The 288,358-nt window shown below is 36.1% G+C and overlaps 7 protein-coding genes, 2 long non-coding RNA genes and 1 pseudogene across 11 annotated transcripts; 3 read left to right on the top strand and 7 right to left on the bottom strand.

Annotated features, from left to right (window-relative positions):
* The first annotated feature begins 13,222 nt into the window (after positions 1-13,222).
* LOC149789759 (uncharacterized) lies at positions 13,223-14,102 on the top strand. Its single transcript, XM_089971769.1, has 3 exons — positions 13,223-13,366; positions 13,521-13,649; positions 13,880-14,102. Exons 1-3 carry the CDS (start codon positions 13,239-13,241, stop codon positions 14,037-14,039), a joined length of 417 nt encoding a protein of 138 aa, XP_089827895.1. The 5' UTR covers positions 13,223-13,238; the 3' UTR covers positions 14,040-14,102.
* Positions 14,103-15,612: 1,510 nt separating this feature from the next.
* On the top strand, positions 15,613-86,350 carry LOC149789760 (uncharacterized). The gene is made up of 3 exons (XM_089973113.1): positions 15,613-16,632; positions 66,303-66,463; positions 85,502-86,350. The coding sequence occupies exons 1-3, from the start codon at positions 16,105-16,107 to the stop codon at positions 86,334-86,336; spliced, it is 1,524 nt and encodes a 507-aa protein (XP_089829239.1). The 5' UTR covers positions 15,613-16,104; the 3' UTR covers positions 86,337-86,350.
* LOC149789761 (uncharacterized) lies at positions 62,095-63,944 on the bottom strand. The gene has a single exon (XM_089971765.1). The coding sequence runs from the start codon at positions 63,361-63,363 to the stop codon at positions 62,191-62,193; it is 1,173 nt and encodes a 390-aa protein (XP_089827891.1). The 5' UTR covers positions 63,364-63,944; the 3' UTR covers positions 62,095-62,190.
* Positions 86,351-103,947: 17,597 nt separating the features above from the next.
* On the bottom strand, positions 103,948-110,187 carry LOC149789762 (uncharacterized). 2 transcript variants are annotated; one of them, XM_089971772.1, is made up of 4 exons: positions 109,968-110,187; positions 109,348-109,511; positions 106,354-106,440; positions 103,948-104,927 (listed from the first exon to the last, which is right to left on the bottom strand). In XM_089971772.1, exons 2-4 carry the CDS (start codon positions 109,440-109,442, stop codon positions 104,771-104,773), a joined length of 339 nt encoding a protein of 112 aa, XP_089827898.1. In that variant the 5' UTR covers positions 109,443-109,511; positions 109,968-110,187; the 3' UTR covers positions 103,948-104,770. The 2 variants fall into 2 exon arrangements, with proteins under 2 accessions (XP_089827898.1, XP_089827897.1); XM_089971771.1 differs by lacking the exon at positions 109,968-110,187 and having other exon boundaries at positions 109,348-109,650.
* A 414-nt stretch (positions 110,188-110,601) lies between these two features.
* Positions 110,602-186,799, top strand: LOC149789763 (uncharacterized; annotated as a pseudogene).
* LOC149789764 (uncharacterized) lies at positions 137,171-147,843 on the bottom strand. The gene is made up of 2 exons (XR_016423720.1): positions 147,654-147,843; positions 137,171-137,754 (listed from the first exon to the last, which is right to left on the bottom strand). It is a non-coding gene; the product is annotated as an uncharacterized LOC149789764 (long non-coding RNA).
* A 20,779-nt stretch (positions 186,800-207,578) lies between the features above and the next one.
* On the bottom strand, positions 207,579-231,415 carry LOC149789765 (uncharacterized; the record flags this gene model as incomplete). Its single annotated transcript, XM_089973114.1, has 3 exons — positions 207,579-209,769; positions 211,848-212,007; positions 230,964-231,415. Coding segments are annotated over 3 exons (1,962 nt in total), but the record flags the coding sequence as incomplete, so codon positions are not given.
* A 196-nt stretch (positions 231,416-231,611) lies between these two features.
* Positions 231,612-232,898, bottom strand: LOC149789766 (uncharacterized). Its single transcript, XM_089971766.1, has one exon. The coding sequence runs from the start codon at positions 232,729-232,731 to the stop codon at positions 231,790-231,792; it is 942 nt and encodes a 313-aa protein (XP_089827892.1). The 5' UTR covers positions 232,732-232,898; the 3' UTR covers positions 231,612-231,789.
* A 2,743-nt stretch (positions 232,899-235,641) lies between these two features.
* Positions 235,642-236,802, bottom strand: LOC149789767 (uncharacterized). Its single transcript, XM_089973117.1, has one exon. It carries the CDS (start codon positions 236,800-236,802, stop codon positions 235,642-235,644), a length of 1,161 nt encoding a protein of 386 aa, XP_089829243.1.
* Positions 236,803-275,093: 38,291 nt separating this feature from the next.
* Positions 275,094-286,332, bottom strand: LOC149789768 (uncharacterized). 2 transcript variants are annotated; one of them, XR_016423972.1, is made up of 3 exons: positions 285,431-286,332; positions 282,847-283,018; positions 275,094-275,571 (listed from the first exon to the last, which is right to left on the bottom strand). It is a non-coding gene; the product is annotated as an uncharacterized LOC149789768 (long non-coding RNA). The 2 variants fall into 2 exon arrangements; XR_016423970.1 differs by lacking the exon at positions 285,431-286,332 and having other exon boundaries at positions 282,847-283,311.
* Between the last annotated feature and the right edge of the window lie 2,026 nt (positions 286,333-288,358).

The raw sequence follows: 288,358 nt of genomic DNA on the forward strand, positions 1-288,358 counted from the left end.
TGGGCGTAATGTATTTTCCCGTTGTCGCCCTATCGTCCCACTTCACTACTACCATGCTTATTCAGCGCAAATTATGGGCTGATTCGTACCATATTACTGACTGCTTAAAAGAAGAAATACAAACGATGAAACACGCATAACTGGTCTAGAAATTATTAATGTTTTCGCAAGCATGGTAAGAGAATATAAAAGGTAGATTTTCATCGTTTTAAATTTATTTCATATAGCAAATTTCTAGCCGAAATCAGAACTATAAGCTATCGCATTTACATTTATTTTTGCCAAAATATCTTTCCATGTTTTGACACACAAAAAAATTAAATTAACATTTAGTTAAATCGGGCCATTATCAACACTATCAAACAGTAATTCATATTTACTGATTATTGAGTTCTCTAGCAAATCGTGTTTTCTTCGCATTATATTTACAAAACATATTGCTCAAAGAGTTATTGACGAGTAAGCGATAATATCACGTATTAAAGAGTTATTGATGAGTAAAACGATAGTATGACGTACCAAAGAGTTGTCGGAAACATTACAAATGAACATCCGATTTGTATTGATCCTGTCCTTCTGTACACAGAGGCTTCTTACAGAACTTACAACAGCTTTCTGGAACATATTTCTACAGAGCTAGATAGAGATGTTGAGTCCGTGGAAGTATGAGTGCCTGAAATGATTGAATTTGGAAGTGATGACGAGAAGAGTATAACCAAGCCAATGGAGTCTGTATTCACATCAGTTACACGCTATCTTTGCACTAAACATCTGAAGGATAATGCCAGGCACTTCCTTCAAATTAAATATGGGTGGAAAAGGGTGAACGTGATATAATAATGACCGAAATGTTTGATACCGATGTCATCACAGACGCAAATACTACAATAGATGGTGAACGCCATATAATAATGATCCAAATACAATAGATTTTGAAAGTAGATCGGAACTTATGGAAACAATCATCAATAAACAGCATCCGGCATTTGCGCCATACTGTACAAATAACTTTAAACCAAGACTACATAAATATTTTTTTCAAAAACCTAGCTGCAAAAATATTGAATTTGTGAATTTAGCTAATGACAATGCAGAGTCCATCGATAACATTCTAAATCTCTCCGTTGACTTGAAAATACAACACGCGTAAGACCTAATACATAAACTTTTCAGCGTGACACGGCTCCATTTCATGGTTGATAAAAGCGCTCTTAACGACAGCGGGAATTATCAACTAACAAAAACAGAATACATGTACCGGAAACACGACAGCGTCTGCAGGTGTAAATATGAAAAGCAAAAGACAGAGATTTTCGCAGACTTCCTCAAAGAAATTAAACCTATACAAAAATCAAAGTACATAAAATCACAAAATGGTAAATAACTCGTAAGTAATAAGGCTATTTTTATTATTATTAGTAGTAGTAGTAGTAGTATGTACTACTAATCTTAAAATATATATTGTGTTTTGGAAAGTTACATATTATTATGAATTTATATGTATCTGTAATCGTAGTATTGATTTGTTGTACAGAAGATCTCACTGCTAACTTCATGATCAGTAATAATTAATTTAGAAATAAACCTTTGAAGCTACGGAACATAATATATCGGTATTTAAAGTCAAACATTTAATACTTCGCAATTACTACAAACAATTTTGGAGAGAGTCTGAAATATTGAAATTAGTAAGAGTTTTTTGGCTAATCGTTAACTAATTCAATTTTGTATTATTTACATTATGATCTAAAAATAAAGAAATTCTAGAACTGTATGAAGCTGGTAAGCTTGAAGGAAAAATCATTATATATATTTTTTCCTTCTAAAATGTATGAATTTACAAGCAACATCTATGCTACTCGGCATGTTTAACTCAGAAATTCACAAATAAATAAATATATAAATAAATAAATAAGATAGGAAGACTAATAGAATTTAAAAAAAGTTAACGAATCATTACATTAATCTGTATCAAAATGCGATATTGCCATTTCCCACATATATTACAAGACAAAGCAAGCTGGTGTGGCCTAATATGCATATGGCATTATACACAAGGTTAAACCGCTCCGGTGGCCTAGTGGTTAGAGCGTCCGCCTTGGATGCGGGAGGTCGTAGGTTCGATCCCCGGCCGAGTCATACCAGAGACTTACAAAAACGGTACTAACAGCTGCCTCGCTTGGTGCTCAGCATTAAGCGGTTAGTGTTAGGACTGGTCGGCCCGGTGTCAGGATAATGTGACTGGGTGGGACATCATGCTACATGTCTGCGGCATGATGCCCCAGTGCTAGACATCACTATAAACTGCCACACTGCAGACATCGTAGCGATATGACTGAACAATTGTTAAAGCTACGTTAAAAATCCAAATCACATCACACAAGGTTAGGGGCCCCGAGTGGCCGAGTGGTCTAATGCGCTCACCGTTACGGATCACTGCCATCTCACCTCTGTCTGCGTGGGTTCGAGTCCAAGGCTCGGCAAGCGTGGGTACGTGGGAAAGCCTGCCATTAGCTTCTCGTGGGTCGGTGGTTCTTCCCTGGGTTTTCCAGGGTTCATCCTCCATGTATAGCCTATCTTGTGCTGAAAAATGGCGTTAAACCCTAGAACAACAACAACAACAACAACAACAACACAAGGTTAAAACACCATTGTCTCAATTAACACAGTCCAGTCAGTTCATATTATATCAAAATATATGCGATCAAAACGTCACAATATAAACAGTATTACAATAAACTAATCCCAAATTTACTCACATGTATACCAAACACCTTTATTAAAGCTTAGGATAAAAACTGGCATGTAATGAAATTTGTTTGCCCTTTTGTACACATTTATAGCGTGTAGTGCATATCATTTTTAAAACCTTTTTTCTTTTTCTTCACTCAAATTAGCGCGCAATGGTTAACTTAATAAAAGTGACTTTAATTATAATTAACTGTTGACATCTTTTTTATTATTATTATATAAATTGCAGACATCAATGAATAACCGTGTGATTAGTGGGAATGATGATTAGCACTGTGCTAATTATTGTTTTTTTTTTTTTTTAAAAGTCTGACTTTTTATGCAAATTTATAGTGTGCGGTAAATGTGATTTTTTTGTCTCATTCAGATTTGCATGCATTCTTTAACTTAATAAAAGTGACTTTAATTGTAATTAATTATTCATAATTATAATTAACTGTTGATATCATTTTTGGCGACTTAGATATGTGATTGCATCTTCTTTAATTGCAGACGTCAATGAATAATGGAATGCTTAGCGGAAATCAATATTAGCAATCTGCTAATTATTGTTTCAATATGCATGGATTGGGGTCGAATTTTTCCTTGACTGGAGTTGAAGTGTCTTGGGTTCGAAATGTCTTGGGAATTTTCATGGGGTCGAACTATCTCGCTCCCATGTGGTATTGCTACTTATTGATAAATGTTGATAAATATTCACGTTACTGCACCCGAACACTCTTCGTCTGAATGGGAGTTATTTCCCTTGGAAACTCTTTGACCTCGCTACTTTTCCTGTTACATGAACAATCGCTAAATATTCACACTTTTCGTTTCTTTGTTTGCTTGTGTTATTGCTGAAATTTAAGCTAGGTATTTTATAAACTCTTGTTGGGTTGTGGAGAGTCTTGGGGTGTTTAGTGAGACCCGAATCGAGCGGAGGTTTGTACTCCTTGTGTTCCTTCACATTACCGAAAAGGTGTTTTCATGATGTCAGAGATTTCGCCGTAGTTTATTGATAAAACGTTAGACTCCTGTAACTCTACTTACTCAGAAATGTGTTTTGATTTACGTTGAACACTACAGAAGCACATAATGCTAGATACTGGAGAAAAAAACCCGTTTAGGGCTTATATGTCAAGTGTGTGATCAGTTAATGAGTAGAAGTTTAAAACAGCACGCGAAGGAGCATAATGGATAAAAACCATAGAAGTGTGAACTGTTTGAAGGAATGTATAATCTGAATGGAGATTTGAAACTGAGAATACATCCAGGAGGAAACCATTTAAGTGTGTAGTGTGTGGCGTTGAACAGGAGTGAGATTTTAAACTGCAGATGAAAAACCATACTAGTGAAGAACCATTAAAGTGTGTCGTATGTGGTGCATCGTGGAGAAAAACCATATAACTGTGAAGTGGTACCTGGACGTTTCGCCGCATGGACGTTTCGGCCCAAGACATTTCGCCCCACTACAATGGACATTTCGCCCCACTTCAATGGACATTTCGCCCCACATGGTACATGGACGTTTCGCCCCATGGACGTTTCGGCCCAGGGCAGACTGAGCCCACCAACTATTTCGTCAAACAGAACCTTCTATCGAAAACACTCTTGATAGAACTATTGTCTTCACAAAATAAACCCTCTATTCAGAAAACACTGATAAATAGGCTTTCTCTGCTGACCAGAAGGGTTATCTGATGAAAAATATCTACCTATATAACTACTTCTCGATACAAGGGTTTACTAGACGAAACATTCGGTGTTGTTTCAGTCTCTCTGCTGCTCAAAATGCAAGCATTTTTAATACAACGTATTTCTAATCCTAAAGGATTTCTAGTTAAAAATTGTATCTAACCCAACTCGATACCGTGTCCGAGGATCATGTAAATTTATTGTTACAAATCCGTGTGGTTTTGCCTGAGCACGACTAAAGAAGTTTCTGAATTTATTTATGTCCATGTCACCGCTGCACCAGGTCTGATGAATATTTCGTAACGTGTGTGCGTCAACGCCGTTAAATACCGCGAGAACGTTACAGTTATCTCTGATCACTTTCGGAATTTGTGTATAACGTTGAGTTACATAAATCACATCGGTGTTTTTATTCCTGCCGCGTGAGAATATCCTGGCAGGGTTTGATTGTCGTCGCCGTTTCTGCTGCTGTGAATTAAAAATTTAAGTTAACAATAATGGCCAACATTGGAGAAGCACATTCTGTTAGACTAACTCGAGAGCGACTAGAAGCAATACAAAAATTTCTTCCAGTACGAGAACGTGTAAGACAAAAATTACAAGCACGGCAGCAAGCACAAGTTGAATTTGTAACAGGTGCAGAAGAATTATTTAAACCCGTTACAACAGCTACTGAAAAAGCTGCGGTGGTCACTGAAAGAGCTTTACTGGGGGATCCAGGTGATATAACAAAACCGGGTATTCTTCCAGTGTTAAAACAAACCGCTGAGCAAACTGAAAAGATTGCAAGGAGAACTAAACAAACAAAAAAGATTTTACGAGAGCTTCCAACTGATATCGCTGCTGCAATACCGCCCAAAGAAGAAGAAGAAGAAGAAGATGCTTCAGAAGTAGTACCAGAAACAGCTTCAGCTAAGGTTAAGGTTGATTTGGTTGATAAATTTAATAAGGATACTATTGTTGGTATAAAAGGATTGAGTGAAGATAAGTTAGGTCCAGCGGCTTTTGTACTTTATGATAAGCGAGATAGATTTTTAAAACCCGAGCACGCGAAGAAAATGGGTCGTGATGAATGGTATAAAGGTGTATTTCGTTGGTATTATGATGCTTCTCAGGCTAGAAAAGACGATCGCAGATGGGTCAATTTTAACAAGGATATAAACAATTTTCTCGAGAGACCTGTTCAACAACGACAACAGGAAGAGGGCGATATTCTCGTGGATCTTGGGCTTATTGATCCTCCTAAAAGTTTAACACCATTAAAAACACAATCGACTAGAATAAAAAAAAAAAACATCTGGTAAAGGTTTGGGGGGTGATTTTATTCCCTGCCCTGATAATATCATCAATGATGTATCACGGCTAGAAGTTCTCTTAGGAGGAAGGCGTGCCGGAAATAACTCACCAGAAATAATTAATGAAGCGGCTGATATCTGTCAGCGATTATTTCAAGGCGGCATCATGGATACTCACATCTATCGAGAACTTATTGATGAACTCGTCGACAGCGATTAGAGAAATAACTAATTAAATAAAATGATCATACACAATTCTCATCGTAGACCAGTCATGGTCAGGGTGGTAAATTCACGAGTACCCGTATACAGCATGACTTATGGAAATGGATTAGGCGATGTTATTCTGGGTTTATTTGCGAGAATGGCACCTAAAGCAATAGCGATCGCAAAACAATTATCGATGAAAGCCATTGATGTTATTAAAGATAAAGCTACTGGCGCTGTTGGTAGCGCTGCCGGTAAAGCATTCCTGGCAATCAAGGACAGACTAGCACGACTGATACGTAGAAAACCTCCGCCGGTAAAATTACCAGCCACCGCAGACATGCCAGCAAATGTTAGTAAAGTAATAAATGAAGCCGCAAATCAAAAACTAGCGGCGCTGATAAATCCTGAACAAATAAACACAAGTTTGGTGGCGGGAAGTGGTCTTCGTTTTAGACGATAACTTCTATAATAAAATGTTTAAATGGGAATCCGACCCAGCATTCGACATAGACGAACCGGTTCTTAAAAATGAATCAGTGCGTGATTATCAGTATTACTCTTATGACGCACGAGAACCAAATAAACGAGGACGAATTGAACTTCAGGTTCAAGATACAAGTAGATATTTCCTGCCCGCTGAAGCATTTATTGAAGTAGAAGGAGAAATTATAAAAACAGATGATACAGAATACGGACCTGATGTTAAAATCGGTTTTGTCAATAACGGAATTATGGCCTTGTTTGATAGTGCTATCTACATGATTGATGGAAAAAATATTTAATCAATTCAAAAGGATGTCGATGTTGCTACAACAATAATTGGTCTAGCAAGATATTCTGATGATTATACAAGATCAGCTGGTCCATCAATGATGTTTGCCAAGGATACTTCTAATTTTCCTAACAGTGATCAGTACTTTATTAGACGACCAAGAAGTAATGCCGATAACGCTGACGCTGATGTGTGGCCGGTGGTTCATGGTGCTAATACAGAGTTTAATTTAGGTTTCGCTGCACGCAGACAAATGCTAAAAGGTAATCATAGAAATTTTTCATGTGCCATTCCGCTGTCGCACATCTTTGGATTTTGCAGAGATGTCAGAAAGGTGATTTTTGGAGCAAAACATACGGTCGTGCTTGTTAGAAAAGCCAGTGACAATGATGCTATATGGCGACCTCTTGGCGACCCTGGTCAGGTAAACATAACAAAACTATCACTGTGGATGCCGGTAATGACTCCTGAAATTACTGAAGAACAGCGACTACTTTCTTTTATGGATCAAGGTGGTAAAGTGTTGTTATCGTGGCTTACAACAACCACAGATAGTGCTCAAAGTACCAATAACGGTTTATTTACATGGCATATAGCATCACAGCAGGGGGTTGCCGCGCCGCGACATATTTTCATTGCTCTTCAGGATGCTGCACGGGTGGGTAATGAAACACGTTCGCATATGATATTTGATCAACTTGGTATCACTGACGTTTCTCTGAGAATAAACGGACATCAAGAACCATATGAGAACATAATGCTAAATTTTGCTAACAACCATGTTGCACGTGCATACCAACGATTGACGAAATATCTAGCGCGTGATCTAAACATCGACACTGGTTTGCAAATATCACAGTTGGATTTTATAACTCATTATCCAATCTATTACTTCTCGTTAGAGCATCTTGATTTAGCCAGACAGTCTGTCGTTGATATTCACTTTCGGGCTACCGTGAATGGAGACGTAGGAGCTATAGCTAATTACAGAGCAATCGCGATCATACTTTCCGATAAAGCAATGTTGCTTGAAGGTGCTGGTGGACGAATGAGAGTCCTTGATGCCCCAGTGGAAAATATGTAACAATTAGATCAATCTCGTATTAAATAAAATGTCATACAGTCATGTTAATGTCACTCTGACTCCTGGTCAGGTGAAGAAATTACAATCGAAGAACGCGAGCACATGTGGGACAAAAATAACTCTAAAACACGATCAGCTAATGGGCGGTCCAAACAAACTGTCATTAACTAAAACCCAACTAAAACATTTCAATAAAGCAAAGCAAGCAACGACTGGAACTCAACTTGATTTCTCTCCTGCAGCTGTCAAAGATATGGTTAAAACCGGTGGTATATTTCTCTTCTCGCCGCGATACCAGCACTGATAGCTGCTGCTGCTCCGCAGTCGCAAAAGCAGCCTTGTTAGGGGCTGTTGGAACAGCTGCTGGAATGGCACTAAAGAAAGCAACAGGAAATGGATACAAAAAAGGGGACTCGTGGATCAGGGCTAAGACTTCCAGGAACTCCACCCTCATGGTACCCAAAACGGTTTTAAAAACACAAAGTGTTTTGAAAAATGCTAGCATTTTTACACCGATGTCAAATTTTTCTAATTTTTTAATAGCATCAATCACATTATTGATATTTTCGTGATTCATATTTATATATATTTTTATATATTTAAAATAAAAAAACATCACATCTCCTTGAACTTCTAGCTTATCATATGATAGACTACCAAACTCAGGAGCGGAAACACGACCCCCAATGAGCTCCTAACCTGTGTTTGCGAACGACGAGACATTCCCCATTTGTGAACCCCTAGCTTGATATGCTAGCAAGGTTCATATAACACATAACATATAACTTATCCTAGGGACTTAATTCTAACTTATCTTAAGACGGCACAAACACATAGTATTTACAATATTTACAGTAGAAGCATATTTACAGCAGTTGTATTTACAATATTTACAGTAGAAGCATATTTACAGCAGTTGTATTTACAATTATATAACTTATCCTAGGACGGTACAAACATATAACTTAATTCTAACTTATCCTAGGACGGTACAAACATATAGACAACACAGACAGATGCGGGGTTATATTCTACGTCCAACAAAGTTGCACCCCTCCCCCAAAATCAATCCCGTTGGGTGGTAAAAGACCACCACTGACGGGGTGATAACGGAGAAAGTTGTGCAACTTCGTTGGGTTTCGAAACCCCGTATATTATTCGGACGATATTGTATATAAACCGACTAATACTTGGGAGTTCAAAAATAGCTCAGCGTGACTTGTTTAAAATGTTTTTTCTTAAATATGATCGTGTGGAAAATACAGATGAACCATAAACCCGAACAAGTGTAATAAAATAGTGATATTGTCTGTAAAAAAAAGATAAATACGCGTTTGTCCCTGACAAAGTCAGGGATAAAATCATTCTTGACGCTGTCACCTTGATAAAATCAAGGGTGATAAAATGAAGGGAAGTTATTTACTTCCTTGTGCAGAAAACCGTCTGCTCGTTGTGTTACCTGTAAAATAATATACCTCTGTAGTGGTAACAGACAGTTAACAAATTCTGAATTGAATTTTAAACACTGAATTTAAGCTCTGATTTATTAAAATACTGACAAACGCGAGACTGTGACGCAGTGTGTATACAGTTGGATGTAAAAAAAATTACCGCAATGGATAAATTTACCTGTCAAGGAGTGTTGCGCAACACTTCCTGACAAGGGGAAATAATTGTATCATTGACTTTTACGCAGTCGCTGTGGAGTTATCTCCGTTTGGAAAATTATCGGATTATAGTAAAGTACCTAACAATAACGAAAAGCAATCTTTTGCTTATTATATTTTTTTGACAACGCGGATTTATATATTTTTTCTGCGACTTTTCATACTGAAGCAGCACAAATATCAAAATGCTTACTGGCTGCATTCATCGATTGAAATATTATTTGTTCATTCGTACCTAAATTTATGGAAACAACTTTCTTGACGCTATTATTGTTACGGCCAGTATTACCAGCCCTACAATTTTCGCTCTGCGTCACAGCTCTCAGATTGGATAAATTATTATTAAGTTTCTGTCCATCAATGTGATCAATTACAAGACCATCTTTGATTATCCCAAAGAAACACTCGTACACGACCCTGTGATTATGATAGTTTTTACCCCCAGCCCTAAATCTTAGATAACCAGCATTACTAACAACACCAACTGGTTTTTTCGACCTACAATGTCTCACTATTCCCTCGCGAGATGCTTCATAATTCTTAATGGTTGGATGTGGGACAAATTCTTGATTCATTTATATAATAATATATTTGTCTAATTTATAATTTGTCTGAAAACTTAGTTATATAATCACTCTCGGATTTCAGCGCATCTCCATTATTTTTTTTTTTTTGTAGTATCGCTTGAGTTCACGGTATCGCTTTCCTCCGCATCCCGCATATAACTGTGTTTTACCCCTGACCCCAATGCCACATCGAAGACACGGTATGGGTCCTGTGCTTCCTCGTTTGATGCTTTGTATGTGTTCACCGCAGAATTCCTTCCTGCAGGGCTTATTACAGACTGTTACATATCCAACTTTTAACCACTTGTAGTTATTCATTTATATATATAATATTTCTTGTTTAAATATTTGTCTTAAATATAATATGAAGGAGTTATTTGGCGCTGGGAGATTCGATCTTGACAGACTAAACAGAGACTCATGACGACGGAATCTAACTGGTATATTTAATATTATCAGGGATGCCAAAAGAGAATTCCGCGACGACGGCGCATCTCATGTATGGTCGTCGTTTAAAATTATCCGCGATATTGACGAAATAATCGATGACAGCATCGATGTTGACGAAGTCATCGATGCTACAATGACTGATGCCCGAGCAAAAACAATTATTGATTATCTCTTTGATGGATATCAAAGTGATGAACATCAACGCGGAAAGAAATATTTTTTCAGAATAAAATTTATTGTGCAAGCAGATTCCGATACGTGGATTATCCGTGACAAACTCGACCCTGTTCTTGCTAACGGAAAGACCGTTCTGTTAAGTAGAGATTCCAAACCAGGAATGCTGACCGGGATTGATAAACCATATTACTCTCGAGCGTATCCTGTGACCGCAGTCATTTATGGAATCTATCTGGTAAAAAAACCAAAAATTGATAAACTCGCCCCGATGAAAATGACTTCGTCGTTGGCGTTAAATTGTGTAGCCGAGCGAGTAATGGAACATTTTAAAAACGCAAAACGAGGAAACGGTTTAACCGATCTGCGACGTGAAAAAATAACAGCATGGGCTGAGCAAGTCAAGGATACTGGAGCATCAATAAATGATGTTGCTGTGCTATCAAGTAAATTAAAATTTTCAATAACAGTAAAAACACTAACCGGGGAAATATTATATAATTCGAAGCATTATAAAAAGTCAGGATCACCGATTGAAATTATTGATCATAACTCTCATGCCTGGACTGATGCGGTTACAATATTTCCACGAGATCGTGTTGTAAAATTTTACTCGGAAAACATATTTGATGTTATTTACACGCTGAGTAAAACCGACCCTGTGTCAATGTGGTTATTTAAGAGTTCCGAAGATGGCGAATATGATCAATTTGTAAAACCCAACGGTGAATTATACCGGACGGAGTCGTTGCAACAACAAATGAAAAACCTCGCAGAGAAATATGTGAAAGAAAACATTGAGCAATTATTGGTTAATTGTTTTACAGTTCCAAGTGTTGCCGCTCACGCCGCAAGAGAAAGAAATTCGTGGAGACCAACCCGAAGTCAGTTTCTTTCGGCCTGCTCCAGTCGGGAGAAGTACAATTAAATAAAGTGTGAACCCTCACTCGAGTACAGCCTGTCTCAGTGTAATGGTAATGCGAGAAACGACACACATCATCAATCATACAAAACAATATGGTTTATTTGTCGTTTAAATATAATACACCGTTTATTCGCCCAAATTCCAAATTAAATTTAAAATAAAAATCCCAAATTAAATTTAAAATAATAAAACAATGACAAATTATCATTGGATGGATTGTATCCAATAAGAAAATATAATAATAAAACATGGATAATTTGATTTAGTGGCTGTCCCTTCCTCTAGCCAAGGTCAACTTGAAATTATGGGGAGGGATTTTGAGTAAGGTGACAAAAACCGGACTAGGATGAACAACCCTATAGATTACACTAGGGAAATACATAAATACCCCGACAAAATTTTGAAATTTTTTGTTCAAAAATCTTTTATAAATTAAACAAACGACATACCTTTGGGGAAAGCATACACATATAAAACAACTTTATTTTTTTATAAGTAGAGGTGCATCTGTCTGATGCCAGAAAGAAAAAAATGTTCTGGCGTTCACTATTGCTCCCAGCAAGTGTTAATAGGACTTAAATACAGCCAGGTAACTTCTTTGATCTTCATATTTAAATAATCTACTAAATGTGGTATCAAGGTATTTAAGCTGCAGCCAGGGTTTTGAGTAAGTCGTGTAAGCTTTTATGAAAATGAAATTACAATTTAGCACAGATGTTATGGCGTTCATTAATAACAAAAACAATGACAGATAAATAAACAACGTTTGATCTTAGTATATCAAAATCTGAGTTTTAGGATAAAAATTATTATTCTTCAAGTGCATTGTCCAACAGATCGTTTGGTATAGAAGCTCGTGCACGTGTTTGCATGGAATTTGATCAGTGGCTCTATAAATTGCAGTCTTTCCTTTTCTTGGTACTAGTTGTTTTAATATCACGTAAATCAATAGATCGAACAATGTCTTCGTGCATTTACTGCAGAAAACCAGTTACCCGTCGTCAGCAAGCCATAGATTGCGATATTTGCGGCCTATGGCAACACAGAGCATGTGGAAATACTGGTAAGTTTATTTATTTCTACATCATATTACGATCATTCCGTAATTGAACTGGCTTAACAAAATAAATACATTTTTTATAATAATTTTATGTATCTAGTGACCTTTTCTCGCATGTTATTGTTCTTGTTTCAGTATATCCAATGTCTTTTAAAATAAATGTTATCATAAGAAGTCGATAGAATTAACTAAATGATACTAAGAAATGGTTTCTATTTACAGGCTTATCAAGCTACAAGTATGGTCTCCTTAGACGTAAAAAGATATCTTTTCAGTTTGTTTGCGACCTGTGCAGTTCTAAACCTGAGGTAAGATTTCATTACAAACAAAATATTTTAAGAAAAAAGACATGCTACAGTAGCTGGTTCCCATTCGCATTCGATGTACTTAAGCTACGGTTAAATACAAATTGCGAACAAAACGTGGATCGCTGCCTACTTTCTCCATATCACAAATGCTGGAAGATTAGTAAACATAATTTTTCTTGTATCAAATATTTCGTTGTTTTTCTTGGGCTACACGACGTTCCATTCTAGTAAGCATTCTTATGTGTACTTTTATAATGTTTTAATATTAATACTGTTTACAGGCAGATGGCTACGATGTCGAAATGGACTTAAGCGGCATACCAAATACATCAGACAGATTTGAAATATATACCGGTACAGCACGGGGGCAGATGGAGAGCACGAGAAATTCGACGTCGATTTCTATCAATAAAGATGATATTTCGACAAGGTGAATGTTATTTTATTTATTAGAATCGTACGGGTGCTTGCATACGTCTTTATGTGTAAATACCATATTCGGTATAGTTAAACTTGGTTTTCTATATATTTAATTGTATGTTTTCAACATTTTCTGACAAGTTCAGACATATTTCTAATTACAGGCTGGATAGAAGTCAACAAGTGAACGAGTTTATGGTCAACAATGATGCTGCATCAACACTTGCAGCCGATATCTCTTCATTTGACGTTGAGCGCCCACACAGATCTTTGACACCAGAAGAAGAAGAAGCGTAAGTTAAAAATCGAAGCGGACAAGAAAGCACAGAAATTCGCAACAATTTATTTCAGTAATATTGATGTACATAAATCATTATAGAGCCTATCTTCTAATCAAAGAATGATCCTCTTTTACTCAATCTTGTTAGGTATTTTGTAAACATGTGTTATTTTACTGATGCATATTTTTTGTTCATGTAAAATATTCGTTTTTTGATAATCACGATTTTTCTCCTTTCTTTAGGTCAGTTAGGAATGAAACTGTTTATGGAGAAGTGCCAGTGGATTCTGAGGATCGTATAACCTTTGAAGTAGTAGCCACAGGATCCACTCGAGGAAAAAGGAAATTAATATCTAGTGCTGGATATAGTTTTGTCATTTGCAGAATTACAACGAAGAATTGATCCAGAGGCAGTGAATGTGCAGTCATTCCTACGATATGTGGAAGACACCTGGATTCACAATGACATATGGACTATTGACTCCTGGTCAGTTTATGACAGAAGCATCCGAACCAATAATGATGTGGAAGGGTGGCATAATCGTATGAACAGGAAAGCAAGAAAGGGAAATTTGCCTTTCCATCTCCTCATAACTTTACTTTAAAAGGAAGCCAGAGAAATTGGATCTGTAGTTCGTCTATTGCAAGAGGGGAAGATAAGACGGCATCAAAAGAAACAGACAACAAAAGTTCAGGGTCGCCTTATCAAGTTATGGGAGAAGTATGGAAACCACCAAATCAGCACGAACACCTTGCTTAAATGCTGTGCCAAATTGTATGGCCCGTATTAGACATAGCAACAGTAAAGCTGGACGGAGTATTGCTTTCCAAAACTGGACATATTTTATATACACGTGCCTTTTGCGTTGTCCATATGTTGCAAACATTATACTTCAGTAGAGATAATATGTATATTTGTATTTCAGTTTCGTATAGTAGTAACTGATGTTTTACTTGCATGCATTTTTAAAAAAAATAAAATCATAGATAGTTACTGTTTAGAAGTATACTTTTGCACATCATAATTTGACACCTATACCTTGTCATGAGATGTAATTTTGATTAGTGATGTGTGTTGATTTAAAAATGCAAATACATGCTTCATATTTCAAAAATATAAATCTCTGAAACCATTTTTATATCTCTTTATTGTTAATTACAATTAACATTCCTCGCCCCCCGTGTTTTCCTTGCTCGCGATATGTCGGGCTATTCTGTGCACAGCTTTGAAAAAATGTAATGTATAACGATCGGGCTATAGAAATGAAATACATTAATTTGGATTGTTTCTGTCAGCAGTTCAGTCGAGTAATTAGGACCCGATTTATAGCTAGTTTTACAAAATTCAAAGTAACAATGCCAATAAATGGCAGGAGATAAAAAGCCAATTAACCCGAGCTTGAAAAAAATGAGTAAAGTTCAACATTTAAAAAAAAAAAGCTATTTTGCGGGCGACCACAAGTCTTTAATCATCGTAGTTTTTATGTTTCGCGAAAGGAATAAACCTAACTCCATATATACGAGCTTGATATTGACTGTTAGAATTACAAAGCCCCCTTTTAAGTTGTGTCTAATTTACGCTCGCTGATTGGGTAAACGAACATCATGATTGATAAGTGGCGATATGCCAGTTTCCTACAAACGGTAAAAGTGGTTTTCATTAGTTTGTGTAACAGCGAAAATAAAAATGCTGCCGTATAGAAAATGATCACTGTAAACGATATATTAATTTTCTGATCAGTCTTATTACATAAATGAAAAAGAAAAAGGAAAATATTGTCTGATATAACGGCACGCTGAATGTAATTGAAATGGATGAGAGTGATGGGATTATGGGGCATGAAATTAAATCTCAACGGTAGGCCCCTAAAGTAAAATGAAGACAATGGTGTAATGCTTGTGAATTTCTATAATATCCGATATTTCCACTGATGCGGGGCGAAATGTCCTGGGCCGAAACGTCCATGGAGCGAAACGTCCATATACCATGTGCGGCGAAATGTCCATTGAAATGGGGCGAAATGTCCATTGAAGTGGGGCGAAATGTCCTGGGCCGAAACGTCCATGGGGCGAAACGTCCATAATCCCTGTGAAGTGTGCTATACAAAATTTAGTGATAGTGGACATTTTAAAAGGCACATGAGGATGCATACTGGTGAAACAGCCATATAAGTGTGAAATAAAATCTTTAATCAAAATCGTCATTTGAAACTGAACATGAAAATGCATGCTGGAGAAAAACCACAAAAGTGTGGAATGTGTGATAAAATGTTTAATCAGAGTGGACCTTTAAAAATTCACATGAGGACACATACTGGAGAGAAACCATTCAAGTGTGAAGTGTGTGATAAAATGTTTAATCAGAGTGGCGTTTTAAAGCAGCATATGAGGATTCATACTGGAGAATAACCATTTAAATGTGAACAGTGTGATAAAATGTTTAATTATAGTGGAGTTTAAAACAAAACATGACAATTCATACTGGAGAAAAACCATTTAAGTGTGATGTGTGTGGTAAAATGTTTAATAAAAGTGGACATTTAAAACAGCATATTAGGATACATACTGGTGAAAAACCATATAAGTGTGAAATGTGTGATAAAATGTTTAATCAGAGTGGCGTTTTAAAGCAGCATATGAGGATTCATACTGGAGAAACACCATTTAAATGTGAACAGTGTGATAAAATGTTTAATAAGAGTGGACATTTAAAACAGCACATGAGGTTACATACTGGAGAAAAACCATGTAAGTGTGAAATGTGTGATAAAATGTTTAATTATAGTGGAGTTTTAAAACAGCACATGACGATTCATACTGGAGAAAAACCATTTAAGTGTGATGTGTGTGGTAAAATGTTTAATAAAAGTGGACATTTAAAACAGCATATGAGGATACATACTGGTGAAAAACCATATAAGTGTGAAATGTGTGATAAAATGTTTAATCAGAGTGGACATTTAAAACAGCACATGAAGTTACATACTGGTGAAAAACAATATAAACGAAATGTGTGATAAAATGTTTAATTACAGTGGAGTTTTAAAACTGCACACGAGGATTTATACTGGCAAAATACCATTTAAGTATAAAGTGTGACAAAATGTTTAATCAGAGTTGAGTTTTAAAATTGCACACGAGGATTCATGCTGGAGAAAAGCCATTGAAGTGTGAAGTATGAGGTAAAATGTTTAAGCTGATTTTACATTTAAAACAGCACGTGAGGTTACATTCTCGGGAAAACCTTATCAAGTGCTAACTCTGTAATAAAATGTTTAATCAGGATGGACATTTAAGGCAGCACATGAGGATTCATACTGGAGGAAAAACATTTAAGTGAAATATGTTGTGTAACTCGATGAGAAAAAGAAAGATATGTTATTTTTACACATGTTTTATTATATTATTTTAAAATAAAAACGATAATTTCATGTTGAATTTGTCTGACTTTTACTCGTCAGTATCATTTACAATATAAATACATTGTAGTCTTTTCTTTGTTGACTTCACATGACTGTCAGACTTTGTGTGAGTTTCTCAGGCATTGTGTGGCTTTGTTAGGCCTAGTAGTATTTAGTAGAATTTTAGATGAAGTACATGGAGAACTCACTCAATGGAGAAATTGCCTCTCATAAAATTGCTCCATGGAGAATTCGCCTCAACATATCTGGAGAAGCTGCCACAGGGTGGATGGAGAAATCGCTCCAGGTTGAAAATCCAATTTGCATTAAGAAAGAATGATCATCCTTTGATTTAGATAAATAACATTCATAAAATGTATGACTGCTCTGGTGATCTAATGATTAGAGCACCCACTTTGGATGCAGAAGGTCATCAGTTTGAACTGTGGCCGAGTCATACCAAAGACTTACAAAAATGATACTCACAGCTGCCTCGCTTGGCACTCAGCATTAGGAGCTTAGTGTTGGGGCTGGTTGGCCTGGTGTCAAGATAATGTGGCTGGGTGGTAGGTCATGCTACATATCTGTGGCATGATGCTTCAGTGCTAGACATAACTATAGACTGCCACACTGCAGATGTTGTAACAATAATGACTGAAAAATAGTTAGACTTAATTTGAAAACCAAACCACACACGTTAAAAAAATGTTCCACATTTCTATTGCAAATCCATGTGTAAATGTGATTTCTGTCACCATCAAGACTTACCCCTAGACCATCTTGAACGTATAACCCAGAGAAACCAATTTAGTATTTCTCTTCTAGGCTCATCCAGATAAATAATTTTAAAGATGGAAATATTTACCTGATAACAATAGTGCATCTTAATGCAAGTTTTTAATTTTACAAGAAGTTGTAGCACACCTACTTTATTGTCTGTTAATCGACTTGTCATCCTGTTGCTAGAGCGAGATTGTTAAGAAATTCTCAGGTGGATATTCTTTTTTAAATGCAATAATTATTTTTTCGCCATAAAGGAAACTACATGCTAGTCATAACTTATTAAATTTATAAAATGTTGAATTATTTAATATTTTAAAAATATCAGTTTAGATTGCTAAGTATCTCTTGCCATTTAGTAACAATTTTATGTTAAATTTTCTTAAAATGACTATAAACCTGAACTAGTTTCTCGTTTAATTGCTGACGGAATAAGTCTAAAGTAATGTATTCAATTATCATAGCCCAATGCATGCACATTACATCTTTTCAAAGACATTCACATAATAGGAAAACACAAGGGTAATATTATGTGTCCAGTATTATTTTGAACAGAATGTTCCAGTGCCAAAGTGCATTTCAGACCCTAAGCATCGTAGAATTTATTCACTTGAATCTTTATAAAAGTCATTTAGGGCTTGTCTTAATCTTACACCTCACCAAGCACATGACAGTTGATTGGATGGAGGCTGATTCAGTTAGTGAAGTTAGTGGACAATCATATAGGGTGAAGCCTTCCGATCATCTGCAGATCTATCACTTATTCTAACCTAGGTTTGTTTCTATTAAAAGAGATATTTGATGATTTAATTTAGATTTTACTATATTTAGAGGCAAAGATTAAATTCCTTTAAACATAATGGAGTTCAATAACTACTTACAATGAAGGGTCTGTTTCTGATGGAGACAAAATTTATGAGGGAAATTAGGAAACTATATAATAGACTAATATATGATGTAACAAATGGAGCTGCAAGAAAGCTTGGACACCACACAGATCATGGTGTCAGTACTAGACAGAAGCTTGGACACCACACAGATCATGGTGTCAGTACTAGACAGAAGCTTGGACACCACACAGATCATGGTGTCAGTACTAGACAGAAGCTTAAACACCACACAGATCATGGTGTTAGTACTAGACAGCATCAACAATAGCAAACAGCGATTCCACAATGGCTTGTAATAATGGTGTGTCACATACAGGACCTAAGTAAACACTTGCTATTGAAAAAGAAGGGGGTTATATTAGAATTTCAGTGTGAATGTTAGTCACCATGATTTATAATCGCAATTAGGTAATTGAATAATTCAAGAGATGATACTAAGTGATAACCACCATGGAGCGACATACCGGTACCCAAATTAGAATCTATGATTTTGGGGCAACTTCTACAAATGGAATGGGGTGACTTCTTCAACTTCCTTGGGTCAGCTTCTCCTGTCTCTTGGGTTTATAACAGATCTCTCAAGGTGCATGCAAGTTTGCCCACCGGAAAAAAAATTGTTTAGTGTGATTTATGCGATTAAATTTGAAAATGGAGTGGACCTCATAGAGGCTTTTGAGGACCTTTGCTAGAGAATAAAACGATTAAGGATGAAATGAGCATGTATACTGGATAAAAACATTCAATTGTGAAGTGAGGACACATTCTTGATAAAAACATTCAATTGTGAAGATAAGACACATGCTGGATAAAAACATTCAATTGTGAAGATAAGACGCATGCTGGATAAAAACATTCAATTGTGAAGATAAGACGCATGCTGGATAAAAAACATTAAATTGTAAAGTGAGGATGCATGCTGGATAAAAACATTAAAAATGTGAAGTGAGGATGCATGCTGGATAAAAACATTCAATTGTGAAGTGAAATGCATACTGGATAAAAATATTAAATTGTGAAGTGAGGATGCATACTGGACAAAAACATTCAATTGTTAAGTGAGGATGCATGCTGGATAAAAACATTCAATTGTGAAGTGAGGACATGTGCTTGATAAAAACATACAGTTGTGAAGTGAAAACGCATTCTGGATAAAAACATTCAATTGTGAAGTGAGGATGCATGCTGGATAAAAACATTCAATTGTGAAGTGAAAATGCATGCTGGATATAAACATTTAATTGTGAAGTGAGGATGCATGCTAGATAAAAACATCATTTAAGTATGAAGTGTAAGCTCAAACTTTAGTCAGAGTGGAGATTTAAAATTGCACCAGTGGAAACACTGTAGACAACAAATTAGAATGTTAAATAAGTGATCTGATGTTTAGTAGTTGTGGAAACTATAAGGGACACATACAGGTGCATACATAAAGATACATTAAATAGAAAAAAGACATGAAGCTATGAGGTAATGTTTGGTGCAGGTAGAAGTCTCCAGATGTTTCATACTGAAGAAACAATTGTTTTATTATGACGAATTGTCTCATTAGAATGTACATGTTCAGGCATTTATGAATTCACTTGTCTGAATCCTGGGACAAACACAGTTTTGGCATGGATAAAATCAAGGTACATCTTTTGTGGAGGATTCTCTCCTTTTTGATCAAGGTACTTGCCCATGGACACGTAAATGCTCTTTTATTTCTTTTTTTTTTAGAGGGTTCTCTCTCCTTTTTGATATTCTCAGACCATTTAGGACAGGCCATCCTGCCCTGCATGTTATGGGTTGCTATTTTTGTATGTTTTACTATTGTGTTATTGATTTATGATTCATTTTTTGTTATTGTTTTAATTATCATTTATATATATATATATATATATATATATATATATATATATATATATATATATATATATATATATATATATATATATTTTATTAAGGATTTTATGTATTCATATTTTTTAATGTATTTATCTTTGCTAAACCAGGTTTCAATTTCCATTCTTTTTTCCTCCTCCTCTTGTTTTTGTCTTCTTTGTTCTTTTCTTTTGTTTTTCATCATTTCACTGAGCACTTTTCGTACTTCCAGGCTTGTTGTTCATTGCTCTTCTTCAGTAGTTTTTGTTTTCCTTTCTTTTCCAAATTTCTTTGTTTTGTAATTGCATTTTCTATTTGAAGCGATTTTATCTTTTCTTGCTGCTTAATGGTATTTTCTATCTGTAGTGCTTCTATCTTGTCCCTTTCTTCCTCCTCTCTTGATCTCCTAGTTAATGGATGTTCCTGTGTATCTTGTTGCTTAATTGTATTTTCTATCTGTAGTGCGTCTATCTTGTTCCTTTCTTCCTCCTCTCTTGATCTCCTAGTTAATGGATGTTCGTGTGTATCTTGTTGCTTGATTGTATTTTCTATCTGTAGTGCGTCTATCTTGTTCCTTTCTTCTTCCTCTCTTATTCTCCTAGTTAATGGATGTTCCTGTGTATTTTGTTACCTAAATTTCTTAATTGTATTTTCTATATGTAGTGCATCTGTCTTGTTCTTTTCTTCTTCCTCTCTTAATCTCCACCAATATAGATGTTCATGTGGATCTAAGTTTCCTTGCTGCAGTGACTAGGTGTTTTTTGTTATTTCTGATATCTGAGGTACTTGTGTTTTCTAGATTTCTTGTAAATGGAAGGTTGTGATTTCTTCTTGTAGTGAATCTTCTCTTAAACTCTTTATAAAAGAGTGTTCATCTTGCAGTTGTTTTGCAGTTTCTATACATTGCTGTACAGACATAGTTTGTTGTTGCTGTTGTGATCCTATTGGTCTATTGTCTTTTCCTTTTAGGCTTTGCAAGGTTTGTTGTTGTTGTTGTTTCTTAATTTCTAATTGCTGTTGTGTCCTTTGTTGTTGTTCTCTGGTTTCAATAACTTGTTGGCTTGGTGTGTCTTTTGTTGTTGACTTATTTCTTCTAGTTGTTTCTGTTGTTGTTGCTTCTTTGGATCTGTTGTCGTCTGTGCATCGTTATTTCCTGCTTGATGCTGTATTTGTTGTTGTTGCTTTTGTTTATATTCTTGTTGTCTATTTTCTACTTGAATCTGGGCTCGGGTCTGCTGGTGTTGTTGGTGGTGTTGTTGAATTTTCTGCCGACACGTAAATGCTTTATATATATATATATATATATATATATATATATATATATATATATATATATATATATATATATTTTTTTTTTTTCTATGTAGGGACTTCAGCCGTGTTGAAATCTCAGCCCAGTTGTCCTATAACCTCTCTCGGAGGCTATATAATTTTGATTTTGGACAAGATAGCGTTGCGTTGTTGTGAAATTAAAACCCTAGTGGTTTATATGTTTGCTATATGGTGTCGCTCTCGTATTTTTCAATTAAGACAACTGTGCTCGAGGTGGGTTCCGTATTTTATTTATTTATTGTACTTCTCCCCTCTTGAGCAGGTTGTCTTATTATTTATTTCCAAAATTTCTAAAGTTTATTTTTGTTCTAAATTTTGTATAGAAATAGAAGAGTGAGAATATGTGATTGTGATTGTGATTTTTATTTTTAGCGTAGCTTTAACAATTTTTCAGTCATATCGCTACGATGTCTGCAATGTGGCAGTTTATAGTGATGTCTAGCACTGGGGCATCATGCCCCAGTCAGATCATCCTGACACCAGGCCGACCAGTCCTAACACTAACCTCTTAATGCTGAACGTCAAACGAGGCAGCTGTTAGTACCATTTTTTAAGTCTCTGGTATGACTCGACCGGGGATCGAACCCACGACCTCCCGCATCCGAGGCGGACGCTCTATCCACTAAGCCACCGGAGCGGTAGTGAGAATATAGTAGGCAAGGAAATAAAAAAGTAAGACTAAATGTTAAGAGTCAGTTTTTGTGTTATATTGTATTTGTTGTAACTCCCTTTATGGGCTTTTTCCATTCTCTTCCACAGACCTGCTCACTTCGCGTGGCGCCTTGTGATACAGCCCTGTGATTCATTGATCGTACTTGCTCCGTAAAGGGCCCTGTCCCTCCCCCTACTTCCCCTAAATGGGAGGTTTGCGATTTGCAGAGGGTTGTCCGTCAGTCTCTTCCAATTTTTATAATTTGTCCACATTTCATCATGGTGTCTACTATGTAATTTGTCACAGTGTACAAGGCTTTCTTGTCAAAATTACCGTCGAGATATAGTAGATTCTGCGTCTTGTATGTAGTCTTCTCTTTAATTTCATCAATTATCTTCTGTCTTAGAGTCTGTCTTGTTTCACATTGTATTATAGTATGTATTTTAGTAAAATTGTATTTTTTGCACAGTGGGCATTTCGGCGATACTCTGATCATGTGCCGCCTCACTGCGACTTCTCCGGTCAACCATGCATTATGCATGTATGTGAAACAGAGGCTTTGCATTTTTAAATACCCTAATTTCACCCAGTTTCCCCATGCTTTATCCCAGTTTACATATATATTTTCTAACTCTACTTTACTCTTAGTTTTCCCGGTTATATCTTCCCTAATCCAATTGTATGTCTTGTCTTTTTCTAATTCCCACTGTTCTGTTCTGTCTCTTTATTTCATAAGTATTTATCTAATTTCCCTGAACGTTTTGGGTGTTTCCAGTAGTCTGCTTAGTTTATTATTATTGTATTTGTCTTTCCTATGCCTCATTAAAAAACCAAACCAATATATGTAAAGTCCTTCCCATGCCATATCTGGCATGGGTTTTAAATCTTTAAACCTATTTGTTATATTTGACTGTTTTAGTATAGTTGGACTAGTAAGTGCTAAACCCCCGTTTTCCCTTGCTTTGTAAAGTATTTCTTTTTTGATATAGTGAGTTTTAAAATTCCAGGTATAGTCAATAATTTGGTTGTCCGTTATTTTTAGCCTATCATTTTTAAAGTCAATTGATTTAGTTATATAATTGATATTTGAATACATATATGTCTTTGCTACTTGTGCCCGTTCCATGAGACATAATGGCGTTAGAGCCCAGATGTTCACACTTTTGGTTATTTTGTTCTTAATAAGGTTATAATTTTCTTTATCTTCATTATTGTCAAAGTATATTCCTAATGCTTTGACCGTACCTTTTATTAGATTGGGGGTTATCCCAAAGTGATCTCCCCTCCAGTTGCCTATTTTTAAAATTTCGGTCTTTCCATGGTTGATTTGGGAACCTGATGCTTTACCGAATTTATCATATTCACTCCTAAGGTACTTGAATGAATTGCACCCCTTATAAAGTTAGTGCAATCATCTGCGTGCTGAAGCATTTTAAACGTAAATGCAAACAATGTGAAAGAGTGAGATCCAACATTTTTTAATTAACATGGGCTCTCTGGTTAACATATATAATATCTATTGTACCTCTGTTCATGGCATTTTATTAAAAAGAAATTTATATTTAATTTGTAATGCTTTTCATTCTGCTATCTTGTATCCAGAGCATGTAATCACCTGCATTTAGTGTTATATGCACCATGTTCCTTCGTTACACAACCTGCCACTGATGAATTTGTTTATGATGTATATTCTTATGTCACTTGTTTAGGCTTAAAAAACGGTAAGACAAGAAAGAAAGAAAACAACAATCTTTGAAAACTATATAATTTCATTCCCTGGAAATATTCTGTATCAATGAAAAATAATTTTAAAATGAACTAGAACTTGTTTACGATGGTTGCTACAAATTTTGAAACAAAGTCAGGATTTAGATCGACAGCTGATGTTTATAAACTAACAGTCAAGGTCAAACTATTTTCTGAAAAAGTATCATCTCTAGTGAATAAATTTACATTACAATATCATGTAATAATTTTTTTAAAACGCTGACAAACACTTAAATTTAAATAAATATATATTAAATCAGATATAATTAAATCAAATATGCATAACACTTCACCCATAAAGAAAAAGAAAGATTTATACATAAATCTTTCTTTTTACCACAGGCTAATTGTACATGAGGTTAAAACAAAATAATACATTGTTATACCAGGAAAGTACGTCTGCTTTCAAATTATCTTTTCCCTTAATGTGCCCGATGTCAAGATTATATTCCTGTAACAACAAACTTATCCTTAGTAGTCTTTTATTTTAATTTTTCATCTTGCCAAAGAAAGTAAGGGTTTATCGTCACTAAATGCAATAATCGAGGAAGGAGCTGAACTAAGGTAAACTTCAACATTTTGTAATTCCAATATCAAAGCCAAACATTCCATCTTGATTGTTGAATAATTCATTTGATGCTTTTTAATTTCTTAGGAAAATAGCATACTGGATGATCAATGCCACTTTCATCTTCTTGAATCAAAACTGCAACATCACTTGCTCAAACAGACAGTTTAAAAGATTGGCTGAAATTTGGAGTTGTGAGAACTGACATGCTTTTAAGTATGGCTTTCAGCTTTTCAAAAGCCTCCTGACATTTTACAGTCCAAAGGAACTTACTCAATAAATTTGTCAGGTATTCAATAATTATAGAAATATTGGAACAACATCTTATATAGTGTCCGGCCATACCCGAAAATCGCTTTTTATGAACAGGCACGGGAAATTCAGAGATAGCCTTGACCTTAGCATCTATAGGTTTAACTTGTCCATGTCCCATGATGTGTCATAGAAAAGGTCCACTAGCATGACATAACTCACCTTTAGATAAATAAATTGTTAAACATGCATCTATGAATCTGTCCAAAAAATTCCGAGTTGTTGCTAAATGTTCTTTCCAGGTGTCAGCATCACACATGTCTGGACCAAAGGTAATCATGTTCATGTGACGTTGAAATGTACTTGGCGACCCTTTCGTCACGAACGCCGAAATTTCCTTTGCTCTTTCCGTTAGGGAAATCTGCCAAAATCCTTTCAGAAGGTCAAGTTTGGTGACATACTTGGCATTCCCGATCTTATCAAAACAGTCATCGATTCTCGGTAACGGGAATAATTCTATTTTTGTCATACTATTCACCTTCCTATAATCAGTACATATACGGAAAGTTTTATCTAGTTTGGAACAAGTATGCATGGTGAACTCTAGGCACTTTTACTGGGCTGTATAAAATCATTCTCCAGCAAATATTGAACTTTTCAACTATTCCTGTCTGAGAGGGTTCATCCTGTACGGGTGTTGTTTGAAAGGTATTGAATTTGCAATTTCAACGTCATGGAAAATTTTGTTTGTACTTGTAGGAACATCTGGAAGTAAGTGCTCATATTCAAATAATAACCGTCTACGTTCATTTATTTCTTGCTCTTGCAAATGTGAAAGTTTCTGGTCCAGATCTTTCATAATTTCTGAATTCCGAAGATATGTCACTCTAATATTAGTATAATCAGATGATATTCCTTCACTTAAATCTTCACTGAGTGGGACAGATACAACTAAATTAGTTGTATTTTTAACGTGGATATCTTTCAATATAATGGTACTCCTATAATTTATTTCATTCCAGGAGCACTAATATTATAATTTTCCTCATTCATTTTCTTCTTAATCTTGTAACCGCTCCGATGGCTAAGTGGTTAGAGCGTCAGCCTCTGATGCGGCAGGTCATGGGTTCGATCCCCGGCAGTACCATACCAAAGACTTACAAAAATGGTACTAACAGCTACCTCGCCTGGCGCTCAGCATTGAGAGGTTAGTGCTAGGACAGGTCGGCCTGATGTCAGGATAACGTGAGTGTGTGGGACATCATGCTACATGTCTGCGGCATGTTGCCTAAGTACTAGACATCACTCTTAACTGCCACACTGCAGACATCATAGCGAGATGACTGAAATATTGCTAAAGCTACGTTAAAAATCAAAATCACACACAGAACTTAACCTTGTAAGGGCCGTAATATCTAATCTGAAGAAAAATTTGAAGAATGAGCAAGAGAGGCAGAACTCCGATATTAACAAAACTCAAAAGTCGCTGTCAAACCATAATTTCACTTTTGACTGGAATTGCTGAATGCCAAGTTCAAGCAATATGGGCTGGAAAGTACCAGACCTTAAATTTGACCCTTGAACCGATTGGATATATTAAGAAATTCCAAATTGTTTACAAGACTTTATCAACGCGTTTACTTTTGTTTTAAATTTTATATTCCTCAAGGGAATTGCCTCTGGAAACCTTGTTGACGCACACATAATCGCCAACAGTTATTGGTTATCTGACTTGGTCTTAGGAAAGAGATCAACACCATCTACCAAAATTCTAACAAATGGTTCGAAAAAAGCAGGAAAAGGTTGTAGATGAGCTTTGGGAATTTTCTGATTTGGTTTTCCTAATATTTGACATAAACAACAGATCTACAGTATTAGCAGCAGAAAGGGTGAACAGACCACATAATCCGAGCAAAACGCATTTTAGACACAAAAAAATCCGTGCTCATATATAGGTCATACCACGTCTACAATCATGTTTGTCCCAAACAAGATTGTAGACAAACCCTCTCTGCTGCTATATTAATTAAAAAATTGTTATATCAAAATAATGGTACATCCAGAATCTCATACTGCAAGAATAGCACGAGAGAGACTAGAAGCAATTAAAAAATTTCTCCCCGTGCGAGATTCTTTCCGAAAAAATCTACAAGCACAGCAAGAAGCACAAGTTGAGTACGAAGAAGACACTAAAAAACTGTTTAAACCCGTCAGCTACTGAGAAAGTTACAACTGTCATCAAAGAAGATCTTCTTCCGGTATCAAAACAAACAGCAGAACAAGCTGAAAAAATAGCAAGAAGAACTAAACAGACAAAGAAGATTTTACGAGATCTTCCAACTGATATAGTTGCGGCTCAACCTCCATCCGTTGGTGAAGAAATACTTGAAGGTATTGGAAAACTTCGTACTGAAGTCGCCGACATGAGAAAAGAACATACACCTGAACCCAAACCAGTAAAAGAAAATATAAAATTGATTCCAAGATTCAGAGAAGGGGTTGTTGAAAAAATTAGAATTGCTGAAAGAAAAAAGTTACCCGAGAAAAATAATATCTTATATATCTGACAAATCTGGTATTTTAAACCCCCGTCATGAAAAAGTAAAAAATGATGATCTTATTAAGTGGATATATCGCGTATATAGAAACAAAAAGACAGGCTAAAGGTGATGATTTGGAATACAGAGCTCTTTATGAAGAAGCAGAAATACTTTATAGAGAGAAAATAAGACAACAAGAACAAGAAGAACTCTCCCAGCAGGAACCTTCATATCAGCTTCCTCCACCTCTGCAACGAACAGAACAAAAACAATCTTATTCACCGCTGATGTCGAAAATTAAAGAGATATTTGGAATGACACCACCTGAGAAATCAGAAGAAGAAGAAGAAGTAACGGAGAGTGGTCTGGGAAATAATTTGTTTGTCCCGATAATATCATCAATGATGTGTCACGGTTAGAAGTTCTCATAGGAGGAAAACGAGCTGGAAATAATTCACCAGAAATAATTAATGAAGCAGCTGATATTTGTCTGCGATTATTTCAAGGTGGTATCATGGATATCGGCGTTTACCGAGAACTTATCGATGAACTTGTTGATGATTACAGTGACTAGTTGTTAGATAAATAACAAATTAAATAAGATGATCATACATAATAATCATCGTAAATCCGTATCATTCAGAGCGGTAAACTCACGATTACCAATCTATGGAGCAATCTACGGAGATGGACTTGGTGATGTTGTTCAGGGGTTGTTAAGACGGTTAGCCCCCAAAGTAGCGCCTCTTGCAAAACAATTATCGATGAAGGCTATTGATGTTGTTCATGAAAAAGCTCCAGGTGCAAATGTTAATGTTACTGGTAGAGCTTTCTCGGCGATCAAAGAAAGAATAGCACGATTATTGCGACGAAGATCACAACCGGTAAAATTACCAAATACTGAAATAATGCCCGCAGATGTCAGTAGAATAATAAATCAGGCTAAAAATCAAAAACTAGCGGCGTTAGCAAATCAAGGACTTGGTGAATCAGGGAATAATATTTTAAGCATGATATCAGGAAGTGGAGTTTCTAAACCCGGTAATCTTCGTGTTAGACGAAAATAATTATAATAAATGTTCAAGCGTATATCAGACACAGCATTTGACATGGAAGCACCTGTGCTTAAAGATGAGTCTGTGCGTGATTATCAGTTTTATTTTTATGAAGCACGAACACCAGATCAACGTGGAGGAAGAACTGAACTACAAGTTCATGACACAAGTAGATACTTTTTACCGCTGCTGCTTTTCTTGAGGTAGAAGGTACAATTATAAGAACAACTAATGCTAATTACGCAGATGCAGTAAAAGTTCGTTTTGTCAACAACGGGATCATGGCATTATTTAATAGCGCCACATATATGATCGATGGAAAAAACATTGAATCAATTCAAAATGACGTCGACGTTGCTACAACAATAATTGGTCTAGCAAGATATTCTGACGATTATACAAGATCAGCAGGTCCCACAATGATATTTGTGAAAGATAATTCTGGTCACCCCAACGATAATCCGTATAATATAAGACGACCAAGAAATAATGCCGATAACGCTGATGCTGATGTGTGGCCAGTAGTTCATGGTCCTAATCCAGATTTCAACTTGGGATTTGCAACGCGTAAAAATATGTTGCTAGGAGCCGATAGAAGATTTTCATGTACAATTCCACTATCGCATATTTTTGGATTTTGTAGAAATGTTAGAAAAGTTATTTTTGGAGCTAGACACACGGTGGTTCTTGTGAGAAAAGGTGATGATAACGATGCTCTGTGGAGACCCGCTGGTGATGCTGGTAAAGTAGTATTATCGAAACTTTCACTGTGGATGCCGGTAATGACTCCAATGATCGCAGAAGAACAAAAGTTGATTTCTTTCATGGACACTGGTGGTAAATCCTTGTTGTCATGGTTAACAACAAGCACGGATAGTATACAAACTAACGTTAACGGTCAGTTTACATGGCATATAGCATCACAACAAGGTGTTTCTGCACCACGGCATATTTTTATTGCGTTTCAGAACCACGATCGATAAGGTAATCAAGAACGTACTCAGATGATATTTGATAAACTGGGTATCACAGATATTTCTTTACGGATAAACGGGCAACAAGAACCAACAGAGAGCATACAACTAAATTATGAACAAGATAGTATAGGACGTGTATATCATCGTTTAATGTCATTCATGGGACGTGATCAAAATGTTGATACTGGGTTGCAAATATCACAGCATGATTTCAGAACTTTGTATCCGATTTATTATTTTTCACTGGAGCATCTTGATCTATCAAAACAATCTGTCGTTGATATAAATCTTAAAGCAACATTAAATACAGGTGGTGTTGATTATAGAGCAATCGCGGTTATACTCAGCGATAAAGCCATGTTACTTAAAGGTGGTAATGGTCGAATGAGAGTCGTTGATGCACCAGTGGAAAATATTTAATCATGTTATTTAGAAAAATATATTTATATAAAAATGTCGTATGGTCATGTTAATGTTGCTCTGACCCCCGGTCAGGTCAAAAAGCTTCAGTCAAAAACCGCTAGCAAATGCGGAACTAAAATATCACTAAAACCAGATCAGATTGGTGGTGGTCCAAACAAATTATCGTTGACAAATAATCAGATTAAACATTTCAATAAAGCCCTAGAATCAAAAACCGGAGTTCAATTCCATCTTTCTCCGAGCGCCATCAAGGACATGGCTAAAACATGTGGTATATTTCCACTTCTTGCGGATATTCCAGCGTTAATAGCTGCTGATGCTCCAGCCGTAGCAAAAGCAGCCGCATTAGGTGCTGATGGAACAGCTGCTGGAATGGCTCTATAGAAAACAACAGGAAAGGGATACAAAAAAAATGGGACGCGGCCTAAGATTACCCGAACCTCGTTGGGGAAGAGGTCTGAGGCTTCCACGTTAGATGCTCCAGCATCAAATGTTGATTTGATAAAAGCTGCTAAAAAATTAAAAATAAAAGCCTTCAGAGGTGTTTTTATGCGAGATCAGTTGCCGGACCGACCAAACAGTGTTGAAACAGGTATTATTAATCTCGACTCGAATTCAGGACCCGGTACTCATTGGTTATCATACGTGGTTGATCCACGTGGAATCGTTTATTTTGATTCATACGGGTTAGCTCCACCTGTTGAATTTATCAAGTATGTCACACCACTTCACGCGCAAGTTTGGTATTCAACGCTACCCACACAAACAATGACAGATCCGCCAATATGTGGCCGTGAGGCAATTAATGTACGTAACGCTATATCAAAATCATCCAAACCGCCACATAAAGTCGTGGATGATTATACAAGCAACCGATTCGTTTTAAACAGATCTTAAAACATAATGGTTGATATTTACGGAAGAAGATCTTCTTCTACAGTTAAGAAAAAGTCCGGCGACGTTGATCTGTCAAAGAACGCGACTAAAGATGAACTCGCTGATATCATGAATCTTGCTGGAGTTGACCCAGATGAGGTTGTTATATTTCAGGATCGATATGGTAAACTAAAAACGAGCAACATCAGATGGAATTATATAATTCGACGAGTACTCGGTGCTGTTACGGATAATATCCCTGTGTTTACTGACAGCGGCAAAATCAGGTATTCAAGTATATCGTATACAACTATCAGAGATGAAATTGCAAAAAATGTTGCTAATCGCGTGAAAAACACGGGCGACACAATGACGGGTGAACTCAGCATGAACGGAAATAAGATAGTAGTTTTAAGGGATCCAACATCCGACGAGGACGCAGCAACAAAAAAGTACGTTGACGTCAACTACAGCACCGTAGATGGTAAATTATCCACGCTGCGGGCCGAGTATGACGTTCATGTAAACGCCTTTGCAAGACTTCGAAGAAACTTTCAAAAAACCGATGATGCCACGGATAAGTTCTTTGGAACTCCTCCCGTCATCGACATGAAACTTTCTGATATCAAGACCAACATTGACACGATCAAACAAACACAGCAGGATATCGTAGCGGGGATTCCTGATATCGTTAACAAAACCAGTTTGATTAAAATTACAGCCGGAATAACTCCCGGGTATATTACAAATATCGTATACACGGTGTCATCTGGATTCGCAACATGGTCGCAGCAAAATAAAACTATCAAATATACCGCTACAGTCACTGGCGTGTACAGGTTGTCTATGTTTAGTGCTGCAAAATTTGAAATATTTACAACGTATCCATGGCGTCATTCAACTGATAAGTTTTCCGGGGTTGTCTCTGTTGCATTAAATAGCGGAAGCGAAGAAATTTTTATTCTGGAAACAGCTGATAAGAAATTAACTGCAACATCTTACTGGTGGAGTTTGGAATTTGTAGCTGAAACACCTCAATTATTTACTGCATAAAAATATATGGACGGTGCACAAGACAGGTACAATCAAGCGCCTGAATGGTAGGCAGCATTAAAAGATCGAGTCGAACAGTATACAGTAAAAGTAAAGAAATATCGACGACGATTAGTTATCGTAGATGTGATTGTTTATTCAGTATCCGCTGTTTTTGCTGGAACAGGTGTTATATTATCAGCGGTGACAATGATGGCACCAGTAGCCGTAACTATTTGTATTTCAGCAGCAACAACGGTTGCAGGTGTGCTCAATATCATCACCAAGAAAATATGTACCTGCACGAATGAAAAATTATCCGATTACATAATAAAATTACACACAACGACGGTAGCATACTCGAAATTGTCTTCGTTGTTGTCAGCGAGTCTCAGTGATGGAATTATATCTGATTTCGAGGTTTCAATGATGACTGAAATATATTACGAAGGTATCGGTATTAAAGATACAAGTGCTAATAATGACATAATTACTCCAGCAGATCGTGACTAATGCAACTCCGCCAAAGATAACGATGATCTCGGTAAGTTCAACTAATCCTGAATTTAGTATTAACTTTCCTACTGCAATTCCAGTAAAGGAAATAGCACTGGCTCAATTACGGGTATATTACAGCTGGCCAAATATCAGATCAAAATCATTTAATGGTACACCAGCAAATAATTCGCTTGTATTTGCTAACAAGAACAAACCAGATGGTACTCCTGACTGGATAGATGTTGGAATACCTACTGGTAGTTATGAGATCGAACAAATCAATGAGGAATTTCAACGTAGAATAAAATCAATAACAGGAAAAGAAGCAAAAATATCGATTAACGTTCATGAGCCGACGCTGTCCTCGACGATTCAAATACATTCTCCTGATTATGCCGTTGATATCTATCAGTCCACGATAAGATCCGTACTAGGTTGGCCGGATGTTCCCCCAGTGTATGAAGTACCGCCAGAACCGAAGTTAAATGAATTTCTCACGGATGAAACAAAATTTATTATAACTCCAGGATATCGAGCGAGTTTATTTAAATACTTTACACATAATATACGAGATAGTATTTATTTTGCTGTGTATGACAAGATTCCTCCTGTGTTAGAAAGAATCTTGTACGCGTTTATACCAGCTATTGGAGAAGTATATCTCGATGGATTATATATTAATGCAGTTATTGCAGAAATTAGATCTGAATATAAACGTGTATATGATAGTCTACAAAATTTATTCTCAGGTATAACACAATTTTATTCTAACGAAACAAAACAACAAATTATTGAGTCAATGAAACATCTGAATCAAATTAAGTCAGATCTTGATCACGTTAATAAAAATATCGTTGAAAAAGTTATTGACCCAGGTAGGGAAAATTGTGGTACTGAAAAAGTTAACATACACAAAGGCGTACTTAAAAGATTATTTTTCGTACGTTTTAAAGTAACCGAACAAGAATTACCAACGTTTTTAATACCAGGATTTGAAACTGACGGGCTAAAAAATCTATCAATGATCATATCGCGAAAAACTTTCCTAAAATATTCGATGTATGGAAAAAAATAGCTCCACCCGAGCCTATCCTCAGATGCAATAACGATCCACACGGCGGCGGTAGACACGTATCTCCGGGAATCGTTAATATAACCAGCACGATTGTGGTCAATCTGGTTTGTGACGTAGTCGATGGTAGCTATCAAATAGATCTCGGAAAATAAAATCAGGCTCAACAGGGATATATTTTATATACATTTACGCCACAAGTATCTCCTGGAAGTTTAATCGTGCAAGAACCAACTAATCCTGTGTATCTGCGGTGTCAAAATAATATGTTAACACGAATCAATTTTAAGCTCACAGACCACCTTAATCGCTTAATTGATCTACGTGGAGAAGAGCTTGTAATAAATCTGTATGTGAAATCGTAGATCTTTGATCTTAAAGATCCATGAATTAATCAAGTAAATATTATATAATGTACCAGCACGTGAGGGTTTTAATACATGACAAAGTACTTGAAAAAGCCATCAGAACAGCGTTTTCACAACCTCCAAACACAGAGCAATTTAACGTTAATTTAGTTATTGATGAATACGGAAACGAGGATTTCTTATTAACACAAGACCAGCTAGATGAGCTCCGTCGAGAACATATTGTCGCGATCATTTGTAACAGAGATCAGATTCTAAATTATGCACACTCCTGTATTAAACTCAATCAACTTAAAAAAAATAATATTTCAGAATAAATAAAATATTTCAGAATAAATAAAACTATTTCAGAACAAATAAAATATTTCAGAATAAATAAAAATATTTCAGAATAAATAAAATATTTCAGAATAAATAAAATATTTCAATAAAAAATATTTCAGAATAAATAAAAATATTTTTTATTGTTGATATGGTGATTGGTCCTTAAAATTATGCAAAATAATCATATTGTGTGTCTGATAGGGTGATTAGTACTCAAATTCGTGTAAATCAATCAATTTATTAATTCTGATAGGGTTATTGGTACTTAAAGTCGTGTAAATTAATCAGATTGTTGATTCTGATGGGTTAATTGGTACTTACAATCGTGTACATTAATCAGTTTTGTAAATAATTATTATAATCTGAAACTATTTATTCAGAAAAGAAATATTTTGTTATTATTTTAAAATATTTTATTATTATTCTGAAATATTTTTATTCTGAAATATTTTATTATTATTTTAAAATATTTTATTTTTATGAATTCGGTCAGTTTGTGTCTCTGATGGGTAGTTTGGTACTTAAATTGATCAGATTGTGTCTCTGATTTGTAGTTTGGTACTCAAATTGATCAGCTTTGCAAAAAATACTACAAAAAAAACCATATTTCTGAAATATGTTTTTATTCAGAAATATACAAATTAATCAATTTATTAATTCTGATAGGATGATTGGTACTCAAATTCGTGTAAATCAATCTGTTTTGTAACTCTGATGGGGTGGTTGGTACTCAAATTCGTGTAAATCAATCAGTTTTCCAAAAAATACTACTATATTATTCTGAAATATTTTATTATTATTCTGAAATATTTATTTTTTTATTATTGATGGGATGATTGGTACTCAAATTCGTGTAAATCAATCAATTTATTAATTCTGATGGGGTGATTGGTATTCAAATTCGTGTAAATCAATGAATTTATTAATACTAATGGGGTGATTGGTACTTCAAAATTATGCCAATCAATCAGATTTCCAAACTATACTACAAAAAATATTTTATTATTATTCTGAAATATTTTATTTTTTGGGTGATTACTCAAAATTATGCCAATCAATCAGATTTTATGATAAAAATAATATTTCAGAAATAAATAAAAAATAATATTTCAGAATAGTACTACTCAGGGTTGCTTTGGTAATTTGTAACTTTGTTACCTGCTGACATAATTTTTCTTAAGTATCTTATGCGGGTACTGGTTTTTTTTTTTTTTTTTCGTTTCGTACTCGCTGGATAATCCTGATCTGATTTTTTCTACTGCAACAGAAAGAGGAACAAATTCATTTACTTGATCATCGTTCACCATAGCTAGTGACTGAAACATAGCTGCCTGAATCCGCTTTATGAACTTATATTGAGATGACAGAACATACTTATTTTCATTTTTAAGTTCTTCTAACGTTTCAAAATCAAGTATTTTTTTCAGGATTTAGTTCATCAGATATAGTAATTCCATTTTCTTTTAGATTTTTAATAGCGGAAATAATGTCTTTGATATTTTCATGGTTCATTATATAAATATGTAAAATAATTTTTTTATCCCTATAGAACCCCTATCGAGTGTTTAGAGAGTTCGGCGGGATGTTTCAAGGACGGCACAACACGTAGTATTTACATATTTACAACCCCATTAAACTCGTAGCTTGCCACCGCATTCTATTAAGTTTAGGGGATATACACGGAAAACAACACGTAGTATTTACATATTTACAACCCCATTAAACTCGTAGCTTGCCACCGCATTCTACTAAGTTTAGAGGATACACAGAACATATAATCTTAATTAAGGACGGAACAACATTATATTATGAATGACAAGCCCCTAATCGAGTGTTTTAGCGAGCTCAGATTATATATACAATGAATGAAGGACGGCACAAACATATATTATGAAATGAACTTCTATTCGAGTGTTTTAGCAAGTTCATTAAGTATGAAATGAAATATATGCAGTGAATGAATGAATGAATGAAATGAATGAACAAATGAAATGAAATGAATGAATGAATGAAATGAATGAATGAATGAAATGAAATATGTATGAGGACATTTTCTCCGCTCAACAGAACACCCCCCAAATAATCAGCCTGTGGGTGATACAAAACATGCATCAACCACCAGTGACATATGGTTGGAGGAGTTCTGTTGAGCGAAGTGGGGCTGGCGGTGCCCCAATTATTATAAAAATCGCAATTATGCGTAACCACCGACAGTTGTAAGCCATGGGGATTCGATCCTGGACCGCGAGCGTCACAGTCCAATACGTTATCAATTGAGCTATCGAAACTTCTCACAGACATATGTTTTGGAAATTAATATATAGCTAATAATCATTGAAAAGGAACTAATTTCAAATATTTTTGCTCAAAATACAATTCTGAACTCAAGAAATACGTTTATACAATATATTTTCACCAAACATATTATTTTTATAAAGCTGGATAATAAAAATAATTAGGGAATTCCCTATTTACTATACCGCTTATGATCCACGCCATCTATGATAGAAGAGTCCAGTCTAGATCTTACAATGACTCCTCTAACTGCCAGATTTTTCCATCCTCCCTATAACTGTTCAATGGAGAAAGTATCAGAAATATATATTACGAGATTTCCCACTCGTAAATCTGTATACGCGAAGAACATAGTCAAAAGGGAGTATTTAGTTGTAAATATTACTCGATAAAAAAAAATAACCACACATACGTACACAAATACATATAATATATATTTCTGCACTGAACAAGGAAAATGCAACTGATTTTTAATTCCAAACATTATTATACACGTATTTCTGTAATCGAGTAAATATATGCAGGATCCCTGTACTATACTGTGGATCTAAAATTAACTCGTTGCGATCGATACAGAGTAGACGCTGGTTTCTGCACTAGGTAAGCTGAAATATATATGTCATACTGCGCCCGGTTTTCTGTATTTTAGATGAAATATATATGCATTTTATGTGCTGTCTATGTGTAGTGCGCTGTTCTAAATGTTTCACGAATAGAGCAGAAAATACACGGATCTAAACATATAACCGTAAGTTAGAAACCATAAACGGGTACAGTTACTATGCAGATGATTATGACCATATACAGAGAATCATAAAATTACCTCCCTTTGCTCAAGTCAAACAATAAGTAGTATAATAATGAATATTTCTGACAAAAAAGAGAAATAATTAAATAAATAGTTAATAAATATAATACTTGCTAGTGATGATAATTATTGATATCGGAAGGTGATTTTCTGTTTATATATTTTTGAGAAAGCAGTTTTATATATATTTTCTGCAACGAGTTGTATAGAACGCGGATTAATATCAAAATATTTCGCAGCCGCGTTTATTGAATGAAATATAATTTCTTCGCCAGTTTCTGTGTTTGTAGCCTTGATCACCCTTCTAGAAACTGTCTTACATCTTCCAGCATTACCACGTGCAGAGTTTTCGCTCTGTGTAACAACTCGAAGGTTGGATAAATACTTATTTTGAGGATTCCTGTCAGTATGATCGACTACAAGACAGTCTTTGATTAACCTCTTGTGACACTCATACACAAATCTATGACAGAGATAGGGTTTCTTCCCATCAGTAAATAATAGATAACCACAATTATTAATATAACCAGCCGGTACTTTTTTCTGACAATTTCTGATCACACCATCAATATTTAATTCATAGTTTGTTATGACAGGATGTGGGACAAATTTATTTTGCTCCATTATATAATAATATTATTTGTTTAAATCATTGTTTTTCTGAAATCTTCATATATAATCCTCCACGGATTTTATAGCGTTTTCACTGTTATTTGTTTGTGTCATAATATCTCTTAAGTTCTCTGAACCTTTTTCCACCAACTTTCCACATAATCCTGTTTTTTTCCGCGCACTCCAACACCACATCGCAGACAAGGTATTGGTCCGAAACTCCCTCGCCGTATACTTTGTAAGTGCATCCAACAAAATTCACCTCTACAGGATTTGTTGCAGCGAGTTACTGAACCGATCATGAGCCAAATGAACTAATTTATCATATATATATAATAATTTTTATTTAAATATTTGTTTAAATTATATGAACGAATTCGAGAGATTATCCTAAACTAGGCCTTCTAAACATAAATTTAACCTCGACAGATTATTTCCTGACTTACAGCACGAGATCTGGCTGATCCGAAAAATAAAAGTTTGATCTCGAAAATTCATGACGCCAAGAAAGAAATTTACACGGATGGTGCATCTCATGTATGGTCAACTTTCAAGATTATACGCCCTGACGATGTCAAGGACAAAGTTGTTGATGCTACAATGAATGACAAATGAGCGGCAACTATCATTAACTACATCGCTGAGTACGAGGGTAATCAAAAATAATTTTTCAAAGTAAAATTTATTGTGTTAACAGAAACAGATAGTTGGATTATCCGTGACAAATATGATCCTGTCCTTGGTAATAATAAAATTGCCATATTAAGCAAAAATTCCATACCGGATCTATTGACTGGTATTGACAATCCGTATTACGAGCGAGCGTACCCTGTAACAGCAGTTATTTATGGAATCTATGAAATAAATAACAAACCCAACGTTGATAAACTGACTCCAGTGAAACTTTCAAGGTTAAATTGTGTAGATGAACGAGTAATAGAACATTTTACGAACGCGATGCGTGGAAACGGAGTAACTGATTTAAGACGTGAAAAAATAAACTCGTGGGCTGATTCAGTTAAGGATACCGGTGCTACAATAAAAGATGTTGCTAATTAGGAAACATATTAAAATGTCCAATAAATGTATCAACGATAAGGGGAGAAATATTATACGAATCAAAATATAAATCGAAAGGAGCTCCAATAAATATTATTGATCATAATTCGCACGCATGGACCAGCGCAGTAACAATATTTCCACGTGATCGAACTGTAATTCTGGGGGAGGCATGTTTGATTTTATTAACGAAATAAGTAAAAACGATCCTGTATCGGTATGGTTATTTAAAAGTGATGAGGAACGTGGATTTGATCAATTTGTTAGACCAAACGGTGAAATATATAGAACAGAATCTCTCCACGACGAGATGAAACATCTCGCGGAGAAGTTTTTCAAGTACAAGCACGCGGAAAATACTGACAAATTACTAACTAATTGTTTTACCGTTCCATCTGTTGCGGCTCATTTCGCTAGAGAAAAGAAATTCATGGAAACCAACACGATTTGATTTACTCGAGGACGTATGCGCAAGTTGCGTCGAATACGGACACGGTGGATTATGGAATACCAAGTATAATTACAATGATGTTATTTCGGTTGATATGGTTGCATGTTATCCGGGAAGTTTTCTAGGATACGGAGATTGTTCCGGATATTTTGCTAGATTTGGTCACCCAACAAACGAGATGACGCGAGTGGCAATTAATGGACCTTTACCTGATTTTGATCTGACTGGATTCGCTTGTGTTGAATCATTCGAGTTTAATGAAAATCTTCACCAAATTTGTTACGTTTGGTTTGGTAGAAATTTTTGTGAAAAACGTTGGGCTCCTATAGTTTTATTACGATATATGCTAGATTGTGCGGTACTGACATCGTTGATTGTCAGTGAGGCAATTATATCATATCACGCGCAGAACGAAGTTTGGTTGGCCATGCCAGATTCTATCAGTCTCGATGAAGTTATTAAGGAATTTAAGGAAAAATGTCCTGGTGTTTCCGAAGATGATATTATCAAAGAAGCTCCTAAAATTCTCGAGATTAAACTTAAAAATAACGAAAAAACCGCAAAAGATCTCGGTAGAAGAATTATAGGTAAATTTACTCAGGGTGGTGCATATGATCATAAAAGACATTACGCACGATTAATTCTAGACAATGCCGAATACGATTTTATAATCGCTGATACAACAACGAGAAAGATATTTGTAAATCGAGAAAGTGTTTATTTATCCGACGGAACAAAATTGGGTACGATGGTTAGTTACATAAATGATGTCTCTCCACAGTATACTCATCTAAGATCTTCTATGTTGGCTTATGTTTCTATAAATTTATTATCGATGATTAATAGATTTCCTGAGACCGCAGTCAGAGTCGCAACAGATTCGTTTTATATTTCGAGTAAATATTTAGAATCTGTTATGGAATTTATAAGTGGTGATGAACGATGGAGTTCGTGGAGAATAAAAAAGGAAATATTACACAATTATGCAGAATCAGCAGGTAATAAAATATCAGAAATGTCGAAAGCGCCGTCGGTGAGTGATCCAATAACTAGATATAAGACAGTATATCTCAATGGACCTAGATGATGCGGCAAGACGACTCGAGCAATTAATGTTTTTAGAAATTCAGATATGATCGTGCTGACACCCACACATAGACTTGCACGAGAGATGAAACAACGGCAAGTACAATCGTGCACGTATCATAGTTTCTTTCGGTGGCGCGGGATACATGGACTCCTGAACGAATGGGAGAAAAATATATACCTAAAATAATTATTTGGGACGAGATATGTACGGTGTCATTAGATATATTAAAAATGTTTCTTGATTGGTTGTTGACGAAAAATACCGCTATAATAACGTGTGGCGATCATGGTCAAACGCCGCCTTTTGTTGGACCATCTCCAGATGATTGGTTAAAACAATTCGTTGATTATTACGAAGAAATAGATGATGATCATAGAGCTCTTGATGCAAATTTAAAGGAGTTTAAAAAAAATTAATCAGATTACAATCAAACAAAATTCAGTGTGAAATAATACTCGGAGTGATCTCAGAGACCTCAATGAACGATTTTTTGAATTTATGGAGACCCAACGATTTAATAGTAGCAAGCAGAAAAATAATCAGAGACGCTTTACAACAGCAGTTATTTCAGCTGCATAAAGAAAAATACTCAGAACTGCCCGTTCCGTTATGTTATATACCATCAGATACACGAAAACAGAATATTAATGTTGATATTCCAAGGCAGACTGAGAAACAAAATCTCGTATTAAATGATATTGTCGCTGTTGATATTAGTGTTGTCGAAGATGCATTACGCGCTGACAAATCTCCATGGATGTTGCGATACGCTATGACGATCCACTGTCTCAGGGATTAACTATTTCTGATACACGAGTTTGTATTGTAGACGATCGTATCGAGTGGTCAAATTTAGTCTATTTAGCGGTATCAAGGGTTAGAAAAATATCTCAGTTGCGGAGAATTATAATTCCTGAAATCGTTAATAAAACCAACATCATCATCGATGATGATATAATAAGAAAAATATTAATCGGATACAAAGAATCTGATAAAAAAAAATAAACTCGACTTTGATCTTGATGTTGAATTTATTATTCAGTTAAAACAGCAGCAGAATAATCATTGCGCAAGTTGTAATTGTATAATGCTGTGGAGGTATTTGAATAATGATTCAAGACAATTTACCATAGACAGAAAAGATAATAGTCGCGGTCATACACGAGAAAATGTGAAGGTGACCTGTCTCGAGTGTAATCGACGTAGAGGAGCCAGCGCCTTGGGTGCTAGTTAAGTGATCGCGTTGGTAGTTGTGTATCCTCGGGAATTATTTGTAGTTGTTCACGTGTAAATCCACGTTGAGGAACAGTTAAATTAAATCTAATCTGTAGATTGCAGGTCTACCTGAGGATCTTGTCACGGTGGATATTTTGTGTGTGGTAACACTTCAAATAGGATCAGTCGCTCTTTTTTTACCACCTTCAAGTTCACCTGGTTCATATAAATATCTAACTGTAACATCACCCAGTATTTTTTGTTTTTCCATATCCTTTCGTTGTATTGGCATATTTTTTTTGTAATTGCATTAATGGGTTTCATGTTGATTGTTCGTGTAATCTCATTATTTAACGCAGTTATCACACTTGGTAATCTTGCGACCCATTCGCGAGATCTTTTATCTTGAATAAATTCCTTCGCGTATTGATATCCAAATAACCGCTCAGCAAGTATTCGATTAAATCGCTCAACAATTGCCTGATCACGGTGAATTGCACTATATCCTCGTCGTATTTTGGTATCATGTCGTTTCATCAACGATGATACTGGACCAAGAAATTCCTTACCAGGATCAACCTGTAGCAGCTGTGGCCATCGTAATGGTCCTCGTTGATAAATTCGTTCAAACGCATCGGCTACTTCAGATGATGTTTTCGTTGATAGCGGCTCTGCCTCTTTATACCTACTTGCAACATCAACAACAGTTAACGCGTACTTGTATGTTTTTCTACGTACAGTATCATATGGTAAAAATAAAATATCTGCTTGATGAACTTCATTAGGAACATTAACATCGAAATACGCGTACTGAATTCGTTTCGGTGGTGGTAGGTAAATTTGCCATATCGCTTGCCTGGATAACCACGCTTCAGCAGTAGAATGTTTAACCGCTGCTGCATCGGCAAGTTTACTAATTGCTACTCTGCCTCTCCAGTATCCTCTTGGACTATAATAAATTGATTCCATTATATATTACCAGCCCCAAGCGCTAATTTACCTTTCATCGCAGATCTTACTAACCAATTAACTTATTTTTCTCTTATATTTTTATTTTTTATAGAATTTAACGCATGAATTAATTTAACATCTGCAATATGCCTGTCTTGTAGACTTTCACTTTTATAAACTACATCATGAGCCTGACAATCTCGATCAATATCGTTTATAGGATACTCACCTGGTTTTGGTTGATCCTGATTATCAAGTCTGACAGCAAGTCTGGTACCAGGACCGCAATAATTATATCCTGGTAGATGTTTTTCTCCTGGGCATTTAGCCCATGGAGCACCTGGAAACTTTGACATCATTTTAGCAATATCACCACCGCGCTTATTAGGTAAAAACGAAAATTTCTTTCTACCACATACAGAACATTTTCCACCATACGCTATTTTTTTATTTTTTGTTGTAACCGTAGCTAAATCAGTAGTTGGAGTTTTAACTCTACAAAATAAACAATATAAATTCATATTATAAAATATATGGATATAATTGATTTCTCAGCTACTCGGCGACGAAAGCCAGTTAAACACCACCCTGCGTTACCAAATTCCATCAGAATGATTATCATAGGACCATCTGGATCGGGTAAGACGCAATTATTACTTAACTTGATAATGAGATGGTTGAAATGGGACAAATTATATTTCGTAGCACCATCCGTTGATGATCAGAGGTGTTATGAAGTATGAAAAGACTTTAACGAAAATGCAAGGTTAATAAATGACGGTGAAAATATTATTGATTTTATAACAGATATTGATGAAGCACCGTCCATAGATGTTTTAGACGGATTTATTAATAAATTAGTTGTATATGATGATGTGATGCTAGATAAACAAACAAATCCAGCCAGGATATTTTCTCGTGGCAGACATAAAAATACAGATGTGATCTATGTTACTCAGAAGTATACACAAATTCCGAAAGTGATCAGAGATAATTGTAATATTTTAGTTGTGTTTAATGGAGTAGACACACACACGATGAGAAATATTCATCAAACTTGATGCAGCGGTGACATGGATATAATTAAATTCAGAAATTTCTTTTCACGAGTGCAAGCTACTCCGCATGGATTTATAACAATAAATTTGCACGATCATAGAACAAGATATGCACGTGTCAGCTAACGGAATACTTTCCTTATTGACATCATTATCAAGAGCTTTCTTTGCCATAGCTCTGGTAACTGCACAAGCTGGAAATACATCAGGGAATTCTTTTTCAATCGGCTCGACTTTCTGATCCAAGCAAGACTTGTCAGTTACAAATGTATTAACCACAACCTTGTATCCAGCTAGATCGGTGCCTGGTAATAAATGAATGCCCTAACGGCTAAAACAGAGACTGTTATGACTGTCATGGGTCCTGAAACTAAGATTGATGACAAATGTACACAGTGGACAGCAACATTAACAAAACCGCACTCTACTCTCTGAAAAAAAACACTCTCATTAAAAGAAGACTTCTCAGAAAAGGCCAAAGTACCTGACAATAAAAGATTCTGAGAAGCTCCTGTGTCCCTTAAAATTGTAATAGGGATAGGATTGGCCGAATCACTCAAGAGTGATATAGAATCCGTCGATATAAATGGTTCATAATTCTCCAAAATCAAATCAGACTGGGGTTTGTTAGACCCAAGAAATGTATTGCTTTCAATACATCACCGTGACCTTGACCTCTTACAAAGAAGAGCATTTTGAAAGGTATGTCTTGATTCTGATGCTTATTTTTCAATTTGTAGCAATCAGAAATAACGTGTCCTTTTTTCTTGCAATAGGTACACGTAGGAAGAGTCAAGGACTTTGAATCAAGCTTCTCTGAAGTTTGATTTAAAGTTGTGCCAGTTTGAGTTATACAAGGGCTTGATTAGGCTGAAATACTTTTCTGCTAGAAGACTGTTGAATAGAAGTCTTATTTACAAAAGAAACTTATGAGTTAAAGAACACTCATCGGCAGCGCGAGCAGCATTTTCCTAGGTTGCAATATGATGATCCTCAAAATAAGTATTAATGTCACTATTGACACAGTTTTTGAAATCTTCAAGTAATACAAGACGTTGTTTGAGACTTTCATAATCTCGTTCAACTTTCTTGGCTAAGCACCATCTATCAAATAATTGCTCTTTTTCTCCAGGAAATTCGACATGAGTTTGTCCAGCTTCATTTTTATAGTTTCTGAATTTTTGCCGATGAGCTTCATAATCCCTTAGAATGCATTCTTTAACTACATCATAGTTACCACTTTGGTGAACTGTCAATAGATATCACTAGTCTTACTAGTGAGTAGACATTGCAATAACAGAGTTCAATGCTCCATTGGCCACTTCTAATTTTCAGCAATTTTTTTTTCTAAACGAAGAAAATATCCGTCTTCTTCTTCTTCCAGAAAAGTAGGTACTAACTTGATATTTTTTAAACCATCAAAAGTAGGGGAGTGTTTTTCCTTTGTCAGCTCCAATTATTTAATTCGAGTTCGAAATACCGTCTCTTCTCTCTTGCTTCCGAATATAATTGCATTTGCTTTTCTCTCTCCTCACTCTTCTTTTGTAACTCCATTCGTCTTACTTCAATCTCGTTCTGAAGCTGCATTCGTTTTGCTTCCATCTCTCTTTCCATTTTTATTTTTTCGATCTGAAACTGAACCTGTGTTATCTCTGATTCCAATGTTTTTAGCTGTACTTCCATTTTCAAAATTTCCAACAACTCCTGAGTAAGATGAAAATGAATTCTCTACTTTGATGATATTTTAGAAAATGCGTTCCGATTTCACACAAAAAATAGAAAAACTAAGACAATTCAATTTTTAAAAAAAACTAAGTTTTCTGAAATATTCTATCCAAAATTCAAAATCATCCGGGACGAGCCTCCAAAGATCTTATGTCACTTGTTTAGGCTCGAATAAGCAGTAACACAAGAAAGAGTGAAAACAAAAAACTTGAAAAATATACAATAATTTATTTCCCTGGAAATTTCTGTAGAAATGGTAAAACATTAACTTACGGTTTTATAGAATCAAATAAAAAAATAATCCAAGAATATTCCAAGAATAAAATTTTAGTAATCCTAATGACAAAATGTTCTACTGATTTCACGTTTGAATCCCGACGAAGAATCTAAGAAGAAAGGCGATGACGTATGCTGCAATCTGTAGTTTTGAAGTCTACAGTTCCTTGTAGAAGCAATGATTAAATTCAAATAAATATATATTAAATCAGATATAATTAAATCAAATATACATAACAATATAAAGTATGTAAATACCTTTATGTAGTCAAGGTCAGTCACATTTTATATTGGATATGTCATAATCCAATCATTTACTCTTTAAAGCAGTTTTGACAAATAAGGAATACATCTTTATATTTTAACTTCTCAGTTACATTTTAGTCTTACTATCTGGAACTTGGCAACCTCGTTGCCACCTGCAAGCAGTATTTATGTGTTGTCTACATTAACAGTGTTTATAAGGCTAAATTCCCCAAAATGGCATGCAAGCATTATGTAACAACTTGGAATAACCCTCATAGCAGTGTGATATAACCGTAATGGGTTATATCAACAGTCCCTTGAGACATTTAATATCTTCCTATTAGTCATGTTAGGCAACATCTCCGATCTAAGTCTCTCCTTCAAAATAGTCTTTTTTGGACTAAATTCCCCAAAAAGGCAACAACTTTGGAAAAAAACCAGTATAAGCTTATAAATATAAACCTACAGGACAATAGTAGCAGTCCTTTGAGATTTGTAATACATTCCAAAATATTCATTGTTTGTGCTACATCTCCCAACAAGACCTTTCCAGCCTGTAAATCAAGCATTCTAGGACTGAATTACAAATTATTACATGCAAGCATCGTGCAGTAAATTGAAATAACCCCAACAATTTCTTTTGGGCAATAATACCAAGATCTTTAAACTTTAATATCTTCCAAATATTTCTTTTCTGAATCCAGTCTCTTGAAGACTTTAACTGCCTTTGATATGGTCCTTGCATGGTTAAATTTCCAAACAATGGCGTGCATATATTGCGAAACAAGTCCTATAATTGAAATATAAGATTATGGGGCAATGGTGAAAATTCCAGTAGATCTTTAATATCTGCAATACATTCGTTTAATGCAATATACCCCCGACCTTTTCTGCATTTAAAATAGTTGGAGGGTTTTCAGGACTAAATTCCAAAAGAGGATATGAAAGGAAAGCAAAATGCACCAACTTGAAATAATCCCCATAACACTGAAATATAATTATGTAAGGCAATAGTCCATTTTGACCTGTTACATTTTCTAAATATTCTTTTTCGTTAACAAATCACTTTTATACCTTTAAATGAGTAAACTTCCCAAACTGGCATGCAAGTACCATGTAACAGCTTGGAAAGATCGTCACGACTGTGATATATAACTCTTTGGTGGATAGTACTAATCCCTTTATATTATTAACACATTTTAAATATACTTTTCAGGAAATGACTCTGTTTAAAATATCGGCAACAGTTTATAGTAAGATTCATATTTGTGAATGTTTTTAAATGGTCATATAGGATTTTTCCTACATTAGAGCTATTCTTTTAGGACTAATGCATGAACATTTCCTTATACATCAATGAACAGGTAGGTGTAACCTTCATTATTGTGAAAATATGAAAATGTTCTTCAGTGATAATTTGTTACAAATAGTTACGTGCAACATTATTACGCAAACAAATATAATACAAAATAATATCACTGTTTAAATGATAAATAATTAAATTAAGAACAAGAAATACACAAATCAAAATTTAAATATTGTGTTACATATTTGTAAAAACTAAGATTTCAAGTACAAATATTAAAACTGCTCTGGTGGCGTAAATGGTTAGAGTTTCCACCTCGGATGCAGGTGGTCGCGGGTATGAACCTCGATTGAGTCATATCACAGATTTATAAAAATGTTACTTGAAACTGTCTCGCTTGGTGCTCAGCATTTAGAGGTTAATGCTAGGACTGGTTGGCCAGGTGTCAGACATCTTTGCTAACCAAGATTCCGATAACCCTATCTACACCTTGCGATACCGATCAGTTATTTCCGAGCTTCGAGTCTGTGAATTTCATTGGTTTCTGTGTCCAACCACCGCAGCCAATCAAAATTAATTTGTTCAGATTTGAACACTGTTCCTACATGACCGAGACAAGGGTAGCAAACAACTTGAACGGAATGACAAATAAGCAATTTTCCAGTGTCGGTCCGTGTTCGCACAAATACCTCTCGTGGCCTCCCTCTGTTACATAGTCATAAGTTCAATTTTATACTTACAAAGTGTCCTGTTAAGGTAAATTGCAACCACCGTTTTGGCGGATGTACAATGCACCACGCTATTGGCTAGCTGTCATTATATACTAAGGGAGGCATCACACGAAGTCCAATACATGTCGCTAGGTCAATGCACCAATATGGCTGTTCGATCCATCAAGGTGTAGATAGGGTTATCGGGACCTTAGCTAGCAAAGACCGGCGTTAGGAAAGATAATGTGACCTGGTGAAACATGATGCTACATGTCGGCAGCATAACGTCTCAGTGCTAGACATGACTATAAACTGCCACACTGCATATATCTAAGCGATATGACTGCATTGTTTTTCAATCTACGTTACAAATCCAAATCCCACATACACACCATATACATTATATATATATATATATATATATATATATATATATATATATATATATATATATATATATATATATATATATATATATATATATATATATATATATATACTTGGAAACTAATATTAAATAGCGGATTAGTAGAGTAGTATTTACACAGACTCTTTATTCTTATTCTGATTGTAATGTCAAAGTACGGAACAGCCATACAAACACACCTGTACCTATGAGAATTTCAAATTCCAATTTGTTGTGTTTGATGCTAGAGAAATGGTTTATTCCAAGTTGGACCCAATGACCATTGAAATTTCTCGAGAAAGAACAAAACAATTTGAAATTCCATGTTGTTACGCGCAATTTCTCGAGAAAGGGAGTGAGATATTTCTACCACAATAATATTCCCAAGAGGTTATTTCAATCCCAGCCATTGGACAATTGGACCCCAATTCGTGTATTTTTAAAACAATAATTAGTACATCGCTAATGGTCATTCTCACTAATGATATGATTATTCATTGATGTCTGCAATTAGAGATCATACCAGCATATGGCTAAGTCGTCAAAATCAGATGTCAACAGTTGATAATAACTAAAGTCCCTTTTATTAAGTTAATGAAAGCACCCTAATTTGAATAAAAAGGAATCAAATTTACAACAGAATGTAAATTTGTATTAAAAATATCTGATGTTTTAAAAACAATAATTAGCGCACTACTAATAATCATTCACACTAATCACACGGTTATTCGTTATTGTTTGCAATTAAAGAATAAAAACAAACTGCTAAATCGCCAAAAAAATGTATCAACAGTTCATTATATTTCAAGTTACCTTTATTAATTTAATAAATGCACGCTCATTTGAATGGAAAGAAAAAGTTATGAAAATTAAATGCACCACATGCTGTACATTTGTTTAAATGAACCGAAAATGTTTATTACATGCCAATTTTTATTCTAAGTTTTAATAAAGGTGTTTGGTATACTTCTGTGTAAATTAAGGATAAATTTATAGTAAATTACCTATTTATTGTGACATTTTGATCGGATATACTTTGGTATAATACTAACTGTACTATGTTAATTGTGATAAAGGTGTTTAATACTTAGGTACAATGCGATAGACAAATTTTGTCCTCTCCAATTTGCTTTGTCGTGCAATATACGCGGGAAATGACAGCATTTCAGATGCGATACAGGTAAGTGCAATGGTTCATTATACTTTTATTCTGTCTGTCCTTCATCCTGTCTGAAATATTTTTTAAAACTTTTTATTACTTATTTACTAAATAATGAATTGAACTTATTGAATAGCATAGGTGTGGCTTGTGTATTCATATATTTTAGATATAAAATGCATACATAATGATTATCTTCCTTCAAGCTTACCAACTGAGCTTAAAGTTAATAGCCAAATATGCTTTACAATAAATAAATACTACGAATAAAGATGCATATAAATTTTGATAATATTTAACTTTCCAAAACACATTATATATTTTATGATTAGTAGTATATGACAGAAAGAATACAAAAATATTTCAAATGATTCGATATAGAATTAAAGGTTTTATAAAATAAACCAAATCTAATTCTTAAAACATTCAAATTATTCCACTGTGGCTTTAAACGAAAATCCTTAAAATGTAGTGCACAATTTTTTTTACCTAAAGCAAAAAAAAAAAAAAAGGCTAACAATGTGAAGCCTTGAACCAAACTATTACCAAAGAATTGGGTGGTTTTACTTATATTGTGATCTCGGGCATCGAAGAATGCGAGTTCGCTCACATATAAGTGTATATCGGACTGGCTGAGCCAACATCCTAATTTATTTAATCAGTTTGATATGATATTTTGTGTCCTGTTACTGAATTAGCAAACGTGGAACACCGGAGGGATTTTTGCATTATTTTTATTCAATGTTAGACTATTGCTGCATTTAAGCAACAATCAAAATCTTTATGAAAATGATACAAATTTGAATTACAACAATAAAAGATTGCATTTTGTAAAACTTCATTGAAAATTCAATCTTGACACGTATATTACGTACATAAACGTTTATAAAGCATTTATCCGTGATGCTAACATATTCATTACCAACAAGGATAAAAGAGTATGACTTATTCCTTTACATCTTACAGTTTTCAACTTTGAATTTGGCATTCCGTTCTTTGGATTAATGCACGGTATTCAATCATTTGTGACTTTAATGAGACATGAATAAAACAAGTGATTGAATACATTTCTGTTTCTGATACCTTATACACTATAGCGAGTATATATTTTCTATAGAGTTAAATCAATTGGTTAGAAAGAGTGAAAATCCTTTCGGTACTAGAACTGCAGCGTAATAGTCTTCTTTTAAGTATACATCATAAGTGAACTTACTTCTTTAACCATTAATATTGTTGATCTAAACTCCATTTAAAATCCTCACAATATACATGAGCAATTTATGCGTTTGTGTGTAAAATTTGAACGGCTGAACCACTGCCACTGGTCTTCGTTGTAAATGATTGATCTTGTTTATGGAACAAAAACGATCACTGACCGTGTTGCATTATTATATGACCAAAAACAAAACAATAAGCAAAATAAATTAAGCTGGGGTCGCCTTGTCCTGGGCTGGAATTGTCCTTGTGGTTGAAATGTCTTAGGGTCGACATGTCTTGGGGTTGAAATGTCCGAGAGCCTCGAAAAATGTGGTCCGACTATAAACACTACAAAGTCGCACAAAGTCATGCAAAATAAAACAAAGTAAGAAAAATTCAGACAAAATCTGTTTCCTCTTGCTTGATCTGTATACATTTGTGTGCTTTGTACTATATTATCAATTATTTTAACGATATTGTAATTAAAATAAGCTTGCTTTAATGTTTTGGAATGTAACATTGGAACAAACGCACCCTTAGTTGTATTCCTTTATTTCACACATGCCAAAATTTATTTATAACGCATTAACGAGTTATTTCCCAAACTAATTGGGATACATACGGTACTATTATATATTCCTTTTGTCTTCGTTGACTTTCTGTTCTCAGAATCGTTCAGTATTCTACGATGATGAACACCAAGATATTGCACGCACGAGCACGTTTCGTTGAATAAAAATAGCATAGTAATTACAAACTACTTTGTAGACAAACCACTTACACTAATGAAGCAGACATTAGGTTTCAGGTAATTATAAATTTGTTCGTGGATGAGATAGAACAGCAGTTTCGGCTATTTGAAAGAAGAGATGATAAAGTGAACAATGTAGACGAGTTTACTGATTCACAAAAAAAAACCACGTTGAAACAAGCAAATGATGAACATGATATTCGCAGTGTGCACAATAAATGTGTGAGACGCATTATTAAAAATACCATTATGATCATTAAAACAGTTATTTAGGGGAAATCTTTGTTACTTTCGTTAATGGAATGGCCAAAACTCTAACCAGTGCACTCTTAACATCGAAAATGAGACTGAGGGTAAAGGCTATATCTATCAGTGAAAGTACTACATTTATGGGGGAATAATGCAAACGAAGGTTTTCGAAGAGAATGATGGGTCTCAGAGCCGCACACCAGCTTCATCGATACATACGTTTAATATAATGTAAAAAAAAAAACTTGATATCGTATGATAAAGGCAGATTAATTATGGCGAAGTGAGAAGCGCTAATGCTTTACTATTAAAAAGTAAGTACTATCACAATCGGCAGATTATAACAAGTATTATATCTAATTTCATTTTATTTTGCATGTGCGTCCGTATGTGTCAATTAAATATTTATTAACGTTCGTAATCATATAGTTGTGATGTACTTTCATCAAGAAAGATCAACCCTAGAAAGATGTATATACACTACAAATACTGAATGCAAAATCACATGAAAATGTACTAATTTATTTCAACCAAATCATTAAGATTCTATCTATCTATCTATCTATCTATCTACCTACCTACCTACCTACCTATCTATCTATCTATCTATTTATCACACACACACACACACAAACACACTGTCGCATTAAGTCCATTTTTGTCATATGCTGGGTTACATTACTGCCATATTATATCTGCCATTGTTTTAGTAAATATTTATATGATACTTATGATGCATAATGCTGTTATAATATTACTGTGTATATGTCATAATGGGAAACAACTAAGGTCGCAACTCTCAACCAACATGAAAACATCCTTTTAAAAACTTTTAGTTTCAATATTATCATTATACAGCAAATCTGTACAATACAAAACAAAAATAAACTGATTTTGTCTGACTTTTTGATGTGATATGATTTGCATCACAACCTTCTTTCCATTTCTTGCTATGAGAAGGGATTACTCATAAGTTAAGAAATGTCTTTGCCCATATTCAGAGAGAGAGAGAGAGAGAGAGAGAGAGAGAGAGAGAAAGAGAGGGAATTCAGACTCTTTAACAAGGGTTTCACTAATAACCGTGACGATACGACTACATCTTGGGGAATGAGGTACGGAATCGCTGTGAGAAAAAAAAAAAGATCTGTTCTGACTGGAGTAACGAATTCTTTATTGATATATATAATGTTAAATTCTAAAGATACATTTATAAAACCTTTATATTTAAAATACAATAAACAATAAATACATATAAACTACTTTCCCATCGTGCTTACCAACTTCACTAAATATAATGATTGGTAACTTTTAGAATGTAATATATATATTTAAATGTCAGTTAACTTTATGATATCCAACGAGTATAAAATTCAATAGTTGCGAATAATGCAACGATCATTTTGAAGAAATTTATCGTGCAAAAATAGAATACTAATTTGGAATAGGTTACTAAACATTACTCAATATTATTTAAATAATCTTTTAGCTGCAAATTAAATCTAAACATGAAGTTGGTAGCAAATTATTCTTTTCCAAAAATACATAGCACAAATACAATTAAACATTCCATTATATTATAATATAAAATATAAAAACTCACAAAAATGTTGGAAAATATGAACTTTATCGTCAAAGCCTAAAATATTAAAAAGTACACATTCTTTAAAGAAATTTGCGAACGCAGGCGATTATTACCTGTAATGAAAAAACAGAGCTGTTCTGACTGGAGCATCGAATTAATTCTTCGTAAGCCTGATTCGCTATTTATACAGTTTTTCGTTTGCTCAGTGTTAGTGAGAACATGCCCTTTGAACTTTTCCATGGCGATCGTGTGTATCATCTGCGCAACGCATCCAATATTGATATAGTAATAATTTGCATGTTCTGCACCTTCCCTCCAAATCTAAATTGATGTCATTTAGATACGAGCGAAATGTATTTTGTGCTGACAATTGTTGATTTTTAGTTACGAGCAAAATGTACTTTGTGCTGATAAATGTTGACATTTAGTTACGAGCGAAATGTATTGTATATTTTGTGTTGACAATTTGTTGATATTTAGTTACGAGCGAAATGTATTGTACTATTGTACGAGTTTCTGCACCTGCTTGTGAAGTGCGATCTTTATAAAATATCATACAGTTATATTATACAGATATATAAATGGTATCTCCATATATTTTAGTTGAAAATTATTTTCAATATAAATTAATGAAAAATTACTTTTAATACAATTTAGATTAAATTTAAATCGTAATACTTTTACTTGAAGGTTCTGTCCTAATATTTGTATGATCCTTTCTGTGGTCTGTTCCAAATTGTAACCGATTCGGCCTATACACAGATATGTCCGTTTACTTAAAGTAAAATCAGTAAGAGTGGATGGGAACACATACTAGAGAAACATGTCTGTTGTACGTGGAATTACAGTGGCTCATATCGTTGCTTACACCTGAAATACATGTACTATATAATAACTACAGTAAATGTATTTCTGGTGTAAACAACGATACCAGCCACTGGCTATGGATTGCTACAGAAGTACAGAATGCTGGATACTGGAGTAAAACCATTTAAGTGTGAAATATGAGCTAAAATATTTAATCACAGTGGACATATAAAACTCCATATAAGGAAGCATAAAGGAGAAGAAAAAAAAAACATTTAAGTGCGAAGTTGTGCTATATAACGTATAGTAATAATTGAAATGTGATAGGCACATTAGGATTGATCCTGGAGAAAGTCATATAAGTGGTGAAGTATGTGATAAAATGCTTAATCAACACTTGAAACTCACACGAAGATCCATCCAGAGAAAGACCGTTTAAGTATGAAATGTGTGATCAAATGTTTAATAAAAGTGGAAATTTCGAATTGCACATGAGGATTTTCATACAGGAGAAAAACCATATACGTGTGAATTGTGTAATGAAATGTTTAAAACTACACATCATGATTGATACTGGAGAAAAACAATTTAAGTATGAAGTATGTGCGAAAATGTTTATTCAGTGTGGACATTTACAGCGAAACATGACAATTCATATCCGGGAAGAACCATTAAATTGAAGTGTTTGTCAACACGTGTTTTATAACTCAATTATCTGTTCACATTTTATCAAATTAACACATTTTAAATTGGATTTGTGTAACGTTTATTCATCTGATGTCATTTGCAATGTAAATACAATATAAATAAACCCACCACCACTAATTTCGTCTTCTACTGCCGTGGCACATCGGATACATATCCGTTTCCAAACTACCCTTTTGCCCCGTCGAAATTAGCATCAGCGAAGATTGGGTGACTTATTAAAAAATGGAGGTGTTTGCCAAAATTTACTACGATACATCCCATACTGCAGGTTGCGGAAGAGTTCAGAAGTTGTATCGTGCTGCCAAAACTCGACTGAAAAGTCTCCGTTTACTTCAAGTGCAACAATGGTTGCAAGAACAGGCCACCCAAACTTTACACAAGCCCATTCGACGAAAATCTTCCAGACGTCGCTCCCGAGTGGAGGGATCTATAATCAATGGCAAACCGATTTAGGTGCTGTCTCTCATTTGGTCACCTAAAATCGTGGCTACAAATATTTGTTTTGGTCATCGACGTATTTTCCAAATTTGCCTGGGACGTGCCGTCATATGTTTCCTCTTGTTTTCCTGAATTATCAGGGACATATTTTAAGACGAAGATAAGGTGTGCAAAATACAATAGAGAGGGAGAGTCTTAGTGTAAATATATGTTTTGCTGTTTGCAGGTATTTCAAATTACTTGGATTGGAATTATTTCAAATTACTTGGATTCAAAATGATTAATTCTGTTATATTTCAGGAAAATACGTGTGTTCATGTAAAATCGTTGAACAGGGAGTTATAGTTCTTAAAAATTATTCAGCTATAAGAAACCGGAGTGATAATTCTTGTTCCTACAAGGAACTGTATAATTCAGCACTACATATTTCACCATACGTCACCGTCTTCCATCTTGGATTCTTCATCTGGGTTCGAATTTGAAATCAGATGAACATTTTGTTATTAGGACTTCAACAATGTTATTCGTGGATTATTCTTGGATTATTTTTGGATCTGATTCGATACAAACCGTAAGTTCTTATTTTTTCTCTCACTTTTACATGAAATTTTAAAAACTATTTTTCAAAGTTTCATGTCTTTACTCTTTTTTGTGTTACTGATTTTTCAAGCCTAAACAAGTAGCATAAGATCACGGAAAGTCTTCAACCGGGTCCTCTTGGAGAGAATGAAGGAGGCCATCCACCCACAGTTACGAGATGAGCAAGCGGACATCCGGCAGAACAGATCTTGTACGGACCAAATAGCTACTCTTCACATCATAGTCGAGCAATCGTTAGAGAGGAATTCTTCGCTCTGCATCAACTTTGTCGATTATGAGAAGGCATTCGACAGTGTGGACCGAGAGACATTCTGGAAACTTCTTCGCCACATGGCATCCCAACCAAGCTGGTGAACCTGATCTAGAATACTTTCAACGCAATGTAATGCAGAATCATTAATCAGGCAAGGCTGCTTGCTGTTGCCATTTCTCTTCCTTCTCGTCCACCAATGTACGGAGAAATGGAATCCAGTGGATATTGTAGAGGAAACTTGATGACCTATACTTTGCCGATGGCCTAGCACTCTTGTCCCATAGACAGCAGTAAATGCAGGACGTACTGGCGGCCACACCAGCACAGGTTGGTCTCAACATCCACAAAGACATGACCAAGATCTTCAAGATCAATTATGTCAGTAACAATCCAGCCATACTGCAGGGAAGTCCCTTGAAGAGGTGGAGTCCTTCACGTACCTGGGCAGCATTATCAACCAGCAGGGTGGCATAGACGCAGACGTCATGTCAAAGATCGGATAGGCAAGAGCTGATTTCATACAGCGCAATAAAATCTGGAGCTCCAAAGAAATTCCCTTGACTACCATGATAAAACAGTTCAACGCCAACGTGAAGTCAGTCCTACTGTATGCTGTAGAGACATGGAGAACCACCAAGTCAACCGTAAATAGTGTTTAGACCTTCATCAACAACTGCCTATTACGAAATCTCCAGATCCGCTGGCCAGACACCATCAGCAACACCAACCTGTGGTAGAGAACTTCCCAGCTTCAGGCAGAGGACGCGATCATGAAGAGAAGGTGGGGTTAGATAGGACACACCCTATGTAATCCGCCAACCAACATTATTAGACAGGCACTGAGGTGGATCCCTCAAGGCAAGCGGAGAAGGGGACAACTAAGAAACACCTGGTGACGCAACCTTGAGGCAGACATCGCTAAGATGGGTCACATCTGGAGTCAACTCGAGGGGATGGCACAGGACAGAAGTCACTGGCAATCTTTTGTCGGCGGCCTATACCCCAGCAGGGGTGACAGGCAAAATTGAACTGAACTGAAATGATGTATTTTAATAATGTAATTTTTTGGTTAAATATCACTATAATGAACTTTTATTAATATTTTTTGGCATGTATGTAATAAAAGGACACTATAAAGGCGCATATGTACCAATTTTACATTCACACAACACTAAAACAAGCATGTTTTAATCAGAATATTGTCAAAATAAAGTTTAATATAGTACGATGCACACAAATATAGAAAAATAAAGACATTGTTTGAATTTTCATGAATTATTCTAACTTTGTATAACTTTGCATGACCTTGTCTGACTTTGCGGTAATTAGTAGGACCGCATTTCTCTGGGCTCTCTGACATTTCAACCCCAAGACATATTGCCCCCAAGACATTTCAACCACAAAGACAAGTCAAGCCCAAGACAATTCCACCCCAACTTAATGTTGTGCTTTTTTGTGACGATATAATAATGCAACACGGTCAGTGACCGTTTTATATATATAAACAGGATCAGACAAATACAACGAAAACCAATGCGTCAGCCGTTCAGATTTTACAAACAAAAGAAACATACCTCGCTGCATGTATTGTGAGGATTTGAACTGATGGTTACAGCAACAATATTAATGATTCAAGAAGTAAGTTCGTTTCGGATATATAATTAAAAGAAGAAAAATACGCAACAGTTTTAGTATCAAATGGATTGTCACTCTTTCTAACAAATTAATATGACTCTATGGAAAAGATATACTAGCTATAGAATACAAGGTGTACAACTAAAAAAAAAAAAACAACAACAGAAAGGTATTTAATCGATTGTGTCATTCATGCCTCGTTAAGGACCCAAGTGATCAAATGATATGCATTAATCTAAGGAATGGAATGTCAACTTCAAAGGAAATACCTGTAATATGTAAAGGAAAAAGTCACACTCTTGTATCTTGATTGGTAATATGTAAGTTAAGCATCACAGATACATGATTTATACAAATTTGTATAATTAATATATGAGTGAAGATTGAATTTTCAATGAAGTTTTACACAAAGAAATTTTTTATTAAATTATTGTAATTTATTTTAAAAACAATTTAATTATATGCCTAAGCATCTGAAACATTTGTGTACTCTTTCTGTTTACTACTAATCATAAAATATATTGTTTTGAAAGTTAAATATTATTAAGAATCTATATGTATCAGTAGTCAGATGTCTTACTAAGATTTTAAAACTAGGAGTCCAGGACTTCCATTTTTGTAAAAACACTGACATGGCTCTTGTTTGTCAATCAGAGTATGTCTGAATTTTGTCAATCCAAGGAAGGTCTTATTCAAAGCAGTAAGCTAGGCATCACATACTTCTTACATCTGACTATTGTCCCACCCAAACTATCAGTTCTAACAACTTAACACTCTCCTGAATTTCTTTATAATCTTCGCGAGTTTTCCACTGAACACCAAATTACTCATTCAAGTCTAAGTCTCAACATGTCTTGATTCCAAGGTCACGTGCACTGCCTTTTCTGCTACACTCATAAATGAACACAATAATGAAAGCTAAAGTTGTATATTTTATATATTGTTATCAATGACCAAATATACATCTCTTGGTCTTTCTGCCTCTGAATTTAAGCACTGCAACTATCAGTACATTTTCCCACCCAGCTGCCAGTCAAAGCCTTTGATCTTGCCGCCCAACTAGTGCAGCATGTTCTGTTGACGTACTGTTATAATGTCGACATGTACATGGGTGGGTGGATGGCTTTCAGCCACTAAATTCTGTCGTTGTAAATATCAGCACAGCTAATTGATCAACACTTTCCTACACAGCATGTGGCTCAAGCATGACTGGAAAGCCTTTGAATTTTGCATAATAAAGGTATATGCCCCAATATCAGACGATGATGACGCGGATGTGGAAGACTTATATGATCAGCTACAAGAAACTGTATCAAAAAAAGATATTCTGGTTGTGCAAGATGATTGGAATGTCAAGATAGGTGAGGACACTTGCATGAACGGAAAATAAACATTGTGGGCGCTGCTGCAATGCATAGGCAAATGAAAGCGGACTGGGGCTCCTTAAATTCGCTAGTTACAACGACCTTATGCTGGCAAACACCTTCGGCCAGCCCGAAGTATTCAGAAGATGGACATGGCACAGACCAAGCAGAGACCATCACAGTCAGATCGACTACATCATGGTGAAGAGGCGCCTACAGTCAAGTATAAACATGGCCCAAGCTAGAAACTTTTCCAGAGCGGACATAGGACGTGACAATGATCTGGTATTGATGACCTTCAGGCTAGATTTAAAGAAGGTCGAAAAAGAGAGCCACACGAGAAACAAATTTGATCTCGAGCAATTGAAGGATCCCGAAGTAGCAAAAGCCTTCCAGACAATGATTGGTGGTAAATTTGCACCGATCACTATCTCTGAGTTACAGCTAAGGTTCTGAACCTGCGTGACAAGGGAAGGTAAATTTAGACGAAAAAGAACGATGCAAAAGGGGCAGAGCAGTACAAGACAGTCAACAGGGATGTCAAGAAAAGCTTGAAAAAAGCAAATGAGAACTGGATAGAAGAAATGTCCAAAGACATCGAGGGAAACTTGAAACGGAAGAAAATCAGGAAAGCATACCAACTAGTCCATGTTCTAACAAGCACAAAACTGAGAAAGCTTGCCAGTAGCTTCTCGAGGGTTGGTGGTTCTTTCCGGGGATTTCCCTGGTTCTTCCTCCACCATTAATACTGGCCGCCATATATAGCCTATCTTATGTTGAAAAATGGCGTTAAACCCTACAACAACAACAACAACAACAAGCACAAAACAACGCTGGGTTATCTCCTTACACGACAAAGCCGGAAACTACCTCACAGAAGAAAACGATATTCTGAAAAGATGGACAGATTACTGCACAGAACTTTACAACCACCAAGCCACAATAGATCCAGAGGTACTGAACGTCCCTCCAGCAACTAACAACAACAACCACCCTATAATATGCGAACAAGTATAAGCCACAGTGAGATCATTTAAAAAGTGTAAGTTAGCAGGAGTGGACAACATCCCAACATCCCAGCATGGAAGAAGTAATGATATAGCGCCCTCACAAACATCTGCAACAAGATCTGGCAAACAGGGGTATTGCCATCGCCATGGACCCAATCACTGATCACACCCTCCCCAAGAAGGGCAACTTGCAACAGTGTCAAAACCACCGTACAATTAGTCTTATAAGCCATCCAAGCAAAGTCATGTTAAGGATACTGCTGAACAGTCAAACACAGGCTTAAAAAAAAATTGCTGAGGACCAGGCGGGGTTCAAAGCAGGGCACAGCACAACCAAGCAGATCTTCAATCTCAGGATATTGTGTGAGAAGTACCTCTAACACCAGCAAGATCTATACCACGTCTTCGTGGATTTCAAGAAGGCATTTGACAGGGTAGGGCATGCAGCCTTGTGGGCTACAATGAGACTGTATAACATCAATGCCAACCTCATCACAGTAATAGAGCACCTCTATGACAAGGCCACCAGTGCAGTATATTTCAACAGCAGCATAGGGGACTAGTTCAGATTGACAGTCGGAGTCAGACAAGGCTGCCTGCTCTCTCCCACACTATTTAATATCTTTCTGGAGAGAAACATGGCAGATGTGCTTGATAAGGGACAGTCAGCATTATAGGCAGAACAATAACCAAGTTACGTTTTGCTGATGACATTGATGGACTAGCAGGAAATGAGCAAGAATTAGCTAGCTTAGAAGAGAGCCTTGGCAAAACTCTGCAGCCTATGGTGTGGAAATTAGTGCAGAGAAGACCAAAATGATGACCAACAACATCAAGGGCATCATCACTGGCATCAGGGTACAAGGTACAAGGCTAGAAAGTCCACAGCTTCAAGCATTTGGGGGCAACGGTAACAGATGAAGGATCGATGACTGAAATACTCTCCTGGAATGCACAAACAACAGCAGCACTAACAAAAATGAAGCCCATCTGGAAGGACAAGAACATCGCACTCAGCTCAAAAGTAAGACTCATGCACTCACTGGTGATCTCCATATTCCTCTATGCCTGCAAATCATGGACCACAACAGCGGACTTGGCGAAAAGGATACAGGCTACAGAGATATTTTTCCGAAAGATCCTCTGCATCACATACAAAGACCATATCTCCAATGAAGAAATATGCCAAACGATAAGATAAGCCATTAGGCCACATGATGACCTCCTGATCATAGTGAAGAAAGGGAAACTGCAGTGGCATGGGCATGTTTCACGATCATCAGGACTTGCCAAGACAATCCTAGAAGGCACTGTACAAGGAAGAAGAAAGAGAGGCAGGCAACGAAAGAGGTGGGAAGATAACATTTGAGAGTAGACAGACTGGACACTGAACAACTCAACAAGGTGGAAAATCAAGAGGAATGGAGAAAGCTGGTTGATAGGTCTTGTGCTGTGCCCCAATGGCTATGGGACTGATGATGATGATGATGATGATATATATATATATATCATCATGATAAGTTAAAAGCTTATAAATTCAGAATACTTATATACATACATACATACATACATACATACATAACATACATACATGATTCTTCATCCACCCTGGGGCAACTTCTCAAGATACGTTGGGGTAAGTTCTCCATGGGGCAATTTCACAAAAGGCATTGGTTCTCCATGTACTTTATCTAAAGTTCCACTACACACTACAAGTCCTAACAAAGCCACACAAAGTCTGACAGATTCATTCGAACTCAACCAAGAAAAGACTACAAATTACAATGTATTTACATCGTAATGATACTGATGAATAAAAGTCAGACCAAATCAGTTTGAAATGATTGCTTTATTTTAAAATACTTTGATAAAATACCATATTTTTGCTTTTCTCATTGAGTTACCAAACATATGTTGACAATCATTTTACTTAAATGGTTTTTCTCCAGTATGAATCCTCATGTGAAGTTTTAAATCTTCACTCTGAATAAACATTTTATCACACACTTCACACTTAAATGGCTTTTCACCAGTGTGAATCCTCATGTGTAATTTTAAATGTCCACTCCGATTAAACATTTTATCACACACTTCACACTTGAATGGTTTTTCTCCAGTATGGATCATCAGGTGCTGTTTTAAAGGTCCATTCTGATTAAACATTTTATCACACACTTCACACTTGAATGGTTTTTCCCCAGTATGAATCCTCATGTGCAATTTTAGAACTCCACTATGATAAAACATTTTACCACACACTTCACACTTGAATGATTTTCCTCCAGTATGAATCCTCATGTGCAGTTTTAAATGACCACACCGACTAAATATTTTATCGCAAACTTCACACTTAAATGGTTTTTCTCCAGTATGAATCCTCATGTGAAGTTTTAAATCTCCACTCTGATTAAACATTTTATCACACACTGCACACTTAAATGGTTTGTCTCCAGTATGAATCCTCATGTGCAGTTCTAAATGTCCACTCTGATTAAACATTTTATCACAAACTTCACACTTAAATGGTTTTTCTCCAGTATGAATCCTCATGTGCAGTTTTAAAAGCCCACTCTGATTAAACATTTTATCACACATTTCACACTTGAATGGTTTCTCTCCAGTATGAATCCTCATGTGAAGTTTTAAATATCCATACCGACTGAATATTTTATCGCAAACTTCACACTTAAATGGTTTTTCTCCAGTATGAATCCTCATGTGAAGTTTTAAATCTCCACTCTGAATAAACATTTTATCACACATTTCACACTTATATGGTTTTTCACCAGTGTGAATCCTCATGTGCAGCTTTAGATGTCCATTCCGATTAAAGTTTTTATCACACACTTCACACTTGAATGGTTTTTCTCCAGTATGGATCATCATGTGCTGTTTTAAAGGTCCACTCTGATTAAACATTTGATCACACATTTCACACTTGAATGGTTTTTCTCCAGTATGTATCCTCATGTGCTGCTTTAAATGTCCACTCCGATTAAACATTTTATCGCACACTTTACACTTGAATGGTTTTTCTCCAGTTTGGCTCCTCATGTACTGTTCTAAAACTCCATTATAACTATACATTTTATCACACATTTAGCATTTATATGGTTTTTATTCAATATGCATCTTCATTTGCAGTTTCAAATCTCCACTCTGATCAAACATTCTATTTCACACTTATATGGTTTTACTCCAATATGCACCACCTTTAAATCTCCACTCTGACTAAACCTTTCATCACATACGACACCAAACTTAAACTGTCTTTCACCATCATGTGTTTTCATCTGCAGCTTCAAATCTCACTTCTGTTCCAAGTCACACATTACATACTTAAATGGTTTTCTGCTGGATCACGTGGATGTATCCTCAGTTTCAAATCTCCATTCTAATTTAACATTCCATCAAATAGTTCACACTTATATGGTTTTTCTCCATTCTTCTTCTCCTCTCGCTTTAAGCTTCCTCTATGAATAAATGATTTATCACACATTCACACTTAGGCCATAAACGGCTTTTTTCTGTGGTATCTAGGATTCTGTGCTTCTGTGGTCTTCAGCGTAGATCAAACACTTTTCACTAGCACTTATTCCATGTGGCCATTCAACTTTAAATTTTATGGACATGACTAGTCAATTTATAATAGACCAGTAATCCACTCTACAAGTTATGGAAGAGTCCATTTTCGATACAGCAGCACCGATCTTGTTCGGAATCGTTGTTGTTGTTGTCACAGGTGCTCGACGCGAGCTTGGTGTTAAGAAAAAACAAAACAAAACAAATCATCTAAAGGAAAAAATCATACAGCGACAAAAATACCTTAGATTACCCCCATGACCCGTTCTGACATAGGACCCTCTCTATCATAAAAAATAAGAGAGAAGGTACGGAACTTCCAAATACTTCGCTCCACCCATGACCCTCGATTTCCTTCTACTGTTTCCGTCTTTAACGGCACACGACCATACTGTATGGCTTGTTTTACTTCTGAGATATTTTTCTATCCATCAAGCCATCATTGACTTTTCTGCGTTGTACCAAACTTAAGTTACGGGCTCCGAAACGTGCGATTTTCGCTAGGTTTTTCATTGTGGACACTTCCGTGCTCCTATGATAATAAGTATAACCTTTTGAGCCAATCATATTTCGGCGTTGACGCGTGTGCCGCATAGTTTACCTATTTTGAAAATAGAGTCAGATGTACACAATGTATGTGCAGTGAAGAAGACAATGTCTAATTCTTGCATGGAACAGGATTCCTAAAATTGAATCGAGTTAATGGTAAGTTCAAAAACTTACTTTAGCATCTACCGCTGTTCTGTAATTCAAGAAGGGTTGCACCATAGAGTTGAAAACATTGTCCATATCGCTCTTGTCACCGGTTTTTACATGAGCACGGATGTGTCCACAATGAAAAACTGCGCGAAAATCGCACGTTTCGGAGCCCGTAACATGGTAAGGAAATCCTCTTTATTGTCGTGATGTATGCGGTATGATAGAGAAGTTCTCTTCGTTGTCTTGATGTACGTATTGTGTCTGTTAGGGAAGTCCTCTTTCTTGTTTTGATGTATGCGTTGTATATGATAGGGATGTCCTCTTTATCTTGATATATGTAATGTGTATGGCATGGAAGTCCTCTCCATTACCTTAACATACGTCTTGTATAGGGTGGGGAACTCCACTTCAATTTATTGAGCAATGTGTTGTATATGGTAGGGAAGTTCTATTCATTGCCTTGATGTATTTGTTGCATTTGATAGGGCTGTCTTCTTCATTATCTTGTTGTACTTGATGTAAATAGTAGTTGTGACAATGCAAATTTTTGTAAGCTGTTATTGCAACACATAAGTGCCTCGGTCAGTCTGACACAAAACAAATTAAATTGAATATGGACTAGATACCGTGTAAATCGTTCAGCAATGGTTTAGCATCCCTGGTTTATGGCGTAGTTGATGTTAACTAGAATCCTTTGAGATACCGGTAAGAAAAATAGAGATGCTTTTTAAATTTGGGTCTAAGCAGCGGACAAATGGCAAAGTATCAGGCCATCTATGGACAATTTTGTGCTAGTTAAGCCAAGTTTGATAACGTGAAATTTTCAACGAATTGGTTTAATAAGGGCAAAATAGAAAATTATACTGGGAGTATATTTACCATTTGACTATTATATTAATTTAATCCTTGTTGGCTAAGCAAAATTAAGGATTGTGTGTTTCAGAGATAAAATTAAATATTTTTCTTCGGAAAAATAGTCAAAGTTGAGTGACGCGGAACTTAAAGGTAAAGAGAGATTATGCACCATAAAAACGAGAGAGTCTCAGACAGCACAAAGTAATTGTCTCAATTTCACGCAATTTTCATGTCATGAGTTTGTAATTATTGGTTCGAATTTTTATTTGTTTTAAATTCATACATAAATTTTCCTTTGCTGAATTCAGAAGATAGTTGTTTGCGTTCGTTCTTGTGTCCTGCTTGTTTTTCCTGGAGGAACTGTTCTCTGGTGATCTAGTGCAAAATCACCCGTGGGAAGGGATCGTGACATGGTCATGCTATATAAATTCTTGAAATCGAGATAGAGGATGTATGTGGAGGGTGGAGTGGGATCGTTGTGTTTTATGCATTTGATGTTGATCACGGAGTGTTTTTGGCTGATGGTGCAGACGTAGTCTCGAATCGTGCTCCCCGTGAACATGAACATGTCTGGATCGTTGAAGAGCTCAATCTGTACTTTTTTGTATGGAGTACAGCATTCCAGGAGAGATAGAGTGACGCGAAATCCAAGAGTGGAACGAGTTTATAACGATCTAGACCCGAGTCTCTCAAATTTGCGAGGACATCCATGAGCAAAAGTATCGCTTGTTCGCGTACTGATACTCTTCTTCACTGATGTGGTAGAGATCTAAATGAGAATAGACGATATTAAGAGCAGGTAATGATGTTCCGTTAAATATGGACACGCATCCATGTACTCGTAAGGAATAACCCCCTTTTCGCTGTAGGAGAGGAGCATGAGCTCCAAATTCTTATTCTAGATGCATGAACATAGGGCATGTTTTAGAGAGGTCTTCCGGGGTCGACTGGAAGGAATCAATGAAATGAAAGAGACCAGTCGAAAACGGCATGTAGCTTTCGAAATATTTGAGGATGAATTTGATAGGACAGGAACCCACTACAGCGAGAAGAGTCTTGCCCGGTAGATTGTAACACAGTAAACTGATGCTGTGTTGTGAGGATGTGGGAGAGATCAGCAGTGGATATACCGCGAACGAACTGCTTATCGCCTGCTTTCTTGTGATAGAGTCTAAACACTTAAAGAGAAAGTCCAACGTTGAGCGCTTCTAGTTTGGGGATATCTTTCACTGCCGCGGTTAAGGTTATTCAAGTGGTTTAAATGGTATCTAAATACGGCTTGTAAACGGAGATGAAATCTGCATTGCCCTAAGCGGGTTATAACGGGGAAAGTATATCGCAAACGAGGCAGTAATCACCATTGTTTTTCATATTGATGCAGGCTTTGGTAGCCACAATTGATTTGGATAGTGGCACGTACTTGCTCAGCGCAACCGTGCGAATTTGGAGGTTTGAATCGAAATACAAATGACTTCAGTGAAGACATGTTGCTGATCCGGAATTTTGATAATCTTCGATGTGACTCTGGATAAACGACCAGTCGATGTCAACGATGTGAGTGAAATCATCCCTGCGATACACAATCAGCGATTTGGTTCTGATCCACACGTCAATGCTCTTGCGTTCCTTAACCAATTTAATATTGAAAGCTACTCCAAACTTGATTACCGTGTGTGTGTATGTGCAGTTCGGTTTTGATGGTAGGGTGTAGAACATACTGTATAAGTTCTTGGTCAACTCCGCGCTGAAGAATATGTGGATGGTCGTAAATATATCCTTTGTCAGCATCTCGGCACGCTTTTTCAACGAGTCGAGAAGGTGGAAGACGTGTGATGTGATCAAGTTGTCGCTGAAGAGCTTGTAGGTTTTGTGTATTTGTTTCCATATTAACTCGATGTGATCGACTCAGATTTTCATGCTAAAGGCTAAGAAGTTTGGAAGGAAGAGCTATTTTTCCCTCTAGAACCTTGTACTTGTCTCGCAACTGTGTCAGCTACTGCTATGTGGAAAGGATCTTTCTTCCTGCTATCACCCTGTACTCGTGGACGAGCTTATGACGCTCATGTTGTTTTTGAGAGACTTTGTCTCATGGCATCGCCTTGACGTCTATTCTCGTTCGATGAGCTCATTCTGAGCGACATTCAATCTGGCATTGGGCACTTGAGTACCATACATCGACTGAGTGATGCTCATGAGTTGACGATCAAGATCATGTCGAAGGATAAAAGCTTTCCATTTATAAGATTCCATAGATATTAGGCAAGAAGTTAGTCTATCCTTGCAATAATAGTGATGTTATATAAGGTAGTTCCGTCTGACATTTATTTAATTGATTGCTCATTTTGTCATTCCTTTAACTGCTTGGTGTGTATCAAAAGAACTAATATATTATATAGCACAATGCCTCTGCTAGGGACGAATACGTGTGTGTGGTTACCTCAGGGTAGTATGGATTAGTGCATCAAGTCCTGTATGAATGACTACTGCGCACATCATTATTCTTTGTGCAAGCGTGGAAGACCAAGCATGAAACCATGTTTGGGGTCAGGAAGGAGTTAGAGATTAATGCTGAAGTGGACGAAATATCCTCGCGATTAAATATTACTACGACAAAACAAGAACTACTCAGAGATCCAAAACCCATTCAGCGTTGTTCAACGAGTTTCTAAGATTAAGCGTGACCATGTGGAAAGTCCATCCTGTGTTTAGTCGTTACAAAGCTTACACGAAAAGAGAGGTGCGTAGCGTACTCACGAAGATCAGACACGTGGTGAGGTTTATCACTACTGGTTACTCCATCGTTCATGTGTTTGTTCATGGAGTGAGAGCTACGACGCATAATTTAGATCCCCAAAAGGAGCTGAACTGGAAATACGAGATCGCTTTTGATGGGTCAAACAAAATGTAGACTGATTTAATATGAATAATCGTAAAGAATTAATATCGAATGGTTCTCTATCAATTCTTGATAATCTTGTCAGGCACATCAAGAAACACAGAATATTTTCAGTCTTTTGACAAAAGGTACATTGCTTTTATCAAAGGAGTTTTCTGCTAGCTAAATGTCTTATTCATGACGTCGAATGTTGCATTGGTAATGTTCGTCTCCATTTTGTAAAGATATCCTCAGACTTATTCGCAGGACCCGCAACAGTCGGAACAATGACGTCTTTTAACATCGAGGGTAGTCATTTATTACTTGGCAACGGCCTAGCTGTAGATAAGGTCCTGGTTACTTGGCTTTTGCAGTTACTAGGGATGATACATTTATTGGCCAGGTTATTTTTATGAGGTAAGTTCTGTTTTCTGGTATTTGTCAATCAAGATGTATTGATCACAGTGATCCTGATTTTACAATTCATTATGATTAGTATACTCAGGGTAACAAAAGACAATCACTCATTGTCAAACAGAAATAATATCCAGAAATCTCCTGTTTTATTCAGCAAGCTATCTGTATAACGGAACCGTTCAAAAGGGGACCTTACCAGAAAAGGGAGACCATCGTAGGTACCGATTGTTGACTAGTCATATCAAATGTTTATTCCTCAGTCAGGTCAACAGCAAATTCTAAGTCTATATGCGGCTGGATAATTTGGCATCAATGAAACTAATCATATGAACCTAAAACATTTTTATTGGCCGAAAATAAAAACTGATGTCCCTAAATACTTTATATCTAGTCTCGCTTGCTAAATGGCAAGAAAACCCAACCAGAAGATATTGCAGGCTTATTTGCAACCATTTCCTACATTTGACAAACTTAGCAGACTACTGGTAGACTTACCTAAGAGCATTACGTCTTGACTAGAATAGGCGGGTCCATAGTATATTTAGAAGCAATTCCTTTGACGAATATGAAAACAAAATCTATAGTAAAGTCTTTGATAAAATCGTTTTTTTTTTAAAGGAAATTTTAGCCTTTCGTTCAATCTGGATATGGGTCATATTTTATGTGTGAATTTTGCCAATATTTTATGCACGACTTCGGTATCCAGCACTTTAATGGGCTCTAGAAAGATTTCAGACTTTGAACAGATCTTGATTAGATCATATTGTTTAAATGCCATTAAAACTGGTACCGGTGTCTTCATTTACTGATGTTAGCAGGTAGGCAATATGTGTAAGAATTACGAGTCACTTTTAATTAGTGTTTGGATATGTTATCGATGAAACCATTGAAATTCTTAAAAAGAGAAACTTTCTTCAAAGAAAGATTCATAAATCATTTTTCTTGGCTATGGCTAGCGTTTTATATATACAATGTGATTATTGAGTTTTGAAGTAGCAAAAATTAATCTTCTTTCAATTCAGTCAAAAATAAAATTGAGGTATGAAAGAATTAAAAAAATTAATATTTTTCTGACAAAAAATTATTTGATGTGAATTTTACACCTGCCACATAGACTTATGTATAAACAGTTATGATACTATTCCCACGTTAATGTATGATGCATACTTGCAGGGTAAAATATTAATCACTTTAAAGACTACGTACAAAGTAGGAAAGACCACAAAAGGAGTTGTTGAAGAAAAAATAATTTTGAGATATCAGAGGTCTAAACGTGTTGCTACTATTGCCGCACAGAGTTATATTTAACAGTCATGGGGTTATCCTATTTAACAGTTATTGGGAATATTATAAGTTGTTGCGTGATGCTTGCATGACATGTTTTAGTCATAAAAATAACTTAAAAGTACAAAATTATGTTGAAGGAAGATGTTGCAGAAAATGAATATTGGAAGATATTACAACTCTAGAGTGATTGTTACTATTCCCCAGTAAGGTTATATTTCACAGGTATGGCAGTCGATCCAAGTGGTTGCATGATGCTTTCCTGCCTTGTTTGTAATTTACTATTTTAATTACAGTTTTAAAGGTAGGAAATGTCTTGAAAGGAGTTTATGATCTACAAAAATAATAAGGAAACGATGAACAAGCATACCAAGAGAATGAAATAAGAATGTGTTATTTTAGAGGTATTGAACTTACAAGATTTAACGTGCACACAAAATTAGCAATGTGGTATAATATTCTCATAGTTAGTGAAAATTATGGTACTAGTTGATACACAGTGTTGCATCTGAGAAACGTTAAAAAGAAATCTTGCATTTAAATAAACGTGCTGTTATTTATGCGTAGGACAATGATAAACAAGAATTAAGCTATGATTGTAAGAAGTCTATTCGCGTTCCTATTTAGAGTTTTGTAAACATAAACGACATAAAATACTCATATTAAGAACTAATTGTGTGTGGACAAATCTCCTGGTTGATGACCTCAGCCTCCAAATGGGAGATGCCTTCAACACCTGCTATCATGTATATTAGTACCTGAAATAGATGAAGAAATAAAATCTGCTTGAAAATATTGTAACAAACTAATGGATCCATGTGCTTAATTCAATATGTATTAATACAATAATGTACAGTAATCTCTTAATTCCCCATACAATATCATGCATATCATGGATTTCATGTAGTATAGGTGCAATATATATTAAATAGATTTGTTGAATTTTGTCTGATTTACCTCAACAACCAGCATCAGATCAATTATATTTTTTTGATTTGGATACAAATTCTTCTATGAAAAAATAAAATGACAAACATTATCATAAATCAAACTGTAGTATTCGCTTGTAAATATTTCAACAGGTAAATGTGTGATGGCCAGGAAACTATATATGAAACCCATTTTGGCCATTATGATCAAGGAACCGCCAATGAGACTGTTGTCTTAATATATATATATATATATATATATATATATATATATATATATATATAATTTCGTTCTTACGCCGGGATAAGCCTTTTCATTGAAAATGACTTGCTCATACGTAAACTTTACTAAATGTTGTTAAACACTGATGATTGACACTATTCGCAACATCATATTAAAATATTATACCAGTGGGACACATATTTTACAAGCACAATTTACAGTCATCTGCTGACAATTTTGTAAATATGTAAATTAGTATATGCATACGTCCGAATACCACATTTTCATTTGGAATATTCAAGCCAGATATCAAGGTCAGTCGCTTTGCCATGCGTGAAGACGTGCAAAGCGCCCCTTCATTAGTTTGAAATAAGGGCAAACATTTTTTTTACCTCTAGACCCTCAGACAGTATAATGAACACAGACCACATGTATATCACCCATGTGCAGTGTTATGAAACCATCCCTCGTTCTAGCCTCTGTCAATTGTAAAAGAGGTGTCGTCTCTTATTATAAAGTCTCTCAATTATAACAGTGGCCACTTGTATATCTACCATGAATAGCGTTAATAAACCCTCATTATAAACCCCGCTAATTGTAACACAGGTATCTTGTATGTCTCAAATGAAAAATGCTTGTGTAACATCACTCACTATAAATCCCCATTACTTACAGTGCATCTCACATGTATAGCTCATATGAAGTGTAATCATAACACCGCTCATTATACAGTCCACGAATTGAAGCACGAGTTACTTGCATGTCTCAAATACAAACATTAATTTAGACACATTAATGAAATGTATCAAATCTGTTTTTTTAATTAATAAAAAAGTGTTTTATCAGATTCAATACTGTCGGCCATTTCTGCGCACCTAAGGTTTCCGCCTTCAATATGGAAGCAAAACACAATACAGAAATCGACCGATTGAAGAAAATAAAATACTGCAATGCTTACCATTTGAAGAGAGGCAATTGGCAGCAGAATATTCTGTTCAAAATAATATTAATTTTCGACTCACGGGATACCACCTCCCTTTTTATGACTCGCGATAAGTCGGCAAACTATGTACACAAGTTTGAAAGGATGTAATGTGTACGCATCGGGCTATATAAATGAAATACGTTACTTTGGATTGTTTCTGGCAGCAGTTCAGTCGAGTAACTAGGCCTGGTTTATAGCTAGTTTTACAAATTTCAACATTAATTTGCCACTAAATGGCAGGCGATATTAAGCCAGCTAAACCGATCTTGTAAAAAAAGATAGTAAAGATAAATATTTTATAAAAAATAAATAAGCTATCATGTGGAAGAGAAACAACTATGAATAGGGTGCAATGCATTTATAATTCTTCTTTTATGGGGAAAAAGTACTAAAGAATTTAGAAACAGATTATACGCCGAGAAATTTTGTGAGAATCAGGTTCTATCGGCAAGCTGACGTGATGGGTAGCTTAGGATTTCTTGGGACGACTTCTTGCAAGATTGGATACTAGGATTAAGATGCAGATTTGTACATTTCCATCTTTTATTTATTTATTTGCATGATTCTAACATTTACATAGTAATACGATATTCTGGCTACAGGTTCAACAAGGTCATGTAGTGGGGTCTTCATGTTGACATTAAGAAATCATTTTCATATGACTTTTTGGTCAGAATGTGGGATATTTTCGGACACTTTTCTTATGTTACGTATTTAGGCTCGAATAAACAATAACACAAGAAAGAATAAAAACAACAAGCTTGAAAAAATATAACAAAGTATTTATTTATTTACCTGGAAAAATATTGTAAAAAATAACAAATAAGTACTTACGATTTTAATAATCAAATCCAAGAATAATCCACAAATAAAATGTTTGAAGTCCTAATATTTAAATGTTCTAATCATTTCAAGTTCGAGTCCCGACGATGAATACAAGATGGAAGGCTGATATTCCCTCTCTTCCATCTCTCTTTAAATTTTCATTTGTTCCTTTTGTAATTGCATTTGTCTTTCTTTCTCTTAATCTTCTGCTTGTAAATGCATTTGTTTTATTTCTCAATTTCTTGTCACTGTCTCTCCTCTTTCTCAAATTATAACTTTTTTGTTCGTTTTCTTTCGCCATTTGTGATTGTTCCTTTGCTTGTTCAGATTTAATTGGTTCTTGTTCTTTTTCCAATAGCAACTCCATTTGCTTATCTTTTTTTTTTCTTTCTGAAGTTCCAACTTCCTCAACTCCAATTCCATATTGTATTTCATTTTTAATTCTTTCATTTGTATGTCAGAGTCTGTTATACATATCTGATCGAAATCAAAGCGCTTTTATCAAAAACATTATTTTCTACGAAATACTGAAACAAAATATTTCTTATTTATTATTTCGTTAAGGAAGCCTTTACCTCCGATAGATCTTATTGTCTGGCTAGTTTAATTAATTCATCTTTTTTAAAAAGATTTCATTGTTCCTGAGAGAAAGATTTCTTCTATTGATGACATTTTAGGAAAAGCTTGCCGATTTCCTAAAACTTGCAAAAACTAGGAGAATTCAAGTTTAAAGAAACAAAGTTTTCTGAAATATTCTAGCGAAAAGTCAAAATTATCCCAGACGAGCTGACCAATTCTTATGTTACGTATTTAGGCTCGATTAAACAGTATCAAAAGAAAGAGTAAGAACAACAAGCTTTGAAAAATATAAGAAATCATTTATTTATTTCCCTGGAAAAATATTGTAAAATTAAAAAGGATGAACTTACGGTTTTAAGAATCAAATCCAAAACTGATTCAAGAATAATCCACGAATGCAATGTTTGAAGTCATAATATTTAAAGGGGATGACGTATGCTGTAACCTGTATTGTGTTGAAGTCTACAGTTCCTTGTATTTACACAATAATTAATATAATCCTGTATGACTACACTAATATTTCCAGAGAAATGAATTAATCTTTTAGAGTCCAAATCTGAAGAAAAATGAACATATGAACTCAAAACTTCAAAAATTGAATACTGGTCACAACATAAAAAATCAAAAAAATTGAAGACAAGTGTTTAAAAACCCGAACTCTCCTATCTGTCTCTAAATGTCCCTATTAATACTAAGTATTTCACAATTTTGGAAATAGATTATTGAGAAATAAAGGATGACGTGATCGTGTTTACACATAAAAAATATCACGTAACCCCTGTATGTCCTTGATAAGAACCAATCATTTTACTTCGAGGAACGTTACTTGACCCTCAATCAACGCCCGGGACTAAGTCAAAAATAGGAACAAGTGTTTTTATTATTAGGTATCTAAGGAAAAACTCAGGTCAAACTGATTTTTCTGGAAAATATCAAATTCCTAGAAACAAAATTACATTACATTGACATCTAAAATAATAAAAAGACTCCATGGCCCACAAACAATCAAATTAAAATCAAACACAGCTTAAATCAAATATAAATTAAATCACATGTACGTAACACCTAATGAATATCACTTTTCTTAAGTAAAGTACGATCGTTCTTTCTTTATGCAAAATGGATTTTTGACCCCCGAAAAACACGTCATTCAATGTTTACAGAAATGACGTTTCGTTGTGCAGAATTACCCTACGAGCAGAACTGGTCAACATGGTGGTATATCTTTTGCAGGAAAAAATCATTATTTATTTGGTGAAGGATATTGAATAATAAAAAGTCAGACAAAATCGTATTTGAAATGTTCGATATTATTTTAATGGATTAATGTGAAAAACGTGGAAATAAAATGACATTTATCTTTGCATTCTAACTGAATTACATAAATTATGTTGACAATGATTTTAATTGAATGGTTTTTCTCAAGCTTGTATCCTCATATATATGTTTTACTCTCCATTCTGTGTAAAGATTTTATCATAAAGTTTATTGGTTTATCTCCAGTATGTATCCTCAGGTGCACTTTTAAATTTCCTCTCTGATTAAACATTTTACCCCACACCTCACACCTGAATAGTTTCTCCCCAGTATGAATCATCATATGAAAATACAATTGTCCATTCCGACATTTTATAACAAACCCCACACTTAAAATGTTTTTCTCCAGTATGCATCTTCATGTGAAGTTTAAAATGTCCATTCTGAGTAAACATCTTATTACATAATTCACACGTACATGACTTTTCTCCAGTATGAATTCTCATGTGAATTTTCAACTTTAAATATCGTTAAATTTTGCATCACACATTTAAAAGTTGTTCATTTTTCCAGTATGCATCCTCGTGAGAATTTTCAAATCTCCACTATGACTTAAAAAATTATTACACATTTCACACTTATGTGGTTTTTCTCTAGAATGCTTCCGCTTGTGAAGTTCTAAATTTCCACCCTGATTAAACATTTGATTACATACTTCACACTTTAATGTTTTTTTCTCCAGCATGAATTCTCATGTGCACTTTCAAACCTCCGCTCTGATTACACGTTTTTCACAAAGTTGAGGGTGCATAGAAACACCTTACGCCGAGAAACACGGGAACGCAAAGAAAACACCGAAACGCACACCATTTATATCGAATACGTCACAGTGTATGCTGGTTGTGTATCTATAATTTATATCAGTGAAAGTTAATGTTAGTTATATAATAAATTAATATTTACTTTCTTTAGTGCAAGTGATGCAAGTCAAATTAACAAGAAGCTGAAAATTTAGCATTTTGGTGACAGTTTTGAAAGTAAATAAGTTTAATATAGATGTATTGCAATGTATGCTTAAGCTATTAGCAATATATACAAACTAAAAAATATAAATTATACTGATTATTTTATTCTGGTTAATAACAATTAGATTTTTTAAATTAATTTTTGTCCCGCGATGAGTGAGATTTGCTCCAAATAGCAAGTGAAACAGTTGTATAGTTTAAATGTAACTATCATGAATTATGCATAAATCATTTTTAATGGTCTAAATGCAAAGCAACATGGGAGAATGGCGTGTCAAATAATTTCCTTACTTGTTTCGGTATATATATCACAAAAAATGTTGTTTGAGTACGATTCACAGTAATTACATTTTCCATATTGATTGCCGTTACTGCTGTAGACTATATATTTACTAGCTAATAGTACAAAGTACACCACTGGTTGGCTATTGTATGCTTCTAAGCATATCGTCAGTCTTTCGATAACCGTTTTTGAAACTTGTTCTGCTATTGGACAAATAGATTGGGATACTTGAGAGTTGCAGAAATGGTTTTGAAACAGAAAGACAAATTTTGAAACATATTTCAAATTATTATATGCTCAATTTTTATCCGTTAACTTTGCAATGTCAGAATCTGCAACATTTTACGATATGGTACTCACTTGCATCTTCATATTGTATTAGGAACTACTTTGTAAACAAATCGTGCACACTCTCGTAGTAGACGTTTTACATTTTTGTTGATTAATATCGTTTCTATAAGAACTAAGTTTGATGTTTCGTGGACTGCCACATACCAGCTGATTTGCCACATTCCACGTTAATTGTTTTTGATACAATGTTTTGGATTTAGGCAAGCAAGAGACGTCAAACAGGATCCTTACAAACAACATGCAAGTGACAAGGCATATATTGTCGCCTTTAGCTGGTAATAAGAATGGCACAAAATATACTTAAAGTTTTACATAATGAATTTCCTCAAAAAATCTTATCTTAGTTCTGCAAATCCGAAATACATGAGCCATGTCACGAGTTCTCAAACTTGATTACACATTTCGAAATTCTACTGTAATTTCGTCCATATTCCAAGTGCAATTACATCATCAATACTGCACTCAAAAAGAAATAAACATTATATTCCATAGCGTTATTTTGATAATTGCATTTGCAAAACTTCATATTTTCCCCCACATTATGATTTCAAAGATTAAATGACAGAACATAAATACACTTGCAGATGTCAACACACTGCTGAAATCATGTGTACGTCATGTAGAACTGTCCAATATAAATCGAATTCTTAATCACGAAATTCCGGAGAATTGATAATAATACCAAAATCTATTCATTCAAGATCAAATGGGAAAGTTGTTGTAATGCGCAGTTATTCACAATATGACTCGAAATTTCAATTTTAAGTGGACCAAATTGTCATTTTCTTTCGAAATTATGTCTAGCGCGTGAGTGAGTTTCAATCTTTTCCGGCGGAGTTATATGCAAATTAATAATATTGTTGTTGTGTAATCACGTTACTGCTGACATCGAAAATGAGCGTGCTCATTTGATTTTAGGTGTTGCTATTTAAATTTGGCATATTGCCTGTCGTGCAAAGCAATTTGCGGCGGCAGAACTTGAAACATTTGCTGCATTAACGAGTTTAGTAATCGTTGCTCCACCTTTCCCATATCCCCTTGAACTATAACAAATTGATTTCATTATTTTAATAATTAGTTGATTAATTACCAGCTCCTAATGCTAGCTTACCTTTCATCGCGGATCTAACCAACAAATTAGCTAATGATTCACTGATATTTTTTTAAAAATTTAACGAGAGAATTAGTTTTACGTCTGCAATATGTCTGTCTTGTAGGTTTTTACTTTTATAAGCTACATCATGAGCGTGACATGCTTTATCAATATTATTTATAGGATACTCTCCAGGTGTTGGTTGATCTTGGTTATCAAGTCGGACATCAAGTTGGGTACCAGTACGAAAATAATTATATCCTGGAAGTTGTTTTTCTCCTGGGTATTTAGTCCATGGTGTTCCTGGAAACTGTGACATTATTGTAGCAATATCACCACCCTCTTTACGTTGATTTATGGGCAAAAACGAAAAACAATTGTTACATATTGCACATTTTCCAATTTTTATTTTGTAACCGTGACTAAATCAGTGGTTAAAGTTTTAACTCTACAACGTAAACATTATAAATTCACGTATATTTATAATATGGATGTAATTGATTTCTCAGCGAAACGAAAGCAAGAGTCAATAAAACGTAATTCAGCATTACCGAATTATATCAGAATGATTATAATAGGTCCATCTGGGCGCGGTAAAACGTAATTACTGCTTAATTTGATAATGGGATGGTTAAAGTGGGATATATTATATTTAATTGCACCATCTGTAGATGAACAGAGATGATACGATGTACCTAAAGATTTTTATGAAAATGCAAGATTGTTAAATAAAAATGGTGGCGAAATTATTAATTTTATAACTGATATTGATGAAGCACCGTCTGTAGACGAACTAGATGGATTTGTTAATAATTTAGTTGTATAAGATGATGTGATACTGGATAGACAACAAATCCAGCTATAATATGTTCCAGAGGCAGACATAATAATACAGATATAATTTATGTCATTCAAGGATATACACAAATACCTAAAGTGATCAGAGATGACTGTAATATTTTAGTTGTGTTAACGGAGTTGATACACATACTCTGCGAGGCATTCATCAGACTTGATGCAGTGGAGATATGGAGATAATTAGATTTAGACATTTCTTTTTAAAAGCGAAAACTAACCCACACGAATTTATAACAATAAGTTTACACGATCCCAGGGCAACATACCGTATAGATCTTGATAAGATATTTGGTTGATCTAATTATAGCATCAGTTAGGGCGCGACCTCAATTAGACGTCAGGGTGTAAAGAAATAAGAAAAAAGCCAACTTAAAAGACACAAGTGACAAAATTAAAGTAACAAAAAAAAATAACCCCAAGAGAAACTCATGGTGAGAAACACCCGGTTGGATAGAGGTTTTCCTTTAGCGTTATTGACATTTTTTTTTTTTTTCGTTTGAGGTATTTAGTTTTCAAAGTTGCGTTTCAGCATAAGGTATGTTCGCCCTCTTTACTGCTCGAGCAGCGAGTACAAATAGAGAAATTTGGTTTCAGCAAATGCTCCATAAATAAGTGATACCACATTTGATGAATAAAACACGTTATATCATGCATATAGAATTCTCAAACAATTTCTGAAGCACAGGCTTATCATTGGCAAGATTCATCGAGCAATACATGTTAAACAAGGGGAGGGCTAAAATGTTATATTGATATTAATACCGAGCAGAGAAAGATAGCACTAACAGATTTTGAAAAAGACTTTCTTAAACTCATGAACAATATTGCATTTGTTAAGACAATAGAAAATACAAAAGGCGGGTCAATGAGAAATAGTTAATTATATTGAACGTAGAAACAAGCTGGTATTAAATAATGATTTTATAAGTATCACTATTTTCAACGACAACTTTGCCGCTGTTCACCGACAATAATTAATTTTTGTTAAGTAAACCGTTATTTGTTGGGTCTAGTGTTCTGCGAGTCATTACTGAATGTATGACTTTCACTACAGAACAATCAAAAAGATTTTGGTTAAAAAGAAAACTTGTTATTCACAGACACCGGCTCGTTAGTGATGATATCAGTACATATGATATTTACAAGTATATGTGTGATAAGAAGGAAGAATTTGATTTGTCAGATTGTCCTAAGAGTTCTCCATACTTTGATGAAACAAACAAACAATTTATAGAAAAGATTAAGGATGAAACATAGGGTGTTCCAATAACAGGATATTTTGGATTTAGAAATAAAATGTACTCTATCCAAACGGAAAATGGTAAGCTAAAGAAACGAGCAGAAGAAACCCATAAAAAGGTAGTAAGCAGTAAGTTAAATTTTGATAATTATTTCAGATCATTGAATGGCGAACAGAATTTTGTTCAATTTACATTTTTGCGCAGCGACAAAAATGCAACAGAAAGTTAAGTGATTGCGAAGTTGGGCTATCGCGGTTTGATGATAAACGATATCACGGTTGTTAAAGTTCAGATACACTATTACTTGGACATTACGAAACACAGGCAATTGAGCTAAGTGCTCTTTAATTTCTTAATATTTTATATAAAATATACTGAACGTAACAAGTGTCCATGATGACATTAAATTAGTCCTGAAGAAATTGTTGCTGAAGAAGATTTATTGTTGGCGTATAAACAAGGTCCACTAGAATCATAATTGATAACGAAGAATGTATTCGATAATCTGAATCAGGAAATAATAAAATTAAGTTGTCGCTGGTTAAAGGAAGTAATAACACCTATTTTCCATTCCTTGAAGCATTGTCCGAGATTTTGTCACGATGGAATGAAAACTTTTATTATCCTATCGACAAAGATAAACATGCCAGAATGATGATATAACTTGATAAAGTAAGAGTAATAATCAATAGAAATGAGTTGATAAAGACAAATAGACTACTGGATGTTCTTGGTCAGGCCGGCAGGAAAATATCAGAAAGGTATCTGTGCCGCTTTACAAGTATAACAATGATATATATCTCATAGCTAAGGCTGTAAATATCTAGATTTGTTAAATTTTGTAAAAACAAAAGGAATAATGGAGCAAGAACATGGATATATTATGACAGGGACAAAAATCGTTACTGATAGAGCTCAGAGATCTCAGAAACAATTACGCGTATTAGGACGCAAATTTCTGATCTGGGACGCAGAAATCACCCACGCACGAGTCCTCCGTACGCACGTTTTTATTGCAAACCGTAGACTTTCGCGGCACAATGAATATTTTTTAATCATTATGTAAACTCAAACAGTACTTTTATTTAAGTTTGTTGCCGACTTCCTTTGATCAAAGGTCGTTGGTTTTCTATGATGATGGTGCGTGTGTTTTCGGAGCTCTATTTGAAGGATTAAACAAACACCCGTTTATTATGGCTGCGGCAGCATCAGCTAATTGTACAACATTGACAAAGAACTTTTTTATTGCTTGGTATATATTGGTGCTTCAAAGATAATCAGTTTGCCTTGAAATTTGCCTTGAAATTGCATGAAAACAATTTTTACTGGTACATACTGGTTGACTATAGTCATTTCCCGTTCTCGCCTTCAGAGGTGGTCGATTGTAGCTAGTCAATTGCATGGCTATTTGTATTATTTATATATATTTATATTACAGCATACAATACCAAGGTCAGACATTATGTCATGATACCTTTGAATTTCTCCACTCCAAAACCCTGACTGTATAGACAGTTTCTATATGCCAAAAATGTTTTCGCCAGATTGTCGCTAATATTCATCCTGATGGTCAAACAAGAATTATATGCCAGTGGTGTAACGAATGTGGAAAATTAAACTCAATGGCAACTACTCGTTCTTCTAATCTGTAAAGTGCCACATTTTCTAGTTAGGAGACATCTAGGGACCACCTACTTCCTATGTAGTCATATAATCATTGAACTGCACACTGACCGAAGCCTGTACGAGTTGTACTTCAAGAGCACAGTCCAAGCTGCAACTGTGTTCGTGTCACCAGTGATGTCCGTGACATGCAAGAGATTCTTCAGTGTGCAAAACACAATAAAGACGAAGGGAAGGTCCAGAAGAAAACATAAGTCCTTAACACAATTGACGCGAATCAAAGAAGAGGGACTTAGTGTGAGGAATAAGATCCAAAACCAATCATCAGACAATTTTGTGAAATGTGACATAGACAAAAGTGAACTACACCACTCCCTTGATAATTGGGGCCCGGATAACTCGCGATCTCGCTTATAACGCGGTTTTCGGCGTGGCTCCGATTTTTCCAAAGAAAATGTATTTTAAATATCTTTAAAATATGCTGAACGTGAAAAAAATTACAATAACAATTGGCAAACTAAACCTTCATACATCGCTCGTTTTATGATGCCCATAACGATATAATCCATACTGTGAAATTGGCAAGTTGCAAATAAGATATATACTATGCAAGTTTTTTATGATAAATAGTGGTCAATACATTGTATGTAAACAGTCTGGTGAAAAAGCGATCATTGAAAGCTTATGGCAAATGCTAACAGGTGGCAACAGAGAATGAAATGAACACAGTTAGATGTCATGATATGTGAATGTCACGTTCTAATCCTTTAATTCCTTTTCAGTGTAAACATTATAATCGTAATATATTCTGTTCTATGAAAACATGAAAACCATCAATCGACCGTCACATCGAAACCTGTGAGTACTTCTGTGAGAACATAATTACATGCCGGCTTTGTTTTGATTAACAACTTGGGAAGTGTTTGTTGCATCAAAAAATCAAATAAAAGAGACATGTGTTGTTTTATCACTTTGAATGTGTATTTTGTATTTAATCAATCAAGGGAGATGCAAAGAAAAAATTCAAAGGCATGCAAATCTGAGTACACGTTCTTGTGGTCACTCCTGTTAGCAAAATTCCTTTTATTTGACCAATCGAAAATTGTTTCACATTTGTATGTACTTAGCATGATTAAAGTATATATTACCAATCAGTAATGTGTCTTAATCATTTGTAAATGAGACCATGGAGAGTAAAGGAATCAAGTGTAAGGCGTACTCGGTCACTGAAAAGCTGTGCGGGATTTTGCTCGGATGCAAAGAAATCAAGGGGTAACACCAAAACATTAATTGATTTCTTCAAAATGTGAAATTATATTTGTCAAGCATGTCACAAACTGGAAACGGCAAGTATTATCATGATCAAATTTACGTTGTTTTAAATTTGTATACCCATTAAATTTATGTTGGTAATGATTAACTTTTCTCATTTTACTTCTACCACAATCGAATCTATCTATCTATCGTTCATTAGTTTGTTTGATCGACAATATTTCTCGAAATAGTGTCTATCTTTTGTATTAAAAAAGACCGTTTAATTTGGATTGAAAAATAAAACTAGAACGTATCCAATTCAACACACAAATTTTGACGTAGCATACAATATGTGAAGTGTTACACGTGTTAAGCAGCGAAGGGAAACCATGTGGAATAATGTTTTTTGATGATCTCTTCAATGTAATGTAATTTATTCTGAAATTAACGTTGCTGTATGAGGAAAAATAAACAGAGTACACCGTTATAAAAAGATATTTATTCATAGTTAATGTCAGCACGATTATGAATTGAGTATTCAACACGATAACCTGCCAACCCAATACCCCCCCCCCCTTCTGCATTTACCTCGATCCCTTTATTTGTTTTGGCTTTTTATTTTATAGGTCCCTCGATAACTCTCACCTCACGATGTTTTTGGACCCTGATGTGCGTGAGTTATCGACGGAGAGGTGTATATTGTATCAATTTTAAAACAGAGCTGTTGTTTTTTTTAAAAAATATAGAATAACCAATACTTACAAATAAATAAAACCGACAAGGTTTTGTGCCTGTTTTATTTTTGGTTATTTTAATGGACATTTAGCCACTTCAGCATGTTTATGGGAGGGGACTGCAACTATTGACAGTGTGACTACTATTTTCATCAAGTTTTGAGTCCTGGATTAATAGTTTTAAAGTCATACTGAGACCTCTGGCGCTCTTTGGAACATCATCGTTAAAGCTTATAACGATCCAGAATCAAGATTTATGTTATTCCTCGTGTCAAGAAAGGATTTTGTTGTTCTACAGCTGATGACTTAGGTTGGCTTAACAAATATGATATTGCAAGAGTGTTCTATGATCGTACTGCTTTTATGCAATATAGCTCATTTATGATCTAAGAAAATTACATAATAGTGCTAAGTAGAAATAAAGTACGAACACTTCAAGCTCAGTCCCAACCACAACTCAAAAAAATCACTTTAAGGCCGGGGAGGCTGTCGCCTCACGCTTGACACACATTACATCAGTGATGTGAAACTTGTTGGATTCTTGCATGTCTTGAATCTACTGGATGACTTTGGAAGGTGTCAATTCTGCTGGGCTGCTAAATACGATCCAAACGGGGGACTTCAAACTGTCGAGATGAATGGAACGTCTCAAACAATTGTCTTATTTGGCTTCACATTGTTATTTCAGGCTATTATACAACCGCAAGGTTTTACCTCATGTTAAATGTCCTATAGACCCAAAAGAGCCCCACGACCTTTTCGACTGGGATTTCCATAGATCCTAAACAGCCCCCATATATTACTTCCCTTGATTACTGAAATACTACTGTGCTCACGAAACACAATAGCATCCCAATCTTTTTTTCTCGAGTGTTATAAAATTATGTTTGTAGAAGCTGACGCAGTGACAGAATCACGGATGGTGAACTATTTCCTAATTGCCTCTAATTGTTTAATTTAGTTGTACGATATTCCATAGTCAGTGCAGAATAACTCATTTTCTGATTGATATAATACTTATTTAATTACATACCATTATTCACATTTTTTTTTTCATTCTCTGCACACTCTCTCACTCACTACAAATATAACCACAACCAAATAAAATCACTTTAAGGCCGGGGAGGCTGTCGCTCCATGCTTGACACTTCACAAACAATAACAAACGCCGGTGACGTTACTAACCTAAAACTGTCTGGTCCTCACTGCCAGTCGGTCAGCCAATGAGCTGTAATGGGCGCGTGGGAAAATATTGTATATGTAAATAATACCAGGGACCGCACAGTTTCTCTTCCTGGCGTGTACAAGCATTTGATTTCACTTAACAAGTTTTTTTCTTTTTGTTTTCACATAGTTGCAGGGAATTCGAACTGACGGAATATCTGAATCGAGTTCCAGAAATAAACAATGTGTATAAATGTGTATACAAAGTAGCCGACACATATGCGTAGAAGCAGTGAGTTTACAAAATAGATGCCAGAATGAAGTCCGTTGTGTTCACCCTCCCAGCTATGAAACATTATGTGATCTAAACAAAGAAGAAAACTCAAAACGCTTGTAAGGTGTCAATATTATTCAGATAAGTAAAAGATACCAGTGAGATTGGATTATCAACTAATGCGTTTCATGCTTTCAAACCAAACAATGGGAGGGGGAGAAGAACTAAAGGGTGATGAATAAAATAATCTTCCATGTAGGTCTTGCATATACTATTCATGGACATGAAGCATGTCTGCCCATGTCACGTGCTCTTAGTTATTAATAGAGTGGATGCAAATCACGTGAACACTTACAACCAGATCAAGCGGAGGCTTGAAATGATCGCATTCGTCAGCTAACGATTAGAAACTGGTCGACGTAAATACATTTAATCTGTATATTTGAATAATTGAATAAAGAGACGCGCCGGAAAAACCATCAAGTGTTTAATGAAAGTGTAGTTTTAAAACGTTAAGCGATGATGCGTTCTAAAAGCCATATCGGTGAGAGATATGTGATTCAATGTTTAATGAGAGCGGAGATTTGAAACTACGCGGGAGGATTCATACGGGAGAAAACCATTCAAGTGTGACATATGTGATAAAATATTTAATCAGAGTGGAAATTTAAAACATCACATAATGAAGCATACTGGTGAAAAACTATACAAGTTTGAAATGTGTAATAAATTTTTTAGTAGGAATCAAAATTTGAAACGTCACAAGAGAATGCATACTGGAGAAACACCATTTAAATGTGACATGTGCGATAAAAATTGAGTGATAGTGGAAGTTTAAAACTTCACATGAGGATTCATACTGGAGAAAAACCATTTAAATGTGAAGTGTGTGATGCAAAATTTAGAGTTTGTAGAAGTTTAAAACTTCACATGAGGATTCATACTGGAGAAAAACCATATAAGTGTGAAATGTGTGATACAATGTTTAGTCAGAGTGGAAATTTAAAACTTCACATGAGGACACATACTGGAGAAAAGCCATATAAGTGTGAAATGTGTGATAAAATGTTTAGTCAGAGTGTACAGTTGAAGGTTCACATGAGGATGCATACTGGAGAAAAACATTTTAAATGTGCAGTGTGTGATACAAAATTTAGTGATAGTGGAAGTTTAAAACTTCACATGAGGATGCATACTGGAGAAAAACCATATAAGTTTGAACTGTGTAATAAAATGTACACTCAAAATGGAATTTTAAAACTTCATCTGAGGCTACATTCTGGAGAAAAACCATATAAGTGTGAAGTATGTAACAAAATGTTTGCTCAGAAAGGCTGTTTGAAAATTCACACGAGATTGCATACTGGAGAAAAAGGATTTAGGTGTGATGTTTGTGAAAAAATGTTCAGTAGGCGTGAAAAGTTAAATCTGCACATGAGGATTCATACTGGAGAAAAACCATTCAAGTGTGAAGTGTGTAATAAAATGTTTAATCAGAGAGGACATTTAAAACTACACCTAAGGATACATACTGGAGAGAAACCATTCAAGTGTGAAGTGTGTGATAAACTGTTTAGTATGAGTGCATATTTAAAAGTGCACATGAGAAAACATACTGGAGATAAACCATATAGCAGCAGAGAGGGTAAACAGACCACATAATCCGAGCAAAAGGTTTTTAGACAAACAAAATCCGTGCTCATATATATAAGAGAGGGTGAACAGATCATATAATCCGAGCAAAACGTATTTTAGACCAAAAAATATCCGTGCTTGTATATATAGGTCATACCATGTCTACGTTTTGTTTGTCCCAAACAAGATTGTAGACAAACCCTCTCTGCTGCTATATTAATTAAAAAATTGTTATATCAAAATAATGGTACATCCAGAATCTCATACTGCAAGAATAGCACGAGAAAGACTAGAAGCAATTAAAAAATTTCTCCCCGTGCGAGATTTATTTAGAGAAAATTTGCAAGCGCAGCAACAATCACAAGTTGAGTATGAAGAGGACACTAACAAACTGTTTAAACCCGTCACTGCAGCTACTGAGAAAGTTTCAGCGGCTGTTGAAAAAAACTATATGGGGAGATACTGCGGAGGAAGATGAGAAGAGGAAAAAGGGTATTTTTCCGGTATTAGAACAAAATGCGGCATAAACTAAAAAAATAGCAAAAAGAACTAAACAGACAAAGAAGATTTTACGAGATCTTCCAACTGATATAGCTGCGGCTCAACCTCCACCTGTTGGTGGAGAAATACTTGAAGGTATTGGAAAACTTCGTACTGAAGTCTCCGACATGCGAAAAGAACATATAGCAGTAAAAGAAAATATAAAATTATTTGCAAGATTCAGAGAAGGGGTTGTTGAAGAAATAAGAAATACTGAAAGAAAAAAATTACCCGAAAAAATAATATCTTATGTATTTAACAAATCTGATATTTTAAGCCCACCTTATAAAAAGATAAAAAATGATCTTATTAAATGGACATATCGCATATATGCAAACAAAAAAGAGGTTAGAGGTGATGATTTGGAATACAGAGCTCTTTATGAAGAAGTAGAAATACTTTATAGAGATAAAATAAGACAACTAGAACAAGAAGAACTCTCCCAGCAGGAACCTTCATATCAACTTCCTCCACCTCTGCAACAAATAGAAAAACAACAATCTTCTTCACCGCAAAAAGGGATGATGTTGAAACCATCTAGAGAGAAAAGGAAACATATGGCAAAAGAAATAAAGCGAAAAACAGAAGAAGACTGGAAACAAAGAGAAAAAATATTCAGAGATATAGAAACTAAACAACGGGAGAAATTACGTCCACTGAGTAAAGAAAGAGCTCCTGGCGATGATTCTTTTGACGCTACTGGAAGTGGTTTTTCTTCCCTGAATACAGTGGGAAATAATTTTATTTGTCCTGACAATATCATTAATGATGTGTCACGGTTAGAATTTCTCATAGGAGGAAAACGAGCTGGAAATAATTCACCAGAAATAATTAATGAAGCAGCTGATATTTTTCGGCAATTATTTCAAGGTGGTATCATGGATATCGGCGTTTACCGAGAACTTATAGATGAACTTGTTGATGATTATAGTGACTAATTGTTAGTTTAATAACAAATAAAATAAGATGATAAAACACAATAATCATCGTAAACCCGTACAGGTCAGAGTGGTAAACTCAAGATTACCAATCTATGAAGCAATTTACGGAGATGGACTTGGTGATGTTGTACGGGGATTATTCACAAGAATAGCTCCAAAAACAGCACCTGTTGCAAAAGAATTATCGATGAAAGCTATTGATGTTGTTCGTGAAAAAGCTCCTGGTGCAATTGTTAATGTTGCTGGTAAGGCTTTCGCGGCAATCCAAAAAAGACTAGCACGATTATTGCGACGAAGATCACAGCCACCAGTGAAACTGGCAAGTACTGAAGTGATGCAGATGTCAGTAGAATAATAAATCAGGCTAAAAATCAAAAACTAGCGGCGTTAGCAGATCAAGGACTCGGTGAATCAGGGAATAATATTTCAAGCATGATATCAGGAAGTGGAGTTTCCAAACCCGGTAATCTTCGTGTTAGACGAAAATAATTATAATAAATGTTCAAGCTTAAATCAAACACAGCATTTGACATGGAAGCACCTGTGCTTAAAGATGAGTCTGTGCGTGATTATCAGTTTTATTCTTATGAAGCACTAACACCAGATCAACGTCGAGGAAGAATTGAACTACAAGTTCATGACACAAATAGATACTTTGTACCCGCTGAGGCTTTTCTTGAGGTAGAAGGTAAAATTGTAAGAACAACTAATGCTAATTATGCAGATGCGGTAAAAGTTGGTTTTGTCAACAACGGGATCATGGCATTATTTAATAGCGCCACATATATGATCGATGCAAAAAATATTGAATCAATTCAGAATGATGTCGACGTTGCTACAACAATAATTGGTCTAGCAAGATATTCTGACGATTATACAAGATCAGCAGGTCCCACAATGATATTTGTGAAAGATAATTCTGGTCACCCCATCGATAATCCGTATAATATAAGACGACCAAGAAATAATGCCGATAACGCTGATGCTGATGTGTGGCCAGTAGTTCATGGTCCAAATCCAGATTTCATCTTGTGATTTGCAACGCGTAAGAATATGTTGCTAGGAGCCGATAGAAGATTTTCATGTACAATTCCACTATCGCATATTTTTGGATTCTGTAGAAATGTTAGAAAGGTTATTTTTGGAGCTAGACACACGGTGGTTCTTGTGAGAAAAGGTGATGATAACGATGCTCTGTGGAGACCCATTGGTGATGCTGGTAAAGTAGTATTATCGAAACTTTCACTGTGGATGCCGGTAATGACTCCAACGATCGCAGAAGAATAAAAGTTGATTTCTTTCATGGACACTGGTGGTAAATCCTTGTTGTCATGGTTAACAACGAGCAGGGATAGTATACAAACTAACGTTAATGGTCAGTTTACATGGCATATAACATCACAACAGGGTGTTTCTGCACCACGGCATATTTTTATTGCGTTTCAGAACCACGATCGATTAGGTAATCAAGAACGTACTCATATGATATTTGATAAACTAGGTGTTACAGATATTTCCTTACGAATAAACGGACAACAAGAACCAACAGAGAATATACAACTAAATTATGAACAAAATAGTATAGGACGTGTATATTATCGATTGATGTCATTCATGGGACGTGATCAAAATGTTGATACTGGGTTACAAATTTCACAACATGATTTTAGAACTTTGTATGCGATTTATTATTTTTCGCTGGAGCATCTTGATCTATCAAAACAATCTGTCGTTGATATGCATCTTAAAGCAACAGTAAATACAGGTGGTGTTGATTATAGCGCAATCGCGGTTATACTCAGCGATAAAGCCATGTTACTTGAAGGTGGTAATGGTCGATTGAGAGTCGTTAATGCACCAGTGAAAAATATTTAATCATGTTATTTAGAAAAATATATTTATATAAAAATGTCGTATAGTCATGTTAATGTTACTCTGACTCCTGGTCAGGTCAAAAAGATTCAATCAAAAACCACCAGCAAATGTGGAACTAAAATATCACTAAAACGGGATCAGATTGGTGGTGGTCCAAACAAATTATCGTTGACAAATAATCAGATTAAACATTTCAATAAAGCACTTGAATCAAAAACTGGAGTTCAATTTCATCTTTCTCCGAGCGAATTCAAGAATATGGTTAAAACGGGTGGTATATTTCCACTTCTTGCGGATATTCCAGCGTTAATAGCTGCTGATGCTCCAGCCGTAGCAAAAGCAGCCGCATTAGGTGCTGCTGAAACAGCTGCTGGAATGGCTCTAAAGAAAGCAACAGGAACGGAGTACAAAAAAGAACGGACGCGGCCTAAGATTAACCGGATCTCGCTGAGGAAAAGGTCTGACGCTTCCACGTTGGCTATTCCAGCATCAAATTTTGATTTACGTAATATTGCTAAAAAATTAAAAATAAAAGCCTTCAGAGGTGTTCTTATGCGAGATCAAATGCCGGACCGACCAAACACTCGAAACAGGTATTATTAATCTCGACTCGAATTCAGGACCCGGTACTCATTGGGTATCATACGCGGTTGATCCACGTGGAATTGTTTATTTTGATTCGTACGGGTTAGCTCCACCCGTTGGATTTATCAAGTATATCGCACCACTTCACGCGTAAGTTTGGTATTCAACGCTACCCATACAAACAATGACAGATCCGCCAATATGTGGCCGTGAAGTAATTAATGTACTTGACGCTATATCAAAATCATCCAAACCGCCACATAAAGTCGTACATGATTATACGAGTAACTGATTCGTTTTAAACAGATCTTAAAATATAATTAAAGATATTTACGGATGATCTTCATCTACCAGTAAGAAAAAAAAAAATCCGACGTTGATCTGTCGACGTATGCGACTAAAGATGAACTCGCTGATATCATGAACCTGGCTGGAGTTGACCTAGATAAGGTTGTTATTTTTCAGGATCGATATGGTAAACTAAAAACGAGCAACATCATATGGAATGATATAATTCGGCGAGTACTCGGTGCAGTTGCGGATAATATTCCTGTGTTTACAGACAGTGGCAAAATCAGGGATTCAAGTATATCGTTTACAATCATCACAGATGAAATTACAAAAAATGTTGCTAATCGCGTGAAAAACACCGGCGACACAATGACGGGTGAACTCAGCATGAACGGAAATAAGATAGCAGTTTCAAGAGATCCAACATCCGACGAAGACGCAGCAACAAAAAAGTACGTTGACGTCAACTACAACACCGTAGATGGTAAATTATCCACGTTGCGGGCCGAGTATGACGTTCACGTAGGCGCTTGTGCAAGACTTCGAAGAAACTTTCAAAAAAAAACCGACAATGCCACGGATAAATTCTTTGGAACTCCTCCCGTCATCGACATGAAACTTTCTGATATCAAAACCAACATCGACACGATCAAACAAACACAGCAGAATATCGTAGCGGGGATTCCTGATATCGTTAATAAAACCAGTTTGATTAAAATTCCAGCCGGAATAACTCCCGGGCATATTACAAATATCGTATACACGATGCCATCTGGATTCGCAACATGGTCGCAGCAAAATAAAACTATCAAATATACCGCAACAGTCACTGGCGTGTACAGGTTGTCTGTGTTCAGTGCTGCAAAATTTGAAACATTTACAACGTATCCATGGCGTCATTCAACTGATAAGTTTTCCGGGGTTGTATCTGTTATATTAAATAGCGGAAGCGAAGAAATCTTTATTCTGGAAGCAGCTGATAAGAAATTAACTGCAACATCTTACTGGTGGAGTTTGGAATTTGTAGCTGAAACACCTCAATTATTTACTGCATAAAAATATATGGATGGTGCACAATACAGGTACAATCAAGCGCGTGAATGGCAGGCAGCATTAAAAGATCGAGTCGAACAGTATACAGTAAAAGTAAAGAAATATCGACGACGATTAGTTATCATGGACGTGATCGTTTATTCAGTATCCGCTGTTGTTGCTGGAACAGGTGTTATATTATCAGCGATTACAATGATGGCACCAGTAGCCGTAACTATTTGTATTTCAGCAAAAACAACGATTGCAGGTGTGCTCAATATTATCAAAAAAATAATATGTACCTGCACGAATGAAAAATTATCCGATTACATAATAAAATTACACACAACGACGGTAGCATACTCGAAATTATCTTCGTTGTTATCAGCGAGTCTCAGTGATGGAATTATATCTAATTTAGAGTTTTCAATGATGACTAAAATATATCACGAACGTATCGGTATTAAAGATACAAGTACTAATAATGACATAATTACTTCAGCAGATCGTGACTAATGCAACTCCGCCAAAGATAACGATGATCTCGGTAAGTTCAACTAATCCTGAATTTAGTATTAACTTTCCTACTGCAATTCCAGTAAAGGAAATAGCACTGGCTCAGTTACGGGTATATTACAGCTGGCCAAATATCAGATCAAAATCATTTAATGGTACACCAGCAAATAATTCGCTTGTATTTGCTAACAAGAACAAACCAGATGGTACTCCTGACTGGATAGATGTTGGAATACCCACTGGTAGTTATGAGATCGAACAAATCAATGAGGAATTTCAACGTAGAATAAAATCAATAACCGGAAAAGAAGCAAAAATATTGATTAACGTTCATGAGCCGACGCTGTCCTCGACGATTGAAATACATGAAATACATTCTCCTGATTATGCCTTTGATATCTATCAGTCCACGATAAGATCCGTACTAGGTTGGCCGGATGTTCCCCCAGTGTATGAAGTACCACCTGAACCAAAACGAGCTGATTTTATGTCAACAAATAGCTCTCGTCACGATATTGAAATGACAGATTTTTGGTGGTGGTGGCGTGAATTTCGATCTTGGGATATTAGTTTGGATGATTTAATTTGTTATGGTGGTGACATATTTTCAGCTTTACCAGAAGATAAACTCCGTGGCCATACTATTTATGAACACGAAATTAAAGAAACTATTGACAGTTCCGATCTTGATCATAAAAATCAACTAAATAAACTACGTGAACGCCTCAATGAGTATCTTTTCGATATAACATCCCACGAGACACGAGGGGAAATTATCAAACAAATAGAAATTCTGAATTATATCGCAGAAGCTATGGAATGCACTCACAACAAAATTATAGATCTCCTGCTTCAAAAATATTTTTAATTGATGAATATAAAATCAAGGAATCTGATATACCGACGTTCAGATTTCCCAATTATAACCCGGACGCTCGGAGAAAATCTGTCAATGATGTCATTGATGAGTTTTTTCCTAAAATACTCGATGCATGGAGATAGCTAACCACAACTCCAACTGTTCTCAGATACAATAATGATCCACATGGCGGCGGCAGGCACATATCTCTGGGAATCGTTAATATAACCAGCACGATCGTGGTCAATCTGGTTTGTGACGTAGTCGATGGCAGATATCAAATAGATCTCGGAAAATCAAATCGTGCTCAACAGGGATATATTTTATATACATTTACACCACAAGTATCCCCTGGAAGTTTAATCGTGCAAGAACCAACTAATCCTGTGTATCTGCGGTGTCACAATAACATGTTAACACGAATAAATTTTAAGCTCACAGAGGACCTTAATCGCTTAATTGACATACGTGTAGAAGAGCTTGTAATAAATCTGTATGTGAAATTTAATTAATCCAGTATATATTATATAATGTACCAGCACGTGAGGGTTTTTATACATGACAAAGAAGTACTGGAAAACGCCATTAGAACAGTGTTTTCACAACCTCCAAACATGGAGCAATTTAACGTTAATTTAGTTATTGATGAATACGGAAACGAGGATTTCTTATTAACACAAGAACAGTTAGATGAGCTCCGTCGAGAACATATTGTCGCGATCATTTGTAACAGATATCAGATTCTAAATTATGCACATTCCTGTATTAAACTCGATCAACTTAAAAAAAAAAATATTTCAGAATAAATAAAATATTTCAGAATAAATAAAAATATTTCTAAATTTATAAAATATTTCTCAATAAATATAAATATTTCAGAATAAATGAAAATATTTCTAAATTTATAAAATATTTCTAAATTTATAAAATATTTCTAAATAAATAAAATATTTCTAAATAAATAAAATATTTCAGAATAAATGAAAATATTTAAGAATAAATAAAAATATTTCAGAATAAATAATATTTCAGAATAAATAAATAATATTTTTTATTATTGGTACTTAAAATTATGCAAAGTGTGTCTGATGGGGTGATTGGTACTCAAATTCGTGTAAATCAATCAATTTATTAATTCTGATGGGGTGATCGGTACTTAAAGTCGTGTAAATCAATCAGTTTTGTAAATAATTATTATAATCTGAAACAATTTATTCAGAAAAGAAATATTTTATTATTATTCTGAAATATTATTATTCTGAAATATTTTATTATTATTTTAAAATATTTTATTCTGAAGTATTTTATTTTTATGAATTCGATCAGTTTATGTCTCTGATGGGTAGTTTGGTACTCAAATTGATCAGCTTTGCAAAAAAGTACTACAAAAAAATATTTTATTATTATTCTGAAATATTATTATTCTAAAATATTTTGTTATTATTTTAAAATATTTTTATTCTGAAATATTTCATTTTTATGAATTCGATCAGTCTATGTCTCTGATTGGTAGTTTGGTACTCAAATTGATCAGCTTTGCAAAAAATACTACAAAAAAATATCTTATTATTATTCTGAAATGTTTTTCTTCAGAAATATGTTTTTAAAATACAAATCAATCAAATCAATTTATTAAATCTGATGGGGTGATTGGTACTCAAATTCGTATAAATCAATCAGTTTTGTAATTCTGGTGGGGTGGTTGGTACGCCAATTAATCAGATTTCTAAAATATACTACAAAAAATATTTTATTATTATTCTGAAATATTTTATTTTTTGGGTGATTACTCAAATTATGCCAATCAATCAGATTTTATGATAAAAATAATATTTCAGAAATAAATAAAAAATAATTTTTCAGACAGGGTTGCTTTGGTCTTTACCTACTGACATAATTTTTCTTAAGTATCTTATGCGGGTACTGATTGTTTTTTTTCGTTTCGTACTCGCTGGATAATCCCGATCTGACCTTTTCTACTGCAACAGAAAGAGAAATAAATTCATTCACTTGATCATCGTTCACCATAGCTAGTGACTGAAACATAGTTGCCTGAATCCGCTTTATGAACTTATACTGAGATGATAGAACATATTTATTTTCATTTTTAAGTTCTTCCAACGTTTCAAAATCAGATATTTGTTTAGGATTTAGTTCATCAGATATATTAATTCCATTTTCTTCTAGATTTTTAATAACAAAAATAATGTCTTTGATATTTTCATGGTTCATTATATAATAGATAAATATTTAAAATAATTTTTTTTATCCCTATAGAACCCTATCGAGTGTTTATCGAGTTCGTCGGGATGTTTCAAGGACGGCACAACAAGTAGTATTTACATATTTACAGGCTCATTAAGCTCGCAGATTGCCACCGTATTCTACATAGAACTCAACACATAGTATTTACATATTTACAGCCTCATTAAACTCGCAGATTACCATCGCATTCTACTAAGTTTAGAGAATATACACAGAACATTGGACGGCACAACATATATTATGAATGACGAGACCCTATCGAGTGTTTTAGCGAGCTCAGATTATGCATGTAATGAATGAATGACGCAAACATATAACTTAATTAAGGACAGTACAAACATATAACTTAATTAAGGAAATGAATATATACAATGGAATGGGTATATACAATGAAATGAATATATACAATGAATGAAGGACGGCACAAACATACAATGAATGAAGGACGGCACAAACATACACGCTCAGCAGAACACCCCCCAATAATCAGCCCGTGGGTGATACAAAACATGTATCAACCACCAGTTGATATGTGGTTCGAGGGTTCTGCTGAGCGAAGGGGTTTTGTCGTACCCCCCAATTATTATAAAAATCGCAATTATGCGTGAACCACCGACCAGTTGTCAGCCATGGGGATTCGATCCTGGACCGCGAGCGTCACAGTCCAATACGATACCGATTAAGCTATCGAATCAGTTAACAGTATATGTTTTAGAAATTAATATATAGCTAATAATCATTGAAAAGGAACTAATTTCAAATATTTTTGCTCAAAATGCAATTCTGAATTCAAGAAATACGTTTATACAATATATTTTCACCAAACAAGTTAGATTTATAAAGCTGGATTAAGGAATTTCCTATTTACTATGCCGCTTATGATCCACGCCATCTATGATAGAACAATCCGGTCCAGATCATCTAACTGCTAGATTTTTCCATCCTCTCTATAACATAACTGCTCGATTTTGCTATCCTCTCTATAACTTTTCAATGGAGAAATATATATTGCCAGATTTTGCACTCGTAAATCTGTATCCGTGAAAAATATAGTCAAAGGAATATTTAGTTTTAAATATTACTCGATAAAAGAAAAATAAAAATAAATAATCACACATACGTATAAAAATATATATTATATATATTTGTGTACTTAACAAGAAAAATACAACTAAGTTTTAATTCCAAATATTATTATACACGTATTTCTGTAATCGAGTAAATACATGCAGGATCCCTGTACTGTACTGTAGATCTAAAATTAACCCGATGCGAACGATACAGACTAGACGCTGGATTCTACACTCAGTAAGCTAAATATACATGTCATACTGCGTTCGGTTTTCTGTGTTTTAGATGAAATATACATGTATTTTATGTGCTGTCTATGTGTAGTGCGCTGTTATAAATGTTTCACGAATAGAGCAGAAAATACACGAACCGTATATTTTATAAGTTAGAAACCATAAACGGGTATGTAGATAATTATGACCATATACCGAGAATCATAAAATTACCTCCCTTTCGTATGGTAAAAAAATAAGTAGTATAATCATGATAATTTCTGATAAAAAAAGATAAATAATTAAATAAATATAATTCGAGGTAGTGATGATAATTATTGATCTCGGAATTTGATTTTTTGTTTATATTTACTGGAAAAAGTGGATTTATATATATTTTCCGCGACTAATTGTACCGAACGCGGATCAATATCAGAATATTTTGCAGCTGAAAACATCGATCGAAATATAATTTCTTCGCCAGTTTCTGTGTTTGTAGCCTTGATCAGCCTTCTAGAAACTGTCTTTCATCTTCCAGTATTACCACGTGCAGAGTTCTCGCTCTGTGTAACAACTCGAAGGTTAGATAAACTATTATTTTGAGGATCCCCGTCAGTATTATCGATTACAAGGCCGTCTTTGATTAACCCCTTGTGACACTCATACACAAATCGATGACAGAGATAGGGTTTCTTCCCAACAGCAAACAATATATAACCAGTATTATTAATATAACCAACCGGTCTTTTTAACCTACAGTGTCTGATCACACCATTAATATTTGATTCAAAGTTTATTATGACAGGATGTGGGACAAATTTATTTTGCTCCATTATATGATAATATTATTTGTTTAAATCATTGTTTGTCTGAAATCTTGATATATAATCCTCCACGGATTTTATAGCGTTTTCACTACTATTATTTTTTTGTCCTAATATCTTTTAAGTTCTCTGAACCGTTTTGCATCGTAATTTGCACATAACCTTGTTTTTCCTCGCACTCCAACACCACATCGCAGACACAGTATTGGTCCTAGACTTCCTCGTCGTATACCTTGTAAGTGCATCCAACAAAATTCACCTCTACAGGATTTGTTGCATCGATTTACTGACCCGATCATGAGCCAAGCACAATGATTCATCATGTATATATAATATTTTTTTTATTTAATATTTGTTTTAATTATATGAACGAATTCGAGAAATTATCCCAAACTAGGCCTTCTAAATATAAATTTAATCTCGATAGATTATCTCCTGACTTACCAGTACGAGATCTGGTTGATCCGAAAAATAAAATTTTGATCTCGAAAATTCATGACGCCAAGAAAGAATTTTACACGGATGGTGCATCTCATGTATGGTCAACGTTCAAGATTATTCGTAATACTGTCAAGGACGCTACAATGAATGACACACGAGCAAAAACTATCATTAACTACATCGCTGAGTACGACAGTAATCAAAAATATTTCTTCAGAGTAAAATTTATTGTATTAACAGAAACAGATAGTTGGATTATCCGTGACAAATATGATCCTATCTTTGGTAATAATAAAATTGCCATATTAAGTAAAAATTCCAGACCGGGTCTATTGACTGGTATTGACAAACCATATTATGAGCGAGCGTACCCTGTAACAGCAGTTATTTATGGAATCTATGAGATAAATAAAAAACCCAGCGTTGATAAACTGACACCCATGACATTTTCAAGGTTAAATTGTGTAGCCGAACGAGTAATAGAACATTTTACAAACGCGATGCGTGATAACGGATTAACTGATTTAAGACGTGAAAAATTAACTCGTGGGCCGATTCAGTTAAGGATACCGGTGCTACAATAAAAGATGTTGCTGAATTAGGAAAAATATTAAAATTTCCAATCAAAGTATCAACGATAACTAGAGAAGTACTGTACGAATCGAAATATAAATCGAAAGGAGCTCCAACAAATATTATTGATCATAATGCGCACGCATGGACCAGCGTAGTAACAGTGTTTCCACGTAATCGAATTGTTCGATTTTACCCTTCAGATATGAGGGGAAAGCATGTTTGATTTTATCAACGAAATAAGTAAAAACGACCCTGTATCGGTATGATTATTTAAAAGTGATGAGGAAGTTGGATTTGATCAGTTTGTTAGACCACACGGTGAAATATATCGAACAGAATCTCTCAACGACGAGATGAAAAATCTCGCGGAGAAGTTTTTAGAGTGCAAGTACACCACGGAAAATACCGATAAATTACTAATTGTTTTACCGTTACATCTGTTGCGGCTCATTTCGCTAGGGAAAAAAATTCATGGAAACCAACACGATTTGATTTTCTCGAGGACGTACGCGCAAGTTGCGCTGTGTACGGACACGGCGGATTATGGAATACCAAGTATAATTACAATGATGTTATTTCGGTTGATATGGTTGCATGTTATCCGGGATGTTTTCTAGGATACGGAGATTGTTCTATGTACTTTAAAAGATTTGGTCACCCAACAAACGAGATGACGCGAGTGGCAATTAATGGACCATTACCTGATTTTGATCTGACTGGATTCGATTGTGTTGAATCATTCGAGTTTAACGAAAATCTTCACAAGATTTGTTATGTCTGGTTCGGTAGTCATTTTTGTGAAAAAAGTTGGGCGCCTATAGTTTTATTACGATATATGCTAGATTGTGCGATACTGACATCGTTGATGGTTAGTGAGGCAATTATATCATATCACGCGCAGACCGAAGTTTCGTTGCCCATGCCAGATTTTATCAGTCTAGATGAAGTTATTAAGGAATTTAAGGAAAAATGTTCTGGTGTTTCCGAAGATGATATTATCAAAGAAGCTCCTAAAAAATCTCGAGATTAAACTTAAAAATAACGAAAAAACCGCAAAAGATCTCGGTAGAAGAATTATAGATAAATTTACTCAGGGTGGTGCATATGATCATAAAAGACATTACGCACGATTCATTCTAGATGATGCCGAATACGATTTTATAATCGCTGATACAAGATGAGAAATATGTTTGTAAATCGAGAAAATGTTTATTTATCCGACGGAACAAAATTAGATACGATCGTTAGTTACATAAATGATGCCTCCCCACAGTATACTCATCTAAGATCTTCTATGTTGGCTTATGTTTCTATAAATTTATTATCGATGATTAATAGATTTCCTGAGACCACAGTCAGAGTCGCAACAGATTCGTTTTATATTTCGAGTAAATATTTAGAATCTGTTATGAAATTTATAAGTAGTGATGAACGATGGAGTTCGTGGAGAATAAAGAAAGAAATTTTACACAATTATACAGAATCAGCAGATGTTCCGATGAGAAATTTTTAACGTAAGGGTAATAAAATATCAGAAATGTCGAAAGCGCCGCCGGTGAGTGATCCAATAAATAGATATAAGACACTATATCTCAATGGACCTGGTGGATGCGGCAAGACGACTCGAGCAATTAATGTTTTTGAAATTCAGATATGATCGTGCTGACACCCACACACAGACTTGCACGAGAGATGAAACAACGGAAGTACAATCGTGCACGTATCATAGTTTCTTTCGGTGGCGCGGGGATACATGGACTCCTGAACGAATGGGAGAAAAATATATACCTAAAATAATTATTTGGGACGAGATATGTTCGGTGTCATTAAATACATTAAAAACGTTTCTTGATTGGTTGTTGACGAAAAATACCGCTATAATAATGTGTGGCGATCATGGTCAACCGCCGCCTTTTGTTGGACCATCTCCACATGAATGGTTAAAAAATTTCGTTGATTATTACGAAGAAAGAGATGATGATCATAGAGCTCTTGATGCAAATTTAAAGGAGTTAAAAAAATTAATCAGATTACAATCAAACAAAATTCAGCGTGAAATAATACGCGGAGTGATCTCTGAGACCTCAATGAACGATTTTTTGAATTTATGGAGACGCAACGATTTGATAGTAGCAAGCAGAAAAATAATCAGAGACGCTTTACAACAGCAGTTATTTCAGCTACATAAAGAAAAATACTCAGAGTTACCCGTGCCGTTATGTTATAGACCATCAGATACACGAAAACAGAATATTAATGTTGATATTCCAGGGCAGACTGAGAATCAAAATCTCGTATTAATTGATATTGTCGCTGTTGATATCAGTGTTGTCGAAGATGCATTACGCGCTGACAAATCTCCATGGGTGTTGGGATACGCTATGACGATCCACTGTCTCAGGGATTAACTATTTCTGATACACGAGTTTGGATTGTAGACGATCGTATCGAGTGGTCAAATTTAGTCTATTTAGCGGTATCAAGGGTTAGAAAAATATCTCAGTTACGGAGAATTATAATTCCTGAAATCGTTAATAAAACCAGCATCATCATCGATGATGATATAATAAGAAAAAAAATTAATCGGATACACACTATCTGATAGAAAAATAAACGCGACTTTGATCTTGATGTTGAATTTATTATCGCATTAAAACAAAAGCAGAATAATCATTGCGCAAGTTGTAATTGTATAATGCTGTGGAGTTATTCGAATAATGATTCAAGACAATTTACCGTAGACAGAAAACATAATAGTCGCGGTCATACACGAGAAAATGTGTTGTTGACCTGTCTCGAGTATAATCGGCGTAGAGGCGCTAGTTAAGTGATCGCGGTGGTAGTTGTGCATCCTCGGGAATTATTTGTAGTTGTTCACGTGTAAATCCACGTTGAGGACAGCCGAATCTAATCTGTAGATTGCAGGTCTACCTGAGGATCTTGTCACGGTGGATATTTTGTGTGTGGTAACACTCCAAATAGGATCAGTCGCTCTTTTTTACCACCTTCAAGTTCACCCGGTTCATATAAATATCTAAATGTAACATCACCCAATATTTTTTGTTTTTCAATATATTTTCGTTGCATTGGTATATTTTTTTTTTGTTGTAATTGCATTAATGGGTTTCATGTTGGTTGTTCGTTATTTAACGCAGCTATCACGCTTGGTAATCTTGCAACCCATTCACGAGATCTTTTATCTTCAATAAATTCCTTTGCGTATTGATATCCAAATAACCGCTCAGCAAGTGTTCGATTAAATCGCTCAACAATTGCCTGATCACGGTGAATTGCAGTATGCCCTCGTCGTATTTTGGTATTATGTTGTTTCATCAACGATGATACTGGACCAAGAAATTCCTTACCAGGATCAACTTGTAATAATTGTGGCCATCGTAATGGTCCTCGTTGATAAATTCGTTCAAACGCATCAGATACTTCAGATGATGTTTATGTTGATAGCGGCTCTGCCTCTTTATACCTACTTGCAACATCAACAACAGTTAACGCGTACTTGTATGTTTCACTACGTATAGTATCAGATGGTAAAAATAAAATATCTGCTTGATGAACTTCATTAGGAACATTAACACCGAAATACGCGTACTGAATTCGTTTTGGTGGTGGTAGGTAAATTTGCCATATCGCTTGCCTGGATAACCACGCTTCAGCAGTAGAATGTTTAACCGCTGCTTCATCAGCAAGTTTACTAATTGCTGCTCTGCCTCTCCAGTATCCTCTTGGACTATAATAAATCGATTCCATTATATATTACCAGCCCCTAACGTTAATTTACCTTTCATCGCAGATCTTACTAACCAATTAGCCAATTTTTCTCTTATATTTTTATTTTTTTATAGAATTTAACACATGAATTAATTTCACATCTGCAATATGCCTGTCTTATAGATTTTCACTTTTATAAGCTACATCATGAGCCTGACAAACTCGATCAATATCGTTTATAGGATACTCACCTGGTTTTGGTTGATCCTGATTATCAAGTCTGATATCAAGTCTGGTACCAGGACCGCAATAATTATATCCTGGTAGATGTTTTTCTCCTGGGTATTTAGCCCATGGAGCACCTGGAAACTTTGACATCATTTTAGCAATATCACCACCACGTTTATTAGGTTAAAACGAAAATTTCTTGCTACCACATACAGAACATTTTTCACCATACGCTATTTTTTATTTTTTGTTGTAACCGTAGCTAAATTAGTAGTTGGAGTTTTAAATCTGCAACGTAAACAATATAAATTTATGTTATAAAATATATGGTTATAATTGATCTCTCAGCAACTCGGCAGCGAGAGCCAGTTAAACACAACCCTGCGTTACCAAATTCCATCAGAATGATTATCATAGGACGATCTGGATCGGGTAAGACGCAATTATTACTTAATTTGATAATGAGATGGTTGAAATGGGACAAATTATATTTCGTAGCACCATCCGTTGATGATCAGAGGTGTTATGAAGTATGAAAAGACTTTAACGAAAATGCAAGATTAATAAATAACGGTGAAAATAATATTATTGATTTTATAACCGATATTGATGAAGCACCGTCCGTAGATGATCTTGATGGGTTTATTAATAATTTAGTTGCATATGATGATGTGATGCTAGATAAACAAACAAATCCAGCCAAGATATTTTCTAGTGGCAGACATAAAAATACAGATGTGATCTATGTTACTCAGCGGTATACACAAATACCAAAAGTGATCAGAGACAACTGTAATATTTTAGTTGTGTTTAATGGCGTAGACACACATACGCTGCGAAATATTCATCAAACCTGGTGCAGCGGTGACATGGATATAATTAAATTCAGAAATTTCTTCTCACGAGCGCAGGCTACTCCGATGGATATATAACAATAAATTTGCACGATCGTAGAACAAGATATCGTGTAGGTCTTGATAAAATAGAGAGGGTTTGTCTACAATCATTTTGGGACAAACAAAACCTAGACATGGTATGACCTATATATACAAGCACGGATTTTTTTTTTGCCTAAAATATGTTTGCTCTGATTATGTGGTCTGTTCACCCTCTCCTATATATATGAGCACGGATTATTTTGTGTCTAAATACCCTTTTGTTCGGATTATGTGGTCTGTTTACCCTCTCTGCTGCTCATATTAGTGTAAACTGTGTGATAAAATGTTCAGTCAGAGTGGAGATTTAAAAGTGCACATAAGGACACATACTGGAGAAAAACCATATCAGTGTGTAGTTTGTAATAAAATGTTCAGTCAGAAAGGACATTCAAAATTACACAGGAGAAATACCATTTTAAGTGAAATCGATGTAAACATGAGTTTGCTAACTTAATGAGATATACAAAGATACGTGTATATCATGAGATACATGTATATCATTTTCTTTCCATCTTTTATCAAATTAACACATTTAAAAATAACAACGAACATTTTTGAGTAACCAATCGTCAGAGCCTGAAATTAATGACTAAATGCCTGAAATTAATGACTAAATGCCTGAAATTAATGACTAAATGCTGAAATCCAGCTTTCCCCACCTAAATTTCACTTTCCCGCCTAGATTTCAAAATACGCTTACAAGACGAATGATCAAATTTCAAATTAAAGGTGTTTTCATGATATTTGGAATTTTAAAGGACATGTATATCTTGGATAGAGCTATAGGTTTCAGATAACTTTGAGGTTTAGCTATATTAACTGAAATTTGACTTACCAAGAATTACAACTTCCTTTCCATGTAATGATTGTAATATTTGTTCCTGATGGTCAGTCCAATATTGGTCAATGGATGAAATTAAATATGTCCTTTGAATTTTATGAAATGTCAAAACTTAAAATAGGTAGCTTCAGAAATTTTAAAAACATGACAATATTCTGAAAGGTACTGCCAGACATTGATTAGTATGGCAGATGCCAAAAGTAAATCACCACCATGTAGTTGCCTATTCAGCAGAGGCGGTGAACACCATTTCTTGACACAATGTCCATTTACACAAACCTTTAGATACATATAACACCTGATTTATTTTACATACCATAAAGAGTTCTTTTTTTATATTTAGTGTGACAGTTTTGTGTAATAAATAGGGACTTCTACCTACCTATATGTTTATTTTTATTCTGCCTTTTACTAAATGTGAGCCCGGTGACATTAACAGCTAACATATACGTATATACCAGTACAGTATGCATAAACAAGTCTAACAATTCAGGAACATTAGTTTATACCTTAACTGATATGATGACAAAATGCATAGTAATATAATGTGAGTAACATCCTCCAGTTTACAAACTCTGATACATTTCAGAGCACATCTAACAGTTTTGCTGGTAATGGAGTAAACGTATCTTTGTAAAAGTAAAAGAAATATTGATAAATCTGATGAATCTTAGAAGACTTAGAAGTGCACTGTAATAAACTATAAAAGTACTGTCACCAACAAAGTTAAAGGTATTTTCACAGTATGAATACGCCTAATATCAGGTCCTTCTATTTCTGGTTGATCACTACCATCATCCTCATTATTTGTGTCGTCTTCTTCTTTAGCATCTTCCAAACAAATGTCACTGTCTAGTCTTGAAGATAAAAATGAAATATTTATGACATTTCATAAAATGCTGTAAGAAGAGAAGGTTATATCTTATGAAGTTTTAGTATAATGAAATTTTAGTATACAAATCTAATATTTGTTGGATTTCATATGAATATTCAGAGATTTAGATGAAAAACATTTCCAATGATATTATCAGGCAGTATGATAGTAGCTTCATTATCTTTTCACTATCTGTTACACAGTTACATACATGATAACATTTTAATCACATAAAAATTCTTTATTGAAAAGATACTAAAATTTTCATTACCTGAATGAATGATTTTTAAACTTGGCTTATAATCTTCATCTGACATATGGTCATCTGCTTCAAAGTTACTCTCAGAAACTTCCATTGCAAGACCAGAAAAAATCATAATAATATTCATTCCCCTCTCTCATACCAAGCTTTAAAATTTTGGTAGGTTAGAAGGAAATTTTTAGAAATTTTTGTGTGTGTGGGTAAACGCATCAGGTATGGGAAAGTTGTTACTTTCAAAAGAAAAAGTATGATTAAAAAAAATAAGAAAAATATAATTTTGAGTCAGTGGCTGTTTAGATCAGTTGGACAGGTAAGTGAGAAAAAAGAATTCTTCAGAGGCCATCTATTTAGTATGTACGCAAAAATCTGGCAAATCTTGGCCCCTTCCCCCCCACCCCCATCTCTGTACACATGCATACCTTTTTACACACACCCCACCTGCGTATGTACGCTTACCGCACTACCACCACCCAAATTCTATAGAACGGCCTATATTTAATCCATGCAGAAATGATCAAATTTTAATAATTTTAATGTGTTTATAAAACAGTCCACTGACGTTGAATGTCTGGCAGCATGAAAGAAATAAGCTGCGTAACTTTAACAAGTTTGTCTAGTGTCCGCTATAATTAAAAGCACTGACTGAACCCTGTCAAACAGGTTCTATATTAGACAAATTGTTATCGAGGTCTCCCCCCCCCCCGTTTCCTATGCATATGTACATATCAGTAGACCCCCCCCCCCATGTGTATGTACTAAATGGATGGCCCCTATCTATGGCCTTAGTGTGGTTTGTGTTTATAATACAATGTATTCATTTCCTTCCTATGACAGCCATCTTCGTGATTTCAATTACGCATCTATACTATATTTAAGATATATTGTAATTACACATTTGTAACTTGTAGAGAAAAGAAAGCTTTTGTAGGAGCAACTTTGTCATTCGTACACAAATACCATCCACTTAATATATATATATATATATATATATATATATATATATATATATATATATATATATATATACCATTGTTTTTAGTTAGGTTACATATATCATGCATGTATCACAATGGTTGTTTTTTTAGTTTACTACACAAATACTTTCCTTTTATGTATGTATCACAATTATTGTTGTTAGTATACTTACTTAAATGGGTTGATAAAACTTGTAGACTTTCCCATCATAAGACTTTCCTTCTCCTGAAATTCTTCAACTCCAGACAAGGCTGAATCCCTAAAAACAAAATTTTGAAATTAATAATAATAATAATAATGAGGACTTTGTATAGCGCCTAATCTTTAGAAGATCTAAGCGCTTTACAACATTAGACAACGCCAATAAGATATATAAAAAACATTATGATATGATTACAAAAACAAACACCATGAAATTAGAAAACAAAAAACATGCTAAGAATATTTAAGGTAGGAAACATTTTTAGGTGTTAAGTTTGTTCTTGCAGTCGAAATAAGTGAGTTTTGAGAGTACTCTTGAATGGGATCACTGTTTCTTTGTGTCTAAGTTCAGTGGGCAATTCATTCTACTTTGCTGAGCCCTGGTATGCAAAAGAACACTGTCCGTATGACTATGTTTTCATAGTGGGATTAATGAGTATACGACTGTCAGAAGAGGAGCGTAAGTATCTTGCTGGTGTGTACACATGGGTGAGGTTGGATAGGTATGTTGGACTAGAGTCCGACAGTGAAATGTAGCACAGAGAACAAATTTTGTGTTTGATTCTGGATCGAATGGATAGCCAGTATAGGGTACAGAGGAGCGGGGAGGCTTGATATGATCATGGTACTCTAAGCATGATCCGAGCAGCTGTTTTGAAGTTTCTGGAGCAGATATTGAGATGAACCAGACAGAACTGAGTTACAATAGTCCAGTCTTGAAAGTACTAATGAACACACAAGTGTTTTAGTGGCATCAATTGAAAGATATTTGCGAATTGAACTGATGCGTCTCAGCTCAAGATATGCAGCCTTGAATATGTTCATGACATGTTGGTGCAATGTGAGAGTACTATCCAGAGTAACACCTAGGTTTCGTACTGATTGTGTGAATTTAATGCTGGTGTTGCTGATATTTATTGTTTGAGGTAAAGGATGTGAATGAGAAAGTCTTTTTGCAGTGATCAGAATGGCCTCAGTTTTATCATCATTCATCTGCAGCTTGTTACATGTCATCCATGATTTCACATCAGAAATGCACCTCTCTACACCTTGGACGGTAGAATCAACTTAAGTTTGGTGGCTAGATTTGTACATTTGGGTGTCATCGTCGTACAATTGGTGAGACACTGGATGATGATCTATGACACTTGAGTGCGACTGAGTCTATAGAATGAAGAGAACAGGTCCAAGAACAGACCCCTGTGGAACACCACAAAATAGATCAACTGGGCTGGAGTGTATTCCATTTGCAGATACGATTTGTGTCCTGTTGACCAAGTAGGACTTGAACCACAGTAAGGCTGTATTATGAATGCCAAATACATGCTGGAGATGGTAAAGTAATATATCATGGTCTGTTGTGTCAAATGCTGCAGACAAATCAAGGAGGGTGAGGAGTGTAAGCTTTCCGCTGTCCAACGCAGAGAGAATGTCATTAACCACTTATAGAAGAGTAGTTTCAGTACTGTGGCATGGGTGATATGCAGATTGTATGTTGCTAAAAAGACTGTTTGAATTCAGATGAGACAAGTTGGGATAGAACAACCTTTTCTAAGATTTTTTATATTATGGGAGATTAGAAACTGGGCGGCAGTTCTTAAAATCGCTATGGTCTAATGTTGGTTTCTTCAGCAGAGGCTTTACAATGGCAGTTTTGAAAAATGATGGGAATTCCCTGGATGAGAGAGAGGTATTAATAACATCAGTTAGTGAAGACAATACTGGATCTAAGCACTCAAGTAGCAGTGATGTTGGAATTGGATCAAGTTCACATGACTTTGGTGCACACTTCATCAGGATTGCTTGTACGAAATCCATAGAGACAGGTTCAAATGTTGCTAATGGTTGCCTCTCAAATTCTGTATCCCAACTGTATGGTGGCGACGAGTCAATTGAAATTGTGGTGTCAAGCTTATCTCTAATAGTTTGTACTTTGTCACTGAAGAAATTCGCAAACACGTCTGGAAGGTCGACTGGAGAGAAGGTAGTTGGAAGTGGTGTAGATTTGTTCTTTGACATTAGCTTGTTAGTAATCTCGAAGAGCTCTTTGCATCTGGAACTTTCCATGATCTTAGAAGTGTAGTGGGCTGATTTCGCTGCATGGACTATATTTATGACATTCTTCTTAGCAGCTTCATAGATTTGCTTATGAATAGTGAGTCTGGTGGAAAGCCAAAGCCTCTCAGCTTTATGGTGGTCTCTTTTAGCAGTGCGAAGCTGGTCCCTAACACTGCTATACCATGGAGAACACTTTTGAATTGATACTCTGCACTTGGTAGCTGGGGCATGTTTGTCGAGCAATGAACACAGGCAGTTATCGAGTTGTTCTGCTGTAGGAGGTAAGCAAGTTGTTAGGTTTGCTTGGATGTCGTGTATTAGTTTGGTTCTATTTATCATGCGGAGGTTTGTCTTAGTAGCAGTTCATTCGACATGAACAAAGCATTATCATTTATCATGGTTATTATGATGGGAATTAATGAGATATAATGCTTCAAAAAATAACAATAATAAAAATAATCATATTTGATTTACAGAGGGTGACTCATTTAGTTAAGGACTATTCTCCCTTGAGGCCCTATAATTAAAATACCCACTGCATGATGAGGAGCATTTGGTTATAAAGCAAATATCATTTGCAAAAAATGACACGAGGAACTTTTCTATCTTCTGCTTTAGTTACTTATGCACTCTCTTTTCTACAAATGATTCGTGTTCATTGTTATTTCTGTTTACAAATGCCAGCAAATAATTTGCAACAAAAATATTATTCTAAGTCATAGTCTAAATATAAAATAATGTACCATATTTCTTTTAAATGTATGATCTTTACCAACTGCAAACTATTTCACAAATATAGAATGATAAATTTCCATGCAGTAAATAAATTATTTAGATATGCATTTTCCAAAACATTTTTAAACAAGTAAATATACATAAAACTTAAATAAAATGTAGTAATACTTACACAGGTGCCATATCTAATTTTGATGTGGTTATATCAGACACAGCAGGAATCGGTATCCGATGAACTATTGGCCCAGATGTAGAAATTGTGACCATGTCTTCTTTGACATTCCTCTGTTTCTGATGAATCTTACCGTTTTCCTTGCACTGCCATTCAATTCATAACTAATGTACCCAGGAAAAATAAATGTTTCATTAGACACAATAATGCTATATACTTTACACAAATGTGCATGCATAAAATGTTCTCAACTGTATTGCATTACTTTCCTTTACAATCATTACCATTTGCATTGTATATTTAAAAAAAAAAAAAAAACTAGTGATTGCTTGTCTCTAAATAACGTTTTATGGTTGCTGCGAAAATGAAGCTAATCCTTAATTCCCCTTTTGGTAGCCTCAAAAACAGCAGCAGTACATGTTATGGTTTACACGTGTGTCAAGCGATATGCTCTTGTACAGGCTATATTGATGCATGGCTGAACCATTTTATTGCAAGATAAATAGGATAATGTCAGTTTATATAAAACATGTTAATTTAAAAGCTATGATAAAGAATTAACTATAAGAAATAAATGGCGGTATTACAAATTGGCTGTTCATTGCAAAATTGTGACTCACCTACTCAGCAAGAATTGGGCGACCTCTCGATTATTTTTCAGGCTTAAAGTGGACTTCATTTCATTCCATCGTTCATGCTGGTCACCAATACATATGCGCGTGTTGCCATAATTTTCCCAGCGAGCTTTTTTCTATTCTTTTCCCTTTCAGAATCCGTAAGATTTCGCTTTCTACCGACTTTCGATCTAATTGCTTCCTCCATTATTTTTGTAAAAACGCGTTTGTGCATGGCTGCAATTTTTAATCTTTGGGAGAGGTCAATTAAGAGGTTACATGAATATAGGCGTGGCAAACAGCGAGTTTTTGTCTGCCAGACAATAATGATGAATCGCGTTTTTTATCACAAAATTTCCGATACTAGGCTGATTTCGGCCTCGGTAAGAACACGAATCATAATTATTAATCTAAATAAGTAATTATGAACTGAAGAAAGAACTATATAATTTTTTTCGTTTTACTTAGGTTGTATGCCTTTAAGTAGCTGTTGTGACGGGTTTAAATAACTGTTACATGCCCTCTGCGTATTCAACTTGTGTTTCTTGCCGCGCCTGTAGGTTATTTTTCTGAATGACTATCTAGCAGGAAGAAATTTCTTAATTGCTTCTAGTCGTTCTCGTGCAATCCTTGCAGTATAAGATTCTGTATAAACCATTTTATTATAACAATACAATTTTAAATTAATAGCAGCAGAGAGGGCGTGACCTCAAGTTGGTTCGTTTCGTAATATTTCCGCCTATCTTGATGAGTTTTCAGTCAGAGAAATAAAATGAACCAACCCCCAAGAGGAAATCTTAGGGACTCTTGGTATCCCCAATTTTGATTTTTAAGGTCATTTTACTTCATTTTAATCTTTCTCTTTTTTTTAGGAAGGTTTATTTCGGCATTTGGACACTTCTAAATTTGGTCTGTTCACCTTCTCTGCTGCTCATCACATGATGAAGCATACTGGTAAAAAACCATACAAGTGTGAAACGTGTTATAAATTTTTAGTAGTAATCAAAATTTGAAACGTCACATGAGAATGCATACTGGAGAAACACCATTTAAATGTGACATGTGCGATAAAAAATTGAGTAATAGTGGAAGTTTAAAAGTTCACATGAGGATTCATACTGGAGAAAAACCACATAAGTGTCAAGTTTGTCATAAAATGTTTAATCAGAGTGGAAATTTAAAACTTCACACGAGGACGCATACTGGAGAAAAACCACATAAGTGTGAAATGTGTGACAAAATGTTTAGACAGAGTGGACATTTGAAAGTTCACATGGGGATGCATACTGGAAAAAAACCATTTCAATGTGAAGTGTGTGATGCAAAATTTAGTGTAAGTAGAAGTTTAAAACTTCATATGAGGATTCATAGTGGAGAAAAACCATATAAGTGTGAACTGTGTAATAAAATGTTTACTCAAAATGGACATTTACAAATTCACCTGAGGTTGCATTCTGGAGAGAAACCATATAAGTGTGAAGTATGTAACAAAATGTTTGCTCAGAAAGGTAGTTTGAAAACTCACACTAGGTTGCATACTGGAGAAAAAGCGTTTAGGTGTGAAGTTTGTGACAAAATGTTCAGTGTGCATGCAAAGTTAAAGCTGCATATGAGGATTCATACTGGAGAAAAACTATTCAAGTGTGAAGTTTGTGATACAATGTTTAATCAGAGAGGAAATTTAAAACTGCACATGAGGATACATACTGGAGAAAAACCATTCAAGTGTGAAGTGTGTGATGCAGAATTTAGTATAAGTAGAAGTTTAAAACTTCACACAAGGATTCATACTGGAGAAAAACCATATAAGTGTGAAGTGTGTCATAAAATGTATAATCAGTGTGGAAGTTTAAAACTTCACATGATGACACATACTGGAGAAAAACCATATAAGTGTGAAATTTGTGATAAAATGTTTAGTCAGAGTGGACATTTAAAACGTCACATGAGGAGGCATACTGGAGAAAAACCATATAAGTGTGTAATGTGTGATAAAATGTTTAATCAGAGTGGAGAATTAAAACTGCACATAAGGACACATACTGGAGAAAAACCATATCAGTGTGTAGTATGTAATAAAATGTTCAGTCAGATGGGACATTTAAAACAACACATGAGGATTCATACTAGAGAAAAACCATTTAAGTAAAATCTATGTAAAAATAAGTTTGCTAACTTAACAAGATATGAAATGATACATGTTTATCATTTTCTTTCCATGTTTTATCAAATTAACACATTTAAAAATAGCAATGAGCATTTCAAATATGATTTTGTCTTTTTATTTTTCAATATCATTTACAATATAAATACTATGTTTGTATAAAATATACATTAGTTTAAACAGTTTAAACAATAACAGATTTGATATATGTCATTAATATTTTTACATTAATGTTTGTATTGGAGACATAGAAGTGATCAGTGCTACAATTGGTGGGCTTTACAATGAGGGATGTAATGATAGCACTTCAACTGAGCCCATACATGTGGCCTGTGCTATATTTGATAGGGATTTATCATGAGGGATGTTATAATAACATTATTCATCCGAAAGTACAAATTACCTTTTATAGTGAGAGTTTGTTAACGCTACTCATGGGAGACATGCAAGTGGCCACAGTTATAACTGAATGACATTATAGTAAGAGACAACCCATAGAGACGACCTGTGTTACAATTGACAGAGTTGAGAGTGAGGAATGGTTTCATAACACTGACCTGTGGAGATATACAAGTGGCCTGTGTTACATTTGAGAGAGTTTAAAGTGAGGGTTGGTTTCATAACACTGCACATAGGAGAGATATAAGTGGCCTGTGTTAAAGTTGACAGAGCCTTGAGTGAGGGATGGTTTGATAACACTGCCAACGGGAGAGACATGCAAGTGGCCTGTGTTAAAGTTGACAGAGCCTTGAGTGAGGGATGGTTTCATAACACTGCCAACGGGAGAGACATGCAAGTGGCCTGTGTTAAAGCTGTTAGAGTTTAGATTGCGGGATGGTTTCATAACACTGCCAACGGGAGAGACATGCAAGTGGCCTGTGTTAAAGTTGACAGAGCCTTGAGTGAGGGATGGTTTCATAACACTGCCAATGGGAGAGACATGCAAGTGGCCTGTGTTAAAGTTGTTAGAGTTTAGATTGTGGGATGGTTTCATAACACTGCCAACGGGAGAGACATGCAAGTGGCCTGTGTTACAGTTGTTGTGGGATGGTTTCATAGCACTGCCAACGGGAGAGACATGCAAGTGGCCTGTGTTACAGTTGTTAGAGTTTAGATTGTGGGATGGTTTCATAACTCTGCCAACGGGAGAGACGTACAAGTGGCCTGTGTTACAGTTGTTAGAGTTTAGATTGTGGGATGGTTTCATAACACTGCCAACGGGAGAGACATGCAAGTGGCCTGTGTTACAGTTGTTGGAGTTTAGATTGTGGGATGGTTTCATAACACTGCCAACGGGAGAGACGTACAAGTGGCCTTTGTTACAGTTGTTAGAGTTTAGATTGTGGGATGGTTTCATAACACTGCCAACGGGAGAAACGTACAAGTGGCCTGTGTTACAGTTGTTAGAGGTTAGATTGTGGGATGGTTTCATAACACTGCCAATGGGAGAGACATGCAAGTGGCCTGTGTTAAAGCTGACAGAACCTTGAGGGAGGGATGGTTTCATAAGACTGCCAACGGGAGAGACATGCAAGTAGCCTGTGTTACAGTTGTTAGAGTTTAGATTGTGGGATGGTTTCATAACACTGCCAACGGGAGAGACATGCAAGTGGCCTGTGTTACAGTTGTTAGAGTTTAGATTGTGGGATGGTTTCATAAACCTGCCAATGGGAGAGACATGCAAGTGGCCTGTGTTAAAGTTGACAGAGCCTTGAGTGAGGGATGGTTTCATAACACTGCCAACGGGAGAGACATGCAAGTGACCTGTGTTAAAGTTGTTAGAGTTTAGATTGTGGGATGGTTTCATATCACTGCCAATGGGAGAGACATGCAAATGGCCTGTGTTAAAGTTGACAGAGCCTTGAGTGAGGGATGGTTTCATAACACTACCAACGGGAGAGACATGCAAGTGGCCTGTGTTACAGTTGTTAGACTTTAGATTGTGGGATGGTTTCATAACACTGCCAACGGGAGAGACATGCAAGTGGCCTGTGTTACATTTGTTAGAGTTTAGATTGTGGGATGGTTTCATAACACTGCCAATGGGAGAGACATGCAAGTGGCCTGTGTTAAAGTTGACAGAGCCTTGAGTGAGGGATGGTTTCATAATACTGCCAACGGGAGAGACATGCAAGTGGCCTGTGTTACAGTTGTTAGAGTTTAGATTGTGGAATGGTCTCATTGCACTGCCAACGGGAGATATATAAGTGGCCTGCATTTATTATGCTGTCTGAGGATCTGCAGGTAAAAACTGATTTCCCAGATTTCAAACTAATGAAGGGGACAGCATGTCTTCATGTGTGGGAAAGAGACCTTCCTTGATTTCTGGCTTGAATATTCCAAATGAAAATGTGGTAAGCATGCATATAATAATTTGGATATCTACAGAATTAACAGCAGTTGACTGCAATTTGTGTTTGTAAAACATACATATCCCCACTGTTGTAATTTTGCTAAAAAAGTCTTTTGAATAGTGTAAATCTCCAATGATTAGCTCAAGCCCTGATTGACAACATTTAGAAAAGAATTTATATGAGCAAGTGATTTTCAGTGAAAAGGTTTATTTGAGCCATGAAATAAGAAACTTTATATTATTAAGGCAACAGTCTCCGTTGGCTGTTCCATGATCAGCGTGGGTAAATGGGTTTCATTAATAGTTTCATGACTTTCATCACTTACCTGTTTAACAGTTCACAAGCAAATGATATATTTTTTTTTTACTTTCAGGTTTAAATCATATGAATTTTTGCAGAAGAGTTTGACCTCCTTATAAAAAGTATAATTTATCTGATGCTGTTTGTTGAGATAATCAGAAAAAGACAAATTTATTAATTATTTTATTATACGTACAAGGAATAAAAGACATTTAGAGGAACTACTTTCTTGACATGTGTTCTTACTACATGGTGAACAAAATTTAACATTAATTTTGTTTTAAAACAGTTTCAAATATAATTGATTTTCAGACTGTTTTAGCTGCTTCATTTGAATTGTAATTAGATTTATATTTCCTATAAAAGCATGATATTTTATGGACAATGAAGAGAGGGAGAGAGATTACTGTACATTATTCATTCCTATAAAAGCATGAGATTTTATGGGCAATGAAGAGAGGGAGAGAGATTACTGTACATTATTCATTCCTATAAAAGCATGATATTTATGGGCAATGAAGAGAGGGAGAGAGATTACTGTGCATTATTCATTCCTATAAAAGCATGAGATTTTATGGGCAATGAAGAGAGGGAGAGAGATTACTGTACATCATTCATTCCTATAAAAGCATATTTTATGGGCAATGAAGAGAGGGTTTGAGATTACCGTACATTATTCATGTATATTGATATACATTGAATACGGAACATGGATCCATTAATTTCTTAATATATTTTAAAGCAGATTTTATTTCTTTATCTACTTCAAACACTGAAACACATGATAGCAGGTTTCGAAGGCTTCTCTCATTTGGAGGCTGAGGTCATCATCCAGATTTGTCCACACACAATTAGTTCTTGATACGAGTATTTTGTGTTTTTTATGTTTATTAAACTGTAAATAAGAACAAAAATAAACTTCTTTAAATGATCATTTAGTTCGTATTTATGATTGTAACTCACATAAATAACAGCACTTTCATTTCAATGCAAGATTTCTTTTTGAACTTTCTCAGATGTAACCAATTGTATCAACAGGTTCCATACTTTTCACTAACCATGAAAATCTTATATCCCTTAACTAATATTTTTGATGAATTCTTGTAAGTAAAATATCTTTAAAATAATACATTCTTATTTCATTCTCTTGGTATGTTTCCAAGAGTAAGTTAAGAACATGGCATGTGATAATCTTGCAACCGCTTCGAATGACTGTGATAAGTGTGAAATATATCACTACTTTGCAATAGAAACAGTCAGTCCAGGGTTGTAATATCTTCCAATATTCACTTTATGCAATAATTTCACTAGGAGATAAAACACTTCTAACTCACAAGGGTCCCCAGACCCACTATCCTAGTATATTTTGAGATTCCTGACCCCCCACATTTTTGGTCCCCCAATTTTTCTACAAAATATGTTCATTTTTTGTTTATATCTATTTTAACAACTGCCATTTGTAACTCTTCCCCAGAAACCATATGTAAACTGGGTGGAAATCTTACTAATTAAAATTTTCATAGACCACCAGACATTGCAAATCGTGAAACAAATATTTACTCATCATGAGTCAGGGGACCCTTCTGAGCTAGAAGTGTTCGTATATTATTTCCTACTTGTTAATTTTCAGTAATTTTCTTAGATCGTAATTTTTCATACAAGATGTACTATATTGCATAATAGCAGTATGATCATAGAATATTCTTACAATTCCATTCTTGTTGAGCCATGCTAAATCATCATCTTTTAGGAGAACAAAATCTGTTGTTCCTTTCTCAACAATAAGAATAACAGATGGTCTTGATTCTGGATCGTTATAAGCTTAATGATGCTGTTCCAAAGAGCGCCAGAGGTCTCTGTAGTATTTTAAAACTATTAGTCCAGGACTCCAAACTTAATAAAAATGGCAGACCCACTATCAATAGTTGCAGTTCCCTCCCAGAAGGATGTTGAAGTGCCTAAATGGATATTAAAATACCAGGAATAAAGCAGGCATAAAACTTTGTCGGTTTTATTTATCTGTAATTACTTTTTATTCTATTAAAAAAGCCCCTGTATTAAAATTGATACCATGTACAGACATCATATTTTTTAATTACAGTATAATTCACTTTTGTCTTTGTCGCATTTTACAAAAATTTTTGATGCTTGGCTTTGGATCTTATTCCTTCACACTAAGTCCCTCTTCTTTGATTCACATCAATTGTGTTAAGGTCTCGTGTTTTATTGTGTTCTGCACACTGAAGCATCTCTTGCATGCCATGGATGTCACTGGTGACACCAACACAGTTGCAACTAGGACTGCAAAGTCTGTAAATCTCTGTACTCTTGAAGTACAGTTATACAGGCTTCTGTCAGTGTGCAGTTCAATGATTGTATGACTACATAGCAATTAGGTGGTCCTTAGATGTCTCCTACCTAGTAAATGTGGAACTTTGCAGATTTGAAGAACGAGTAGTTGCCAATGAGTTTAATTTTCCACATTCTTTACACCACTGCAATATAGCTCTTGTTTGTCCATCAGAATTAATTTGTTTCAATCCAAGGAAAGTTTTTATTCCAAACACTATTAGTATGTTGTTATTCGTGCACTTTCTTACACTTGCCTACTATCCCATCCTAACTATCAGTTCAAGCAACTTTGGCACTGTTCTGAATCTCATTAAAATCATAATCAGTTTTCTGTGTAACCCCAAGATACTTATCCAAATTTGCTAACGGCATTTAGTCCAAGTCTGGACGTTTCTTGATTTCGAGGTCGCATGAAATATTTATGTGGCTACAATCAGAAACGAACACACTGACAGGTATCACGATGGGCTTCGCCAATGTCGCAAATTGCGAGTTTTTTTTTCCTTATTAGCGACAAAATATACCATCTGATGATAGTTTTGGCTGATAGAAACTATATACAGTCTTGGGTTTGGAGTGGAGAAATTCAAATGTACCATGACAGGAAGTCGCAATATTCGATATAAAAATGCACCGGAATCTATTTTTATATAAACAAATCCTTGTTTTATTTTGATATACCACTCTAACAGTGCATTGTTATATCATAATACGCTTACGCTGAAGTCTGGCCTTGGTACTGTATGCTGTAATGTAACCAAAATAGCCATGCAACTGACGAACTATTATCGACCACCTCTGAAGGCGGGAGCGGGAAATGACCCAGTCAACCAGTATGTACCAGTAAAAATAGGTTTCATGCAACTTCAAAGTTAAATTGATTACTTTTGAAGCACCAGTATATACCAAGCAAGGAAAAAGTAATTCTCTGATAGCCTGAAAATAAAATAACATCCTAATAGCTTCAATCAAAAGCATAGGAAAATAAATCAAATGTAAAGATAGATTAGCAAATACTTAGTCCAACCATAAAGCCACACATTTAGGAACAAATAAACCTTAATCTAAATTCTAAATAAAATCTTTTCTTGTATTTTTGTCTTTATTATTTTGTAAAAAATATTAATTATTTTCCTAGGGCACCAGACTCCTACATGAAATTAAGGACACTAACATCTTTTCCTACTGCAAGGTTGCCGCAGATTACATGTGGTACAACAAATGGAACTACACTAAGGCACAACCTCTCCTCGAATCACTGCAAACAAATAGAACACTTAGATAAGACATCAAAAACTAGAAAATATAATGTGTTCTAAAAAGCTAAAAACCATCAGGCCCAGCTGCACAAGGCGGCAAATTCTATCAAGATATGAAAACTTACTATAACCCCCAAACTAATATTTATAAGGTGGACTAAACCCCAAGGACCATCAGGCAAGGCTGCACAATGCGGCAACCAAATACCTATCAAAACTAGTTAGGACCCTAAACTTAAGAATATATGAGGCCCAGTTGCACAAAGCGGCGCACCATTAAGGCTAGGAAAGTTTCTATAGCCATACACAAAAAGGTGAACCCAAACCAAGAAATACCCCAGCCAAATCAGGCTCAGTAGATAAAGTTTAAATAACCCTATAGACTATTACTAAGTGGTCACTGGTACTTTCTTTAAAAAAGGCATAGAAAATAACTCCAAAACTCCATCAAGACAATTCATTAACCTTTTGGCAAAGGAGTCAAAAGATAAACCAAGATGCCTTCCTAGTGAGCAGGCCAAGCAAGTAAAACATAATTCTCTCTCAATGTTCTACAGATATTTGATGCTGCCGCAGCAATAATAGTCGGGTATTTGTTTGTTCCTTCAAAGAGAGCCTTCAGCGCCTCCTTCGAAAACACACGCACCTTCATCATAGCAAGCCAACGACATTTGATCAAAGGAAGTTAGCAACACACTTAAATAAAAGTAGTTTCATTCTTCATAGTGATCAAAAATATTTATTAAGCCGCGAAAGTTTCCTGTTTGTAACAGAAAAGTTCGTACGGAGGAGTCACGCTTGGGTGATTTTCTGCATCCCAGATCAGAAATTTGCGTCCTAATACGCGTAATTAAGTGTTTCCGATATATCTGAGCGCTCTCATTGAAGATTTTTTATGGTGATATATTTATACTCTTGCTCCATTATTTTTATATTTATGCAATTTTTAAAAAACAATTTTTGATATTTACTCTCATAGTTATGAGATAGATAAAACTGTTATCCTTGTAAAGCGACAGAGATATTATTCCAGATATTTTCTTGCCGCGCAAGTGGACCTTGTTTATACATCTATCTGAATCAGAAAATATGGCATTGGATCATTTGCAATTGTTTTGTAATGACCAAGCACTAGCGTATCTGAACTTTTATCTTTAAACGGTGATATCCCAACCTTCGTCCTCTCTTGTGTTTTTATTTTATGTTTGTCGCTGCGCAATACTGTCATTTTAAGAAAAATTATGTTCGCCATTCAATGATCTGAAATAAATATCAAACATTTTACTTACCGCCTACTATCTTTGTATTTATACCTTTTGCTCGTTTCTTTAGCTTGCCATTTTCCGTTTGGATAGAGTACATTTGACTTCTTAATCCAATAAATCCAGTTATTGGAGCCCCATTTGTTTCATCCTTAAATTTTCATATAACTTTTTTGTTTGTTTCATCAGAGTATGGAGAACTCTTAGGATAATCTGACAGATTAAAGTTTTCCTTGTTATCATTCATATACTAGTAAATATCATATGTACTGATATCATAACATAACGAGCCGGTATCTGTGAATAAAATTTTTGCTTTATTACCAAAATCTTTTTTGATTGTTCCGAAGTCATACATTTGGTACTTACTTAGTTCCGGAACACTAGACCCAAAACATATCGGTTTATTTAACATCAAAGTAATAATCATTCGGTGAACAGCTGAAATTTTTCGCTGAAAATGCTCATACTTATAAAATCATCATTTGCTACCAGCTTCTTTCGTTATTTAATATTATTAACTAGTTCGTCATTGATCCGCTTTCTCATATTTTCCATTGTCTTACCAAATACAGTATTATTTATGATTTTAAGAAAGTCTTTTCAAAATCTGTTATGGCTACCTTTCTCTGCTTGGTATTAAAATCAATACAACATTTTAGCAATCGTCCTTGTTTAAATTATATTGCCAGACGAATCTTGCTTATCATTAGTCTGTGCTTCAGACATTGTTTGAGATGGTATGTATACATGATATAACGTTTTTTATTCATCAAATTTGTTATCATTTTTTATGGATCATTTCCGTATACCGATTTTTTCCTTTTGTGAGCGCTGCGCGTCTGACAACAAACTATCATCTACCAATAGATTTTCTTAAACAAATGGGTAATCATTATGTAGGTCATGTAATTAATCAGTGTAATCAAGATCAATGTCAATAAAGTAACCGACATCATCAGGTATTTCTTTTATCAAACTCACGTTTCAGAATATCAACATCATCAACCTATCTCAAATTGCTATAGGGATTGGCTGGCTCATTGCCCAGCCATACAAGATTTTGAGATCTATATAGATGATGTACTTTCTTTGTTAGGATAAATTACACACACACACACACACACACACACACACACATATATATATATATATATATATATATATATATATATATATATATATATATATATATATATATATATATATATATATATATATATATATATATTTGTTTTTTGCATCATCGTGTTTCTTTGTGATGGCACTTATTCCGCCTCTTATATCCCAAGATAATCTAGGTACTGTGTAGTAATATGCAGGATCTAATTTATAATGTTTCATGCATACCTTTCTGAATTCCTCAAAAAATATCGGAGAGCAGCAGTACATCAGTTTCTTCGATATAAATCATGATAGTACGCTATTGGCCTACAACCGATTTTTCCCCAGATAAATTGTGTTCGCTGATACATAGCATCAGTTATATTTTCATCGTTGAGCTTACTATAAAATATTGTACGTTCTCTTAAACTTGTTTCATGAAATGTTGACCAGCTGTCAATGTATTCATAAGGATATATACCATTTGATTTAATATAAACACTATCATCACCAAATTCTTTGTTTGGATTTTTAAATTTGTTTTGATCACTTCGTTTAAGGTTTCCAATTAGCTCGTCCAACGACCTCCCCATAAATTGTAGCGAATCAATAAAACATAAATTGCCAAACGTAAATGACAGCAATTGGAATTTAAACTTAAATGAAATGTTTGCTAAATATAAACATGAAATATAATTTAGAGAGATGTAAAATATATCCGATGAAGCTAACACGGAGTAACATTTTTTTTTAAAACTGATATGCCAATATTTACGTGTCACCTAGTATAAATAGGCATCATTTGGCATGTTGCATGCTTTTAATTGGTTAGATATTCAAAGATATACAGGTGTTACATTTTGGGGGTTTACTTTTCAAGTTTGGAATGATAACAGTATTTTCTGTGATGACTTTGCATGATTTTGGCTGCCATTTTATGACATTGTGTCCCTGTGTGAAAAATAGCTATTTCTGTCGATAATTTTTGGAATATATATTAAAAATAAACATTTTAGTTACAATTTTGTCAGGTTTTGTGTGCCTTTGTTATACCTTGTCCAACAGCGACATACTTGTTGAGTTTGCCAAAATAAGTTGGATAATTCAATAATACGTACTTAAAGATACGGCATTTTATTTTCACAGTTTACCCAAATAACTCATAAAAATACAAAACCTTTCAAATATGATTTTGTCTGAATTTTTTATATCCAAATTAATTCTGATTTTGTTATTTTCCAAATTATTGAATCTACTAGTTCGCGGTATGTTAATGGGGTACGTGTATAACCCTCGTCTCTTGGTTTGGTTGATTTATTTATCAATCTGATATTGCAACATACATACACCTTCCTAATTTGACTTTTTCTGGATCTGTGTACCTTTGTTATGCTGTGTTTAATATAGGATATCGTAGAGATAAAAATGGATAACTCGTTATAAAATATATTGGAAAATTGCATTTTCTGTCCATAATCAGTCAAAAGAACGATTTCTAAAATAATAACAAGCATTTCAAATTTGATTGTATCAAGACTTTATCAATACTTAATCAATGTTCGAATTTTTACTGTCCCCCAGTTTTCGGTAATTATTTTGGCAAAATTATGTTGAAAACTAGTCTTCCGGTTTGGTTAATTTATTCATCAATAAAATAAACAATATAAATAAACTTTTTTAATTTGACTTTGCATGGCTTTGTAAGACTTTGTGTGGCTTTCTCAGGCCTTGTCGGGCTTGTTCAGGCTTTACAGTATTTAGCCTCTTTTTGATCAAGAGGCTCCTTACAAATATGACAAGTTTTAGCTTTGTTAAAAATTCTTTATTTCATCGTTAGTTATCGGTAACATTGGCGTGACATACTTTAAAATTCTATTAGCCTTTTCATTTTTTTCCAACAAGGATTTCAGCACGATATAACTTAATAGGAACACTATATCGCTCATTAACACAAACAACTTTATAGAGAACACTACAAGGAATATGATCATTAATAACTTTTGTATAATCTGTTTTTTACATGATCAGCTTTTAGCAGCAGCGCCTCAAAATCTGCATAGATCACAAAAGGTACTTTAATTTTATGATGAAATGTTTTGAATTTTATAAACTTGTTTTCGTCTTATGATGGCATAGATATTCGTTGTACCAGTTTGCAATAACCTTTATGTTTGTCAAATGCTACTTCACTTGTAAATCCATGCAAATTTTATATGATTATCTTTATTGATTTAAGATCTAACCAACCACGAAAAATCTTTTATAAAACAATAATGATCCTGATATAATAATAAATTTATTGTGCTGTCATCAGCAGAAGCATTAATATATAACAGATAAACATCAGCTTTCTCAGATAACAAAAAGATATTGATCGTGATTGGATCTTTCTGTTTTTCAAATTTTGGAACATCTTTAACCTTTACAGGAAATTCGATTCCATAAAAAATTTAGTATATGAGCTTGATCAACATATTTTGATGTTATGTTCGAATTTGTTTGAGCAGGAAAAAACGCTGACAATACTAACCACTGGAAACATCTATTATCTTTATTAAAAGCATTAATGCAATTTCTGGTGTTTTTGATCTTGTTTGGTAAATCTTTGTATGTACCCGCATCGGAACTCCGTAACGGAATATATTTTAATGTATTGATATGTACATTAATGATTTGATTAAAACTCCAACCACTACCCATATGTGTATACTCATCATTTCTTTCTCAATCTCATCAAGCATCTGGTTAGAAATTTGATCTATATCTTCCCCGGCAACGATTCTTTTTGCTTTTGAGCTGATCCATGGTTCTGCTCTTGCAAGATTTGTAGCATGAAGCGAAGCATCATAAGAATTAATTTAATGAAACCTCATTTTAAATGTGACTAGCACCTTTATATTTTTATGACTCGCCGTCTCGCTTCTGACAATATTAAGAACACGTTTATTTAAAAAAAAATATTGAGAAACCCCTAGGTCACTTGCGGTAACCCTTCATGAAAATGGTACGCTTCTCTCCTGGTCTTATATTTAAAACAACATTTCTTGTTGTTTTTTACAATCGCGTTGCCTCTTTTTGCGACCTACAGACCTAATACGCGGTGGTTGCTGTAGTTGATATGTTTCTGTATAGACTACAGGACCCTCAATGCAAAGACCCGGAAGGATGCTTATATGCTTCCACGGTTTGATGATATTATCAATGTCTTGCAAGGTGCCACGTTCTTCTCCAAGCTGGATCTAAGGTCAGGCCTATTGGCAAGGTGAGATGGAGGAAGAATACAATCAATATACAGCCTTTTCAGTGGGTCCGCTCTGCTCTTATGAAGCTAGCGGCATGAATTTTGGTCTGTGCAATCCTGGGGCTACTTTTCAGCGTCTTATGGAGAAATGCATTGGTGAAATGCACCTCAAAGAGTGCCTCATTTTTATCGATAATATTCTCATTTTCTCCAATACGCTCGACGAGCACATGGAACGTTTATAGGCAGAGTTTGCACGTTAACATCAGCACGGTATTAAGCTGAAACCCTCTAAATGAGAGTTGGTCATGTCCTAAGTCGTTTATCTGGGTAATGTTATATCTGAGGGAAGTATATAGACCAAACCGGACAAAACCTATGCGATTAGGACTTGGCAAAAGCCTAAAAACATTAAGGAGCTACTTCAGATTTTAGGGTTCGCAGGTACTATCGCCGCTTTGTCGAGAGATTCTCGCAGATACCACAATGTTACGTATATCTGATTTAATTTATATTTGATTTAATTTAATTCTTTTTTTGTTAGTTTTAATTTCATTACATGTTATTATAATGCAATTTCGTTTACTTGATTTGGAATTGTTTTCATAAAATAAGTTTGACCTGATATTTTTCGTAAACACCTAAGGCTGATGTAGATCTTGACTTTATTTCAAAATTAGTAACAGCCACGTAAACAAATTCTTTTTTATTTATTTATATTGTGAGAATAATAAGAGCGAGATCAAGGCTGTATTGGATACATGATCCAAGACTTGGTGAAGTAAACAACTTTCTATTTATTCTTAGAGTAAAACGATTGGTTTTCCACAGGGTTATGTTAGAAGTAAGTTATGTAAACAAGATTATGTGATCCTTATACGGGCATCTATTTTGCGTTTCAAATTACTGTATAACCTTTGTCTTACAGAAATGATTTCAGTTTTTGGGCTTTCGCACTTGATGTCAAGTTCTTCTTTTGTGATCAGATTGTCTTCAGATTATTTTGATTTTAAAAGATTAATTCGTTTCTCTGGAAATATTTGAGTACTCATGCATAATTATTGGACAAAGACAATTGTTAAAATTTTATTCGGATTTACAACAACGGAATTTATTTCTAGTGTTTCTACAAGAAACTATAGATACAGCTTTATACAGACTACAGCATACGTCATCGCCCTCCATCTTGGATTTTCGTCTGGACTCAAACTTGAATTCATTAGAACATTTAATTACAAGGATTTTGAAAATTTAATTTGTTGATTATCCTTGGATTATTTTTGGATTTGATTCGTAAAACGGTAAGTTCTTTTTTATTTTTACATTGTTTTTCCAGGGAAATAAATTATTTGTTACATTTTACAAAGCTTATTGTTTTCACTCTTTCTTTGTTACCGTTTATTAGAGCCTAAACACGTAACAACAACCAATAAATGCTCTATTAGAGTGCCATGGCACAACCAAGGCATCTCGAAAGAAAGTCCAAAAACAAACAAGCAGCTCATTGGACTTGGGACACTGCCCAAGAAACTCTGCAAATCTTATAGACAAGCTGACCTCCACCCTCATTTAGCATTTGCCGACTATACTAACCATTTATCATGCATACGGATGCTAGCGGCTTTGGTCCAATGTTAATAGCAAGATGATGTAAAAAGAGGAATTGAATACGCGAGTCGTGGATTGAGACCCATCAACGACGATATCCGGCTCACAAGCTCGAATTTTTTGGCGTTGAAATGGGCCTTGATGGATAAATTCCACGACTATCTCGTAGGTTCTTCCTTCGAGGTGGTCACTGACAGCAACCCGTTAACATACGTTCTTTTGACGGTAACACTTGATACTACAGGGTATAGATTGGTTGCGGCTCTGGAAAAATAACGTTGACGGCGACGGTCTCTCGCGTTTACCACATATATTCCCAGACATGGTGGAAGCCATTTGCCATTCAGCCAACGTCTCCGTACCTCAACTAACCTTGCTGTATTTAATTTATCTTAAAGGGTCTCTTCTGCATCGCTCCAACTGTCTAATGCAAAATCACAGTAACGCTGCACACGTAGTAAACCGTTTACCTAGCCGGCCGAGTGGTTTTTGGTCTCTGGTTGAACGCCGCAGCGGTTGCTGACCTGAGTCTTTCTGTGACACCTGTGGTTCCGGTGGGTTTATGTATGTTCTACAGGGAGACTAATCTTGTTAAGCTCTGTATTTTGTTATCATTTCACAGGTATGATAGTCTTTTCTATTTTTTCAAAAAGCTTGAAGTATAGTTCCGAATGGTTATTGTTCTTGTACTTTTTAAGCGGCAAGCACACATTTGTTAAATGTCAGGAGCCATATACAATAATTGAAAGGGGTGTTTTGTGACCCAGGACTTGTGTAATGTGCGTGTTTGTCATGAGTGAGTGAGAGAGTGAGTGATTGATCGCAGCGGTGCATGATTCCTGTGCTTCAGTAGAATTAAAATCAATTCCCGGCCAAACTAACAAAAACTTATGTCATTCTTACTATGGTTCTTGAGAAGGACAACACCTCGATCAGTATGAACTGTAAAGATGAAAAGCACTTTCTTGCAAATGAAAGACCAGGGATTGAATGTAATTTGGAAAAAATTATATCCTTCGAGTCTGGTAAGATATCGTTTATATTTTTGTGTGATAAAATTATAAATGCCGGTGTGTGGGTTGTATATTGTATTTGTGTCTGTTATTCTGTATTGTATTAGTCTTGATTTCTAAGTATGCACTTTGTATTGTTTTTGGTTTATTTCGAACCATTTCATATCGTAAAAAAAATATCTCAATCGACAAGAGAGTATTATCATTTCAACCCGAAATAAAAGTACGCTCACATTATGTTCAGTATCACCTCAATAAAATAATAAAAATTGTATCTTTCTCCTTGCGAGAGAAAACAATTTTTTTATAACAGTCTGAAATATTTCATGAATCCGTGTATACCAGAAAGAAAAAGTTTAATTTTATATTCGCCAAAATTTTGACGCAATGTATTAACCTCCAGACAGAAATCTGAGTTAAATTCACATGTTAAACCTGTGAAATTCAAGACAATTTTAATAACTTGATATTGAAACTATACAGGTATTGTTCGCTTCACTAATCCGCACCCATGTAAGTTAATATATACACACCCTGAGTCACTACAAACTTACGTTACATTGCATATCCTCTTCAGCCCAAACTGTTGGCTAGAGGTCTGTACTCCGGCTCGTATATATATATATATATATATATATATATATATATATATATATATATATATATATATATATATATATGTGTGTGTGTGTGTGTGTGTGTGTGTGTGTGCGTGCGTGCGTGCGTACGTGCGTGAAAAAATATTTTAGAACATTCTAGAAAATCACTTGAATCTGTCCAGAACGTTTTGTAAAATCAAGTAACTCAGCTATTTTATACATTTCGCGTTGGCGTTTCACGCTTATAAGAGGCAACCATAATTTATTTCTGTGGATATTCTACAAGTGTATTAGTGGCAGTGAACAGGTAAGTAAATCATTTTCTTGAACTTAATGTGAAGTATTACCTTACAGACTGATAAGAAAAAAAAAACATTTTATAGATACTGTGAGAGACTGATTTTGTATGTATCCAAGAAGTAAACTTCTATCTATATCCTAGCCACGATACTAAAGTTTTATTGTCCTTTGAAATTGTAACCCTTTTCTGTTCTAAATACATTCTGTTCTGTCATCATAGAAAGAACCTTGTATTGCTTCACCACTTAGATCTTTTAGCGCATTTGTTACAGGAATAGCAAATAATATTTTGTCTACTATAAATACTTCTTCAGACCAGTTTGGGGTAAATCCTTTTTCAAACATTTTTTTGGATAATGAAATTCTGACCATATCACCAACTTTAAAGTTATGTCTCTTATACATGTTTTCCCCTGCCTGTATAGGGCTTTATCATGCTTGTGTAGGTGATATTTTAATGGTTGAGTGCTTCTATTATAGCCATTGAACAACTGGGATAATCTGCTAATTTACTCGTTAGAAATTTTATTTCTTATGGTTCGGTTAAATAGTTCAACAACAACAGATTTTCCTTCATGACCTGTAAAATATTTTTTACTGTTAGTGTCAGACAATTTGTTTTCAAACTTCCGATTAAAGAAAACTTTTTACCCTGTTCAACCCAAATGTTATTTGGCTTTCTATCTTGTATTATTTACTTAAATGCATTATTTATTGTGCTTCACATTTTATCTTTCATCTGAACTGACCAAGAAAAGTTGTTGTATATATCTAAGGCGTTTAAAAGTATTTCTTATACGGTGCAATCATTTTCGTCAGCTAGCTGACTCATCTCGGCTAAATCTACGGCCCAGATATCATCTACCGCGTTTGCGACAACTTTTCGTCGTAGAAACGTTTTTTTACGTTTTTTTTTTTTTTTTTTTTTTTTGTAGTTCATCAGGAAGACCATCCCGCAATTTATATTTAAAGCCTATTATACCCTGAAGAAACTTTTTGTCAATACGTTCCCGAATATTGCGTGGTTGCATTGCTGATAATTAATCCAACATAATCTTGTCACATTTTGTCTTTATAGACTCATTATCTTTATTACAAATATCAAGACTCTTTACTATCGCCTCAACCTGATTATTTGGTTCTGGACCAGACAGTGAGTTATTGTTTTCGTCCAGCTGTTCGTGTAGTAGATTATATGGATCATGATACTAATGGCTCGGGAGAGTAAAACCAGTTTTCGGTTTAGGCAACCTACCTATTAATTTATAAATATCAATCCCACCACCATTTATTGTTTTGTAAAAGGTGACAGATGTTTGCATTTGCAAGCAATTATTCTTTTGTTACAACCTTGACAATAACCAACAACTATATGTCCTTCTGCAAATCAGTCATAATCGTTTTACAATTCCACGACATTATTAATAATGTTACAAATTATTGAGTCATCAACAACTATGATTGGTGGAATAACTTTCACCAAATGAGACTATTTCTTACCATGTACATCATATATACCCTTTCTCATTTTTCCTCTGTTTTTGTAGCAGCTGCTGTTTCATCAATATTTGTTTGTTCTATTTCTGCACTTTAGACAGTATATGTCAATAATATTATATAAAATTTATATCCAATATAACATGTTCATTGTTTTTACTTTTTCATTATTTGTTATCGTGCGCCCTTATCAAACTGTGCTATAACATTAAGATAACTGTTATCAGAGCTATCTCGCATCAAGTGTTTGATAAAAGCTAGAGGCTGTATTTGTGTAGAACAATGCTTTATTTCTTTGTGAGCCGTTTTAATGAACATTTTTGTTGTGTCTGCTGGAGGCAAACTACAACTATGAAAATAATTATCAAATACGCATTGAGTAACTGTCCGGTCATTAAAATTCTGAATGTTTATAATAAGGGTATGGTTTCATTTGATCAGGTAATTGATCTTTTTAAAAGACTCCTTTAAAATATGTTGTGATTTTATAAACGTATCCTTAATGTCAAAGATAGATAGCTGTGTTACAGCCGGCGTATACCCGGAAGTATTAGACCTTTGCCCCTATTCCAAACATTTTTAAAATGTTGAGCATGGGTGTTCCTGCTGCCGTACCCCAAAGCAGGGGGAGCAATGGAATTACTCCGCCGTTGGTTTGTCTCTTGGATGTTTCTTTTTTTCGTCGTTCGTTTTCGCTGCGGCATTATTGTTACAAAATGTTTACATAAAATTACATGATACGCTTGATACCAATGACTGATGTCGCTTTTTGATCTGCCCACTGACCGCCTCAGAAGCAGCTGCAACACATAAGGAACCTAATACTGGTAGTACTACCTTTACTGTGGCTGCAAGAGCACGTGCTAAAACGCTAAGAGCTGGTCCAAGAAATCCTCATTTCTTCACATTTGATTTTGATATAAATACAATTACTCCTTTACCAGACGCTTTTGCCCTAAGATATTCGTTGTAAACTGTGTTCGTTACAACAAGTTTATTGACGCCTTCGCTTGCAACTTGTTGTGCACTTGGTTTGATTTTCACAGAAATGCCATTCTTTTATGCTTTAGCAGGTTCTCAAAGTTGTCCACACAACAATGATGCGTTAATATTTTTTGTCATTATTAATCTGTTTTAGATTATATTTTATATGATCACTGATATTGTTCTACCCGTTGCGTTCATCGTTAAACATACATCAAATGCAATAAAAGCGTATACGTTATATGCATCGGCTGCATTTCCAAAGGTCCATGTTACATCAATATCATCCATACTATTTATAACTTGCTCAAAGTTCTTGGATACATTGGATGCATAAAAAATGCCAGATTAGGGCTTGTAAATTCAGTCAGTGAAATCTGAGACATAACTGATGGTTCCATATTTGTTTTGTGCCTCTATAAGCATCGCTTAAGGTCGTGAAACGTTACAGTCTGGTTGATTAGAATCACACTTACCATCTTTCTCTTGAGATAGCCTAAATTTATCCTAACGCTTATTCTTCTAACTTTAAGGTTATCGAAAACTATGTTGCTTTGCTGCTAATTGTTGTCTCTAGCCTGTAGCTGAAAACGATAAATACATGATGAGGAAGTAGTTCGTTTGATGCTGTTGTTATTCCCCATATTGTTCGCGTTCTACCAGCATAACTTTGTCTGCAAATTTTATATTGCTCAAAATATATTATTCTAGTATGCGCTGCTAATTCAGCATTAAGTTCGAATTGTTTTGTAAGAGACGGCACAACCTTTGGCATCCACAATGACAAGTGTGATATAACAAACTGTCCGTTGTCCACACCAGCTGCGCGTATTATTAGGTTGTTTTGTTCTGCTCTTTGAAGACTAATGGCATGATTAACACCTCTAAAAGCTTTTGTGTAGTGTCTGCAAACTCCACACGCAGAGCGTAGTGGAAGAAACATGGTTACCTGGTTGTTGCCGCTGGTAGATATTTTTCTTGTTTCAAATCCTTCATTATAATGTATATTTTCCTTGGATATTGAACAAACCCAATTGTAGGTGCAAGTTATTCTGCGTGATTTGCTCCTGCTGTAGTTTACGCTAGACCCCAGTACCTAATTGGGTTATTTAACGCCTAAGCAGTAGCTGCTAAATAAGCTGAAGCTGCTGGTGGTCTAATTCCAGCCTCATTTGCCAGCGCAATTACAACATTTATAATATTAACAAGTGTTGGCTGCATTGTCAGCACTAGCTACGTATTGTATCACGGTTCGTGAAATTTCATTTGAACTAGTTAACTCTTTTCCTGTATCCTTAAATCATAAAATGTTAGTTGCCACACTGCTTGAATAATCTTCTGTATAATCAATTATACGTAATACTTGTGTTGCAACCGCCACATGAAGTAAAATATCCTCTATTGTTTGATTTCCAAGTTGATATTGTCCAGACTGAAATAAAGACCATCCGTTATTTACTAGTGAAATGTGTGTTCCAGCTGGATATGGAGCACCACCAACTATCTGTCCACGAAACCTCAAGAAAAGCTTTTCTTGGCAGTAGGTTAGCATCTTCATCTCTTGTCATAATTCGCCTAGCAACAAGCGCGTTCATTTTGTTGTTGTTGATTGGTCATCCAGTTACTCTGTGTATTCTAACTCGGTGAGCAGTTGGTAGTTAGAGATCAGTGACTCCGTTAAATTAAAGCAATCTCTCACTGACATTATTAATAAACTTTACATACAATTACACGCTTGATTAAAAAAAAAATTTTCTTATTGACGTTAGAACACGACTACATTACACGGTACAATTACAGCGCTATCTTTTAACCTTCTTATTATTCTCTCTCCTTCCGGCGACAGTAATGTATTAGCTATTCTAATCATGGCAGCTTTTGTCGCTTGGATGGAGCAATGTCTGAAATTGTTTTCTTAATTTCTGCTTGTGTCTGTGAGCTGCCATCTATTTTCTCTGCTATCTTTTTACCCACCGCAGTGCCTATCCCGGATGATGCTCCTATCGCAAACGATTACCAGCTTGAATCACAACCTTTTGTGATTTACCTGGTAAAAGATGTTCCCCAAATGTTGCTTTATCACCAAATATATTTCTGCCTACAACTTTCTTTTGGGCAAAGATTTTTCTCATTGTTTTAAATATTTACTACACTATTTCTTTGCTACTCTCAAATGTAACCAATATGTAACGCGTTCGTCATTAAGGTATATTTGCTTTCCTGATTGGTCAATAGGTGCCAATATGATATATGGTATTTGGCTAATAAGTGTAATTAGAAAATAAATTATACTTCTTGATGTTATTTGCATTAACGAGCCTGGAGTGACATCTACAATAAACTCATATATTTGTCCTCTGCATCCAAGCGCTGTGTAAGAATCGTTAGCTATTGAGTAATTTCCTAAAAATACTGCGACAGTCTGTTATATCTACATTTTTTTTCACATTCAATCATAATTATAGGCAAAACGGAAGAACCGTACTGCTTCTTGTTAGAGCCTAATAACGAGTCTATAGAGGTGTTTGTATAAAAGTCTGCAATAATGTTATTTTGTTGACTTATCGTTGCGCGAAGCGTGTTCTAGTTTGGCTCGAAGTTTAGCACAAAGTTATCAACGTTGATACCTTGTCTTGTTAAAAGACAGTTAAATGTTTAATTTGTATGTATAACATTATAAGCACCCGGTGGTATTTTTCAGCAGTGCCGATCCCGGATGCTACATCTGTCGCAGAAGACTTACCAGGTTCAATCACTACCGGAACAACCTTTTGTAAGTTATAGTTTGGCTCGAAGTTTGGCAAAAGTTTATCAGCGTTGATACCTTGATCTGTTAAAAGACATTTCAACGTTTTATTTGTATGTATAACATTATAAGCACCTGGTTGTATTTTTGCTCTACCTCGGTTGCTTTAATTATTTGTAAAGTCATCGTTAATGTCTTTCTTTACGTTGAGTAATGACATCCAAATTTCTGCAGATATTAATCCGATTTCATATGATAATTTTGGATCTTGCTCAATGGGCAGTGTATAGGTAATTTAGAAATTGCTTTATATCTCTGCTGCTAACTTTGAATCATATAGTAATATTGTTTCACTCTGCATTATTAATTAACGATAGCAAAATCCACAAGATCTATGTAACGTATTTTATTCTTAGTTTATAGTCCATTTTCAACCAAGTAATCTAAAACTTCAATAATGTTTGTTGTCAATCTCTATTCTGTATTTCCAGCATCTTTGCTTGATATCGGAAGAATCGGTTTAACAATAACTTCTGTTATATTTGAAATAAGTCTTATACATTGCTCAGACCTCTCTTTACTAGTTATTACATTACCTTTCCTGTTAATTATATCATATAAAAATGTTTCCTGTAATCAATAGACAACAGACGGTAATTTTTTAATTTCTCATCAGTTTTCACAAGTTCATATCTTCCTCCTTTTTGATTAATTTATATTATCTTTTCTTTTAGTTTACGTATATCTTCTTGGCTACATAATGTATATAAATCTTTAAAATTTGTAAAAAATATGTGACCGGTTCATTATTTGTTACTAAATCATCCAGAGGTTTATAAAGTCCTCCTTTTTTTATCTTCTATCTTAACAGCATTCCATACGCGTCTCCTTCTCCAACTTCATAAAATTCATCTTCCTCTTTTCTTTGGCTCACCTGTTGCGTCTTCCTCAATTTTTGCGTCTTCCACTATTAATGTTTCTGAAGAAACTGACCGATCTAAAGCAAGAAACCTTCGTCGCTGATCCCAAAACTTTCTGTCCGAATCTCTTTGTCCAAATCGTAGTTGAATATTTTTTAATAGCTTTCTGTCCAGTTTGTCTATCAAGAAGTTCTTTCTCCGTCTGTTTCAGTCCAGTTATTGCTCTAACCTGACCTGCATCGTTAACAGATTTTAAAGTTATCATTGGATCCTCTGCCTGTCTTTCCCCAACCATAGCTTCTGTAATTGGTCTTAAGAATTTTTATGCTGCCTCTGCTGACTTTACTTTTCCAAGACCCTCTTCTTGTATAGCCTCTTTTATAGATCCACGCTGAGCAATTAACTTCTGATGAAATTACATCTTATTATGTACGTTACATAAAAGTGAGATTGTATCAGAGGTATGGTCATGTTTTCTTTAAACCTAAGCTTGTTATCTGACGCGTCTATGTCAAATAAAAGCGACCTGTACTTGTTGCAGGTACAACTGGCCCTTGCAGTCGCTGTATGATAAAGATTAATACATTTATCTCTGTTGACATCTCCACAATGCTCAGCCGCAACTCAAACCATGTCGTTGTTGTCTGTGTTAGGAAAAAAAATAAACACCCAGTATTGCTTCTTATACAGTTTGGTACATTATAGTAGCCCTGTTAAAGATAGTGTTGCATAGTTTATTTCATGACAGCGAAATGTATTCAGCTATCATTTGCTTATCATTGTTTTCAAGACTGTATCATCAAACAATTCTTTTATCGAATCAATATCCATGCCTGGTACAACCTTATCAGGTGTCATTTACTCAAACAAGTTGTCATTTGCCCGTCATTCGTTTTTTTTTATTGATTGTCATTAAAATCCATAATTGTTTGGTACTTATGCTGTTGTGGTTTAATATTATAAATATAAACCTTGTCATAATTAAATCTTCCATTAATAAATAGGTTCAAAAGTAAATTTGTCTTTCCACTACCTGTTCTAACCACAATCAGGTAATGACAGTCAGGAAGATCAAAATTATGTTTCTTTTATTATTTCGTTCTCTGAATCAAAGCAATTATGTTCACCTTTCATATATTTTTAAATAACCAGTTAAAATAATGGCGTACTACACAGAATGTGGAATATTGGTTGGAGGTGAAAGAGAATCAATAGGTATATCTTCGTCATATGATGACACATTAATAAAGCACAAAAAACTAGATGGTAAAGGCGATAAAATGTATGGTGATCTAACATGAACAACAATAAAATAACGTGTTTAGAGACCGCATATCCGCCAGATAAATCTGACATTACACAGGCTGTTTCTCTTGGTCAGCTACAAACTATTGATGTTGCAAATTGAGCATAGAAGGAGGTGAATGATAGGTGACCTCAATATGAAAAATAAAAAAAATAGTTGATTTGATGCAACTGACCCTGATGATACATAGGCTGTTAGCTATAAACAAGCATCAGGTGCAGTTTTAAAGTTCTCCCACTGAACATTTTATCGCAAACTTCACATGTGTACGACTTTTCTCCAGTATCAATCTTCATGACAAGTTTTAAGTGTGATTGGACATTTTGTCAAGAACTAATCACTGATATGGTTCTTCTCCAGTATGTATCCTCTCTTGTGCAGTTTTGACTATCCACTCTTACTAAAACTTTTATCACAAGGTTTGCACTTATATGTTTTTCTCTAGTATGTATTCTCATGTACAGTTTTAAATTTCCATTTATACTGAACCTTTCATCGCATACTTCACGCTTAAATGGGTTTTTCTTTATCAGTACGTATTCCCGTTCATTTTTATATTTCCACTCATGCTAAACGTTTCAGCACACACTTCACACTTAAATAGGTTTCTCATGTATTTTTCCTCGTGTGCTGTTGAGACCTTTATCCGAAGTCGAATCTGGGTGTTTCGCCGATATTTAACGCATGCGCAATCAACGTAGGGCAACTTTAGGCGATCGTCATTAAGATAAATTTATATTCGTGAAGAAAGTTTGAAACAAATTTGTAAAGATTTGACATCTAAACACTGTTAACAGATATAGTGTGTTTGCAAATGATGAGCACATATTTCAGAAACCTACCTAAAACATAAGAGTAGATATGAATACAAACTGCATCACAGAGGATCAAGGAAGCAGAAAGGATTTGTCAGCTCTATGAAATATTCTCCAGTAGGGTCGTTATGAATTACAAATAGAAACAGCGGTGGACCATCTGACCGTTGTCGGCTCCCGGAATTTGCCATTTCCTATCTGCGGTCCTGAATAGAACTTACAAAACTATCAATGACTAAAACTCGAAGAAAATCATAATTTAGAAGTTCACTATTATTTGCAAATATGTTTATTTTTTAAAATGTGGCAGAAAATGTGATATCTCTCTAAGTATTTCCTACTTGGTTACTAAATATATGTTGGCAACATTAGACTTTAATGTTTTTCCTTCAGTGTGATTGCTCATGTGCATTTTTAAAGGTCCACTGTGATTAAACATTTTATCATACTTAACGGTTACTGTAAGCACCGAAATCAACTGAAAAACTGAAATACACAACGCAATACACATGTATTTACATCTTCTCGGTATATATATATATATATATATATATATATATATATATATATATATGTGTGTGTGTGTGTGTGTGTGTAACAGTGTACACACAGGAATTATGATTTGTTTTTGTTTCAATAGTAATATAAAGCAAAACAAGATTTGATTGGAACGATTATGATACGAATTATATTTCTTCCCTAGTTATTGTTAAATTGATGCAATGTCGTCACTAAGTCTTACAATGTGCATATAATGAGAAAGAACACAATTTTTTTTGGGGGGGTGTGGTATTTTTATTTATGTTGTTGAGGAAAGTGTTGACTGCTTTGCGAAAATAAGTGCTGGTATGATAAAGAATAAGTCGACATTCTGTCGTTAACCATTTGTAATTTCATTGATATATTCCATTAAATCCAAATAATAACAGTCAGGTGCTTGATTTACATTATATACACCACAGCCTGTTTATAAAGAAATCGTTGGAGAAGTATTTTTCAATGATCAGGTTTGGATCTTTCAGCAGTATTTATCACAGCTCATAAATTAAATTTTCGTTTCGATTGTATTTGTATGAATAATAACACAAAGCAAAATAAACTTTGATTTAAATTTATATGAATTGTTTACTCTATCCTTGATTGGATATGTATTATAAACGTCGAAAGTGAAAAGTAACAAGTACCAAAAGTATCCGATATAATATATGCAAGAGTTATACTAAGAATGCGATTGTAACAAGCCAAGATATATGACGACTGACTATGACAACTCAGGAAAGCAGTTTTGCAAAGAAAAACATTCTTTGGCAAAATGTAATATTTGCATGTAGTTACATATATAAGGTGTCAGATTCCAATAAATGAATAATTTGAGCACACAGATGAATTAATTAATCCATTTGTATTCAAGATTATGTTGCTCTTGAAAATCGAACTTCAACTCATGTTACACAAGGTAAAATAAACCTAACTGAAAACAATAAAATATAACAGTGTCACGTGTCCCCTACATAATTATGACTGACCCCTGGGAAAGATGGACAATTAAAAGGCTAAATACCTCCAATCCCCCAGTCAGCTAGGCCGACGGTCTAGGTGTATAAAATATAAAAAATAATAAGGTGAAATGCATAATAATTTTTAAAAGACTATATCACGGTATGCAACAATTACAGGAAATTGTTTCAATGCAGTTGCTTTTAATCAATACAAGACCTATTCAAATTGCCAGTTATTTCATCATGCGAAATTAAAGGTGAGAATGTTTCCTTCCTGTGTCCCTTCTATGCTACTCATCTGTAACTTCCGCCTTGCATCCTTTTCTCCCGGCGGTCCTTATCGGTACTTCCGGTACCCTTGTTTCCATACTCCGGCCCTCTTCCTTCGTACAAGTGCCTATTTCCACGTGCTCTCCAAGTCTTCTCCTCTCTAATCTTCAGGTGGAGTATTATCCCAATCGGAAGGCTTCCTGTGGATTAGAAAGGTCGTACAATTTTGTCTCCATGCTCAGTCACCCAAGAATTAACACAGTCTAACTGAACTTTCATCAACATAATGACAATTAAATCATTAGGTCAACTCATACTCTCACATTCAAATATTCCATACACGCTTGTTATATAAGAAACCTCTCACGGAATTGTATAAATCCTTTTATTTATTAAATGCACGTACTCTAGTTTCGTTTATGTGTGCAAAGATACCTGAGGGTGATTTATGTATTTGTACAAATATTTCGAAATAGTGATTTCTGTTGATCTTATAATGCATGTGCGAAGTGCTTTCGACGGGAAGAACTGAATACTTCCAGCGCACAAATGATACATTGCGGCATCGTCTGTGTATAAATCCCTCAACGTAGATCAAAATGTTAACATTACGGAACGTCTTGTCAGTGAGCGGTCTACTTTAAGGACATGCATATCTTCAGCTGTAGAGCTGATTGGAGTAGTCGGACTGACCAGAGTGGTCCTACTGACCAGAGTGATCGAAGTGGATCTTCTGACCAGAGTGATCAGAGTTAACGTGGTACAATCTGTAGAGCTAACCATAGGAATTGACCGTAGCAGCTGTGAAGCTGAAACATAGCAGCCGTACAGCTGAATAAAGTGTTGCTGGTCGAGTAGCAGGTGATCGGGTGTTGCTGACCGAAATTGGAGGGCGATGATTGCTTGACTGACCAACCTGGAATATTGACTGCTTGATTGTCCAGTGTGACTGGTAGCCAAGTGTGCTGATGACTGAGTATGTAACTCCATACATGTAATATTTTAGCCGTGGGCTAATCTTTACGGTTTGTATTACCCAGTGATGTTTTTGGAGCTGTAAAGATATTGTGTACAAAAGTCCCTTTGTTTTCATTATTTTTCACTATTTGAGTGAATACATTTTTAGTATACTAGTAAAATACCATAGTTTTTACTATTTCAGTAAAACACATAATTCTTTCTTTGCGAAATCACTGTGAATCTTTCACCTCTTGTGCTTGTACTGTCTAAAGTCATTTATTTGTATTTTTATTATTTAGTTAGTGCGGATTATGTTAATTGATCCAATATTCGGATATTATACGCACGTATTAATCATAAATCTTTTCTCATTCATCATTAAACATTGTTATTTATATCTGATTTAATTCATATTTTAATTTAATTGTGTGTCAGTTTTGTTTAAAAAACGTGGGTTCGATCCCTGGCCGAATCATACCGAAGACTCACAAAAATGGTACTAACAGCTGCCTCGCTTGGCGCTCAGCATTAAGAGGTTAGTGTTAGGACTGGTCGGCCCAGTGTCAGGATAATGTGACTGGGTGGGACATCAGGCTACAAGTCTGCGGTATGATGCCCCAGTGCTAGACATCACTTTAAACTGCCACACTGCAGACATCGTATCAATATGACTGAACAATTGTTAAAGCCAAGTTAAAAAAAAAAAAAAAACTAAATCACACACTTACACACACATTTCCTACCTTACACATTATTAAGACAAATACAAATATAAAATGCCTAATTATAAGTGCACAAGCCCAACGCCTAACTCTGTTCTTACACAACTCACTATTGAATTCAGTTCTGCACCACTATGCATCACTTTGATTCTATCCCAACAACGACATATATTAATATTGAATCTTTCTAAATTAATATACGCTACATTACGACATGTTGACAATTTAGCTATACAGAAAAGATTAAATTTCAACTAAATTCAATGCACACAAAAAACATATAAATCTTACGGCACCAAGTTCGGAAAGTGAGACAGACTTGGGCGACATTTTACCTCAGAAGCCATTGTTCTAAATCTCGCCATAAGTTCCTAGAACTCATTTCCTGCTTTTCTAACGAGTGCCCAATTTGCTCTTTGAGTGCAGTCTCGTGTCTCCCAGCTTCTGTATGACCTACTCTTGCCACTTCCAAACGTGCACTGATTCTTCCAGAACGAATGTAACAGAATAACGTCTGGAAACGTGAGAAACCCGCCAAAAATTTGACTATCTTAATTCTGATTGGATACCGGTTGGGTTTTCCGGTCACTAAACATAAGCCAGCCGGTGACATCAAGGACTGATTGCAAAACAAACAGTTTCTCACTACCGCAGCAAGGATTTCTCTGAAGTAACCGCGAATTTCACTGTAGCGCAATCGTTAAGGCACAAACAGGTAGTTTATTTGTTTCAGAATCTGTCCAAAGTCGTAATATTATATAACACGTATTGACATTACCCACAGTACTTTGAATTACACATTTTATAACAAGGCATTTGTATACACGAGGCAGTAATTGTTAGCAAATTTTCTCACAGAACGTGACAAGCAAATTATGACGAAATATCTGGTTCATATTTAGATTTTTAGCAGTAAGTGGCAAAATGTAATATTTACATTTAATTACATACGTAAGGATTACAGATTTCAAAAAATGTTTCATTTGAGCAAACAGATGAATTAATTAATCCATTTGCATTCAAGATTTTGCTACTCTTGAAAACTGAACCTCAAGTCACGTTACACAAGGTTAAATAAACATAGCCGAAAAAAATATATCACATTATGAAGAAATCTCCGAGTAATGTTTAGATCTTTAGCAGAAATAGTCACAATTCGTACATTTATGTTTTGTTTCCTTTGTCCAGGTTTTCGTCTTGGTGCAACAACAGTTGTCTGATGGTCCACAAATGTTATGTATTTCGTGTTTATGTCAATGGGGCGTTTAAAGCGATTGAACAAGTTTGTGTGTTGTTGCTCTCTCATTTTTAAAAGTCTGATTTTGTTGACTGAAATTGTTGGTGACTGTTGGCAAACCGGACATTTCCGGTGCATACTAGAACATTATTCAGATTTCTGAATTGTCCAGTTACTAATTCATGTGTTGTACACATTCAGTCAGCGTCTTCCAGTCAACTATCTGTCTAAGAACGTGGTTCATAATATAATATGTTTCCACATGCAGTTTATCCGATAGATTTTTGCTGGATTATTGACTTTTAGATTGATATTTGTCTTTAGTAAATAAGAAATGTTCCTGAAATTTCAGCACAACGATTTTCGAAAGCTTCACATTTATCGTCAAATCAAATACTGTCATGAGCGTCAACTAAGCTATCATCCTCCAAAATTTCTTTCAAGATAGTGTTGCTGTCAGTCACGGTACCTGGGTCATCTGTCAATATATGCCTAACTTTATCTTGTAAATGGCGTGTGCACAGGACGTGTGTTGCTTCGGGAAGAGCTGCCGTAATTGCTTTGACTGCAGCCTTCTCATGGTCACTTCCAATTACAAGGCTCATAAGATTTGAATCCATAAATTTTACTTTCAGATGATGGAATAAAATGACTGTACGTTTCAAAATCGCTATTGTCGTGAATGACAGTTTGCCCGGAGCAACAAAGTTTCTTAGTGTCTGTTATCTGTTTGTCAGTGTGAAAAATTACATAAGCGGGGGTGGGGGTGGTGGGTGTACGCTGGTCCTGATAACTGATCGAACAAACGGGCTATTTTCAGCAACCAAATTTTCGACATGTCTAATTTGTTCAGCAATATTGTTGGAATGTCCTGTAGCTTTTCTGTCCTTGGATTTTTGATATTTTGTTTCGTCATAAATTTACTGATGTCCTTTCAGTTCAGACAGTTCATTGTATTTTGAAGACATTTATATTTAACATTTGATGCGGTTTCACTTTATTTCTGTCATTTCCGTAATGTCATTGAAAACAGTCAGGCATCCGCAAATATTGTCCTCTGTAGCGAGTTTCCAGACCTTGATAAAGCAAGAAATTTCCTTAAGTATTCAAACAGTGAAAAATTGCTTGAACGACCGCCCCATCCCCTAGCCATGTGACCCTTCTTTTGTACATATTGTCATTTTTAAACTGAATATAGTACATATGAATCACATCAATTTGATCTTCGCCAGCTTGTGGATCCAAATTTATGTACTCAATTTTCTGCTGGACTTGACTTTTTAAAGAATACTTCCCATTTATAAAATAAAAAAAACATGGTCACATCCCCGTTGTCAGACATCAAATAGAAGGATTTAGGGGCTGCACAAGCGGAAGCATCCCATACACCACAGTCGTCTTAAGAGAAACTTTTGCCATTATTTGACCTCATTTAGAGCTTTTTTTATTTTTTAATATTCACATTGAATCATGCATTTTCTTTCAGATGACATGGAATGCATTCTACACACGAGTCTGATTTTAACAAAAATTCTAGCTTTTCCTGTGTCAAGAAAACTACTCTGGTTTAATTTGCCTTCTGCTGGATGGTTGTATGTGTCATTTCCATCTTTTAGTTTGTGACTCGTTACTAACGTGTCATGTCAGAATTAAAAGAAATACCACCCACTGAATCATCTACAATTATAGTGACCATATGTTCTTTGTATTGACTTAACAGACGCACAAGTGATTGGGTATAAACACAATTGTTCTTTCTGGGACAGACATTTGTGTCCACAGTATGCACGCTGCGGGAGATGCAGATTTGTTTATTGCTCTTCCAGCAACCTTGCGATTAAAAGGTTCTATGCAAATTCAGCTTGTAACTGTGACAGATAATAAGAACGGATGTGCTTTAAGATGCTGGCACTTAGTGTATCCCCCAGGGGTGTAAAACTGAGGGTTCAAAAAAAAACTTTGTGTCAAAACTGAGGGTCAAATAAAAAAAATGTGGGTGTCAAAACTGTACTGACAAATTTTCATACGACTCATACTTTTTCAGCTTGAAATAGGATACTGCAACTTGCACAACATAACTCTCCCTCTCTCTCTAAACATACAAATAAACCAACATGCACAATTAACAAACAAATGCATTATCCATTCAAAGAATAATTTTATTAGTTCATTTTTCTTTTAAAGTCGTACTTTTAACAGTCTCCTGAAGCAATACTATAGCCCAACACATTACATATAAGCCAATACAAAAATCCAAATAAATCTTTTAAAACCAAATGGGAGTTAATTTACTGCCTGTCATAAAATGTGTACTTTCATCGGTTTCATTGTACTTCGTCCTAGAACACATTTATCCAAATTTCAAGAAGGATAATGATTCATCTTCTTTCTAATAAGTTACACTTGAACTTTAAAATCTTTCTTTTATTGCAGCAGAGTTAAAAACCAACAAAATCTGCAATGACCCGCTGACTTTGTAATCCAAATAACGCATTTGTCTGCAAGTTTACTGATTTCTTTGTTGTGAAAGAATGTCTTGGTTATAATGTGTTCTCCAGATAACTTGTGGCAAACAAAGGCAGACTTTTTAAAATTCTAAAACCCTGTCATGAAAGGATTATTCACTTTTTCAGTCTTTGCAATCACGTGATCAGAAGTCACACCAGTAATCCTAATGAATGTGCTGTATTCCAGTCACGGGAATTATTTTCTCCATTTTTCATCAAAGTTAGGTCCACAGTTACTATTTTGTGTTCTGCTTCTTTCACTTTCTTCGCTAATGATTTTTAGTGCACGACGTTTGAATATGGAGATCACTTTCTAGTGCAACAAGCATTGAGGTTAAACATCTAGATGGCAGCTTGCTGTCCTTGATGGAAATTGCATGAGAGCTCACGAGATTTGGGGAAGCTACTCCATCATAACATTGCCTATGCTAGTCTGGTTCATTGATTAGTATGTTCCCTGTGCTGCACTCTGCTATATGAATAGAGGAGAGCAAGGCAGGGAGCAAACAAAGCGGGGAACCAGTCAATGCCTATACTCAAAGTATATGCGATGCCATCCATCGTCCAATGCATTAGGTATTAAATAAATCCTGATCACATTATGAAATTCCTTTGTGTCTCAAAAATGCAAGGCAACAAAATGTGTGCGTCATTTTTCTCTAGCCTGCATCCCTGACACACAAATGTGCATAGTGAAACACTGCTAAGTGCATAAATGTGCACCATTTCAGAGTAGGTGTGTGGTTTGGATTTTTAACATAGATTTTAACAATTTTTCAGTCATATCACTACGATGTCTGCAGTGTGGCAGTTTATAGTGATGTCTAGCACTGGGGCATCATGCCGCAGACATGTGGCACGATGTCACCACCCAGTCACATTATCCTGACACTGGGCCGACCAGTGCTAACACTAACCTCATATTGCTGAGCACCAAGAGAGGCAGCTGTTAGTACCATTTTTGTAAGTCTTTGGTATGACTCAGCTGAGGATCGATCCCACGACCTCCCACATTCCAGGCAGATGGTCTAACCACTAGGCCACCGGAGAGGTCACTGAACCAGTGAGTGCTAGACACTGTTCTGTATAAAAGGTTATCATCACCACCAACTGGAATTCATACAAGAAATTACAAAATTAAAAATAAAAACTACATCTTACTTATTGGTTTATTCAATAGGCATGGAGGGACATTAACTATGATACTGGATAGTCCAAACAACAGCCAATTCCTTTTTAATAAATGTACCCAGATAAAATAGTTTGCTAAAATTTCAAAGGAAACAGATTACCTTTGAAGCACCAATTGTTTTGAAAACGTACTCAGCAAATGGAAGAAAAAAATCAGTCTCAATCATGCAGTACAATTATTTCATGTTGCTCCCGCAATAAGAAATAGGCATTTGTTTGGTTCTCCAAATCTGTCAGTTAGCGGCGACTTCAATAACCCATACACCCTTCAAAGAAAGCTGACTACAATCATTCAATAAAAACAAAGAACTTCTCTTCAGAGGAAGTCAGTACCAAACTTAAATAAAAGTGATGAAATCTGATGGATTTATGCATTTTCCAACGTGACTGGAACACATTAACTGTGTCATGAAAGTTTCCTTTTTGTAAAGAAAAAGTTTATACTTATGAACGATACCAACAACAGCTTAAAACACGAACTAACTTTTACCAACTTGGGACGTACTGAAAAGAAAATGTGCTTCGTCAACATTATGTGATTCTGCTATGTTTTTCCACTGAATTCAGACCAATATGACCAGTGACAAATTTAATGAATATTTTAAAGCTGTGTGCATATTTTCAATGGAATCACTTGTATTGTGGATTCAATGTATATGACGAGGCTTGCGGGTCAGTACACAGTGTTGATACTCTATTTATGCTATACATTAGACATGTATATATAAACAGTATTCACGTATATGTACCAATTCGTGGTTCTCTAAATACAGTAAACTATTATATATGTCTTCTCTGGTTTAACTACAGGTGTATTTCTCATTTAATATGCATCAATTTAAGATGGTAACTGTGCCAAAGAAGCACGTATTATACCGCCCGCATTTATTACCTACACACCCCACCCACAATATTTTTTGGGTACATGCATCATTTTCTTCAGCAAACTGACCTGGTTGCTTATAACACGGTTCGGTCTATAATGCAGTCAGATTCTACGGCTCCCAACTAACATGTTATAGCGGGGTCACACTGTAAATTTTCTTAATCTGAATAAGAAATGGTAAGAAAAGGCAGGACAATAAAGGTGTGTGTATTCAATTAGTACATGTATTAAGCAATTTAAAACAATATGAATTAGACCGATCTATGCAGTCCATTCCGGAACGATCAGTCTTTATCATACCACTTCCGGAACGATCAGCCGTTTATGATACCTGTCCAATAAAGTACAACTGATTGATGAATTCTATAATTAGGACAAAAGTTCATTGGTATAAAAATCGCTCCAATCATATTTTATTTTGCTCTATAATGAAAGATATTTTTATAACACTAAGAACAGCTAAATACGTGTGTACTTCTGTATGCATTTCAGTTTTTTGTGTATTTCGGTGTTTATAGTAACCCCACACTTCTCACTTGTATGGTTTTTCTCCATCCTCAATGCTCATGTACCGTTTTAAATTTCCGCTCTGTCTAAACCTTTGATCATATACTTCAGACTTGAATGGTTTTTTCTCCAGTAGGTATCCTCGTGTGCTGTTTTAAATATCCGCTGCAACTGAACATTTTATCACACTATTGACACTTTTCTGGTTTTACTCCAGTATGTTAATGCATTTTTAAATATGTAAACTGATTAAATATTTCATCACACAATTGACACTTAAATGGTGCTTTCACCAGTGTGAATCCTCATGTGCAGATTTAACTTTTCACTTCTACTAAACAGTATCACACACTTCACACTTAAATAGTTTTTCTCGAGTATGTATTCTTTTGTTCCGTTTTAAATGTTCACTGTAAACTTTTCATGACGTACTTCACACTTAAATGGTTTTCCTGTGCTGTTTAAAATCTTTGCAGCAGCTGAACATTTTATGACACATTTCACACTTATATGGATTTTCTCCATCATGCATCCTCACGTGCACTTTCAAATCTCCACTCTGACTGAACATTTTAGTACATATTTCACACGTGAATGGTTTCTCTCCTGCATCAATGCTCCTGTGAAGTTTTAAATATCCACGGTGACTGAATCATCTATAACACACTTCACACTTGAATAGTTTTTCCCCCATATGAATGCTCATGTGCCGTCTTATATTTCCATTATCTGTAACCATTTTATCACATATTTCACACTTGTATGGTTTTTCGCCAGTATGAATCCTCATGTGCAGTTTTAAATTTTGACTTTGACTAAATCTTTCATCACATACTTTACTCTTAAATTGTTTTTCTCCAGTATGAATACGCATGTGCTTTCTTAAATTTAAATTCCTAGTAAAGCTTTCATCACATACTTCACACTTAAATGGTTTTTCTCCAGTATGCATCCGCATGTGCTGTTTTAAATGTCCATTCTGAGAAAAGCTTTCATTACATAGTTCACACTTAAATGGTTTCTCTCCAGTATGAATCCGCATGTGTTGTTTTAAATGTCCATTCTGCATAAATCTTTCATCACATACTTCACACTTAAATGGTTTTTCTCCAGTATGAATCCGCATGTGCCGTTTTAAACTTACATTATGAGTAAAGCTTTCATCACAGACTTCACACTTAAATGGCTTCTCTCCAGTATGAATCCGCATGTGCTGTTTTAAATTTCCACTCTGAGTAAAGCTTTCATCACATACTTCACACTTAAATGGTTTTTCTCCAGTATGAGTACGCATGTGCTGTTTTAAATGTCCATTCTTAGTAAAGCTTTTATCACATACTTCACATTTAAATGTTTTTTCTACGGTATGTACGCGCATGTGATCTTTTATATTGCTACTATGAGAAAACAGTTTATCACATACTCCACATTTAAATGGTTTTCCTCCAGCATGAATGCTCAGGTGCTGTTCTATATTTCTACTGTGAGTATACATTTTATTACTTACTTCACACTTAAATGGATTTTCTAGGAATCTATATTTGTATAGTCTTGTGCTAGATTAGTCATTCAAGTGGATTAAACTCGTATAACACGATAATATATATAGCCCTATGATCAAATACATTTCCACCATTTGATTGATTTCTGGGATTAAAGTGGCGTGCGCACGATTATGCATGTCCAACTACTTTTCACGGTCACGGTCAGAAACGACCGGTACGGAAATGGCCCGGGTTAAAAAGGCCCGGTCCAGAAAGGTCAGTAACGGGTCAGAAAGCCTGGACGGAAAAGGCCAGGGTTACAAGGGACTGTTTAAAAGATTGATTAATAATAATAATAATAATAAGAAGAAGAAGACAGCTTTTCTACAATACCCATATCTATTTACTCCTAAGTCAATGACACTTTTACATATATTGCTAAAACACTGAGCTGCAAAAACTGAAGCAATGGTCAGTGAGGATTAACACATATACAGAAATAAAGCACGGATAGCAAACATCAGACCTTTACCGATTACACAGATTGTATTACCGATATCCGGAAAGAATCAGTGATCGCAATGTACTTTTCACACTTCCTTTACCTTTTTGGGTCGGGCCTTTTCGGAACGGGCCTTTTAAGCACATGTCCGTTTTGGTCGTGGACCGTTTTGGTAGTGGACCGTTCTGACTTTGATCCTCTTTTCACCATGCGCTCGATTCTTCTTTTATCGATGCTATCAGGCTCCAACCTGGAATAGGACATTTCTAAACCAAGTCCGCGCAACTACTTAAAATTCCAAATTCTTGCGCTCATTTTCGAGAAATTGCGTGGTCGTTGGCTACAACTTAGAACAGATCATTTCTAGAGAAATTACGGCTACAACTTTGAATTACGAGCAACAACTTGTAATTCCAAATTCTCAGTGGTGTGTGTGTGTAACTGCTGCCAAGTGAAGACCAGATATTGAATATACACCAACAAATGGGTACTTAAAAATCAAGTGGGGACCCGATTCAAGTCTTAACTTGCCAAAAATGTGCGTTTATGCTAATTTGTTGTTTCATGAAGGAAAAATTAAAATTTGGACTGTCTCAGTTGCCATTACTTTAAAGAAGTGTGTAAATCCGGGTTTGCACATATTACTGAAACAGCTGCATTTTCATACACAATCTCTGTACACTTTGTAGTTCACGCATGTCCGGAAATGACATGCTTCGACGCATGCGCTGTTGGATAGTGAGCAATGCATCATTGCTGAAGTTGAAGTAGCGAGAAGGGAATGAAGTTGCGGGTAAAACAGACACTAGTAGGTCCAATTCAGAGTTTCTTTTTAAAAATAATGTGATTTTTGAAGTGTGTAGTTTTACTTTATTTCATTAGCAGACCATTTATTGACGTGGAATGCCGCTGATATTTGCATTGATGTGTCGCATCTCGCGAGAAATTCAAAATGGCGTATGCGATTCGAACCTAAAAATATGTAACATAGTGATTTTTTGGTACCCCATTACTAGTAATGAAAATCAAAAAGCATCAGGGATTTAACGAAATGCACACAAGTTAGTCATCAATTTATAACTTCTACCCTGATTGTCACTAAGGGGTACCAAACACGGACACATAGGCCTAGCTGGCATTTTCAATCAAACCAGAGTTTAGTCCAAGTTTCCTCTGGCCCTTGTCATCTCATTTTTTTGATATTTGGACATTTATATTGAGGTGTAGGGCAGAGTCAATTCCCTATCGAAAAGTTGGAATTCGTCGACACCATTTGGTGTCGGCATGGGATAGCCGCTTACTAGCCGGCCCAGCAAACTTGAACGACGTTTCATCGAGATATACCTGCATGAAATTTATAGAAATATGATTTATTTTCTCAAAAATCGTGAGTATAGCATTCGTCATGTCTTTAATCAGCTGACAGACGAGACGACAATACGTCGTTGCTGTAAAATGTGTATGTTGTCACTTCTTTCTGTTTTGACCCAAACGCTGCAAGGTTTCCAGACATCTAATGCAATTCGTTCTTTTTTTTTCATTTGTTCAGTGATCCAGTAAAGGCATTTCGTAATTCCAGAACGATTACATCATCCAAGCTAAAGAGAAATCTTCTACCAGACTAAAGTCTTTTTTTTTTCGGGGTGGGGGGTCGGAGGTATTTTAGTCAGAATGATGAAGATTCATTCTTACGTTAAGTTTTTGTGTTTTCCTTATCATCCTGGATACTGTACATTTTGGCATGAGATACGGTAGACGCTGTTTTCTTATTTGCAAGTGTTGGTGTATTTTCCTACTGTTAAATTCTTCAGTGTATTTGCTGTAGAATATATTTCGGTTTTGCTTATATCTGCCAGTTTTACATGCATTATTATTAGCAGGTTTGCTATGCCCGTTGTATTGTTGCAGTTACTGTTGTCAGAATGTGCATCCACTTTGGGTCCGACTATGATATATTATTGTGTCTGCTATGCTGCCACTGGTGTATGGGTAAAATAATTTTGAGTAAATCACGTGATTTCACAAAAGGTCATTATTTGTGTATGATTTTGCCTTTGGGATTGTTTGACTGGACGGTGAGAACAAATTGAAATGATTCCATGTACCGGTATATGATGGCTAAGCGTTCATATGAATGGTATCTCTAACCGAGTGTTTATAGTGCTCTACTTTCATCATTAAATCCATCTTACATGTTTAAATCATTAGTGTGTATTATACTGATTTAAACAATGCCAAGAGAAATAGAAAATAAGAAAAGAAAATAATCAACTTATCAATATGCAAAGGTGATTGTGAATAGCCACAAAAGGCATATAACAACGTTTTGTAGCGGAAACTTTCGGGTGATGTGTTGAGTTCATTCACTCGGTCAATAAACAGCTGCCTGTAATAAATCTTAGCTCCGTGCAAAGGGCAAATATACGTATTTGTATGTGCTATAAATAAAATATATGTATAGCATGTACGCTGTAACAATGATACACCACTCGTTGTATACATTTTTTCAATAAAAGGTATCTCGACAAGCCTCGTTTCCTTTGAATGAAACATTTATACATGTCCTGCTATATCATTGATATAGCTTACATTATATATATATATATATATATATATATATATATATATATATATATATATATATATATATATATATATAATTTTTAGTTTTCTTCACGAGATTCAGGAACCTAGAATGCACACAATAAATTATATAAGAATCATAAACATGACACCTGTTAATTCTTTACTGAAAGGTTTTATCTTTCATATCCAGTGCTGAATGTCATTCGTATGACTGAGAGGAACTATGTTATTTTCTACTGAAAGCCATGTACAGTAGCTGCTATAGATTGCAGATTTACACAGTGAATGTGACCTCTACTAAGTCTGTTTGAACACAAGCATAATTCTTAAGTCCTGAAAGGCATTAACTTTCAAGGCTCACCAATTATTAGTGCTAAACATATCTGTATAGGTAATTAATTGGACATTAATATTCTTCAGTAGAGTGTGCATTTCTGATCACACTTGAAGTTGTTCCCATGCTCTCACTCTTAATAAAGCAATATAGTGTGACCCCGCTATAACACTGTAGTTGGGGTCCATAGAACCCCACTGTGTTATACACCAAACCATGTTATAACCAACAAAGACAGTTACCTGAATAAAATGATGCAGTTATATAAAATATGGCTGGCTGGACGGGTTATAGAAGCGAGCAAAAAAAAGATGGGTTTGATAATATGAAGACTAAAGAGTCTGAAAAACACTTGTATAGGAACAACTTACATTTGTGTAGTACAATCATTAATCTGTTAAATAATGTACTTGTGTATAATAAATCCATGAATTCGAGTATAGAAAAAATGTTATGAACGTCATGTATGGCTCTCGTCACATTAGAAAACATAAATAACACGTATTTATACAAATAAAATAGAAGTCCTTGTTTTTATCTATATCCGAGTGTAACTTAACAATTCATAATTGTCGCACGTAGCACATTGTTAGAGCTGTTTACATGTTACATGTACATGTACTTTAATTGACTATAATTTTGGTCATCTGGAGCATCTTGCTGAGTCTACCCAGGGTATGAGGCTATTGAAAAGGAAATAAAATTTTAACATATTAAAATGTTGAACAAACATTTTTGCAAGATACCCCACCTTCCATTAACGTGACGGCCATACATATATGGTTTCAAAAGACTGGACGTTTAATTTGCTTTTTATGCCGCTGTTGATAGCGACTGTAAGCATATTTATTCCATGCAAAAATAAAACTCCCACGGCAGGATAAACGTGTTCCAGTCACTTTGGAAATGCAACAATCAATAAGAGGATGACCAAACAGATATACGTAACGTCAAATAATTGTAGAACATTGATTGAGACCAACAATTGTTTTTTGTGCTTAGTATTGATACAGAACGATCGGTGTTTCTAAGGTGATCAGTTTTCTTTGAAGTTTCAGCAAATTAATTTTCCTGTGAACATTTTAAAAAACAAAGGAATTAGCCGTCATTTGGTCGATTGTAGCAGGTACGCACGTTTCCTGCCTTCAAAAGTTGGTTGATTGTAGCTAGTCCTGGTATTATAGATAGACCATGTACTGTGTGTGTGTGTGTGTGTGTGTGTGTGTGTGTGTGTTTCTCGTTACATTTCTGGTGGCGGAGTAATGCTGCCTTCCACGCATGCTTCATATTGTTTTTTAAAAAAAGGACAACAGCCGATGAATACACATGTGTTCCGTTCTGTTCAGACAGTGATTACTACAGAAAATACGAGAGTTATGAAAGATTTAATCATATGAGTGAAAAGGAGAACAATTTTAATTTTACCTTACTCTTATAGAAGTCAGTCAAAATAAATATATTAATTACGAGCGAGCGGCCGATAATCCGACACTTTTTCGTCTGAAAGATCCATTATGAGATAATTCCTCATAGAGCTTGACATCCGCTACCCAAAATGCTTTTTTAAAAATAAAAAATAGTGAGATCTCACGGCACATACAGTACTCAGGCCAGATGTCATGATAAGCAGATTATGATATAACAATTCACTGTTAACACTGTTTGTCAATATCAACAAAGAATTTGTTTATGTAACAATAGATAAAATCCAGTGCAGTTTATATCAAGTTTGTGGATTCCTTTAATGATGCATTTCAATTTCTTCTCTCGAAACCCAGTGTTGTATATACAAGTTTAAACAATCAATAATATCGGGGGGGGGGGGGGGAATCGCCAGATGGTATATTTTGTTGCAAGTAAGGAATATAAACTACAATTTGGGACACGTGCGAAGCCCAACATGATCCCTGAAAAAGCCGTGTTATTTTGCCTTACTTTTAAGAAGAAAACATTTGTTTTTCAAGTATGAGAAAAATACGTATATATGAAATTGAAGGAGCCACATCACGATCATTTGATATTAGAATTCATACACGACTCATTTCCGAAAAATGATAATCTTTTTTACATGTTACATTTTTTACTTTTAAGTAAGAATAAAATGTTCGTGTATGAGAAAGGTACAGGTATATTAAATTTTGGGAGCCATGCCATATCCAAATTCGTGTGATAACGGAGCGTGCTATAGCGGTTTCATGCTGTTTGTTTACATGTTATTTATTGCTCTATTGTAAGAGCAATTAATAGATAATAATTCTGCAATGTAAAGGCAAAGATTTCAAAAATTTAGGAAAAGTCAACAGGGTACCCATCAATCTTAATTGTCGGTTACCTGTATACCCAATTAAAGGGAAATTTCATTAAATATGAACTGAAACGCCAAACACTCCGCTTTCCCCCCAAGAGGTGTAAAGCGTAACTATTATAATCTGAGCAAAGAAAAATTAATCTGTGTATTACATGGCATACTTACAGAAAACCATTGAAAAACATAAATCTATTTTTGCTACTTACATACATCTCATATTTGTTAATATTCTTGTCACAAATGAGGGATCGTAGCCAGTTATCTTCACTTTAAACTGGCGGCAGCATGGAACAAAGTGGTCCATGATTACACTATTACTAGTGGCTCACTACACTGCTAAGATCATTGAAAGTTCCAGCTGGAAAGAGCTCTTCGAGATTACTAACAAGCTAATGTCAAGGAACAAATCTACACCACTGGAATAAACTCCAGCCAAGTTGATATATGTTGTGGCGTTCCACTGTGGTCTGTTCTTGGACCTGTTCTCTTCATTCTTTACACTCAACCGCTCTCAAGTGTCATATATCAGCGTCCAGTGTCTCACCAATTGTATGCTGATGACACCCATATGTACAAATCTAACCACCAAACTGAAGTTGATGCTACCATCCAAGGTGTAGAGAGGTGCATTTCTGATGTGAAATCATGGATGACATGAAACAAGCTGCAGATGAATGATGATGAAACATGAGGCAAATCTGATTACAACACATAGAATTTCTCATTCACATCTTTTACCTCAAACAATAAATATCAACAAAACCAACGTTAAATTCACACAATCAGTACGAAACCTAAGTGTTACTCTGGACCGTACTCTCATGTTGCACCAACATATCATAAACATATGCAAGGCTGCATATCTTGAGCTGAGACGCATCAGCTCCATCACAAATATCTTTCAGTTGATGCCACTAAAACACTTGTGTGTTCATTAGTACTTTCAAGACTGGACTATTGTAACTCAGTTCTGTCTGGTTCATCTCAATATCTACTCCAAAAACTTTAAAACGTTCAAACACAGCTGCTGGAATCATACTTAGAGTACCACGATCAGAGGACACCTCCCCGCTGCTCCGTACCCTACACTGGTTATCCATTCGATCCAGAATCAAACACAAAATTTGTTCTCTGTGCTACGTTTCACTGACGGACTCTAGTCCAACATACCTGTCCGACCTCACCCATGTGTACACACCAGCAAGATACTTACGCTCCTCTTCTGACAATCGTATGCTCATTATTCCCACTATGAAAACAAAGTCATATGGACAGCGTTCTTTTGCATACCAGGGCCCAGCAACATGGAATGAGTTGCCCACTGAACTTAGACTCAAAGGCACAGTGATCACATGCAAGGGTGCTCTCAAAACTCACTTATTTCGACTTCAAGAACAAACTTAAAGACTTAATATTGTTTCCTACCTTAAATATTCTCAGCATGTTTTTTCTATGTTTTCTAATTTCATGGTGTTTGTGTTTGTAATCATATCATTATATATGTTTTTTATCATATAGGTGTTGTCTAATGTTGTAAAGCGCTTAGAGCTTCTAAAGATTAGTCGCTATACAAAGTCCTCATTATTAATATTGTTATATCCGGTGTATATTCCTGCTCAACAAACAAGCAACTTAAAAATAGGATCCTCGTCTTTCTTTACAAAATGTCTCAATCGGTTTGATTATAGACGTTATCAACGGTGAGAAAGGATTTTAAAAGACAAGGAGCTAAGTTATCTGGGCGGCTAAAGCGGAGTTAATCGATATATAAGTAAATCATTAGCACAATCAGCGATATTGCAGTCGCAAAAAGCAAAATGACATTTTCTCATCTGCATACAAATAAAATTCTCATTTTCACATAATTAACTATGTGATTCTTTTCTGATAGTTTTCGACAGATTCATATCCCTAAATAAATCATGGAATATTCAGCAGTTTATTCTTAATAATTCTTCGGATAGTCATTTGGTGGGGTAATTGAGTACAAATATTTGGTGGGGTAATTGAGTACAAATATTTGGTGGGGTAATTGAGTACAAATATTGGACTTCTTATTAGAAACGATTTTGGCTTGCTAGTTTGGAAATATGCAAGATTCTCGTTGAATAATTGTTACATTAAACATATATCTGATATCGTATTATGGTAATATCATATCTGCATTATATGCAGCAGTGTATGTTCTTCTTCTCTTCGGCTGGAATATCTACGATAATAAGTTTTTCAAAGATGTCGTCCTAAGCCAGTATTTACATAAGTCATATATGTGAAAAAAAGTTCGTTATGTTACCTCTGCTCTCCGACAGATATTTTTCAGTTAAAAGAGACAGAGTATTATTATCTTTACTATACGACTATACTTCTTTCGTAAATTGGGTTTAATTTGATATAAACATCTTGATTAGTAAGATAGTGAGTGAGAGAGAGAGAGAGAGAGAGAGAGGATGTACGGGGGGGGGGGGGTACGGGGGTGTTTTGTGTGTGTGTGCAGTGATATATGTCAGAATTGCAAAAAATGTGAAATGATATATTTTCATTTTATTCAGATATCATATACATAAAATGTTACTTGGGAGGACAAAAGGAGAGACTCAGTATGGTCTAAGTACAGACCTATTGTACCTGTTGACACTTTGAGGTAATAGTACAATATAATTGGCAAGTTCTCCAAATGAAACTTACAAATAGCATTTCAAAATATCCCCTGATACAAAAAAATTATGTGGGTGCAGATTAAAACTCATGGGGTATGTTCCTTGTGAGTGTATATGTTTTACGTATGTCTATAGTATTTAACATAACATTGATTGATAGACTTTACTTTAACTCTCTTCACAGAAATACATTGAAAATTATATTAACTGGGTGCTTGCAAATGAATATTTGATGAATTAAAACCTACACCAAAAAATTTGAACCCAAAATGCAAAAACTAGAATATAATTTTAACAAATGAAATTCTATTGTACAACTTTTTTTCACAGCCACCTATGACAGGCTGTTTTTCCTTCAGGTTGATAATAATGATTTATATGAATGGCACGTCGACCTGTGTTCTTCATAATTACTACCATTTCATTAATGTTTTAACTATGATGTATCCTATTTAAAGTAGGTAAGAGGCTGTTCAAGAAACATGTACTCCTTTTAAATATTTTTTGTACCACTGCCATTCCACCCCATCCCATCTTCCACACCTGGACAGTCTCTGACATTTGTATGATTTATATTATGATTTGCAAACACCATTAATTTCAATAAAATCATAACAAAATTTGTATACTAAGAGATTGCATTTTTAGTGCTAGCGCGTATGCATTTTGATCAAGGCTTTCTTCACAATTAACAGGTCTTATAATAATTATTGAAAGGACAGAAATGAAAAATATCTAATAGTGATGTCCGTCTTAGTTATACTTGAAATGTTTTTCATTATTAAATTTCAGAATCTATCTGTATTCAGATATTGTTTTCTTTACTGTTTCTCTGTAAAAAAAAAAAACAAACAACCTATTGAATAAAACATGTATTGTCATCAGATATTTCTTTTAATTCTTGAATATACAGAGGACCATGTCAAGATAATGCGACTGAGTGGGATATCATGCTACATGTCTTCATCACGATTCACCAGACTGGGTGGAATATCATGCTACATGTCTTCATCACGATTCACCAGACTGGGTGGAATATCATGCTACATGTCTTCATCACGATTCACCAGACTGGGTGGAATATCATGCTACATGTCTTCATCACGATTCACCAGACTGGGTGGAATATCATGCTACATGTCTTCATCACGATTCTCCAGACTGGGTGGGATACCATGCTACATGTCTTCATCACGATTCACCAGACTGGGTGGGATATCATGCTACATGTCTTCATCACGATTCACCAGACTGGGTGGGATATCATGCCACATGTCTTCATCACGATTCACCAGACTGGGTGGAATATCATGCTACATGTCTTCATCACGATTCTCCAGACTGGGTGGGATATCATGCTACATGTCTTCATCACGATTCACCAGACTGGGTGGAATATCATGCTGCATGTCTTCATCACGATTCTCCAGATTGGGTGGGATATCATGCTACAAGTCTGCATCACGATTCACCAGACTGGGTGGGATATCATGCTACATGTCTTCATCACGATTCACCAGACTGGGTGGGATATCATGCTACAAGTCTGCATCACGATTCCCCAGATTGGGTGGGATATCATGCTACAAGTCTGCATCACAATTCCCCAGACACCACCAAAAGCAAGCCTTTAATGGTTGAATGGTTTAAGACAGCATCATATGAGCTCTGGGTCTAAGAAATCTCATTAATAATGCCACTACATAAAGCCCATTAGGGTGCTGGGAAAATGGTATTACCAGTATGAAGCCTAGCTGGACTTAAATTAGTCATTTATCAGCAGAATATGATATGTATCATTTTATTAAGGCACACACATGTATGTAGATGTGCAAGTCTATTGTTAATCTTGTTGCAAATAGTGAATATTGTCTTTTTATTTCCTCCAACTCCTGCTATTTAATACAGAATTTCCTGCATGTAATGGTTAAAACTCTATGTGACATGTACGAAATTACATCATCATTAGTAAACAAACAAAGGTTTTTATGCATTATTCAGTTCAATAGATGCTCCTATTATGTGTTTATATAATTTATATATGCAGACTAGACTGACTTCGTGGTTAGTATAGCAGAATGATTGTGGCCAGACATGTAACAGCGGTTAGTAAGTCTGTCTGTGACCTACAACGCCCCCTGTAATGTTAAATGAGCTTATGCACTGAAGCGAGCGGACATATTATAAGAGCTTTATGATACTTGTGTCCCAAGATGAATGTTGTCAAGAGTAATCCAACGATACCTAGTTGATGAAAATCATTGGAGTCATTTTGGAGAAAATTAAATTTTTGTTAATTAAGGTTATGGTTTAGGGTTACGGTTTTCTGGTAATAACCTACAGAGGGACATGATAATGTGGACGCAGTTTTCATCGCAGAACGTGTCTCCTGGAGCCCTATAGTTATTCAGTTTAGTCAATAAATTCATCCACATTGTCAACGTTGGGATATTTACTTTCAAAAGGCTCAAAACGTTTGTTTACTTCATCCACAGACAAATGAAATAAATCAAAAGTGCTGGCGTCTGCGTTTGTTTACAAATAGAAAGTAGTTCCTTTATTCACGTTATTTCAATATGAATTACAAGCGAGTTCAATATCGTAAATTATTATATGCTCATTTTTTTCTCCGTTAACTTTACATTGTCAGAATCGTTCAATATTTTACGATATTAAACTCGCGGGCACTTCAAATTGCACCCATAAAGGAACTACTTCCTATTGTAAACAAAACAATGGACACAGATGCCAGCACTTGTGATTTGTAAACAAATCGTGTACACTCACGTAGTAGGCGTTTTACGTTTTGGTTGATTAAATTTGTTTGTAAATAAACTAATATTTACTTTTTCATGAAAATCAATACAGACTTTTGGATTTGAAAATGGATTCTTGTGATTTATAATTTCTTTTAGGATTATCTATGACATATCTCTGTAATACCTTGGAGATTGGTCATGGGGTTTCCTTTCCTAGAACGACCCTGGCGAGACCTTTTGAGATAATGGTCCGTCTGTCTGCAGCACATAGCGCCCCCTATGATTTGAAATGAGTTGTTGGTGTTGCAACAATCGGACAGATCATCGGAGTTTTATGACAGTTCTGTCCAAAGATGCGTTTTGGGACAAATTGTAGTGTTTTCATTGTATTTGTTGCTTTCCGAAAATATTCCCTTTCTGGACCATAATCTATGTAAATTAACAATTTGAAATATCATAATTCCGCTAAACGTTTGTTAAGGTTGGAAGGAATGTATGTGCAAGAGTTAGTGCGTGTAGATGGGCTTTAATGTGCCCGATATTTATAGGAACAATATCCCGTTAAATTAAAAGACATTCTTTTCCAAACCCAGTTTTAACAATTTTAAAAACTTCTAAATCGGGTGTTTTCGGGTCGGGATTATTCTTGAAATATTTCTGGAACACTTTCAACCCGTCCATATTATCAATATGTCTACATAATTTCCACGTCTATAGTTACTAGAAAGCTAGTCTTCGGAATTTGGATTTCTATAATTTTGTCTAAACAAGCGGTTGTATTTCTGAGATACGCTGTATGTTTAGTCGCCAAAGGGACCGCTCCGGTGGCCTGGTTGTTATAGCTTCCGCCTAGGAAGCGAGTGGTCGCGGGTTCGAACTCTGGCTGAGTCATACAAAAAGAGTTATAAAAATGGTACACACAGTTGCCTCGCTAGGCGCTCAGCATTAAGAGGTTAGGGTTAGGACTGGTCGGCCTTTCGTCAGGATGTGACTGGGTGTGACATAATGCTACATGTCTGCGGCATGAAACCCCAATGCTAAACGTCACTATAAACTTCCACACTACAAACATCTTATCGATATGACTTAAACATTATTAAAACTACGTTAAAAATCCAAATCACACACACAAACACACACACTTCGTCAATGGTGTCAAAAAGGAGTCTATGTATTTCACAATGTTATTGTTATACGATTCGCTCACTACAACAGAACGATGGGCCTTCATGTGGGAAATTTAGAAGGGACTGACCAACATTGATATTTTTGCATTTTTAGCAAGGTGTAAATGTGGCTAGGTCTAACAGTGTAGGGTGGGCTCAGGTAGCCCACAAGTATATTTGCTATAAATTTCCTATTTAATATACATTACACAGTCCCAGTTATTTCTTTGTGAGTTTTCGGGTAGATACTGTGATACCTGCATACAAATTCGGTCTTTTATTCCCTTCACAATTAATGGCAGTGCTGAAGGCTGCGGGTACCAAGAACTTTTCCCTATAAATTATGTTTTCGTTATGTTTCGTTTACCATTGAAAAGCTTCATTACCCTGAATTTTCTAATAAATTCTTTCCCTGGTACTGAAATTCATTTTCTATTTAGAAGTTTATTTGTTGGCATATGACTATATTTTCAGGTTCTGTCAATCTCGGAGAGCTTAGGTTGATATCGACCTTCCTAGCTGTCATATTGGTGTTTTATCTGCATTTTCCAGGCCACTCGAAAATCCCTACAGTTTTCCATCCAACGTTAATGTTGACCTGTCGGACAGGGCGGTTTGAATGCAGTTTTCACTACAGTACGTGCCTCTTGGAGCCCATAGTGAGATATTATGTTAATGAAAATCAGTCCAAGGGTTTGGGAGTAAAATGCAGTTTTTTACTTTATGGTTAGGGTTACTGTTATTTGTGAATAAAGAGTAAGAGAGACAGAGACAGAGAGAGAGAGAGAGAGAGAGAGTCAGAGTCCCCGCACCTTAGTAGTTTTTAAAAATATATCTATAGAAAGTAACTTTTAAGTGTTGCGAAAAATTATAAGTTCAATATTATATAAAACTTGTTGAAAAGTTTATTTCCAAATGCCTTGCTCACGAGGGGTCCCGCACATAAACTCGGGGGGGGGGGGGGGGGCTAGCCAAAATGATTCAATTCGGCCCCGCGTTTGCATAGGCAGTGAACGCTGATGTGTATCGAACCGATATTTATTATGTTAGAATATTTATTTTATTGAAAAAATGTTAAGAACTACTTATGAGAGAGTGAATAAATGCTTCGTGTACAGGGGCTTATACCTTGAGATTACAAGTCTGTTGTTAAATTAAACAACTTTTCTTGTTCCCATGTGGCAAGAACGTAACCGGGATTTGTCACGCACCTAGTATCGGGGGGTGGGGGTGGGGGGTGGGAGGTGGGGGGTTTAGCAGTAGCTAATTAAGGTTATGATAACAGGTTGGAGAACAATAGTGATGGTTTTCTTAACATGGTTGTCTACGATCGCTATCAATACGTGACCAGATATTTATCCACATTCAATCCAGTTAGTGGAGAAGAAGGTGCCTATAGATGTTTTTCTGTGTCGTACGGATACAAACCCAAACCAGTATTAACAAACACTAGGATGAACGGGACAAAACACACAACAGACTCACAAATCGTATTTAACAGACAAGAGTGAGTGAGTGAGTGAGTGAGTGAAAGAGAGCGAGAATAAGTGCGAGTGAGAGAGAGAGAGAGAGAGATAGAGATAAATAAAATGTTAATTCGAAACCTTTTCATTTATTGACAACCACAAGAATAACACAGAAGTATTTAGCATAAAAAAACAACAATTTAATTACAATAGAAACATCAATGTCAAAAGTTAAGATAAAAATCCTGAAATAAAGTATTTCAAAAGTTCAAGTAATGAATATCTGTGACGCATTTCACTAAAAACCCCAACAATATATGACAACAGATGATACAAAAATGAAACATAAGTATGTCATTATCCTAAGGGGTAATATATCCAGTTAATTTTAGCAGTAGATATCACATCATAATGAATGGAAAATCAAGACCCATGTATTGAATGGAATGAAATGCATATTAAAGTATGGAGGTTAATGAAAGAATTACTTAAAATATACCACTAGGAAAGGAAGTGAAAAAAAACAAACTAATATTGTGCTGTCTTCCTGCAGTTTAAGGAACTGAGAAGTACAAACCACTAACATGATTTTAACATCTTTTTTTCTGTCCAGCACGAGTTAACTTGCAGCCATCTGGTATTGGCACTGGAGTGCACAAAAGACATATACAGTTATCATATTTAGTACATCAAAGAAGTTAAAAGATTTATGATTCTCAGGTAAGTTCTATGTTGATTAATATGCACATTTTTTGTGACCGTTGACAATCAGGAAAATACCCGAGGGTAAGACAATAATTGCATTTAATTTGTAAGTACCTATTAGTAGCAAAGAGGGGCAATAGGGGGACTATGGGAAAATACTTTACAGACCCCCCACTGGGCCTGTATAGGGACAAGATTTGTAGGGACAATGGAAAAATACATTACCCCCGCCGCCCCCCCCCCCCCCCGGCCTGTATAGGGGCAAGATTGATAGGGACAAAGGAAAATCCAGTCAAAATGGTCATGGGCCTGTATAGGGACAATTGGATTTATCATTAATACAGGGACAAGAGGAATGAAACTGGGAAGATGACGTCACGGTACTGACAATGAGATGACCTCAATCGGATCAAACAGCAGGGGAAAACTTAGAAGCTTGGCAGAACTGGACTGATGGAACAGAGCAGAGATAACACAGACAATAGACAACAGACAAACAGCTATACAACACACACACACACACACACACACACACACACAAATTTGAGGCAAGAAAGCTAATCTTTTCGAGGCATATGAGTGGCCCTGAAAAGGGCCTTTGGGTTCTTCTTCTAATTTCTCCAGTTGTTCCTCCAACTCCTGACTTTCCCAATGATTCCTTTCTTCATCTACATCTCCGTCTCTGTGATCCAGTCAGGATGGCACATGGCTCTAAATTTCTCCTATATCTTAATCCAGTTGTTATTCAATCTTTCAAATGTCTCTTTTGTCTGTCTGTTCTCTTGTTCTTTCCTCTCCTTTGCCCATGTGTCTTTAATTTAGCCTTCAGCCGCGGGACCTATAGGACCCATGCGAACTGACTGGATGGCTGTTTCATGAGTGGGAATAGACCCACGCACTCATGGCACGTAATTAATTCTCTCTATGTTTTCTGCTTGCTTGATTGTGAGGAGTGAGAATAGTGCATTCACTCGCTTTATAGGTTTTTTATTTTGACCCTAGCTTGTGTTTTTTAGGGGTGAGAATAGTGCCATCACTCCTTTATATGGCGCATAGAGTTTTATTTGGTGTCCGGTCGTGGCTAGGGAGGAAAGGTCCAGGAAGGCCGTAGTCTGTTGTCCCTGGTGACGTCGTCCGGATCAGGCTGATATTGTCGTTGAAATTTGGAATGAGTATAATTTTGTGCTGTTTCTTGAAAGTGCTGAGGTTGTTAGAGAGGCATTTGTAAGCGAAATAATAGAAGGAGGTTATTTTTTTCTTCCCCTCCCCCTCCTAAGCTTTTGTAACTGAATCGTTGGGGTAGGCGTGGTGCTTGCTGAATTGCTCAGGTCTCTATGGACGTTTGAAGTCACACGTCCTATTTGACTGATGAGCTAAGTTTTATTTTATGGGGAGAAGTCGGTTTTATTATTGTTTTCCCCAATTTCTAAGATATTATCCTTAATTATTTAAATAGGCAGGAAACTTGCTGCATTGCTCAGGTGTCTATGGACGTGTCAAGCCCCTAGACCTTTTAATTGCTGATCTATTTAATTGCTAACCTTATCTTTAATTTCCATTATTTTTAAAATTAATATTATTATTATTAACAGTGCATGATTATGTTTCATTTCTATAGACTGTTTTTTTTTTTCCTAGGAATTCTAGTATGTTATTACACGTTAGTTGTTTATTGATGTTTGATTCATGTAAAAAGTCTGGGTATTTATATGGTGATCTACTTTGTCTGGGGGATTTTAGGAATTTAGTTCTTGATTCCTTTAATTTTGTGCAATCATTGAATATGTGTTTTAGGTCTTCTATAGTGTGACAAGTGGGGCAATTGATATTTGCAGGTTTGGGTACTAGGTATATACCAAAACTTCCTGCAAGTCTAGTTTTGCCTATCATCATTCTGTTAACGATTTTTTGTTATACACTATGGCCTTGGGTGGTTTTATGGATCTATTCACTGTGTGAAGGATTGGATGTAATGTTTTTCCCTTTGGAGAGGAGTTCCAATGTTCCTGCCATTTCTGGTTTATATAGTTTTTAGTCAGGTATTGTGCCTCTGAGGTACTATATTTTAGTGTGGCATGGTTGGGGTCTCCTAATTTTAGTTTAGCGACTTTGTTGGCCTGTTCGTTTCCGTGGATTCCTATATACGATGACACCCACATGAATTCGACTATTTGTTTTCTCGTGGATAATTATTTAAGCATACAGAAAGGCCTGTCTAGAAAAAGCTCTCATGTCTCAGTGTTAAGGTCTTTTATAGCTGTTATGACACTTAGGTAGTCACAAATTATGTGGTGAAGATCGAGCAGTCGTCGGGTAATATGGCTCCCATTTGAATGACGTATTCTGGGATACCTATTGCCGCTGCTATCCTAGGTGGTTTAGTTGTTTTGGATCCATCTGTATAGATTTTAGTGACTCCTGCATATGTTTCGTGAATCTCGTCAGTTATCGATGCTTTGAGTTTTTTTTCTTGATTGAGTTTATTGCCATATTTGGTGAATTTAGTGTTTATCCTTAGATAGGTTTGCATCCAAGTGATTGGATTAGGGGTGTGTGCGCGTGTCCTTCCAGTTGATCAAGGATAGGTAATTATTCCTTTAGTTCATGGATGCGTTTGCGTCCTTGTATATTTTGTACGAGTTTGTGCCTAAATGTTATATTGCAAATATTTATGGAGATTTTAGTGGGGTGAGTTGGAGGTTGGTTATTTAATTTAATTGCATATCCTAATAGCATTTCTTTTCTTCTGAGAGACTGTGGGATTTATCCTGTGAGAATTTGAAGCTCATCTGTTGAGGTGGACGATAATGCTCCAGTGCACATAAGTAGCGCTTTTCGCTGTACGTTGTCAAGTTTTTTGAGTAGAGTATACTTTGCCGATTTATATACTTGACAACCGTAATCCATTTTTGATCTTATTAGAAATTTATAGATCGTGAGTAAGGTTTACTGTTTAGATCCCCATGTTGTACCTCTAAGATTTTTAAGCAGGTTTAGATCATTATTACAGATTTTGTTTAGGTTTTCTTCGTGGTAATTCCAGGTTAGATGGTTGGCGAAATACATTCCTACGAATTTAGCCTCTTTAACGCATCTGATGAGCTGGTCTTATATATAAAGTTTTGGGTACTCTAATTTGTAATTTCCTTTTGGTGTGAATATTATGGCTACGGATTTTTCATGTGAAATCTTGAATCACCATTCGTCTGCCCATTTTCCTATGTTATCTAGGCTTTGCTGAATTTCTTTAATTACAGGTTTGCTAGCAGGGATACCCGCCTTCCATATTCCGCTATCGTCGGCGAATTGTAATAGTTTGACGTTAATGGAGACTAGATTTTGTTCAAGGTCGTTGATCATACGATCAAAGAATGATGGACTGAGCACACTTTCATTTTCCAGTTCATATTCATCGGAATGTGTGTTTCCTATTCTAGTTACGATTTTTCGACCAGTTAGAAAGCTGCTTATCCAGTTGAATAATCGCCCCGTTATTCCAAAGCGATTAAGTTTAGCAATCAGTCCCTTTATCCACATGAGGTCAAATGCTTTTTCAAGGTCGAGAAAAACTGCTATAATGTTTCTGTCTGTTTTTCTCATGGTGTTGTGCTCTCATTGTTTAATTCAGAATGTTTGTTTTCTAAATCGACAAAGAGATGTTTTTGGGTTGTTTCTACTTTTTGTCTATGGTTTTCAAATTTTTGGAGTAATTATTGTTACTACTCAATGTTGGTAAAATGATTTGCTAACATATTGGCTTTAGCTTTATTTTTTAATGCTCCTCTTATTTTGGGGGTTGTGTGGTTTGTTTATTCTCCTAATTGCTTTTCGTTTGTCCCAGACTTGCTTTTTTTGTTTGTATTTAGGTACAAGTTGGAGCAAAAAGTTTGCCATGTGGGATCTTTGGCTGATTTAATGATTTGTTTTAAGAGGTTTTCTTTTTCTTTGTAATCTACGTAGTCTATGGAGTCTTTGGGTTTTTTAAAATTTATTTAAAGATTTCTTTTTGGTTTTGTGTTCGTTTGAGCATTGTTCGCTCCACCATGGAACAGATTGTTTATGTTGGAAGTTTTGGGTTTTAGGTATGCTAAGATTTGCTGCGTCTAAGATGGTGTTTATCATATTATCATGATAGGTGCTTATATCTGGGCGCTCTACATTGACTGAGTTGATTTGGCCTAGCATGGTCTTGAATTGCTCCCAGTTAGCTTGGTTGTATTGCCATGGGGCGGGGGGGGGGGTAGCCTTTCAGTGAATATGTGTTGGGTTTTAATGCTGAGGTTTATGATAATGGGGAAGTAGTCGCTTCCAAGTGTGTTTTCTTGATCAACACCCCAAGTGGTACTTTGGGGTACATTAAGGGTGCATATGGTTAAATCTATAGCCGATAGGGATTCGTCTTCAGGGTTTAGTCTGGTTATTGTTCCTTCGTTTAATATGACCAAATTGCTGTTTGCTATTCACTCTGCGATTGTTTTCCTTCTAATATCATTCCTTTTTCTCCCCATAGTTCACTGTGTGCATTAAAGTCATCACAGATAATTAGGTTTTGGTTTGTATGTTTTGTAATTTGGTGGAACGTGTCAGGACTGATGGTGGGGTTATTGCCTCCTGGTTTAATAATTTGGATGTCCTTTTCCCCTGTATTGGCTATTATGCTTGTATTTCTAACTTATTTGGATTATTTGGGACTATTGGGTCTAGAATTACTTCTACATATGTGAGTGTTTCTATTGTAAATTTTGCTAGGCCTCCTCCCTTCTGGTTGTTAGGGCGATGTTTGAATATGCCAGGTGAATAACCTTTAATTGTTGGTAGCCTCTTTTGTTTATCACTTAAATGGGTTTCTTGGAGGCATATAATATAATATCCGGTTTGGTATTACTTTGGTTGAGTTTTTTGTTGGAACTCGGCTAGATTTTGTAATATCCCCCTGCAGTTCCATTGCCAGATGGTGAGTTGTTTTTTGCATGTTTCATCTATGGTGCGTATAGTGTTTCTCTATCATGATAGATGCCCAGTTGACAATTTCTCTGTACATCGTAAGTAATGTTATTGGGATTTCTACTGGGTCTTGTGCCTTGTTGCTATTTGAGATGTCCTTTATATTTCTAATGGTGGTATTATTGTGTGCTATTAGTTATTCATTTATACTGCTTGCTGTAACATTTTGTAGTGTTTTTCACTCTTGGGTTGGTTCTGTCTGGGTAGCTATTGTGGATTTAGAAGGCGATTGCCTGGTCTTATTGGTAGGTTAAGTTTGATTGGTTTGTTTATTGACTGAGTTTTGATTGGGTTTATTTCTTTTAGCTGTTTTGTTTGGCTGGTTGGTTTGGATTGTGAGTCTTTTAGCTGCTTGATATGTTAGGTGTTTTTGGTTCGTTAAGTCAATTGTTAGTTTTTCCTTAATTGAATATCTACAGTCTGGTGATCGGGGGTGATGTTGTTCTCTACAGTTTGGGCATTTTTGCTGTTTGGCATGACATGTGCTCTTATGGTTGACCCCACAGTGATCACATCTTGGTTTAAATCTGCATTTGGGGGCATAGTGTCCCCAATGTTGGCATAGGGTGCAAAATCTAGGTTTGTTTAGAAATTCTTCTAGTTTGTGTCGTACTCTTGATGGTCCTAGCTTGATGAGGATAGGTACTGGTTCAGTGGCCCCTAGGACGGTTTTGTTGGTTTCCTATCCATTGCGATTTATAATGTGAAGGATTTAGTGATTTTGATACCATTTACTTCAAGATGTTTTTGTCAGAGTTTCAATGGGTATGTCTTTTTTGTGACATTTAAGGGTAAGTACATTTTTCAAAATTGTTGGTGAAGCCAAGTTAGATTTGGGGGGCTTGTTATAGCTAAGTGTTTTTGCATGCCTTCATATGTCATGGGTATGGTGTCATCTAAGTCTTCTTCTCTAAATGTTTCATTAGGGTGTTTGAAGAAGACTGAGGATATGAAATATTCAAGGTTATTAGCCATTTTACTTCCTGATCTATGGCTAGTCGGGATCCTAATTTGGCATTGTAGTGTTATCCTACTACTTGGTGTATTGATTGTTGTTTATAGTCCTTGATCTCTCCTATGATAATTTGGGGTGGGTGGCTGGTGGTGCCCTGGGGTTTCTTTAGCATAAGGGTGCTGCAGCTTGCTAATTGTTTGCAGAGCTAAATGATGGTTTATATTGAGACATCATGTTTGGTTTTGTAGTTTTGTTTGATTATGTTTTAGTTTAGTGTCGTATTAAAAGGTATTGTGTTAGTTGAGTAAGTGAGATGAAAGATAGACAGAATTAGTAAAAAGGGTTGGCGTGCACTCTTCTTAGCAGAAAATCTATTTAATGGTTTGTGAGTGGCTACACAACTAATGAGATTCTTCCCAGGTGTATAATAGTGTGGTTCCTAGTACCTGTTTTCGGAGGTTAGCTTGTTTAATAAAGGGTTATTAGTGCAGTTCTATGATTTAGAAGATATGAGTTGATTTTACAATAACTGTGAATCTCACAGTGATTTCTTGTCCTTGAAATATGTGGGGACACATTCCAGGTGTTTGCTAGTATGTTACCTAGCACCTGTTTTCGGAAAATATATTAGTATAGTTTATAGAGAATTGAGAGAAGGTTTTAGAAGAATCAGTTGGAGTTATGGCTTTTATGTTAATAGCTGAGAGTCTTACAATATTTTCCTGTGCTTGAAAGAATGCAAGGACTCAGCCCAAGTGTAAACTAGTATGTTTTCTAGCACTTGTTTACGATAATGAGCCAAAGTAGAGTTAAATTAGTATTGAGAAGAATATAAGATAGAAGGAATGAGTAATGAGTGAAGGAATAGCGATAAGTTGTGTGAAACAGCACAAAAGTTTGAATACCCGAAGGTTTAGTTTGATTCTACCTTTTTTCTTGACGGCGTTGTGTGTTTCCTTTGTTCCTTTGTGTCTGTTGGAGGGCTTTCTTTGTTATAGTTGATCTTGTAGCCGGAGGCGGTGCAGAAATTCCTCTTGTTTTTATTTTTATTGTTGTTGTTTCTTCTACTTCTTTCTTCCGATCTTTTACTCCACACTCCCCTGCCAAACAAAGCAAGTGTTTTTGCAACACACAAAAAACTACACGTTTAAATGGTTAGAACGCCGTGTTTTGGGTGATGATGACGGTAGCCAGACCGACGAGCATTTCTCCTTATATTAAACAAGCACGGACGTAAAGGAAAACACCCCATATCACCAAAACTACATGCTCTGTATCAATAGATAAAAACATGGATTGCGCGGACTTAAAAAAAAACAACACTCAGTCACTTTTTTTACTTACAAACAGTAATTAAAATTTGACGAGCTATGAAAACGAAATGATTGTAAACACACTTCGAACAAAGATAAATAAATAAAGTGCTTATAAACGCATTTTTGTTTTTTCTGACTTACTATCATACTATTGGCAATTGAATTGGTATCTCTGTTCTAGAGTATTTGGTAGCCATGAGAAGGGCTGTTTTTGTGGACTTCGAGTCATTGCAATCTTTTACGATCTAAGATTGCGACCTCGTCTGGTGGCAGGCTTTCCCACAGGATAGGGTCTGCTTCTTCGGCAAGAAAATGTGAGCTCTTTGGTCTCGACACGGCAGTCGACAAAACCTCTGTCAGGTCCATGCTGCTGCTCTTGCAGTTGCTCTCTCTGTTCTCTCTGTTGTTTCTGAAGTCTGTACTTCTCTGTCCATTCTTCTTTCTCCCTGTTAATTTCTTCTCTGAAGGCCTCTTCTATCAGGTCTCTGCAGGTTTGGGTATCAGACTTTGCTTGACACGATGCAGATTCACGTAAGCTTCGTTCAACATGGCTAGTCTTGAGCACATCTTCATAGAAAGACGAGTCAACAATGGATGGTCAGACTGGAGACTAGTCCTCTTTATATGGTTCAAGTGCGGACGCTAAAAATATATGATCTGAGGGATAGAGAGAAGACAAAGAATATGATTCATGATACAAATGACAAACAAACAACAGACGCATTTTTTTTTAAACACAACATTTTTATTCAAATAACTCAAAATCAACAATTAACAATAAACAATTTTTAAATAACTAACAAACATTTTCTCAAATAACTATTTGTTGTCGACAAAGCTGAAAACGTTGTGAACTGAAGTTAGACTTCCACTGTTGGAAGTCATTGGGTGATTGACGTACACCACGTTTCCTATCTAAAGGCAAAAGATAACCATAATGGTCACAAAACCATCTATATACTTTCTGAAGAATGACGATAAAAAGTCACTAAATGTTCTAAAGAATGTCCCAGACTGCGTTGATGAAGGAAATGTACACAATATATTCCACGCACCATGGAATCTGTGCCTTGTAATTTCACATTATTCAATCGTGTTGTCTGAGCATTTCTTCTCATAAAGTCAATGATATCGTCTTCCAAAGGGGGCAATCCATACGAATCAAAATACTCCACACAACCCGCACGGGGAAAGTAGACGGCTACCCAATGGGTTCATAGGAGTTGACTTTCTTCCTCATTGATGACATATGCTTGATGGTCTTGAGGTTTGCGATGAGGCGCTTCAGCTTTAGCGCACACCACAGGATTCCAAGAAACAGTGTACGAACTGTGGTTCAAAAGGTAATAAAGTTCCCAGGTATCCATTTTTGTGTTGTTTTGTTATTTTTATTCACTGTTAATGATAAATGGTCAAATCAATCCTGACTTTTTGCTTGAAAATGCCTGACAAGTAACCGTTTCTTCGCTTTGTCTCTGCACTCCGAGCTAAGAGAGCTTCGATGCGATTGATATCTAGAGTCTTTAAAGGACGACAAGAATGCTTTTACATCACAGATGCAACACGGCAGCTTTCAGATGAAATCCAAGCTTCCTCCAGATACTCGTCCAATTTTCCTTCTTGACTCAACATCAGACATTGATCATGTTCAATTTGACTGGAATGATCGTTTTGACATCTATAGCTGTCTTTCTTGATCAATTCTGTTATTTTTTCTGCCAGGTGTTTGGCAAAACAGGAAACTAAATACTGTTCCTTTTCTAGCCATCGGGACTCCATCACCACATCCTTTCATCTTTGTCTTGGGGTTCTACTTCCACAGTCTCCTCCCATTATATGTCCATAGATTCTCCGCTATGTAAAGAGGGATAACAGTCTTCCATGGCTTCTAATAGTCTAGAATGACTTCTCTCAAATGTTGATATCTATCGTATTATCAAATTCAGCACACAAGAGTACGTTCACCGTGTGTTCTAGGGCTGTAGCAAACTGCAGTTCCACTCGAATTTGGCCAGATTTTATAAGATGGAAATGTCCCTCGTCACTGCCTTGGTCTGGAGTGAAATCAAAAGCCCACAAAGCGTAGCCTCCTGCATAATCCTCTTATGTAATACCGTGACTGGTGTTGGTTCCTAACTGGCCGGTGGCTTCGCACAGGGATATGTACGATCTTAAGTAATTCTTCTCGTTACCAAACATACGTTCGAAAGGTCTGGTACAAAATGTCTTGCCATCGTGACCTGACGTCGATTTTGGACACATTGAAGTGTTGAAAGTTGAAAGGATTTTTATCGTTGAAGGCTGATTTCTCGACGATACCAAGAAGTCAATGTTTGGATAACTGTGCCTGGAAAAGATGATCTTCGATCATGGATGTATGACCCTTGCAAATGGTAAACATTTTCACATCAACGCGTCGTATCGGATACTTGGCGGTCGTTCTGCTTAAAGTGTGACTGATGTCGTGTCTCACTTTAGATAACACTTCCACACTGCGCACGTAAAGTCTGGCTTCTTGGATATTGGTTTTGGGATCGACATTAGTAACAGCCATCAAATGGAAAGTGACACTGCTGCGATTCAGTCTCAGTCGGACATACAGTAAATAATACCCTTGCTACCACATATCCAAATGTAAACGATCCATCAGTTTCTAAACTCTTTCTCTGTTTGATATTGATTCTTCCTTCTTCAAATCTATCATTCTCTTTCGCTAATTTGTCAAACTCGGTCGCATCGTCAGGTCCCCATACCACGCAGACATTGAGATGAGCGTTCAAGGCGTCTATTCCGTACGTCAAGAGATTTTCCAGGTAGGCACGGTTAGGGTAAGTATCCATGCTTCTGCTGACTACTTTGTTATTCAAGTACAAGTCCACTCCACTGAACAAGGAATGCATGAAATTGTTGACGGGAGGTACTTTTTCATCACGGTCTATATCACCTCCATCCTTATTTACAACTTTAACTTTCAGGTACCAGTAACTGCTGTTCAGATCAATGTAACCTTCGGGTTGTCCTTTGATTTCAAACTCTAGGGAGCTGAATTCGTCAAGGAGGAGACGGGGTGAAATTCGACCCATTGAGATTTTTGCATAGTCATCATAATGGGTGGCATGAGAAACATATCCAGTTCCAACCTGGAACTGGCACAAGACTCTCTGTGCATTATGTTTTGTCTCTATGATTTTTTAGTGATCAGAAACGGCTAAGTCTCAGACGGTTCTTCTTTTCTTAATCTTTCTAGCTTTAGGAGTGTGAAGACCTCCGAAGGAGTGTTTTCTTCGTCGTCTCTTTCTACCTTGTCCTTGCTGTAGCACTAGCAAAGTAGGAATGCCTGACTCGGTAGCGATCATGGCATTTATAGGCGTTTCTCGTCGGTCCAAAATGTCTTTGCCTGTTTGCAGCAAGACATTTTTGCCTGCTCTCAAGAAAGCTTCTTTGGGGTTTTGTTTGTCGATAATATCTTGGAGAAATTATTTGCATTGCGTTAATGCATCATCTTTTAAGGCATGCAATCCTCGTGTCACCATCGGTTTCAACCCCGGAGCCACCGAACGAAAGGCCGATTTCAACATATCTCCTAAACCATGTCCTCGCTGTCGAGCGACACCTTGGTACACAGGATACATGACTTACGATCCGTTAGAGAATCGTGTTTCAAAAATGGAGTTTCACCATGACTTTCCCTTTTGGAGAATGGAAGATTTTGTCCCAGATCTCCTTTTATAGCAATGTTGACAGTGTCAAAATACGACTTGCTGACGGGCAGATAATGAGGACTTATAATTCGCGGTGAACGTGATAGTTGTTTCCACCTTCCTTGTCATTGGTCGTGACAGAATCTAATTTGAAAGAAATGACACGCAGTAACAGTACGGAGGTGTGTCCGACCACGTTGTACTCCACCACATAGGAATACACGAAGATCAAATTCTGTCCTCGGTTCAGTTCTAAAGGGGATACAAAATGCTTATAAAACCGATCGTTGTTGTTAATGTCTATGGGATTGGGGGCCCATAAGATGTCTCCTCTAAAAATGTAAAACAATTTAGGACAAAATGTAATGGACAACATCTTGGCATCCTCAAATTACATCAGCAGGGGACGAGCTACTTTATGGTACTCAACGGTGACTCTTTTTAATTTGTTCAAAGCGTTGCCAAACTGAGCATTGAAAATATTGGCAATCGTGTCCACCAAATGTTGACCATTAAAATAATAGCCTACTGGAATTTCCATTTTATAGATGCTTACGCTTACTCTGGCTCGTGATTATTTTTTGTCTTTGCATAATTTTTTATCTTCGTCAATTAACTCTTGTTGCAATTGTTCGTTCAGGATTTCCACGTAAAACGTGTTTTGATTTTTAGTGATGTTTTCGATTTGTGTTGAGTGAATCATTTCCACCAAAGTCACTTCCCAATGGGCTTAGTGATCTAATTGGATGGCCTGAGGTAATTTGACCGTGTAACAGCACAAAGTGTCATTGGGAAACACCTCCATGAAACTGTCCCTGGGTAAGGTTAAGTAAAATTGGTTATGGTTGTTCATAATTCCAGAGTTCTGTGGCTGACCGAGGGGTCACTGGAAGCCTTCGCTAAAAATGGGGATGATGTTGTTGGAGTGGTGGCTGACACTGGACGCAAGATTCCCGTTGTTGCCGTTCGAGGAGTATTTATGGGATGCATTGGGAAGAAGGCAACCGATGCAACTGCTCAATAAAATGTTTGTCACCTTATTGTAAACTCAAATTGGCAATGGCCGCACCGACGACACAATACACTACAAAGATTTGGCATAAAAAGGCGATTTGCATTTTAGGTACACGTACTTCACAGCACACCCACAAGGGTTGCTTTTGTAGATCTTGCAGAGAAGAACTGGTTGAAGGAGAAGTCGCTGCAGTGGTAGCGGTAACTGAGGCTGTGTGGAAGGGCATGATGGTCACTTCTTTTTATAGTCCATGACTTGCGAAGCGTCGAGCCAAGAATCAAAACTGGGCGGATATCATTTCCAGCGTACTTTGATTTCTTTGACACATCGTTTTCCCACTTTACGGGTTCTGCGTTCGATAATGCTTTCGATGTTGTACACGTCGTCTTCCTTTTTGGTGACACGTTTGAGATCTTTGGATTTCAGATGTCCATTTTATCTTGCTCCCACGAGTCCTTCCAACTCGGTTCCCAATACTCCTTTCAGCAAGGGTCCTAACAATAGAGTCAAAAATCCTCCACGTTGTACCTATATCTCCTTCTTTTGACGAATGGGTATTTTCTTTTGAACCATTTGGCGAAGAACGTGGCGATGTTTTCCTAAACATTGTTTCTGGTGTTTTGACAATGGTATCGTGACTTTCAAGACGTTCAAACAACATTCGACATGGTATCGATGACATCTTTGGAGGCAGTTTGAATGAGTATTTTCGCATAGATTGTAAAGCTTTGGACAGGACAGATATATCCGCATGTTTCACTAAACACTAGGCAGTCCTTTCCTTTTCTTTCCTTTGGGTTAAAAGTGGGATAACATTTTTTGTGGGGGATGAGGTAATATCTTTGGTTCTTCAGGAGCACACAGATGTGCATGCTTTGCCTCAGGCCTTTGTGATACTGGAACGCGTCGCCACTGATTGTCTTTGCGTCGTATCAACTTGATGACAGGCATCACACGTCGTGGAGGGGTTCGCAACGGACTAAATCGGGACAGTTCTTGCTTAGACAAATCCATTAAACTCTGTAACATGCCCGATCTCTCTTGGAATTTGATTGTTGGAGCAGATACTTTGTGAGCAGCTGCCACGGCAGCTAAAGAGGAGGAGGGTGTCACCGCTGCAGGAGAACTTCTTGGAGACGTAGGTGTCCATGGTTTCATCACCTGAGGAAGAACGGGTATTAAATTGGGTTGGTCTGGCCCCCCAACAACGGAGAAGTGGAAGAACCTAAGGCTATTGGAGACGCGGTCACTGCAGGTCGTGGTTTGCGAATATTAGGTTGCGTCCTGGTCGAAGTAGCTCTCTTGCGGGTAGAAGCTGTTTCCTGTGGGCTTTTCTTTTTCTGGGGTTGAGACGGGATCTTGCCACCCCTGCTCTTTTTCTTCTTTCGGCTTCGTTTGACTTTTTGGGAGTGTCTTTATTCTTGTGGAAAACTTTGAGGGCATTTGGATCCAATTTTATGAGGAAGCGAATGATGACAATTCCTAGAGAACCGCGCGCTATAGGTTTCAAAATGATTTGCTTTTTGGTTTGAGAGTCGATGCAAAGATGGGCCAGTTGTGACAAGGCTACTTTGTTTCTGTCGAAAAGACGTTTGGTTTCATGAGGAATCTGAATGATGCCTTGCAGTAATTGACGTGCTGTCATCGTAAATAGGCGTGTGGGGTTTGAGTGGAATCGTCGAACGCATGAGTTAGCCAAGGCGTTCCTAACTGTTTGGCTAAGACTTGCTCTTGTGATTTATGGCTAGGGCTTTTAAACAAGACCACGTAATGAGCATTGAGACTGATGGCACGATGGGTTCTACTTTGTTGAAACAAAGTTTGAGTAATGTAAATGACACTGGCATTACGATGATGCTCCTTGCGCGTACACCATAGTTTAATTTCTTCTCCGTCTTCTCCTAACATGTCGTCGAAAATGACCAGATGAGTTTGACTGGGGTCAGACACGATTCCGTCGTCTTCGCTAGGAATGCCTTCCACAAGCACGATGGAATCGCCTTGACTTTCTCGCAAGAGACTGTACGCCAATTGCCACTCTTTGTAACACTACACGATTCTTTGAGGTTAAATGATGTTTATGTTCGATCAAACGTTTGACAAATTCGGTTTTGCTTGAACCGCTAGGTCCTGCAGTGAGCATGTTAAAGGGATGGCGAAGATACAAGGCCTCCCAGCTGGCACGATCTAAGTGTTAGTCGATGACTTTCAAAGTGGAGGAAGATGAAGCAGAGACAGCAGAGGTAGCCATTGTGAAAGGAATGTCATTGGTGACACGAAGACAAACAAGACAAGAGTTTTTATACCTTTTTTCAGGACACGTTTATAGCCAGTTACAACGAAACAACACAAAAGACAAAAATACATAAAGCCAAATGCTTACGTACAACGATTAAATGCACATCAAAACGATCAAATTGGAATATAAACAAGTCTCTGTACATGTTTTCGGTAACCAAGATGTCCTAGGGACAGTGTGTCATGTTCTGACAGGCTCTACATGGGTAATGTCACACAAGTATCCTCGTTGTAAAATGTTCTCTTGTAAAGTATCTATGATCATGTCATACTAAACCCTCTTTTGTTGAAGGTAATAAGTGTATTTTGTTAACAGCATCGGTTAAATTTTAGTTCCTTACCAATATGATTTAGTCACTAACTCACACACCAAACGTGGTACAGAAGTTTTCTCTTCAGCCAAGATTTCTTGGTGTAAAAGATGTTGGTACTCCTCTATCTTGGCCATTGGAATTCGGTGTATTAGGCACGTCTTGCAAGTAGTATCAGTGTCATCCAAAATTTTATGAATCTAACGAGAATCATCACCGTTCGACCAATGGAACACTTTAAAATGAATCAGTGCTTTATGCCATTTAAGTATAGTGGTTCAAACACCGGTGACGTAACGGATGCAATTATTCTTTGCGTTTCACTTGTATTTTAACAAACTCTCGGTAAATGCGTTCTCTCAACTCCTTTGGCAAACTAAGAATGTTCTCTTGTAAACTATCCATTCAGGGATTACTGATATCGTCCCACTAAAGGTAAGTAATGACAATTTGGATACCATCGAGCATGTTCCAGGTTTGCCGAATTTTGCTGTTCCCACTGATGTAGTGACACACCACAACTGAAGCACTTGAATTTATACCCTTCGCCCAGGTAGAAAATCCTGCTCTGGCTAATTCTTCGGGGATAGGTCCTCCGAGATATTTAGGCCATTTTCCTTGGAACGATTGAAAACGATTTTCAAGATTGCAATATTCAGAAAAACGCACAGGGAACGAATATTCGTCTTTCACAGGTTTGTTTCGATGATGGTAGGGTGACATCGACAGGAGATTGCTCAGGTCTGGATGACATCCGTAGAGTGCGATAATTTAGAGTCAGTCCTTTCACTTTACACTTGGCGTGCACTTCTTCTTTGTCCCGGTATTCGTAGACAAAATTGTTAGGACCACCACTAGCGAAATTTAAAATCTTCTTGTCTGGGTGCTGGTCTGTCCAAGCTCATAAACAGTCTCCTTCGATGTTAGGGTGACGTTGACCCGGGAGATCGATGTAGATGCAACTGTCCGTGTCAAAATACAGGACCCGATCACCTAACAGTTCTAAAGCTTCGTACAATTTCAAGCGAACATGGGCTGTCACATAATCCGCAATGGTGACATTTCCAAATTCGTCGGCTTGCACAAAGTCCAGATCTTCTTCGTAATTGACTAAGATCAAATCCTCACGGACTACGTCCACGTGTTTCATGTATTTGGTTTTGTCTTGAATCATCTGGAAGACGCGGGAAGGTTCTGTCAAATACTCCGACTTATGTAAACACGGTCGTTGCTCCATTTTACCCCATAAGCAATTTAACATCACTTTGGCAAACGATCGCCTGCCTTCGTTTTTCTCGATGTGGTCTAGAGTGATGCCTTCCTGCTCCCGGTATTTCTCTTTTAATGACTTTTGTTCTTCGGGGGTGTGACACCATGAAGGATAGCCACTGGCTTCTTGTTTCAGTTTCAAAAAGGCATCCACACAATCTGCGAAAATGCCTTTCTGATTCTCATTGCCCTTTAGGTATTTTTGTTTCTTGGGAAAGTGGTAAATTTCGTACACCTCTAACAGTTTGTATCACATATCCAGAGCTTTGAACAATTCCAAGGTAACCCACGTTCCCGTCAAGGCGCGTTCTTCCTGGGTGTGCTGACAAGGCTGATCTTGATTGCACGTTTCGACACAAGTACGGCACAAGGGAAACATCGACTTTCCTTGACAATGGATGGTACAAGTCGGTGTGAGGCAAAACTTTGCACTTAAGCAAGCTTTCGTATTGTCGAATGTTGTCCAGGTCGATGTGTTCCGTCAGCAATTGCGGGTGACTAGTAGGAAAGTGACAATATTTGCACATGTAAAGATACAGGGACACACGTCCAAGTATTTGATTTCTCTCCTTTCTCTTCGTCAGCGTGGTACAACAAACAGGTGGCATTTGTCCGTCCTCCGTACAAACTGTCACTCGGGTTCAGGGGTTCCATCAACTTGTAACTTTCTAAGATGTGTTTAAACTCGGGATCGGTTTTCAAGCGGTGATCGAACTCGTGTACCCACATTTCCACTACTTGGCATCCTTGCTGTTCTAACTTTAAGCGTCGCTGACAAGTAGCCTTGTACAAGTCTTCCATGGTCCTTTGTAACAACTGATTTTTAGTACCACGTTGAAAGTAAGAGACTGAACATCCGTGAAATAAACAACCGTTAAACTCTTACACAATCTTGGGGTTTTCTAGGTCCCAATCATCCACTGAATACGTTCCGATGGTCTTTTCGCCTCCTCCGTTGGGAACATGCTGAATCCATTTGTCTTCCTTGTCGCACAAGTAATGAAACCAGTGTAGGGCTTTGACCAAGTACTGACGTTTGATAAAGTTGGTTGTTTGAGGGCTGATGACAGCTAGGGTGTTTTCAGACATGAATTGTTGACGGTACACATTAGAAACACGCTTTGGCAATGGTGTAGGCTTCTTTCAAAGGATCGACCCTCCGTGTTCCATCCATGTACAGTTCTCGAAATTTTCCACAGCAACGCCGTAAAATGCCCACGTCGGAACGAAACTACTTTAACATTTATTCCTGAAAGTCGAAAGGGTACGAGGCGTGAGTCTGGTGCCAAGCTTAGAAAGCTTCTCGTTGTTCGGTACGCTTGTTCTCGGGGTCGTAATCGTGAGCCTCAGGCAAATGGGGTAGAATGGCATATTGATTGACTCGGGTATTGAAAAAGTGCGGAAAGTAGCCTTTGGCCATTTCTGTCATTCCAAACGTTTTTGGCATTCGACTTAAAATCATGACCAAGTAGCTCATCGGATCTTTAAACTGTACTTGTCCCACTTGCATGGAAATAATTTTGGCTCCGTTCAGTGTCACTTTAGGACGTGCGGTGCCTTTTTCCGTATAGTATCTCAAAAGAAACTGTCCATCGTATCCAGAGAAATTGTGAGCCATCACTGTGGCATGACGATGACAATCTCCGTAACGCTCGATGTCCTCTTGGCTCCACATCTCGTCGATGGGGTCTAAGATCCATTGAGCGAAATCAGCCAGCGTGGTCGGTCCCCGAAAGATTTTTTCAAGTCCTCTGGGAATCTTGCTGCAGTGAGGAAAATGACTAAAGATAGGCTCTTGTATGTAATCCTCGCACGCTCGATGAGCCACACAGAAATTAGGAATGTGAATGCCGGTCTCTTGCATGCATTTCGAAATCGAAAAAGATGAAATTGCCTTTCCTCTTGTGATCATCTTCCTCTTGTTGTCGTTGGTATTTTTGAATCTAGCTTTGCTGTTCCAAGTCCACGATTTGATCACAAATGTGATATAGTTTTTTCCCTGAACATAAGTTTGCATTGGTATTATTGGTACATATACCTTGTCCACAAGTAGGACACCGTCTCAGGAATTGACAATCACTTTTCTGCTGTGAACCTTGCGTTTTTAGATGCTGTTGGTAACAGGTAGGGCTGACAAAAGTGCGCTAACAAGCAGAGCAATGCACTCGTTCTTGTCCTTGGTTCAGACATGGTTGAGAGGCCATACATCCCTCACATTTCGATCCACAATGCTTGTGTTGCTCTCGATTGTTATAGCCATGGTCGCATTTTTCACAGTAATAACTGGATCCCAAAAAATGTGGTGATACTGGCAATGGCATCGAAATGTTCCTCGTGATGATAGACGTAACTGTATTTTTCGTCTTGGAAATGTTTGCCTCGTAACAACAAAGGTACACGCACTTTTTGAGTGTGAACTTTCAAGGTGTAGCTTGGAGCTAGGACATCTTGCAAATTTGCATTTCAGGAATGTTACAGGGAGTTGATTTGGATAACTCTGCTTGCTGTAACAGACGTTCCACTTCATTTCGTTGTTCGGCACAATTCGATTTTTGACTTGTTTGCCAGACTATTTTCCATTCTGTCGTGTCGTTCTTGTCGGCATACGTTCGTCCCACCACGATGGCACGGGCAAAACACATTTGGTCTTGAGAGTTGTTAATTTGGACGAGGCTACGCTTGATTATACGACGGTTGTCCACTAATAACACTTTTCTGCGTTGTCCGGTCCCTTTTGGTAGAGATACGTGAGTCATGAACAGTGTTGCTTTTCCATCGGTGATGTGAAGATTGTCGTTGGATTGTTGGACGTGTTGAATCTTGTCGATGACTTTGGAAGGTGTCAGTTCTGCTGGGTTGCTAAACTCGATCCATGCAAGGGATTTCAGACTGTTTTGATGAATGGAAAGTCTCAAGCGATCGTCTCCTTTTGCTTCACATTGGCGTTTCAGAGTGGCTAACAAAGAATCCCACACCTCGGTAATGAAGCCTTCTGCTTTCTCCAGTTGTGCGTTAGACTTGAAATTTTTAAAGTTCGCCACGTAGGTGTAAGCCGTGGTTCTAAATTTTCCGGAGGAGAGCTTTTCAGTCTCTCGGATGTGGTAGTAATTTTCAGGATTTACTAATGGTGGTGAACTTTGGTTAGGTGCAGAATGGTTGGGTCTGGATTCTGGCTCTTTCATGTCACCTTCAAAATCCCTAGCATGAATTTGTGCCAAGACTTCAGCTATTGTAGGAGGCGATGAATCACATAAGCCTCTTACTTTCTTCTCCTTTCTTCACGGATTGATGTGATCGTTTCATCTTGACTGCGAAAAGTCAAATGACTACATTTAAAACGCCATGGGTTACTTTATATCCATGGCAGACCAGCGTATATAAAGGGTGTGTGTCTTGCCTTCCACTATTCATTTCACTCTTAAACCGAGCAGAACGATAGAAGAGCCTACACTGATCGAACTTTTGACCAGAGCTTTGCGAGGTGTCATAAGAAAATTTTCGTCAGACAAGCCGACGGACTACTCACTCTTCTTTCGAGATAAAAGTCAAGATACTTGCTATATCTGTAAGAAGAAAGGCCATTGGTCTTCAGAGTGTCCAGACCGTCATAAAAGCAAAACAGGTACTAGAAGAGACAAAAATCAAGATACCTGTTATCATTGTCAAGACAAAGGACATTGGTCTTCAGAATGCCCTAAGAAACAACAGGAGGATGAAGGAGAGTGGTTCAGAACAGGAAGAAGAGGTACCATCCCAAGAGGAAGAGCCCAGACACATGCAGAAAGCGTAAAATGAGAAGAAAAGAAGACTAGAAAGTGAGGAAGAAATGGAGGAAAAAACTGTGATAGTGAAGAAAGTTAAAAAACACAGTGAGTAAACACAGGTACAGAAGAAGCCTATGAACTTTTTAAAGTTTTGTGTTGTGAATTGGATTGTAAACTTTGCATCAGAAAAGAACAGGCATAAACGTAAGTGTCTTTATGTTTTGATCTTTAGAATATGGACCTACACTCACACACCCACAGACATACATCAGGGAAAAAAGGGTTTTTGAGTTTCAATTGATGTTGGCAACTGAAATATTATCTCTTTTCGAGAGAAATGAGTGTCCCTGAAAAGCACCGCTGGGTATTTGTTTGTTTAAAAAACAAACTCAGGAACGGAACGTAATCTGCTTTAACTGTCTTAAGCCTTTGCCACGGACAAGGCCTACTTCTGGATTGGCTCCTGTCGTTGACGATTTGGAAGAAATTACTATGGGTGGTACTGCAGTTGTAGTCACAGGGTTGGGTTGTTTAGCTTGGGGAGGTCTTTTTCTCTTCGATCGTAATAAAGAAGTCTGATACATTTGTTTCAGACTTCTTAACTCTGCTAGAATGTCTAAAAGTACCTTGACCCTTTGACTTTCACCATTTTCTCTTAGACCTGGTTTCTTCGCTGATTCTTCTTCTTCCTGTCGTTTCCTTCTTGCCTCTTCTTCTTGGTGTTGTTGTGAAGAAGAAAATCTTGATTTGCTTCCTTTTGCTGCTGTAAAAATTTCTCCAATTCTTCTGTCTGTCTCTGTTTAAAATTCTCCACGTGTGGCTAAGAAGGAGGAGGTGGCGAAGGTACTGGTACCGGAAAAAATTCTTGCGAGGAAAGAAAATCCACTAAATGTGTTTAAGTTGAGTCTTTGTTAATGAGGATTTATTTGGATCACAACCAGAAATTTGATCCTTTTTTAGTGATATATTTTTCCTCATTTATTTCAAAGTTTTGATTGTAATTTTTTCACTTGACCGGGAGTCAGAGTGACATTAATGTGACTATACGACATTTTTATAATATGATAAGTTATTTAATTACATGTTTTCTACTGGTGCATCAATGAATCTGAATCGTCCACCAACACCTTCAAGTAACATTGCTTTGTCGCTGAGTATAACAGCGAAAGCTCTGTAATTAATATCAGCACCTGGATTTACGCAAGCTCAAAAATGGAAATCAACAACATACTGTCTACTTAATAAATGTGGCGCTGTCAAATAGCACCATAATACAATTGTTGACAAAACCGATACTATTGTCTGCATTGTATACAGCATCATCTGTTTTTATAACTTCACCATCTACTTCAATAAATGCATCAGCAGGTAAAATATATCTGCTTGTATCTTGAACTTGTAATTCGATTCGAGCACACTGATTTGGTAAACGTGCATCATAAGAATAAAACTGATAATCGTAAACGGATTCATCTTTAAGAATTGGTGCATCCATATTTGGGGGGGGGGGCCGTAATATATTTTCCCATTGTCCGTATATCGCCCCACCCCACCCCTTCACTACCAATGATGGTGAATTTTTGTAAATGTCAGATATTTCCATTCATGTGGGTCAAACTGTTCTGGGCCGAAACGTCCGTGGGGCGAAACGTCCATGTACCATGTGGGGAGAAATTTCCATTGAAATTAAACGAAATTTCATCGGCCGAAACGTCCATAGGGCGAAAAGTCAATATTTCATATCATACAAAAGCTCATGACTCTGTATTTCTATATATTCAAATAGTTGTTACAATAATCTGAGGTCACTTGTCTTTGGATTATTTTCATCTTTGTTGACACGGACATATTAAATGTAAATAGAATGATAATTAAAAACGATGCAGACTATGTTAACAAGTGTAACACTACGATTCCGACTAGACTCGGTCCTTGAAAATGGACTCTTCGAAAACTCAGAACAAATATGGCGGATGTTACCAAAAAGCAGTTGCCATTATCATATAATCCTGTACGAAACATCCAATGTGAGACCCATTAGACAATAATAATAATAATAATAATAATAATAATAATAATTATTATTATTGTTGTTATTATTATTATTATTATTATTACTGGTAGAAGAAGTAGTGTTGTTGTTATTTTTATCATCATCATCATCATCATCATGAGTATTATTATTATCATACAAAGCACATTACTATGTATCTCTTTATATTGAAATACCAATTTCATTATTTTTAGGCCATTGTATTTACATGTTTTTTTTTTTTCTTCCATTTTGTTTATATTATTTTTTTTTTCTTCCCCCTCTTGCTTTTGGCACACTACGATTCCGATAAGGATCGGTTCTCCTGTATCGAAAATGGATTCTTCCATAACTAGGACGGACATAGCAGATTACTAGACGTATTATAAACTGACCAGTCATGTCGGCAACATTTAAAGTTGAATGGGCACATGGAATATATGCTGTTGAAAAATGTTTGATCTACGTTGAACACTACAGAAGCACAGAATCCTAGATACTACAGAAAAACTGGTTCTGACTTAAGTGTGAAATTTGAGATAAGTCATTTAATCCGAGAGGTAGTTTAAAGCGGCAGGTGAAGAAGAATGGAGAAAAACCATTCAAGTGTGAAGTGTGTGATAAAATGTTTAATCAGAATTGAGATTTGACACTGAGGATATATCCAGGAGAAAATCATTTAGGTCTGTAATGTCTGACTTGGAACATGAGTGAAATTTAAAGCTGCAGATGAAAAAACTTTATGGTGAAAGACAGTTTAAGTGTGGTATCGTATGTGATGAAAGGTTTAGTCAGAGTGGAAATTTAAAGGTTGTGCATGTTGAAGAAAAAACATATAAGTTTGAAACGGAATGTTTAATCGGAATGGAGATTTGAAACTGAACACAATAATGTGTATTAGAGAAAACCACATAAGTGTAAAATGTGTGATAAAATGTTAAGTAATAATCGAGTTTTAAAACCGCACATGATGATCCATACCGGAGAAAAATCATTAAAGTGTGAAGTGTGTGATAAAATGTTTAAGCGGAGTAGGTGTTTAAAACAGCACATGATGATCCATACCGGAGAAAATCCATTCAAGTGTGAAGTGTGTGATAAAATGTTTAAGCGGAGGGATCATTTAAAACAGCACATGACGATCCATACCGGAAAAAAACCATTCAAGTGTGAAGTGTGTGATAAAATGTTTAATCAGGGTATACATTTAAAGCAGCACATGAGGATTCACACTGGAGAAAAACCATATAAGTGTGAAATGTGTGATAAAACGTTTAGTCAGGGTGGGCCTTTGAAACTGCACGTGAGGACTCATACTTTAGAAAAACCATTCAAGTGTGAAGTTTGTGATAAAATGTTTAGTCGACGTGGACATTTAGAACAGCACATGAGGATTCATACTGGCGACAAACCGTTTAAGTGTTCAATGTGTAATAAAATGTTTAATGTGAGTGGAGTTTTAAAAAAGCACATGAGGATTCATACCGGTGAAACACCATTCAAATGTGAAGTGTGTGATAAAATGTTTAATCAGAGTGGACATTTAGACCGGCACATGAGGATTCATACTGGAGAAAAACCATTCAAGTGTGAAATGTGTGATAAAATATTTAATCAGACTGGACATTTAGACCTGCACATGAGGAGTCATACTGGAGAAAAACCATTCAAGTGTGAAGTGTGTGAGAAAATGTTTAATCGGAGTGGACATTTAGACCTGCACATGAGGATTCATACTGGAGAAAAACCATTCAAGTGTGAAGTGTGTGAGAAACTGTTTAATCGGAATGGACATTTAAAGCTGCACATGAGGATTCACACTGGAGAAAAAAACATAAGTGTGAAATGTGTGATAAAATGTTTAATCAGAGTGGAGATTTAAAACTTCACATGAGGATTCATACTGGAAAAAAACCATTTAAGTAAATTGGTTGTCAACATATGCTTGGTAACTCGATGAGAAAAACAAAGATATGGTATTATTTTTTACATGTTTTAATCAAAGTATTTTAACATCAAGCAATAATTTCAAACTGACTTGGTCTGACTATTTCTTCATCAGTAGCATTATGATGTAAATACATTGTAGTCTTTTCTTTGTTAACTTCACATGACTGGGTCAGACTTTCTTAGACTTTATCAGCTTATGTATGGCTTTGCTAGGCCTAGTAGTGTACAGTGGAACTTTTGATAAAGTACGTTGAGAGCACACCCCATGGAGAACCAATGTCTTTTGTGAAATTGCCCCATGGAGAACTTGCCCCAACATATCTTGAGAAATTGCCCCATAGTGGATGGAGAATTATATATACATATATTTTCTTAAAAACTAATATGAAATAATTAGATAGCAGAGTAGTACTTACACAGACTCTTTATTCTTATACATGACGTAATTTCAAAGTACAGAACACACATACAAACACACGACAGTTAATACCTATGAGAATTCATAATTCCAAATTGCTGCATTTAGTTTTCGGGAAGCAGCAGTGAGGGCAAACAGACCTTTTGTTGAAGCGTCATTTTTAAAACTAAGACTTCATATGAAAAAAGATTAAAAAAATAAGCTCACTAATGCAAAACCAAAGCCTCTAACTTTTCCGAGAGTTTTTTAATTTGTACACATGATTTCATTTACCCGCCGGACATTACATTGAGGTTGTGCCCTCTTTGCTACTGTAATTAGATCATTATTATATCAATAATGACACCTGGTGCAGAATCGTATACTGCTAAATAAGCTCAAGAAAGAATAGAAGCAATAAAGACATTTCTTCCAGTCAGTGATTCTGTCAGGCAAAAACTACAAGAACGTCAAGATGCTTAGGTGGACATTGCAGAAGGTACAGATAAATTATTTAAACCAATTACAAAAGTTACTGAAAGAGTTGCAGAAGCTACTGAAGGTCTTCTTCCAATGTTAAAACAAATTGCTGAGCAAACTGCAAAGATGGCAAAAAGAACTAAACGAACAAAAAAGATTTTAAAAGATATTTCAGATGAAGTAGATGATACTCAGCATATTGATATAGATAAGGAAGTACTTGAAGATACTGAACAAGCTCGCATTAAAAAGGGTGATATATCAGAACAAGAAAATGTTTATGCAATAAATAAATTTATTACATGCTCATTTTTTTCCCCGTTAACTTTACATTGTCGGAATCGTTCAGTATTCCCTGATACTGAACTCGCGCGACAATGCACATATAGCATTCACGTGAATAAAGGAACTACTTTCTATTGTAAACAAACAATGACGCAGACACCAGCACTTTTGATTTGTAAACAAATCATATACACTCGCGTAACAGGCTCTTTACGTTGTTGTTATTTAAATTTGTTTCTGAATGAACTAAAACATGTTTCTTGAACTGCAAAAAAAAAACACCCAGCTGTTTTGGCACATTCTGCGTTGATACAATGTTATGGATTTAAGCTAGCTACATTATATAAAAGATGGACGATTATGTCCTTACAAACAACATACAAGTGACAAGGTATATACTGTATTCTTTATCTGGTGATAAGAATGGCAAAATAAAATATACCTAGTTTTACATCCTGAATTTCCTCAAAATGTTTTTTCTTAATTCTGCAAATCCGAATTATATGAGCCATGTCATAGGTTTTCAATCTGGATTACACATTTCGAAAGTGTGCTGTAATTTTGATAAGTGCAATTGCATCCTCCTTACTGCACTCAAAATGAAATACACGTTTAATTCCAAAGTGTCTTTTTGAAAATTGCAATTGAAAGACTTCATATTTTCCCACGTTATGATTTCAAACATTCAATGACAGAAACAGAAACACATTTGCAGACATAAACACGCTTCTCCCATGCCACTTCATGTATTTCATGTATAATTTGCACAGATGAATCCAGTCCAAAATCACAGACCTTCGTGGAATCGAAACAAAATACCAAAATAATTCACTCCAGATCAAATGGAAAAGTCGTTGCAATGCGCATTCATTCACAATATGACTGCATATTTCAAATTTAACTAGACACGCAATTTTCTTTCGAAAGTTATGTCGACCGTGCGACAAAGTACAAATTTATCTGGGCGGAGCTATGTGAGCATTAATAATGATGTCATTTTGTAATGTCAAATCTGCGCTTGTGAATTTAGTTTGGAATAAGGCATTCATTCATTTACGTTGTTTCTTATAGTGTATTTTGTTTATATAATTAAACCTTAGGTAGAATAAAAAAATGAGCATATAATAAAAAGGTTACTGCATTTGTATGGGAAAATATGAACTCGTTTTGTCGGAAGGATATACTGCACTCACAAGTTCATGCAGTATTCATTCCAAAAACTCATTCATATTTTCCCATACAAATGCAGTAACCTATAAGTAGCGATGATAGTATTCTCCACATAACGAATACTAAAGAGGGAGATTTACCTATATTTGCGATGGATAGTTATTATGATAAAGAAGCATTTTCGAAACCTGTGTACACTCAGATAAATATGTAAAAAGTGAAACCTGGTACAATTGGGTTTATAAAATACATTATAACCTTGACAGGTTCGATAAAAGAAAAGATGCAAGATATAATACATCACAAAATATATTATAAAATTACAATGACTAGAATCACAACAATTATTTGCATTACAAGAGCAACCATCTCCAACAATAGATGATGAAGAAGCAAAATCAAAATAAAGAAGCTAAACGAGGGAGAAAAAGAAAAAGACCCAGAATTTGAAAGGGCTAGACAAATGTGGGAATTGCAGCTCTTCACCAAGTAAGAAAGAAGAAGGAACAACTGGAAGTGGTTTTTCTACTTGAGGAAGTGGTCTCATTATTTGTCCTGACAGTATTCTTTCTGCTGTAGATAGAGTAGAAATTCTGATTGGAGGAAAATGTGCTGGAAAAAATTAGTCGGAAATCGTTAATGAAATATCTGATATTTGTCGAAGATTATTTACTGGCGGTATTATGGATATCAATGTTTATCATTCTCTCATTGATGAAATTGCTGATGATAATTAGAGTGATTAGATAAATAAGTAATAAATTAAATGATTATAATATATGCTCAACATAGACCAATCAGGGTTAGAGCTGTAATTCACGATTACCAACTTACAGAGCGATTACAGAGATGGACTTGGTGATGTTGTTCAGAGTTTATTAGAAGGATAGCCCCAAAAGCAACACCAATAGTAAAACAATTAGGGATGAAGGCTATAGAGGCTGTTCGCAATAAAGGCAATGGCACTGTTGGCAATCTTGCCAGTAAAGCATTCTTGGCAATCAAGGATAGACATGCACAGTTAATTAGATGAAAACCACAACCAGTAAAATTACCTAGCACTGAAGGTATGCATGCAAATGTCAGTAAAATAATAAATCAAGCTGCAACCTATATTTCCTAATAACTACAGCAATGCTTAAAGCTTTGAAACTTTTAATATTATTTAAATTCTGAAGCAAAGCATTTTTATCAAGTTCTCTTTGATTTACACAAATACGATCTATCACTTTATATATTACATGTGGTAAGCTTTTGTTCCTACTGTGTGAATAATGATGCTGTTTTTGGAACATTATAATGTAAGAAAGTGCAAGGCAATATTATGTTTGTAACACATTTGAAGAGAATTGAAACAGTTGAATTTTAGTTCTGTTTTAAATAACTGATGCTTCCATAACAACTGTCATAATCATTATGGTATTGCAAATCATTTTGAAGCCGTTCCTGATAAAGCATCTGCTCCCTTAAAGAACCTAACACAGCATTACAATTCACTTAGTCTGATAGTACCATGAATAACTAGGTTTAAAGTGTAAGAAATATTTAATATAACACTGACAATTTTAACCCGTAAATGAGCATACAGTAAAACGGTTACAACTAAATCAAGTTCATTAATGTTGTCATGATATATAATATTATTTTATCCACCCCAAAGAGATGTTATTTGGGAATTGCGAAGTACAACATAATTCTCTTTATATTAATGTGCTATCTGTCACAATATTTTGTTTTACAAAACGTTTATTTCTACAATGTATATCGAAATTATATCAAAGGGACAGAAAATAAATACAGTTGTATATACCTAAAGAATATCGATTGGTAGAAATGTCCATCAGCAGCAGAGAGGGTGAACAGACTCTAATTGACTCACCCTCAAATCGTAAAAATCAGCCTTCCTGGAAATCGCAAAAAAGGTTCGCAATTATTGAAGCAAAGAATTTTACCAATTCAAGTGACAAGTATGAGACTTCACCCTCTCTGCTGCTATTAATTGAAAAATGTTATATATGATAATGATTCATCCGGAATCATGCACCGCACAATTGGTTTGAGAGCGATTAGAAGCAATTAAGAAATTTCTTCCTGTGAGAGATTCTTTTGGAAAAATCTACAAGCACAACAAGAAGCACAAGCTGAATTTGCAGAAGGCACAAAACAATTACTTAAGCCTATCACAACAGTTACTGAAAAAGTCGCAACAGCTACTTAAGGTCTTCTTGCACCGGTAAAACAAACCAATGCGCAGGCTGAAAAAATAGCAACGAGAACTAAGAAAACAAAAAAAAAAGGTTTTACGAGCCCTTCCAACTGACATAGCTGCAGATCAACCTCCGCCCGCTGGTGAAGAAATACTTGAAGGTATTGGCAAAATTCGTACTGAAATAGGCGATATAAAAGATCACATATCTGAAACAGACACACAGCAGCAAGCAAGGGCTAAAGTTGATATAAATGATAAATTTACCAAAGGCGATATCAAATAAATAAAAGGCCTTAGAAACGTAGATAAATAAGCTGCTTATGCCATACAAAGTTATAACCGACGAGACAAAGTTTTAAACCCTGTGTATGTGAATGATCATATTAGTCACGAGAATTGGTACAAGCGGGTATTTCGTATGCACCATAATGTTGATCAGGCTAGAATCAATGATACTAAATTTGTTGAATTTGATGCCGCAATAAACTGAGCTCTTGAGCAAATTCAACTATCCCAAATGCAACCTTTTCTCACAGCAACAACAAAAAACTGGTAGTGGTTTTCCTACAGGGAGTGGTCTTGTAGCCGACCCTAACACTATTCTTTCCAACATGCCATGATTAGAAGTTCTCATAGATGGAAAACGAGGTGGAAATAACTCACCAGAAACAATCATTGAAGCAGCTGATATTTGTCAACGATGATTTCAAGGTGGTAACATGGATATTAGCATTTACCAAGAACTTATTGATGAGTTAGTTGGTGATTAATTGTCACAACGATTAGATATAATGGTAACAAATAAGATGATTATACATCAACGGCATCGTGGACCTATAATGGTCAGAGCAACAAATTCACGATTGTCTATCTAGCAAGCAGTTAACAGTGATGGTCTTGGTAATGTTATTCAAGGGTTGTTTGCAAGAATGTCCCCAAAAATAGCTCTGATTGCAAAACAATTATAAATGAAAGCTATTAACACTATTGGTGAAAAAGCTCCTGCTGTTGCTGGCAAGGACTTCACTGCTATCAAAGATAGACTAGCACGATTAATACGAAAACCTCCGCCACCAGTAAAATTACCCAGTACGGAAATCATGCCTGAGATGTCATCAAAGTAATATATCAAGCTTCAAATCAAAGACTAGCAGCATTGAACAATCATGCAACAAGAGTAAGAACCGGTGTGCACCGGTCTGACCTCAGTCGGGAAGAAAGAGTGAAACTTAGAGTGATATAACACAGACAATAGGCAAACACTTATACAACATTTAAAAGAAATTGAGGCAAGAAAGCAATTCTTTTCAAGGCATATGAGTAGCCTTTACATTCACTTCACATATTATATACTATCCACACACGCGAAGAAGCAAAAAAGAATCATAAATATACTATTCACACACGCGAAGAAGCAAAAACATAACCACAATCTACTATCCACATACGGGAAGGTACCATAACTAATCACAAAATATATTATCCACACACACAAAGAAGCAAAACACAATCACAAATATACTATTCACACACGCGAGAAAGCACAAAACATAACCACAATTTACTATCCACACATGCGAAGAAGCAAAAAAACAAACCCAAATCTACTATCCACACATGCGAAGAAGCAAAACAAACCAAATTATACCATTGACACAGAAGGGGAGGTAAAAATCCAAAACTATACTATTCACACAAATGTACGTGAGCTCTTACAAACCTCAATAATCTACTATCCACACAAACGTACGTGAGATCATACAAACACACACATAAACACACACACACAATCTCATCAGTATGGGAGTTAGTGTTTATAATCACACTACTCCACATTTACATCATTTGACAACTTGAATAGTTTCTTTTCTAGAGTATTGGGTAGCCCTGAAAAGGGCTGTTTTTAAAAAGTTCACTTCTCTTCTAGTGTTGGGGCCATCTTTCTTCCAGTTCTATCTCCCAATCCCAGTCTTCTGTGCTTGGTACTATGAAGTATGGTTGTTTCTTCTTTATTAATGCCGGTTTTATGGCAAATTGGTTTTATGAGAAGGATAATAACCTTCTCCTTCTCCTTCTCCTTCTTCCTCCATCTTCAATTTTTCACCTTCTATACGTATCTCATCCAGGATACGTCTGGCATTCTACAAATGTCATTGAAGCTGAATAATTTTTTCTACTCTACTTATTTTCTTCATAGTTCTCTAATGAACAACTGTAGCCAGACTGACAAGCATTTTCCTTTATATTGGCCAAGCACGGACGTGTAGGAAAACATCCCCGGTCACCATAATTTACATTGCCCATATTATTACCAAATACGCAAAGACTTAAAAGATACACTCACATTATACTTACAAACATTCATTAAAATTTTTAGCAAGCCACGGAAATGAAGGGGTATAGTCACACTTCTAACAAATTCAAACAAATTAAGTGCTTATATACGCACTTTCTATAAAAGATAATGAAATAATGTGCTTATAGACGCACTTCGATTTTTCTTAAAGAATAACGTACCACGTGCAATTGAATTAGTATTTCTTTTCTAGAGTATTGGGTAGCCCTTAAAAGGGCTGTTTTTGTGGACGAGGAGTTATTGCAATCTTTTATGATCTAAGGTTGCGACCTCGTCTGGCAGCAGGCTTTCCCACAGGATAGGGCCAGCTTCTTCGGAAAGAAAAGAACTTTTTGGTGACTACACGGCAGTCGACAAAATCTCTGTCTGGTTCCTGCTGCTGCTGTTATTGCTGCTGTTGCTCTCTCTGCTGCTTCTTAAGTCTGTACTTCTCCGTCCATTATTTTTCTCCTTCTCTATTTCCTCGCTGAAGAGCTCTTCTATCAGGTCTTCGGTTACTTTTAACATTCTGACATTCTCAATCTCTACAGGTATCGGTATCAGGCTTTGTCTGACACGATGTAAATTCAATAAGCTTCGTTCAACTTGGCTAGTCTTGAGTACATTTCCATAGGAGGATGGGTGTCAGCAATGGATGGTCAGACGGAATGAATGAATGAATAATTGTATTATAGTAATTTTCGCTCCATTGGAGCATGTATCACTGTTTTATTTATGCACGGCGTAATTGTTAGCTGCTCTTGGGGGTAGGAAATTTAGCCGTTAGGTTGTAGGACTATTTAGTCCTTAACATCCTAAGTGGAAGGCTCTTACATGAGTGGGAATTGAAACACGCACTCATGTTAGTCAAGTTGGATTGAACTGCCCCAGGTGTCAACCCAGGCAGTATGTGATGCCCGCTGCGATTGATCAGCAGCGATGACGTCACATTTAGGACACCTGGTCGTGTGCCAGGTGGAAATCGTTCTGCCACGTGTACGTTGTCTGAGCATGGTGAAGGAGGAAAGGCACTCGGCAAGCCAGCCATGGATATTGTGTACTTCCTGAAACGCTAGCCCGTACTTATTTCAAATTAAGTCCAGTTTTACTAATGGACGAAATATACCAATAATGTGTAAGCCACCTGTGCAATTGAGTCAAATTAAAAAAGTTTTAAATTTTGAATAAATAATTACGAACAAGTTTGAATTTCGTGTACGAAGTGTACATAATTGTTAAAATTTAAATACCAGTCGGTGAAGTCTAAACGACTTATAACAGTTTAAGTCACGCATAGTAAAAATTAAGTGTGAGAATTGAAACGGCGGTACCAAAATACATCAAATTAGATATGTAAGATTTAGTTGTTCAAAGAGGGACACCGAGCCATAATGGGTCCCTATTAAATTATAGGCAATCTTAGGAGCCCTAAAAAGGGCTGTTGTTGTCATTCCTGGAAAGTGCCACTTTGCTCTTCTGCCCTCACGACCTGTTCCGCTGTCCTTTTCTCTTGTTTAATGACATCGGGGAATAAGTAGCCGTGATGGGCTTCGGTCAATCGGCTGAGAGGGTTTCCAATATAGAACGGTCTGTAGTGTTGGGGGAGAACTCTGGTCCCAAAGCCCCATTGTGATGGTCTGGGTTGAAAGGACTCAAGGGACCGGAATGCTACATATTACACTGCTCTGATAAATTGCCCAGCAATTTTTGTATTATGTAGTGGCAGGTCAAGTCCCATTTTCGTGTATTTCTCAACCAGGGGGTCGGTATAGTCTCCTGAGTTTTCTTCTACCTCAGCTGCCCATTCTTTAACCGGTGTGTTTTGTTCATCTTCGGTCGAAGTCGATACTTCAAGGTCAGACACAAGGACGTCGTCCGTAGTGGTAAATTGTTCTTCAGGTATGATTGCCTGGGGTATCGGTTCAGGTGAGCGTATCATTCTAACAGTGAGCTCTGTTAACATATCCGATAATGATTTTTTGATAGCAGCTAACTCAGTGTCCTGGCCCCGGTTAATGTTATCCTTAGGTGAGGGTTCAACATTCAGGACTGTCGGCTGCTGTCTTATGGTGGTTGTGGTTCTCGTTGTGGTGGGGCTGCTAACATTCTGGGTCTGCATTTGTTGCTCCCGCTGTTGTTGCATATTTTTCTTCCCGCCACGTTGATTTCTGGGCCTAGTTCTTTGTTCTACCTTTTCTTCCCATATCAATAACAGCGTTGTTCTCTTATGTTGGGCTCTTAAACTCCAGCCGGAGGCTATCTTTAGACCAAGTCCTTGAATTGCCCTCAACGCCTGGTGTGGGATTAGTATTTCCGCCGCTAGCTCCATTTTTAGTTGTTGCTCCTACTGTGTTCGCTGCTGACTGATGGTCAGACGGGAGACTACGAACTGTGGATCAAAAGGTAATAAAGTTCCCAGGTATCCATTTTTGTGTGGTTTTTTTTTTTTTCTTGTTATTTATTTTTTCCTCACAGGTAACGATAAGTGATCAATTCAACCCTGACTTTCTCTTTGAAAATGTCTGACAAATAACCGTTTCGTCGTTTAGTCTATACACTCTAAGCTAAGAGAGCTTCGATGCCATGGATCTTTAGAGTCATCAATCGAGGAGAGGAATGTTCATGCAAGTTTGTCTACCACAGATGCATCATGGCCTCTTCCGAGATGAGACTCAAAGCTTTGTCCAGATACTTGTCCAATTTTTCTTCTTGACTCAGCATCAGACATTTATCACGTTTTGTCATCCTTAGCCATCTTTCTCGATCAATTCAGGATTTTTTCTGCCAGGTGTTTGGCAAAACATCAAATAAATGTTGTTCTTGTTCTGGCCATCTGGACTTCATCACTATGTCCTTTTCGTCTTTGTCTTGCTGTTCTACTTCAACGGTATCTTTCCATACCATTTCCAAAGATTCTCCACTATTCAAAGAAGAATAACAATCTTCCAACTTTTCTAATAGTCTAGAATGACTGCACTCAAACTGTTGATTTCTATGGTATTATCAAATTAGGCATACAAGAGGACGTTCACCGTGTGGGGTAGATCTTCTGCAAAATGAAGTTTTACTCGAATCTTGCCGGATTTTATAGGGTGGATATGTCCCTCATCGCTGCTTAAGTCTGGAGTAAAATTAAAAGCCCACAAAGTGTTGCTTCCCGCGTAATCTTCTTACGTAATACCATGACTGGTGTTGGCCCATAGCTGTCCCTTGGCATCGTACAAGGACAGGTACGACCTAAAGTAATTCTTCTCTTTAAAGGCAGGTTCAAAGGGTATGGTACACAAGGTCTTGCCATCGGGACGGACTTCGATTTTGGATACGTCGTAATGACAAAAATGAAAAAGATTTTGTTTGCCGGCTCCATTGAAGGCGAATAGCTCACCATACCAAGAATTAATCATTTGGGTAACTTCCTTGGAACAGATGATCTTCGATCATGGATCGCTGGTTAGCGGGAACGGTGAAAGTTTTCATATCCATTTGTCGTATCAGATACTTGGTGGTCGTTCTGCTGAAAATGTGACTAATGTCGTTTCCCACTTTAGGTAACACTTCTACTCGTCGCAAGTAGAGTTTGGTTTCCTCGATTTTGGTTTTGTAAGGTGTCCTGCAGGAAAGTGACAATATTTGCACACATACGGATACAGTGAACACACGTCCAAATACTTGATTTCTTCTCCTTTCTCCTCGTCGGCTTCGTACAGCAAACAGGTGGCATCCGTCCGTCCTCTGTACAAACTATCCCGGGGGTTCATTGGGTCCATCAGCTTGTAACTTTCCACGGGGCGTTAAAATTCAGGATCGGTTTTCAAACGGTGATTCTATTCGTGTTCGCACATTTTCACCACGTGGTATCCTTTGCTGTTTTAACTTCAAGCGCCGCTGACAAGTGGCCTCGTACAAGTCTTCTATGGTCCGTTCTAAAAACTGATTTTTAGTGCCACGTTGAGGGTAACAGAGGGAACATCTGTGAAATAAGCATCCGTTAAACTAGTTGCGGGCGTGCTGCTTCCATTTGTCTTCCTTGTCGCACATGTCATGCAACCAGCGTAGGGCTTTGACCGAGTTCTGACATTTGACAAAGTTGGATGTTTGAGGACTGATGACAGCCAGGGTGTTTTGGGGTATGAATCCATGGTTGTACACTAAGAAACACGCTTTGGCAATGGTGCAGGCTTCTTTCAAAGGATCGATCCCTCCGTGTTCCATAATAAATCTCGAAATTTTCTACAGCAACGCCGTAAAATGTCCACGTTTGAACGACAATACTTTAACATTTCTTCCTAAAAGTCGAAGGGGTCCGAGGCGTTAGCCTGGTACCAAGCTTAGAAAGTTTCTAGTTGTTTGGTACGCATGTTGTCGGGGTCGTGTTCGTAAGTCTCAGTCAAATGGAGTAGAATGGCATCTTGACTGACTCGGCGTGTTGATTGGCTTCCGTATTGAAACAGTGCGGAAAATAACCTTAGGTCATTTCTGTCATTCCAAACGTTTTAGGCATTCGACTCAAAGGTATGGCCAAGTAGCTCATCTAATGTATAAACTGTACTTGACCCATTTGTAAGGAAATTATTTTGAATCCGTTCGAGGTCACTTTCGGACGTTCGGTACTTTGTTCCGTATATTATCTCAAAAGAAACTGTATCCCGAGAAATTGCGAGCCATTATCTTGGCGTTGCGATGACAATCTTCGTAACGTTCGATGTCTTCTTGGCTCCACGTCTCGTCGATGGGGTCTAACATCCATTGGGCGAAATCGGCTAGCATGTTCGGCCCTCAATACATTTTTTCACGTCCTTCCAGGAATCCCGCTACAGTGGGGGCAATGACTAAAGATAGGTTATTGAATGCTCTTCTCGCACGCTCGATGAGCCACTCAGAAATTAGGAATGTTAATGTCCGTCTCTTGCATGCATTCGAGATCGAAAAAGATGAAATTGCCTTTCTTCTTGTCATTGTCTTCCTCTTGATGTTTGGAACGGTATTTTCGAATGTAACGTTCGTGTTCCAAGTCCACGATTTGGTGACAAATGTAACATCGTTTCTTTCCTGAACATACGAGTGACTTGGCGTTATTGGTACATATGCCTTGTCCACAAGTAATGAACAATCTCAGGAGTTGACAAGCTCTTTTCTGCTGTAAACCTTGCGTCTTCAAATGTTTTTGGTAAAATACAGGGCTGGCAAAAGTGCGCTCACAAGCATGGCAATGCACTCGTTCTTGTCTTTCGTCCAGACAGAGTTTAGAGGCCAAACATCCTGAGCATTTCGAGCCACAATGTTTGTGTTGCTCTCGACTGTTGTAACCATGGTCACATTTCTCACAGTAATAACTGTATCCCAAGAATGCAGTGATAATGGTAATGATATCGAAATGTTCATCGTTATGATATACGTGAAAATATTTTCCGTCTCGGAAGTCTTTGCCTCGAAACAATAATGGTCTGCGCACTTCTTGAGGGTGCAGTTTCCAGGTAAAGCGTGGAGCTAGGACATTTCCAAGTTTTGCATTACAGGAATGCCATAAGGTGTTTCTCTGGATAGCCCTGATTGTTGTAACAGGAGTTCTACTTCACTTTGTTGTTTGACTCGGTTCGATTTTCGAATGTTCTCCCAGTCTCTTTTCCATTCTACCGTGTCGTTCTTGTCGGCCAACGTTCATCCCACCACGATAGCTCCGGCTAAACACATTTGGTCTAGAGGGTTGTTTATTTGAACGAGACTACGCTTGATGTTACGAAGGTTGTCGACCAATAACACTTTACGGCGTTGTCCAGTCCCTTGTGGAAGAGACATATAAGTCATGAACAGTGTCGCGTTTCCATCGGTGATGTGAAACTTGTCATTGGATTGTTGCGCGTGTTAAATCTTGTCGATGACTTTGGAAGGTGTCAATGCTGTAGGACTACAAAACTCAATCAAAACGGGGGATTTTAAATTGTCGTGATGAATGTAAAGTCTCAAGCGATCGTCTTCCTTTGCTTAACATTGTCGTTTCAGTGTGGTTAACAAAGAATCCCACACTTCATTGACGAAGCCCTCTGCTTTCTCCAATGGTACGTTGGACTTTAAATCTTTAAAAGTCACCGCGTACGTGTAAGATGTGGTTCTAAATTTTCTAGACGAACGCTGTTCTGTCTCTCGAATGTGGTGGTAGTTTTGAGAAGTGAATTGTGGTGAACTTTGGCTGAGTGTAGAATCTCTGGGTCTGGATTCTGGTTCACTCATGTCATCTTCAAAATCAGTAGCATGAATTTGTGCTAAGACTTCAGCTACTGTACGAGGCGATAAATCACGTTTCTTCCTCTTACTTTCTTCTCCTTTCTCTTTGATATGATGCGATCGTTTCATCTTGATTGCAAAGAGTCGAAGGACTATACTTTAAGCGCCATGGGTTACTTGATATCCATGTCAAACCAACGTATATATATAAAGAACGTGTGATTTCCCTTCCAATATTCATTTCGCTCTCAAACCGAGCAGTACAATGGAAGAGCCCACACAGATCGAACTTCTCATCAGAGCTTTGCGAGGTGTCATAAGACAGTTTTCTTCAGGCAAAACGACAGAATACTCCCCCTCCTTTCGAGGCAAAAGACAAGATACTTGTTAAACCTTTAAGAAGAAAAGACACTGGTTTTCAGAGAGTCCAGACCGTCAAAAAAGCAAAACAGCTGCTATAAGAGACAAAAGTCAAGATACCTGTTATCATTGTGAAGAGAAAGGATATTGGTCTTCAGAATGCCCTACAAAAGAACAGGAGCAAGAAGAGAGCGATTCAGAACAGGAAGGAGAAAAAGTAACCTAACCAAAGAAAGATCCGAGACACCTGCAGAAAGAGAAAAAAAGAGGAACAAAAGAAGATGAGAATGATGAAGAAGAGGAGGAAAAACATGAAAGTAAATAAATTCGAAAGACAGAGAGAATGAACAAAGACACAGATTATTTCTATGAATTTTTTGAAGTCTAGTGTTGCGTTGTGAATTGGATTGTAAAATTTGTACCAGAATAGACTAGACAAAAATGTAAGTGGCTCTTAGATTTGACATTTTTAGAATAAGGACCTACACTCACTCACTCACTCACGTGTCACGGAATGGTGTAAATGTTGTTAATTAAATACATGTACTCGAGTTTCGTTTCTTTTTCTCTGTACAACGATACCCGAGGGTGATTATAATATGGTCTATGTATTTCGAAATCGTGAGTACGATTCGTCCTATGCCACACGTGCAAGGTGCCTTTGATAAAGAATAACGAAAATTCTAAAGGTATAAATACGTTACTACATGTAAAGGACCTTTACAATACTAATGGTTTTGTCAGCAAGCGGCCTGCTAAAAGGATTCGCACAACTCCAGCTGTAGGGGTAGGTAATTTTTGGGTTTTAAGTGATAACTAGTGTATTACCATATTTGCCTTTGCATGTTTGTTATAGTTTTCTTTACATACCATAATGCGTGCATTTTTTATTCTTGTTGCGACGTAGTGCAGGACTTATATTGGTAATGTAAAGCTACATTTTTTAAAAGAATGGTTTACTATTGTCTTATCAAGCAGGGTTAGGTTTACTATTGAACCTCTGTTTTGTAATTGCCATAATAATAATATAATCTTTTTAACTTACCATGTATAACGTTCTTACGTTATGTCTGTATCAAGTGTAGTACACTGTATTGGGTATATTTTCAGCTGAGTGTGAGTGAGGTTTTGATGGTAGGAATATCCGGGGTGTCCGGTGTTGTCAGTGTAGAAACGTCCGTGTGTCCGGAGCGTTTAAGGTGCCGGAGCGTCTAATGTCTAGCGTCCGGAGGGTCCAGAGGGACTAAGGTGACCCAGCTGTAGAGCCGTCAAAGGACCAGGGGGTCAGGAGGGTCTAATATTTCAAGTGTCCGGAGGGTCTAATGTTTCAAGTGATCATAGTATTCCGAGGGTCCGGAGTCTATATTGGTTGTGAAATTGATTCGGAGGAGCTGTGGAGCGGATATGGTGCACGGGTGACGGAGTGCATCTCCACACATGTATTTTTAGCTGTATGCTAATTTTGGGTTAGTAAGACCCAGTGTATTATTCAGGACTGGAAAGATAGATTGTATATCCGTTCTTGTTTAGTGACATATTTTCGCTACCTGAGCGAATACATTTTTTACTATGTGTAAAGACTTACATTGTTTACTATTTGAGTGAACTATATTCATCTTTCCATTATTGAATCATTTATGAAATCATTTATCCTGTATTTTAGGGTTACTGAACTAAATTTATTTGTATATTTTTTTCATCTTTGAAACTGTGCGTTTTTTATGTTAAATAGATCCAATATTTGGATTATAAATACGCACACATCTTCATAATCCATTATTCATATGAATCGCCACATTAAATCATATATCTGTGTCGTCAAAACGTGTTCTGTTGTTAATCCGAAATATCCCACCCGGTTATCTTGTTACATCACGTACGTACATCATGGGTAAAATAAGGATTTTGAGTTTTGATTGATTTTAGCAATTGAAAAGTTGTTGCAGCATTTGAGTTCAAGGAACAACACAGAAATTAAAGAATTAAAACATGAAGGGAGGTGAAAAATATTTTAAAGTTGTCACTCATCGTGATGTCAGGCAAAGTTAATCAGCTCTGGTCAAATTCAAAAGTGGAAATCCTATCATAGTAAAGCAAAATTAAGACCCATGAAATGTACATACAAGTATGAGGTTAATGCAAAGAGTAGTGACTATACACCTTTATGAAAGGAAGGAATAGAGCGAATACTGTGCCATATATCTGCAGTTTAAGAGCTGAGCAGTGAAACCAATAAAATGTTAATAACATCTGAATACGAAAAGCTAGCAAATTTATTATATAAAGGAACGGAAACGATCATTTACTCTCAATTAAATTTTCTGTTGATTGATGTACACAACTGCCAGTTAACAATCTGGAAAAGAACCAAACAATATATTAAATGTATAAAATTTTAAAGAGGAAGAAACGTGAAAAATATTTTTAAACGATAGCTCATCATGATATCTGGCAAAGATTAATTACTTAAGTATTTAAACTGAGATCTGAAATGACCGCATTTCGGTATATACTGAAAATCACAACTTCCAGTTATCATTTATTGCTAGTGAACAGAAAGAAATAACTTCAAGTAATCCACCATTGAATGGACCTGTGAGGTCCACATGTCTAGAAAGTGAAACTGGGAAAAATGTTTGACTCTTGTAAACGCACCCGATAAATGTGAATATATTGTGATAGAAATAATGAAAATATCAATAAAGGTCATAAAAGGTATCTAACTGTATCATTATTTTAATTGACCCTTACGATTTTTTTAATACAGCAGTAAAATGAACAATAATTATGTAAAGGAAGACTGGAGAGACACAATGTTTGCAAAATAATGTTATCAGAGTTTTTCAGTCATAATCCAAATGTTTACAATGTAACATGACAAAACATTAGTGATATCAGTCTGGTAATGATGAAGACTCTCGCTCTTGTTGACTGATAACTGTATAATTTTGTTTAATGGGGTAAATAAAAATGTCAATGTGGATGCTAAATTATGGGTACAGTTGTTAAATGCATTTTATTTAAAGATACAGAAGCAATGGTGAATAGTACAGACGCTCGTATTTATAGTATTACGGATGAGTATATGAAAAAATATTATAAATGAAATAAAAATTTATGAAAATAAGCAAGCGTGAGGGAAGGACAAATTGCTAAGAGAATAACTGTGAAAACCCTATGAAGACTGGAGATATTAAAACGATATGTGGTCTGGCAAAAGATGTTGAAAAGAAATTGGAATTGAGGCATAGGCGAAATGATGTGATAAACCATTTGCAAGATAAAGGTCATTAATAAATTATATGGCAAAGATACATCACAGCAATGTGAGGATAGTATATGTTAATGAGCCTTTTGAATGCAAATTAACTTCAGGCTCACATGGGAAGCATATCTTTTTTGATACTGATTGAAAATTTGAAATTGTACATATCTCTGGACATAAAGTAGAAAGCACAAGACAACCTTCACATGGAAAGCCAATGGAAAGATCAACATTTCTTAAGGCAAAGCATCAGATGATGGCTAGTATGTCATTAAACTATTGACAGGAAATAGGTAGTCTGCTTTGAAAAAAGATGGTCACGATGTTTAATAAAGCAAATGGAAATATGTTTACTTCTTTAAGATGAGCATTCTAAATGAATGTTTGCAATGATATTATAGAGCTGTTTAAAAATGTACTAAGTTGTGAATCTAGTTTTCATGTACTATAAACCATTCTATTTGATAAAGTGAAACAATTTCAAATTGGAAAATGCGAAATGTATTCGCAACAATAGTGTTTACTAAAATGAAGTGCAAACTATAATATGTTTATAGTGAATGTAGAAAAGAGACCGAGTCTTTTGACATCTTAGAAATGGAAACAAAAGTACCTATCTTCCCATGCTTTTTCCTCCTTCAAATGAATCTGGCATCTTACCATTTCTAACAGAACAATAAAGCATGAGTACTAACAATAATTTTAAATGGCAATTTATTTGAAAAAAGAAGCATCTGTAAATTAGCTCAGGAAAAGTTTTCTGTTTAAGATAATTTTATGTATTCTCAATATATTTCACATCTAAACTTGGAGAAAAATTATTCCTTCAACTGCAATAATAAACAAAGAAATTGCAGCAGTCGAAACAATGTGAAATGCAGCAAAGAAATGTGAATGTGTGATTAGGACTTTCAACGTAGCTTTAACAAATTTTTCAGTCATATAGCTACGATGTCTGCAGTGTGGCAGTTTATAGTGATGTCTAGTACTGGGGCATCATGCCGCAGACATGTAGAATGATGTCCCACCCAGTCAGTTTATCCTGACACCAGGCCGACCTGTCCTAACACTAACCTCTTAATATTGAGCGCTAACGAGGCGGCTTTTAGTTCTAGTTTTGTAAGTCTTTGGTATGAGTCGGCTGGGGTTTGAACCCACTACCTCCAGTTTCTGAGGCGGACACTCAAACCACTAGGTGACCGGAGCCGTCGTAAAAAAATGTAAGAATATGAAAGTGTTCCAATGATCTATAACATACATACATCTAAACTTCAGCTAAAGCAACAGTCATTTATTTTTGACACCATTCTCTCTTTCTCTCATTCCATTCATGTATGAAAATTTTCAAATAGAATCAAAAATGTTCTTGGGTCATTTGACGAGCCGATGATTTAATACACTAACAGAAACTGTTAAATTGTTCACATATTTCAGAATTTATCAGGTCATGTCCAATCAATCTAGATGATCTATATGCAAATAAGTCTACTTTCTCGATTTAAACAATACTCATGGAGATTACAAGCATATGATCCAAAAGTTCTACAATGCAATATAAATATGCATGAGAGCAAACTAATGATAAAAGCTGTTGCAGCCAGCATTTTAACAATGTTAGCAAATGCAATATTTTCATCTGGTACAATATTTACAACCTCTGACATGTGTGCAAGAAATTGCCTGAAAACCGGCTTAGCCGAATAAAATAGCGAAGAGGAAAGTAAGGTATTTCTATTCAATTGTTCATGTTTCATAATATACTACTGTAGTATTTCGTTTCAAATTACTCTGCTTATGTAACGCATGTCCTCTCTGGCTTGTTTACGTTATCTTTATCAATGCCTGTCCTGTCAGGAAGGAAACATCTTGTCATTCTTCTGTGTAGTGTTAGTAAGATGGTGTTAGGGTCATCTGGCTCTCTTATTTCCTCTAAGTTAACATTGCGAAAGCCAACTCCAAATTTAGGTCCATAACATGCAAACTGCTTTGAGGCAAACCCACAAACTGGGTTCTGAAATCTATCTTCATATTTAAAGCCCAGCTGATCCACCAGTTACGAAATACTACTTGATCTATGAATGGCGGAAATCTGAATTTGATTTCCGGTAATCTTTTGTTTTTAGGTCACAAAATGATAAAAATGTCACTTTAGAACCTAAGATCTGGTTTTCTTGGCCCACAAGTAGAATCATCTTTCAATATCGTGAGGCATCATTGTGTATATTATCAAAATATTCTAGTTGTGTACGAATTCAGTGTAAAATAAGAGTAAATATATCATGATAAACGTTTGTCACGGCTGCTTATGGAACAAGGACTAATTCAAGAGACCACACCAGCATCATGGTTTGTACATTAATCAAAAATCAAGTCTGCAGTACAAGTGACATAAGGCAAGCTCCTAGCATTTCTTCTTTTCATAATCAATGTCTCAAATGGATGCTTTTCTGTAATATTGCATTATTTTCACACTTGAATTTTTCAATGCAGATTAATATTTTCTATATGTTTATGTGTTCACAGATGTCTATGCATATATTCCAGGCCCGAAACTTTGATTTTAAGATCACTTAATTATTTAGTGTCAAGCCAGATTCTTTACATCATGTTGTATATACTGTATATCAGTGCATCCCCCAGGGGTGTAAAACTGAGGGTAAAAAGAAAAACCTTGATGTCAGAACTGGGGGTCAAATAAAAAATGTAGGGGTCAAAAATATACTGGCAAATTTTGTTCTGACTTGTACTTTTTCCGCTAGAAATAGGATATTGCAACTTGCACAAAGTTCTCTCTCTCTAACATACAAATAAACCAACATGCACAATTGACAAACAAATGCACTGTCCATTCAAAGAGGAATTTTATTAGTTCATTTTTCTTTTAAAGTTATACTTTTAACAGTCTCCTTATCTTTTTGAAGCATTATTATAGACCAACACATTACATACAAACCAATACAAAAAGCCTAATATATCTTTTTAACCAAATGGCAGTTAATTTACTGCCTGTCATAAAATGTGTACTATCATTGGTTTCATTGTACTTTGTCCTAGAACAAATTTATCCAAACAACAAGGAGGCTAATGATTCATCCTGTTTCGAATAAGTTACACTTGAACTTTAAGATCTTTCTTTTATTGCAGCAAAGTTAAAAACCGACAAAATCTGCAGTGACCCCCTGACTTCGTAATCCAAGTAACACATTTGTCTTGGCAAATTTACTGCTTTGTTGTGAAAGAATGTTTTGGGTTAAAATGTGTTCTCCAGATATCTTGTGGCGACTGAGGACAGATTTTTAAAAATTCTTAAACCCTGTCACTAAAGTTTTATTCACTTTTGCAGTCTTAACAATCATTCAATCAGAAATCACACCGGTAATCCTAATGGATGTGCCATATCCCAGTCAAGGGAATTATTTTCTCCATTTTTCATTAAAGTTAGATCCACAGTTACTCTTTTGTGTTCTGCTTCTTTCACATTTTTCACTAATGATTCTTAGTGCATGACGTTTTAATCTGGAGATTACTTTCTAGTGCAACAAGCATTGAGGTTAAACATCTAGATGACGTCTTGCTGAGCTCAATGGAAATCATGTGAGAGCTCGTGAGATATGGGGAAGATACTCTGTCATAACATTTCCTATGCTAGTCTAGTTCCTTATTTCATATGTTCCCTGCATTGCAATCTGCTATATGAATAGAGGAGCACGATGCAGGGAGCAAACAAAGCAGGGAACCAGTCAATGCCTATGCTTGAAATATACACGATGCCATCCCTCGTCCAATGCATTGGATATTAAATAAATCAAGATCGCATTATGTGAATCCTTTGCATAAAAAAAATGCACGGCAACAAAATATGTGCATCATTTTTCTCCAGTGTGCATCCCTGATGCAAAAATGTGCATAAAGGGAAACACTGTGTATATACTGTACATAAGAGACAGAAGGATTCAAGGTTGTTGTTGTTGTTGTTGTTGTAGAGTTTAATGCCATTTTTCAGCACCTGATAGGCTATACATGGCAGCCAGTATTAATGGTGGAGGAAGAACCGGGGAAAACCCCAGAAAGAACCACCGACCCACAAGAAGCTACTGGCAAGCTTTCTCACATACCCATACTGGCTGAATCTGAGACTCAAAATCATACAGACAGAGGTGAGATTAGTTCTGTAACTAAGTGAGTTACCTTCTCTAAATAAAGTTTTATTATTATTGTTATTATTATTAACTCCCATATCTCTTGTATGCATGAAAGAAAATAAGGACATGAAAAACCTTAATCTTTTTTGATAATATCTGTCAAAATAAAATGCATGATCCATTTTAAAAATTTTTGTGAATATTTATCATTGATTCCCAATAAAGTCTAACAATCATTAGGCAGTTTAATAGAAATGTGAAGCAGATTTTTTTTGTGGTTCAGGCAGAAAGCAATTAAAAAACCCATCTGAAATCCGCCTTAAGTATGCCTGGAAAATTTTGTATGCGATGGACTATTACCAAATTCGATATGAACTATTTACAAATTTCATATGGACCATTTACAAATTCCATATCATATATTTCCCAATTCCATATGGACTATTCATGAATTCCATATGGACTATTGCCAAATTCCATATGGATACACTGACATCCATAAGAGTGATTCAGCTATAGAATAAAAATGTCCACATGGATATTTCTGTAAAGGTACGTACATGGATTCCAAATCCAATTCATATGGAAAATTTCAAACGGGAATTGACCATTCCAATTTAATAAACTGCTAATGGTGAACTGTAAGTTTGGGTTAAGGGGTTTCTTTGTTTTTTAGAAGCTACTCCTTTCGCTGTCATTGATCACACTGTCAAATATTTGATAATGTCTCTGAACGAAAATCTTTCATGCCATACTTCATACTCAAATGGTTTTCCTGCAATATACAACAGCAGCAATGTTTCTTGGAAGCTGAATTTTACTGCATAATATAAAATGCAGAACAAGATGATTTCAGTTGTCAGAATAAAGTTCAAGTATAATTCATTTCTGATTTAGGAAGCAATCAGCCTTTATTAAAGCCAAACAAAAATAAAGTTAAAAATTCTTGGTTGATGGAGCTTTACTTTCTGAAGCACACCAAAAAAAAAAAATAAATGGGACAAACAACGCATCAGTGTGCCAACTTTGTTCTAACCAGTATTCATTCAGAGAATCCAGCAGAAGTTTGAACATCAGGACCATCCAGTTCCTAGTTAGTGCACTGATGCATGCTAATAACATGCACAGTAGATTCAAACCCCTTTAAACCCAACTGAATTCATATTCAAATTTTAGCTATTGCAATGTTGACCTATATTAAAAAAGGGGAAATTTTAATCTTGTGGAAATTGGCATCCAGACTTGTGGAATTTCAGTAAAGGCTTCTTAGTTTACTGAAGTTACCAGCTTTGGGCCTGTGTCTAAAAAAATTCTTTGAGCAATGATCTACTTCCAGCCATCATGGATCTTCATGCAAAATTTTAAAGCTCCACACTGATTAAACATTTTATCACATACCTCACTCTTAAATGATTTTCCCCCTGTATTTATCCTCATGTACACCATTAGTTTTCCACTGCATCATAACATTTTAAGGCAATACTGACAAAGCCACAAAAAGCCAAATAAAGTCACACCAAGCCTGACATTAAAAGATATTAATGAATAAAGTCAATTCAAACCTGACTGAATCATGTGACTACAACACAGAATGGTTTATTTGTATTGAAAAAGATATTAATGAATAAAGTCAATTCAAACCTGGCTGAATCATGTGACTACAACACAGAATGGTTTATTTGTATTGAAAAAGATATTAATGAATAAAGTCAATTCAAACCTGACTGAATCATGTGACTACAACACAGAATGGTTTATTTGTACTGAAAAAGATATTAATGAATAAAGTCACACAAAGCCTGACAGAATCATGTGACTACAACATAGAATGGTGTATTTGTATTGTAAAAGATATTAATCAATAAAGTTACACAAAGCCTGACAGAACCATGTGACTACAACACATAATGGTGTATTTGTATTGTAAAAGATATTAATCAATAAAGTTACACAAAGCCTGACAGAACCGTGTGACTACAACATAGAATGGTTTATTTGTATTGTACAAGATATTAATGAACAAAACTTAGACAAAATCATCTTTGAAATGTTCATTATTATATGAAAATGAGTTATTGTTTTCCAATGTGGAATCAAAAGTAATATATCACTAAGTATTTAATAATTGGTTAATTAACATATATTAACAACATTAGACTTAAATGTTTTTCATCAAGTCTGAATGCTCATGTGCAGTTGAAAATATCCATTGTGATCAAACATTTTATCACACTTTTCAATTAAAATGGTTTTTCTCCATTATGACTGGCCATTTGCCATTTAAATTTCTACACCAACTAAACCTTTCATCACATACTTCACACTTAAATACTTTTTCTATAGTATGTATCCTTGTCTGCTTCTTTAAATATCTGCTGCAACTGAACATTTTGTCACACATTTCACTTTTATGGTTTTTCTCCCTTATGTTTCTGCTGGTGCAGTTTTAACTGTCGACTGTGCTGAAACATTTTATGACACAGTTCACATTTATATGGCTTTTCTTCAATATGTAATCTCATGTGCAGTTTTAAATATCCATTCCGAGTAAACATTTTATCACACACTTCACATTTGTATGGTTTTTCTCCAGTATGAATTCTCTGGTGCTCTTTTAAATTTCCATTTCGAGTAAAACTTTCATCACATACTTCACACTTAAATGGTTTTTCTCCAGTATGAATCCTCGTGTGCTTCTTTAAATATCTGCTGCAACTAAACATTCTGTCACACACAATACACTTATATGGTTTTTCTCCAGTATGACTCCACATGTGCTGTTTTAAATTTCCATTATGAGTAAAGCTTTTAACACATAAGTCACACTTAAATGGTTTCTCTCCAGCATGAATCCTCATGTGCTTTTTTAAATTTCCATTATGATTGAAGCTTTCATCACATACCTCACACTTAAATGGTTTTTCTCCAGTATGAATCCTCATGTGCTGTTTTAAATTTCCAGTCTGAGTAAAGCTTTCACCACATACTTCACATTTAAATGGTGTTTCTCCAGTATGAATGTGCATGTGCTCTTTTACACTTCTAAAACAAGCAAACATTTTATCACATACTTCACACTTAAATGGTTTTTCTCCAGTATGAATTCTCATGTGCTGTTTTAAATGTCCATTCTGGGTAAAGCTTTCATTACATACTTCACACTTAAATGGTTTTTCTCCAGTATGAATCCTCATATGCTGTTTTAAGTTGCTGTTCCGAGTAAAGCTTTCATCACATGCCTCACACTTAAATGGTTTTTCTCCAGTATGAATCCTCAAGTGTTGCTTTAAAATTCTATTCTGAGAAAAGTTTTTATCACATACTTCACATTTAAATGGTTTTTCTCCAGTATGAATCACCATGTGCTCTTTTACTGTTCTTCTACGAGTAAACATTTTATCACATATTTCACACTTAAATGGTTTTTCTCCAGTATGAATCACCATGTGCTGTTTTAGATTTCCATTCTGAGTAAAGCTTTCATCACATACTTCACACTTAAATGGTTTTTCTCCAGCATGAATCCTCAAGTGCTGTTTTAAATTTCCATTATGAGAAAAGCTTTCATCACATACCTCACACTTAAATGGTTTTTCTCCAGTGTGAATGCGCATGTGTTGCTTTATACTTATACTACGAGTAAACATTTTATCACATACTTCGCAGTTAAATGGTTTTCCTCCAGTATGAATGGTCATTTCCTGTTTAAAAGTTCCATTATGAGCAAACATTTTATTACACACTTCACACTTAATTTTCTTTTACTCCAAACTTGTTCTAGGCCAAGTCTCCACTCATATCACTGTCGGGCTGCAACTTGACATATTGCAACAATTTGGAATCCATAGTTGCTGCGCACTTTCTCAAGAAATTGCGTGACCGTATCAAACAATATAAACAGACACAGCGGCTACTTTTTGTAATTCGACGTACATGACCGAATTATAGTAAGTAAGTAAGTAAGTGTAAGTAAGTAAGGAAGTAAGTAAGTGTAAGTGTAAGTGTAAGTAAAGGAAGTAGGCAAGCAAGTGATTTTGTATTAGTTCCACAAACAGAGGCCAAACTATCAGGGTTGAACCCATAAAAGCCTGGGGGAGGTGGCACCATTCCCTTCCACAGGAACAACTAGCAGGTTGCGGTGCAGTCAGAAAAAAAGTGGCACATGCACAATTGTGCGCACGCCACTATAATTAAACTCAACAACAACAAATTAGTTCCATTTGTGCCTTTGTATGATGGAGGATATCAATAGAGACATTTCTTAAATTCCTTTTGCGGGGAAAGTTACGTGAATAATAAGACAACAAATAATTTTGTGACATTGGTTTTTGATTATATTGTATTTTAAATATCAGATGGTACATCTAAAAATGTGTAAGGTTTCTGAAATTACTTATCGGCAAAATTAAAAGACAAGATAATTATTCTTTTCACTTTCATATTTTTTCTTCTTTCTTTTTCCTTACTTTGATCACAGTTTCAAGTTAATTTTCAGATAGGTAGTGAAGTTAAATATTATAAAATATTTTCTAGGTACGTGTAGTATATTATATAAATTTTATTAATGACTGTTAATGTGATTTGTATATATTTCCTAATTATAAGAACAATGATTACAAACTTTTGAAACTTTTATATTGGTTAAATTTTGGAAACAATTTTTCAAAATGAATTTATTTTGATTTAAACAGATAAACTTATTTACATACCACTCATGAATTTATGTAATACGTTGTTTTTGGTGGGTTTATTTTATGCACATACTGAATAAATTACTCTGCTGTTTAAAGCAAGGTTAGAAAATCAAATTCACAGGAATGTTAGGCAAGACCTATATTTGTAATACAGTCGAAGCGAATGAAAATGAGTGAAAGAAAAATAATGTTAACAGTTGAATTGCAATATTGTACTATCTTGAATTCTGATGGTAGATGCAACAATTGTATATCCCCGATGATAATACAAATCATTTTAATACCTTCGTTAATAGTGTATCTGTTCTGTTAGAGAAATTATAGCAAACATTTAGCTCATTTACAAGTGACTGAACCATTACAAAGAATTTTTAGTGTAAGAAATATCCAATATAACAGATGACAACTTCAACCTGTTAATGACATAGACATATATAACACATACAACATATAGACATATATTGGTGAAGATCAATCTATCACACACAAACGTTTATACAACCGATTAAAAATGTTTAGGCAAGAAAGCAAATATTTACGAGGCATATGAGTGGCCCTGGAAAGGGCCTTTGGGTTTTTGTCAACATCATTTGTAAACATAGAGGGCAACGCATAGGTCTTCTTCTCTTCCTCAAACGTCTTCTGACTTCTGGAGTGTAGATGAGAACAAAAGAAAAAAGAGTCAAAAGGTCGTGGGCCTGTATAGCGACAATGGGACTTGCAATTAATATAGGGACAATAGGAATGGAACAGGTAAGGTGACGTGACGGTACTGACGATGAGCAACAATGTAGCAAGGAGCTGACCTCAATCGAACCAAACAGCGGGGGAAAAAACCTTGAACGCTTGGTAGGAACGGGTTTGGCTGGTCAGAGACAGAGTTAAAACATAACACAGACAATAGACATCAGACAAACAACTACAAAACTAAAAAAAAGAGGTAAGAAAGCAAATCTTTTCGAGGCATATGAGTGGCCTTGAAAAGGACCTTTGGGTTCTTCAATTTGGTCCATTTCTTCCACCAACACCTCATTTTTTCAGTCATTCCTTTCTTCTTCTATTTCTCTTTCTCTGATATCTAGTCTGGATGGCCCATCAATCTAAATGTTTCCAGCACTTTCATCAAGTTTTCGTTTTCAAACTCCTCTGTTTTCTCTCTTTTCTATTTCCTTCCTTTCCTTACAATACCTTTCTTTAATCTTCTTCAGTTCTTCTTCCATCACTTTTTCATTAGTTCTTCTGCTTTCTTTACCTGTTCCATCCCCCGCTTCACAAAAGACCACTCTGTCCGATGCAGTATGTCTTCAAAAAAAACACGTGACTTTCATTACATTATCAAGGGCTTCCTTTAAGTTACCCACTCTCACATACGAAAGTTGAATGAAACCTCATAGCTTCTTGACTTTCTCTTCGATGTTGCCCTGAGCCAGATTCCTGGCTAGTTTCATACTGGTCACGTGACTTGTCACAAAGTTCTTGCTAACTGGATCCCTCCATTCCTTCTCTAGCCTTTCGACCATATAGGCGGCATCCATCATCCAGTACCAACTGTCCTTTAACTGGTTAAACAGCTCTATGGTCATCTTAGTTTATTCTGTGTAGAATGCCGCGAACCCCATAATATACTATCCACACACGACAAGGAGAAAAAACAACCAAAATTTAATGTCCACACATGAGGAGGAGAAAAACAAACCCTTAGTATACTATCTACATAATCATATCATATTATCCACACACGAAAAGGAGAAAAACAAACCCTTACTATACTATTCACATAACCATAGTATACTATCTACTCAAGGAAGAAGGAATGCTTGACTCGGCAGCGCCCAGGGCATTTATAGGAGTGCCCCACCACGTTGTATTCCATCACATCGGAGTGCACAAAGATCAAATTGAGTCATTGGTTCAGTTCTACCAGGAAACGAAAATGTTTCACAAATTTCGAGTTGTTGTCAATGATTGGCATTTCTCTTATGTTCTTGACATCCTTGATCATCTTGAGCTGCCTCCCATACTGGCATACAATTCAGGACAAAATCTAATACATATGTTTTTTTTCCTCACTTTGAAATTTAATCACTGGGCGACGCGCCACTTTATGGTACTCAATGGTGACACGTTTGTTTAGTTTGGTCAGAACTTTATCAAATGCTGTATTGACTCTGTCGACAATTGCGTCCACCAGATGTTGACCGCTACAATAATGTCCTGAATTAGTTTTAAACTCATAGATGAACAGTGGAGGAGCAGTGTTGGGTACTGCTCAATTTGCAATGAATTTTAAATGTTTTTTAGTGTTAATCATGGCTTTTTGCAGTGTGTCGTCCGGAAATTCGACCTCAAAAGTGTTTTGAGTTTCAGTGATGTTTTTGATTTGTGTAGGGTGAACGATTTACACCAAAGCCACTTCCCAATGGGCTTCGTGATTAATTGGATGACTTGAGGTAATTTGGCCGTGTAAAAACACAAAGTATTATGGGGAAACACCTCCATGTAACTGTCACTGGGTAAAGTTAGGTAAAATTGATTGTTCTTTTTCATAATTCCAGAGATCTGCGGTTATCCTAGTGACCCTGACAGTTACAGGAGTGTCTAAAAGCGGATTGTTGTTGTTGAAGTGGTTTTACACACCCTCCCCCAATAACCAACCGGTGCGTGATGCAAAATCGTGCACCCACCACGTGGTGAGTGTAGGGGTGTGTTTTTTTCTATTGAGTTTCGAGGGCTTTGGCGGAGCCCTCAATTAATTATAAAAATCGCAAATATGCGTCACCACCGACAGTTGTCGGTCATGGAACTCGATCGCCAGACGTCGAGTATCATAGTTTAATGCGTTAGCAACGAGCCAAGGAAGCATCTGACAGATATATGTTTCAAAAATTATCATATAGTGAGTGTAATACAGACAGTACTGAAAAATTGCAGAACTATATAATAATTTCTGTCTTGATAAAAAAACAGTTACTTCTATGTGAGTGTAATACAGACAATACTGAGTAAAATTTCAAAACTATATAATAATTTCTGCCTTGATAAAATAATGATTGTATCCTGATTTTATTTGCAACTGGCAGAAGTGCATAAAATTACAAAACTATATAATTTCTGCCTTGATAAAATAATGGTTGTATCCTGATTTTATTTGCGACTGGCAGAAGTGCATAAAATTACAATACTATGTAATAATTTCTGCTAGTCATCAAATAAAATACATGTATATTTCGCAACGGATCTAAAAATAACCTATTGTATTGTATTGTACAATGTAACTGCAGTTAATTTTTCTGTTTGTAAGTTAGAAACCATAAATATCCCACTACTAATTTGAACTATTATACAATTAAGTTACATCATTGATATTAATTACGATGTTGATGGTTAAGTAACTAATTACGACTACAAAAATGAATCACGATCTACGGAGAAAGATATCTTACAGATTTATCTCACTTCTTTCAAGTCGAAAATAAGTAGTATGTAAATGTGAATTTCTGACCAAAAAAAGTAGAAAATTAAATAAATAGTTAGTAAATATAATCGAGGTAACCACTTGATAGCGATAGCTTGGCTTGACATTTATCTCTCTTACTGATATTGGAAAATGATTTTTTGTTTATATTTTTTAGAGAAAGCGGATTTGGTTATATTTTCCGCGACAGAATGTATTGAAGATCTTTTAATATCAAAATATTTGCCAGCTGCAAACATTGATTGAAAAATTCTCTCTTCGCCAGTCTCTGTAATAAATGATTTAATCGCTCTAGGAATCTTATTATTACAGCCAGTGTTTCCAAATCTACAATTTTGACTTTGCGTGACAATTCTCAGATTGGGTAAAGACTTGCTCTGAGTGTCTGCGTCAACAAGACCATCCTTGATCACCCCATTGTAACACACGTATACGAATCGGTGACAGAGATAATTCTTCTTCCCATGAGACAACCATAATTATTAACAAAACCAACTGGTCTTTTCAACCCACAGTGTCTGATTACACCATCACGATTTGCTTCGCATTTTGTTATTATAGGATGCTTTACAAATTCTTAGCTCATTTATATAATAATATTATTTGTTTAAATCATAATTTGTCTGAGAACTTACTTAGATAATCCTCTATACACTTTATAGCTCTGTCACTGTCATTATTTTTTTATCATAATATCTCTTAAGTTCCCTGTAAGTTTTAGCAACACATTGTGCACACAATTGTGTTTTGCTGCTAACTCCGACACCAATTCGCAGACACGGTATTGGTCCTAAATTCCCATTACGAACGCCTTGCAAGTGATACCTGTAGAATTCTTTTACACGGGATTTATTACAAGGAGTCAATGAACCCATCATCAGCCATCGGCATTTATCTCTTGTTTGAGACATTGCATATATGTAATATTTTAATTTAAATGTTTGTCATAAATATAATATGAACGAATTCGATAGATTATCCAAGATCAAACCCTCTAAAGATAAATTTAATCTTGACAGAATATATCCTAACCTGCCAATAAAAGATCTAGTTGATCCGAAAAATAAAAGTTTGATTAATAAAATTCACGACGCCAAGAGAAAATTTCGCACAGATGGCTCATCTCACGTATGGTCAACGTTCAAAATTATATGCCTTGACTCTGTCAATATGTTGACACCTCTTAGCTCCGTCCCAGCATATACGGCTGGTTAGAACCTAGAAGTGACACCATGTTTTTAAAAAAGTGTATGTTGGTGTGGGTCTCCCCTGTCCTCCCGTTTGTGTATAAGTATTATTGTATGAAAACAATAATGTGGTATAAATTTAGCAGGGTTGCTATACTTTTTATCCATCAAATAAGTAAGTTTTTTTAGAGCCATATAACTACTTGATATACTATCTTCCCTATGTCACAGCATAAATTTGGCCTGATTTCCATCATAGTAGTTTAGATTTAGGGTCGTACTATTATTCCATGAGCTAGGTACGGCTATGGAGTAGGTCCCTTCCCTGTCCATATAGTTTATTATTGTATTCAGTGACTCTGCCAGAGTCTAATATCCATGTGTGCATGGTCTATAGTGTATTGTTGTTGTTGTAAGTATATTTGTTGAACGGCCTTTTAAGTCAACTCCAAGAGAGTCTTTGTTCTTATCTATCTTATCATGAATAAACCCTTACAAAATAATAAGGTGTCTATTTGTTTGTTTTTGTTTTTGCGTGCATGTTGTGTGTCTATCAGTAAAATATGCCTTAGCATATGGGGTGGGCTATGGACACTCTTGAAAGGGATTGAAAACCTCCATCACGCGGAAGCGATGGAAAACATCCATCGTGTTTTTAAGTTTTAAATTGAATATGCCGTAGCTCATGATGAGACCACATTTGTAATGTTGGAGGTTTTACTTCATAAAATAATGCTGGGAGACTCCATATAATTAGTTTTATTTGGTAGTGCCTTGGCACTCATTAAATTTATTGAATTATTGTGGATGTATTTTATTTGGGGTGATATATTTGTGACCATAATCATATTATTTGATTATCCATAGGATTTAGTTATTGGATATTTTAAGTTTTGTACTGTGTTGTAATAGTCCTTTATGTTGATATGTATTTGTTAGTATTGTGATCACATTTGTTTGAAATTCAGTGGTTCCAAGTATGGTTGAGCTTGATTGTTTTTTGTTGTTGAGTAGTATTATAGATGTGTGCGTCTGAATTAGACATGTACATCTGGTTAATGGTGCGAGTGGCACCTTCTTGATTACTCCTGGGGGAAGGAATGGTGCCACATCCCCCAGGCTTTAATGTACTCACAGAGTACTTCTTGATTATAGCCGCTAAATTGTAGGACTATTTGTCCTTAACAATCTAAATGTAAGGCTCTTACATAAGTGGGAACAGTGAAAGCACGCCACGCACTCATGTTAGTAAAGTTGGATTGAACTGCCCCAGGTGTCAACCCAAGCTGTATGTAACGCCCGCTGCGATTGGTCGGCAGCGATGACGTCACATTAGAACACCTGGGCTTGTGGCAGGTGGAAATCGTTCCACATTCTGCCACGTGTACGACGTCCGAGTGTGGAAAAGGAGGAAGAGCCACTCGGCAAGCCAGCCACGGATGTTGAATACTCCCTGAAACGCCAGCCCGTACTTATTTCAAATTAAGTCCAGTTGTACTAATGGACGATGATAATACCAATAATGTGTTAGCCACCTCTGCAATTAGTTCAATTCATAAGAATCCTACTTTCCTCGTTAATCTATCTAATCTAGTACAGGGTGTACATGAGAAGTCCCTACTTTCCCTATTTAAATTAATATGTCTAAGCGACATTTAAAAGTTGTGTCACTGTTAGGTTTTTGGTAGTTGTGAATTTTGAGCGGTGGTCCAAAGGTTCAAATTTGTAAGTTTTTGGTTAAATCAAGGAGGGAAACTAAGCCAATTTAGGTTTCTCTATTAGATAAGAGGCAAATTTGTAGCCCTTAAAAGGACTGTTTAGGTGGGGCACCTCTGTATGGTTCTCCACCCGCATTGATGAAGTTTCTTGGCGGTGAATAGCGTCTCCGGGGGCGATCTTTGGTGGGCCTGGTTCAATTAGGTCTTTCAAAATCCAGTCTTTCATTCGAACCTGGTATGCTATGCTTGGTGATTCTAATCCATGATGGACTCTCACAATGGTAGCAATCATGACGGCTAGATTTAGTGGACATTCCTGGAGTAATTCACCTCTCTTTTTGAATTCAGTCAATGTTCTTTTGACTTTGGTTTTGCTTGGCTTAGTGGTGGTGGTTGTTTCATCTTCCCATTTGTTGAGTATACGGATATTCAATTCATCCAAAAAGAGTGTAGCTTCTTCTTTGTTGTACCATATTTCTGTTAAACCATAATCCTCCGTGTATCCCCAGGCAATATGTCTGTTTGCCTCATACAGACTATGTTTAGGGTCTGCTGGTTCTGCTGGTTTGGGTGGTGATGTGGTCGTATTTGCAGGCTCCGATTGGTCAAATTGGGTTGGTGTAATTGTAGGTGACACGGATTGTTGAGGTGGTGGTGGCGGCGATGGAGTTAAATTAAGCTTTTTTCTTGACTTCTAAGTTTGATGAATTGATGTTTCAGTCGTAGTACCAATGTTTCTCAACGTAGGTGATAGTTGAGGTGGTGGTGGTGGTGATAGTCCCCCGACTGGTTCAAACTGCTGTTCTTTTGTAATAGCCGTCATTGTTGTTGAGCTTGATGTAAAGAGTGCATTGAAATCTTCCATCACACGGACGTGATGGAAAACATCCTTCAACATTGAATGATAGATATTTTGTTATATCGGAGAGGCGGGTCTGGATCATCTTGTAGGAGTCACGATTGACCTTCCCCGTCCCGCCCCGCCGTTATTGAAAACGAGATTGTTTCATTTTTTGGTAATGAAATTTTGACTGAGTTTTGATTGAATTATATAGTGTGGCAGAGGGGTTTATGCAGGGTTCCTTTTGGATGTCATTGAGTGACTTTCCTATGTACTCAGTCCCGCTACCAGCTTATTTGACCATTTTGTCAATTGTTTAATATTATTTTCAAAAGAATGGGTGAACTCAAATCATATTCGATAGGATTATTTGTGATCATGGCAGGATAACTGTGAAAGTTAGAGTAATAGTGGAAAAATCCTTGTTGGGGTCCTTTAGATTGTCAATAAGTGACCTCCACATTCATGATACTCCTCCACCATTAATTCTGGTTTTGAAAATCAAAAAAAAAAATAATTTTTTTTAGTTGTTGAGATTTTTTATGCATGTACGAAGCATGTATTCATAGACTGATGCAGTGGTGAATATTTATATTCACAGGTGCAGAACGTCTATTGTATATTTTTTAATGTTCTTCTTGAAGTGCTTTGAGGTCATGACTGCAAGACTGTGATAGTTGAAAATAATAGTGGAGAAATCTCACATGGGATCCTTTAGGATGTCAAATATGATCTTCCCATTTATAATACACCTCCACCATTAGTGAGTGTTTTATAGGTCAAATGTTTTCTTTGCTTGTTGAGATTTGGATACTTGCATAAAACATATATCCATAGACTGATGCAGCAGCGGATATTTCTATCCGCAGATGCAGTATGTCTAGTATGAATAGAAAAGGTTGTGTTTTGTTGTTGTTGTTGTTGTTACGTTTGTCTGAGTAGTAAGGCCATGCAGTAACCAGCTGGTATTGAAATAGGATTAAAAACTTCCATCACGCGGTCGTGACGGAAAACATCCTATTAATATGTTATTGTATGATAAAAATTGTAATCTGACTTGTTGAAGTAGCCACGCGGCTTTCAAATTTTCTCTCTGGTGTTATTAAAACTAGCCTTTTGGGGCTCTCCAGAGTATTTGGTGGATAATTTTTGGTAGTTGTTATTAATTGTACAGTTCTGAGGCCCAATTTTTCCTTCTTTCTTCCATTATGTTGTATATGAAGTTTGTTACTTCTTTGTATAATTGCTTGTCATTGATTCCATTTGTAAACAATATATAGTCTACATTAATTTTCAATATTCCATATTGATTTTATTAATGATTAGATGTCTTGGGTTGTTAAATTTGTTGCATTCTAACATTAGATGTTTTTTACTATTCATTGTTGTGTTACATAGTAAACAATTTGGTAGATGATGTATTAGGTTTCTTTGATGGGCTACTTCCCCTGTCCACCATGCATTACGTAAATATAGGTAAAGATTTCCTTTTTTATTGGGGTCTTCAATATCATTATAGTTTTTTCCATATATAAGTCCAGTCAACATCTGTAATTTTTGTTTCTATGCTGTTCGGTGTGAGAGTCGTGTTGAGTATTATTTCTTTTTCAATATCATATTTATTAATTAGGTTCCATACACTCTGTATTGTTTTAAATTTCGTGATTGTTAAGGATATTTTGAATACACATCTTGGTGTTCTTTTTGAAATCTTAAGATTATTAATGTTTTGGAATATATCAGTGATATGGTTTAGATATTTGCCAAACGAATATATATATATATATATATATATATATATATATATATATATATATATATATATATATATATATTCCCTACCAAAAGTATGTTGGAGTTTTTGTAAGGCTATTACGTCTTTTGAATATGTTAGTGTATTGTTTTAGTGGGAGGTTGGATAGGCCCTGACCGCCCAATTCCGGTTTCCTCTGTAGGGTGTGTTTAGCGATTTTATGTACTTTTTTCCATAGGAAGTTCATAATAATGGAATCAATCTTATTAATGTATAGTATATCGAAGTATATTATATTAAATTTGTACAATATGGAATTGTACAGGTAGGTTTTAACTATTTGTATTTTATTGGCAAAACGTATATTTCTGTCTGTCCAAATTTTATGTGTTTTTCAAGTTTCACTTTTATTTGTAGGAAGTTAAGAATTTTACTATCCTTACTTAACATAATACCTAAGACTTTAACCTGGTGTCTTAGCTGTTGGGTTGGGAGGCCAACAGGGTTTTCCTTCCATTTCCTATTGGAAGTATTTCCGTTTTTGTTTCGTTTATTTTCGATCCTGAAGCCTTTCCAAAAAGGTTATATTGCGTTATTAGATGAACATATGATGTTTTAGTTGTAATGGTGTTGGAGCAGTCGTCTGCATGTTGGAAACTTTTGCATTCGTAATGATGTTTTAGTTGTAATGGTGTTGGAGCAGTCGTCTGCATGTTGGAAACTTTTGCATTCGTAATTCATATTAGGTAAATTTATTCCTTTTATGTTTTTATCCTGTTGTATAGCATTTTGTAGCCCTTCAATTCCAATTACATACAGTAACATGGAAATGTAATTTGAAAGGATTTAGTTTGTGCCCCATTTGTCTGTACTGTAGAAATTATGTCGAAGTATAAAGTTTTAATCCAGTTTATAAATGCAGGACTAAATCCAAGTTTCTTTAATACATTTATTATATAACTTATCTCAATTCTATCGAATGTTTTTTTCCCTGATCAAACAGGATAAGTTCACCTTCCATTTTGTTTGTTTCCATGAATTCTGAGATCGTTTTAATAGATAGTGTATTATTTGCGATGTTTCTATTCTCTCCTCCACACGTCTAATGGGGGTTGATAATTTCTTCCATAGTTTCCTTAACTCTATTTCAAGTATTTTACTAAGTATTTTGCAATCAAGGTTCGACAATGATATTGGGCGCCAGTTTTTGAATTCTTCGTGGGATCCTTTGTTTTTAAAAATAGTGTAAATTATTCCCTCTTTCATGGTGTCAGTCATTTCCTTGTTTATGTGAGCAGTGTTGTAGATATTTTTTAAATGTGGTGTAATGTATTGTTTTTCAACATTTTGTAGAATTCAGCTGTGATTCCATCAGAGCCTGGAGATTTTTTAAAAGATACTTGCTCTGTGGCTTCAGATATTTCAAATTCTTGTATTTCTTCTACACATTTTTATTTAGACTTCTGTGAGATCTTGAGTAAATTAATATTATTAAGGTAATTTTGAATTTCATCTTCACTTATACTTAGGGAGGTGTATAATTTTTCATAATAATCTCTTATGTATTTTAAAATTTCATTTTTTCCTTCAAAGGTTTTGTCATTGTCAATCATTTTTGTGATACTCCTTTCAGCTCCTTTTCTGATTTCCTCTTTACTGTAAATATTTTTTCCCATTTGGTATAGGTTGTCATACTTTTCAGCCATGATTTTCGATACTTACTAATCTATTATTTTGGGCTGTCATCTTAGAATATTTTTTGGTAATGTTAACAATTTCCGATTTCATTTCGTCCCAGCAATAATATGCAAAGTTGTGATCAATACTTTGTAATAGTTCAATAATTTCATGCTGGTATTTGGGTACTTCTAAAATGGCATTGTTCATTTTCCGAAGTCCATTGCCCCATTTGTTGGGTTTTTGATTTTCTAAAGTAATTGTGATAGGTGTATGGTCCGAAATTTGTTCGTTTATTATTTTACAGTCTTTTAAGTTGTTTTTAAAGGATGTATTAATGTAAGTTTTGTCTAGTCGTAATTTTTCATTACCATATGTGTAACTGTAGTCCTTTTTTGTGGGATTAAGTATCCTATAAGAGTCTGTCAAGTTGTTATTAGTGATAAATTATTTTATTATTTTTAAATGTTTTTTATCCGAGGAAGTGAGTCCTGTAATTCTATATCCTCTGTTATGGTGTTAAAGTCGCCTATGACTGTATTATAAGATTGCATATATCTCATGGTTTATGATAGAAAGTGATTTTTTTTATTGCAAGTTATTTATAACAGATGTAGTATTCTGCCTTTGAGTACAGCGGGTGTGTCAAATGATTTCCATTTGGTGTTGAGTAGGTTTTTATTTATTATCATTCCAACTCCTGAACATGTGAACATTTTTTAAGAAGATAGCATCAAGTTTATCTTCTATATATTTAGTTAGTTTTGGCGAAGTATGATGAAGTTCTTGGATGCATAGTAAATCATATTTTTTTTTGCCATTTGGATTAATTTGTCCGCTTTTATATTATTGAGTCCATTAGTGTTAATGGACATAATGTTCAAGAGTTTTTCAGGCTCCATTTCCGTTTTATTAGATTATCATTAGGGTTTTCAAAATTTATGTGGTATACTATAAAAGTACTATTTAAATTTGTCAATTTGTATTAATTTCGTTGTTTTTGTTGTTTTCTTTTGTTTTGTTTAAAGGAGACTAGAAATCAAAATTTTCCTTTCACTATGTAATTCTCTACAGATTTTAATTCGACTGCAACGTTTATAAATTAAATATCGTAAGCGGGTAGTGATTATATTGCGTGGAAGATACCACAATTCCGTAAATTGCCGAGTTTTTCCGAGTTTTGATAAGACGACAGATCACGTGGTACCGTGACGCTATACTAGCCAGTCCTCGAATACAAACATAAAGATTGGCGAGCGAGGCAGACAGGAGACCACATTTGGGTTGCACATTCAAAAGTTGAATCTGCAGTCTGATATAATAGTTTATGTACTGTACTGGTAAGTGCTAAAAGAAATTTGTTAGGCACAGGCCCCGGGCTGGTGACTTAAATAAACTAAAGTCCTCAATGAAATTCCACAAGCCCGGACAGTTCATACCTGTCAACTCTCAAGCCGGGAGAAAAACCTCCCGATTTTGGGGGTATTTCCTCATCTACATCCCGATCTCGTAATATCTCTCAATTTTGCGCAGCGATGTCCCGATTATTACATTATGTCTGTCAATTTTCGTTTGTCAGAAGAAAAAAACCCCAACCCCAAACCATTTTTAAATATAACGTATGCAATCCACAGTCTAAACTGTCACACTGCTGACATCGTAGCGATATGACTGAAAAATTGTTAAAGCTACGTTAAAAATTCAAATCACACGCACAAACGTCTAAACCCGGCACTGGACGAAATACTTAATATTATACAACAGTTTTTTTCTTCTTTTTTTTCTTCTTCAGTAAATAGAACGTGAAGATTAAACACTATTCAAGTAAATTTCAGATTCTTTAAACAACTACAACAGTACTATAGTAAAAAAAAAAATAATTAAAAGAATAAAATTGTCACCAATTAGCTTAAATGAATGATCACGTTGAAATTTTCTCTGCAAACAAAATCGCATCTCCATTTCCGCCAAAGAAACTCGGCAAGTTAACACCTGACATTCCTCTACCGTATATGAAAAGTTTAATTACCATGATTAAATTACAAGGAATAAAACAAAATATACCATGCAGTATATGTGACCCTAAAGAACTAATTCTGAATAAATATTTTATTCAGCAAACAGTGTTACTTGCATTAAGACTTAAACCTAAGAAAATAAGGTGGGACATAAAACTTGAGAAAAACAGTTGCCACATGTACGGTATCCTGTGACTGCAGATTTGAACTGTTAAAATGAAGTCCATGGCATCGTAAGTAACAACAAAATAGGTATCGTTTATTTGGCAATCAATTGCTGGTGCTTACACATACACACACTGTCGAACATGGTTTCTCTGAAGTATGTCCGAAGGGCAGTCCTTTTTACAAGAGCAATGCAAGGATAAGGATTATGTTCATTAGTCACACCGGCTTTATTGTTTGCGTACTTAAATCAAAACTTTAGCTATTTTACAATTTAGCCAGAACTGACCAGAATATGCAAAAGGGGCTTGTCATGGGGGAATAATAAGGCGTATCACAGCGAGAAAAGGCACGTCATATGGGCGTCACACATTGGGGCAAGGGGGCGGGGGGGGGGGGGTAAATAGCCCCCCCCCCCCCCCCGTTCTATTGTCAGACAGTTAATGTGAAACTTTGACCTCTTTTTTTTTTTTAATCGCTGCTTTTTAAACTGCCCAAGGAATAGTTTTATATCAGTTCCAGTTAATACAGATTACCGTTTATGCATACTACACGTATACAATGCATTTTTTTTTAAAATTAATTTTTATAAGATTACTGAAAATTGTGTTTTCTAGAAACACGACAGGTTTAGAATCTTATTTTTAGCAAAGCTTCCATTTGATTAAAATCAAATCTAAATTTCACCTAGGACTGTGGTGATTTGATTTAGACTGTGCCGTGTTAAGGCATATATGTCAACCTCTTGAAAATACATTTACTCATTTCACCAGCGCGATCAAAGTTTCCTCAGGCAAACAATTTTTGTTTCGACAAGCCTGACGGGCACCTCACTTTGAATACAGGATGGGCTGGAACTAAAACCACAAGGAGCCCAGGGTGTCGGGCTATGAGATTTGTTTTTAGCACTGCTGTTTTAGATAAAAGATGTGGATTGATTGTTGCATTTTGTGGTCACTTACTCGTCCTTCTGCCTGTTTTCGTAACTCACACGTTTAACTCTTTTCCCAGGATTTAAAATGTCCAAAGGTATGTCTGGAACAGCGCCAACTTTTAGTCTAGGCCTAGCATTTGCGTATCTTTGAGCTGCTATTTTTTCATGATCCCTCTTGTAACATTCCTTTGAGAAATGTAACGAGCACATAGTGCTGTATGGTGTTGCTTTGAAATCGACTCGTTTGTAATAATGTACGAATGATGCCTTTATCTTTCGGAAAAGAAAAAAAAATATGTCCACAGGCTTTTCTTAATGTTCTATTACACCCGTAAGCAACGCAAAACGGTATTGTCTTTTACTCTGGCAACTCCCACTTGGGCTGCAGGAGTCGCTACTATGACGTCACATCCCGAAAGTAACCGAATAGGCGCGGAAGTTTTGCATACCAGGTCACGGAAATTCAGCTCTTAGAAGATAGGCCAATATTTAAATATTTGCATTACGGTCGCAGATGATACTTCAGAATAAGGTTTTCTGCTATAGTACTTTTATTATTATTCTATATTTACATTGGTTTCTGGTCTCCTTTAAGGTTGGCTTGAGTTCGTTGGTTTTGTTTTGTTGCGTTTTTGGGAGAGGTTCTTCCCCTTTGGGATATTTTTGTTTTTTTTGGTGCTACAAGTACATTGTTTTTCAGAGAATTTTATTGGCTGGTCGGGGGAATAATGAAGCTACTTTCCCCTTTGATTGGGTTAGTTTTGTTGAGAGTTGGGTTTCTATAGTTTTGTGGTCGAGTTTGTTGTTGCTTCTGTTGTTTGTTGGGTGTCATGGTTGTTGTTGTTGTTTACAACATCGTTGTTGAAGTCTGAGGGGTTGTAGTTGATGTTAGTGTTGCTTGCTGTTGTTGTTCTTGTGTTGCCTTTATGACCATTTCCTCAAGTATCAATTTTGTATTAGGTGTATCGATGCTATGATGAATGACAAACGAGAGGCAACTGTCATTAACTACCTTGACAATAAAAAATATTTATTCAGAGTAAAATTTGTTGTGCTAACAGAAACAGATAAATTGGATTATCCGTACAAATATGTTTATCATAATGGAAAAATTACCATACTGAGTAGAAATTCCAAACCAGGAATGTTGACTGGTATTGACAAACCGTATTATGAGCGAGCGTATCCTGTAACAGCAGTTATTTATGGAATCTATCCAATAAATGAAAAACCCAGCTTTGATAACCGGAAACAGATGAAATTTTGAAAAATAAATTGTGTAGCCGAACGAGTAACAGAGCATTTTACAAATGCGATGCGTGGAAACGGTCTGACGAATCTACGTGAAAAAATAAACAAATGGGCTGATTCAGTCAGCGATAAGGGAGCTACAATAAACGATGTTGCTGAGTTAGAGAAAACACTAAAATTCCCAATAACCGTAAAAACAATAACAGGAGAAAAATTTTGCGAATCGAAATATAAATCGAAAGGAGCTCCGATAAATATCGTTGATCATAACGCTCACGCATGGACCAGCGCAGAAACAGTGTTTCCACGAGATCGAATTGTAAGATTTTACCAAGGAGGCATGTTTGATTTTATTAATGAAATAAGTTAAAACGATCCTGTGTCAGTGTGGCTATTTAAAAGCTCAGATGATGAAAAATACTATCAATTTGTACGAACAAACGGTGAAATATATCGTAAAGAATCTCTCCACGAAGAAATGAAAAATGTTGCGCAGAAATTCTCATCTGACAATATTGATGAATTGCTGAGCAACTGTTTCACCGTTCCATTAGTTGCAGCTCACTTTGCCAGAGAAAAGAATTCGTGAAAGCCAACACGATTTGAACTTCTCGAAGACGCAAAATTAAGTTGTTGTGAATACGGATACGGCGGATTGTGGAATGCTAAGTATAATTACAACGACGTTATTTCCCTTGATATGGTTGCTTGTTATCCGGGAAGTTTTCTTGGAATGGGAGAGTGTTCTGGATACTTTAAAAGATTTGGACACCCCACAAACGAGATGACAAGATAATCGACAAATGGACCATTACCCGATTTTGATCTAACCGGATTCGCTCGTGTAGTATCATTCGAGTTTACTAAGAGTCTTCATCCTATTTGTTATATTTGGTTTGGTAGGCATTTTCAGAAAAACGCTGGGCACCAATTGTACTGTTACGTTATATGCTTGATCGTAAAATACTGATATCGTTGATTGTAAGCAGGGCAATTATATCATATCAGAAGCTGACCTGATGATGATAACGCCGCTAAGGATCTCGGTAGAAGAATTATTGGTAAATTCACTCAAGGTGGGGCATATCATCATAAACGACATTAAGCACGATTAATTCTAGATAATGCTGAATACGATTTTATAACCGCTGATACAACAGCGAGAGATGTATTCGAGAAAACGCTTATTTATCTGACGGAACAAGGCTGGGTACAATTGTTGGTTATACTGATGGCGAGTCACCTCAGCATTACTCATTTAAGATCTTCAATGCTCGCTTATGTTTCTATAAACTTAGTATCGATGATAAATAGATTCCCTGACACTGCAGTTAGAGTTGCAACAGATTCGTTTTATTTCGAAAAATAAAATTTCGAAAAAAAAATTACTTGAGATTTCTGACTCATTTTACAAACACCGATGCATCATGGAGTTCGTGGAGAATAAAAGAAGTAATGTTGTATAATTATTCTGAATCCGCAATGTTACGATTAAGGATATTTATTACAAATCAGAATTATTGCCTAGACAAATGTCGAGTGCGGCATCTGTGTATGATGCAGTATCCAGACACAAGACCGTTTATCTAAACGGACCTGGAGGTTCTGGTAAGACGACTCGAGCGATCGAATTATTTCAACAGAATTCAGATATGATCGTGCTAACACCTACACACAGACTCGCAAGAGAAATGAAACAACTAGGAGTGCAATCATGTACCTATCACAGCTTTTTCAGATACAAGTGTGACGCATGGACTTCTGATCGAATGGGAGAAAAATATATTCCAAGGATTATCGTTTGGCAATGAAATATGTACGGTACCGTTAGAAACATTAAAAATATTTCTTGATTGGCTGTTGTTGAAAAACACTGCCGTGATAATGTGTGGCGATCATGGTCAACCACCACCTTCTGTTGGACCATCTCCACATGATTGTCTAAAGAATTTTGTTGATTACTATGAAGAAATAACCGATGATCATAGAGCACTCGATGTAGAATTAAACGAGGTCAAGAAATTGATCAGACTACAACCGAATAAATCTCAATGTGAAATAATGCGTTAAATAATTTCAGAAACTTCAATGAACAACTTTCTGCAAACGTGGAGACCAAATGATTTGATAGTGGCAAGTAGAAAGATAGTTCGTGATACACTTCAACAGCGGTTGTTTCAGTTACATAAAGAAAAAATTCCAGAATTACCAGTCCGCTGATTATCGACCAAAAGACACGCGACGGCAGAATACTGATGTTGATATACCAGGACAGACCGAGAAACAAAATCTCGTATTAAATGATATTGTTTTAGTTGATGTCAATATTTTTGAAGATGCATTGCGCATAGACGCTAGGATACGCGATGACAATTCACTCATCTCAAGGGTTAACTATTTCTGATACGCGAGTTTGGATCGTCAATGATCGCATCGAATGGTCAAATTTAGTGTATCTCGCAGTGTCTTTTGTCAGAAGAGTATCTCAGCTGTGGAGAATTGTCATAGACGTTAAAGAAACCACTGGCGGTGTCTTCGATGATAGTGATATAATAAGAAAAATATTAGCTGGTTATAAACAAAGTGACAAAAAAAAAAACAACAACACGATTTTGACCTTGATGTTGAATTTATCAACGCGCTGAAACAACAGCAGAATAATCATTGTGCCAGCTGTAATTGTATAATGATGTGGATTACTCGAGTAATAATCCAAGAAAATTTACCGTAGATAGAAAAGATAGTAGTCTTGGCCATACAAGAAAAAATACGATGTTGACCTGTCTTGAGTGTAATCGGCGTAGAGGAGCTAGTTAAGTGATTGCGGTGGTAATTGAGTGTCTTCGGGAATCACCTGTAGTTGTTAACGTGTAAATCCACGTTGAGGAGCAGTTGAATCCAGTCTGTATATTGCAAGTCTGCCAGCAGATCTTACTATGCTAGATATATTGTACGTCGTAATACTCCAGGTAGGACCAGTGGCTCTTTTTTTACCACCTTCAAGTTCACCGGGTTCATATAAATATCTTACAGTAATATTACCCAGTACTGGCTGTACTGAAAAATCACGTCGTTGCACAAGTATATGCGCACTTGTAATTGCAAAAATGGGTTTCATGTTAGTTGTTCGAGTAATCTCATTATTTAAAGCAGTTATCACACTTGGTAATCTTGCAACCCATTCGCGAGATCTCGTATCCTGAAGTATTTCCTTCGTCTATTGATATCCAAATAACTGCTCGGCAAGTGTTCGATTAAATCGTTCAACCATTGCCTGATCACGATGAATTGCAGTATGCCCTCATCGTATTTTGACATTATGTCGCTTCATCAGCGATGATACTGAACCAAAAAATTCTTTAGCGGGATCAACCTGTAATAGTTGTGGCCATCGTAGATAAATTGATAAATTCGTTCAAACGCAGAAGCCACTTCAGATGTTTTAGTTGATAGCGGCTCTGCATCTTTATATCTACTTAAAACTTCAATGACAGCGCGTATTTGTACGTTATTTGACGTCTACGTGCTTTAATTGTATCGTGTGGGAGAAATAATATATCAGCCTGATGAACTTCATTAGGAACACTAACATTGAAATGTGCGTACTCGATTCATTTAGGCGGTGGTTAATAAATTTGCCATATTGCCTGTTGGGCTAACCACGCTTCAGCAGTAACATGTTTGACACCTGCTGCTTCAGCGAGTTTACTAATTGCTGCTCTACCCTTCCAGTATCCCCTTGGACTATAATAAATCGATTCCATTTATAATATTTGATTAATTAATTACCAGCACCTAACGCTACCGGTAGTTTACTTTTCATTGCGGACCTTACTAACCAATTAGCTAATGATTCCTTGAAGGATTTATTTTTTATGGAATTTAATGCATGAATTAATTTTACATTTGCTATGTGTCTATGCTGCAGATCTTTATTTTTATATGCGACATCATGAGCATGACACGCTTTATCAATTTCATTTATCGGATATTCGCCATGTTTTGGTTGATCTTGATTATCAAGTCTGATATCAAGTCGGGTTCCAGGGCCACAGTAATTATATCCTGGGAGGTGTTTTTCTCCTAAGTATTTAGCCCACGGAGTCCCGGGTAGTTTTCCCAATTTTTGCTGTAATATCACCTCCTCGTTTTTTATTTTTTTTAATGCTAACTTGTCACCGGAGAGAAATTTAAATTTCTTTGTACCACACTGCGTACACTTACCTGTAACCGCTGACCTTTTATTGCTTGTTGTAATAGTTGTTAGCGTATCCGTCAGGGTACGCGTCCTGCACTTCACACAATATAAATCCATGTAATACACAATTGCTACTCAATCTGATAATGAGATGGTTAAAATGGGATAAGTTGTATTTGGTAGCGCCATCAGTTGATGATCAGAGATGCTATGATGTGCTTAAAGATTTTAATGAAAACGCAGCGCTGTTGGATGAGCGTGGTGAAGACGTTATTGAATTTATAACTGATATTGATGAAGCGCCGTCCGTTGATGAACTTGATGGACCCAATAAAAATTTAGTTGTGTATGATGATGTAATGCTAGAGAAACAATCAAATCCAGCTAGGATTTTTTCTCGAAGAAGGCATAAAAACACTGATATGATTTATGTTACTCAGTGATACACACAAATACCAAAAGTAATCAGAGATAGCTGTAATATTTTAGCTGTATTTAACGGAGTAGACACACATACGTTGCGAAATATTCATCAAACTTGGTGTGGCGGTGACATGGATATAATTAAATTTAAAAACTTCTTTTCACGACCACAGTCAACCCCACACGGATTTATAACAATAAATCGGCATGATCCCAGAACAACATATCGTGTGGGTCTTGATTAAAAAAATAGCAGCAGAGAGGGCACGACCTCAATGAGGCATCCGGCGGGTAAACAAAACACACATAAAAAAAGACACAAAATGACAACGATAAAGTAACAAAATAAACTAAACCCCAAGAGAGACTCTCGGCTGGTTAGAGGTTTTGGTTTGGTGTTAGTGACGCTATTTTTTTAATCTTTTTAGGGTTTATTTCGGCATTTGGACGCTTGTAAAAGTTGGTCTGTCTGCCCTCTCTGCTGCTAATATCAGCTGCAACTGAACATTTTGTCACACATTTCACTTTTATGTTTTTTCTCCATTATCTTTCCACTGGTGCAGTTTTAATTGTCGATTGTGCTGAAACATTTTATGACACAGTTCACATTTATATCACTTTTCTCCAATATGTATTCTCATGTGCAGTTTTAAATATGTGAAGTAATTAAACCTTTCATCACATACTTCACAGTTGAATGGTTTCTCTTCAGTATGAATCATCATGTGCAGTTTTAAATATCCATTCTGAGTAAACATTTTATCACACACTTCACATTTGTATGGCTTTTCTCCAGTATGAATTCTCAGGTGCTCTTTTAAATTTGCATTTCGAGTAAAACTTTTATCACATACTTCAAACTTAAATGGTTTTTCTCCAGTATGAATCCTCGTGTGATTCTTTAAATATCTGCTGCAACTGAACAATTTGTCACACACAACACACTTGTATTGTTTTTCTCCAGTATGACTCCACATGTGCTGTTTCAAATTTCCATTATGAGTAAAGCTTTTATCACATAATTCACACTTAAATGGTTTCTCTCCAGCATGAATCCTCGTATACTTTTTTTAAAATTTCCATTATGATTGAAGCTTTCATCACATACCTCGTACTTAAATGGTTTCTCTCCAGTATGGATCCTCATGTGCTGTTTTAAATGTCCGTTCTGGGTAAAGCTTTCTTCACATACTTCACACTTAAATGGATTTTCTCCAGCATGAATCCTCATATGCTGTTTTAAGGTGCTGTTCCGAGTAAAGCTTTCATGACATGCGTCGCACTTGAATGCTTTTTCCCCAGTATGAATTCTCATGTGCTGTTTTAAATTTCCAGTCTGAGTAAAGCTTTCATCACATACTTGACTTTTAAATGGTTTTTCTCCAGTATGAATCCTCATGTTCTGTCTTACACTTCTAAAACAAGCAAACATTTTATCACATATTTAACACTTAAATGGTTTCTCTCCAGCATGAATCCTCATGTGCTTTTTTAAATTTCTATTATAACTGAAGCTTTCATCACATACCTCACACTTAAACTGTTTTTCTCTAGCATGAATCATCAAATGCTGTTTTAAATTTCCATGATACGAAAAGCTTTTATCACATACTTCACATTTAAATGGTTTTTCTCCAGTATGAATCCTCATGTGCTGTTTTAAATTTCCATTCTGACTAAAGCTTTCATCACATACTTCACATTTAAATGGTTTTTCTCCAGTATGAATCCTCATGTGCTGTTTTAAATGTCCATTCTGGGTAAAGCTTTCATCACATACTTCACACTTAAATGGTTTTTCTCCTGCATGAATCCTCATATGCTGTTTTAAGGTGCTGTTCCGAGTAAAGCTTTCATCACATGCCTCACACTTAAATGGTTTTTCTCCAGTATGAATCCTCATATGCTGTTTTAAGATGCTGTTCCGAGTAAAGCTTTCATCACATGCCTCACATTTAAATGGTTTTTCTCCAGTATGAATGCGCATGTGCTCTTTTGCGGTTCTACTACGTGTAAACGTCTTATAACATATTTCACACATAAATGGTTTTTCTCCAGTATGAATCCTCATGTGCCGTTTTAGACTTCCATTCTGAGTAAAGCTTTCATCACATACCTCACACTTAAATTGTTTTTCTCCAGCATGAATCATCAAGTGCTGTTTTAAATTTCCATTATAAGAAAAGCTTTTATCACATACTTCACATTTAAATGTTTTTTCTCCAGTGTGAATGCGCATGTGTTCCTTCATACGTCTACTAAGTTTAAACATTTTATCACACACTTCACATTTAAATGTTGTTTTTTTTTTCCTTCTCCATTCTTGTTCTATAGTCTGATAATACAAACCCGTTTGTTTGTAAACCCCCCACCCCACCGATTTCATAAACGAAAAGTATAACTAAGATCAGAAATGCAGAGAACTTACTCTATTCATTCATTGATTTATCATTTCTAATCCGACTGTGACCATTATAGCCCAAACAGTGTCATCCTCTGCGCGTTTGATGCTTTAACGAAAGTTCCCATACTAACAAAACGCCATCTTAAATACACTATGGGCAAGTCTATCTTCCTCAAAAGAGAGTGACGTCACTACTCCTGTTTGGATACTCCCGTCAATTACGGTAAGCTTTAGAATTATATCGCCTTGCACACTGTAAAATCTACGTGATACAAAAATGTGCAATTGTGATTGTTTTTCTATGATGCATTTCACATAAACACGTTCAGTTCTGTATTTTAGGATTTTGTTGTGCAAATATATCAATTGTCCAACTTTATGTAAGAATCAGGAGCTCCTACATTACATAGACTCTTAAATGAAAATATGGAAAACAGGTTCCTCAGTTCAACGGGTACTTGTGGACCGATACGGTGCCTGCATAGAGTTTCTATTCGACAGGTAATATAGCCGTCTTCAATCCTTGTTTCAGGTTCATTTTCAAGCACCAGTTTCTTATTTTAATCATTAACAATTGCATATGATTTCTTTTTGATTTTTAAAAATTATATTTCTCAGTTTTGTGATAAATTATGCACTTATTATTTCTAACCCTTAATTATTTTGCAACAATAAATATATACATATAAATTTGATATATAATTTGAGTTTCTTGGCTTTGTCAGCTCAATGTTATAATTTACTATTTGCAAAATTTGGCAAAGTTTTATTTTTAAAATATGAAACATGGCATCTTAGAATACCTAACTCTCCGTGCAAGCCATACTACTTTGAGTTTGCTCATTATGTGACACAGTCCAAACAAACAATTTAAGGTAGCATTGGTCCTATAATACCTTTGCATAGGGGTAGCCAATACAATTGTAATGTTAAACAAATCACATATTTAACCTATGAAGACAACCTGCATAATAAATATAGTAATCATCTATGATTATGAAGGGCTGGATGTTAAATAATAGATGCCTTAAAAGGTTATGGTGCTGTATCACTATCAGAAAGATCAGCATAGACTGGAAACATGACTGAATTGTCATGAAGAAGAGAACCCACAGCAAAATACACAAGCTATAGCAATTGATGACATTCTCATTAAATAAGAACATATTCCTATCTTTAATATTATATGCAAAATTTGCATCATTTGCATTTTTGTTCAATGTTCATACAGAGCTATTAAATTGTAACTAGGAATAATAAATATTTCCGGATGAATGTATTTAATGACAATCCTGCTGATGTATTTAATGTATCATTTTCCTCAAACCAGGATATAGCCTACTTGCATAAAACCCAAAATAATGAGAGAAGATGGATCTGATGATATGGTAATATGCTTGTGACTCATAAAAAGAGGGACACTGGTTCAACTTAATACATCATGGCTACTCATAGGCGTGGAAAATGATGCTCCATTAATTATGATCTATTCAATGGAACACTATCTACAAATTTAAAAGTTTTATCAACGCATATAATGTAAAAGATGAGATTTAACTTTTGTAGCAAGCAATATATAAAGAACTGCCCAAAACATTTTTGTCCTAATGAAAAATAATACAAGAGAGATCCTATAGAGACTTATAAACCACAATGTAATTAAAAAACTAACAATTTGTCATATTTTGTTCATGTTTTCATAAATTATTATTTCATGCTGAAAGTTTCTTTAAATGTACATATAAAATGTAGTAATTAGATGAATCAGGAGATTGGTAAAGTGACAAACTTATTAAATAATACATTGGCATCAGTTACACTACTTACTTTCATACAATGTACACATTTAATTGGTTTATTCTTATTATTTTTAAATAAGTGCCATTGGAAAACAACACGCTTTGGCAAATATTAGGTCAAATTGACCTACAAAAAATGGAGTGTTTTATGTGTCTTGAGTTTGCGTTACTTTTTTGACACAATTGGTGACAGTGGACTTTTCAATGTTTCTTAATGCACTGGTGTGTATAAATTAGGGTAGACTGATTTCATGGGGGCACAACTGACTCAATAACATATACAAATCTGTTGTTTTTTTTTATAATTATAATTTGTTAATAATTTGTAAAACTGGGTTGGGTGATAGTGTCAGCAACAAAAGCAAGGACAGTCGGAGAAACCAAAATTGGGGTGGGGTGGGGGCTTATAAACAATTATTTAATATGTGGTTTACAGTAACCTCCATAATCAGTATCATAATATTATGATAGAATTCATAATGGGAAACATTGATCATTAAGCTGACAGTAATAGAAAAGCTATCAAATATATTGGGTGAAAAAATTATGAGAACATAATCACTTTAAATTTTCATGAATATTTATTTCATTTCAATGTAGCTGTTGTTACCCATTTCAAATGAAAATTATATGATATTAGTACATGTAACTTATTGATGATGATATTGTAGGTACATGTTTATTCAATAATAACATGTACACATATTTATGACTTTCTTGTAATGAAAAAATTCATTATTAACAAATTCCAAACATTGCAAATTTTGCAATGATTGTATAAATATACATTCACACACAAACACATATGTTTGTGCGTGTGTTACAGTGAACTATAAGTGTATCTGTGGTTTTCAAAGGAAACTACCATCACTATACATATTACATTTATTCATCATAATTTTCATAAAATAATAATAATTTAAAAAATTGTAATATGGATACTAGATGACTTTGAGATTTTTAAAAAGTATCCATGACTGTGCAATCAAGGAAAACTCTACATGCAGATGACAAATTACAGATTATTTTAAAATGATTAGGTTGAAAATGTTTCACAGCAACTGTCCTTTTCATTCAGTAAGTATAAATGATGTTAACTTTCAAAACTTATGTTGTGAATGATTGCCCAGCACCGATCGCACAAAGATTTATTTTTAGATTCTTTGCAACATTTGTCATGCACCCACTTCTCACATAATTCACATTCATGCCAACTCACATTCCGGATTCTTGCACTCAAACCTGGAGGCTCACTCTGTTGACAAATGTTGCAAGGAATGTCATGGTCCTTGCTGTCATCGTTGATGGCATCAGAGAGGTTGTCATCATGTGTCAATGTTTCATCACCTGAATCAAATGAGTCTTCAGAGTCTGTCTCATCATTGTCACTGTAATTTAGTTCAATTATTACTGGGTCTATCTCATCCTCTTTGATGCCATCAAGTTCCCAAAATGTTTCCTCTACCTCCCTGATTACATGACTTTCGATTTTTTGCCACTGAACCCTATCGATCCTTTGTCTGGCCTGACTGTACAGGGTTATGATGGTATCCTTTCTAAAGGAAGAATTGTTCCTGGCAACATAACCCTTTACATCAGCCCAAACGAACTCGATAGGGTTCAATTCACAGGGCTTGGGAGGTAGACGAAGCACCTCATGACCATGAAGAGATGCAAGTTCATCAATTATGTACCTTGGATTAGGCTTGTTGGTCTTTACTAACTCCAAGAGCTCAGCTTTGCACATTTCAGGATCATAATGAATTTTGCGTCTATCGAGCCAGGCCTGAACCTCAGCTTTACGACTAGAGCTACTTGGAGCCTTTGACTGAGGATCAAGCTGGGAATGATAGCTTGCATTGTCCATTACGATGACTGACTTCCTGTCCAGTTTTGGGATAAGTGTGTCCCTGAACCATTCAGTAAAACACTCTGCATTCATCTCGTCATGATAATCACTTTTGTTGGTTTTGGACTCGAATACCAGGCTACAGTCTGGTATGAGTCCCACTTGTGATGAACCAGCATCAGCAATTATCAGTCGAGAACCCTTTCCAGAGGAGACAAAACGTCCAGTTGATTTACAAAATGGCTCAAGGGTAGTGGTGGATGCGTGATTTTCTTCCACCCATCCTCCTTTAACTGTATGGTGAGTATTAATCCAAGTCTCGTCCAAGTAGACAATATGACAGCCTTGTTCCCTAAGTTTTTTTTTCTTTCTCCAATCTTGTTCTATGCGAAGTCTTCCACTCATGTCATTGTCGGGCTGCAACTTGAAATATCGCAACAATTTGGAATCCCGAGCTGCTGCGCTCTTTCTCAAGAAATTGCGTGACCGTATCAAGCTATATAAACAGATCCAGCGGCTACTTTTTGTAATTAGACGTACATGGCCGAACTGTAGCAAGCAAGTAAGTAAGTAAGCAAGCAAAGAAAGCAAGCAAGCAAGTAAGTAATTAAGTAAGTAAGTAAGTATAAAAAGCAAGCAAGCAAGTGATTTTCTATTAGTTCCATTTGTTCCTTTGTTTAATAGAAGATTTTAATAGAGACATTTGTTAAATTCCTTTTGTGGGGAAAGTTACGTGAATAATATGACAACAAATAATTTTGTGGCATTGGTTTTTGATTATAATGTATTTTATATATTAGATGGTACATCTAAAGATGTGTCAGGTTTCTGAAATTATTTATCGGCTAAATTAAAAGACAAGATAATTATTTTCTTCATTTTCAGGCTTTTTTCACTTTGATCACAGTTTCAGGTTAATTTTAAGATAGGTAGTGAAGTTAAATTTTATAAAATATTTTCTAGGTACATGTAATATATTATGTAAATTGTATTAATGACTGCTAATGTGATTTTTATATATTTCCTTATCATAAGAACAATGATTACAAAATTTTGAAACTTTTATATTGGTTCAATTTTGGAAACAATTTTTCAAAATGAATTTATTTTGATTTACACAGATAAACAATAAACTTATTTATGTACCACTCAGGAATTTATCTAATACTTTTTTATATGAACATGCTGAATAAATTACTCTGCTGTTTAAAGCAAAGTTAGAAATCAAATTCACAGGAATGTTAGGCAAGACCTATATTTATAATACAGTTGAAGAGAATAAAAATGACTGACAGAAAAATAATGTTAACCGTTGAATTGCAATATTGTACTATCTTGATTTCTGATGGTAGATGTAACAATTGTATATTCTCGATGATAATGCAAATCATTTTAATATCTTCATTAATAGTCCGTCTGCTCTCTTAGAGAAATTATAGCAAACTTATAGCTCATTTACAAGAGAATGAACCATTACAAAGAATTTAGTGTAAGAAATATCCAATATAACAGATGACAACTTCAACCTGTTAATGACATAGACATATATAACACATACAGCATACAGACATATATTGATGAAGATCAATCTATCACACACAAACAACTATACAACCGATTAAAAATGATTAGGCAAGAAAGCAAACATTATCGAGGCATATGAGTGGCAATGGAAAGGGCCTTTGGGATTTTGTCAACATCATTTTGTTGACATAGAGGGCAACGCATAGGTCTTCTTCTCTTCCTCAAACTTCTTCTGACTTTTGGACTGTAGATGAGAACTCTATTCCATCAGCATTAGTAGTGAAGTTGTAGTGAAGTTGGGCGACAAGGGAAAATAGAGTCAAAAGGTCGTAGGCCTGTATAGCGACAATGGCACTTACCATTAATATAGGGACAATAGAAATGGAACTGGTAAGGTGACTTCACGGCACTGACGGTGAGCAACAATGTAGCAAAGAACCGACCTCAATCAGACCAAACAGCGGGAAAAAAACTAGAACGCTTGGCGGAAACGGGACTAGCGGGAAAGAGACAGAGTTAAAACATAACACAGACAATAGACAACAGACAAACAACTATAAAACTAAAAAAAGTAAGGTAGGAAAGCAAACCTTTTCGAGGCACATGAGTGGCCCTGATAAGGACCTTTGGGTTCTTTTTTTTCCATTTCTTCCACCAACTTCTCATTTGTTCAATCATTCATTTCTTCTTCCTTATCCCTTTCTCCCAGTCAGGACGGCCCATCAATCTAAATTTTTCCTGCACCTTCATCAAGATTTTATTCAGTCTGTCAAACTCCTCTTTTTCTCTCTGTTTTCTCTTTCCTTTCTTTCCTTACACCACCTATTTTTAATCTTCTTCAGTTCTTCTTCCATCACTCTTTTCATTAGTTCTTCTGCATTCTTTACCTGTTCCATCCCCCACTTCATAAAAACCACTCTGACCGATGCAGTATATCTTCCAAAAAAAAACAAACCACACCCGACTTTCATAACATTATCAAGGGCCTCCTTCAAGCTACACACTCTCTCATACGAAAGTTGAATGTATCCTAGTAACTTTTTTACTTCCTCCTCGCTCATGCTCTGCATCAAATTCCTGGTAAGTTTCATACTGGTCACAAAGTCCTTGCTAATTGGATACCTACATTCCTTCTCTAGCCTTTCCACCACATATGCGGCATCCATCATCCAGTACCAACTGTCCTTTAACTGGTTAAACAGCTCTATGGGCATCTTAGTTTATTCTGTGTAGAATGGCGCGAACCCCACAATATACTATCCACACACAAGAAGAAGAAAAAACAAAACCAAAATATACTATCCACACACGAGAAGGAGAAAAACAAACCCTTAGTATACTATCTACATAACCATAGTATACTATCCACACACCAGAAGGAAAGAAAAACAACCTTTACTATGCTATCCACATAACCATATTATACTATCTGCTCAGGGAAGAAGGACTTGACTCGGCAGCGCTCAGATCATTTATAGGAGTGTCCTACCACGTTGTATTCCACCACATCGGAGTGCACAAAGATCAAATTGAGTCATTGGTTCAGTTCTACCGGGAACGAAAATGTTTCACAAATTTCGAGATGTTGTCAATGATTGACATTTCTCTTATGTTCTTGACATCCTTGATCATCTTGAGCTCCCCTCCCACACTGGCATACAATTCAGGACAAAATCTAATGCCTATGCTTTTTCCTCACTTTCAAATTTCATCACTGGGCGACGCGCCACTTTATGGTACTCAATGGTGACATGTTTGTTTAGTTTGGTCAGAACTTTGTAAAATGCTGTATTGAATCTGTCGACAATTCCGTCCACCAGACGTTGACCGCTACAATAATGTCCTGAGTTAATTTTAAAATCATTGATAAACAGCGGAGGAGCAGTGTTGGGTACTGCTCAATTTGCAATGAATTGTAAATGTTGTTTAGTGTTAATCATGGCTTTTTGCAGTGTGTCGTCCGGAAATTCGACCTCAAAAGTGTTTTGAGTTTCAGTGATGTTTTTGATTTGTGTAGGGTGAACGATTTACACCAAAGCCACTTCCCAATGGGCTTCGTGATCTAATTGGATGGCTTGGTAATTTGGCCTTGTAAAAACACATAGTGTTATTGGGAAACACCTCCATGTAACTGTCACTGGGTAACGTTAAGTACAATTGATTGTTGTTGTTCATAATTCCAGAGATCTGCGGCTGTCCTAGGGTCCACTGACAGTGCGATGAGTGTCTAAAAGGTGATTGTTGTTGTTGAAGTGGTAACTGCTGGGAGAGTGACTGACGTTGGACTCAAGGCTCCTGTTGTTGCCGTTCGAGGAGTATTTCAGGGAAGGATTGAGAAGAAAGTAACCGATGCAACTGCTCAGTAAAATGGTCCAAATTGTTTGTCTCCTTTTTGTAAAGTCAAATTGGCAATAGCTGCACCGATGACACAATACACCACAAAGATTTGGCAGAAAAGGAGGATTTGTGTTTTAGACACACGTTCTCCACACCACACCTACAAGAGCTGTTTTTATGGATCTTGCAAAGAAGAACTCGGTGAAGGAATGGTCACTGCGGTGGTAGCGTTTGAGGTTGTATTGAAGGGCTTAATGGTCACTACTTGTTATAGTTGATGTCTTGCGAAGCGTCGATCAAAGAATCAAAACTTGTTTTGGGTGGATATCCTTTCCAACGCACTTTGACTTCTTTGACACGGAGTTTTCCGACTTTATGGTTCCTTCCTTCGAGAATGATTTCGAGGTTGTACACGTCTTCTCATTTCTTGGTGAAACGTTGTAACTCAGGCAAGTAAAACGTTCCTTTTAACACTTCCCGGTTTAAGTCTTGCAATTTATAGATGGCAAGATGACGACCATGTATTCGTTCAGTGACACGAAACAATTCGGTGGTCCAGTTGGGTAAGTAACCTATGTCGAAAGTGCGCTTGGTTTTCCCAATATTCTACTGCCTACACTCCAAATTTCTTGGGGACAGCCACCGGGACGTACCAAACAGGAGCTCGAAAACGGTAACTTCTTTGTCAGGGGTCACTTTTGTGGGTACGTCCGATGATTCGATGGTAAGATTGGTTGTACGCTTGGGCGAGGTGCGGTAAAACGTCAATGCACTTGAGAGTGTGGTGATGTGTAAAATATTTCCACATGCGTTCTTTCAAGGTGCGTTGAAAACGTTCCACGATGCTGGCTTTGGTTTCGGGATTCTCGGTGGTGAAAAAATGAATGTCACGTTTCTTTAATTCTTTTCGGAACGATTGGTTTAGAAATTCGGTGCCTTTGTCAGTTTGCGTCGAAGAGGGTGACGACCATTTTGTTTCAACATCAGTTTGAGGGCTCGCACTAAGTCACTGCTCGATTTGGAAGTCAATGGCACGAGACAGGCAAATTTGGAAAAGACGTCGATGACACAAAACAAATATTTGTAGCCACGATTGTAGGTGGCCAAATGCGATATTTCGGTTAAATCGGCTTGCCATTGATGATCGATGCCCTCCACTAGAGTGCATCTTCTGGAAAATTTCCGTCGAATGGTTTTATGTAAAGTGTAAGTGCCTTGTTCTTCTATCCATATTTGCACTTGAGGTAAACGGAGACCATTCAGACAAGACTTGGCAGCACGATAGTTTCTGAACTCATCCGTAACCTGCAGGATGGGATGGATCGTAGTAAATGCTGGCTAACACCTTCTCCATTTTTTTCAATAAGTCACCCACTCTTCGCTGATGCTACTTTGGATGGGACAAAAGGGTGGTTGGAAACGGCTTTACGTGCCACTGGGCCACGCGAGTAGAAATCGAAGGTAGTTGTGGAGGTGGAGGTGGTAAAGGAATGGCATTGGTCTTCTTTTCTTTTGTCACCTCTGGTTTCCTTTCTTTCCTTTTTACTTCTGTTGATGGAGGAGTTGACATAATCTTTTTAAACCAAGCTTTCAGTTCTTCTCGTTGGCGGTAGTGGAAGGAGTCAACAAGGCGCTGCAATCGTACTAGGAATAGGTGTTTGAAAGATTTCTCGTACCTCTTCTTCCTCAGGTTTTGGTGGGGTTGCGTCTGTTTTCACCGCTGAGGGTAGTGGAGGGGGGATGGACATTTCATCAAGGTCTTAAAATCTTTCACAGTGTGTAGAGCTGTTTCGTCTAAAGCTTTCTGGTGAAACAGTTGCAATCATTGCAGAGTTGACTTAACTTTTGCGATTTTTCTGTTTCGAACAAATCGTTGCGATCCATCAACGACTGCAATTCGTGTTGTAACTGGGATATCTCGTTCCATATCGGATTGGGAGGCAAATGCATGACCCGTTGTTCCTGCCAACGATGATATTCCATTCACTGTAACGCACTAAAGTCAGTTTTCGTCCTTCCATTCGATTTCAAGAGTCACATCTGAGATGTTTTTGGACCCCAGAGGTCCCTTTTATCTTCTTGGTCCCTTTTATCTTGCTCCCACGCGTCCTCCCAGCATCGTTTCCAATACTCCTTCCAGCAAGGGTCCTAACAACAGAAGCAAAATTCCTCCGCTTTGTACCAACATCATCTTCTTTAGACGAATGGGTATTTTCTTTTGAACCAATTGGCAAAGAACATGACAATGTTTGGCTAAGAATTTTTCTGGTGTTTAGACTAAGTTATCGTGCTTTTCAATTCGTTCAAAGAAACATTCGTACACGGTATCGATGACATATTTTGTGGCAGTTTCAATGAGTTTTGTTTTTGTTTGGGCGGATAAGTTTTGGACAGGACGGACAACATGTCCCCATGTTTGACTAAACGAGGAGGGAGTCCTTTTCTTTTCTTTCCTTTAGGTTTAGAAGGGGGTTGGTTTCTGGGCGTTGACATCTTTGGGTGTTCAGTAGCACAAAAACACTGTTTTCCATGCTTTGTCTCAGGCCTTTTATATACTGGAGTGCGTCACCACTGATTGTCTTTTCGTCGTATCAGCTTGATGACAGGCATCATGCGTCGTGGAGGGATTCGCAACGGACTAAATCGGGACAGTTCTTACTAGGACAAATCCAGTAAACTCTGTAACATGCCCGATCTCTCTTGGACTTTGATTTTGGGAGCAGATACTTTGTGAGCAGCTGACACTGCAGCTAAATAAGAGGAGGGGTTTTCCATTGTTTCATCAAATGGGAAAGAACGGGTGTCAAATTGGGTCTGGCAGGCATCACCAACAAGGGAGAAGTGGAGTAACTGGAGATGCGACCGCCGTCGCCGCATGTCGTGATTTGCGAATATAAGGTTTCGTAATGCCGAAGTGTCTCTCTTGCGGGTAGGAGCTGTTTTCTGAGGGCTTTTCTTTTTCTGTGGACTTTCCTTTTTATGTGGCTGTGACCTGGTCTTGACATCATTGAGCTTTTTCTTCTTCTGGCTTTGTTTGGCTTTTTTTGGAGTGGCTTTTTTCTTGGGGAGAACTTTGGGGGCATTAGGATCCCATTTAAAGAAGGAAAGAATGATAATACCTACTAGAGATCCGCTGCTTCCAGGTTTCTAAATCATTTGCTTTTTTATTTTGAGTGATAGCCAGTTGCGTCAAGGCTACTTTTTTATCCCAAAAAAGCGTTTGGTTTAATGAGGAATGTGAATGACACCTTGCAGTAGTTGACGTGATGTCACCATAAACCATCGTAAAACTTCTTTGAGACTGGCTTCTAAGACACGAGCACGTATCTGTGGATTTGTTTTTACGCGAAAGATGCCGTACAAGGCACGAATCAATTTGACGGGAAGATGAGACTGAAGGGATATCGTGTTGACGCTGTGTAAGAGAAGGTTTTGATAGAGTTTTTTCTTTAGTCGACGACGGTACGTGTAAAGGACAGGCTGTCTCGACACCAGTGGTGAAACAAATGGGTACGAAATCGCAAATAATCGCGGGTGGTGGGTTTTAAATCGTGGAGTAGATAGGTATGTGGGGTTTGAGTGTCATCGACGTAACCAGTTTAATTTCTTCTTCGTCTTCTCCTAACATGTCATCGAAAATGACCAGATGGGTTTGCCCGGGGCCTTACACGATTCCGTCGTCTTCGCTAGGAATGCCTTCCACAAACACGATGGAAACGCCTTGACTTTTCGCAAGAGGTCGTACGCCGATTGCCACTCTTTGTAGCACCACACTGTTCGTTGAGGTGAACGATCGACGAAATGATGTTTATGTTCGCTCAAACGTTTGACAAATTCGGTATTGGCTGAACCGCTAGGTCCAGAAATTAATCTGTTAAACGGATGGCGAAAATACAAGGCCTTCCTACTGGCACGATCTAAGTGTTCATCGATGACTTTAGAAGTTGAGGAAGAGGAAGCAGAGACAGCAGAGGTAGCCATAATGTAAGGAATGTCCTTTTTGACACGAAGACAGACAAGACAAGCGTTTTTATACACTCTCAGGACACGTGTTTTTGCAAGTTAAGATGGAACAACACGAAAGACAAAAAATACATAAAAGCCAAATGGTTAAGTACAGCAATAAAATTCACATAAAAACGATCACAGTGGAATATAAAACAAATCACTGTACAATATGTTTTGTTGTTGTTGTTGTTGTTGTAGGGTTTAACGCCATTTTTCTGCACACGATAGGCTATACATGGCGGCCAGTATTAATGGTGGAGGAAGAACCCGGGGAAACCCCGGAAAGAACCACCGACCCACGAGAAGCTACTGGCAAGCTTTCTCACATACCCACGTTGGCTGAATCCGAGACTCGAACCCACGCAGATAGAGGTGAGATGGCAGTGATCCGTAACGGACAGCGCTTTAGACCACTCGGCCACTCGGGGCCCCACAATATGTTTTTGGTAATCAAGATGTCCTAGGGATAGTGTGTAATGTTCTGACAGTTTCTACATGTGGGTAATGTCACACAGGTGTCCCCTCGGAATGGTCTTTTGAGAATGCCCATGGTAGTCCTGTCCTGAAGGTACTGGTTGTGCTCGGTGACCGGTTCCTATGGCACTGTCACTAACATATGTTTAAAAGTGAACTTTTTCGATCGACGCTTGAATTGAGGATAACAAATCTTGAGCATAATGGACCACTTCTTTGGTCCAAATCACAAAACCTCAATTTGTCCGGTCACGTACACCTGTCCAATGATGCTGTACATCACAAGCTGCACACGCATCGTCATACACATCTTAGGTACCTAAAAGTTGACGATTTTTTTCTCTCGTTGAGGTCGAGAAGTATCGAGATAAAAACGCAAAGCTTTTAACACAATTAGTCTCTCGTGGATATTTAAAGGAATCATTTTATGTTGTTTTATTTTTTTTTTGGTTGCATGTACTGTTCGTAAAGAATCCACAAGGAATCGGCTGGTAAACGAAATCCCAGATAGGAAGTCACAAAGACACACACCACACGACTACCTCAATTTAATAGACACAGTTCATCAAAGAAGTGCTGGTAATACTCCACTGTTTGAATAGTCTCATCGATTTCCTTCCAATGAATCTGTTGAATCACGAGTGAAAAAGTTTGTGGTAGGGTAGCCTGTTTTAATTTCTGTTTTTGTCGGAGACAATAAGTGTACTTTCTGCGCAGAGATGATTTTATTCCAGTGGCGAATCTAAATAGTTTAGTCACTAACTTACACTCACAAGACACCGTTCAGAAGTTTGCTCTTCAACTAAGTTTACGTTGTGTAAAGGACTTTGGTAACTCTCTAACTCTTCCTCTGGAATTCTTTGCAGTAAGACTACCTTGTAGTAAAAAGAACGATGCACAACAATCCAATCCTTTGTGCCAATGGGTAGCTGATCAATGTCTGACCACTTGAACAGTTTCATCTGAATCAGTCCTTTTATAGCATTCAAGTACCAGTGGTTTAAAGACCGTTGACGTAACGGATGTATTTGGTCTTTGCGTTTCACTTGTATTTTGACCAGCTCTCTGTAAATGCGTTCTCTCAACTCCACAAGTAAACACGAATGTTCACTTGTAAAGTATCCATGATCATGTCATTCAGTATCATTGTATTTAAAATCTTCTTCTAGAGCGAAAGTAATGAACATAATAATTTCTGACCACTGTTATTCATGGTAATATTCAAGAATGTCAATAAAATCTTCTGATGTTAACCGTTTAAGGCGGAATATTAGGATGAACGCACACTTGGTCCATAGAAATCTGATCCGTTTGTTGACTTCTTTCACTTTCCTCCTGTGAATTTCTTGACACAAAAGATCTACAGTCACAGATTGAGATTTAGCTCTGGCAAGTCCCTGCCAAACTTCATTGTAGATCTTCTCTTGTCGTTCGTTTGGTAATCCTTGAATATTATTTTTTTAAAGGGACTTAAATACTTGTCATGGTGGTGTCCAATGTTTGACTTCTAGCCAAACTGGTATTTTAAACGACATGGTATGCCACTTCCATAAAAGGTAGGAAGTGGCAAGTCGGAGACCATCGATCATGTTCCAGGTTTGCCGAATCCTTCTGTTCCCACTGGTGAAGTGACACACCGCAACTGAAGCACTTGACTTTATCCCCTTCACCCAGATGTAAAAACTCGGCTATGGCTAATTCTTCGTGGATAGGTCCTCCCAGATAATTTGGCCATTTCCTTGGAAGGTCTGAAAACGATTTTCAAAGTCGCAGTATTCAGGCAAACGCACAGGGAACGAATATTCGTATTTCTCAGGTTAGTTTCGATGAGGGCAGGGTGAAATCGAAAGGAGTTTGTCCAGTTTTGGATGACATCCGTAGGATGGTAGACGCATAGTCTCACGTGAAGGTTGACATTGAGAATGAAAACCAGTAAAGCGTCTACGATAACGTGTTTCATCGCTTTCGCATCCGTCAGGTTTGACACACACATCATCAGTTTCCATGGTAGGTGTAGTGGTAGTAGTCGTTATAACAAAGTTCCCATGATACGTTACTGCATCGGTGAGATCACATTCATCGCTCTCATCGCAAGGCGCAGCATCGCACTCCACTTGAGAGTATCAAAACTTGAATGATATCTGTTTAAAAGGATTCATCTACCTTGCTTGGTCTTGGTAGTTACAATGAACTATCGGTTTTGTACGTTGTCTCTTTTTATACCAGCCGTATTGAAGTCAACAGCTTGTACATCGTTCCTTTTTGTACCTAGTTTTGGAAGTGTTCATTTTTTTCTTCCTGGACAAATGTACTTCCTTCTCTAAGTTACCGTCATAAATGTACCGCAGTTTGATGGGTGGAAAGGCCATATAAAGGTAAAGACAGTGCGGAGACCATCGATAATGTTGCAGAATAACTGAATCTTTATAGATACATTGGTCCATTCGCAGCTTCAGACCACATCTAAAACGCTGTACTTCGTAATCCAATCCAGTCTAAGGTCCCAAGCAGACAAATTATGATCTAGCTAAAACATTTGAAGTATGTAATCCTTCCCTATCCGTGGGACATTTTTAAAACATTTTCAATCGACGGGCACAATCACAATAGTCAGATAACAGTTTGAATTTAGAGTTCTCATTGGGTCTCTCACTCGATTCTTGCTGTGGTGAAGATGTCACCCTTCTTGATGGTGGCTATCTTCTTGGAACCACTTTTCTGTAAACACATGTCCATACGGTAAAGTGAAGTGATAGGGAAGCCGCACTCGCTTGTGGTACACGATTGGATAGACTTTTTTCAAAGGTCGACTGACGATTCGGTAATTTGGTAAACGTACAATCTTGTGCGGTTCGTAAGTGGACACTTTAAAGACTCCATCCTCTCCAGACTGCATGGCTTCTTTCAATACGCCAAAGTTCACTACTTGACTGTTGCGATAATTGAGAGTCAATACTCTTATTTTACAGTCGGTTTGCACTTCTCCTTTTTTGTCCCAGTATTCGTAGTCGTAATTTTTAGGACCACCACTAGCAAAACGTAGAATCTTCTCGCCCGGTGTTTCGTCTGTCCAGGCTACTAAACGGTCTCCTTTGATGTCAGGGCTACATTGACCCGGGCGATCGACGTACATGCAACTGTTCGTGTCAAAGTACAGGACGCGATCACCTAACATTTCTAGCTACGTACAATTTTAAGCGAGCATTAGCTGTCACATAAGCCGCAATGACGACATTTCCAAATTCGACGGCTGGCACAAAGTGCAAGTCCTTATTCGTAATTGACTAAGATCAAATCCTCACGAACGACGTCCACGTGTTTCATGTATTTATTTTTGTCGTAAATCATCTGGAAGTACCGGGAGAATGTGTCAAATTCTCCTTCTTAGGTAAACACAGTCTTTGTACCATTTCCCCCCACAACCATTTAACATCACTTTGGCAAACGAACGCCTTCCTTCGTTTTTCCCTACGTGGTCGAAAGTGATACCTTCCTGCTGCAAGTATTTCTCTTCGAATTTCTTTTGGTCTTCGGGAGTCTGGCATCAGGAATTTCGTACACTTCTAACGGTTGGTATCCCATGTCCAGAGCTTTGAACAATTCCACACTAACCCACGTTCCCGTCAAGGCGCATTCTTCCTCAGTGTTCTGATAAGGCTGGACTAGGTGGCACGTTTCGGAACAAGTACGGCACAAGGGAAACATCAGTTTTCCTTGGCAATGGTCAGGTAAAACGGGATGGTACAAGACCGTGGGAGGCAAGACTTTGCACTTGATCAAACCTTCGTATTGTCGAATGTTGTCCAAGTCGATGTGTTCTGTCAGCAAATGAGGTTGCCGTGCGGAAAAGCAGCAATATCTGTACATGTAAGGATACAGCGAACACAATTCCAAGTATTTGATTTCTTCTCATTTCTCTTCGTGGTTCAGAAACAGGTGGCATTCGTCAGTCCTCCGTACAAGCTGTCTCGCGGATTGAGTGGGTCCACCAACTTGCAAATTTCCACGATGCGTATCCTTACTATTCTAACTTCAAACGTCGCTGAGAAGTGGCCTGGTACAAGTCTTTCTTGGTCCGTGGTAAAAACTGATTTTTAGGGTAACAGCGATGACATCCGCGAAATAAGCATCCGTTAAACTCGTACACGATCTTGAAGTTTTTCTCAGTCCCAGCCATCCACTGAATAGGTTCCGATGGTCTTTTCGCCTCCTCCGTTGCGGGCATGTTGGATCCATTTGTCTTCCTTGTCGACCAAGTAATGCAGCCAGCGTAAGGCTTTGACCGAGTATTGATGTTTGACAAAGTTGGTCGTTTGAGGGCTGATGACAGCCAGGGTGTTTTTGGTATGAATCCTTGACGGTACACTAAGGAACACGCTTTGGCAATGGTGCAGGTTTCATTCAAAGGATCGATCCCTCCGTCTTCCATGAACAGTTCTCGAAATATTTTACAGCAACGTAGTAAAATGTCCACGTCAGAACGACAATACTTTAATATTTCTTCCTGAACGTTAAAGGGGTCCGAGGTGTGAGTCTGGTACCAAGCGTGGAAAACTTCTCGTTGTTCGGTACGCATGTTGTCGAGGTAGTAGTCGTGACCCTCAGTCAAATGTGGTACAAGGGAGTGTTGATTGGCTTCGGTATTGAAAAATTTTTGAAAATAACCTTTGGCCATTTCTGTCATTCCAAACGTTTTAGGCATTCGACTCAAAGGCATGACCAAGTAACTCAACGAATCTTTAAGCTGCACTTGTCCCACTTGCATGACAATTGTTTTCGCTCCGTAAAGAGTCACTTTAGGACGTTCGGTACTTTGTTCTATATAGTATCTCCAAAGACACTGTCCATCGTATCCCGATAAATTGTAGGCCATTACCGTGGCAAGGTAAAACAACTCGTGTGATTGAAGTATTTCGGAATCTTGATATGGTCGTGTTAACCCCAACTCATAGACTTGCAAGAGAGGTGAGAGGAAGAAATATTAGATCATGTACTTTTCACAGCTTTTGTAGATGGAAGGGAGATAAGCGGACTCCTGATCGAATGGGAGAGAAATACAATCCACAGATTATTGTTTGGGATGAAATATGTACAGTGTCATTGGAAACATTCAAAACATTTCTTGACTGGTTATTTTAAAAAATACTGCTGTAATAATGTGCGGGGATCATAGTTAAGCTCCATGTTTTGTTGGATAGTCTCCACATAAATGGCTAAAGAATTTTGTAGACTATTATGGAGGAGAAACCGATGATCATAAAGCACTTGATTCAGAATTAAGAGAGTATAGTAACTTAATCAGATTACAACCGAATAAAGGTCAGTGTAAAATAATGCGTGATTTAGTTTTAGAAACTCCTATGAGCAACTTTTGTAATTTGTAGTGACCAGATGATCTGATAATTGCATGTAGACAGATAGTTAGTGATACACTTCAACAACAATTAATTATATTAGATAAAGAGAAAATTTCAAATCTACCCGTACCATTATGTTATCGATCTGTTGATCCGAGACGGCAGAATATCGACGTTGATATACCAGGATCGTCAGAGAAACAAAAATATTGTACTAAATTATATTGTTTCAGTTGATGTCAATGTTGTTAAGGGCGCGTTATCTATTGACAAATCTCCACGGGCGCTAGGATACGCGGTTTCGATACATTCATCTCAGGGGTTAACCATCTCTGGTGCTCGAGTTTGGATCGTTGATGATCGTATCGAATGGTCATTTAGTTTATCTCGCATTGTCTAGAGTTAGAAAAATATCTCAGTTGCGGAGGGTTATCATAGTAAGTTTGGTCACACACGCGAAAATGCGATAGTGACCTGTCTTGAATGTAATCGACGTCGATGTGCTAGTTAAGTGATCGCGGCGGTAATTGTGTATCTTCAGGAATTACTTGTAATTGTTCACGTACAAATGCATGTTGAGGAGCAGTTGAATCTAGTCTGTAGATTGCAGGTCTAACAGTAGATCTTACCACGCTAGATATTTTATGTGTCGTTGCACTCCAAGTAGGATCAGTTGCTCTTTTTTGACCGCCTTCAAGTTCACCGGGTTCATATAAATGTATTACATTAACATTACCGAGTACTGGTTGTTTTGAAAATCATGTCGTTGTATTGGTATATGTTTTTTTGTTCTTTTTTTTTTTTTGTGTGTGTGTGTGTGTGTAATCGCATTAATGGGTTTCATAGAAGTTGTTCGAGTAATTTCATTATTTAATGCAGCTATCACAGGTGGTAATCTTGTAACCCTTTCGCGATATCTTTTGTCGCTGTGGATTATTTCCTTCGCGTATTGATATCCAAATAACCACTTAGCAAGTGTTCGATTGAATCGTTCAACAATTGCCTGATCACGATGAATTGCAGTATGTTCTCGTCTAATTTTGGTAGCATGTTTTTTTCATTAGAGATGATACTACACCAAGAAATTCTTTGCCAGGATCATCTTGTCATAGTTGTGTCCATCGTTTTCGTCCTCGTTGATAAATTCGTTCAAAAGCAGATAGAACTTCAGCAGGTGTTTTAGTTGATAGTGTTTCTGCTTCCTTATATCTACTTGCAACGTCAACGACAGTCATCGCGTACTTGTATTTTAATTGATAGTATCGTGTGGTAAAAAATAAAATCAGCCTGATGAACTTCATTAGGAGTAATGACATAGTGAATTCGTTTAGGTGGTGGTAAATAAATTTGCCATATTGCCTGTCGTGCTTGCCACGCTACGGCGCAGAACGTATAACATTTGCTGCATCGGCGAGTTTACTAATCGCTGCTCTACCCCTCCAGTATCCTCTTGGACTATAATAAATCGATTCCATTATTTTAATAATTAGTTGATTAATTACGGACTCCGAAAAATAATTTACTTTTTATCGCAGATTTTATTATCAGTCTAGCTAATTTCTCTTTTAAAAATAAGTCCTTTATGGAATTTAATACATGAATGAATTCAACATCTGCAATATGTCTCTCTTTTAAATCATTTCTTTTATACGCAACATCATGAATATGACACGCTTTATCAATTTTATTTATCGGATTACTCTCCAGGTTTTGATTGATCCTGGTTATCAAGTTGGATATCAAGTCGGGTACCAGGACCACAATAATTATATCCTGGAAGATGTTTTGCTCCTGGGTATTTAGCCCGTGGTGTTCCTGGAAGTTTTGGCATTAATGTAGCAATGTCACCACCATCCTTACGTTGAATTCTGGGTAGAAACGAAAATTAATTCCGTTACATATTGCACATATGTACCATATGCTTTTTTCCATTTTTTTGTAACCGTGACTAAATCAGTGGTTGGAGTTTTAACTCTAGAACGTAAACAATATAGATTCATGTATATTCATAATATGGATGTAACTCTATTTAGTTGCACCATCAGTTGATGATCAGAGATGCTACGATGTTCTTAAAGATTTTAATGAAAATGCAAAATTATTAAATGAAGATGGCGACGACATTATTAATTTTATAACATATATTGATGAAGCGTCGAGTGTTGATGAATTAGATGGATTTAGTAACAATTTAGTTGTTTATCATGATGTGATGCTGGATAAACAATCAAATCCAGCTAGAATATTTTCACGAGGTAGCCATAAAAATATTGATATAATCTATGTCACTCACCAATATAATCAAATACCTAAAGTAATTAGAGATAGCTGCAATATTTTTAGTTGCATTTAATGGAGTTGATACACGTACACTTAGAACCATTCATCAGACTTGGTGTAGCGGAGATATGGACATAATTAGATTTAGAAACTTAGTTTCAAAATCACAAGCTACAACACACGGATTTATAACAATAAATTTACATGATCCTCGATCGAGATATCGTGTAGGTCTTGTTAAAATCTTTGGTTGGTCTAATTATAGCAGCTGAGAGAGTCCAACCTCATTGAGACGTCAAGCGGGTAAACGACAACATATATACTTTTTAAAAAACACAAACGACAAAAATAGAGTAAAAAAAATAAAAAATAACCCACAATTGGAACACCCTATAAGAGAGACTCTTGGAGAGAAACCCTCTGTAAGTTAGAGGTTTTGTTCTAGCGTTAGTAACCTAATTTTAAAAAAAATCGTATGATATTTTTAGTTTTCACAGATACGTTTCAGCAAAAGGTCTGTTCACCCTCTCTGCTGCTAAAACCTTTGAGGCTAGAGTTGTCCACAATCTTTCAAAAATCCTTGAGGCTAGTCATCATAGCGATATGACTGAAAAATTGTTAAAACTGTGTTAAAAAATCCAAATCACACACACATACTTTCATTGTAACTTTCTCAGTGTCCATGTGAAAGAAATTTAGTTTACTTTACCTTGGCATACTACAGCTACAGTGAATTGTACACAACCTTTTTGACTGGGATTTCTATTGAGGCTACTATGCCCCCATATACTACTATCGGTGCTTCTGTATCGAAAATGGACTCTTCCAGACCACAGCATGAACATGGCGGATTACTACTATGTATTGTCTAGTCATGTTTGTAACAATAAAAGTTGAATGAGCACAGGGGTATGTCCTAGTGAAAAATGTGTTTCATTTTACTTTGAACAGTACAGAAGCCCAAAATACTAGATACTGGAGAAGAAAAAAAAACATTTAGGGCTTATGTGTGTTATTTAATAAGAGTGGAAGTTTTAAGCGGCACGCGAAGAAGAATAATGGATGAAAACCATTCAAGTGTGAACTGTATGATAAACTGTTTAAGTTGAATGGAGATTTTAAACTGAGGATACATACGGGAGAAAACCATTTAAGAGTTTTGTGTGTGGCTTTGAATAGGAGTGAGATTTGAAACTGCAGATGAAAAAACATACTGACGAAAAACCTTTTAAGTTTGTCGTATGTAATGAAAGGTTTAGTCAGAGGGGAAATTTAAAGGTGGAACATGCTGGAGAAAACCAATGAAACTATGAAGTGTGCTATACAAAATTGAGTGATAGCGGACATTTAGAAAGGCACATGATGATTCATGCTGGTGAAAAACCAATTAAGTGTGAAATAGAAAATCTTTAATCGGAGTCGAGATTTGAAACTTAACATAAAAATGCATACTGGAGAAAAACCATAAAAAAGTGTGGAATGTGTGATAAAGTATTTAACCGGAGTGGACATTTAAAAACTCACATGAGGATACATACTGGAGTAAAACCATTCAAGTGTGAAGTGTGTTATAAAATATTTGATCAGAGTGGATCTTTAAAAACTCACATGAGGATACATACTGGGGAAAAACCATTCAAGTGTGATGTGTGTGATAAAATGTTTAATCAGAATGGATCTTTAAAAACTCACATGAGGATACATACTGGAGAAAAACCATTCAAGTGTGAAGTGTGTGATCAAATGTTTAATCGGAGTGAATCTTTAAAACGTCACATGAGGATACATACTGGTGAAAGACCGTACAAATGTGAAACATGTGATGAAATGTTTAATGAGAGTGGAGCTTTAAAAGCTCACATGAGGATCCATACCGGAGAAAAACTGTTAAAGTGTAAAATGTGTGATAAAAACTTTAATCATAGTCGATATTTAAAAACTCACATGAGGATGCATACTGGAGAAAAACCATTCAAGTGTGAAGTGTGTGATAAAAGGTTTAATCGGAGTGGCTCTTTAAAACCTCATATGAGGATACATACTGGAGAAATGCCATTCAAGTGTGAAGTATGTGAGAAAATGTCTAATCGGCGTGGATCTTTACAACAGCACATGAGGATACATACTGGAGAAAGACCATATAAGTGTGAAATGTGTGATAAAATCTTTAGTCGGAGTGGACATTTAAAAGAGCATATGATGTTACATACAGGTAAAAAAACATTCAAGTGTGAAGTGTGTGATAAAGTTTTTAATCAGAGTGGAGGTTTAAAGCAGCACATGAGGATTCATTATGGAGAAAAACCATTCAAGTGTGAAGTGTGTGATAAAATGTTTAAGTGGAGTGGAAATTTAAAGCAGCATGTAAGGCTTCATACTGGATAAAATCCAGTCAAGTATGGAGTGTGTGATAAAATGTATAATCAGAGTGGATATTTAAAACAGCACACGAGTCATACTGGAGAAAAACCAAACAAGTGTGACGTATATAATGAAAGGTTTAGTCAGAGTAGAACTTTGAAGAAACACACTAGGATACATGCTGGAGAACAGCCATATAAGTGTGAAGTGTATGATGAAAGATTTAGACAGTGAAACACTGAAGAATCACATGAGGATACATGCTGGAAAATAAATCATTTAAGTGTGAAGTATGTGATGAAAGGTTTCATTACCTTGGATATTCGAAGGTATACACGAGGAGACACTGTCAAATAGCACTTTAAGGGGACCTATATAACACAGCAACGATGGTCTAAGACACATAAGGACATGGGCAAACCCCTTTTCTAAAAATAGATGCACTCACATGTTGGGGGGTTCAATTCATTTGGAAAGAAGGATTTAGTTCATTCACACACTTACTGTAATGCTTCAGTTTGTTATCTATAAATAGTTACAGTAATGTTTTATGGACAACAAAGAAATTGAGACAAATACTATAGTATGGAGATGCATGTGCATTTTGATCTCATATACATTTTACAGGGGTTGTTTCAAACAAATTTATCAATTTTTCGACTGCTGTTTTATAGTGAACTTTCATAAAGTAGAAAAGGAATAATTTCTGTTTAAGGATGGTTGATTAAGCATTTTTATTAACTTGCAATTACAATACATTAGTCTGGTTGCTCTAGTCATTTCAAATTCATTATTGTTTCTACATTTTTCTTTAAAGTCACATGGTCAAAATACACTGCAAATGAAAAAAAGAATTGGGGGGGGGCACCAGACAGATGCCCCCCCCCCCCAAAAAATAAAGATGTTTATGAGGTTTTGTAACCTGCAAAGGTGTGTTGTTTGTTTAAATTTTATAAAAAGGATTTTGAATGAAAATTTTATTTTAGAAATATTTTAGTTGGGGTATTTCTAAAGTTCCGTAGAGTTTTTATAGCGATGTTCAGCCAGGCTAGGTTTCCTAGTGACCTTTGTTAGAGGTTGCCTATGTCCCATGTGTGCTATGTGTGTATGCTATATGTATGTATGCTACATATTGTTTTCATGTAGGGACAGCATTTAGATATCAAATATTCAACCCAAGTTGTCTTATCATTATTTCATTGGGTACAATTCCCAATGATATATATTTTACTTTTTATTTAGAATTTTGAATTTGCAAATGAAGCAGTGTACTAATTGATACTAAGAAAAAAAAACCTAGTGGTTTATATGTGTGCTTAATCTGTGTCGTTTCTTGCTTTTTTAGTGAGATAGCCTGTGCTCGAGGTGGGGTTCATATATTCTTTATTTGCATGTACTTCTCCCATCTCGAGCAGGTCTTCTCTTATTTATTTAACAGGCAAATCGCAAAAATGAGATAAATATGAATATAAAGTTCTGGAGCTGTATATTAGAAGAGAGTGAAGGGGGTAGAAGATATTAAGTATTTAAGACTTTGTTTTCATGTGTTTGTGTGTCTGTGTGTGTGTGTGTGTGTTAAGTGTTCTGTATGGAGTGTTTTCCATTCTCTTCCATGGGCCTGTTCACTTCGTGTAGCGCCTTGTGACATAGCCCCATGATGTCATCGACCTCTACTTCTCCATATAGATTCCTTGTCTTTCCTTCATGAAGCCCCTGTGTTAGTTTAGGTGTAGAGAAAGGATAGCATGGATTTATGGAATATTATTATTATTATTAAAGCATTTTTTTCCTGGCAGTCCCGTCCAATAGTGATTATTTGTCTGCACGCTTTCATCGTGTCCACTATATAGTTAGTAATTTGATATAGGGTTTTCTTGTCATAGTTTCCGTCTTGACATAGAGTAGTTTGGGGTTTGTATGTCTCCTTTTTTATTTCAGTAATTATTTGTAGTCGTTGGTTTTTCCTATGAACACAGTGGATTGTAGTATGGACCTTAGTGAAGGTGGGTTTTTTTGCACAGTGGGCATAGCGGCGGTACTCTGACCATATGCCGCCTCACTGCTACCTCTCCTGTCAACCATGCATCATGCATGTATTTGAAGCAGAGACTTTGTATTTTGAGGGAACCTAGTTTGACCCAGTTCCCCCACGCTCTTTTCCAATTAATATGTACATTATCTTTCTCTACTTTAGTTTTTATTTTACTGGTAATCTCTTCTCTTATCCACTTATAAGTATTTTTAGTATCAAGTTCCCATAACTCTTTCATATCTCTATATTTAATTAGTAAATCTTTAATATTTCGAAGTTTTCTGAGTGTTTCTAATTGTTTTGTTAAGTTGTTATTATGGTATATCTCTTTTCTATGATTCATTGAGAACCCAAAGCAGTAGATATATAGTCCCTCCCACTGTGTTTTTGGCTCAGCTTGTAATCTTTTAAATCTGTTAATAATATTGGTGCATTTAATTATTAATGGGCTAGGTATAGCTAAACCCCCTCTTTCCCTTGCTCTACATATTGTTTCTTTATTCACATAGTGAGTTTTAAAATCCCAAATATAGTCAACAATGCAACTGTCAGTTTTATGTAATATTTCATTTTTAATATCTATAGATTGTATTATATAATTAATATTGGCGTACATATATGTCTTAGCCAATTGGGCTCGTTCCATGAGGCATCGTGGCGTTAGCGCCCAGATATTCACGTTTTCATTTATTTTAATTCTCATTTGGTTACAATTTTCTTTTTCTTCATTTTCCCCAAAATATATCCATAAAGCTTTAACCTCCTCCTTAATCTGTTGTGGCGGTAATCCTTAGTGGTTCCCTTGCCAGTTTCCTAATTTTAAGATATCCGTTTTGTCATGATTAATTTGGGATCCTGATGCCTTACCAAATTCTTCGAATTCCTTCACAAAATATTTGAAAGAATTAGGATCCTTGATAAAGTATGTGCAATCATCAGCATGCTGTAGCATTTTCACCTCTTCTTTTATATTAGGAACTTTAATGCCCTCAATTTTGTTTAGTCTTATTTTTATACTTAAGACTTCTATTGCTATTACATATAATAGCTTTGATAGGGGGCACCCTTGCCTCACCGATCTTTTAATATCAAATTTTCCTGTGTGTGTTCCATTTACCTGTACTATTGAAGGTATCCCGCTGTATAGGATTTTAGTCCATTTTTGGAAATTATTTCCAAAACCAAATTTTTCCAAAACCTTCTGGATGTAGTTGTGCTCTAATCTGCCAAAGGCTTTTTCCTGATCGAAGATCACCATGGCACCCTTCTGCCCAGAAATATTTATATAATCAATTATTGTTCGAATACATAAGATATTATTTTGTATGTCTCTTCCTTTTGCACTGCATGTCTGATTTATGTTAATTATTTTATCCATACCTAGTTTAACGCGTTCTGCTAGTATCTTACTTAATCTGTATTTAGGAGGGAGATGGGCCTCCAGTTTTCTTTTATAAATCTTCTCTATCTCCTTTCCCTTCATATACCAAAGTAATTATCCCCTCCCTCATGCTGTTTGTCATTTTATCATTTCGTAGTAGAATATTATTGTACAACAATTCTAGTACGAGCGACAACTTGCCACAGAATTTAATATAGAATTCTGCAGTAAGTCCATCTCACCCTGGAGATTTCCCTTTAGATAGCTTTCTAGTTGCACTTGTAATTTCCTGTGTCGAGATGAAATCATCACATAAGTTTTTATGTTCTGATGATATCATCTCGCATTTAATTCCTTCTAAGTATTTATCTGCTGTTTTTTTATCAATTGAGATTGATATAATTTAGTGTAGTAATCCTTAATATGGCTTAAGATTTTCTTTTTGTGGTAAGTTTTCTCACTGTTTTCTAATTTTAAACTGTCTAGAGTTTTTTCCCTCCCCTCCTCAATTCTTCTCTTTTATATAATCCATCCCCTCTTTTATGAATAGATTTGAGTAAATTTCCCAGTTTTTATTTATTTCCCTTTCCTTTCATCCTCCAGTGTCTTATTTAATTTACCTTCTAAAATCTGTTCTCTTTCTGGCATCTGATTCAAATTTAAAGAGTGTTCAATGGCTTCTTTTTCCATATTGATTCTATCTATTCTCATTTTGGAATAAATTATCTCTTTCTTTTTAAATTTCTTTTTTAAATTATCACATTCTTCAGTTATATCCTGATTTCCCTTAAGTACAAAATCTTTTATATCCTCTTTAATTTCTTTAACAAATTCAGGCTCATCTAATATTTTATTTTTTAATTTCCACACCCCACTACCCCATTTGTTCCTACTTTGGGTCTCTAGTTCTAAATAAATAAATGTATGATCTGATATTTCAGCAGTAAGAATACCTTCCTCTTTATATATATTTTTACCACAATTTGTACCATAAAATGTATCCAACCTGCTTCCACTCCCTAGTTTATATTCGTAAGTGAATTCTCTTCTGAGCAAGGTTAGATTCCTATATATACCGGTAAGTTTATGATTGTTTAAAAAAAATTTCATCTCAGGTTTGAATCTCATATCATTTGTTCCTAAAGGCCCTGTCCTGTCAATATAATCTCCCACCAAGTTGAAATCACCCCCTAAAACAAGATCCTTCATAGTGTATTTTTCTAGATATTTAGATAGTTTTTCTAGGAATTTGTTGTTTGTGATATTTGTTGGCTGGTACATAGACGTTTATAAAATATATACCTTCAATAATTATATGCATTAGTCTTCCTTTAAAAAATTCTCCCTCTTCTCTTCTTTCCCATTTACACCCTTTTTTAGTGTTTATCACTGTCTTACCCCACCCCCCGTATCTTTCCCTACATAGTTATTTAAAAGAACAATCCCATTCATTTTTTCTTCACATAGAGCTATTAATTTCTTTGTTTCATTATGTGTCTCTTGTATAAAAATTATATCATATTTAGTTATATTACTTAAGTCAACAATTTTCTCCCTATTAATTCTGTTTTTTCCTGCCATTTGTGCCATTTCTCCAGGTTTTCACTTTTTGGTTGTATAAATTATTATTGAGTTTGATAAATCCAGTGTATTAAAGTAATCATATTTTAGTTAGAATTATTTAAGGGTGGGGAAACTGCCACCCCCCACCCCACCCCCCACTATGCTTTCAGTTGGTGTTCTTAAGCTTTCTTCGTCTGTTTTGTCTGTTGGGTCGTTTGAGTGCTCAGTTTCCATGTCTGTTCCAATCACCGATCTTAGTCCTTTTCCCATTGTCCATTTCGTGTCATCCGTCGCGCTATGGTATTCTGTCCCTGTTTCGATTCCTTCGCTGTCTTTGTCACTGTCATCGTCACTTCCATCCGTTTCGTTTCCGTTTAAACTTAAACTGTCAGTTTCTTGATTCTGTTGCATCCTTTTTATTTTATTTTAAGTTCCCTACTGTCACCTACACTTTTCTCATGTTGTGTATGTGGGGTGTCCTCATTGGTTTCATTGAGGGTACCCTCACACGAAGAGGGGGATCCAGATACCGCTATCCTCTTTTTTCAGTTTTTTGTGTGGGAGGCGTGTGGAGCATACAAGTGGGGCTAGACCAGAAATATCTGTCTTTTCCCCCTCGTGTCCCTCCCCCTCCTCTTCTTGTAAGGATTCTCCTTCTTCTTGAATATGGACATATTGTTTATTGTCACAACCTCTTTGCCTGACGTCTTCATTTTCCCTGTTCTGTATCATTATGATCTTTTTGTATTGTTATTGCTGGTATTGCCTGTGTTTGTTCCACTGTTACTTGCGCAAGTAAATTTTCAATATCAGCTTGGGATGGTACAGTATTTGTGGGTGTAGCCTTGCTAGCATATGTCTCTGTATCTTTAATCATTTGTTGTTGTTGTTGTTGTATTGGCTGATTTGTGTAGTCTTTGGGGGCTGTTCTGTTTGATTGCATTTCGGGCATTTTCTGTCTGTTCGCTCCCCTTGTACCAACTTTTCAGTCGGAATCTCATGCCATAGAAGAAGATGGGTATCTTTTTGTATTTTCTCTTGTCATTAATAAAATACGTACACCGGACTTTATAGGGCCAAAACCCCAAATCGTGGCCATTTTGTGCGTATTTATTTTTGCCTCGAATTTCTGTTCCACTTTCCTGATAATTTCTTTTGTCTCTATCTCTAAGGGGAGTCCATAATATGTACCTCAAGCAATTTATCCTCTATTGACCTGGTGAAAGGGGGGGGGGCTCCCTAATTTGGGCCGTCACCCCTTTTAATTCTATACAATCCATTGTTAGTAGAGGTGTGTCTTGCTCTCGGGGGTATAAGCTAAACTTATTGTACCCCGCATTCTGTAAACCCTCATTCTTCCTTATGTCTATCCCTCTAGCGTTCAAGATCGATAGTATTTTAGCCTGACTGGGGACGTTTGGCGGTGCACCAAAATCAAGTATCTGACATCCTTTGGGGTGGTATGCTATCAACTGCTTGTCGATAACTTGCTTCCTAAAATAGGTACTTAATTTTTTTCCCTTTGGCTGACTGTGAGTTACCTATATTTCTTGTTCCATGATAATCCCTTAAGCTGAGTTTTCTTCATTGCGCAGGTCGCACAGCACTATTTTGATTCCATCAACCTTGAAAGCAGTCTATTTAGTTTAGAAGGCGGTTATTCCCCCTATACATGTACAGGTAAAGCTAAGAACTAATGTAATGTATCACAAGAAATGTAAATCGCTGTATGAAAAAGGTCTCAGAACCATAAAATAGTATATTATAGTGAGTGATCACATTACGAAAACCTCTCCATCTAAAAATAGATGCACTCACGTCTGTTTTGATTCTGTAGGAAAGAAGGGACTGCAACTTTTGATGGTCGGACTTCTATGTTTACCAAAATGTGAGTCCTGGCCTCCTTGTTTTAAAATCCCAGCGAGACCTCTGCGGCCATTGCAAAATTGTGACCAAGAGGGTGGAAAAGTCCTCACCTTTTTGAGAACTCTATAATGTGCACATTTGTTGGTCTTCTTCACTGGTAAAAACCATCTCCTAAACTATTTGCCATATTACGTTAAAGAGTCTTGCTCCCTTTCCTTTATCTGTCACTCCTCTTCCTTTACCTTCTCAACCAAAGCTCTTTTAGCCTGCGCTCAATTGTCATATCCATCTTGCATGTATACTTGTGAAAAAGAGGAATCTCACATCAGATCTACAAAGAAAGATTCGAACCTATAAAATGAGATCTTGGGCACCTCATTCAATGACCATCTAACCAACGAAGTAGTCCACAAAAGGATCCAACGAGTCATCAGATCCTATGAAAACCGCTTGACCACTGTAAAAACGCGCAAACTGATGTGGTACGGTCATGTCTGAAGCTCATCTGGACTAGCAAAGACAATCTTGCAAGGTACATAGAAAGGCAGACAGAAAAAGAGGTAGGAAGACAACATTAAGGGGTAGACAAGTATGGGATTTGTAGATTCAGGAAAGGATGGTGTAAACCGGTTGTAAAGTGAACTGTATTGCCCCAACGGCCTGTTGGTAAGGGATTGATGATGATGATGATGATGATGATTTCACTGACATGGCTCTCTTTACACCATCAAGAAGAAAATAGTCAATCCATACTTCATTGACATAGCTATCATAACACCACCAAGAAGACAATCACCAATCCTTATTCAGGAATCGCGCTGAGCTTCGTCACTGTCACAAATCGTGATTTATTTTCGTTATTGGCAACAAAATATACCATTTGTCAATTTTTTCGGTGACATATTAGGTTGTTAGAAACTGTATATATAGTCTTGGGTTTGGAATTTAGAAATTCAAAGGCAGCATGACAGGAAGCCGCAAATTTGAATGAAAAATTGCACTTGAATCTATTCTTTCATAAACAGATCATTTGTTCATATGGACAAACCACCCTAACACGGCATTGTTATATCATAATCCACTTATGCTGATGCCTGGCCTTAGTACTCTGTGCTGTAATACAACCCAAATAGTCATGCTACCAGACTATCTACAATTAACCACCTCTTAGATCGGGAGACGGGAATGGCTACAATCTAGCTGAAACTTCAAAGAAAACTGATTACCTTTGAAACATTGATCGCTATTTATATACGAACCAAAATAAAAAATTGCGTCTCCGTCAATGGTTTACAGTTATTTGATTTTGTCGCAGCAATAACAAACGGGCGTTTGTTTAGTCCTTCAAAGAGCGCATTTAGCGGCGCCTTCAATGGCACATGCATGAAACATCATCAAAACAAGCCAAAATCTTTATATCTCAGAATGTCGGCAACAAGCTGATATAAAAGCATTGTTTCATTTTTCATAGTGAACATATTTATTGTCCTGTGAAAATTTCCTGTTTGCAACAAAACGTTCGTGCGTATAATCGCTACCAATGGCTGTTTAAAACCCCAATTAAAATTCCAATGTTTTCAAACGATAGTTATCTGGCCGTCGAGTTAAATGAAGATGGGAAATCTTACAAGAATATTAAAACTTTTTAATTTGTTCCACGTTTTCGTTTCTTTATGAATAGCATGAACCCCTTGATATCCTAGGCATCATGGTAGTTGTCTATGGCTATCCCATATGAAAAGGCCAAATTAAGTAGATGTATATTTAGCATATCAACAGCTATACAGCCACGTGCTACTAGGATAATATCAAAGTGAATTATTTCGACAAAAGTGTTTTTTGCCAATGGGATATCGATCAGACGAGGACTACCGTTTTTTTTTGTTGTTTTTTTTTTTTGTGTATACGGTTTAGTTGTGTGTTCAGATTATCGAATACTCCAATTATGGATTTGTCATATTCATGTATAGTATTTAAGATGCTGTGGAGTTTACTACACCAATGTAAATTGTCAATATACAATTTTGGATTTTTCATGTCCATGTATATTATTTAAGATGTGTACTACACCAATCTAAGTTGCCAATATACAAGTGCATTTCAGACTCAGTCGTCTTCATTTAATCAAACGTTTTATTTTTACTATGTAAATTCTAGTCATTGACTACATTTTGTTTTCGTCTCGAAAATATTTCACTTGTATGTGAAATTTCAACTTATTTTCAGTCACCACCACTTATCTAAACACCCGCTAATGTCGACAATAGAATGTTGAGATAAATGGATAGTACTGTATTATGAAAATGACGACATTTTTAGAAAATTGTCGACAAAAATTTCAGGTTGGCGTTTTGTGACAAATTTTGAAAGCTGCCTTTACACCATCGACAAGACAATAGCAAATCCATACTTTACTGACATTTCTATCTTTACACCATCAAGAAGACAATCACCAATATCTATTTCACTGATATAGCTATCTTAACACCACCAAGAAGACAATAACCAATCCATATATTACTGTCATTGCTGTCTTTACACGATCAAGAAGACAATCACAAATCCTTATTTCAGTCACATGGCAACCTTTACACCATCAAGAAGACAATAACCAGTCCATACTTTACTGCCCTTGCTGCCTTTACACCATCAAGAAGACAATAAACAATCCATACTTTACTGACATTGCTGCCTTTACACCATCAAGAGGACGATCACCAATCCCAATTTAACTGACATGGGTACCCTTACACCATCAATAAGACAATCACCAATCCCATTTTTGCTGATATGGCTATTTTTGCACCATCAAGAAGTCAATCACCAATCCCTCTTTCACTGACATGGCTATCGTTACACCATCAAGATGACAATAACCAATCAAACTTTACTGACATTGCTGCCTTAACACCATCAAGAAGACATTCCTTAATCCCAATTTAACTGACATGGCTTCCCTTACGCCATCATGAAAACGATCGCCAATCCATATTTCTCTGATATGGCTAATTTTGCACCATCAATAAGACAATCACTATATGGATAGTAGTGTGTGTGTGTGTGTGTGTGTGTTTGTATGCGTCCGCGTACGTTTGTGTGGATAGTAGATATTGTGCTTGTATGCGTGCACGTTCGTTTGTGTGGATAGTCGATAGTTATGGGTTTTTGATAGTAAATATTGGGGTATTTTTTATAGTAGATATTTAATTTTTTTCCCCTTCCCTTCTGTGTGGATATTATATTTTGGCTTTGTTTATTTTCTTCTTCCTTCTGTCATGTGTTTGTGTATGTGTGGGCGAGTATGTTTGTGTGTGTGTGTATTGTCTTTGTCTCTATAAAACTCCCTTTATCCCTATCAAATTCATTTCACCTACCTACCTGCCTACATACAGTAGCGCGTATTCAGGTCAGCCACTTGCAACATTGTTGCCATTATTCCCCTAGTGTCCAATAGAGAGACGTAATTAAAGCTGGAAATTTTGAGAACTTACATGTAGATTCAGGTTGTAGTTACAAATAGGTACTAGGTTTTTAAGCAGAAACGAGTTGAGGCTAGAAACAGATAGTGGTTTTTTCCAAAGGAATTTCCCATAAGTTTTATCTATAAATAGATAGTGGGATTTCATAGTAATTTCAACAGGTTATAGCTATAAATAGATACATGATTGTTTATGCTGAGATTATAAATATTTACTAGGTTTATCCATTTTAGTCTTGACCAATGTAATCAAATGTCCAGGGATATGTTTAGTCTTTAAATTCTGAGAAAATTTCGTCATTTCAGCATTACTTTTAGTCACATCTATTTTAGCGTTGGTCTTTTCCTTGATTATAGCTATTTATAGGATCATTACAATTATTCCAGTTTATTAACACCACAAACAAACGTTCAGGTCTAGGTATTGTTTTATATATAAATCTCGGTCTTGTATTTCTATAAGTCTGTCTCTGTCTCTGTTGCGTTTAGCCCTCTATCATCATTGTCCCTAGGTCCCTAGACAGGCCCGATACAATTTCCCCATTTTCCCTAGACTGTTCCAACATATGTTAAATTATTTATCGCCGTTATAGTCCCATCCATGTTGATTTGTTAAATTTCCCTTGTCCCTATACGTTCCCAGGATTTTTTTCTTCCTTTTATGTTCTCATTTTCCCTACGGTACTAATCCATGTCGATGTGTTGTATGTGTTATATATTTATATGTCTTTGTTGATATATATCTTGCATTTGTCTCTCCCTAGAGTATCGTTTATTCAGGTCAGCCCCTTGCTACATTGCATTGTTACCAATATTCAGTACCAATACGTAACCTGACCTGTTCCATTCCTATTATCTCCATACAACAACCACGCTTTCCCTTGTCGCTATACAGTCCCAATATTCCCCATGTTCAATTCCACTTATCGCTATATCCTCCCAGGGTGAACTGAAAAGTCTTGTCGCTATATCGTCCCAGGGGCGTCTGTAATGTATTTTCCTATTCTCGCTATATCGTCCCCTATCAATATTATTGTAGGAATAAAACATATGTTACATTACTATATACTGACCAGCGATTTTTAATTAAATCGTTGTTGTAATTATAATAATGAGTGATTACAATCTTACTATGGAAAATCGAACGGCTAAGTTACCTCGAGAACGATTAGAGACAGCTAAGAAATATCTTCCATTCTGTGATTCTATAAACAACAGCTACAACAGCGTCATTAGCTCATGTGGTGTTTGCAGAAGGTACAGAACAGTTGTTTAAGCCAATTGTCGAACCATCCGCAAAATCTATTACGGTAACTGCGACAACACAAAATAGTACTGAGACATTACATGTTGATGCTGCTTACCATCTTCAACCCCCACTCACCCTCAGCAAACACGACCGAAACAATCACAACCGTCAATAGGTAGAACCCACAAAATATATAAATTTACTGAGGAGGTTATTGCCTCTATCAAGGATAGAGACAAAGTACTTTATATTGCCGCGTTTGAATATGACATGTAGAAGCAAATATGTAAAACCTGAATATGTTGACAGACTAAATTCCATCGATTGGGTCAAAGATGTATTTCGAATTGCTTTTAATATTCAGCAAATCAGATTTAATGATGATAAAATAAAATCTTTAACAGAGTAGTAGATGAACTTAATGCAAAAGAAGAAGACAAAATCCTGAAGAAATGGAGCGTCAACTTGAAAATGTAGGAGTAGAAAGGGGAAAATCAGGTGTGAAAGCTATATCTGAAAAATGATGTGAAAATAAGGGGCTACACCGTCAAATGAGCCCTAGCAGCGCGCTGGAACCACAATCAGATCTGTAAGACGAATTACTTGAAGCAGCCGGAAGTGGTCTTGCCACTCGCGATTGTGGTCATAAAAAAAACAAACCTGGCCGGTTATTTATGATGCACTTAGTTCTGATAATATTGTTGCCGATGGTGATCGACTAGAAATTCTGATTGGTGGAAGACGAGCCGGCAATACTTTCTCAGAAATCATCAATGAAACAGCCGCTATTTTCAGCGTTTATATACTGGTGGAGTCATGGAAAACAGCCTGACTCGAGCAGTAATCACTGAAATTACAGACGATTACTACAGTGATTGACAAATTACATCGGCAATAACAAAAATAGCATGATTATACACAATGATCAAGGTGAACCTGAAATTGTCTCAGATGCTAACTTCACGGTTACCAGTATATAAAGTTATATACGGAGATGGGATTGGTGATGTTATTCAAGGTTTATTCAGAAGGATAGCCCTAAAAGCTATCCCGATTGCACAACAAGTAGGAGCAAAAGTTGTTCGTGATAAACTTATTGGCACTGTTGGTGATGTTGCTGGCAAAGTATTCCCAGCGACCAAGGACAGACTCGCCGATAATGGATTTTCATGTGTGATTCCACTGTTATATATCTTTGGATTCTGTAGACATGTTAAAAAGTTATCTTTGGAGCCAAATATACGGTTGCAATGGTTCTAAAGGTCACCGAGAAAGATGCAATCTGGTGCGCTGCGATTGGTGGCGATGGTACTGGAAAAGTAACACTAACAAAACCGGCAGTATGGCTGACAAGCATGAGTTCATCAGTGATAGAAGAAGCGCGGTTGCTATCGTTCATGGACAGTGGTGGTAAATCAACGCTCTTTAGTCTGACAATGACCACAGACACAGCTCCGGGCACATCAGGAACATTTTCTTTGCAAATCGCATCACAGCAAGGGATTCCAGCACGACGACATATATTCGTTGCATTTCAGCGTTCCAGCAGCCAAACGATCAGGCAGCAAACCCAATGATCTTTGACAGATAAGCAGTGTCTACAATTTATATTCACAAAGACGTATTTATTTAGAACCAGCTGCAGCAGCACAAAGCAGTTTCAATAAACTGTTATCGGTGGCTGTTGAGGATAAAATAATTAGCATGGTTGAGTGTCATAATAGTGTCATCATGGCTGTTTTGTACGCTGCTGATCTAGATTGTAGCCTCCCTCCCCCGTAACTTCATTACGATTAAATTTTAAAACTAAAATTAAGTTTTCATTTAATGTCAGTAAATGTTGGTGTCGGTTTAGAAAGTACTTGTAAGGAAAAGACCCCTGTCAAATAGGCCCGGTCCAGAAAGGCCTATACCGGGTCAGAAAGGACCAGGACGGAAAAAGCTCGGGTTCAAAAAAGGACCGTTTAAATGGTTGTTCATTAGCAATAATAATACTAAAAAGAATAAGACAAAGAAGCCCACGCAGTTGTCCTCTTATGACAGCTTTTCTACAATACCCGTATCTATTCACTTCTTATTCAATAACATTTTTATAATTTGCGTAATCATTAGGCTGTAAAAATGAAGGCACTGGTCAGTGAGGATTAACAAGAGAACTTAATTAAACCACTGATTGCATATTGTACAGATTGCAGAACTGGTATCGTCGGGACTTAATTAAGGCATTGCCATGATAATGTTGGCATGCACAAATCACACGTGAGTTACACAAACTCATATCGAGTCTTTAAATGTCATAACAAAGATATTATTGATTCGCTTTATTTCGAACCTTTTCTTTTACAATTAGAATTTGCTTGATTTGAACTCACATTCAGTTATTTTCGTTCTGTTCATTTTATATAGAACAAGTAGTAGCGTCTCGCAATTAATTTCATGATCACTCATGTATCATTGTGATATCATGCGCAGTGATACTTTACTGCCTAGTGTTTATAGATATTTCATAATAAAAAAACATAGGGATTTGATATTTATGTATTATTTACTTTTAGTATACATGATATTAGTAATTAGTAATTGATACATAAATGAACCTTTTTGGTCCAAGTCTTTTTCGATCTGCTGTTTTCAAACACTAGTCCGTTTTGGCCCTGGGTCTTTCTGGTACCATTCCTATTTTACCCTGATCCTTAAACATGGTTACATGACCCGTGTGACTTTTACCATAGGCTCAGTCAAGCAAGAGGGTAGGTCAAGTTTAAACTGTTTTTTTTTTCTCCCGCTCTATGATGTAAGAGGTAAAATGCATAAGGTTGGGAAGAAGGTATGCAAAAATCAGGTGCATCAGTTGATACATGAAGGGAAGATTTCCAATGGTCAGAACATAATCATGTGTTCAGACCCAAATGTATTTATTTCGGCAGAAACTGTACTGAGAACTACTTTATAATAACGTCTATAAATAGAGTCACGTGGAAAGTAACCAACGTAAACATTGAACTGGAAGGCATCCAGACAGCACGACTTTAATCCTGAATTTAGAAAACTTAATAAATTGATTTGACAGAATCAAATGACACATCTTTTATGCCTTTCTGAATATAAAGAATTCCTTTTTGCCTAGATTTGAAAAAGAAAAGCTGGGAATCTCAAAATCTGCCAAGAACGTTGGGGCTACATCACTTTCAATGCAGCTCGTTACAAATGAATTTAAAACTATAGGCAACTGAATATACGGGTCGGAAGGAGGGGGTGAAGGATTAACATTATAACTATTCGATTCACAGTCCTACAATGTACGATGCACACCTTGATAGTTACGATGTGGGGTGGGCGGGAGATCAGCTACACCACTCCCACCTATCGTAACTGTTAGTGTAAATGTCTTGCTTTGTTTTACTATTGGACCCCATCACTAACAACAATTACCCTATGGTCATACCTTCATTTGTAGATAGTCCATGCGCGTAAACTAAACTGTTAATCAACACGAAAATAGATTTAAAGACGCAAAAAGTAATTACTCACGTGTCTGGACAATAAAGATTCAGAAGTCATAATGAACTCATGATAGCTTCAAATCCAAGAGTCATTCAAATGTCAAATAAAACAACACACTCTTTGCCTTGAATACTGAACTTCTGCTCATAAAACATATGCCGCTGTAGATAAAAGATGAGACCATACTGTAGAATGTTTTAAACCTTAGACCGCCGAAATTGGTAAATTTGTTCGTTTCAAACTGAAGTAGCTATTTCGTTGCAGATGGAGAATTCTCTGTTCTATAAATAGCTACGTAGCAGCCACCTCAAAAAGATTCAATACGCTTAAAAAGGACCTGAAACTGATAGAAAATGTCTTTTAAGAAAAACCTAAATGAAAATGAATAAATAAATAAAATTATAAATAATTGGAATTATAAGAGGTTAACGTTGTTTATCGTGGCATAAACTGATAAACCGTCAGGTGCCGACACTCATAGCTTAAATAACTCTGTTCGGGAGTTATTTGCTGTGTGATTCGGCAACTGACAGTTTATACCACGATCAACTCAGAAAAAAATAATATTCATGCATTAAATAAGATTTCTTATAACTATATTAAAGTATGGAAAATGGACTCTTCCATAACTCAGGACGAATATGGCAGATTGCAGATATAAACACTCATTTGAATAACAGTAAACGTTGAATGAGCACACGGATAATATATTAGTGAAGAATGTATTTGAGCTATGTGGAAGGCTATGGACGCACAGAATACTAGATACTGGAGAAAACTCCTTTAGGTGTAAAGTGTGTGATGAAATGTTTAATGAGACTGGAAGTATGAAACAGCATGTGAGGATGCATACTATGTGTGGTAATATAAGGTATTAACATTCTTTTGCTGCAAAAGATCACTTGAAATAAGCTCCACATTCTCTCTCACATTAGCGTGAAAAACTAGTGTGCCTGAGTTTTCTCCGTTTTAGTCAGTTGTAATCTAGCCATTAAAGTAGTTAGATCAGATCATTGTTTTGTGTTATTCAGCAAAACATAACATGGTGTCAGATGTGAAAATATTGGAACGGCTTGGATTTATACCATTAAGAAGTCTATACCCATTCCAATGCTGACATTTGGATGCACAAGTTTATGTGTTGATTGTAAAATCATGGAAAAGCTTAATTAGCCACCTGAAATGGACTTTAATTCCTACCATCTAGCAGAAACTTGGAGGAGGTGGAAGCAGACTATCAGTTTTACTAAGATGTTGCGTATGCAGATAAAGAAGACAAAGAAAAATTCAGTGCTTTCCTATATGTTATTGGTCATGATGGTAGAGACATTTACAACATTTACTTTTGAGGCCAATGAAGCTGAAATAAATGCTCTACTTATCAGTTTGTTTGAGGATTATTACAGTCCAAAGCAGATCATTATGGCAGAATGATACATATTCAATACAAGGATCCAACAAAAGAATGAAACCATTGACCAATAAGTAACTGAACTTAAACTGATTGCAAAGAACTACAAATTTTAAACTCTACACGATGAAATGATCAGAGATAAAATTGTGTGTGGGACTAATTCTGAAAAAGTAGAAGAAAGACTTTTAGGACAAGGTCAGCTGACATTGCAAAAAGCACTGGCTATCTGCAGAGCAGACGAAGAATACAAAAAGGAAATTCAAAGTATGCAAAATGAAGCAGCTTCATCAGAAGTTCATGGTGTGAAAATGAAGAAAAAAGAAACAAAAATGGCACAACCAAAGAATGCGGAAAGGATATATATGAAACCAGACTCAAGATTGTTCAAATGTGGTAAATGGGGCGAATGCATGCAGAAGTTAGGTGTCCAGCCTATGGAAAATCTTGATACAGGTGTAGAAAAAAGCATCATTTTCTGAAATGCTGCAAGAAAAAACGGGTGCATGGTATGCATGAAGGCTCAAGTGATGAGGAAGAAACATCTTTTGTAGGAACAGTGAGAAAGGCAAACACTGAAATCAGTGACAAAGAATGCTACGTCACTTTCACTCTTCATGGTACTGAAGTCAAATTAAAACCTGATACTGCCTCGCGAGTAAACATCATTCCAAATCATATTTTTGAGACAATGAACATTGACAACGATGGAGTAAATCCATCCAAGACCTGTCTCACAAGCTACTCTGGTGACAAACTCACTGTCATAGGCAAGTGCAAATTAAACTGCATGAATCAAGATTTTTTATATCACAATAACAAACCAACCACCTATTCTTGGGTTCAAGGCATCTCAAGGTTTGTACTTAGTACAAGTAGTTTGAAAGAATTGTCCAGTGTGTTCAAAGGTTTTGGATGCCTGAAACAAACATATGATATTGCAATTGACAAAAATGTGAAACCTATCTTGAATCCACCAAGGACGGTTCATACAGCTTTACGAGAACCACTTGAATTAACATTGAAAGAGATGGAACGAAAATAAATAACATCTAAAGTAAATAACCCAACATAATTGGCCAGTTTATTACTAATTGTTGAAAATTCCTTATCAAGAAAACTACGAATTTGTCTAGATACAATGCATTTGAATCAAACTGTCAACTTCCATCAGTTGAAGATATGATCACAAGGATGGCTTGAACTCAGCTTTTCTCCAAACTAGATTCCAATCATGGTTACTGGCAAATACCCCTGGATGAGGATATCCAGTTATTGACAATAGTTAACACTCCGTTTGATAGATATTGCTACCTGAGAATGCCTTTTGATATTAAATCTGCTCAGGAAGTATTCCAGAAACGCTTGGCACAGTGTTTTGAGGACCTGCCTTGGGTGGGACTGACATAGATGGCATAATTGTTTGGGCAACTTCAAAAGGGAGATCATGACGGAAAACTGAAAACTTTTAAAGATATGCCAGGAAATAAATCTGACAATGAATTAGGAAAAATGCCGATTCGGACTAACATAAGTTTGCTACGTGGGACACATGTTGACATCATCAGGTATTAAACCTGATTAGAAAGTGACAGCAATTATAGAAATGCCATCTCGGACGGACAAGAAAGAAATCGAAAGATTATTGGGTACAGTCACATACCTAGCGAAATTTATCCCAAATATATCTACAGCAACATAGTCAATCAGAGCACTTTTGAAACGTGACACTGAATTTGTTTGAGAAACTGCACAGAAACATGCAGTTGAAGTGATCAAACATGTTCTAAGCAAAGAACTATTGTTGAAATTCTTCAATGCTAAATGCTAAGAAGCCTGTCGTTGTCAGTTATGATGCATCAAAATCAGGACTTGGAACAGTGTTAATGCAGTCAGGCAAACCCATAGCATTTCCATCAAGGTCTTCGACAGATGCAAAACAAGGTATGCATATATCGAAAAGGAACTGCTTGCTGTATTATTTGGTATTGAAAGATTTAATCAATATAATCATGGTCATCAGTTACACGTTTAATCGTATCATAAACCTCTGTAATCAATCCTCAAGAAACCTTTATCTGCCGCATCGCCTAGACTTCAGAGAATGCTTCTAAGACTGCAGATGTCAGTTTTGACTTAACGTATTGTTCAGGAAAAAGTTAATTGTAGCAGATACATTGTCGAGAGCATGCAGACAGACGAACACATCTGAGATGAACATGGATAGTGCAGTTGAGTGCTATGTGCACATGATCATGTCAGATATACAGATTGCAGATGCACAGCTAAAAGCAATAAAGAATGAATTAAATGTGATAATAAAATGGCCAAATAATGAGAAATTATTTTAAAAAAAGAGATGACCAAATCATAAATATCTCGATCCTTTTGAAATCAGAAATTTCTGGAATAGCTAAGATGAACTTTCAGAAATGGACGAATTAGTTCTAAAAGGAACGAAAATTGTAATACCAGATGCTCTTCAGAAAGAAATGCTAAATGAGTTGTACAAAAGTCATATGGGCATTGAGAAGACAAAGCAAAGAGAAAGAAACATTATGTATTGGCGTGGCATTAATGTACAGATTGCAGACACATCATCGAATTGTTCTACTTGCCTGGAATACAGAAAGTCAAATAAGAAAAGAACCATTGTTGTCTACACAACCCACTGCACCATGGAAAATGGCTGGAACAGATTTATTTATATGGAATAATTACAACTATGTCTTGATAGAAGACTATTGCTCCATATATTTTGAAGTAGCCAAGTTAGAAAATACACGAGCAAGCACAGTAGTCACACACACACACACACACAAACACACAGAGTTTTTGCAAGACTTGGAATACTACGAGAAGTAAGGAGAGATAATGGACCACAGTTCTCCTCAAAGGAATATGGTCAGTTTGCAAAGACCTGGAGATTCAAACACACTACGTCAAGGCTCAAGACTCTAATGGTTCAGCTGAAAGAAGCATTCAAACTGTCAAAGGAATTCTCAATAAGGCAAAGAGAGGTGGAAAAGATCCATATTTATCGATATAGGAGTACCGATGACATAGGATCTCAAGCACGATTCTGATGACTTCGATCGACTTTACCTACTACCAACATACAGTTACATCAGCTAGTTATAAAAGAAAGAGACCAGGAAACTGGGTGAAAACAAAAATCAGCAAAAAAAAACAGTATGACAGAACAGCTAAATAACTTCCAAATCTGACTTCTAGAGACAAAATAAGAAGCAGAAGATAAGATCTCTGGAAACCAGCCGTATTCGTCATAAAAATTAGCACTCCATCGTCGTATGATGTGAAAACCCAGGATGGTGCTATATACAGGAGAAACAGAAGACATCTGTTACAAACAAAAAGGACATTACCAGAGATATATGATACATACAAATATGGTAACAAGGAGGTCACTGAACTGAATGACACAATGACATTAGTCACCAATGAACCAAACCAGGCATGAGAGATTCGAAGAAGGAGTGGATGTCTAATAAATAAGACTGCAAGATGCAGAGATTTTGTTATGTAAACTAGATAATTTTTCTGAATTATATTATGTCTTGTGCACATTAGAAACTGCAAGTGGTCAAGGGCATAATAATAAATCTGTTATATCACATCAGATTATTTGCAGTGATAACAACTGGATTGAAATACAAACTATTAGGACTATATATTGTTGTGGCAATGCCAATATTTCACATTGTACTTGTTTTCATGACCATAAGAATGATTGTGAATGTCGTCGGGCTTGAACTTAACTTTTAACTACAATTAGTAGAACTTTTCCAACTCACCAGAAACTGTTTGCAATACAAATTCATGTGCAAAATAGAACTTTGTCAAGTTTGAATATGTTTACAAATTTATTAAAAAGAAAAGGAAAAATGAATGTGAATTTAAAAGAAAAGCACAAAAATCCTTGTTAGATGGAGTTGTGGTAATATACGATATTAACATTATGTTGCTACAAAATATCTGACAGTTACAGTTCACCTGAGGACACAATGGCTCATTACAAAGAAAATTTGGAGTATTCGTCCTTGAATCAAGGGAATTCCAATTCAAGCTAAATTATGTCAACATAATTTAGTAGCAGTGCCCAGTTGGCTTCTTTTCTTCATAATAACGAGTGGTGAAAAGAGCGCAATGTCCACGACCGATTGCATCATCTTCCTCCCTTGACTGTGTACCAGTCTTGCTATGTCATCGACTTCCTATTCTCTACGTATTCTTCCTTCCTGGACTTCCTAGTAATTTATTCTGAACTCGTCACTTTTTATGTACTTCCCTTTCCGGACTGTCCCGTCTCTCTCCCCAGAAAACTGTTCCTTAAAAGACAAAATTACCCCTAAATCTCTGTATCTACCACTTTCTACGCGTCATAAATTCCCTCACTTACGTTAGTCAGAAGCATGCTAGTTATCCATACTGCATAAATTCTGACTTAATCCGATAAAATATCACCCTCGCTTGACAGCGACAGGTCATAACTAACACATTAGCTGTATATCCAACGTTACCGTATCTCTTTACCTGCGCTACCACACGATCGGTTACTATTGCATATAATTCACAAACTTCTATCTCACAGCAATCCCTAACGTACAAGATTATTCAAACATTAGGAATCAGATATAAATACACGAATGTCGTTAACACACGATAATCAGTATCTACTTAACAGACAAAGAAAATTATTTCATATAACCTTATGAAATCCTGCACATATGAAAACTTGGATAGCATGCAATCGTTAATCTATCATTAAAGTAATAATGGTACAATTAAAGAGATAAATTGCATAAAACTCTAGCATCAACATATTTCCATGAAGTTGAATAATGTTACATAATAAGAATCCTAGTCATATCAAACACATCTGCATAAAACAAACAATCAAAAAATGGAAGATTATGTTGGAAATTAAAATTGCATACCATAACGCTGTACTCTTTCGGAAATTGTGCGTCCTAGCACTGAACCCTTGCTTTTCTTACAAGACATCTACCTAGTCCCTTTCTTGTTTACGAGTAAAGCAATATTCTCTTTAGGTTTCCTCGAAGCCACTCTTCCTCATTCAGGAAATCTTTAGACTTAAGAATTTCAACCTAGGTCGTCACTTTAAATTTACATTACTTCTAAAGTGTACGCCTTCATTTACTCTGGCCAATCGTAAGCAGCGGTTCCCGTATTTTCCCAAGATAATCATTTCTTCCGTCAGATTTCAGACAGCATAGAATCTGTGAAGTACGGGGTCATATCAATTTCCCTTTGAAAAATATGATTATGTTTGGTAGCTCAAATGTTTACTTTCTCAGGACAGCATAGCAATGGTCTGGTCAAATCTCAGTCATACAGGTTAGCCTTTCAAGTTTTAACGCTGACATGGGGGACAGAACAGAAGAAAGGTCGAAGTGACTCTTCACAAAGACTTTACTGGCTTAAATTTTATAAAACTTTAAGGTTCAGTACATCTCAAAATTCGACACTTAACACGAAGGATAGGTCAGAAATTTCAATCTCGGTCAGGTCAATTTTCAGATCTAAAGAAGGCTTGATATTTACAAGTGGATTAACCACAACCTTACCGCCAGCTATGTCATTGCCAAGTAATTAATGTATACCATCAATGTGTAAAGCCGTCATTGTTTCGACTGTTGCGGAGACTGAGAATGAGTCTGTGTACAAATTTACAAAATGGAGAAGAACATTACCAATGCCACACTCTACCTCCTGAATAAGAATTTGAGCTAGCGGAAAAAAGTCTTAGAAAAAGGCAAAAAACCTGATATCAAAAGTCTGAAAATATCCTGTGTTCCTTGATATTACCGTCAAAATCATAAACAAGTGATAGAAAACCATTCCATATGAATTGTTTATGATTCTTCATAATAAAGTCAGTCTAAATTTTGTTTGACACAACAAATGTATTGTTTCAATACATGATCATGACAAGGGCCACTTAGAAATTAGTGAATTTGTAGTCGTTATGTCTTTATTCTTTGCTTATATTTCAATCTGTATAAATCAGAAACGTTACGCCCTTTCTTCTTGCAGTAAATGGATGTTGGAAGAGATAACAATTTGTGTTTAGTCTTATCAGACATTTGATTCTCAAACGTGTGTAAGATATGTGTTGATATGAAACTGTGACTTTGTTTAGCAAGGTGTAAGCATATTGACCAATGAAACTTTGTGAGCCAAGGAATAGTCGTCAACTATACGAGCAACATTTTATGAAGTTTCAACCTTTTCTTCAATTAGGTGGCTCTTGACATCACTATGGACGCAATTCTTGAAGCTTCAAATAACATGAGCGTTATGGTTATAGCAATTTTGATTAATCGTCTTAGCCGATAATCGCCTATCAAGGGATCTTTCCAGTTTCTTTGTTACAGTGCCTAAACCTTTGTCAATATGCTTAAGATACAAACTCAGAACTCTTTAAGATACATGCCTTAGCTACATCACAATTATCACTTTGTTATACTGACAGTGAATCGTAGAATTCACAAGCTTTGACAGTAAGTATGCAACAACAAAGTCCAAAGCTCTCATGAACGTTTAAGCTTTTTTTTAGCAAATTTTACCAATCAGGAAACTAGTGATATACTTCTTGTACTATCATGATATGTCTAGCAACATTAAAAGCAGAACTTGAATGTTAAGTTGTATTGTCCACTGTGCTTGCCAATTATAATTCTTGGAAACTAAATTGCACTTACCATTCTTCTTTTTCTCTTTCTACATTTTCATCTCTTTTCATTTGAATTTTCTTCATTTTCTGCAAATGCACTTGCATCTCTCTCTCACTATCTCTCTCTATATATCTTACTTTAATTGCATTTGTCTCCTCTGTTCTCCTGCTTCACACGCTTTAGTTTTCATCTTTCAATTTTGAAGCTGAAGCTTTATTTCCGTCTATTTTCCATTTTGTTTTTAACTTTTAGCAATATTGCTTGCATTTCAGAGACAGAGACGTGCTAATCAAACCAGAAGCACTTTTATCCAAAGAATAATTTCTACCAATTATTTTACCAAATTACTTTTCATTTCTTGCTTTGTTATAGAAACATTGACAAAAGAAGAATAATTTACTATCGCAAGCTTGAGCAATTCGTCCTTTTTCAAGAATTCAAATCTTTCTTGGTTAGGATTTAATATAAAATTTTCCACTGTAAATGATATTGTTGAAAATGGTCATAAGTCACTCGTACATAACGTAACGTAACAACCATATTATGCTTAATTTAGCATAACTCAAGTATCAAGTATAATTTGTGATTTAAAAATGAATTGGTGAAGCAAAATGAGTCTATCATTGGGAATAAATGATTGTTTATCTTAAACTAGATACTTTATTTTGCGATAATTTTATAATCTTAATTGTAACATTTTCCTGGAATCACTGATTACATTGTCTTTTCTCTTCTTACCCTTTCTATTCTCGATAAGTTTCAAATATAGTTCGATGATATGAGTAAAGCTTAATTTATGCATTAGAAAAGGATATGGTTGGGGTGGATGGGTGTTACAAATGTAGCCGCGATAAACTTTTGTTCTTGGGCGGAAAGGCGTAATATGCCATAACCGATGGATTGGAAGATGCTTGGATAGTGTAATCAAGAGCCACTTTCGTTCGTCCGAGATATAGTGACGGTTAATTTGCCTCAGTATAACCGTTTTATCACGTGGAAGTTCTAACTACTTCCAGACAAAGTCAGAGTTCCTGGATGATTATCAGATCATGTATTTGCAAGCAATATTGCCGAGCTGTTCCGTACACATGATAGCCACAGGTAAGTTCAGATCTTCTTAAAATACTGTTTTAAATGGAGTACGAGACTCTTGTCAGCTACCAAATGTGTCTCAACTCGCACAATATCGTCAAACCTGTATTATTGATCACTTTCGTTAGCAGTCACATGGTCACAACAGCGATTCTAATTTCACCCCAGCAATTTTCCTATGTATGTGCTCTGCATTTAACGGTCATGTGCGTGACATCGAGTGGGTCCAGGAGTTTGCTTACCAAATAATGGTTTCGCCCTGCCTTAGGTCACATTTTTTGTTTGATGAGCTAAAGATTGTTCAAGGTCACATTGTATGAATTAAATGCACCGTCATCCATGTCAAGTTTGAAAGGAAGATGGAGTGACAGCTATTGACAGATTGGACTCTCCTCTCTCTCTCTCTCTCTCTCTCTCGCTATCTCTCCCTTACTCTCTCTCTCTGTATGTATATGTGTGTGTGTGTATATATATATATATATATATATATATATATATATATATATATATATATATATAACAATCTATTTGTGAAAGAAGTCATACTAGTACAGTAGGTATTTTATAATTATTAGCATTTCACAGAGTATGTACCTGTAGGTGGTTCTATGCTTGATTTTATTTTTATCTGCGTGTCTTTAGGACATTCAAAGACAGTAAAGAAAATTGGCTGCACTGAGGCTCTTGTTGTATTTAGGTCTTATTTGAATCACTGGAGTATGAATTGACATTTGGATGAAAGTTCTCAGTTTAATGTACTGTAAACAGTTCGTTGAAATTAAGGACAACACAATTCAGTTTGGTTCAATACTTTCTGCCTTTCCTGCGGCATCTGGTTTTGAAATTGCAACCATAATCACAATAATTTATACGTTCTATTCTGTGATTCATGTACATGTACACTATCTGTGAAATCTTCATAATTGAATACCTGTTAGATTATTGTCTTCTCAGACAAGCAGACTGTTATATATATATATATATATATATATATATATATATATATATATATATATATATATAGAGAGAGAGAGAGAGAGAGAGAGAGAGAGAGAGAGAGAGAGGGAGAGAGAGAGGAGAGTCCAGTGGAATTTGACATGGGTTTTACTGTCAAGGGACATAACAACAAGGGATTGGGACTATTGGGAAATGTAACATGTGTGGGACCATCTAGGGACAAGTGGAAGTGACCATAGGACTATCTAGGGACAAGGGAACGTTGCACATTGATAGGCCTGTCAAGGGACAAAGTGAAAGCTGTATAGGGCCCGTCTAGGGACAAGGTTGGTAGAGGACCAAACACAACAGAGACAGAGACAGACATATACAAACGCAACCCTGAGATTTATAGATGAAGCATTACCTAGACCTGAAATGATGTAGGTGGTATTCATAAATTTTCATAATAATGCTATAGATAACTATAATCAAGGAAAAGACCAAAGACAAATTGGATGCGACTAAAAGAAACGCTAAAATTAGGAAATTGTCCCAAAATTTAATGGAGACAATATATATTCCTGAACAATAGATTACACTGGTTTTGACTGAAATGGAAAAACCGAAGTCTATATTTACATCTTCAAAATTTCTAGGTTCAATGACGTCACTATACAGGACACTAGAGGAATAATGGCAACGATGTTGCAAGTGGCTGACCTAAAAACGCGCTACCGTAGTTAGGTAGGTAGGTGAAATGAATGTGATATGGACAAAAGGAGTTTTATAGGGACAAACAAAGGCCAACACACTCACATACACATACACAGACACACACACACACACACACACACACACACACACATACTCCAAACGTTATGTGTTAGCTTGAATGTAAACGAAGATGAAATTTCACAAAATAAGCTATCCCTTACACCACACAAATACTATCCATCTCATTAGCTATACCATCTAACACCCTTTTAACACAATATACCAAATGTCTTGTGTTGTAGCTCAGAATGTAAATAAAGAAGATAAAATCTCACAAAACGTCTATCCCTTACATCACAACAATATTGTCCATCACACCACTATGCCATCCAACATATCATACACAATATCCTAAAATGTCATGTGTTCGCTAAGAATATAAACGAAGAAGTTGAAGTTGAACTCTCACAAAATAGACTATCCCTCACGCCACAAAATATCCATCACATTAGCTATACCATTTAACACCCCTTAACACACTATCCTAAAAGTCTTGTGTTGTAGCTCAGACTGTAAATAAAGAAGATAAAATCTCAACAAACGTCTATCCCTTACACCACAACAATATTGTCCATCACACCACTATGCCATCCAACAGTTCATACACAATATCCTAAAATGTCACGTGTTCGCTAAGAATGTAAACGAAGAAGTTGAAATCTCACAAAATAGACTATCCCTCACACCATAAAAATACTATCCATCACATTAGCCATACTACTTAACACCCCTTAACATGCCCTAAACACACTACCCCAAAAGTCTTGTTTTAGCTCAGAATGTAAACGAAGAAAATGAAATCTCACAAAAAGTCCACCCTTACATCATAAAAATATTATCCATCATACCACTATGCTATCCAACATATCATACTCACTACTCAAAATGTCATGTGTTCGCTCAGAATGTAAACTAAGAATATGAAATCTCACAAAATAGACTATACCTTCCGTCACAAAACTAATATCCATCATACCAATATGCTATCCAACATATCATACTCACTACTTAAAATACCATGCGCTCACTCGGCTGTAAACGAAAATGGAATCTCACAAAATCTCTTACACCACCAAACTACTATCCATCATATTAACAATACCATTTAACACCCCCTTAACACACCGTAAACATATTATCCCAAAAGTCTTGTTTTATCTCAGAACGTAAACGACGAAATCCCACAAACAGACAATCCCTTAAACCACAAAAATATATCTATTACACCAATATGCTATCCAAAACGCCACGTGTTGGATTAGAATGTAAGAGAAGGGGATGAAATCTCACAAAATATACTATCCTTTACACCACAAAACACCGTCCATCACACCACTATATCATCCAACATCCCTATTATATTCAACATCCCATACACACACTATCACAAGTGGCCATTTGTAGCTTAGAATTTAAGAGAAGATGAAATCCGATAAAAAAATATATTCTCACACACCTTGTATAACATCCAACATTTCATTATCTATCCAAATTCCTTGTATTCGCTTAGAATGTAAGAGAAGGAGATGAAATCTCACAAAATATACTCTTACACTATCAAACATAATATGTGAAAGAAACGCTAGTATCTCTTTATAGTCACAACTTGTAGGAAATTCACATCGACAAACGAACTATCTATTTATAATCTCGTCATTTACGCGATCTATCCAAATTCCTTGTATTCGCTTAGAATGTAAGAGAAGGAGATGAAATCTCACAAAATATACTCTTACACTGTCAAACATAATATGTGAAAGAAACGCTAGTATCTCTTTATAGTCACAACTTGTAGGAAATTCACATCGACAAACGAACTATCTATTTATAATCTCGTCATTTATAGCTACAAATTGTAGAAATTACTATTGAAAAACCCCAAGTCTATATTTATAGCCTCAACATAAATTGTTGGTAGTGTCTTGGGATTTTCAACTTTTCAGCAAATTGCTCAAATGAGGGAAATAATGATCTACTAATGTCACTAAAAGGGGTACTATCATAATATTTCTGGCAACATCAAATTCTGAACTTGAATGTGAAGTTGTAGGGTCCTCTGTTCTTGCCAGTTATAATACTTTGAATCTAAATTGCATTTACCTTTTTTCTTTTTCTCCTTTTGTATTTCCATCTGTTTTCATTTGCATTGTCTTCATTTTCTGCAGAACCGCTTGAAGATGTCTCTCTTTTTCCTCTTGCTGCAATTGCATTTATCTTTCACCTTTCTCGTTTTGAAGCTGAAGCTTTATTGATTATGTTTCCGTCTGGGTTCCTTGTTAGGTTTGTAAAAATATACTTTTAGTAATATTACTTTCATTTCAGAGACAAATGGAGACTTGCTCATCAAACACAAACCACGAATATCCAAATAGTCCATTTCCACCAAATATTTTGCCAGATTTTTGTCTTTCTTGCTTTGTTACAGACGTATTCACTAAAGTAAAATCATTTAGTCTGACAAGCTTGAGCAAGTCGTCCTTTTTCAAGAACTCGAATCCTTCCTGTTTAGGATTTAAACTATAATTCTCCACTTTAAATGATATTGTTAAGCTTTCCTAGATTCATTATAACCTTCTGAAAAATACGAAACTAATAAACGTGAATATAAGAAAAGTCGACAAATTTAAATTTGAAAAACAAATTGTTTTCTAGAGAAATTCACATCTATTACAATTTCCTGCTTTGACTCAAAGGTCTTAAGCTAAGCAATAAAACATAGCAAAATCCAACAAGTTTTTGCACCACTTAACAAATAATTTAATTCATAAAATACAAAACAAACAAATTAAAAGAGTAACAGAATGATATAATCTAAAATAACCTTGAATACATTCACAATAATCCCAAAATAGCAATTTTGTCCGAATGTCAAAGAGCGGTTTGTAATTCCAGTGAATAATTTAAATAATTTCTCTGAAATACTATTGATATTAAGATATTTCTCCCATATAAAAAACTTAAGATACAATATCAGGAACGGTACGAGGGTCGTTGACCCACCGTATTGATTTCTAGCATATTCTAAGCTGTGTTCAGCTTCAGCTCCCTTACCAAAATTTAGTAAATAAACATGTAAAACAGCAGGCTTATCAGGAATTCACAAGGGAACACTAATATCCTAAATTCAAATTCAGGTAAACCTGTTTACTTCCAACGATTATGGTCTGAATACATCAGACAGCAAAATCATGAGGATTGGCTGGTCTGATTAAATGATGTTTCCTCAAATTCTTTATTAGACAATTCTGATCAAACTTAAGTGATTTGTACTCAAAAGAGTATAAGTCTACAATATTGATATGTGATGACGTGTCCCCAAATGCTTTCTTAATCGATATTCTTCACACTTTAACAATGCTTCTTCAAATTCTTTATTAATCTACAATCTTAATAACTTTTAGTATAGTGTATATTGTCATGTGCAGATAACACTGGTTTACAGTAAAATATGCTTCCAAAATAATTGTAGACAAACTTTACTAATTTTGAGTCAATGAGAATGAAAATGATGCTTTAATTGTTGATTGACTCTAGTTTAAAAGATATTATACTGGGTCAGTATATACAACCCTTGACTTGGGAATGCCGAAGGATAGGTTAATTATAAAGGGAAGAAACCTCAATTTAAACAGAAACGACTAAAATACATATTTGACTGGATCATTGAATACATCTATGGGTTTGTACAGCACTTGCTTATTAGCAAAACAATGAATGATGCAATCTGAAGCTAGTATTACATCATACATGATCTGAATTGCATCATGTTATTCCTAGAAGTCATGGATGTTGCAATCATAAGTAAGCATACATCACTCTCCTGAACAAATTGCCCTATATCAGCTATACAAATCATACAAAGTCGTGCTTTCTTATTTGTAAGTGTTTGTTTTTGCAAAGGGACAAATTTCTGTTTAGCCAAAGTGAGGAGAGATGCTTTTTACTTGTGACAACTTCTGCTATGTTAGTGTTGAAGTGACTTTTGCATCACAAAATCACAATATAACCACTATGGTTAAGAAAGCATATCACCTTTCTTGTGGCTACAAAATTGGAGATCAGGACAAGAGGTGGGCACCATGCATATGATGCAACGGTTATGCAACACATCTCCGCCATTGGATGAAAAGGTAAAGAAAATATGTGCCTTCTGCAGTGCCAATGACTTTAAGAGAGCCAGTAGATCACATCAACAATTGTTACTTCTGCATGTTGTTCTGAAAGTTGGGAAAAATGTGTCAAAGAAAAAAGTGGACTGTTCATTATCCCAACATTTCAGCAGCTATACGTCCAGTGCCCTACGGAGAAGAACAGCCGGTTCCTGACGCAACATAATCATTCTCACTTGAGTCAGAAGAAGAAAAGGAAGAGGAAGAAACTTCCTGTCCTGAACCATCAATGTCACATGACCCATATTTTCCCCCATCCTCCTCCTCCTCTGAACCACACCTCGTAACACAAGGTGAACTGAATTACTTTGTCAAGGATTTGGAACTTTCCAAGAGTAAGGTAGAGCTATTGTGCTCCATAATACAGCAGTGGAATCTCCTGTCTCCCGTCACTCTGACTATGCACATTTTATCAAACACTTCACATTTACATTGCTTTTGTCTATTATGTATCCTCATGTTCCATTTTAAATGTCCACTCTAATCAAATATTTTACCACACACTTCATACTTACATGACTTTTCTTCAGTGTGCATTTTCATATGACATGTTTACTTCTAAAGCGCTCTCTGTTACGGATCACTGCCATCTCACCTCTGCCTGCGTGGGTTCGAGTCTCATATTCAGCCAACGTGGGTATGTGAGAAAGCTTGCCAGTAGCTTCTCGTGGGTTGGTGGTTCTTTCCGGGGGTTTCCCAGGTTCTTACTCGACTATTAACACTGGCCGTCACGTATAGCCTATCGTGTGCTGAAAAATGGCGTTAAATCTTACAACAACATCACACGTACGTCGTTGTTCTTCGGTATGCATCATCTTGTGCTTATTTAAATCTCCACGATTGCTAAACATTTTATCACAAACTCCAGAAATAATTGTCTTTTCTCTAGAATGAATACTCCAGTGCACATTTCAACATACACTCAAAAGTGAACATTTTATCACATACTCCAGAAATAATTGGCTTTTCTCCAGTATGAATTCTTCAGTGCACTTTTGGACTAACACTCAAAGTGAGCATTGTATCACATACTTCACACTTAAATGGGTTGTGTGCAACCTTCCAGGTTCAGATTAGTTAACATATACAGTTTAGAAAAAACTTGAATTGAGTCTTTTAAGTATGCATTTTCATATCGGACTGAACATTTTATTACACAACTCAAGCTTAAAGGATGGTACTAGCAGCAGCCTTTCTTGGCGATCAGCATTAAGACTGGTCGGCCAGGTGTCAGGAAAATGGTGACTTGGTGGGACATGATGTTATATGTCTGCGTCATGATACCCCAATGATGGACATCACTATAAGCTGTCAATCTGCGGACGTCGTAGCAATATGACTGAAAAAAATATTAAAACTATGTTTAAAATCCAACACGCACACACACACACCGATTTCGTCTCTGACTAAACTTACATTACACATTTTACATTTTAAATAGGTCTTCTGCAGTAAGTAAAATCACGTGTCCTTTTAAATCTCCACTCACAGTGAACATTTAAATGTACACTTCACACTTGTATGGATTTTGTCCAGCATGCAGCCCCAAGTGCACCCTTTGATGTCCAGGTAGACTAAACATTTCATCGCATACCTCACACTTAATTTTTGTTTGTTCGTTTGTTTGTTTCTCGAGTATGTACCCTCATCTATAGCTTTAAGTTTCTAATCTTCATACAAATTTTATCAAACACTTCACACTTATATGTTTTATCTCCAGTATAAACTCTTACCTCCATACTTCCGCAGTGACTAAACAGTGCATCAAAAACTTCACACTTGCGTGGTTTCACTCCAGGATGCTGCCTCTAGTGCCCTTTTAAACTTGAATTCCAACTGAACATTTTATCACCCATCTCACATTTAAATGAGTTATCTCCAGTATGAATCCTCATGTGCTCCTTCCTTTAGATTTACACTAAGCCTATACAATGTATCACACACTTCACACTTAATTTGTTTGCTCCAGTATGAATCCTAATTAGCAGTTTTAGACTTCCACTCTGACTGAAGATTTCATCACTTACAGCACACTTCAATGTTTTTTCATGAATAACTATTTAATTACATACTTTACATAAAAAAAGTTTTCTCCAGTATGGCTCTTCACGGGCATTCTATGCCTACTTGCAGCAGAAAGGATGTGCAGACCGTTGTGGAATTGACCATTTTGAAAACAAAGCCTTTTACGAAATGGGTTGTCGAGATGGGCCTCAGATTTTGTTTTAAAATGACGATCCGAGCCTTATTGTGCACCCGTTGTCCTTTCACCGGAGGGTTGAGTTGTGTAACTAAATAGATGATGTGTAATTAAATAGTTGTTTTAATAAGAATGAGTGATTATGCGCTAACTGTGGAATCTCTTACAGCTAAACTGGGTCAACAACGACAAGAGGCACTTACGAAATATCTCCCAGTCAGCGATTTTGTCAAAGAGCGGCTACCGGAACTTCAGGAAGCTCAAGTGGAATTTAAAGAAATTAAAGAGCAGTTATTTAAACCAATGTTCAAACAAATCCCTAAAATTGTCACAGCAACTGAGGGACTAAAACAGCTTTTGAGACATTGCCTGCGGATATTGCTGGTAATCTTCAACCCCTATCATCATCATAACAATCTTGTCAACCACAGCCACCACCAAAAGGTACAACTAACATAATATATACGTTTACCGAGGAAAGTATTACAGCTATCAGGGATAAAGGCCGAATAGTTGACATTGATGCGTTGGTATGGGATCATAAAAGGCACTATATAATCCCCGAACATCTCAACAGTCTAAAATATTCCGATTGGGTTAAAGATATATATCGTGATGCTTTTAATATTCAGCAAATCAAATCTATTGATGATAAAAACATCTTATGATCTTTAACCAAGTGGTGGATGAATATGTTGCAAAAGTAGAACAAAGATGGGACACATGAAGAAATGGAGAGTCAACTTGAAAAAGTACGAGATGAAAAGAGAAAATCGGGTATAAAAACTAGAAAAAGCTACGGCAAGGGTACTATGGCAGTACTCTACGGAACCACAACTAGATCAGCAAAACGAATCACTTGAAGAAGCAATGTGTAGTGGCCTTACCACTCGCGATGTTTCAAACAGATCGTGGCCGTAAGACCAGTGATTCAACATAAACTTTGCGACGATAAAGTCCTAGCAAATGTTGATCGATTAGAAGGTCTGATTGGTGGAAGACGAGCCAACAATAATTAGCCCGAAATCGTCAATGACGCAGCTTCTATTTGCCATGGTTTATTCACCGGCGGTGTTGTGGACATCGCCGTCTCTTGGGCGCTTATCAATGAAATTACCTATAATTATGATAGCGATTGATTAATTAAATCGTTGATAACAAAATACATGATTATACTGTTGAAAAAAGCAACTGCACCTGGTGCTCTTGGAACCACTGCCGGGGTGACGTTAAAGAAAGTGAC

The sequence above is a fragment of the Sinohyriopsis cumingii genome, chromosome 10 (genome assembly GCF_028554795.1).
Source record: "Sinohyriopsis cumingii isolate HCF-2022 chromosome 10, ASM2855479v2, whole genome shotgun sequence".
Taxonomy (NCBI): domain Eukaryota; kingdom Metazoa; phylum Mollusca; class Bivalvia; order Unionida; family Unionidae; genus Sinohyriopsis; species Sinohyriopsis cumingii.

Bases quoted from the DNA above. Each gene is read 5' to 3' on its own strand.
- LOC149789761 (XM_089971765.1), bottom strand. From the start codon at position 63,363: ATGTGTGATAAAATGTATAGTTATAATGGAGTTTTAGAACAGTACATG.
- LOC149789766 (XM_089971766.1), bottom strand. From the start codon at position 232,731: ATGAAATCGGTGGGGTGGGGGGTTTACAAACAAACGGGTTTGTATTAT.
- LOC149789762 (XM_089971772.1), bottom strand. From the start codon at position 109,442: ATGGTCACAATTTCTACATCTGGGCCAATAGTTCATCGGATACCGATT. The intron at 106,441-109,347 runs GTAAGTATTACT...TTTTGTTTTTAG, and splicing joins AAATTAGATATGGCACCTGT to GGATTCAGCCTTGTCTGGAG. The intron at 104,928-106,353 runs GTAAGTATACTA...TTTATCTTCAAG, and splicing joins AGTTTTATCAACCCATTTAA to ACTAGACAGTGACATTTGTT.
- LOC149789760 (XM_089973113.1), top strand. From the start codon at position 16,105: ATGACAATTCATACTGGAGAAAAACCATTTAAGTGTGATGTGTGTGGT. The intron at 16,633-66,302 runs CAATATAAACGA...TTCTTATTCTAG, and splicing joins AGTTACATACTGGTGAAAAA to ATGCATGAACATAGGGCATG. The intron at 66,464-85,501 runs GTAGATTGTAAC...ATTGAGTGATAG, and splicing joins AGCGAGAAGAGTCTTGCCCG to TGGAAGTTTAAAACTTCACA.
- LOC149789767 (XM_089973117.1), bottom strand. From the start codon at position 236,802: ATGAGTGGAAGACTTCGCATAGAACAAGATTGGAGAAAGAAAAAAAAA.
- LOC149789759 (XM_089971769.1), top strand. From the start codon at position 13,239: ATGGACTTAAGCGGCATACCAAATACATCAGACAGATTTGAAATATAT. The intron at 13,367-13,520 runs GTGAATGTTATT...TTCTAATTACAG, and splicing joins AAAGATGATATTTCGACAAG to GCTGGATAGAAGTCAACAAG. The intron at 13,650-13,879 runs GTAAGTTAAAAA...TCCTTTCTTTAG, and splicing joins ACACCAGAAGAAGAAGAAGC to GTCAGTTAGGAATGAAACTG.